General features: G+C 48.2%; 9 protein-coding genes and 1 long non-coding RNA gene across 24 annotated transcripts; 4 read left to right on the top strand and 6 right to left on the bottom strand.

Moving 5' to 3' along the window:
- Window positions 1–2,656: 2,656 nt before the first annotated feature.
- On the top strand, window positions 2,657–7,646 carry PAIP2 (poly(A) binding protein interacting protein 2). Its single transcript, XM_042826612.1, has 3 exons — window positions 2,657–2,843; window positions 5,151–5,330; window positions 6,538–7,646. The coding sequence occupies exons 1-3, from the start codon at window positions 2,706–2,708 to the stop codon at window positions 6,601–6,603; spliced, it is 384 nt and encodes a 127-aa protein (XP_042682546.1). The 5' UTR covers window positions 2,657–2,705; the 3' UTR covers window positions 6,604–7,646.
- Window positions 7,647–9,708: 2,062 nt separating this feature from the next.
- On the bottom strand, window positions 9,709–13,793 carry SLC23A1 (solute carrier family 23 member 1). The gene is given in 15 exon segments (XM_042826463.1): window positions 9,709–10,327; window positions 10,398–10,493; window positions 10,824–10,967; window positions 11,077–11,206; window positions 11,285–11,390; window positions 11,600–11,747; window positions 11,851–12,007; window positions 12,087–12,207; window positions 12,323–12,504; window positions 12,572–12,639; window positions 12,720–12,808; window positions 12,879–13,063; window positions 13,066–13,188; window positions 13,259–13,315; window positions 13,674–13,793. Coding segments are annotated over 15 exon segments (1,890 nt in total). The 5' UTR covers window positions 13,710–13,793; the 3' UTR covers window positions 9,709–10,079.
- An 11-nt stretch (window positions 13,794–13,804) lies between these two features.
- MZB1 (marginal zone B and B1 cell specific protein) lies at window positions 13,805–15,215 on the bottom strand. Its single transcript, XM_042826462.1, has 4 exons — window positions 14,935–15,215; window positions 14,565–14,671; window positions 14,380–14,484; window positions 13,805–14,311 (listed from the first exon to the last, which is right to left on the bottom strand). Exons 1-4 carry the CDS (start codon window positions 15,154–15,156, stop codon window positions 14,125–14,127), a joined length of 621 nt encoding a protein of 206 aa, XP_042682396.1. The 5' UTR covers window positions 15,157–15,215; the 3' UTR covers window positions 13,805–14,124.
- A 283-nt stretch (window positions 15,216–15,498) lies between these two features.
- Window positions 15,499–20,085, bottom strand: PROB1 (proline rich basic protein 1). The gene has a single exon (XM_042826461.1). It carries the CDS (start codon window positions 20,078–20,080, stop codon window positions 15,812–15,814), a length of 4,269 nt encoding a protein of 1,422 aa, XP_042682395.1. The 5' UTR covers window positions 20,081–20,085; the 3' UTR covers window positions 15,499–15,811.
- A 1,136-nt stretch (window positions 20,086–21,221) lies between these two features.
- DNAJC18 (DnaJ heat shock protein family (Hsp40) member C18) lies at window positions 21,222–35,400 on the bottom strand. Its single transcript, XM_042826439.1, has 7 exons — window positions 35,304–35,400; window positions 35,011–35,156; window positions 34,069–34,254; window positions 29,333–29,445; window positions 27,934–28,043; window positions 25,774–25,946; window positions 21,222–22,212 (listed from the first exon to the last, which is right to left on the bottom strand). The coding sequence occupies exons 1-7, from the start codon at window positions 35,339–35,341 to the stop codon at window positions 22,088–22,090; spliced, it is 891 nt and encodes a 296-aa protein (XP_042682373.1). The 5' UTR covers window positions 35,342–35,400; the 3' UTR covers window positions 21,222–22,087.
- A 1,934-nt stretch (window positions 35,401–37,334) lies between these two features.
- On the bottom strand, window positions 37,335–55,962 carry ECSCR (endothelial cell surface expressed chemotaxis and apoptosis regulator). Its single transcript, XM_042826627.1, has 11 exons — window positions 55,850–55,962; window positions 46,860–46,901; window positions 46,586–46,636; window positions 45,249–45,362; window positions 44,849–44,896; window positions 43,039–43,086; window positions 42,377–42,475; window positions 41,191–41,289; window positions 40,568–40,604; window positions 39,420–39,519; window positions 37,335–38,890 (listed from the first exon to the last, which is right to left on the bottom strand). The coding sequence occupies exons 1-11, from the start codon at window positions 55,905–55,907 to the stop codon at window positions 38,882–38,884; spliced, it is 705 nt and encodes a 234-aa protein (XP_042682561.1). The 5' UTR covers window positions 55,908–55,962; the 3' UTR covers window positions 37,335–38,881.
- On the top strand, window positions 52,225–60,436 carry SMIM33 (small integral membrane protein 33). Of its 2 annotated transcripts, none has more exons than XM_042826629.1 (2): window positions 52,225–52,366; window positions 59,258–60,436. In XM_042826629.1, exon 2 carries the CDS (start codon window positions 59,274–59,276, stop codon window positions 59,679–59,681), a length of 408 nt encoding a protein of 135 aa, XP_042682563.1. In that variant the 5' UTR covers window positions 52,225–52,366; window positions 59,258–59,273; the 3' UTR covers window positions 59,682–60,436. The 2 variants fall into 2 exon arrangements, with proteins under 2 accessions (XP_042682563.1, XP_042682562.1); XM_042826628.1 differs by lacking the exon at window positions 52,225–52,366 and adding an exon at window positions 58,365–58,449.
- Window positions 60,437–63,357: 2,921 nt separating this feature from the next.
- On the top strand, window positions 63,358–73,946 carry PCDH12 (protocadherin 12). Its single transcript, XM_042826065.1, has 4 exons — window positions 63,358–66,317; window positions 66,712–66,806; window positions 67,765–67,916; window positions 72,330–73,946. The coding sequence occupies exons 1-4, from the start codon at window positions 63,561–63,563 to the stop codon at window positions 72,689–72,691; spliced, it is 3,366 nt and encodes a 1,121-aa protein (XP_042681999.1). The 5' UTR covers window positions 63,358–63,560; the 3' UTR covers window positions 72,692–73,946.
- Window positions 70,355–91,546, bottom strand: DELE1 (DAP3 binding cell death enhancer 1). Its single transcript, XM_042826632.1, has 12 exons — window positions 91,431–91,546; window positions 91,222–91,342; window positions 90,996–91,116; window positions 90,504–90,641; window positions 85,263–85,318; window positions 83,699–83,792; window positions 82,842–82,984; window positions 81,956–82,114; window positions 80,201–80,293; window positions 76,624–76,780; window positions 76,126–76,390; window positions 70,355–72,703 (listed from the first exon to the last, which is right to left on the bottom strand). The coding sequence occupies exons 1-11, from the start codon at window positions 91,544–91,546 to the stop codon at window positions 76,134–76,136; spliced, it is 1,455 nt and encodes a 484-aa protein (XP_042682566.1). The 3' UTR covers window positions 70,355–72,703; window positions 76,126–76,133.
- Window positions 91,547–92,565: 1,019 nt separating this feature from the next.
- Window positions 92,566–142,132, top strand: LOC122164244. Of its 14 annotated transcripts, none has more exons than XR_006170160.1 (15): window positions 92,566–93,879; window positions 94,000–94,089; window positions 94,915–94,984; window positions 96,475–96,620; window positions 110,529–110,625; window positions 121,386–121,568; window positions 123,680–124,017; window positions 125,889–126,074; window positions 126,925–127,055; window positions 127,406–127,508; window positions 129,404–129,531; window positions 132,553–132,689; window positions 133,896–134,076; window positions 137,182–137,311; window positions 139,908–142,132. It is a non-coding gene; the product is annotated as an uncharacterized LOC122164244 (long non-coding RNA). The 14 variants fall into 14 exon arrangements; XR_006170162.1 differs by lacking the exon at window positions 139,908–142,132 and adding an exon at window positions 137,605–138,179; XR_006170164.1 differs by lacking the exon at window positions 139,908–142,132 and having other exon boundaries at window positions 92,566–93,176; window positions 93,621–93,879; window positions 137,182–137,533.
- The last annotated feature ends 111,854 nt before the right edge of the window (window positions 142,133–253,986 follow it).

The following is a 253,986-nucleotide window of genomic DNA, read 5'->3' as shown; positions in this document are numbered from 1 at the left end:
GGTGCGGGAGGCGCCGGGTTCTGTCGTTGTCCTTCACGTCTTTATATTCCCTCTTCTTGCTTTCCGTCTGTGTGCGCTTTGATTTCCCGCTGTCTTTTGTTCTCTCCCTTTAGTTCCCTTCTTTATTTCTTTGGCTTTTTTTTTTTTTTTTTTTTTTTTTTTTCCCCCTTCTGTTTCGTGTTTGGTTTCCCTTCCTTTTTGTCTTTTTTCCTTTGTATTTTCGCGGCTCGGGGCCCTGCCATGTGGACTCACGCCTTCCTATCGGCAGTAGGTGTCAGATCGCATTCCTTTGTTGTTGGCCTTTAAGCGCTCCTCAATGCGGCTCGGGCAGGGCTGTGGGCACAGCTCCATTGGCAGCCGCAGGTCTGCCCCGCTCGTCCTGCACGGAGCGGTGTGCTCTGCTGGAAGTTCCATTCTTTAGAGGCATTTTCTCAGTTCTCTTAGTTATTTTTTTTTTTCCCGAGTCTTTCCTTAAACACTTGCACTCTTCCCAGCCCCATCCCAGGACAGTTTGGAGCTATATCTCACATCACCGTAGCGGAACGCTCCACTTCTCTATTTCATAGCACTACTGATGCTATTTGTCCCGTTGCAGCGCACAGGGCTTTAGATCCTTTGCTCTGCACCCATTTCCAGATGATAGGTGTATCCATTCCTATTCACACTGCAGTGGTTCCTGCACTGTTTCCTACAGCAGCCACTTTAGGTGCTGCCTTTTCTCAGGGCTAACGCTGCACTCTGCTCGGGGCTGCCTGCACCTAATGGCCCTGAAACAGCTGAGGCTGATCTCATCCTCACAGCCGAGCGCAGGCTGGCTGCTGACTGGAGTGGGGAAACAGCAATGTCTTGTGAGTTACAGAAAATCAAAGGGCCAGCGCTGCTGTGACTAAGGCTCTGGCCTGGGGCTTAGTGGCTATTAGTGCAGGATAAGTGCTTACATGTGTGCCTGTTGAAAAAAATGCACATATATATATATGCTAATTAGCAGACTTAGGGCATCATCTGGAACTTCAAACATTCAGTCGGAGCTCTGGATCTTTCTTGAGGATCAGCCACGTTGTCCTTGAGCAATAGTGGAAGGAGTTCAGTCCAAACATGAAGCACTGCTCATCTTCCCTCTCCAAAACCAAAGAGCTCGTTCTGCTCCAGTGTTTAGGAACTAGGAAAGCTCTTTGTGCTTCAACACATTAACCTTTCAGGGTTTTACAGTCATTGTTTTGCGTTTGTTTCAGCCTTTATGAACTTTTCTGGGTGCAGTGTTCTCTGCACAGAAGCTCCCTGGAGTTTGGCCTGAGTGCCATACATTGCTGAGGCATTATTTCACCTGCAGCACGTGGTGGTGTGCAGGAGGCCCGGTGCGTGCTTCATAAAAAGCATGAGAAAATACATGCTAATTATATATATATATTTTAAAAGTAGGCTTTTTAGACTGCAGTCTTTTATTTCTTCCAGTCCATATGGTGTGTGAGCTGATGAACAGCTGAAGCTGCTTAAAGCCATTTCGGGCTTGAGTTGGGGTGTTACATGCGGTGCCTTTTCCAGGTTTGTGTTGAGCACTGCCTGTAGTCCCTTGCAGGTCTGTTTGGAAAGGGCATCAAGAGAGATTTGCATTCTGTTGCTGAAGTACCCATTTGGGTCTCATTTGTTGCCCTGCTGCGGAGCTGAACTGACTTCTGCATGAAGGTTTGCCTTTGAATTAGGACCCACGAGTGGAGTAAAGTCAGCAGGGTCCTTTTCTTTGTGCTCTCCTCAGCTGGGTACTGGGATGTGGCAGGTCTGTAGATATTAGGGACAGCAGCAGCTCGTGTTTTCCCTTTGTATTTCAGCATGAGAAGCCCCAGTACTGTAACAGCATTAGAGGCTTCTCTGTTGTGTATATGGTAGATAGTGGGAGAAGCAACTATCTGTTGTAAATAAGTCATTTCTGATGTGTAAGACAGCTAAGATGTTGATTTGAGAATAAGATGCAAACGATTTTTTCTCAGTGCTGCACTGATGGCAGATTGGTGGTACTGTTTGCTCCCAAACTGGAAATGGGTACCGGTCACTGCGGCCGCTGTTACAGCTTGGCTGTGCCCACGTGAGGCAGGGCTGGGCTGCTGGTGAGCACAGCTCCTGAAAATACACCGAACCACTCAAGTCTGACTGTTAAACGTCACTGCTGTGGGCTGCTGTCAAAGTACTCAGTGCTGCCAGTCTGAGTTCCAAGCAGTGCTCAGCTCTTCGCGCTTAAGCGGAGATAGGAACGCTGGCTGTAGGAAGAACAATAGGATTGCCTCATGACAGCACAGATGTTTTTGGTGCAGAGCACAGGATATCAGCAGATGGGTCTCTGAACTTGAATGCTTTGTGAGCCTGATGGTAAAGCTGCAGTATTGTTGTGAAAAAGACAAAGTCGGGTTGGGTTTTGTCCCGCGGTGCCTGTGGGCAGGCACACCAGCTTGCTGCCTCCATTTTATCACTTTGCCTCAGCCTTGGTGCTGAGGTTTGAGTTGGGGAAGTCTCCGGAATGGCTCGGCGGTGTGCTGAGCCCTGGCCCTCAGCAGAGCACCTTGCTGTGCGTGTTATCTGGGTGCCATCACACAGCGCAGCCACCTGCACCTTCATGTGGAGGTGCAGCCCTCCACGGGCGGGGCGACGGGCGAATGTGCACGTCTTTAATTACTGCATTTCTTAATTGCAGACTTCAAATCAAAGAGGCAGCCATGAAAGATCCCAGTCGCAGCAGTACTAGCCCGAGCATCATCAGTGAAGATGTGATCATCAATGGTCATTCTCACGAAGATGACAATCCCTTTGCGGAGTACATGTGGATGGAGAACGAAGAGGAATTTAACAGGCAGGCAAGTCCTTTCTCTCTCTCAGTGCCCCGTGCTTCACCTTGCTGTGCTGTAGCTGCAGGGAGTGGTGCTGTGCCTTCTGACTGGGGTGCAGGGCTGGGAATCCTTCTGTGGTGGGATTTCAGATGGGTTTGCTAGAATGGTCCTGGGCAACAAACTAATGCTTCATTCACTTTTTTTTCCTTATACTTACTGTCTGTAATCTTGGTGAAAGTGGGGGAGGTGCAGGCTGTTCTGAAGCGTCCATTGATTCCCCACTTCTGCAGGTGGGAGGAAGATGTATGGCTGACAGTCTTTACATGGCACTTCAGCAGGGACTGGTCTCACTGGGCTGCCGAGCTGCTCTGGTTTCACAAGCACAAACATGCCAGCTGCAGTTTGGAGCTGGCTGCATTCAGGTGCTTACCTGCCTCGCCAGCAGGGCTGCTCTTCACACAGAACTTGATGGACGTAGTTGTTAGGTGACTTAATGCTTAAGTCGTGGTAGGGTTGCTTAACACTGAATTAACATGAAAGTAACTTAGAGCTGGTCTTCACAACCTGGTTGGAAGGAAGCCTTGACTTTTGCTTCCACTTCACACCTGGGCACAATTTTCTCTGTTAGGAGGCAGGGAGGAGCCCACCTCTTTCTGCTGCCCTTCTCTTAATGATTACTTGGTCTTTGTACTCAGGTTGCTGCTTTCTCTGTACTCCTATACAGTCTGAATGTGCTCAGAAGTGGAGCTTAGGAAACAATGTCTGCAGCCCCCTCCTTAGGGCACCCAGCTAATCTGAAATTCAAGCTGCTCACAAAAAAAATTTCTCTTTTGCGAGTGTCAGGATGGTCTCAGTGCTGCTTCCTGTTGGGTGGGTTTTTCCTCCTCAGGGACTGTGCTGCAACTAGCATAGCACCTGGGGAATGAGCTGGGAGGTGGGAGGCAGATGAACTGCTTTTCAGGTGCACTGTTTTCAGAGAGTAGGGCCAGTGGGGAGGAGGCGAGGACGCAGCAGGCAGGTGCTGTGTGATGTGCTCCTCTTTGGAGGCACATCCCACTGTGAGAAGCTGAACGAGTTAGTCAGGGGCTGGAGGATACAAATGAGCAACATTAACTGAGAGACATTTGGGGATTAAGCATTTGTGACTTCTAGATTGGCAGCACGTGTAGGTATGCATCCGTGTAACAAAAAGCTGGAGCTGGACAAGCCCTGCTGTAACACAAGCTTGTGGCTGTGTGCCCACAGCTTCCTTTTGCCCACACACACAGGATGGAGAACCTTCACAGGAAGGATTGGCTGGAGGCTGCTGCCCCTTGCTGGGCTGCTTTACCAGCAGGGAGACTGATAAGTCAGTGTCTCGTGGGGTTTGAATTCTCTGCACAGTCACTTAGAGCATGCGGTGCGAGTCCCTGTTCCCCAGAAGTTGTGCATCTTGAGCACTAAGTGAGCTGGTGCGTGTGTTCCCAATCACCGAGGGCCTCAGTCTGTGGGAATTCTGAGCTCTGACACTAGCTTCAGGAATGTGACTGAATTTCCACTTGAGGATTGAGTGCATGTGTGATTTGAGAGTGAAGGATAAATAAGAGAACTTACTTAAGCTTCCACTGAATGAATGTGTTCTGAATCTTTTTTTTTTTTTTTTTTTTTTTTTTTTTTTTTTTTACTCCCTTCTTTTTGGCAACTCAGCTTCTATTTCCCAGCTTTCCTCTCTTGAGCTCCGATGCGGGACATGGAAAGTTTGTCAGGATCAACACCCAAAGCTTGTTTACTGAACAGCCAAGCAAAACCTGCCTTTAATCTTTGCCGCGCGTATCAGTTCTGCAGCAGTTGATCCGCCCTGCTTTTAGTGCAGCAGGGCAGCAATCCCAACAACTGCTCACATCATATAAAGAACCCGCAAGAGCTGCACCCTGCAGATGTACAGGTGTGGGAGAGGTGCTGCTTGCTCCCTGCTCCAGGTGACAGGCGGTCGCTTTTTCCCCAGGCAGCCTTACAGAATGTGCAGTGCTGTGTGTGTCACCCCTGGTTCCCTTCCAGTGGGTTCTGTCACTTGGAACCAACGTTCTGCCTCTCCTTGAGCTCATAGCAAGCTCCCCACAGGAAGCACTACCTGAGCAGCTGGGGCTGCTGTTCTCTTCCAGCCATAAGCTTCTGGGACAAAGCACTTCTTGACATTAAAGAAACAAAGCTGCTTGCCTTTGTAGCACCAGTGGTGTTCTGCCAGAAGTCCTGTTGCTTGGCTAGAAAGGAGGTCAGCTAGGTGCGCAGACATTGAAGGGAAGATGTAAGCTTTCAGTAGCTTTACTGATAAGGCGTTTTCTTCCCGTTGAATAGATTGAAGAGGAGTTGTGGGAAGAAGAATTTATTGAGCGCTGTTTCCAAGAGATGCTGGAAGAAGAGGAGGAGCACGAATGGTTTATTCCAGCCCGTGATCTCCCACAAACAATGGATCAAATCCAGGACCAGTTCAATGACCTTGTTATCAGTGACAGCTCATCACTGGAGGATCTGGTGGTAAACTCCATTTCTTGTCATATTTCTAAAACTTGGCATCTCTTTATCCATGGCTGATTTTTCTTGCTGATAATAGCAGTAGAAAATCCTTTATGTTAGGCCAGGGACTCTTAAACCATGTGTGATGGAAGGGGAAATGTGCAGCAGCTGAGTAAGGTATGCTCCCCCAGGTGATGAAACCTGTTCAGTGGTTTTCTTTATAACCACGTGGTGCCTTTTTTAGGCCATGGCATAAATTCAAGTGGGTTTGGGCATGCATACTTCATTACGAGAGAGAGGCAGCGAGTGGAGCTCTGACTGAGCTGCCATGGCAGCACTGCATCAAGTTTAATTCTGCGTTTGTCAGCTCTTACATATTAGGCAGGTACAGATCACTCCAGGGTCTGATTTGGATCACTGGTACCATCGCAGATCTCTTTATAGAGATTCTAAAGGAGGAAGCAGCTAAGTAAACTGATTGTTTCCCTCTTTCTTGCTCTGCAGCTTCTTAGTAAGGAGCTTAACTGAAAGGGCAGTGTGTACAAGTTTTCCTTAACGAAATGGGGCGTTACTGGTGTGGCACAGAAAGCATGCAGTCATATCACACAACTGCTGTGAAATTCAGATACAAGCCTTAACCTTTCCCAAGGTTAAGCAGCTGCAGGTGGCAGCTTGGGACTCAAGAACAGAAAAGCCTCCTCCTCTCTTTATTTGTTGTTTTTTTTTAATAATGAGTAGCTTATTTTGGAGGTGCTGGCTGCCCACCTGTAAGTGCAGAGCGCTGACTGTAGGGGAGCTGCTGCCCTGTGGGGGGGGGGGACACAGGCACTGAACAATCCAGTGCTCGTGTACATTGAATTCCCAGGGGTGGCTGAAGTTCCTGGAGCAAGTCTCTTCTTGCTTAAGAACAAAACGCCTTGTGGTGCATTTAACTTAACTTCAGAAGCTGTTTCAGCATTAGTGGCAGTTGCTGGTTCTGCTGCGTGCCTTGTTTGTTTTGTTACTCACTGAGCCCTCATCTGACTGCAGTGTGCAGGTGGGGCCAATGGAGGTGCGAGCAGAGCGTGCTTTCCTGGTGAGTGCAGAGGCTTTCTGTGTGTGCAGAAGCCATACGGTGTGCCTGGTGCTCTGGATGTCCTTAATGCTGTCCTCCTGGAACTGTATTTCAGTTTGGAAGTAGAGGATGAAAATAACGATTCAACTGGAGTTCTGTTTTTTCCTTCCTCAGGTCAAGAGTAATCTGAATCCAAACGCAAAGGAGTTTGTTCCTGGGGTGAAGTACTTAAATATTTGAGTAGACTGGGCCCTCTTTTGGTGGATGTAGCACAATTTCCACACTGTGAAGCCAGTATTAGAAGATTTAATTGTAAAAGCTCTCTCTTCTTGTCACTGTGTTACACTTATGCATTGCCAAAGTTTTGTTAGTCTTGCATGCTCAATAAAAAGTGCTGAGACTGTTACTAAGTAAATCTGTCAAAAGTTTAATGGAAACATAATTGGGCCCTGGCTCTCTGCAAAGGAGACAGTGAGGTAGGAAGCACCAGTCAAGTTGAGACAAAGTACCACATTTATGAACCTTCTGCAGACTCTGTCTTTTTAAGTAGGACTTGGAATTTGCTTTGGATGGTCTGTTTTTAACTGAAGATGTGTTAACTGGTGCTGGTTCGCACCTGATAATGCCTTAACTTTAAAATGAAAGCAAGGTGATCTGATTGTTACGCAGATTAGCTAACTTTCTTTGAATTATCAGTATTGTTACTAATGTTACATTTTCCCCTTAAAAATATATATATATTCATGCTTCTTTTGAGCAGCCTGAGCTGTAACAGAAACCGTACAGACCTGCACAGAGTCATAGATCTCAGCTACTGAACTGACATCCCGGCGGTGGGGAGGAAGGGATTCCCTGTGCTCGCAGTATGTTACCATGTCAGCAATCTTTCACTTCCTAATTATGTTACAGGACATGTGAGTTTCATCACAGTTTCTTCCAAGAGCCCACATGCGGACATAGCGATGTCTGTGTAACTTTTAGCGTACAACTTTATTATAGCTGGATTTAACCAAGCAAACCCTAGCATTAGTGATTTGAGTGGTGCTTTTCCCTTGCTTTGTTTAATCATCACTACACGATAGTCTACAGCACAACGACTTTTGTTTTTGTTTTTGTTTTTTTTCTTTTAATAAAGCTAGAACAGTTTTGGCTTCTTAAACTTCATACTTGGGTAGGTTAAGCTGCCATACGTGTTCAGTGTGAATAGTGTTTAAGTTGAAAATATTGTAAAAAAATTATATTTTTTCAAAAATATTTAAAAAAATAAATAATAGTAGAAATGATTTGGTGACTGTCTCGTGAATGTGCATCTCAGGGAAACGTATTCCTCCTCCTGCCTAGAGGGGTTGTGGAGTTTCCTCTGGAGATACCCAGAGCCTGGATGCCTCCCTGCGCAGCCTGCAGTGCCAGAGTTTGGACTGGGGCATCTCCAGAGGTCCCTTCCAGTCTCTGTGGTTCTGTGTTCATGTCAGATATGGTGTCTGTAAGGCTGCTTGTGGCAGGATAGTCCGAACCGACCTCAGCTGGGGCTCCGGCTGCTTTTCCTTCCCTTCCTATGAAGCCTGACTGCTTTGTGTGTTTGCCTGAGCATATTTTCCTGCGTTCTCATCACTGCTAATCCCCGTTCAGCCTCACTCTTCTGGCAGCACAGGAAGTTCCAGTTAGCAGCTGACGGCGCTATATAAAACCCACTGCTTGACACGGGCTTTGGGAGGCCCTGGCTGGGCAGCTGGAGCTGGGTGCTCTCAGTCATAAAGCCCCAGAGCTGCAGGAAGGGGTGGGCAGGCCGTGGGGTGATGTGCCAGCAGCCCCTGGCAGCCTGCAGGTGGGGCCTTGATCCACTCTTGCATCAGAACTTTGCCCAACCTTCCTGTTTATATATATATATACATATGTATTTTTTTTTCCTTTTAAGCTCTGGGTAAACCAAATGGGAACACCTCAGAAATCACAAAATCACAGTGCTGTACAGCAGGAAGAGAGGCACTGCCTTTGCACCAGTACTACAGCAGAACCAATTTGCTTTGCCAGTCTTCTCCAGCTGGCAGATCTGCTCTCCCGAAGCATTCACATGTGCTGAGTGCTGCTCTGCAAAGCATCCATCTCATCTCCTGGCCTCCCTGGCCAGAGCTGCCTTTTCCTTTCCCAGATCTGCTGACCTTCCCAGATGTAGCAAAACTCTTCTGGTGTTTCTGCTGTTTTTGGAAACTGTTTAAGTTCAAGTTCCCAAACGTGGGGTTGGGGAATAGCAGAGCACCACATACAGCTGACTGGAGCTGAAGTTGGGGTTCCACCAGAGTCCCTGCAGGGTTGGCAGCTGGTTTGCTTGCAGCCCTTGTCCCTGAGCTCTGGGCTTTTGGCAGCTGAATGCTTCAGTTGGAGCCAGCTTGCGAAACACCCAGGCTTGCTGTGATTTGCTTTTGTGCTTTGTTCTTATCCCAGGCAACTCCATAACATAGAAGGGTTTATTGGAGAAGTGAATGCAGTGGTGGTGTCTGCTGGGGGCACGTAGCTGGCATGTAGATGTCAGTGGGAAGGTGCTGAAGGGCTCTGCTTCCAGCCAGGAGCTCAACCCCAGATGAGGAGTTTGGAGCGATCCCTGGCTCTGTGTCAGTTTGTGCTCAAATCAGCGCAGTGAAACAAAGTAGTCAGCCCCTGGCTCTTAGGAACTGCTGGCTTTGAATTGTTTTGTGTCAGTGCTGTGTTTGCCCGGGACAGTTATCTTTCTCTGCAGCTCTCCCAAGGGTGCTGTGTTTGGGTTTGTGACTGAAGCAGTGCTGATAATGCTGGGGTCTGGCTGTTGCTGGTGCAGCCCAATTGGTGGGAGGGCTCTTCCATTACTGAGCCTGCTGGGCACCAGTGCGCCCATGGGAGGAGACAAGTGATTGCATTTGATTGCTCGGATCTTCATGTTGTTGGTTATCTCCCTCCTGTTCCTTCCTTCACTTATTATTCACTTATTTTTTCACTGAGAGGGTGGTGAGGTGCCGGCACAGCCGGGGAGGCTCTGGATGCCCCATCCCTGGGGATGTTCAAGGCCAGGTTGGATGAGGCTACGGATAAACTCATGTAACATCTGACCTAAGGGCTGGCAGGCCTTCCTGATGCAGGGATTTGGAACTTGGTGATCCTTGAGGTTCCTTCCCACCCAAGTCATATGATTTTATGATAAACCATCCTTATCTTCTCCCATGAGATCTCTTTCGCTCTTTGTGCTCTTCTGCATGGGGTGGGGAGGGAGGGAGAGGCTGCCTGTGCCTGGCTGTGTCAGGGCCGCGTCAACCCAGTGCTGCCTTCGGCTTTGGGGTTCAGCGTTAAACCCGGTGTCAGAAATGACAGGGGCCGTGGGTTTGGATTTTCTTTAATGCATAACCTTAAAACGGACCGCTCCGATTGCTGGACCCGGTGCAGCACCAGTTGCATCTGCTGTGCGGCCCTGCAGGAGCCAAGGGCACGGCGCAGCCTGGTGCTCCCGGCGCCTCGATGGAAGCTGCTGAGCCGCAGCAGGGCTTTGAGCGCGTCTCAAGGCAGCGTGGACTGAGGCTGGCGCCTGGGAGCCCTGCTGTCACGGCAGCCCCACGCTAAACCAAGCCAATGCCATTCCCACAGGCAGCACCTTCCCCCAGCGCTGCGTTGGGAGCGGAGGGCTCGCAGCCCGGGCGGTGCTCTGTGATGGGAGCCCAGCGCTTGGCTCAGCCCCTCCGCAGCCGCCGCTGTCACACCTTGGTGCAGACAGCCATCCCGTCGGCGCCGTCCTGCGCGCCGTCATCTGCCGCGTGGCTCTTCTTTGCCCGCCAGGCAAAGCCGGTGAAGAGCGGGCAGATGGGCACGTGCCGCAGCCAGCGGCTCCTCCTCACCGCGCTCATCCCAAAGGGGAAATCGTAGCTCCTCAGGTCGGCTGAGGCCGTGCTGTCTGCGTGCGCGCCAGCCTTCCACTGCACCAGTCCCCGCTCCTCCCGCGTGCCTGTAAGCAGGCGCAGCTGCCGTGTGCTGGGATGCCCACCCCAGCCCCGCGCCCGGCCCGCTGCACGTACCTGGGATGGTGTTGTCCAGGATGAAGGCCAGGGTGCCTCCCACAAACATCTCGGTGGTCAGCAGCACCGTCAGGATCTGGTCCAGCTCGGGGATGCCTGCGGGAGGGACAGGCTGAGCGGGACAGGGAGTGCAGGGATGGGAAGCACAGGGCTCACGGCGTGTGCTGCCTCCCACGCTGGGCACATGGTGTTCAGAGGTGCTGCTGCCCACTCGCAAGCTCTCCTGTGCTGCTTTGAGGTTCACTGAGCTGCATCTTGGAGCTGCCTTCCCAACTTCAGTCACATTTGCCCTACAAGTGCACTTACCGCTTCAGGTTAGCGAGCAGAGCCGCGTTAAGGTGCACAGACTGAGAGATCTGCCCTGCTCGCCCTAAGCACCTTCACACCAGGATGCTGCTGGCAAATAGTGTGAGGGGCTCCTGGTACCTGTGTCGATGGACTTGGGGTGGGCATCCAGGTAGTTGGGCAGCGTCAGCCCAAAAAACATGGAGAAGCCCAGCACAAAGAGGTTGCGGGAGGAGTTCATGTCAACGAATTGCAGGTTGGAGAGGCCAACGGCCGTGATCATGCCTGCAAGCAGAGATGTGGCCAAGTGCTGTGGGAGCTGCAGTGCTGTAGGACAGGACAGTCCTCAGTGCAGCTCCAGTGCCACCCACTGCTCCCTGTGCAGTGCAGTTACCAAACAGCGTGCAGAACATCCCGCCAAGGATGGGGTCGGGCAGCGAGGCGAACAGCGCGGTGAACTTTCCGATGGTGCCCAGGATGAGCATGATCCCAGCGCCGTACTGAATCACCCTCCTGCTCCCCACCTGCACGGGGGGACGCAGGCGGTGCGTGGAGGTGGCTGTGACCCCCTGGGGATGGGGAGCGCGCAGATCGGGGGGTACCTTGGTGATGCCCAGCACCCCGATGTTGGGGCTGGAGGAGGTGGAGCCGTTACCGGTTCCCATCAGCCCTGCGATGATGCAGGAGATGCCTTCTGTGAAAATGCCCCTGGGGGATGAACAGAGGGTGCCGTTCCCTGTGGCAGCTTTGGAGAAGTGCCCAAGGTGTGGGGGTGTGCCGGTGGGGAGGAGGTGGCCCTGCACCACTTGGAAGTGGAAGCATGAAGCAGCCATGGGCACAGAAGGGGAGCCAGGCGCAGGCAGTGGGGTGCTGCCGGGGTGCAGGGTGATGTCCCCGTCCCTGCAGCATTGCCGTACCTGTTGATGGCGTGCACTGGGGGTGCAGGCGCTCCTGACAGCCGCGCACAGGAGTAGTAATCCCCGATGGACTCGATGATGCCGGCCAGCGTGGCACTGAACATGCCCAGCACGGCTGCTGAGGTCACTGTAGGCAGCCCCCACTGACCTGAGGGGAGCAGCACCGCCATGGGGCTGTGCCACCACCTTGGGGTGTGTGCCCCTGGTGAGGCCGTGCCCACTCCCTGTCTGTGTCACCGTGGGTCACTCACAGGGATAGGGGAAACGGAACCAGGGGGCCACCGAGAGGATATTCCCACGCGCATCCGTCCGGGCCTTGTAGCCGTACTCCTCAGGGTTGCTGGGGAGCACGTCAGTACGTGTCAGCACGTAGCAGAGCAGCCACATCACCATGATGGCCAGGATGATCTGCAGGCAGCGATGGGGACGTGTGGGGGGGGGACACCCGCAGCAGTGCTCCTCAGCGCCTCCCCAGCCCCATCCCTACAGGGAACATCTTGAAGATCTGCACGCGCAGCAGGACGAAGCCGTGTCCCCAGCGGAACCCGGGCAGGCGCACGGTGACGTTCCGCAGGTACTGCGCAAAGAGCACGATGAGAACGATGGACCTGCGGAGAGCAGAGGGCCCTGAGGACGCCAGGGATCACCAGGTGCCTCCGGTGCCACCCGCAGCGTTGGCACAAGGGCCTGAAAACCATCCATGTGCTCATCGTGGTGCCGTACAGCGCTGCGATGCCCCAGTGCGAGCCGGCCCGATCGCCAGCAGCCTGGAAGACGGAGAGGCCGATGAGGGACACGGTGGGGGTGACGGTGAGCGGCCCGATGTAGTTGAGCAGCGCGCCGGGCAGCCCCAGCAGCCCGATGAACACTTCCACCAGGCTGGACACCACGATGGCCCCCTGGATCTGCGGGGTGACACGTGAGCGGATGCGGGGCGGCATTGGGGCCACATGGGGCAGGGCTGGGCTGTACCTCCCGCATGCGGGGCTGCCAGATGTGGGAGGTGTTGAGCGGCAGCACCCAGTTGCCGTAGATCTGCTCTGGGGATGGAGAAGGGAGGAGGTGAGCGCCAGGCCGGCGGGCAGCGTGTCGTGCTGCCATCGTGTCATTCTGGTTCTACCTTCGGGTGGGCACTGCCATTTCTCCAGTGCCAGGATGGCCTTGGCGGGCACCAGGAAGGCCAGCGCGCTCGCCTGGAACAGCGGCAGCCTGTGGGGTGGGAGGGTTGGCTGCAGCCCTTGGGAGGCATGCGGGCCAGGGGCAGCAGGAGCGGCCCTACCTGATGCCCACGGTGGTCTGGATGAGGGTGGTGATGCCGACGCAGGTGAAGATGGTGCCGATGAGGTAGCTGACGGTCAGCTGGTCCTTGCCCACACACAGGCTCTCGGCCAGCAGGAAGGGGACGGCGATGGTTCCGCTAAAGCAGGTCAGGTAGTGCCGCGGGGGCTGGGGCCGCCGTGCCGTACCTGGAAGCCCAACAGGATGCAGAGATACCAGGGGGGCACGTCCTCGATCTGGTACAGCATGTCAAACTGCCGCCGGGCCGGGGAAGGGCCAGGGTCTGCCACGGGGCCCTGGGGAGGGTACGGCTGAAGGGGAAGCGCTGAGCCCGCCGCTAGCCCCGGGGGGCTTAGAGACAGGGATGGGGGCAGTGCTCACCCTGCCTGCCCCGGGGGCGCGCTGAGGGTCAGAGGGGGGGAGGGCCGGGGTGGTGTCCTGGCGGCAGAGAGAGGCAATGGGTGGATCGGTGTTGTGCCGGGTGTGCCATGGGAACCGGGCTTCGGCCTCCTGGGGATGTGGGGACACCGCCCGGCCACCCCCGCAGGGCTCTGGGCCCCTGGGTGCTGCCCCAGGGTGCTGGGTCCCCGCTGTCCCTGTGGCAACCATAGCACCCCACAGGTGCTGTGTTCCAACCGCAGCGTCCCACCACGTCCCTGGTGTGTCCCCTGGGCCTCACTCCCCTTGGGCTCCCCCCACCCTTTGCCATCCCGAGGTGCTGTGCCCCTCCCCACCTGCCCCCTCCCCAGTGCCCTATGGGGACGGGTGAAGGGGTCGGGGTCAGAGCCGCTGTCACCTGGGGCTGGGGCAGTTCTCCAGAGCTGGTTCCCATCCTGGGCAGTGCGGGGATGTCACCGCGCGGTGGCTTATATTGTGCCGGGGAGGACTTTACTCTGTGGGTTGTGAAACCAGGGAGTGTGGTGGTGGTGAGGGATGAGCGATTAACTGCTTTAATTAGGGCTGGCACCGCCGCCCACGCCACTTTGGTCAAACATTAAGGTGGAGGGTTACAGAGTAACAGCAGGATTGGGGCACGGGTGCCACTGGGGATGTCCCCACGAGTGCTAACAGATGCGGAGCTGGGATGGCGACAGCAGCAGCCCGGCGTCCCCGGCATGGTGCTGGTAGTGCCACCTCCCTCGGCGTCCCCTCTGCGTGTGTCCGGTGCTGCAGTACGCGGTTGGCTCCAAAGGTCATCAGGCATTAAGCATTAACCATCCACAGTGACGGTACATGAAGGCTGCTGGCTACAGCTCGTTCTGCAGTGCCTTGGGGGGGGCGGAGCCCCCTGCCTTGGACCCCCCCAGGTGGGCACAAGGCCCCTTCTTGCCGTGGCACAGCAGCTCCCGCAGAGCGGTGGGACCCCGTCGGTGCGCTCCGTACAGCTGCTCCTCGCTCTGCTCGCCCACAAGGCTGTGGCACATCTTGGCCAGCCTGCGGGCAGTGGGAAGCGTCGGGACGTGGAGTGTTCCCGTGTCCTCCCCCATCCCTGCAGTGCTCACCTGCCCGGCCACGGCCCCCCCATCACTGCCACGCTCATTGCCTCCTGTCCAGGCAGGCCCGGCCCCATCAACCGCCGCTCTCCTCTCAGCTCCTGCACGCCGTAACTGCAGGGGGACGTGAGGTTGGGTTCTGCTCCCACGGCCCAACCACCCACTGCACTCTGCGGAAGGGTCGCACCACTCACAGCTCCCAGTCCTGCGAGCAGCTCTGCTCCAGCACCTCCACGTAGTCTGACTCGCTCAGCGCCTTCCTGCCCTTCTTTGCCTCCGCACGGCTCAGCCGCCCCTCCAGCTGGGGCAGGAATTGAGGAGAAAGTGACCATGATGTGGCCATGTGCCATGACCCCCCTCTCCATGAGCCCTGATCACATAAGCAACACAACCCCTCTCTGTGCACCACGACCCCTCTCCATGTGCCATGACACCTCTGCATGTGTCACAGCCCCTCTCCATGCACTGTGACCCCGCTCCCAACCCAGTACCCTCCTTATCCACCCCCCAGCAGCCAGAAGCACTCGGCACAGTGCAGGGCTGCTGGTGGATGTTCCCCCGCACCTGGAAGGCGATGGCGTGGCACGCATCACAGCGCAGGGCTTCAGGCATGTGGGGCGAGAGCCGCTCCTCAGCACTCATCTGGGGCGCAGGGATGCTGTGGGATGCGGATGGGGCCTCAGGGTCCCCACATGTGTTCTCGGCCCCCGTTCTTGCTGCCAGGCTGAGGGCCACACACAGCACCAGCACTGCCTGCATGCTGCTGCCCTGGCACTGCTGAGCCATGCTGGAAGCAACAGGGGCGGGCGCAGGAGGTATCACCCCCAGGCACCCATGCGCGGCCGATGCACCTGCATCCGGCTGACGCTCTGCGCAGCCGTCCGGCCCTCAGTTATGCTTTGTGGTTTAATTCAGAATTCTGGTTTGATTCAATCCTGCCATGCCTACACCGCCCTCCCCCAGACCCTCCCTGTGAGTGGCTCACCTCCTCCTCCTCCTGGGCTTGTGACCCCCAACCCCACTGGTGCACCATCACCGTCTGCAGTGCCCTGAATGTGCCCTGAAAGGAACATCTGTGCCCCTCGTGTGCCCTTTACAGACAACGCGGACACGGACGAGTTTGTAGGGTTAATGTTGGCCCAGCACTTTTATTGCTATTTTCAGGAGTCTGTGCTGTGGCTGCGCTGCCTCTGTTCATCGCCATTGGGATGGGAGCAGCAGGATGGGGGCAGCGAGGCCATGCACACAGTCCCTTTGCTGCTGTGGCCATACTCCCACAACTTCAGAAACCCTCTGGGGCACTTTTCCCCATTCCTTCTAGGAGCCAGTCAGGCCCAGGCAGTGCCCAACACCGGCTCAGCCACAACCACGATGTGGTTGTGGGCACGAGGTTCCTACAGCCAGGGCTGGGCGCGATGTGGGCTGGCACTGCATTTGGGGATCACAGCGGGGGCAGTGGTCCCTTCTCGGTGCTGGCAGGGCTGGCACGGGCTGGGGGCTGGCTGGGGCTGGGGCTGGCCCGCATCCCTGTGGGGATGTAATAGGGGCTCTCCAGGTATCCACAATCAGGACCCCCAGCTGCAGGTGGCCCCTCACCCTTAGGATCGGGGCTGAAGGTTCCGGGGAAGCCACCAGGGTTTTCGGAGGTCGGTGGCTGACCCTGCAGGTCAGGGTGTGCCGGAGAGGAGGCAGTGGGCAGCGGGGCTGCTGGCAGCCCTGGGAAGCTGCCATAGGGCATGTAGGGTGTGCCATAGAGCATGGGGTTGAAGGGAGCATGGTAGAATCCAGCGTGTGAGGCCACGGGCACCGGTGGGATGAGCACCTCCATGTACTGCCCTGTCTCCGGGTCGTAAAGTGTTTTCAGTTGGGGCTGCCGTGGCGCTTCCATGTAGTAGCATTTTCCACTGTCGGGATCAACGAGCATCTTGCGGTGTGCGGAGGGGTGGGGAGCAAAGGGCCGTGTGGGGCTCGGTGTGCTCTTGCTGCTCGGCGAGGATCCCTCGGTCCTCCGGGGAGCGTCTTCCATGTGAGGTTGGGGCTGGGCTGGGGGCACAGCAGCGGCCAGAGCATCAGAGGGCTGGGGGGGCTCAGGGAGGGGTTTGCTCCATGGGGCTTCCCCACCGGGATGGGGGGACACAGCAGTCCCCAGAGGAGCACTGGCTGAGCTGGGAAATAAGGGAGACCCAAAGGAAGATCTGGCCACGTTAGATATTGACGGGTACCCAAGGGAAGTAGGGTCTGGGTTGTTGGCTATGGGGGTCCCAAAAGATGAGCTGGCTGGCACGGGGACAGAGGGGGTCATAAAGGGTGTGCTGGATGGGTTGGGGACCAAGGGGGCACCAAAGATTGAGTTGAGTGGCCTGGAGAATGGAACAGTCCCAAAGGACGTCGTGGCTGGATTGGGGACCAAGGGGGTTCCAGAGGATGAGCTGGCCCGCTTGGGGACAGAAGGAGATATAAAAGGTGTGCTGGATGGGTTGGGGACCAAGGGGGCCCCGAAGGATGAGCCAGCTGGGTTGGGGACCGAAGGGGTTGCAAAAGGTGTGCTGGGTGGATTGGGAACCAAAGAGGTCCCAAAGGCTGAGTTGGGCAACCTGGGGACTGAAGCGGTCCCAAAGGATGGAGTAGCTGGGCTGGGGACCAAAGGGGTCCCAAAGGGTGCACCCAGTGGGTATGGGAACAACGGCGTCCCAAAAGAGGAGCTGGCTGCACTAGGAACCAAAGGGGTCCCAAGGGATGTGCTGGTCAGGCTGGGGACCACAGGGGTCTCAAAAGATGATGGGTTGGGGACCATGGAGGCCCCAAGGGATGCACTGGCTGGACTGGGGACAGAAGGGGTCCCAAAAGGCATACTAGATGGATGGGGGACCAGTGGGGTCCCAATGGGTGCAGTGGCTGGATTGGGGACTGAAGGGGTCCCGAAGTGCGTGGTGGCCGAGTTTGGGACCGAGGGGGTCCCAAAGGACACACTGTTTGGGTGGGGGACCAAAGGGGTCCCAAAGGAGGTGGTGCCCGGACTAGGGACCAGGGGCACCTTTGGGGAAGGTTTGGGGGCTTTCACAGGAATTGTCAAGTAGTTGGAGTTGTCTGCCTGGACAACAGTAAGGTGTGGATCACTGGCTCCCGGCCACTTCGTTACGTGCTCCACGGTCTCCCTCTGTTCTGGTGGCCTGCTGGCGAGTGGCACAGGGGGAACAGATGGACCTTCACCAGCCTCCCTCGCTTGAAATGGCGCAGTGGGGCCAGTGCTGTCTGCGGGGCCGTGGTTCCCCGCTGAGGCCAGCTGGCTGCCCGGCTGCTCACAGGTGGGTGGCTTCAGTGCACTTCTCACTGCTGGTTTCACATCCTGGACATTCCCTGGGTTGTCCCCGCTGCTGCGTTGTTGGTCCGCTCCAGCGCCGTCCCCTATGGTGACACCGTGACCACGCTCCTCATCCTCCTCTGTGGGGCTCAGTGGTGGTGGTGGAAGGAGAAGGGTCTTCTCCATCCTCAGCACAGCACTGCTCCGAGCCGGGGAGGCCTCCACAGCCACAGGCGGGGACTGAGGCCCGACCAGGACATGGAGGTGGCTCTCTACGTGCGTTTCCTCCACAGTCCCCACCAGTGACGGCACATGGATCTCACTGCGCTGGCGGCACGCGGCCGGGCCGGGCCGGGGGCTCTTGGTGGTGGCTGCCTCTCTCCGCACAGACTGCACCTTGCTGATTTGCACAGGTGAGCCCTGCGCCGGGTGGCTGCTGACGGATGCCGCCGTGCCCTCGCTGCGTGCTGGTGCAGGCTCTTGGACACCATCTGTCCCCACGTCCCCACCCACAGGTGGCACGACGCTCGGTGCCGGCTCGCTGCGTCGGACCGAGGTGCAGTGGATGATGAGTGGGGACGGCGGCTTGGGCTCCCCAGTGCTTTCCCTGCTGGGGCCGGGAGCCGGGGGTCCGCGAGCAGCACCGAAGCTGAGGCTGTAGCTGCTCTTCAGCAGCTTACGCACGTCCCGTGGCTGCGGCACCAGCGCCTTGCCTTTGCTGCCCGGCTCGGCAGGGGTACCCACAGTGATCCCGGGTCCCAGGGGCTCTCGGGGCGCTGGCGGTGGCTTCTCCTCCCCACGGCTCTGTGGCCCCAACCTCACATCCCGCGCCTGGGAAGTGAAGATGCTCCGGGGCGGCACGTTGGGAGGCACCGAGCTTTTGGGCTCAAAGGGGACGAGCTGGGGCCTGCTGGGGCGGATGGCTCGCTGCCTCAAGCTGGGCCACGGTTTCTGCGGCTTCTCAAACTTGGGGGTGACGGCCGGCACCTTCCCATCTCCGCTGCGGCCTTCGAACAGGGCGCGCGCTCGCCAGTAGGGAGTCCTCTCTGCGGAGGGCTCGGCAGCAGGCAGGCGCTGGCACTGCACCACCTCCTGGTACCGCATCCTCTCGTTGAGCTCATTGAAGGTCTTCTTCAGCCTGCAGACGTTCTCCCGCGTCGCCTCGCTCAGCACCACACCCTTGGCCGGCCGGTGGGCACCGACGTGCCCCAGCCCCATGTCCACCAGCCTCACGTCCTCGGCCGAGGCGCTGAGGTCGGATTTGGACAGCGAGCTGGACTTGCCCTCCATGCCGTCCCCAAGTAGGTCAGTGCCGGCCGAGGACGGCCCTGAGGAGGTGGAGCTGCCCCGCAGCGCCTTCTGCTGCTCCATCTTGATGAGCTGCTCGTACTGCATCTTCTTGGCCAGCACGTTCTTTACCAGGCTGGAGGCCATCCGGGTCTTGCTGCCATCACCATCCAAGGAGGCCGTCTTCACGAACTGCTTGTAGTTGAACCTGAAGTCCTCGCCGCCAGCCCTGCCCTTCCCCGGGGGCTCCTTCCTGGCGGGGGTCAGCGGCTGCGGGGCCGAGCTGTCCCCCCACGGGAAGAACCCCGCCTCCTTCCTCTCCTTCCTCTTCAGCTGGATCTGCCGTTTGGGGACAGTCCTCCTCTTGCCGTAGCCCTTCTTGGCGTCGCCGCTCTCCAGCTCCACATCCACGCACTCAAACAGCTCCTTGGCCGGCACGCCGCTCAGCTCCGTACCGCGGGGCTCCCCGCACGCCGCCCACCGCCGCCCGCCGCCGCCGTCCTCCGACAGCGAGTTGGAGAGGCTGGACGAGCTGCACATGTCCAGCCGGGCGCCGGGGGGGCCCGACAGGCTGTGGAAGGACCTGGCCGTCAGCGCCCGCACCTCGCTGTCGGCCTCGTCCGAGTCGCTGGCCCCGCCGCCCCTCCGGGCCCGCCGCCCCTCGCCCAGCATCGCCGCCGGTGCCGCCGCGCACGGCCGCTCCACGAAGGCGACGACGGGCGGCCGATCTCCGCGGATGGGACCCATCCTGCCCCCGCGGCCCGGCGCCGCGCTATTCTTAGCCGTGACGGACAGCTGGGGCTGCCGGGCGCGCTCCTCCCGCAGACCGGAGCCGGGGCCGCGCGGCGGGGGGCCCTCGGGGGGCACGTAGGGCGGCGGGGGAGTGAGGCGGCCCGCATCGTCCTCTTCCAGGAACTCCAGGCAGTCCTTGAAGGTGTCGGTGGTCTCCGAGCACCGCGCCGAGTGGTAGGAGGAGATGGACGAGTCGGACACGCTCTTGGGAAGGTCGTCGCGGGGCAGCACGGACAGGCGGCCGTCCTCCTCCCAGGGGGACCCGTGTCGCTCCGCGCCGTCGGGCAGCTCGGCAGGGCGGCCCGCGTCCCTCTTGCCGCGGGGGATCATGGTGGGGACGGGCCCGGCGCTGCTCGACCTTCTGCTGCGCTCGCAGCGGTGCCCGGAGCTTCAATCACATGTGCGACGGCAGGCGCCAGGCCGGGGGGGGCGATGCCAAGCGCCGGGAGGTGCAGGAATGCCTCCGCCGCCTCCGGCTCAGGGGTCTGCCTTGGGGACGGTGCTGCCGTGACCCCTCGCTGCTGCGCCGTGACCCCGCAGGCCGGGTGCCAGCACGGCCCCACGGGACGCATGGGCGTGTATCATCCCCTGGGCTGATGGGAGCACACGGAGACCGTGCCGCTTGCCGCCCCCGGCAGCATAGAAGGAGGCTGAGGGCCCGCGCCGCTCCTCCATCCCCATCCCGTCCCCACCCCGGGAACGCGAAGCCCGGCCCCAAGCGATCCTGCCCATAACATCCCCCAACCCAACAGCGAGCGGCCAGAAGCAAGCGTGGGCTTTGAAACCAAACCGGCACCGAACGCCTCCGGGTCCGTTGGAGCCGAGCGAAGGACGGTGTTAATTAGTCGCCTAATTGCCTCGTTCGGAGGTGCGGAGGTCTCGGTGCGCCCGGCCCCATCCGGCCACCCCCGCGGGGTCAGCCCCGGCTCTGGGGGCTGTTTGCGGGCAGTGGCAGCAGGTGCCGCGCAGCGCTGCCAGCCCCGAGGCAACCCGATGCCCCTCGCTGGGTTCACGCGGGGGCTAAATTTAAACTTGGCACACGCGGGACGGACTGAAAGCAGCCGGTGCTTAACCCCTCCCTGCTGAGACCGGGCTCCACGAGGTCGGCGGCACCGCGGTGCCCCAAATGGCGAGGTACGGCACGGAGGACGCCGTGCCGGGCTTCCCAGCCGGATCCCGGCGGCCGCCCGTCCTCCCGGCCACAGCGCGGGGACGCACCGAGCACAGCGGCACGGCGCCCACGTGCGCCCAGCACAGGGCGGGGGGCGCGGCCTGAACGGCGATCGCCCCGCCCACAGCCAGGCCCCGCCCCCCCGGCAGCGCCGCCATCTTCCGCACCCCCGCGGCAAATGGCGGCCGGCCGGTCTCCTAGCAACGGCCCCGCCGTGCAACGCACCGAGCGCAGCCCCTCCTCGGCCTGCTTTTAAAGGCCTGGCTGCGCAAGGGAGGACGAAGGCAACACAGACGCGACTACACGGATCTCTTTCTTTGCAGTGCTAGTCTCTACAATGAAACATTCATAACTGTTCAACAGAGTAAAAAGATGCTACATTAAAACCATACCGGAAAACGCGGGACCCCTGTAACAGCTGCAGAGGAGTTTGCCCATAAGAATCGGAATTACACAGCCAGCTTCGAAATATGTCACTGGAAACACAGGATGAAGTGAACATGGCTGTCCCTGCCCTGCAGCTGGGCAGCGCTGCCATCGATGCACTCTGCACTTCAGCGTTGCTGCTCTCGGCTCGCAGGCCCAGCAAGGCTCAGCCCTCTCCACCCAACCCAGGACGCGCAGTCAGGTCCCTCTGAGAGCAGCAGCAGTGTGCTCAGGTCCGTAGTGAAGCAGCTACTCCGAATCAAGCACTGCAGGTCAGACTGCAGCAGGACTCGCTGCCTTTCACCCACATCTCCTCACGCAGCACCGCAGAGGCAGGAACAGCCAGGTGGCATCAGCAGGACGAGGTCAGTGCACCCGGTACAGAGCGGTGCTGTGACCGAGCGAACGGCAGGTCCATAGGAAACACAGCAAGCACAGGACACTTGTCTGCTCTCCTGGAAGTACACGCTGTTTGGATGGCAGACAGACTACCAAAGAGACACGTTTCAAACTCATAGCATTTCCCAGAGAATTAATTTACAAAGTGCCACTGGTCCTTGGAACCAAATAGAGTGTACAGTATATTAAAGCAAACACAGCTCCACAGCTCGTGTTGGCCCATCTCTGCACAGCACGAAGGAATCGGGTATTCAGACTTTGCAATAGACTCCTTCCCTTTTTATACCGAGGAAAATAAAAACATAATTTAAAACAGCAATAAATAAGGACAGAGGCCCTGCTCAGCCCCCTTTGTGCATTCCGATCAGACTGGAGAGCTTCTCACAGTGCTCGAGTTTCAGCGACTCTGCTTTCTGTTTTAACCGCTCATCTCTGTACAGCTTGGCCAAATTTGACAAGTCAGACTCTGAAAGATGAAGACAGCACACGTTAGGGTGAAGCTATGAGACAGCTTCAAGTAACTGTTTCTCACTGCTTTGTTATCCTTAGGATCAGTTAAGTTCACCTTACAACACGCACAGCTCCATGGAAATAACTTCCTTCCAGAGAGGCCGTCAACTTTCCATAATTACTTGAGAATTCAAAGAGTAATAGTAATCCAAAAACTCTACTAGAGCACCAGTTGGGCAATAACAAAAAACTAAGAGTAATTTTTACTGCCTACAAAGAAAGCACAAAGTACAAAACTGTTCACAAACACGAAGTGTGCGTAAGCTGTGTGTGCATAGAATGGCAGGACGCCATTTGATCTGCTAACAGATCAAATCTGTTCTTAGTCAATACCAGCATTGACAACTGCGTGACATCTCATCCTGTCGGGCACTGATGTCCACCCATCTCTCCCCAGCACAGACCCCAGGGTGGGGTTACTCCACACCTGTCAGCAGTATTTCAGTGGAGCCAAAAGGACAGAGAACCTCGTGCCCACTTTTCCCACTGCTCTCTTAAGGCTGTCAGCTGCCTGCAGCCAAACAGGAGTTACCAGCCCTGCATCCGTGCCCAAAGAACTGAGAAATGCAACTCTTCTGGTGCACCCATTCTGCAGGGGCCCACAACACCCACCCACTCCAATACTTTGATGTACACACGGTGGGTTTTGTCATGCTGCACCTATCAGGATTCAAGCCGTCTGCCAAGAGGTTTGCCCAGAAGGCACTGTAAATTCCTTTAATTCTACTTTTTTTGTTGTTTGTTTTTTTGTTATTGATGACAGAAGGTGAGCAGCTAGATAAGGGACTTGTCTGGCAGGTCTCCGTGCCCTTTCATTAACAATATGATTCTGAATGTGCTTTGCAACATGTAACTGAAATAATCCCACTGCTTCAATTACTCTCCCCCAGCAACTCAGGGAAGCATCTTTTGCTGATTAGCTAAGGAAGTCTTAATATAGTTTTCTCCCTGAAGAGTCAGCTCTGACAATACCAGTGATTTGTTTCTGAAAAGGTCAAAATTCCCCTAAGCACAGGCTACCTGATGACATTCAATTTTTCAAAGAGCTTTTACACACCCTGCAAGTCTCTCATTTTACAAAATCAGTTGGAGCACAAAGAATTTCTCAACGGGGCCTTTCATGCCTTATGTCCTCTGCCCTGTCCTAGTGAAATTTAAAGCCATATGACCCTCTATCAATTTATCAAAAAGCTTTACAAACTGAAGGGCACAAACGTCTTATTTTAGGTCAGGAATCAACTTTCAGTCTTTGTAACTCAAGTGCCACTCCAGCAGAGCACAAATGTGCTACGTCCAGAGCCTTGAAGGCCCCTGAGCAAAACCAGACCCAGCTTACTGCCTCGCAGTTCAGAGTTCTGCAGTGGAGACACTTGGTTTGTACTCATCCAACTGGGCAAAAATTTTTACTGTCAATGTTTGCACTTCTTGCCAGCATTCATTCTGTCATATAAGCTCCATAAGTTTTCCCATCTTTCACACAGCTGTTCTTCAACCTTCCCTGACTGAAGTTCTTCTCTTTAAGGATCTCCTAAAATACTTACTTCCAACTACATACTCCTTTCTGCTTTCGGTTCCCTCCCTGTAATTCTCTCTGATTCTGAGCTCTTTGCAGTCTCACTTCACAACTGTGCTCCTATGCCTGAACAACCACCTATGGCTTGCCTTTTGTCCATAACCACATCAAAGATGTTAGGAGACCAAAGCTGTCACGTTAGGCTGCTGTGAAGTGCCTGGCTGAACAACATCTTGATACATCAGTTGCTTTTCCAGATTCTGTGGAGGTAGATGGACATCAGGTAGTGCTTTTCAAATCATAAAAGCAAGGACTGTAATTTGAGCTGTTCCTGTAACTAATCTGTGTTCTTTTTGCTGCTGCTAAATGTACCTCCAGCAAATAGAACAAATGCACTATTAATAGACATTCAACTGGGAAAAAAAAAGAGGCTGACCACAAAGTTAAACACACAAGAAGCAACGGGCCAAAGTTACGAAACAGCAGCTGATTAACAACTGTCTCAAGGTCCCGGATAACTTTTCCCCAGCACTCCATCTTGTGTTCAGTTCTATTTATCGACAAACTTGGCTGTACTAAAGTTAGGACAGCCTCAGCTGTGCTCAGTATCTGCTCTCCCGGGCCTAGGTGGCAATCATGCTGAAAACTTCTTGTGTCTTCTTTGTTTAATTAGAGTGGTCTCCAGCTACTGCTAAGGGAGGGCATCGTACACATTCCTGTGGTCCACGTGCACACAGTGAAAAGGAAGAGCAAAAATCTCAAGAGGGGATTGTTTTGCAGGCATTACTTGGCATTCAGCACTGGACCACCTCTAACTACCACCCCCCAGACTTGCAAACCCCACTGCTCATTTTGGGGCACAGCACTCCTCAGCTCAAGGTCTACATGAAAGGGACAACACAGTGAGTTTCATTTGCACGAGATTAATTAATATGATTTTCCTGTAGGGGAAAAAACTCTATTCCTATAGCAAGCCCACACAGGAAGCCTATGTTTATGGTTACTAATAGGCACATTGTACATAGAGGCTGCCACAGGTGTACTAATATCACAAATCAAGTACACCAAAAATCAAGGGAATGTTTGGGGTTTTTAAGGTTTCCACATTTAGGCTTCTTTTATTTATTCATCTTTTAAACTTCAGAGTCCACAGCTGTGTGGTTCTCTTCAAAGCATGATTTTGATGTGATGCAAAAGAACTGCCTCTGGATGAAGAGCACCTACTTGAAATGGTTCACAGACTTTGTGATAGGAAGGGCAACACTACTGCTACCTCTTGCACTGGATTAAAGAACAGCAGTGACTTACAAGTGCTCCAGTGCAGGGTTACAATGCATGCCTGCACATGTGGCACTGATTGACTCAGAATTAACATGAGAAGAATGACTCTGAATGCTCACATTTTTGTGGTCTCCCTCCCTGCATTCAGTTCTTGTTTTTAAAAGACTACAGTGAAAAACACGCTCTCAAATCATCTAAAGATAGAAAATGCAAATCAGTGCACAAAATTAGCACAGAGGCACTGTCTTTGAGAACCGATACCAGCAGCACTGCAAAATGTTCACAGCCACCTGAGCAGGCTTTGGGCTCCTCCTGATGAAGTTCTAAGGAAGAGCTGGAGGTCCTTCTCACAGAGCCAGCCAAAGTAAAACTGATTCTGCCCCAGCGAAGGAAACATTAATATCTTTTCTAGCCCAAACAATCTGTCAGAGCTAAATAAACGTAGCAGTTAGTGTTTAAAACATCTTCACTAAGAGCTGGCCAAGCATACAAGTGGAGTGGAAAAGCGTCTCAAATGGCAGAATCCACTTCCCACTTCTCTTTCAAACACCTAAAATGTACTCTGACAGCCCCTCAACGAAGTCAGTGTTAACAACAGATGAGAGAAAGACAGCTGCAAGATTTGAGAAGTTCGCCGCGCTGGAAAACGAAGCTCAAATGGCAGTGCTTTGTGAAGCACAGCCACCGCACAACTACTGAGGGCTCATAAGAAAAACAACTTACTTTGCTGCTTCTCTTTCCAGCAGCTGGTCTGAATATAGTCTATGTAATCTTTTTCAACTGTTCTCTCCAGCTCTTGAAGCTCTGCTCCTTGATAATTCTTCTCAAAGTTTTTATCAACATAGTAAGGCACCTGCAAGTTCTCTGTTTCTCTGCTAATAACGTGGCCTATGGACCTGTGAAAACACGATGGAGAAAACAGATTTTTCAGCTGTTCAAACACAAACAAACTGAGAGACGTATCTTGTTAGTAATATTCCCAGAAGAGAATTTTTGCAACTACTTCTGAACAGTCACTTTCTGCAGGACGATAGCTCCCTCAGCCATGCACTAAGGAAATTACAAGCCTCAGGCCATGAAGGCTTATCACCACAAACAGAATTCACTGAAAAAGAAAACCCACATAGTGAAAATACACAGAACTGGGAGACATCTACAAAAAACTGAATCAGAGCTGACTCTGCTCCTTTCCAATATCAAGTTCTCAACTGCTCAGTTCAGATAATTCCAGAGCCTGAGAACCAATTTTACGTGTAAACAGAAGCTCCACACCCTTTCTTCTGTTTGCTGTTAACTTCTGGCAAGCTAGGTTCAGAAATCCATGGGAAACAAAAGTCAAATACAGGGACTATAGGAAAGGCATGCAGCCCAATATTGTGCAGAGCACAATGTAAATGGATTTACATTTTCCTGGTTTCTGGATCCTTTAGTAGAAATAAGAATTAACAGAGGGGATTCTAGTTACACTTCCCTTCAGTGTTTTATAATTACCGGTAGCCTTGGTGGTGTGTGGAGCATCCTGTAGGAGGGACAGGCCACAATGGCACAGACAAGAGGCTAGACTATTCTTTTTGGAGTTTCCTTATTGGAACATAAATACGCAGGCATTTTTTCAAGTCACTGCCCAGAGAAAGAGGCAGGCAGCAAACAATGTGGAGGTTACATTCTCCCCATGGAATTCAGTTGGCTCCTTCCATTTCCTGGGCTCTTTTTAAACTTTTCTCTCACTAAGCCTTGGAGATGTATGCTTTCCTTACATCAATTCTTTTAGAGCTGCTTTTTTTTTTTTAAGATATGATTTAGAGAAACAGCATCTGTAACTGTACACCAGGCTCTAGCCTGGCTATCTCATGTCAACACGACAAGGGAAGGCAGTGAAGCAAGCCAGGGAAGATTAGCTGCTCAGTCCCAGTGTGTGAGGTTCCACGTGGGACGGGCAGATAGCAAGAACACTTTCTGGAAAACAGAACAACAACCAAAAAAATCCAAACCAGAAAAAACAAGCCACCAACCATTTATTCTCGTAGGTCCACATACTGACATCTGGTGGTAAAGAACAATAAAGGATGTTGGGCTAATCAAAGCTACACTATGATAGTGGAAAGCATACAGGCCTAAACCTGAGTAGTTTTGCTCCTAAATGGGAGCAAGGAGAGCTTGCAGGGTGCTCTGCTATTGCTGTATGCAGTAGGCGCCCACCTATGGTACTTCAAACCTTGCCAACTCCCATTGCTATCTCAGGAAGAGCCAGAGAAGTTCACTAAACCAGCCTGGAGAGCTTCCCATCTCCCAGCACCACATGCCAAGAGGTTTATATGAGTTTTCCTCCTGCCCACCAACTCATACTGCAGCAGGTCTGGCATTCCTTCTGCTTCTAGATTAGTTTAGATTGCCCTCCATAACCTGTGAATACTGCTTCTTTACAGATGTTAAACCACACCATTTCAAAACTTCAATCATTTGCGGCACTTGACAAATTTCCCAGTGGCATTTTGGCTGAAATCATATTGCAAGACCTGATTTAATCATTGCTTTACATGGGAACACGAGAGGCAGCCCACAGACCTTGCGGGGCTTGGCAGGCCAGGGGCTGATTAGGACTGCAGCTAAGCTACACCCACATTCCTTCCACTGTGCAACAGCATTTCACACCAGCTGGTTAAGCTTTCTGGCTCAGCACCTCTATCTGTTCAGTACCCAGAGCAATAAAGCTCACCGTAGTTTACTTAGGAGAACTTATCGATAGAGACTGCTGGGATTTCCTTACCTGACACCACTTTCTAGAAAGAGCAGCACAGAACACCAACTAGCAGCTCTTCCATTAAGACCCACTTCTGCCCACCTCCTCTGTCTCAAACAAAGAACTATTTCCAAGTGACTTACGACTTGTAGAACAGGCTGTAGGGGGGGTTGGTGGCCATCAGCTGAGTTATAACCGACACCACGATGATGATGAAAACGGGCATCAACTGAATAAATGCAGAATATGAGTTCTGAAAAGAACAGCCATAATCAGTGGACAAATGTACAGATGGAAACCAACGTGCCACATTCACTGCAGTCAGGCTATTGTAAATCAACAGTGTGTTCAAAGCAGAGAAAAGATGAGTATTTCCAAATTTTGACCAGGATGACATTCTAGTTCTAAAATAACTTTTACTAACAGTCTCTGAAAGCTCTTTAAAGCCGTTTTCTTCCAATTATGTTTTCAGAGCCTTTTTTTTTCTCTCTTCTACAGCTCCTTGCTCAAGGCAATAGATGCCCACAACACTGTGCCTGCCTGCCAGTTAAAAATCCAAGCCAAAAGAACATTACAATTCCCATCTGTGCATTTTCCAAAGTTTACACATATATTCTAAAAACCTCCATCTTTGTCCAAACACTGGATAAATGTAAAGGGTGAAGAGAACACAAGTAATTTTACTTGGGGCAGGATGCATTAAGCATTTTGTTTGTTTGGATTTATGCAGTAGGGCAAAAGAGTGATAAATGCCCAAAGGATCGAAGAATTCTGCTAGTCAGCAACCAAATGCAGATCATCAGTCCAGCTTTTAATTGACTTTTAAACTTCCTTTTGTGGTTAGGAACAAAACGTAGCACGTGCCTATTTAGGTTCTGCACTCTGCCCTGGGTTAGCAACAAGAACACCCAACACAGCAGCAGGTGGGATTCATGGATTCATGTGCCCTAGCTTAGCTGTCTGCACGCTGCCTAGGACTACTTCAGAGCCAGTCTATAAGGGACTCCAAGGAAGAGCTCATCTTCCCTTGACTACAATCTTGTTAGATACTGGACTGCCTGTGGAGGAAGATTTTTCCAAGGTAGGCAGCATGGGTGCACACACAGGTGTATTAGCAATAACTGACACCTGGTACCATATCTGAAGGTTTCAGCTGGTAGAAATGCAACCCAGACCCGTCCCGACCTGGGCTACAACTGTATGCTAATATACTGAAGGATTAAATATGCAGTGAGGACAAGGCAATACTACCTTATCCAGTATCAGTCCACACTTGGACTGATCACTGTTAGATTATTAAGCCCTTCAAGCCTGCAAGAACCAAGCACCAGCAAAATACTTGGTTGCTGAAACTCCAGGGCCTGTGATCCTATCAACAGATCTATTCTTAAAGCAGTGATCAATAAAAGAGAAACAATCTAGTTCCTTGTGTAATCACCTGTTTGGGTACAGCACTTGAAGAAAGCATTGAGCATAAGTCTGCAATGGTGTCAGAGGTGTATGCCAACCTCTCACCCTGGTGAAATGTTTAAGCCCACTTACCTGTGGCCTGTTTTCTTCTTCCTCTTGCTCCTGTGTCCATGCTCTTTCATTTCGGTGCCTCCGTGGATAATAGTGTGCATCTCTGGCTACATTGGAGAACATATGGATATTTCCTGTTAAAAGAAGCCCAAAAAGAGTCATAATTTTCATCCAGTTGCTGGTATTTACCTGTAATTCTATCTCTAGTTAATTACCCAGGTTTATACTACATGGGCTGAATTGCACTTGGGAGACCTCAAACTTTAATGTCAAAACAAAGTTATTCCAATAAACGTTCCAGAGAAATGTGAATTTTGCTCCTCATCCATCTCAGTTTGCATCAAACTGTAGAAACTGCTGGATAGAGAGTATATACAGCAATAGTAAAAAACACATGCATATTATGTACAACAATGAATAAATAAAACACAGATGTGTGTGCTCACAAAATAATTGCACCTCATACTTCTGTCATACTCACTTGACAGACTGCAATCTGTCTTGCATGCCCAGCCTTTAAGAAGGAGAATTAATTTCCTCCACCAGACTCAGGCTGTGAACTGTGGTTTCCTATAATTACTGCATACACTCTTTCACACTCAGCTCTATTTCCTCCTCCATCTAGCTATCAATAATTCCACTTAATTATTTTATAACGTGGAAAGAGATGAATAAAACAGCTTTTTGAGGGAACAGGTACGATTCAGATTTCCTTTCCTGCACACTGACTGTAGCTGATTTATTTTTGACAATCCTAAAATGAGAAAAGAATACAACGTAGGCAAGCGATGTTTTGATTAGAAGTTTGAACTCTGATTACATCACCACATGAATATCTAAATAGCAACTTAGCTCTCTCACTTGGAAATTCAGAATATTTTTGTAATAAGGAATTGAAATGTATGGCCTTGTGACAATAGAAATGCCAATCTATTTTTGTGCCTTGGGAAAAAGGACTCAACACTTTATGCATTTAATACAGGGATGCCATCCAGACTTGCAGACATGGGATCAGGAAAGCCAAGGCGCAGGCAGAATGAACTTGGCAAGAGGTGTGAAAAACAATAGGAAGACTTTCTACAGGTACATTGGCCAGAAGTGACAGGCCAAAGCAAGTGTGCCTCCTTTAGTAAAAGGAGAACTGGCTTTAACAAATGAAGAGAAGGCTGAGGTACTGAATGAGCTCTTTGCCTCGGTCGTCACTGGCGGCCAGGATTCCAGTGTTTCTCACATCCCTGAGCCCTGCATCCCTAAACCTCCAGGTGGGGACTGGGGCAGTAAATCCTGTGAATACTGCAAGTCCGAGACCACTTGATGAGACTGAATGTGCACAAGTCTGAATGTGCACAAGTCTACGGGCCGGATGGCTGCATCCCAGGGTCCTGAAGGAGCTGGCTGAGGTGGTTGCCGAGCTGTTCTCCATCATATTTGAAGAGTCGTGGCAGTCAGGTGAGGTCCCAGATGACTGGAGGAAGGGTCACGTCACTGCCATCGACAAGAAAGGGAGCAAGGAGGGAACTATAGGCCAGCGAGTCTCACCTCTGTGCCTGGGAAGATCAGGGAACAGATCCTCCTGGATGACATGCTTGGTCACAGAGGAATGAGCGTGTGATCCTAGACAGCCAGCACGGCTTCACCAGGGGAAGGTCATGCTTGACCAATGTGGTGGCCTTCTGTGATGGAGTAACGGCATTGGTGGACAAGGGAAAGGCAACCGATGTCATTTAGCTGGACTTGAGCCTTTGACATGGCCCCCAACACATCCTCATCTCCAAATTGGAGGGATGTGGATTTGATGGGGGAACCACTCGATGGATAAGAAACTGGCTGCAGGCAGAGGGTGGTCATCAATGGCTCTGTGTCCAGGTGGAGGCCGGTAATGAGCGGCGTCCTCCAGGGCTCTGTGTTGGGACTGGTGCTCTGTAACACCTTTATCAATGACAGCGATGATGGAATCGAGCGCACCCTCAGCAATTTGCTGACCACACCAAGCTGAGTGGTGTGGTTGACATGGTGAAAGGAAAGGATGCCGTTCAGAGGGACCTTGAGAGGCTGGAAAGGTGGGCCCAGGTGAACCTGGTGATGTTCACCGCAGCAAAGTGCAAGGTTTGGCACTTGGGATGGAGGAATCCCAGGCATCTGTACAGACTGGAAGGAGCACTCCATGAGAGCAGCCCTGCAGAAAAGGACCTGGGGATCTTGATGGATGAAAAGCTGAACATGAGCCAGCAGTGTGCTCTCACAGCTCGGAAAGCAAATGGTATCCTGGGCTCCATCAGAAGAGGGGTGGCCAGCAAGGAGAGGGAGAAGATTGTCCCCCTCTACTCTGCTCTTGTGAGGCCCCATCTGCAGTGCTGTGTCCAGATCTGGAGCCCCCAGTACAAGAAAGACTGTTGGAGAGGGTCCAGAGGAGAGCCACAAAGATGGTCAGGGGGCTGCAGCACCTCCCGTACGAAGACAGGCTGAGGGAGCTGGGCTTGTTCAGCATGGAGAAAAGAAGGCTGTGGGGTGACCTCATTGCAGCCTGCAGTACCTAAAGGGAGCCTATAAACAGGAGGGAATCAACTCTTTGAAAGGGTAGATAACAGCAGGACAAGGGGAAATGGTCTTAAGTTGAGGGAGGGAAGATTTAGTTTGGATGTCAAGGGGAAGTTCTTTACTATGAGAGTGGTGAGGTGCTGGAACAGCTGCCCAGAGAGGCTGTGGATGCCCCGTCCACCCTTGGAGGTGTTCAAGGCCAGGTTGGATGGGGCCCTGGGCAGCCTGGGCTGGTATTAAATGGGGAGGTTGGTGGCCCTGCATGTGGCAGGAGATTCATCATCCTTGAGGTCCCTTCCAACCCAGGCCATTCTGTGATTCTGTGATACTTTTATGCTGTCCTTTATCCAAATTTCTAAAAGAATTCTGCAAGAAACCTGGGGGAATTGACCCTTGCTGCTATGTCAAAACCTGTGCTTCCCAGCTTGTTCACAACACTGCACAGCACTAACAAAGTGCAGAAGCCAGCCTAATGAGGCTGGTTTGAAGAAGAGCACAGTCCTGAAAAATAAAGGTCCTATCATTTGATGCTACTCAGACAGTATTTGATCAAGCTGTGAAAGAATAGAAGTTGAGTGGTTTTTGCAGGGTGTTCAGAAAAAACATTTCCAAATCCAAAGTTGCCCACAGAATTTCTGCCAGCTTTCTTCCTTCCATGCATGTTTGTCTTTTGTGAGAAGGAAGTGCAACTTCTAGCCCAGAGCCATTACAACAACACTATGCCCCAGGTAGAGCCCTCCGTTAGACTTGCAAGTTGTGCCATAGATAGATGAGCCATAGATCTACCCAGAAGCTGTATGAATGAGTTTTATCTAACACCAACACTTCTTATTCACATTTCTGGTGGTAGCAAGGTACCACAGGAAAACAAAACCAGCATAGAACTGCAGCTTAGCACAAACTTCAGCACACACAGGAAAATCCTACTTAACATTACAATGGTGTGAAAGCCATTCTCTTTATGTTAGCTATTCCAGGGAAGTAGAAACTTTGCCTATTTGGAAAACTGCTGAATTGAAAAGTGAGATTTTGATTACAAAATGTCATTTATGAAAACACACATGTATTTAGGCCCAGCCATGTTTTTGGCAAGGAACCTTTTGTTTATTACTGACAGCTATGAAATAATATTTATTTTCTTATTCTTTGCCACTCGGATAAAAATTCCTCTGTACTTGTTCAGGTCACCTTACCTATTATGTATGGGTCATACCAGCATCCAAATCCCTGCTGCAGCTCCTGAGTTTTCTATTCTCAAATCCAAGCAATCCCACTGCATGCAGCCATACAACAGCCATGTTCTATAGTTGTGAATGTCTCACCAGTGGCCAAAGCAAAGTCATATGCAGGTGCTCACAAAGCTGGGGGAGTTACTCCACACTGAGTCTGACACACCTTGCACAGTTACTGATTCAATACCAAAGGCAGTTTGAGATTCCCTTAGCTGCAAGATGCCGCCACACAGCACAGCAAGGAGGAACTTGTAAGTCATTACTCAACCCCCCTGCTTTAGACTATAGTAATTGGCATGTTACTTTCTAGCTTGCCTTTGAAGTGAAAAACGACAAGAGCACTACAGCAATTTGTCAATGAACGCAGATAGTGGCAAGAAGACATCTAGGCTCACCACACCTTCCAGATCTACTCTTAATCTCAGCCTGTATTCCACTGATCTGCTATGGCTTCCCATTTCTACTATAAACACAATGCAGGAACACATCTCAAGGACAAAACCAACAGCAAAGATGCCTCATGCCCCTTGCATTCACATCTTATTTTGCTTCCCAAATCATAGCTGACATCAGGCAGTGGAGAGAAAATAAAAGAATAACAAAGAGAAGGGTCTTCAGCTACAGACGGTAACGAAATTTTGCTCACACAAGAACCAACCTAAATCCAATCCTAAATTCTTACTCCTAATTTGTGCTGCCAGCAATCCTTGAGAGGCTGGGAGGTGAGGAATGTGTCACAGCAGCAACGGCCCTCCTAGACAGCAAAGCTGGGCTTTGAGCTATTTAGGGACTGGAGCTACCAAAACCTTAAACTGTGCTTTTAAGGAGCATTTACAGGCAGAATAAGATAGGAAGGAAAAAAAAAAAAAAATTCAAAAACGTTTTTTGCTCTTTTCCAAGTATAATTTAACTACTAGATCAATCAAAGTGCTTTATGGCCTAGCGTCAGTTCACGATGCTTGAAGAACAGCGTAGACAGATACCAACCTGTTGGAAAGTGCCCACCAAAAAACACGTTGAATATTTCTTCTGGTGTAATGTCTGCTTCAAATTCTGTGTAGTAATTATAGTGCCTGGCTTCGCCAGTGCTGACATGCTCGTGGTCACTTCCATATTCGTCGTATCGCAATCGTTTCTCAGGGTTGCTCAGAACTGCAAAAGCATTGCCTATTGCTGGAGGATGAAGTAAAAGAAGTGTTACAGTGCAGTACTTCTGGATGTAAGCAGATGAGCAATATGCTCAAGTCACAGAAAACAGTTTTCTTGGCCCAAAGACTGATTCACTTTTGAAAGAACTGCCTTTGCATAAGAAGCATTAGAACACCACGATTACCTGCTATGAAACCTACCTCCTACCAGGAGAAAGACACAAATGTTGAAGTATATGGAGAGAAGTGAAGTATTTGGAAAACTTAAAGGCAAGAGTCCTCATCTATCAAAAGGCTGAGGAAGAATGCAGCTTTTTAACTAAATACTGACATAGAAGTGCACCTCCACACGCAAAGTTTATTACTGCAGCGAGCAATTGGCACGCAGACCCACATTCCAAGCTTTTCTGCCAGCACACATCTTTACGAAGCAGTACCTGTGCATCTATTCACAGTGCACGTCAAACCACCTGGAAGGAGCAGCCTGCCTGCTTCATCTTCTTCCTTCCTCTTTGTCAGAAAGCAGCTGTGAACAGTTCACACAGAAACACAACCCCAACACAACAAATAAGGAAACATCCTTCCAAAACCCCTCATTTTGACAGGCAGCGAATGAAACCTTTGCCTTTTTAGGGCCGACTCACGCTTTGCATACAGCTGCAACACAGCAAGGCTGCAGAGGATGCAGGAGTTTAAACGGCAGCACAGAACGGCTGGGGCTGGGAAAGCCCTCCACGATCACCCTCAGCAGCCCAACACAGCGCTCCGGTCGCAGCCCCACCTTTGAAAGCCTCCGTGGCTCCGGGAGCGCGGTTCTTATCGGGGTGGAACTTGAGGGCCAGCCGGCGGTAGGCCTTCTTCAGCTCCTCCTCGGTGGCATCCCGCTCCACGCCAAGGATCTCGTAGTAGTTCCGGCAGCTCTTTATCCTGGAAGCGCACACGAGAGCAGCGTCACCGCCGGGCACGGCGCATCCCCTCAGCCCGGCATCCCCTCGGCCCCAGGCCCGGCACCTCTCCGCCCCGCCGCCCCCACCGGCTCGGCCCGCGGCTCCAACCCCCCCAGCCCAGTCTCACCGCCGCACGCCGTCCAGCTGCTCCGCCGTGTAGGTCATGGCGGGCCCGGGGCAGCCCGACCCTCCAACCGCTCACCACCCGCCGCCCCGGCCCGCCCGCGCCGCCATCTTGTGCGCGGAGGCGGCGTCCGGGGAACGCTGGGAACGGCGGCGCCGGGCGGCCCGGGACTACAACTCCCAGCGGGCAGCGCGGCGGTAGGGGCGCCGGTGACGTCAAATGGGGCTCGGTGAGCCCCTAGGGCTTCCCCTGCTCCAGGGGCCGTGACTGCACGGCTCCGTGCGCTGCTTGAGGCGCCGCGTCGCCACTGCTTCTGAGAAGAAACGTTTCCTAGGACCCAAGCCGACCCAACCTGGTGCAGCTTGAAGCTCCTCTCGCGTCCCGCTGTTTCCTGGGAGCAGAGGCTGAATTCAACCCCTCTCCCACTGCTTCCTGTCAGGAGTTGTACAGAGCAATAACAGCCTGCCCTGCGCCTACTCCAGACTGAACTGCCCCCGTTCCCTCAGCTGCTCCCATAAGACTTGTGCTCCAGATCCCTCACAGCTCCATGCTCTTCTCTGGACACGTTCCAGGTCCTCAATGTCTTTCTTGCACTGAGGAACTCAAACCTGAGCGCAGCACTGAGGTGCAGCCTCACCAGAGCTGAGTGCAGAGGGATGATCACGCCCTGCTCCTGCTGGCTGCACTATTTCTGACATAAGTCATGTTGCCATTGGCTCTCTTGGCCACCCGAGCACACTGCTGGCTCGTGTTCAGTCCCATGTCCACCAACACACCCAGATCCTTTTTCCCCACGCAGCTTCCAGCCACTTTGCCCCAAGCCTGTAGAACTGCATGGGACTGTTGTGGCCAAAGTGCAGGACGCAGCACTTGGCCTTGTTGAAGCTCATCCCTTTGGCCTCAGCCCAGCTCTCCAGCCTGTCCAGGTCACTCTGTAGTGCCTTTCTACTCCCAGGCAGATCAGTGCTTCCCCACAGCATCTTGTCATCTGCAAACTTTCTGAGGGTGCACTCAATGCCTCCATCTAGATGATCAGTAAAGATATTAAACAGGACGGGCTCCAGTAGTGACCCCCAGGGAACACAACCCATGAGCAGCTGCCACCTGGGTGTAACTCCATCCACTGCCACTCTCTGGGCTCAGCCATCCAGCCAGGTGTTTACCCAGGGAAAAGTACACCTGTCCAAGCCATGGGCTGCAGCTTCTGCAAGAGAAGGCTGTGCGAGGCAGAGTCAAAAGGTTTGCTCAAGTCTATGTTGATTACTTGTCCTCCCACATGCCAACTAAACTGGGCTGATGAGCTGTGAGACAGGACCTTTGGGTGCCGTGGCTGCTGACAGTAATGAGTTGGTGCCTTCCACTTCTGCAGCTTGCAGGAGTGAGCCCAGCATGGGCAACGCACAGCACCCAGGGGAGATCCCTGCTGTGTGCTCCCAGCTGCACCTGGATGCCGGGTTCACATTGTTTCCACTGTTTTAATTCAGTTCTTTCTTTTGAACAGTGCCATAGCTTTGTTTTGCTTTTGGATGTGGTTCAGTTGCAGATTAGAGCAGGCTCAGTTTGTTTGTTTGTTTGTTTGTTTTTGTCAAGACTCTAGAGAGGCTGAGGGAAGAAAGATGATGATTTCAGGGGAAGGAAAACTAAAGCAGGGAAGAGATCCCATGGGACGGCCATATATAGGTCAATATGGCTTGTTGGGAAGTGGGGGGAGGAACTGGGCGCTTGCTGCCGTGTTTGATGTTGCAGGTGTGCACAAGACAGCTCGACGCTGTGTTCAACCTGCTTGTGAGCCTCCATGCACTGGGTAATAGGGCTGAGATGAGCAGCTTCTTGAGTACACCGAGCTGGGCATCACCTGGGAACTAGCATTTACACAAACTCACCTCTCTGGTGGAGGTAGGGTTTTACTTTGCTGAGAATTTTAACAGAAAAAAACTTCACTAAAAACAAAACAAAACAAAACAAACCACTTGTAAAAATACCTGATGTATATGGTAAACACAGAAAGTCCATTGGCAATGATCTTAACAAGAGTTGTGAAAACATTGCATTTATTATGCTGAGCACTTCATTGTGTGCTGCAAAGCACAGCTACCTTTAGCACTGTGTGCTCCAGTAACCGTCTCGTATCCATCCTATAAAATTAGATCAAGCTAAATTATATGTTTCATTGGACTGTACAGGGGAATGTGTTCCGTGATACCTATTTTGCCTGCTTGGATGAATCCTTTTTCCTTGATTTCACAATTTACCTTCAGGGCTGATAGATTTTGATGCTTGTGGTAGGAGAAATCAGTTTCTCAGCAAACTGCTGCCGAGTAAATGAGGTGCTCCAAGGACTCTGACTCAGGAACTGGTAGAGCTTGAAGCCAGGAGTCTCACGAAGACGGGCAGAGGCAAAAGCAGTTGGAGAGTTAGTGCTTTAGTGCATTATGCAGCTGAGATCTCCAGAACTTCCCAACAGAGCCTTGTTTCCATTACAGTCACGTGGAAGCTGAGCATTGATTCCATCACGCCTGTAGCTCAGCTGATAGGGCTGTATTTTGCAGTGGGTAGGCAGTGATTGGCAGCTGGGCCTGAGGAGCGTGGGCTGTGAGCCAGCCAGCTCCTGGGGTGAGCTGTGGCACTGCACAGGTTAGCAGAGCACTGTTCTCATTATCACAGTGGGGATGCCTCTGTGGTGCTCGTAGCTGCAGTAGTGTGGGTGCTTGGAACCACGGGTGTCTGCTTCTCTGGTCTTTTGGGAAGCTCTGGGAAAGCAGCAGTACAGAAGACTGAAGCTCTCCCAGCAAACTCAGGCTGCTGAACTTCAGGAGTTGGTGTAGCTCAGGATTTTGCTTATGACCACCCAGACAAAGTCCTGGCAAAGCAGTGTTGTTTCTTTGGTACTTCAAACAACTCTTCTTCACTGTATGTTGAACTTGTGGGAAGATACGGACAGTCTGCCTGAAGCTCAGATGCTGATAACGAAGCGTTAAGACGGCAGCTTGCATTTCAGCAGCACCTTTAATTCCCGGCTCTCCAAATGCTTTAGAGACACTGGTTCACATCTCCTCACAACGGCTCTGTGAGGTAGGTGGGCATGGTCACCCTGACTGTGCAGAAGGGGCTTGGAGCAACTGTGCTATGATTTGACCTAGCACTTGGCTGTTGAAGTCCTATTAGGCCTTCAGCTTCAGAGCATGCTTTTCTAATGCACAGGTTTAGCTCGACGGGGGTCTGCGCTGATGAGCTGTCTGGCAAGGCTGTGGCTGTCTGGCACAGGCCGTGAAGGCCATTAATCTAAGACAGCAGGTTTTTAGCTGAGTAGCTGGTTCCTTCATACTTCTTGCTGCTGGAATAATCTGAGAGTCTGAGGGCCTATCAGAAATGCAGTTAGATATCAACCATTGAGTATGACAGGCTGTAAGTGGAGAAAGCCCTAATCCCACCCAGGTGGGGAAACTACTGTATGTGTATTGATCAGGAAGAGCATAATAATTTACATATAAAGTCCACCCTTGTCCTTTCCCCAAAGGAAAAAAAAAAAAAAAAAAAGCCTAGAAATTCAAGTGTCAGCTTCTAGTTCTCGACTGTTGGTTTCATAGCACCTGCAAAGAGAACAAAATGTGGTACATCAGCAGCCTACGTGGCTGGCGAAAGAAATTAAGCAATGTGGTCCCTCAAACCAAGTCTAAGTGCTAGTTTAGTTTTAAAACCAACAATGCTACATTAAATTACTCATGTGGAATGGATCTGAGAGGACCAATAAGAATGTGCTCCAACATCACAAACAGCTCTGCAGAGCAGGAGTACATGGGAAGCTTGGACTAGATGGGGGGACATTGACTTCAGAAAGGTAATTTTTTTAATCTCTAAACTTAATGACTGTTGCTCTGGCTGGCACCCATAAGTATGAAATATTTGAGTTCAAGCAGCTTGGATAAACTTGAAACGGGCACCCAAAATTTCATCAGGCTCAGTGGAACCTGGTTGGACCTGTGGGAGTCTGCTGGCAGCTGCTTGTTACTACATTTCTGAAGGAGTAAAGGGTTGGGATTATCTCAAAGGCACACCCTTATCCAGCAGGAAAAACAGTCCCCAGTTTACTCTCTAAAAAGCAAGGCTTAAAAGGGAAACCTTTTCTGATGGTGGGTAAGTCATGCTGTTGTTCATATTGATGTTCTTCATGGAGATCAGAGTGATGCTGTTATCCTTCTCGCTTGTGCCTGCAGAGCAGCTGTCAATGAGAGAAAGCATTAATTACTCTGGAAAGTAAGAAGGGAGGTAAACAAACAGAGCTGAGGCCGGCTGGGATGCCAGGACCAGGGCTGATGTCAGTTCTGTTGTCCCAATCCAGGCACACCCTACATGCCAAACTCCACTCCTTGATACTTCTGCTCATGTATTGCCAGGCCCCAACTTCTGAGTGAGAGGAAGGGGGGATTTGCCTTTCTCCCTGCCCTGAGGGCTGGATAGGCATTCAGTGCCAATGGAGGCTGCATGGTGTTGGGGATTAGGGAGCCTTAATGCCTCATTCCAGTGGTTGTGGATCACATAGATCGTTATCATAAGGGGTAAACACAGGAACCGCTGATGCTGATGCGAATTCTCACGTCAATATTGAAGAACCCTGCTCCTAGTGCCACCTGCATCTTTCCAAAAAGGGAGTATTACCCAGATGGTAAAGGATGGGGAAATAGGAACAATGTGCAGCGATACCTTTTGCCCTTTTTAGGTCCCTTCCAGCTCTTGCTTCATGATGCTTTCTGTGTGCAGCTTCTCTATTTGGGTAGCAGTGATGCTTTGTGGGGTACACACAGATCATTCTCCACTTGACATTTTTCTTCCAAAGGGCTCTGAACTGAGACCCCTCTTTATCCTGCTTGTGTTGGTAACAACAGTGGTATTGGAAAATAACTGGGAAGGGAGGGGGCTAGTTTATTTTTGCTGAGGCTACTTTGAGCTTCAGAAGCCCAAGGTCAGATCTCAAGTCTGTATCTAGGCAAGAAAAGACAAGCAAATTCCTTTTTGGAAGCTGATGAACTTTCATCAGTATCAGCACGGCTGCAAAATGAGGCCCCCAAATGTTGAACTTCTACCTTTGATTCCATCGGACACAGGATGAGGTTTAACAGCACTCACTGTGTTTTTCACCTATCTCAAAGCCCTGAAATGTTTTTTCCCCCCCATCTGATGTAACCAAAGTTGCCTTTTTCCCGTGCTAAAATTAGTTGTGCAATAAAATATGGTTTTCAACAGGATATGAATAATGTAAGCAGCCTTACCTCTCTGACACCATGGAGCTCCCTGGCTTCTGTTTGTCTGGAGGGAGAAAAGCAGTTGGTGATGTGCAGGTGAGAAAACATTGTAGCTATGCCATAAAATAAGTCAGCTGTATTCGGAATCAATTTGTACAGGGTTATAAATGAAATTAGAGACACCACTGGATAACTGGGAGTTGATTAGAGAAAACGCTTCAACTAATTTAACTTTATACAGGCAGGAGTGAATGCTTTGCTGCCTGTTTAATTGCTGGCATCCTCCGGTCTTCTGGCAGTTACCCGCCTTGCTGTAGAGCAGTCTTGCCCTCTAGTGGGCAGTGCTTAACGGGAAATAGGATTCTGAGGGAAAATCTGTCAGCCTGTGATTTCTGCAGGAAATCTGCACGCTTAGCCATTCAGATGCAGCAAACTTAAGGCTGTTTCCTTGTGCGCATGGGTCTGGACTGAGGCTCCAAAGAAGTGGTCACACTCCATTCCTAACTATGATACAAAACCTCTCCACTGAATAAGCTGCTGTTTTTGTATGTGTGTGCATGTGTACGCCTCCATCGTTTTGGAGTTGCCAAATGAGCTTAGAAAACAATGAGTTTTCAATTAGGGAAGGACAGGCAGCCGCAGACAAATACCTTCTGAGTCCTTGGAGCGATTGCACTTGAACCTCAGGCTGACCACGCTGACGAGGATGATCACAACCACAACCAGGATGACTATGAAGCTGATGACACCTGCGGATGGATGAAGAAACCTTCTGCTATTGATCTAATAACTCTCCTGTCCTTGCCTTCTGGGGCAGTGCAGGGTCTGGACTCTCACCGTGATTTGTGTAGGATATCAGTATTTTCATTACAGCAAGCATGGGATGTAATTGGTAGAAAAGTAAATAGTTATTGGAGTGAATGACCTGATCTTGTGCTTTAGCTTCAGAGGGCTTCTGGTGCGTGCTTAGTTGATAAGACAGCAATAGGAAGGCAGAAGTCAATTGATTGGCAATTAATTAGAGTCAACATGTCCCTGTTGCAGTTGGGAAATCTTATCCTAAAGGTGTGTGCAGTCAGGTAAATACATAATATAATGGAGAGAGACGGGTTATTGACTTTGAGCAGTGTTAGCTATCTCATGGACCAATGGCCAAGCACAGGTTTGATTCTGACATCTGGCAACTATCAATTAAACTGCGCCTTGTTAAGATGGCTCTAGAGCTCTTAGTGGGACAGTACAGCCCAAAGAAAAGTGGGTGTCTTAAATCTACCCTGTGCCCATCCTTAAAGCTGTTGTCTGGATAAGTTATGGCATCTCTTGCTCCATCCTTGCACAATCTCTGAACGGTGCGGAGGAGTTGGCTGCTTCCTGCTAAGAAGGGGGGAAACGTACAGGGCAAGGAGTTTGGTAGGGCTGGAACAGAGCTGAACAGCCTTTCAGGGTTAAAACTAAGTTGTCTAAGCTTACAGGAAGGTACGACATCTATTGTATGCCTTTTCAGGGAAACCAGGGCACAGAATGGGGTAATTCCTGCCCAGGTCTTGCTCTGGGAAGAAGATCCAGAGCTCAGGCTCAGCCATAGTATACTCTCAGACTCCTTCCTTGTTAGGCTGGGTATGGCTAGGAGTGTTTATTCACTGCTGTGTTACTTGGTGGTAGCAAGTCTTTTTCTCAAGAGTTTTCCTTTGCTCTCTGAAACCTCCAAGATTGGGGCATGGAGAATGAAACTGAGGAGAGCTGTCCCAAGGGAAATTTCTTCAAGGCTGGGTGTTCTAACCTGCGTGAGTTGACAAAACAGGTTCCCTCCTTTCCCCCGGTTGCACAAGACCTTACCGAAAGCTACCACAGTCAGTGGAGACTCGTATTCTGTTGGAGTAGGCACAGGCAAAGAGACAGAGATTTCCAGTGCTGGGGTGACTGTTCTTGAGGTGCCTACAAGAGGGGGAAAATACCGTCATATAAAGCCTTTCTTCCAAGGTTGGGAAGAAGATTCCTAGTGGTACTGTGTGGTCTAACTCTCACTTACACTTCACTGAAGAGAATAACTGAGGATCGTGGGCAGCCCCAACCAATGTGAACATCCTCAGTGGGAGTCAGATTGCATTGGTATGGCTCTACTTATCAACAATCTGAGAAAGTGATTCCCCACCCACAGGCTTTTCTGCTGGGACAGCAACGAGGAAGCTGAGTGTGGCAGGTAAAGGACTGATCTGGCACATTTGAGGAAGGAGCTCGTCCTGCCTCCCCATCTTACAGCCTTTTGCCACACTGTCACCTTTTCCTGCTGTGACTCACAGCCACTGTACTCAAGTATGACATGTAACCCCAGAGAGCTGCTTCTGCAGAGCTTTGAAGGGCTAGATGGGATGGCCAGCAGCCCTTGGGTTCTTGTTATCTCTTCACCATAATGCCTGAAAATAGCAGTGCTATTGGCTGTAAAAAGGGCTGTGAAACATCTACTGATGTCTGTTTCTGTGAGAGAAAGGAGGAAGCACCTTGAGTTGCTGCTGCTGTAGGACTCTCTCTTCTCTTGGACTCTTCACCTGTGCAGAGGAAATGCAGAAATGAGTCTTGTCCTTGAATGTCACCTACTAAGCAAAAGAATGAATGTACGTGCTGGAGAGCGGGATGTGTTCACAGTGTGGCTGGTGATGCAGGAAAATGGGAAATTCATTCTCAGGCTGAATCCTTCCCACCACAGGATCATAGAATCATAAAGACTGGAAAAGACAACTGAGATCAGCCAGTCTGACCCCAGCCCAAGCTCACCATGCCCTCAGTGTCACATTTCCATAGTTCCTAAACACCTCTGCGAATGGTGACTCCCCCACCTCCCTGGGCAGCCCATCCAAATGCCCTTTTTACTGTTTTCCCCAGACTTTTCTTCAGAGAAAGAAACAAGGAATTCAAATAGTCCTGTCTAAGTGCTCAGATTCAGTTTCTGCAATCACTCATGCATTTTTTTGGCGGGTGTAGGAGTTAAACACTGGAATAGTGAACTGGGAAAGCTATAGATTTGCTGTTGCTCATAAACGCACAAACAAACTGGTTAGGGGAGGCAGTTCTGCAGAACATGGGTATGGATCAGCTGCTTGGCTTGTTTGACTTGAACATGAAATTAGTGGGCATGTCTTGCGCTCTATTTTATCTAGAACTAACTAAGCTAGTTTGAGTTGGGCTAATTGCCCAATATACAGTCCAGCTGTGGCAGCACAGAGGTTTTTTCAAGCGGGGGCTCCAGGATCTTGTCTTCTTTTCCCATCCCCTACCTCCCAAAAGCAGCGTTGGCCAAAGTAGGCGCTGCCAGGAGAGGTGTAACTCAGCTCCTGGCAGTGGGGCACAGGGGGGGCAGCTGTGTGGAACTGGGGCTCCTGCCCTTGGGAAAACATCAGCGTTTGGAATATTCTTTTGCCAAAAGTGAGAAGAATGGAGAAATACTGTGAAGTACCAAATTGAACTGGTTAGAAGTCAGCAATGACATGGAGCACAGTGCTCCTGAGAAGCAGGAGCAAGTTGTACAGCTACCAGCTGCGTTGTTTTGTAGCAGTCATCAAATCTCTTGTTTCATTCTGAAATGGTTCTTTCAGCCACAGGTGGAGGACAGAAGCTTTGTGTGCTGAGCCTGCCACGGGTTCCTCAATCCTGGGAAATGCTGAGACTCACCCAACAGGAGCTCTGTCTTTTGGAAGCATCAGCAGCGTTTCTGTAGCTGAAGATGTATGGAGCTTTTCAGCTGAAGCAGGGTTATGATTAATAGCAATCTGCTGTGATGTGAAGGGCTCCTGGCTTAGCTGGGCACAGACACGCTGCTTGGACATCTGTCAGGCACGGCTGACCATGGGTTTTTAACCTTGCATGAGCGAGGGAAGATCTGAGAGGCAAAGCAGTTTTTCTAGGGCTGAGTCTTTAATGGAGAATCCAATCAGATCTCAGATTTCAGTCTTCCCACTTATTTGGATTCTGCCCTTACTCTGAGAAAACTCTTCCTGAATTCTCTAACTTTTGCTTAAAAGCCAGATTAAACAAACCATCAGAAGCAAAAGGAGGCTTTTTTAAAGGGTGCTAAAAGTGCCACACTGTTCTTAAATGTAAATCAGTCTCCCGACTGTTGAAGTTCATCCCAAACAGGGGATGCAAGAAGATTTCTCTTGTGTTTTATCACCACCTGTAAGGATAGCAGAGGTGATTTTGGGTGGTACCGAGGGCTCCACACCAAGAGAGAGTAGTGCTTAAATAACAGGTGCCACATAAATAAAGCAAGCTAATTGCTCTGAAGTTGCCTGCACCTATGAAAACATAAAGTACCTGGAGTTGATGGAGCTGTTGTGTTTCTGCTTCCACTGGACTTCTCGTCTGGATAAAGAAAACATGGCCAAGGAGAATTAACTTTGGAAGCTGCTGCTAGTTATGCTACAGAGAACTGTTGCTTATAGGCATGAAACAACAGGAGGGGAACTCCAAACCAAAATCAAGATGTCCAGCTGCCATGTCCAGGCCACACACATCCAGCCATGTGTATTTGGTGAGCTGGAATGAGCTGCTTTTTCAGCAAAAGCTGAAATGTATTTAGAAGTGTGCAGCATTGGTAGCAAGGTGTGGTCCATTGAGGGCTTTATGATGCACCCATGTTTGCATGGATGAGAAAGGGTGCATAGATAGGTCCCACCTGAGCAATAGTTGGGGTTTTCCCACCTTGTGTACTTACCCTGTGCAGATGATGTTAGCAGGGTTGGTGAGACTGAGGAGGATCTTGTTGTGGTGGTCTGGTCCACGTGAGTGAGATTCAGGTCAGATGGTGCTGTTGACTTCACTGAAGCCTCTGTAAGGTAAAAGTAGCATTACTTTAAAGAGCTCTGCTCAGAAACTGCTCACTGGGGGGCATTCCTTCTGCACTACACCCTCATGTTCTTTGGGGGCTGTGGGGAAGCAGCTAGCCTTGCTGAAGGAGTCAGGGTTTCCATGCTTCTTTTGGCAAGATTGGCTGTGTGAAGAGGTGCTGAGCTGGCAGAGCTTGGGGTGCATGCAGTCTGGCTTTCCTACCATCTCTTTTCCCTGCTTTGAAAATGAAGGGCTTTATCTCAAAATAAAGACAATTTCTTTATGTATGTTATCACTGGATGCTAATTGGCTTGAGCTGCCTGGCACCCATGTGTTTATTTGCTCGTGATGTGAAATGTTTCATTTTCCATGTTTCATTTTGCTGAGTCTCTAAGCACAAATCATTTACTTCTTGCAGCCTGGAGGCTGACATTTTCCTCAACCACGTACTGAAAGGAGCCAGAGCATGAGCCCTGCAGATCCAGAGCAAGATAGCAGGGGAAAGGGAATGCTGTCATAGTCCTCTCCAAAAAGAGCAGATCACCAAGGTGGAATCTATAGGCTTGTTACTCATCTGGGTTTGTGGCTTTCCAGTAAAATGAGCAAAAAGTGAAAATGGTTTGAGGCTTTTTCCTTTTATCTGAATGCCTCACTGAAATGTTGAAATGGGGCGTCTTTTTTTCTTGTTCTTGTTCTTCTTCTTTTTCTTTTTCTTTTTTTTTTTCCTGCAAGGCATGGCAGCAGAATCTGATACCGTTTCGGGGATCTTTTTCCCTTATTTTTTAGGGGTCTCTCTGTAAGGGGGTCTCTTTCTAAGCAGAGGGAGATCTTTCCCTGTTACATTCTCTTCCTCAGGGAGAAACAGGAAACACATTGACCTGCTGTGTGGGAGGTGCTGAGGCTGTGTGCAGAACTGGAATTTTCTAGTCTAAAAAAAAAGTGGTTGCGCTTATCGAGAAAGCAATACTGAACAGTGAATGTAATGCAGGGAAACTCCTCTAACAATGGCTTAACTGCTGGTACTTCCTTTATGACACCCAACATCCAAGGACAGACCTGCTGTGTGAGGCACTGTGCTGACACACACTGGGCATCACGCTCTCTGTGCGTTAAGGGCTGCCCAGCAAAGCGGTGATGTCGGGTAGGTGTGGACACAGGCCAATCTTTTTCCCTCTTTGGAGGATTGCAGACGCCCACAATCCTTCCCTTGTTGGGATTTTTTACCTGAGGTATTGCTCTCTACTTCATGGTTGCGTGTCGTTGACTGAGGTTGATCTGTAACACAAGCAGAGACATGGAGGTGACATCGAGATGTGCTGGATCCCTGCAGGAGGGTTTGAAGGATGGGCCAGAAAGGGGTTCTTATGGCCCACAAGAATGAAAGGGGGTGACGGGAGCAAGAGGTGCTAAGGAGTGGCCTCTCCATTTGCATCCCCACGTGGGCATGTGAACCCACATCCCAATGGGCATTTACATTGGATCCCAACCCAGGAGGTACCTGTGACATTGTGGATGGAGGAGGCTGTGGCAGCTGTAGTACCTGAAATGGAACAACAGAAGCGTTAGCAGTGCCAACCTGTGACCGTAACTTTCACCAGCACGTCAGTGTTCTTGCTGTGTGATTTGGGTTTCCCTCACCTTCTGAAGGAATGACTTTGAAATACGTGATTTCCCGAAAAGCACTGGATAAGAAGTAGTAACCAACACTGCTGGAAATTATGTGCTTGAATACAAGGACATTCATTTCTGAGTAAATCAGAACTGCAGTTTGTTCAGTCAGGATAAATGCCCTTCTCTCTGCACAAAACCAAACTCTTTAGTCAACCTCCTTCCTCTCTCATGGAGAAAATACAAGGCCATACAAATCAGTAGCACTGCTCTCTCCTTGTGAGCTTCTTGCCTCCTGCTCAGCCTTGGCACAGAAAGGCCATTTGACCTGTTTTTTTCTAGAGTTGTTTAGAAGAGTTGTTTTGGAATGCTTTGAGACCCTTGAGACCTTAATGAGTGGATAGATGAGGTTTGTGAAGGTTGCCAGGAGCTAATGGGACTGTTTTCTCAACTGAATGTTTTTGGGTTTACAGCAAGACATTCCTTCACCATCTTCCACATTGTCTACTCTCTGAAGTTTTCTTTAAGCTTCAGCTCCTGGAATCCTATGATTAGACAGGTGCCAATTAAAAACGTTGCCATATAAAAAGGGAAAGAACTACCCAGTTCCATAACAGGGAATGAAGACTGCAGGATGTAAATACACACAATGCTTGAATCAAAACCAACTGGCTTAACTTTGAAGAAGTGACCTTTCTGCCGTTACTGAAACACACCTCCTAATTGTGTAACATTTTAATATGATTATTGCTGGTGATAGCAATGCTGCCCTTAGTTAAGAGGCATGAAAGAAACTACATTACAGCCACGAAACCCAAAAGAATGCAGTCCTGCTGGTGATCCATCCCACAACAGCGGATAGTTCCTCCAAGTTTTGGACAAAAAGGGACAGCAGTAAGGGCTGAGTCCTCTTTGCAAGAGCTGACGACCCATGGGGAGATCCAGCAAACAGCACAGTGTTTGTGTGCCTGCTTGCAGCCAGATTCTGTCCTCCCAACACGCACAGTCCATCTCACCTGTTCTCGTACCTCTTCTGTGAGCCCGCCTGCAAGAGAGCTAATCTCCAGGCTCCCTTTCTCATCAAAGAGAGGATCAGGCACTTCTAAATCCCCACTGATCTGATCTATTTTAGATTGCTGCTGTACAGGGAGAGGAGACGCAGCCTGCGATGTCCCGTCTCTTGCTGGGAGCCGTGGAGGTGGTGATGCACATCACGGTAGGTACCTGTGCTGTAGAGATTCTGGGACAGCTCAGGTGAATGCCCTGATGTTGGAATGGGATCTGCAGCGTGTGGGGGTCATCACTCCTGGGCTCAGAGCTCACCCCACAGGGACTGCCTGGCTCTGGCGTGCTCCTGACTGATGTCATTTTTCTCATGCAACTGTCTTGGGGCCATAATTGTTTTTTCCTCCGAGGCTTTATGACAATGATCCCAGCCAAACAGGAACCAAAACAGAGTGTAAATCACTGAGTACATAATAAAACAGCCTCTTTCAGTTTGGGGTTTGGCTATGAGCTTGGCTTTTCGGATCTCTTCCATGCTTTGATGTTTTGGTTTACTGGACATCAGGTTGGTGAAACATGTCTTGTCTGGTCCTTACAAGGGAAGGGGGAGAGGAGATGTGATTAGATCTTTAATTACACAGACAGGAAGAGACTAATCTGATTTCTGCATCCATTGGGAACAGGATCAGAAAACAAGGACTTACACTGCAGCCATAAAAAGGGGGGCAATAGGAAACTGTCTTGACACAAGGGTAGTGAGTCGCTGAGAGTGACTGTGTGTGAGAATTATGGGACAGCCTTTGGAGCTTTTGAAGAGCAGGCTAAATGAATGTCGGTCTGGTAGTGTGAATGGGAATTACAGGCAGATGCAACACCATTTTTTGAATTGACAGCACCCCAGGGGAGGATGAGATCTTTTGGGCACACGGTTCTCCTTAAAGAAGTAGAGATGCTTCTTTAGGGAAAGAGGAGTGCACACAATTGCAATGTGAGATGCTGCCCATTGATCCAAATGGTTTGCCAGGCTTTCTCTTTGGCACTGGCTTCTTCTAAAGCAGCTTTGCAATACAATTTCTGGGTGCTGGTTTGCACATGCCTTAAAGCACTCTGCAAACAGCAGAGATAATCATGGGACCTCTGGTACCTGCCAAACTCAAACAGCTTGTCTTTTTCAGACTTCCTTATAGAGACCATCTTGTTCCTTCATGAGAAGAGTAATTGCTTGTGACACATTTGCTTCTTGAAGCTGTCACAGGTGCTTTTTAATGTACACATAACATGAAAGCATCCTCTTTGTTGAGGAAAAGGTGGGACAAAGGCTTCTGAGCTGGCAGTTTATTTTTGGCGTAACTGAGAAGAAATTCAAGAGCTTGAGCTGGGCCTCTAGGGGTGGGACAAAGGAGATGGCTTTACTGCCCTGTGCTGTGATGCCCTGCACTATGAAGCTCAGGATCTCCCAGTGCTGAGATGAGAGGCAGATGTTCTTAGTACTCTTCCACAGCAGCTCAGCTCTTTGCTAACCAGCTCACCCCTGAGCACTGCCTCATAAAATGTCCTCAAAGATCACTGTGCCAAAATAAACCCTGGAGTCACTGCAGTTCCCCCATGCAGGGAACTGCTCACCCAGGTTTGCTGCATTGGAGCTTTGCTGCACAGAAGTGACCATCTTGCTGCAAAGAGGCCAAGGGACGCAGATCTGTTTTTGGCACTTGGCTCTGTAATAAATGGCCCTTCTATAAACACAGCAGCACGTTGTTTCAAAGCAAAGCACGCCTGGCTCCGACTTCTGGCCCCTGCTTTTTTGTTACAGCTTCTCTGCCAACTTAAATAATCAACAGCCCCACTTTGTTAGGTGTTTTCTTCCAGCAAAGGTGCTCAGCATCCCACTGAATGACTGCAGACAGCCGTGTGCACAGCAGGGAGCAATGCAAGCTGTGCTGTGGGGCTGGGCAGCAGGATGTGGGCACAGCACGGTGCCACAGCTCCCTGGGGACCTCACTGCCAATCACACCACAGAGTGACAGCAGCCTGTCCCAGCACATCCCCACTCCCCCTGTGGCACAGTGGCTATATAAACAGTGAATGCAGCACGCAGCCAGCACAGCTGTAATTGCAATCAACATCAAAGCCATTCAGGCGACTTCTTGCTGCTGAGCAGAGCTGTTTGTTGAGTGTTTGGGTGCCAGTGATTTACAGAGGGATTGTGTGTTTCTAGGTGGGGACGGCGAGCTTGCTGAGGGATTTACAATGGGAAATCATGCTTTCTGCTCTTGCTGGAAAGGGAAACTCCTGATTAGTGACCAGATCAATGGGGCTCTGGGGAAGCGTGTTGAGACTGCAGATGCATTTTGTCTCTCTGACTAAGAGCTGTTTTTTCTTAGTTAATTTTTTTTTCCAGAATATAAGAAGGGAAATTTGGATTTCTTTTATTTGCTGTAGTCCTTCCGAAATGGTGGAAGTGAGAGTTAGGCTGCGAGCAGAGGGGCCTTTCCATGGCAGCTGAGTTCCCAGAGCCATATGGATTCACACAGGAAGATCTCTGGCATCAGTACAAAGGCATTGGTCCCATCCACTCAGAACTGATGGGGGGAGGGACCCTCTGGCCCTGGTGGGTAGTGCTGGGCTCATGGCACTCTTTTCCATTGCAACTGGGGGGAGATCTGATAGTGCCCTGCCTGTGCTCACTGCGTGTCAGTTTGCCCTGAAGCCTACAGTCTTGCTGCACCTCTGCTTGCAGCTTACATAAACAAAGGCTTTCAGGAAAGAGACCCAACCACCTAAAATTAGACAACAAGACAAAAATATGCTGACCCACAATGCAAGTGCAGCTGTTTCCTGGGTGAAACACAGCAGCTGTTCAAGCAGCAGAGAGCAACAACACCAAACTGTCATCATTTCTACGTGAAAGAAAATGCTGCATTAGGAAACCTGGAAAATGAAGAGCTCTGCAGAAGTCTCAGTCCCATTTTAATAGAAATGGGAACAAATAAGAAAAGGTGCCTCTGCCTGGCAGGTCTCACAGGTTGAGGCAGAAAAGGTGGGGAAGAGAGGAAAAGTGTCATTATGCAGACTTGATAACTGACAGTCTAAATTAGGTCCCAGACCCACAGAGGTATTAAAACACCTAATTCTCAGCTGACATTCGAGGGGTTTGGCAATTCACTGCTACGTGGTTCTGAATGGTAATGACTTGGTCAAAGTGTTACGGAAAGTTTAGAGAGGCAGGAATTAAATCTGGATCTCGTTAGGGATTCAGAACCATCCCAGCCTTCCTCTGCCCCCTCCCCCAGGTCTGCACCCTGTGATGAGCATCCTCTGCAAGCATCCTCCTCTGTGATCCTCTCCAGTGAGCTGCTGTGAGCAGGTCAGGCTTCTTGCAGTAGGCAATTAAAACCACTTGAATTTAGAAAACAAGCCAGAAGAGAAACAACGTGGGGAAACCACGGGGCACAGAATGGGCCCTGTAACATCACTGTGTGTGTCAGCATGCTTTTTTTTCCTGGCCTGTGCCCTCTGCACCCCTCTGGGCACTTCTCTGCAGGGACTGGGAAGTAAAGCTGCTCCCAACAGGACACTGTGCTGCAGCCCTCCCAGCTGCTTTCTCTACAACCTCTTTGTTTCAGAATGCTGCATTTGTATAGATGGGGAAAGCAGGGTGCAGAAAAGCACTGCGAGTTGCAGGCTGGTTTAGCACTGCTGCTTTCACACCTTAATTAGGCTCTCAGCCAAGGCCCTGCTGATGTACAGGTCGCCTTGCAGGTGGTCCTCATTATTTTGTAGGATTTAGTTCCTAACCAAATGTCGTGTGTTCCAGCTGGTGCAGGAGATCAGCTGCTGAATTTGCTCCTGTGCTGTACCTCTGGGCAGCTATCAGCAGAGCACACAAATCACCACCCCCTGCAGCAGCACAGCCAACGTGATGGATCAGGGCTGGTACCTATCAGGCATATCTCACTACCCTCCATCCATGGAGGCTCTATGCCACAGTTTATTCCCCAGTTTTCTCTTTCCAAGATTTCCCCCACGTTCACACTGGCAGAGCGGGGTGCTGCTGCTAACAGCTGTGTTCATGGAGCACCACGCAGGAATAGGACCTGCTGGATGGGTTCAGTTCCCATCTGGTGAGCTAGGAGGTGAGGTGTGTCAGGGGCTGGAGCCCTGGGGAGCTTTCCTAATCCTCATTCTTTTTGCTTTCTCTTCTCAGATCACCTGCTTTCAACCTCAGGGGAGTGGCTGAAGGACAGGTGAAGCCTGCCCTGCTCAGATGCATTCATTTTCTCTGTATCAGTGCTGAGGAGGTACCTCCCTGCTGCTCCCTGAGACACCATGTCTTGTAGAAGAGGCAAGCAAAGCTTCTTGACCTGACAAACTTCATCTGGCTTCAAATTTTAGGTGAGTGACTCTCATGTCACCTATGTTTTATTCCTAGATTCCAAAGCACTCCTTGGAGGAAGTCTTTTTATTATCCTTATCTCATATCTGGGGAAAACAAGGCACAGAAGTGTTATACCACTTGTTAAGTGGCAGGCACAACACACAGTGGTCCTTGGTCCCCATCCACTGCATTGTCACTATGCCATGCTGCTCCCTGACTTCTGATTGCTCTGACTCCAAAGCTTTTTTGCAACTCCAGAGTCGCATCTGGGCCATGTGAGTGTATGGATCTGTTTGCCTGGAGCTGCTTGCCCAGAGCTGTGCTGCTCGTAGATAGGTGTGTGATTTGCAGCGATGCCTGATGGTGGGAAAGCATCTCCTCCCCCACTGAGAACTGCTGGTTGCTGTCCCAGCAGTGGAGGGCTTCTCCTGGAGAGCAGGTGGACGCACTCCACATTTCTATGTCACAGAATTACAGGATCACAGGGGTCGGAAGGGACCTCTGGACATCACTGAGTCCAACCCCTTACTAAAGCAGGTTCCTTACAGCTGCTTGCACAGGAAGGTGTCCAGATGGGTCTTGAATATCTCCAGGAAAGGGGACCCCACCAGCTCTCTGGGCGGCCTGTTCCAGTGCTTTGCCCCGCAAAGAGCACTGCAGTCTCAGATGGTAGAGGGGGCTTTGCTCCTCCCTCTTCCTGAAACAGTTCAGCTGAGATGTAAAACAGCCCCCAGCCCATAAGTCTATAAAAAAGACTGATGGGAAACTGCTTCTCGTTGTGGTTGGATCACGCTGAGTGGGGCCATCTGGGATGTGGAATAAGGAGACCTTCTAGCCAGGGCTTGGCAGTACTTGTGCTGCGTGAGGCACTGATCTCCCTTCTCCAGCCTGGGCTCAAGCCCATGTGTGTGTTTTCCCAGCAGGAGCATTCTTGCCTTTGGGTTACCAGCAGTGTCTCCTGCAAGGACACCTGTTGCTGACTCACCTATTGTAAGGAAACATAATTGCTGGAAACGATCCCCAGGCACTTCTATCATTTTTGCAGTGTCATCGGCTGAGTTTCACCTTACTGGAGGGGAGCAGTTTGTTTTCTGAACAAACACTTCAAACCACTCCTGGTTTCTCTTCCTGGTACACCAGACAGGGCTGTGCTGACCTGCCTTTTTTGGCCAAGAAGAGTCAGGAAGGGATCTTGGGGATAACACTGGGTGTCACCTGCTGTGGGCAGAGATCAGCAGTGAAAATATCCCTCTGCAAAGACACAGGGGCGTTCTGCCACTGCTGAAAGAAGCAGGATCTGAACAAGATGCATTCCCTAGCGTGGCAGCAAGCATAAAAGATATCTTGGCAAATGCATTTTAAGAACATCATAATTTGGTGCGAGTGGGGCTGCACAAGTCTCTTCTGTTATGTGATCTCACGACCATTGGAGAACATAAAACTCGAGTTCTGTTCTCGTTGCCTGAGGAACAAGACCGCACAAGCAGTAAGACTCAATTGTAGAGTGCCCTCGATACTTGTTAGGATGGAAGTCCTGTCTGGGAGATCTCCTGCTAGCTGGATGTCTGCCCTTTAGCTGCATCCCGTGGTTGGGATCATATCTGTGGCACCTTCACTGTGGCATTATCCATTCACTCACTGGCTGCAGTGCAGGTAAGGGGAGCAGCAGTCAGTGGGGAAATGCTGCTGGGTTCTCCTCAGCTTGCAGAAGGAGTTTTCCAGTGGAAAGCTTTTGTCTGGGAAGTGCCTGCTGGTCGTAATGGAAACTGCTCATAGGAAGAGGTGTGTTTGGATACGTTTTCATTAAGCATTTCTTGGGGATGAAAAATAGGTTGGAAGAGTTCCAGAACTTCCCACTTGAGAAATTCCACAGTAACAGAAGTTGAACCTTCTTTTAGAAATAACCGTAACCAAGCTTTAACGAATGAAAGATCTGGCAGTTACAAGTTTACGGCTATTCTGACCAACTTTGGACCTCCAAAATGTAATTTCCACCTCCTCAGGTGCATGGAGACCTCCGAGCAGCCTTGTCTCATTTAAGAGCCCTTCATTCCCTTCAGCAGCCCTTGTTCTGGGAGCAGCATTGCTGACCAACCTGTGCCCCTTGCTCTGAGCCTGCTGCTTCACCTTTTGCAGCAGCTGCCCCTCAAGTACCAGGCTGTGTTCATGACTTTGCCATAGCACCAAAGGTGAAGTGAAAATTATGACAGTTCTGAGCTGCTGTATCAGTGGCCATGCAAAGATCAGAGGCAAAGCACAAGATGATGTTGAAAGCTGGTTCTACCTGAAGCCAGAGAGGTGCAAGTTCAGCACAGCAGTGCTGTCATGGTTTGCAGGTGCTGGCAGTGAGAGCAGCCCCTGCCCCCATCGTTTGAAGCAGAATGCAGAGAACAGAGTTCCCAAGTGATGTGCTTGGGACCAGGGGACAGAGGTGACCATTCTACCCAATCCTACAGTGCTGGGATCAACCTGAGAAGTGAATCCTTTGGGTGGTGCCGTCAGCTGAAGGTTTGGTGCACTGCAGGGTTTGGGTCCTGGGGTAACGCAGCTGGTCAGAGCGAGTGCTGGCAACCTGCAGGACATTTCTGTCCTGTGCATGCCATAACTAATATTTTCAAGGAGAAAAAAAGCATTCTGGCCAGGTATTAAGAAATGTAGCAGCAGAGCCAAAGGGCCTCAGAGTTCCTTGTCCGGCACACTTCACCCCTCTGCTGAAACCAGCTGTGTTGCCCTCTAATTAAGAGAAACATTTTCTAATCAATGTGCTCTTCTTTCTGAGAATTGCACAGCAAGCAGCTGAATTGTCTTTATAGTCCCTGTCCTTTAAAAATCCTGTTTCTACCAATGCAGGGGCTGCAACCCATGGACATCTTCCATGGCTTACTGATAAAAGCTTTGGATCCAAGACACATGATACTAGTTCAGGTGGCTGACTAGTGGAAGCAGCAGTGATACTGCAGCATCCGTTCCTCTGACAGCCTTTAAGCTGAAAGCTGCTACAGCTGTCACTGACTGCAGGACAGCGACCTGTCACAATTCAGCAGGAGCCTGGATCCTTGGGTATCCTCACTGCATCCCATACCATGAGCAGAGGGCGACAGGGAAGTCAGAAGCAGAGTTATGGCAATAATGTACTGCAGGAGTCTTAGTGCCACGTGCTCTTTGTGTTTACATCAGCAAGAGGAGAAAATAAAGGTGAGGAAAATGTCCCATATGTTTAAAATTCCACCTTCATCCTCAATTGACAACAGTCACTTGCTATGAAACACCTCTGTATCACTAACAGAAAAAATCCTTTCCCTAACCAGGAAACAGGTTCTGTGATTTCAGCACGGTCAAATAAAGCCTGCAAAACCTGCTGGGGCCGGGTTGATCCCAGCACCCTGAACGTAAAGTCTGAGCTCCCTGCTGGCAGCCGCTCCTCCTCTGGCTGCTTCCCCTCAGTGCCCACAGCTGGGCTCCCCACAGCTGCCCCCTGCCCTTGCCCCATTGCTCCTTACCTCTGAGCAGCACGCAGCCAAACAGCCACAGGAGCGGATGGAGGGCTGGAGCCAGCATCGCGGCGTGGAGCTGAGCAGCCCTGCGGAGGTTCTGTCCATCCCGAGTGTGAGAGGGTGAGGAGAGGTCTGCCTGCCTGGGCTGATTCTTGCAGAGCTTCCTGTTAAAGAATAGAAGGAAACGAGCTGAATCCACAGGGGAACTGTGTTTTTTAGTCCATTATGGTCAAAGAGGATATGAGACATCGCTTACCGACGGCAAAGGAAACCTCGCCATTGATTTGTTGGGGAATTTGCTTCTCATAGAGGGGGAGAACAGAGGCATAATGGCCCTGCCTGGATTTGGGCCTTGGTAACTTCTGTATGGTACTGCTTTTTGGAGATGTGTTTGGCATACCGCAGGTGCCGCAGGTCTGGTTCTGCTCCTCATCAGTCATTAGAGTTGTGCTGGGCCATGGGAGCTGCTCCTGCCCTCCACCTGAGAGGGGACTTCTTAGAATCCCTGAGAGAGATTTGGAGTGGGGCAGAGAATCTCACAGCTGGAGCTGCCTTGTGCTGTGCCCATGTCCTGTTCCTCCCTGTGCAGCTCCAGCAGGGCTGGGCACTGGGACGTGCTGGCTGTGGGATGCGGTTGCTTGGGCAGCAGCAGCATGGACAGCACAAAGCAGGCTTCAGCCTCCCCTAACCTGGTTCCTTAATGGGAGGAGGGTCCCAGCTGGGCTGATGGGTCAGGCTGGCAGCAATCCATCCCATTCCCAGATGGCTGCTGGCAGGGGCTGCTGCTCCCAGCCTAGGACCCTTGCAAGGCCATGCTCCGGCAAGGTGAAAAGCATTTTGCTGCCTTACAAAGTGCCCTACTTAGGAAAAATGGGGCTGTCCCTTTGGCAGCCCAGGAGAGGCTGGACGCTGGGGACAGGCGTTTGGGGGAGTGGAAACTTTGCACCTCCTGCCCTGGGCCATTTGTCACAGCCCTTCCCTGTCTCCAGGGGCCACATCCAGCCCCTCCTGCAGCCCTGGAATGCTCCAGAGCCCCAGCTGTGGGTGTCAGGGCTGCTCCTTCACTGTGTGTCACTGCACAGAAGGCACTGGGAGGTCCTGGTGCTGCTCACAGGGCCCTGCTTTCTGCAGCCATGAGGTGGGTGCAGGTACCCCACAAACCACATGGGGCTCAATGCACACCAGTAAGCCATCAGGCCCAAAGCTTTGCTTTTACAAAACCTCTGTGAGCAGCCTCCCCCCACAACCCTTATTTTTTTTTTTTCCTCTTGCACAGATGTGATGCTCAGAGATTACGCTGTAGATTAAGGTTTTACTGAATCCTGAGATGAGTGCAAATTCCCAGAAGCAGCAGCTCTGATGTGCAGCCAGATCACTACTGGGAGCTTGCTGGGCTGTGTGGGGGACGGGGCATCACCCACCCTGCAGTGCACAGGAGGGATGGAGCACAAATATTCCAGGACGGTGTGCTAAGAGGCAGGAGCAGGTAGGACAGTTCTGTTCTGGGACGGGAGCGTTGGGAGGTGTTTCATAAGGGCTTTGCAAAAACAAATCGTAGACTCATTACAGCTGGAAAAGACCTCCAGGATGCCAAATCCAATTGGTAGCCCACCTCCACCATGCCCACTAAACCATGACCCTGAGTGCTAAAGCTCTGTAAGATCCATCTTTTCTGCATGGTGATGTGCTGAGGTCACTGCTGGTGTGAGATCTGACCACCCCGGAAACAGCACCCACCTGCACGGAGGTGATTGGTGCTGGGCAGTGCCTGCGGCCACGGTGCAAAGGAGGGACATGCAGGCACTGCCTTGGCCCTGCATTGCCCTGAGCAGCCCTGGGTCTGCAGAGCTGTTTGTGACCCTGCATCCCAGGAGTGCTTACAGACAGTGTGTGGTATTTCTGAGGTGCTGGACCTTAAGATCTCTGCAAGCCCTGTTTACAGCTAGCAGCAGCTGTGCTGTGAAGTGCTCGTGGCCGAGCAGCAGCTTTTTGTGCGCAGCAGCGAGGGCTCCTCGGCTGCCCTAAGGCGAACGGGAAGCTGGCCGTGTGCGCTCCATCCATCCGCGGCGCACGGCGCTCTGCTCGCCGCATCGCTCCTGCTGCAGGGGCGCTCAGCCTCGGGGCTGCCTGATCTGAAGGCGAGGATCCTCGCAGCTCGGGGAGTAGCGGAGACACCTTTTGCCGAATTGAGCAAAGAGCTCGCTCGGTTTTTACGCTAATTTCTAAACGCAACAACGTTTCAATCCAAGTCAGGGAAAGGAGGGGGGCTTCCTGCGGTTGCAGAGCCGGGGCTATGCGCACCGAGGGCCGGGAGGTGCTCTGTCCCCGAACAAAAGCCGCTTGTCTGACAGGCGGCAGCGCGGCGGGGCCGGCGGAGGGTGCTGCGGTGTCCCCGCACATGGCAGCCGGGCGTGCTGATGTGGCACTGCCTTAGGTAGGGCAGCACCTCTCGCTGTGGGATGAGCAGGCGCTTCCTCCTGCGCGGGGAGCCCCGGGCGTGACGTGGCAGCTTGAGGTGAGCCCGGCCGCCCCGCAGCACCTTCCTGCAGCTGCTCTGCTGCCCTGTCCCGCTGGAGGTGATGCTTCCCCCGGAGCAGGACGCCCAGGTACCCTGGGGCGGGCTTTCTCTCCTCGCTTTCCCCTTTCCCTCCCGCTGCTCCCCGCTCCCAGCTTTCTGCCCTGCCTGACCCGCAAATACTTTGGTGGGGTTGGGCCTCCCACGGGGTTTGGTCTGGTGTTGGCTCTGGGGATGGGGGAAGAGGGAGCGGTGGAGTCTCCCCCTCTAGGAGGCTCCATCAACGGAGGCAGTGGGGAGAGGAGACCCCCACTGAAGGTGCCTGGGATAAGGAGATGCAGGGCGGTGTCTTCCCACTGTTCTCTGCTGACCACCTGGCCGAATGGTCACCGCCCCTACAACACAGATGTCAGCACCAAAATTTACTCTGTCCTGTGAGCCTGGGGGGGGGGAACACCCAGGGACAGCCCTGTTCCACTGGGGCCAGGTTTCTGCCAGCAAAAAGCACTCGCCTGGTCACACTGGGCAGCCAAGTGAATGTTTTGCTCATGTTTGGTCTGGTTAAAGCTCCTGGATGCCACTGCTCACTGTGCAGGGCTGTGTGACAGGCTGCTGCCTTTCTGCAGGACACGTGGTTGGGATGAGCACTTATCCTGACCATATCCAGTCTGGAGTTGCATGTTGCTCCATGGGGCTTGCTCGATACCCAGAGTCCTTATCTCAGGTTGAATCTTTTCCCTGCGCTCTGAAGCAAAAGGCATCCAGTGCCTTCTTCCAAGATTCCATGCCTGGGGAGCTGCATGTGAAGCTACAGGCAGGAGCTACGGAGCCGAGGGCAGGAGATGAGGACATCAGACAGCCCCTGTCTGACAATAACACCTTTCCACCCTCTGTCCCAGGTCACCTTGCTCAGCCATGAACGCCTCAGCACCCGGCAGCCCACTGAGGCACCCCGAGCCCCAGGATGCAGCTGCCTTCACTCCCATCTCCGTGGTCAGGAGCATGACAAAGAAGTCTGATGCCCTGCCCGTCATCTCAGCCATCGTTGTCATCTTTGTCCTCCTGGCCATCTTCATCATTGTCATGGTGCACTACGGCCCGCAGCTCCGCACCATCCAGATCACCCTTTACCATGAGCCCATGCCGCAGGACCTGGACGACGGGGTGCACCTCATGGACTGGAGGAAGCTGGGCTCCCAGAAGAAGCCCACTCAGCCTGGGCAGTGGGAGCCGGGTGGCAACCTGAGCTGCCAGTGCTCCTGCAAGCACCACCTGCCCTGTGGGAGCATCGAACCCAACGTCATCGAGGTCACGTATCTGTAACAAGGTTTGGGCAGGACCCAAGGGAAAAACAGTGACTGTGCTGTTGGCTCAGCCCAAGACTAGCTGGTTCCTGCACACTGGGGCTGTATCTGGCTCCAGATGGCCTCACTAGGAAGCTGTGTCGCTGCAGTGACCCATCGTCAGCCCTGACATCCAGGCCGCTATCACCAGGCAGTGCGTGGTGCCGGCCAGGCAATGACATTGGTGTCTGATTGCCCTGAGCCAGAGCTGGGAGTGGGTCAGCCTGCGTGGGACGGCATCAGCATCCCTTCTGGTTTTTCTTGCCCTGCTTTCACCCACGCTGCCTGGGAGCACCCAGGAGAGCTGCCTCAGTCTTCTCTCCATCTGGGGAGTGTTGAGTGAACGCTCGGCCCCTTGGCACAAGCTGGAAGTTGCATCATTTGGAATTGCTTTATGGATTAGGGATGTTTTCACATACAGTGTCCTCGTTATTTTGTTTGCATGGCACAGAAAAGCCACCTGTCCCATTTTTGCTCCGTGCCACGGCCCGCTTCCCCCTGCTGCAGAGCTGATTGCCATCCTCCTGCTGGCTGGCCCCGGTGCGGTCCCAGCTGCCCCGCCAGCTGCCTGCAGTGCAATGTGTGCAGTGATGGGGATGGGACAACAAACTGGGGCTTCTTCCCATTCCTCCAGGTGCCGGATGTTTCTGACCCTGCTGATGCTCTGGCTCCCTTCAGCTCACACGATTCCGGCTTGTTTTACTTTAAAGCGAAGTAGTGGTTGGACTTGTTGGAAAATGCTGGTGTTCATAATAAATGTAATTTATATTTTTGTTGTTTGTTTTCTCTTCCGATTTTCTTCTGATTGTTTCCCATGGGTGACAGTGTTTCCAGCTCCCCTATGCAGATAAGGTGTGCTGTTTGGGCTGGAACCCTCTGAGAGTCCCTTCTCCAGAATCACAGAATCATTAGTGTTGTAAAGAATCGTTCAGTCCAAGCACAAATCCAAAGAATGGCAGCACAGAGTTGTTTGTAACTCAACACATCTGAAATTAACAAGCCCTGAAGAGCTCGCAGCCTTCCAATGGCAGCTCTTTATGTGATGCCTGTAGGTTGAGGTGGTCGCAGTGGTCATCTGCAGCACAGGTGAGCAGCCAGCAGATGAGCTTTGTAAAACCTTTCTGGTTTATGCCACGTGTGGCGTGGGATCACCCACGCAGGGCCATCGCGATGTCCTGGCTCTGTGGGCTCGAAGCTGGGGTTGGTTTTGACAGATGCTTTAACGGAGAACAACGGGAGCTTTGGTCGCAGCTCCCCCTAAAGGACAACTTCGGCACCGAGATGCCGTGTTTGCAAAGATGAGATTAAAAACCACGTGCATATTAAGGAGAAAGATAAAACGGGCAATTATTACTACGCTCATCAATCTGCAGCCACTCAGGGCTTTGTGCTTTGGCCCACATCTATCACTTGTGCGGGAGGAGCTGGAAAACCCCACCTCTTCCAAACTCATTGCCATTGCTCAGGTGTGTCAAGCTGTCCAAATCAAGCCAACAAAACCGGCTTCGTGGTGCTCACTCTCCTCTGTTTGCTCTGTGCTCAGGTCCCCGACCAGCCCAGCAGCCTGAAAGGAGGTTATGGGGAGGGGGGGTGGCCCCTGCTCCCGGGGTGGGGGAACTCATCTGGGGCTGGCACAGCGCTCTCAGCTGTAGGGTTTGGGTTGGGTGCTGGTGTGTGAAGCCAGGGGTTGGACTCTGATCCTTGTGAGTCCCTTCCAGCTTGAGGCATTCAGCTACAGGCATCCCTTCCAAAGGGATGGAAACAGGGACAGTGAAGCCCCAAATCATGATTGGTGGTGTGATGGAGCTGGCTGGTGGGGAGCAGCCACCCTTCTGCTCACCCCATCTCCACCCACAGTCGCCCGCCTGGGCAGCACCCAGCATGGGACTGAATGCCTGCAACCCCTCCTAAGGCTCATCCCTCTGGGCCTCTGGCACTGCATCCCTCTGTGGAGCAGGGAGGGGAACAAACAGCTCCTGCATTCCCTCACGGATGTGGGATGAGGCTTTGATCATCTCAGTGAGGACAGATCTGGGGACCTCTTCATGCATGTCCGTTCTCTACTCCTCTCACTGATGTTACTTTTGAACTCTTCACTTCTGATGCTAATTTTCATAGACTTGAAACTAGACTTTTCCTTTCACATTTTCCTCCTTATGGTAATTACGAGAGCAATGCTCTCTGGTGTGACACATTCCCCTTCCACTGCACCGGAGCAGTGAGTACCCTCCTGCAGCCTGTATCTAAACCCGACCAAAGCCGCCTACAGCTCAGTCCTGGGGAAAATCCATCTTTTGAGCTCTCTGTAGAGCTGCTGGGAGATTTCAGCCCCAAATAACACATGAAATTGGGAAGCCTCGGCAGAGATTGATCCAGTGTGTCCAGGCTGGGTCTGCCTGGTGATGTGCAGCTCTGGGCTGGTGGGGTGTCTCTGTGGTGGAGCTTCAAGCAGCCAGGCTCTCACACCAGTGAATGCCTTCTGCATCCCCTTCAGGCATGAGGAGCATCGTGGGTGGCTGAAGATCAATGCAACAGCTGAGCAGAGCAGGTGCTTATCCTGAGCTGTCTGTGGAGGGTGTGAGTTGCAGCCTCCCAGGGGAAGTCTGGAGCTGCAAGTTGGCTGCGAAGGTCCTGGAGCACCTGCAAGCTGGAAGCCTGCCTGTGAGTGAACAGGAAGCAAGAGCGGGAGGGGACCTCATTCATTTTGAACACTGAATCTTATATTACTGGCGGTGCTCCTGGCACATCCCAGCTCATCACCCACTCACCTTCTCTGCACTTGTTTGCGTCACTTTGTTTGCCACACCACAACACACAGCAGCTCCTGAGGCCATGCTGACCCCAGCAGGAAGCAGCTCTATCCCTCCCCACCACCCAAAGCCACCCGGGGCTGTGGAACATCCTCTCCTCCCACCGCGGGCATCCTGAGAGCATCTCTGCCGACAGTCTGTGACTTTGCCTCCCTTGGCCATAGAGGAAGCCACTGCACAAAGAAGGGAAATGACTCTGCCAAGGTCATCTGGATACGGGGTTGAGCCCAGCATCATGAGTCCCGGTGCCATGACTGAACTGCACCAGTCTGTACACTGCAGTGAGTTTCATGCATTGCCAAAAGTCTTCCTGGAGTGCTCAGGGGAAGATCAAACACTGATTCACTCAAAAGCCATGTGGTGAAAGATGTGGACACATCGCCCTCAAAATCAACAGAAAAAAGCAGAGGAGTGAGGGTTACAGCTGGATTTGGACAAATTAGAACAAATGAGAGCAAGTCAGAAAGACAACAGTGTGGGGAAGGAGCTCCTCAGGTGATGCAGGAACAGATGCCCATTGTCACCTCTGGGCTTTGCGGAGAACTTCCCCAAGTATTCCTCCACAGGCAAAGAGCAGGATCCCAATTTGGGATGACGAGAATGTGTGTAGGTTTGCTGTTGGATCCAGGACCAGCACCATCTCTATCAAATGCATTTTGCAGGTGAGCGCAATGACAGTCCCCGCAGGCTGGAGATGAGAACTTCTGTACCTCATAGACCCCACAGCCTGCTGATCCATGAGCCCCCACCCCGCCGGCATTGTGCCGAGATGGGCCTCCCTTTTCCTGTAGGTGGAGTTTCCATAGGAAGCTCAGCCGATCCACCTCCCACCGCCGGACACCACTCCTGGCTGCAGTGGCGGCCGACCCCACCGCTCCTTGTTGGGATGCTCCAGCCCAGGATGCTCGGCCTCCCATCCTGGGGTGATGGCAAGGCAGGGGACAACCTCCAGAACCCCTCGCTCTTTCTTCTCCTTCCCAACTGGTGAGTGGCAATGGGCTACAAGTGAAGACACGGTGCTTTGGTGTTCACCCTGAGGTCTGTGCAGGATGCAGAGGCAGGCAGCTGAGCCCACAGCCACAGCCCACAGCTGGGCAATGGGCATCCTCGGCGGGCTGCTGCTGCTGGGTCACTTGGCCCTACAGCTCCGGGCCCTCTGGTGGCTCTTCTTCCTCTCCGCTGATGCACAGGAGGTGGCCACCATCACGGTGCAGTACCGCCTGTTTGAGGAGGTACCGGAGGGCACTGTGATAGGGACGTTGGCTGAGCATTTTGAGCACGGTGAAAGCGGTGAAATGGGGGAAAACTTTCGTCTGCTGCAGAGCCCTGGGATGTTTCCTCTACGCGTGGGGAGCGGGGATGGCGAGCTGAGCACGGCCGGGCGCGTGGACAGGGAGCAGCTGTGCCGGCACAGCGATCCATGCTGGGTGTCCTTCGACGTGCTGGCAGCTGAGCAGATGGCTCTGATCCACGTGGAAGTCCAAGTTCTGGACATCAATGACCACACGCCCCGCTTCCCCACACCTGAGCTGGAGCTGGAGATATCAGAGAGTGCGTCGCCGCAGATGCACATCCCGCTGGACAGAGCGCTGGATGCCGACACTGGCCCTAACGCGCGCTGCTCCTACGCGCTGTCCCCCAGCCAGCACTTTGCACTGGAAGTTGTCTCCGGCTCTGACGGCACGAAGCACGCCGAGCTCGTCGTGATTAAAGAAGTAGACCGGGAGCTGCACTCCTCCTTCGACCTGGTGCTGATAGCTGCCGACCACGGGCAGCCTCCTCGGTCAGGTACTGCTTTAATCAAAGTAATTGTCCTTGATTCTAATGACAACAGCCCCGTTTTTGCAGAGAGCTCACTAGTGGTTGAGGTTTGGGAGGATGCTCTGCCTGGGACGCTGCTGCTGACGGTCACGGCCACCGATCCCGACCAGGGGCCCAATGGGGAGATTGAGTACAGCCTCAGTAAGCATGCACCTCCAGAGGTGCTGAGCACCTTTAGCATTGATGCCCGCATGGGCAGCTTGGTCCTGAGACGCCCACTGGACTACGAGGAGACCCATGCCTATGAGCTGGATGTGCAGGCCAGGGACCTGGGCGCCAACCCCATCCCAGCACACTGCAAGGTGGTGGTCCGGGTGCTGGATGTCAATGATAATGCTCCTGATGTCCGTGTCACCTGGGCGGCATGGGAACCCGTGCTGTCAGAGGCTGTCCCCAAAGACAGCTTTGTGGCTCTGGTGACAGCCAGTGACCCTGACTCAGGGAACAACGGGCGTGTGCACTGCTCCCTGAGCCCAGGGGATGAGCACTTCAGGCTGAAGCAGACCAACAGCCACAGCTACCTGCTGATGACCAATGCCGTGCTGGACCGGGAGCTGCGTGCTGAGTACAACCTGACGCTGGTGGCACGGGACCGGGGCGAGCACTCCCTGGCAGTGTGGAAGCACCTCACCATCTGCATCAGTGATGTCAATGACAACGCTCCCTCCTTTCAGAGGACCTCCTATGAGTGTGTCGTGGAGGAGAATGGCGATGTGCCAGCCTTCCTGCTCACTGTCCACGCCATCGATCCTGACCTGGGCTTCAATGGGAAGGTCACCTACAGCATCCGGGATTCCGCAGCGTCAGGCCTGGTCTCCATCGATCCCACCAGTGGGGACATCACTGCCCTCCGAGCTTTTGATCATGAGCAGATGAGCAGCCTGGAATTCCTGGTGACTGCAGAGGATGGTGGCCACCCCGTGCTGGCCTCCAATGTGACTGTTCGGCTGGAGGTACTCGACCGTAATGACAACGCGCCCGTGGTCACTGAGCCACCGCTGGTGGGGGGCATGGCCACGCTGTCCGTGCTGGTGGGCACAGAGACGGGCTGTGTCTGGGTGACCTCTGGCAATGGGAGTGCCATGGGGACAGTGTTGGCCAACGTGTCATGCTCCGACACTCCTCTGCTCTTCACCATAGTGGCCAGGGATGGAGACTCCGGCCGCAATGGGGCTCTGAGGTATGACATAGTGGGTGGGGATGGTGCAGGGCTCGTGGTGCTGGACCCATTCTCAGGACAGGCCTTCCTCAACGCCAGCAATGCCAGTGGGCTGGCTGGCACCCAGCGAGACCTGGCCGTCCGCATCAGTGATGGCGGGGATGAACCCCTGCACGCCCAGGCCTGCGTGCGTTTGCTCTTCCGACGCCATGGAGCCTTCTCCAAAATGTCAGCTGGGGGGCCAGGCTGGCTAAGCCCACCTGTGGTGGCTGCCATTTGCCTGGCTGCACTCCTGGGCAGCTGCCTGCTCCTTTCGGCCCTCACCCTGTCCCTGCGCAAGAAGGAGAAGAAGGACGGCATGGCTTACAACTGCCGTGAGGCAGAGGACGCCCACAGGCAGCAGCAGCTGAAGAAGCCACCCCGACAGATCCAGAAGGCCGACATTCACCTGGTGCCCACACCACGGGGCTGGCCCCGGGGGGCTGACTCCCAACAGCCCAGCATGGAGGACTCCCTGCAGCCTCCCCCACTTCTCACCCCTACTCTCTACCGGACCCTGAGGAACCAGAGGGTCTCCAGGGACTCAGATGGGGAGCAGGGGATGTTCACCCTCCCCATCGTGCAACGCCAGCCCTGCCCGTCCCACAGGCCAAAAAGCAGCCCCACAGACGTGGTGGGGAAGCTACCGCCCGAGGAGCCTCCGCTGTCAGCCCCACAGCCCCGGCCGCCCCAGCACATCCTGCGCAGCCTGGTGCGGCTGTCGCTGGTGGCCCTGGCGGAGCAGAGTCCCAATGGGGAATTTGCCATGGAGTCAGCCCCTGTGCAGGTAGGTGATGTCCCACGACCTGTGGCAGGCATGGAGACCCCAGTATTTGCCTGGGAATAGGGGTGGGACTGTGCAACCCAGGGAATGAAACGGTGGGGGGCCACCCCACCAAGGGAAGGGCCTGCGTATGTTCCCAGGGATCTGGGGTGATGGTGGGGGAGGACAAACCATCTCCCATGGAGGGGGCTTCATGCAGGGATAGCGCCAGGGCACAGGGGAAGTGCTGGGGCCAGGTGGGCTGCGAGGGGCCTTGTTTTGCCCAACGTGGGGATGCTGAGCCATCTGCAGGAGGAGGAAACGCTATAAAAAGGTGGCGCAGCTCAGAGGGGACGTCCGGGCAGGAAGCAGCTTGTGCAGTGTTTGCAGGGCTCAACGTGCTTTTCCTGCCTTACAGCAAATCTCCCAGCTGCTGTCTCTGCTGCACCAGGGTCAGTTCCAGCCCAAAACAAACCATAGGGGAAACAAGTACACGGCCAAGAATGGCAGCAGGTAAGGTCTGCTCACACCTCCCTGCAGGTCCTCCTCCCCAGGAGATGTTCCTCTGCTCTCACCTCCACACCAATGGACTCAGATCCCTCCTAGGAATGCTCTTTGTCTCTTCCCTGGGGCACCTTTTGCAGCTCCTTCTGTACTCACCTGAGTTCCCAATGGCCATGAACTGTCTACCATTGCTGAGGAAACATCAGTGTGATGGAAAGGTGAGCAGAGAGGGTCCCAGCTCTGGAGGGAGCAGCACACGGATGAAAGGATGAGATGTCTCACTGCTCTGGGTGCATGTTGATGCAGCCTTGGTTCAGGCCCTCTCTTCCTGCACAAGGTCAGAAGACACTGCCAGAAGACACAGGAAAGTCTGAGATACCCCAGCTGTGTGCTGGAGACTTTCCCAGAGGCACACTTTATGCTGTTCCCATTAAATTATATTGTTGACAGCTCTAGATGGAAGCTCCTGAGTATGCCAGGTCTTCATCTCCACTTCCCTGTGTCCCCCCTGTCCCCATTTTCCATGCCATGGCCAGACACAGCTTTCTCCACCTTTTCCATCACAGCTCCCTCTGCTGCGCTTGGTGAAGGATGAAGACCTGCTTTGGGGCAGGACTGGGCTTTGTGTGCTCCTCACGTGGTCCTGCACACAGGCATTTTCTCCAAACTCAGGTTGCCCAGCACCCAGCTGGATCCCAGTTTTCCAAGAGTCTGTGACCACCCCGATCCCCATGCTTTTGCTCACGTTTTCAAGCACAACAGACTAAAATGTGGCATTTCTGAAGACGCACACAGGCCCATCTGAAGGGCCATTTGCAGATGAACGGGGCGCGTGGAGTTGTGGGGGCAGCTGGAGAATGATGCTCACAACCCATTTCTGGGTCATTTTATGGGGGATTAGGACAACCATCTTTAAAATAAGCAAGGCAGGGGCTGATGTGTGACTTGGGTATTTGGACCCTTGCAGGGCAGCGGGGCTGGATGCTGACTGCCTGAGCACGAAGGACAGCGGGCACGGCGAGAGCGAGGCTGAGGACCGCGACTCGGAGAGTGGCTTTGAGCTGTCGGTGCAGCAGCTGGTGGGAGAGGAGCTGGAGACCCTGCTGGAGCCACAGGCTGGTGAGGCTGCCTTGCTGCATGCACTGGGACTGGGCTACAGCAGTGGGATGTCCCCACACAACTTGCTAACCCCAGTGGGAAGTTAATACTGGCCGGGCTGAGGGATGTGTTCCCACGGAGGTGGTGGAGTCACTGTCCCTGCAGGTTTAAAAGGAAAGGGTAAATGTGGCAGTGAGGGGGGTGGTTTCGTGGTATGGTGGAGATGGGTTGGTTGTTGGTCTTCCCAACCTTAATGATTCTCTGATTCTAAGGCAGGGGACAGCTCATCATAGAGTGCTGGTGCACTCCGTGCTCTTGGTGCATTTGACACCAAAGAGATTTGCTAAGCTTCATGCTGGATTTGCCCATGCGTCTGACTGTCCTTGGCAGACTTTTCTCCTCCATAGATCCATCTGCTCTGATTTGTGAGGTTGGCCTCTGCTGTAGTGTAGGAGTGAAGTCCAGCTTAACAGCATGCTAATCAAAAACTCTGCTGACCATGTCGGTCTGAGACCTCTGTTTTATGGCCTCTGGTCCACGAGGAGTAAGAAAAGTTAAGAGCTCTGCTCCTTGCGATCTTCTAGAGCCCCTGAGCCCCACCAGGTCCCTCCTTCCTACCAGGCTCAAAAGGTTTGCTCTTGTCTCCTGTTACCATCCTGGTTATTGTCTTCTACATTCTTACCAGCTTTTTAATGTATTTGTTGAGATGTGCTGACCAGAATTGTGTGCAGTGTTTGGGATTCATCTGCCTTGGAGGTATAAGGAGTTTTCGGTTGTTCCTCATCCCTTTGCTGCCCAGGCTGCACACTGAGCTGTCGTTGGCCCCAGATCCCTCCAGGTAGGAGTAACCAACACGATGTGTGGGTTCCCATGCTGGTTATCCAGAGACAGAGAAACCCACCAGCCATTTTTTGCTCACATCACTGGGATTTAGGACCTTCAGCAACTCTTGCTTGTACCTCTCTGGGTGTTTTAGTGGAATCAGTGCTAACACAGCCACTGCTCTGCATCGCTTACCCCTATGGAGAACAGTGCAGGTCTCAGACTGCTGAGACTCCTCTAATGACTCTGGGGAAGATTTATTCCTTCCCTTTCTTCCTAGCTTTTAACATTCCTTAGTTCCTAACACAACCTGGCTGTTAATTGAGGTTCAGCTCAGGTCCTCTGCAAACTCAGGTGTCTTCCATCAGCCAGGACTCATCATCTACCTTCTTCACAGACACATTTGGAGATGGCACAGTCTTGCAAATGCTGTGTCAGTTCCTGTCTGTGTAACAGGTATTCAGCTATTAGCTCTATATAATGATTCCTATGAATCTGCCCAGACCAGATTCACCTTTATGAGTTTAAAAGCTCATGTCATCATTTCTACCTTCTGCTCCTCTGATACTGTATTTATTTGAAGAAGTAGTTAACGAACAACAGCTAATAAACTGAGCAATTTCATATCTGAGTTCCTCCAGCACTCTGGGGTGGATACCATCTGGGCCTGACATTTTCTACATGTTCCTTTTATTGATTTGTTCCAAATCTCTTCTACTGGCATTTCCATTTGAAAGAGTTAGTCTGACTCACGTCCTGCAGCAGAAATTGCTTTGTGGAGCCTCTGTGCTCCTCCACAGCAAGCGCAGTGATGAAGAATTCATTGAATTTTGCTGCTGCAGCTTCACCTTCTCCTTTCACACTGCAGTAAGATCTTGGGCTGTAACGGCTCTCCATGCCCACCGATCAGAACAAGGTTATTCAGTGTTCCTCAGGAATGCTTATGGCCTGCTGTGGTTTTTTTTTGGTTGGTTGGTTTTTTTTTGGTTGGTTGGTTTTTTTTTTGCTTGGCTTATAGCACTGATTTATATATTCTCCATGCCACTTGCAAGCAGATGATTTAAGTTGGGGGGATGACTGCAGCAAATTGTGGTAACTTCAGTAATCTGCGCTATGGCCAGGCATACCCAAAAAGGCACGCCTCCCGTACTTCTTGCAGTTGGTAGGAAAGAAGCCTTTTACCAAATCACTTGAATTTCACCGTAAATACCAGTGGTGCATGCTGAGTCTGTGCTGGTGCCTTCCTGCTCACGTTGTTGTGCTGGACGCGACAAAAGAGGCTGTGGCAAAGAATAGTCCCAACTGTGAGCCCAGACCTTCCCAAAAAGGCAACAGAGAGCAGACAACAGAGCTGCTGGACTCCTTCCTTCTCTCCCAAACACAAACAGAAGTGGACCTGCATCCTGAAAGAGGGAGGAAGGAAGCATTGCTTGTGCTCAGAAGTATCCTAACAGCTGGCTGGGGCTGGCTGGGCCTTTGTGTTATTCACAGTGGGGGAAAAACTGCAGGAGTGATCTGGCCCAGTCGGCTATTGGGTTGTTTACACTGTAAAGCAGCCAGCCCCCACCTGAGCTATTCACATGCAGAACAGCATAGCAGCACCTATCCCCTACCAGCAAAACAGAGCACTCGGTGGCTGGCAAGATACATCTTTATTGATAATAAAACAAAACACTGTTAAAATAAGGCAGTAAGGTTATCAGACAAATTCAACATACCTAATTGAAGGAGTTCACGGTCGCAGGGGCCAGAACAATCAGCCCACTGAGTCTCAGCTCTCCCTGCAGCGAGCAGGCTGCTCTGCTCCAGAGCTGAGGCATCGCAGTACTCAGTGAGCACAGTGGTTGCACACAGACTGAGGAGAACAGAGCTGTGGCTGTTTTAAAGCAAACGCATGGGGCTTCAGCATACTTGGGAGAGCTCTTAAGGAACAGTCACTGTGATGAAAAGAAAATGCCGAGGCTGCAGAAGGAAAGCTTCAAACATGACAGAACTGTGAGGTTTTCACTGAAACAAAATGTAAGTAATGCATCTGCCTTCCTCTCCTTCCGTAGTTTTTAATCCCAGCTCCCCCTCACCCCATGCATACCGAGGCACAGTTCTGTCTCAGAGTAAAAAGGTAACTACTTAGCTGGCTGAGGAAGGAGACTTGTCTTTGAGGCTGTCTCAGGTTCCAGCAGGTCATTATCTTCTAGAAACAGCACAAGTGCATGAGAATGAGGACATTCCCCCTTCTGAGCTCACCTAAGTCAGTGAGAGAGGCATACTTCTTACAATGACACCCACTCTTGCCCTCTGATTGAGGCTGCTGTGGTGTTTCACATTTTTGTTAGGAGACACCAGTTGTTTTGCTGCTCCCTTACTGAAGATCTTGTTTCACAAACCTGCCTGTCCCTTCACACCTTCCAGCAGTCCTAGGCTCTGCTTAGGATATGGATCAGAGCAGGGCTGGAGAGCAGCTTCTGTGTACATCAGTCTGTTTATCAACTGCAAAACTCTACTTTAAAATAAGAATCCATTTCCTTCCCTGCTGCCTGGTGAGGAAGATATTCCAAGCTCACACTGCTATGAGGTCCTTCCTTTAAATTCCAGTATATGTTTATTCACGGACACTTTTAATCACTTCTGTTGCCAACACTATTTTAAGCATAGAGATTTCCTTTGTCGGTGCTTAACTCATCAAAATAATGGCAGGTTGCAGTCAGATCCCCAGTGAGCATTTGCTTCAGCAGGCTAAGCAACCCTACCTCTGGGGTCTCCATCTTGTAAGCTCGGCTCGCTCCTGTTTCATCTCAACATATTTCTCTGCACTTCTGTCATTTTAGATCCTCTTTCTTAGGGATGGATAATCAGATTTGTATGTAATACCTCTAATCAGGTTTTGCCAGACCTAATAACAATGCCACGGATGTGTCTTCATGCCAACAGGGAATACCTTGACCAACACACTGTATGATTTCATTTGCCCATTTCAGGGCAGAATCACATTACTGGTACATTAATGAGCCCGCAGCCAACGCCCACACTGGGCTCCCACTGCTGCTCATCTGTTTCCAATTGATGAACAACTACTTTATAGCTCAATATTTTGTTACCAGCTCTCAACCACCCAGCTGTGCATTTCATAATCCAGAATTTCATTCCACTTCTATTATTACTGTTTTTGCAATAACCCACTTCTTTTCGGTCTCCACCTGACTACTCAGCAGCCAATCCCTACTCCAGAGTAACCTGGAAGGGAAGTGCAACGCTGACCTTTTTCTGTCCGACATTTCCCCTTTCTGCTGTTGTATCCCCTGTAGTCCTAAGCCTTCACTTTCTTTGGCTTTGCTTACCGTTTAGTGAGGAGCACTAGAAACCACAACAAATGGGAATGCAGAGAAATCCTGATGGTTATTCAAAACAAAACAAAACAAAGGAGTTTTCAACCAAGTTTAGTTTGTTTTTTTAAGCTGTCCGTTTGAGTTATGCTGCTGGTAGCTTAACTGTAGATTTGCTTACAATCAGTCTTCCAAGATTCCATTTCAGGAAGTCTCCTCATTTCTCCTCTTTTCTCCTTTGGTCTCCTCCACCTCATGTCTCACCACCAGTTCTTGCTTTCGCTCCCTCCAGAGCTGGCCCTCAAGAGGCTGACAGCTGATCCAGCATGGGTGGCACGGCTCTCCCTGCCACCCACGGGCAACTACAAGGACAACGTCTTCACCCCTGGCTCCCTGCACTCACCGCAGGATGAGGAAGCCGTGGGGCAGGAAAAACCACGGACCTTTGAGACCTTTGGGAAAGGCAATGGGTCTGACTCGAACGCTGCGGGGACGAGACTGGCCAGCACCTTCCTCTCAGAAATGAGCACCCTCTTCGAAATGATTCTGTCCCAGAAGGTCCAAGCGCACAACGAAACAGGCTCGGGGCTTCTGCGGCAGCTGTCAGCACGTGGGAAGAGCCTTGGACTGGATGACAGTGCTCCTGTTCTGTAGGCAGCTTGGCAGCTGTGGCAAGGAGACCAGAGTCAAACAAAGCTTTCTCTATTTGGGTGCACATGTGTTTGAAGAGGTCCAGAGCGTCATTCATGTCTAGACTGATCAGGATAGGCATGTATCTTCCTTTGCCTCACGCCATCAAATTTCCCCACGACTGATTTCACTGCATTTAGCTCCCTTTCCCCTGCCTGTTCCTGTCTCTCCTCTTCTTCCACCCTCATCTTTCACCTTACGATCACACACAACTCACACAACAGCAGGAGGGCCCTCTCCTCCCAGGGCAGGCAGACTGAGCGAGGGGGCTTTGTCAGATCACACCCGAGAACGACACAGATAAACCCATGTGACTACAGGCTGTGCAGCACAGAGGATAAACCAGTATGGCCACGGACTTTGCAACACGCTGCAGAGTTGGGCTCCATGATCTCAGTTCTTATTTAAATAAAACAATTTGTTGGTTGTTTTTTTTTTTCCTAACGCTGTATTCCTGCAACAAGGTCCAACATAGCTGAGACAATGCTGTGTTTGCAGAAAGCCTGAAAAGGCAACTCAGAAAGGGGTTTCTTCACCGATGCTTTCAGCTTTTTTCTAACACTGGGAGCTTGGCATTTTGTAAAATGCCCCAAATCACCCCCTTCTACTCTGGCATCTCTCCTGTGGTTACACTAGGTGCTCACAATTCCTTTCTCTGCGCTCTCTTTTGCGGGCCACTGGATTTTGGAGCCTAATCCTTGCCCCGAAGCAGACAACAGATGGCTGGAGTCTGTCAAAGGTAACCAGGGAAAAGGGAAGCGTGAAAACAGCTTTGAAATATTCAGTCACAAACTTCACCCATACTGTAGGTTTTCATTTTGTTTCATGCGTATGTGAGCTCTTAAGACTGCTTTGAATAGCATGTGTTGAAAAACTGAGATACAGATACTAGTAATAGAAGAAGAGGCACACAAAGGTGTTGTTAACCATGGGAACTTGCACTCAAAATGGCAAGACAACAGGGACACAGGCACTGGGAGAGGCTTTGGCAGTGGTACACAGTTGGCACATGGGTAGAGGAGCAGTTGAAGGTCTGGGAGAATGGAGACCACAGGTAAGCACTGCTGGATCACACACACGCAGGACTCCTTTCTCTGTACCATTGTTTTTGCTTTCCAACTAAGACACAAAGCACAGAACAAACATGTGTCACTCTAGCAAAGCAATGCTGTGTAGAATCATGCTATGGGAATAAAGGAAAGCCATCACTCCCACTGCTAAGAACACAGTTGCTTCCTGAGTGACTACAAAAGATATGTTGAGAAGAGACTGCCAGCCTACCCCCCATCACAGCACAGGGCCAGCAGTGCTCTGCACACACTGCTTCCTTTGCCACACAACCTTTACATTAGAAGCACTGCACTGAGTTCTCCACAGGTTCCACACTTCACACAACAAAGGTTTCTCCAAAAGCAATTTGCTGGCACTGAAGCTGCTGCATCAGGTGTCTCAGGGGGGCATTTTTAGCCTTCATTTTTATTGCTAAGTTGAATAAGAATGGGCAGTGCCACCCAACAGATACGAGCTTTTCAAAAGCATCCTACCCACACTCCCTTTCCATGCACCTGGAGGATGCTGTGCCCTGTTTTTAGCATGCACATACACAAGCCACAGCGGCACAGAATCAGACACATAATTTTAAAGGAAACTAAATGAAACCTTTTTTTTTCTCCCTGTCGCTCTTGGGACCAAATAGCAAGAGCAACACATTAAGATTTCCCCAAGTGGCCTTCTTAATACCCCAGGTACCCACTGTTGTAGTCGGAATCTCCAAAGTGTTTCACAGATGACCCTATCTCTGTCAATAAATGACACTGATGAGTTTACCCTAGCATGCTCATCCTGCTGACACAAACGTCTCGCTGTTTTGTTTCACAAACAAAACAGGCTCTTGCACCAAAACAATGACAGTGAACCAAATTCTAACTGAGATGCAGCTGTGCAAACTATGAGGGTGGCATGTCTGCGACAGCAAGGAGTTGCAGCCTGACAGGACTCCTCTGCATCTTGGGGATGCATAGAGGACAAACACATGGCAGAGCCTCACATCTTCTTCTGGTACACTACTTCGACGTGCCTGTCAAAGGACAGTCTTTACACAAAAATACATTACAGCAAGCAGGTTAAAAGGGAGACAAATTCCCCTTAGTTCAGTTTCCTGCAAATTGCTTCCAGCTCCCCCCATCCCTCACTCCTGTCCTATCCTGATCACTGCGTAAGCACACAGTGGATTACTGCAGAATAGGAAATACACCCGAGGAATTTCCTGCTAATTATATCCTGCTTGATAAAGGAAACGGTCCAAGAAAGTTTGGTCTGGGCAGAAAGACCAGACTAGAAGAACAATCTGAGCTATCGGATGCACTGAGCTGTTGCTGTGCCCCTCCCTTGCTGAATGGAGACCACAGCAAGTTCAGGATGGGGCTGTCGCCTTTGTTTTCAGAGCCTGATCTACACAAAGCAGCAGAGCAGCACAGATAGCTACAGGAAGCTGGACACTTTGTACAGATGCCCTTGAATCAGCTTAAACTTGTGTGGACAAATGCCTTTTTCCGGAGTCAGCTGCCTCAATGGAAGAAATTATCATACCAGCTGCTTGCCTCTGCCTGCCTGACGTTGGCTACTGCCTGCTGGGAATGTCCCTTAGCCACTTTGGTGGAAATGAGATGATGTGCTTAGCACACACGTACAATATAAATTTTGAAGCAAACCTTGCTTACTGTGACTCAAAGGGGTGCCCCCATGAGATCAATGCACTGCCAGAGCTGAAGGAATAATAACTGGGGACTGAAGGGCACCGACAAAGGCACAGAATGGCTGAAGACAGCATTACTTCCACCAGCACATGTGGATTCGTCAAATGCATCCCACAGAAACCTGGGCCCTGATAACCAGAAAACTCTCTTGCTTGCATTGCTTTGGACAAGGTCTTAAAGCAGACTGAACTGCTGCAGTGTCTGTGTAGAGAGAAGCCCAGACTGTACTGGAAATCCACCTTGAGGTAAGATCAAATTGCCTCAGGGATTGCAGGCCAGACTCACCCAGTTATTTGCCAGCATTGCCATATGGTGCCTTGCAAGCATTGCTCTGAAACCATGTGAAAGATGTACATAGCTACTGAAATTATAGCCCCAAACTCTACCCACCCTAGCAAGGTGGGAGATTAGCTTCACATGGAAGTGAAGGAGCATAACAAAGGGCCTTGCGTTGGCAGGGAGAGGGCTAAGCTACATGGTGGCATAGGAAATATCACAAGCTTTAATTTGAAAACCACTCTATTGTAAAATAGCTTCCTGTTAATGGAAAACGAACCTTCTCTTACCACTCACTACTACCCTGCTTCCAGTCCCACACAACAAGAAGGCCCACCTTCCCTCTTGCTTGCCTGCTCCACTTACCAGCTGCTCTAGTAACCACAGTGGTGGGGCTCCAAACCTTGCAGCTCCAGCGGACTCGCCCTGTTTCCTAGGGCATGGCTCCATTCTGTGCTGCCAAGTGTCATCATGTGGAGCCTGTCTGCACTCCAGGAGTGGGGCAGGGTGAGGGCAGGTTGTCTTGGCTGGAAGGAATGGAGACCTGCAGGCATGCGCTCGGTGGCCCAGAAACAGGGGCTGGAGGAAGAGGCTCTCATTCCGAAAGGGAACGGGTGCTTTCTTTGCACATCTGAAAATACATTAAAACGAGATCTTTGTGATGCATCAGACTATGGGAACAGCTTTTCCACTTGACTGGAAATAGCTGCTAAGAAGTAAAAACAACTGAGAAAGAAAAGTGCTCCCTTGCCTCCAATAAAAAGGATTCCTTTTGCCATGGTACTGTGCCACCCTTCCTCTGGCAATACAGGCCCATGTCACGATGCAGTCCCACAGACCCTCTTCACCCACGGCCCATTGTACCTTCCATCTCCTCTTCTATCACTCGCAGCCTCTCCTGAGCATTTCTGTTCCCTGCAGCAGCTGATTGTCGATAGTGTCTCATCGCTTCTGCCAGGTTCTGCTGCACCCCAAGGCCCTTCTCATAGCAAACGCCCACATGGTATCTGCTTTGGGCATCCTAGCCACAGGAGACAGCACAGTAATCAGCCCCACACGATGGAGAAGTGACGACAGCACACAAAAGGAGAACAGACAGTCCTTAGCACCAACTTTGAAGTTTATTCCTCTATCTTTGGTTCCTCAAACTGTATCTTTGGTAATTTTGTCCCTTCCTTTGACAAGCACATCATCAAGCAGAAATTCTCACCAGATACCTCTGACTCCACTCCTCCCTATCCCCTTCTAATTAGAGCCATTAATTGCCCTTCAATGTCCAGGTCTGTGTCACAGGAACAAAAGAGCAGCTGTCTCCCCAGAGCATCCAGACTGCCTTGGGGGTCAGAGCTAAGAGGCCTCACTGCACCCACATCCTGCTCACACCCAAACTGTGAACACACCCTGTGGAATACCGTACCACAGTTCACACAGATGTCTTGTAAAAACATAACAAATGCCAGAGGTCTTGTTACCAAGGCTGGAAGATTCCCCTTGGCAACCCTGCAGTCCATCAGGCCTGCAACACAACAGTGCACCACTAGCATGCTCAGCCTCACCTCATTATATTCCAGAAGAAATCTCAGGCAGCAGAAAGGAAGTCAAGCAAGCAAGTGTAACAGAAAAAGCATGAACTACTCAGGCACACACAACTGCTGAGAATGAACCAGAAATTGCAGATGGGTCAGCAAATCCAAACTCATGAATATGTTTGCATGTCAGCTGTGCACTTAATGTTTCTCATCTAATGCTGGGAACACGGTCTCACAGCAAAAAAGAAAGATGACAGTCCTGAAGACATTGAAAAACACACACAGGCAAGTGGTCACGCAGACCTTTTCCAATGAAAAAGCCAGCAATGCTCCTTGAATAGTGTAACTGCCAGAAAAGTGATCTAAATAAGGCTTTGGGGGAAAAAAAAAGTAAGTGGCAAGTTTGCAAGTTTTAATAAAGCCATAAGAAAGGAACATATTGCAAGTGTTGCTGTCTGGGATCTAGCTGGTGGAGGAAAGCAAAGAACTCAACGAGTGGGCGCCCTGCAAAATGTTTCGAGTCTCAGTTTATGACAGCAATAAACTTCTTTAGAGATGAGGTAAGCATGTTGAAGGCTTGACTGCTCAGATATGACAAGATACAAAGTTAGATAAGGATGAAATATTCCACTAGTGGTTCCTTACGTGATGAACACCTCAAAGACCACCAGCAGGAGAGCAGATCTCCAAATTAGCATGGCATGTGTGACTGTAATACACTTTGAAATCTGACTCAGTTCTTTAAGAACACTCTTTAACACATTTCTTATATTCTGCGCTTGTTCCGATAAAATTAGGGAGAATAAAATAGACAAAATGGTTACTTTGGTAACCAAAGTGAAACACAGTTCTCTGAAGTGTTGCAGTGTTTGGAAGAATGCTTGTCAGAGCTACCCCTGTGGCTTCTGCACAGCAAAAACCTGAAAAATATCAAATCCCTGAATTTTTGTGTTTGTTTTCTCCTTCTTAAGTTGTAGTTAAACAGTGCCATTTCTCCTTCACTCATAACCAATAGTCTTTTAGCCAACTAAACATAAGTTCTACTGAACTGAAACACTCCAGGGTGCCAAGGGTAATTGAACATACTCATGGAGAAATTTTTCCAGCTGAACACATGGGGTTACATCCCAGGGATCTTGCACATATGCCTGTCATCAAAGACAAGGCTGTGGTACGTCTGTGGCCAACATCCACTGGGAAGCATTGGGGAAACATGACTGGCTTCTGAGAACTGTCTTGGCTGTGACCTAAACTCTGACCTGCTAAGGAGTACTGCTGGGACCAGCAGTTACCTCTTGGATTTTCTGCTTTCAGGGGTTTACTGTGCATCCAGCAAAGGACAATCAACTGTTTAATGAGATGATTCATGGGTATTTCGTGCAGCCATACGCATCTGGCATCAGGCTGGAAGGAAGAAATCATCTATGAAGCTTACAGGAGATCTCTAGCAGAGTTGGAATTAAACACTATGTCAACCATCAAGAACGTGATGTCTGAGCATTTGGGGCTGTCCTGGTCTAGTCTCACCACTGGTCTAATATCTGCATCCTTAAAAGTGGGTGAAAACTGTAGTCATAAAGTTTGCAAGAGATGTAATGTCATTAAGAATCATCAAACTTACTGTAAAGAATTAATTAATGAAGACCTCATAACACTATGAGTGGGCAGTGCAATCACAGATGAAACTGCTGACAAAAGCAAAGGAAATTTGGGAATCCCTGTGATATCTACCTGAATCCACCAAGTCACCAATCACTGGCAAGCAAATGGGAAAACAGCATCAGGAACTATTAGAAAGGAATACAGAACTAAGCAGAGGATCTCATTATGCCATAACCACGGCATGCCTTCATCCCAAGTCCAGTTTTAGTCCACGTATTTTAAGATGGATGAAAATTAGAAAAATACAGAGAAGACTGACAAAGCAAATACTGCAGTTTAACTACATGGAGAGACAAAATAAACTAGTGCTCTGCAGCCTGCAAAAGAAATGACTCACAGAGGACATACTGAAGGCTGACAGAATCAGAAGTGCTTGCCAGAAGAGGGAAGTTATTCATTTTTTTCCAACAAAAAAGTTGTAGGAACTCAAGTTAAAATGAAATAGTTCTTCAGAAAAAAAAAACCCAAAAAACTAGCTCCTTATAATACACTGCAATCTGAGGATGAGTGAACAATGTCACAGTGCTGTAAAGAAAGCAGAAACTATGCTGTAAGACATGGGATGTTATACTTCTCCAAGTGTGAGTAAGACCACAGGAGCAGTATTGTGTCAGGCATTGTCCTTCAAAAAACCAAACCAAACAAAAAACTAAACAACAAAGAAAACCCACACAAAAAAGCATGGGTCACTTGGAGAAAATTCAACAGAGAGAAAGAAGATGCAGACAACATGATGTGTGAGGAGAAACTGAAACAACAGGAGAAGGTTGAATGGGGATTTAAATATTTAAGTACAGAAAAGGTCCCTGTAAGGGAATAGAAATAGTTTCTTCATCCTCTCTGTAGGAAGCAAGAAATAATGGGCTTATTTTGAAGAACAGATTCAAGATAGACACACAAAATTCACCCAGTGATACAGTGGTGAAAGATTTTGACTGGAAGGGTGAAAAGGCTCCATAACAGGAAAGCTTTATTATGCAAGGGGAGTATTTGTTGGAAACTGCATAAGCACTGGTTCTGTAAGAACTGCTCCTACCTAGTACGGCATTTTCTGTGCTCATGTTTTGTAGGGTGTGCATCCCAGGGCCTGCTTCCTCCCCAAGGTGTGCCAGTTTTCCACTCTGACCTTTTGGGCAGCACAGTGAAGTCCTGGCAGTCACTCCCACCTCAAGAAGCCCTGAAATCTGCCACCTGTCACTTGCAACAATCCCAAAGTCAGAACAACCGCAGCTTACACAGGGATTACTTACGCCATTCTTTGCTGCCAGCAGTAGGTACTTGAGACCTCTCTTTTCCTTAGGTTGTAGCCCCTTCATGTAGAACACTCCGAGATAAGCCTGTGCCTGCAGCAAAACCACATGATACAAATCAGCCAGGATTTTCCACCTTAATTACTCCTGTTTTTGCAAGTTGTCCAAATGGCAGTAAAAGCTCTGCTGCTGGAACAGAGCATAATCTCTAGCAACTCATCAGGGACACCTGTGAGACTCACGTGCACCGTATCGTGATTGCAGCAGAGCTTGCTAGGAGAATGAAGGCTGTCCTAAGAAACTCAGTCTGTCATTATAAACATGAAAAATCCCATCTGATCTACAAAACTCCACTACACACACAGTAACACCACCACACTAACAGTATGAGACCCAGAATCTTGTTTCAAACTGTACTGTGGAAGTCAGAGCCAGAGAACGGCTCCTACTTGTGAGCTGTCCGTTAGACATAGCAGATGTACTTCCTGGAACAGTGTGCTACATGAGATACAGTCACTGCCAGAATGGCTTGCATTCATAACACAAGATGCCACATGCCTAAATGTATCCCCTAAAGAGTGGGAAAGGAGGACAAGGTACACAGATCTATGAGGATGAATCATCCTGAAAAGTCAGAGACACTGTATGAGGATCTGTTCCTACTCAAAGCATCTCACAGAAGTTCCTCCACCAAAGCAACCTGTACTCTTGCAACTGAGGGGCAATGAAATACAGTTTTTCAACTGTAGGGTCAGTTTTCCTGAGCTGCTGGACTAATCTAGGCATTGGAAAGAACAATTACACGCATGTTTGGCTCCAGCTTCAGAGCTGACGTAATTCAGAAGCAGGCACCTGAGTCATACATATCCTAAAGTTTTACAGTCAGACTCATGCTTGTAGGGCAGGATGATAGACTAGTCTAAACGGGGCAAATGGGATCCTTGCACTTTCTTGTTTCTTTCTTTCTAGGAACAAAAGATATTTTGGAAAGCTATCTCTACTATGGCTGCAGGCAAGAGAAAGATCTGGAGAGATTGTTCTACCAGAGTTTGGACTGCCCTTAATCCTCAAGGTGAGAACGGCTTTTAGTGATGTAAAAAGTATGCCAAAACATGACGTTTGATCCAAATACAGATGTTGTGGAGATCTGTGGTAACTGAGGATACCCTCTGCATTCTAGGAACCTGAAATCTACTTTCATGAAGACCCCTATCTTTTGGATGCAGCAGCCTGTGTTCATTGACAGCTGATGCATCCACGCTGCACGTTCTCCAGGCATGGAACACAAAAGGCTGCCACCTGGCACTAGAGAATGGGCAACTTACCAGGCCTCTAAGAATTGGTGCATCAAGCTCTGCCCTCTTTCGTAAAGTAAAAAAGAGCCTTTATAGTTGGTACCAGTTATGGCTGCATCCTCTCTTCAACCAAGAAAGATAAGAAGCAAGTATCTATCTCAGATGCACGATGGGACCAGAAATTACCAACAAGCAAAAGTCCCATAGGCACATAGAAAATGTCCTGTTTAAGGGGGTTTATGAGAACCACAACAAAAAGCCCAACAGCAAAACAGACAACCAGCACTGTTGACAGAATGGCCACCTATATATGCCATGCATATGCAGGCAGGGCTGTCCCCATACATGGGCAATAGTAGGAGTACTTAGGAAGAATTTTGCTTTTAGTCCTAAAAAAACTTCTCTCTTTCCTATGAAAACGTTCAGCTTTTATAATCACTCTCACGTGGTGGACACCAACCTCTGTAAGTCCAGCCTCTGCTGCTTGCTCCAGGAATGTCACTGCCTTCTGAAGCCTGTGCCATTCATTTTCAGGACTGTGGCACAAGAGGCACCTAGCATAGCGGTACTGTGCCATGGGGTGACAGCTGCTGGCTGCACGGTAGTAATAAAAAGCTGCCTGCAAACAGAGAAACATGCTTGTGTCAGTCAGGTAATACATGCCCTCAAACACGATGTGACTCCCCTCTGGCCAGGACAAGCTTAACCTCTCTGTCCAGACCTATCAGAAGCTGCACATGCTTACCCTGGCAACCCTCCCACATTTTTCTTCTGCAGTGGACTATCACTGCTCAAGAGCCCTCTAACCACCTCTGCCTTCTCTAGTCAAAAGTCCGAGTTTTGAAGGATATGGCACTAGGCCATCAATACCAAAGCTTACTTCATGCCAGTGGGGATCTGCACGATTACTCAAAACAAGCAGCCTTTGCAGATCTTTTCGGGTACAGGAGGATGCTGACTATGGCTGCACTCACTAGGTGGCAGGCTGTAGTTAAGGTAGCCAAACTGGAAGGCTCATGATGTAAAGAAATGCTCGGATGTGCAGTGGTGTTTTAAATACAGCAACATGACAGGTTTCTCCTGGGTACTCTTGCAGCTGCTAGTGGCACAGCCTGTGTACCTGCAACAAGACCTCAGCAGCTATGAGAAAGGGGCACATCTCCGAGGGGATCTACGATACTGAAGCCAGCATTGCAACCTGCAGCTTATATTACTTCCAGCATTTTCCAGTCAGACTTCAGAGACTGTCACACCCATTCAAAGGGAGAAAAGTGACTGCACACCCAATGAAGACTGCTTCCATAGTGCGTGCCACACACATATGTGACAGTGCAAGCATTGGATACCTTTTCCAAGTCTTTTGCCGTGCCTCTGCCATGCTCATAACACAGACCCACATTGAACTGGGCTTTGCTGTAGCCTCGATCTGCTGCCAGTTTGAAGCAGGTATAGCCTGTCTGGTAATGGCCTTCTCTCATACTTTCAATGCCTGGGAAGAAAATGGTTTGAAAATAGGGGAAAAGAGCAGAATGCAGCCCCAAATGCAGCAGACACTCCCCAGAGCTACTGACCATCCTTGCCCCATGCCAAATGGTCTGGCCCACTCCTAGCAGGCTCACCAGCCCCCATCTCACATAATCAAAGTTTCCACAGGGAAAACAGCAACACAGTATTTTAGGAACTATTCGGATCTCATTGCAAAGAAGGACCATGTACTAGCACAGCATATGGTTAATGGAGAAGCAGTTTACTTTTCTAGTGCTGCAACTAGTGGTGTATGTAGGGCAGGGAGTTTTTTCTTAGATCACTACATCTTCCTTCAGCTCTTCTTAGAGTTGCAGTTCTGCAATTGCTTTTTCAGCTTGCCAGGAAGACTGAGATCTCAGACAATGAAAAAAGAGCTATGAAGATAGGACAGCTCATGTTGCAAAAAGGACAGAGATGACTTAATTTCCAAATACAGATGTCAGGACAACAGTGCAGATTTCAACCAAGCCTGGATTTAAAAATGCTGACATAAATCAGGTGGCAGGATGAGACAAAGGGCAATAAATCTCTGAAAGTATAGTTGAAATTGCTGAAAGAAGGCTTCAGTTTGGGTATATGCCATCTCTGCCTTCACATAAGGCCTGCAACCATTTGGAGGCCCTCCAAAAAGAGGAACGTGCGGTTTAAGGACAAAACAAACCTAAGTCCACATTACCAAGGATATTGAATGCAATGGATATATCAACCCGGAAAATCTGCTGCAACTGAAAAGCAGCTTCCTCCAAATGCTCTCGCTGAGCTGGGTTTTCCTGCAGAGTCAAAGAAGAAAGTTATAAGACAGCAAAAACATACAAACCCTACAAGAGATTCTTCTTGGAAATGGAGCAATCTGATATTTGTGCTGTCCTGTAGTAAATCAAGAGGGTGATGTAATCTGGTGTCACGTGTCCACATAAAAATCTCCCTGTTTTACACAGACATTGCTCACCTCTGAGCAGGGAGCCTGGTGTACTCACTCAGATATCATTAGAACATATCAGAATTTAACATACCACATGTAGTTTTCCTCTTTGGCCCTCATTTGCCCTCCAAGATCAATGCACAAGTGGCATTTCTCTCTGTCAAATACACACGGACACACCCGTATATCCTTTACACAATTCAAGCTGAGCCCACACTGACAGCTTACAGAACACTGCAGTCTCCCTAATAAAACTCTGCAGAAACAATGTATTTTCTTCCTCAGTAATGAACAGTATTTTTAACTTCACTGGAGCTCTGGGAGGTGGGAGGATTAGCCTGGCCTGCAGCTTTCATCTCCAAGCTTGAGTACAAATTTAGTGCCATCGAGCGGCAGCAGCACACACTGCACATAAGCTGAGATGCCTCTGCATAGACAGTCACACTGCAAAAATGCCCCTTGCCACCAAAGAGCTTTACAGCTCACCCAGCACTTTGAGCTGCTCACAGGAGGACAAGACACAGGCCGACTCATCTGCTCTCCAGAGAGCCTCCTGAGACCTGCCCCACTGCACATGGCCCTGCAGATGGATGGGGAGCTCATTCCTCACCTCCCTGGGCAGACCAAGTGAAAACCTTTCTGCTAGAGGAGGTCACATTCACGTCAGTGAGGATCTCACTTTGTTAACTGCTGAATATATTTCCATTCTGTTCAGAGTGTCCTTGAGTAATTGCTAAGCTGACTGACTTTTAAAATGGGGAGCTCTGGATTGCAAGGAATTAACAGGCTTAATCACAACAAAAACAATAATATGATTTACAACCTCATGACTCAACCTGATATACCCTCTTCAAGCACAAAGTCTCCCTCTTCCTCTCTCTAACAAACAAGTCTCAGTCTTGATTTGCAGCTTTGTGAGGGGTGACACCACCTTCTCCAGTCATGGACTTGCTTGTTGAAAACCAAAATAGCAACAGTACGCAGACACCTAGTGAACGATAGCATCAAAATGCAGATATACCACACTGGTGCTACTTGGTGGGTGTTTTTTGGCACATTTTCTTCCAGTGCTTCTTTACTAGCACTGCTGTTACACAGACACTCCAAAGGACGTCAGTTTGTGGCTCTTGGAACTCTGCTCTGGCCAAAGGGCAGCACATCACATCTTTCACTCTCCCGGCCTCCAGCTATGCAGTGCAGAAAGCAGTCTTGCGTGTGAGTGGATTGCTCAGGCTCTGCTTGGGGTTGCACTGAGATGCCTTTCTGTAGCAAAGGGGCCTCAGGCACAGACGGAGCTCACAAAAAAATGAAAGCTTACCTTTGTACTGTGTGGAACTGGCCTCAGGCTGGAGCACTGAGGGACTGGGAACTCCCCTACATTAAAAGAGGGACAAAAAACAGGGTTAAGCAAGGCTGTATATTCACGTCTTCCTTCTGATACCTTTCTCTGCTCTTCAGTTCTTTCCTAGACTACTGATAGTGTGCCCAGTTAGGGACACTGACAACAGAAAGTACTGTGACTGATCTGACCTTGGTATCACAATTAGCTAAGCACCATGTGAATGCAGCCCTGGATTCAGCCAATGCACCTTCTCCAGAAAGGGCCCAATCTTGACCCGCTGGTACAAAAAGACAGACAGTCTCCCATTTCTTTTGAAAGTTTGTTCCAGCAACTCATAATCATGGCTTTAAAAATCTGTGCTTCATTTCAAATTAAAATACATCTGGTTTCTGCTCTCCGTCACCCGCTCTCGTAGGCTTTTGTCTCTTCACTAAAAAGCCCATTCTCTTTTTCAAAGTCCTGTTACAACTAATCAACCCCTCTTGATTCTTTTCTGTGATTCTAAACAGACTGAGCTGTTCACATCTTTCAACTGAAGTACTTTTCTGCCTGAGTTGATTAATTTTATGACTTTTTTTTTGCCACTATTCCTGAAATTTCAACATTGTTATTGAAGTGAGGACACTCTCACCAGTGTCACGGAAAGCATAAAATTGCCTCCTTATTCAAATTCATAACTGCCTACTTTGCATGTGTCAGAATCATATTTCTGTTCCTGCTGGCCACAGCATCACACTGAGATCTTATGCTTAGGCGCCTGCCTACCCCAGCTCCTTTTCCAGGTAATTTTCCTTGCAGTATACAGTCCTGCTTCCGCAAGGGGATGATCAGACACGCTGTTCTGGCTGTGCTGTGTGCAGGCTCATGTTATCACCCCCCCTACTCATCACCGCCCTCACAGGGCTGGTGGCACAGCCACCTGTTTAGCCACTATCTGTCTGAGTTCAATCAGAATCATCTAATGAAAGCATCTACAACAAAAGCTCAGGCACTTTGCTCTCGACAGCACCGTGCTGGAAGTGATTACACAAGCATTTATGCCAGCTGCTCCAAGAGTACGGTGACCTCCAGCAAGAAGGACGAACAGCGAGGTTTGACTGAGGCCAATTATTTTTTAACCTGAATCACCATAAGCAGCTATGTCCCACTGGGCACCTGACGCCAGGTGGTGAAGCTGGGATCACTCTAAGCCGGTGCTGCCAGCAGAAGTGGCTGTGTCCTCCCCACATCTCCTCCCCACATCTCCTCCCCACATCTCCTCCTCACCTTCTCAAGCTGCACGGCTGCAGAGCAGGGAGCTAAAAAGAGTGAGAAGTCAGTCCTTTTGGAGCCTCAGTGCCTTGACTGCCATCACCATACGGCTCTGCAAAAGCCTGTGCTGGCAACAGGGGCAGAAGTGAGCATGGGACAGGCAAGATCACTTCTTTAGTGCCTGTACCAAACTATAGGGCATGAAGCTGTGACCTGCCTTCCAGCTGCAGCCTCATTATTCCTGGATAAACAATTCCCCTCTGGCAGTATTAGAATGTATTTTATCTAAACAAGTCTCACACAACAAGCAAGATCACTATGGCAAACACAAGTTCAATTTACCATTCCACCATAAGTAATATAGTCTGCAAATTTATTAGTTGTACTTTACATTTATTTTCAGATCAGACATAAAATGATCTGATCTTCCTCACTTCAACTCTCTATCTTCTGTCAGTATCTCCCTCATGACGTAGTTTGGTGTTTTGTTTTTTTTCTAACAACAGTAAGTCTTGTGAAAAAATAAATAAATTGTCTGTATTAAAAAAATGTCCAAACCATTCATTTAAAAAACATTAATCCTTTCATGTGCTCAGGAAACTATCAGAATGTAGAAGCATCCCATATATCCTACATCTCCCCACAACTGGAAATCTCTCCTCAAATCTAATCCCAGCAATCTTCCCAGACTAGAGTTACCACTCCCAGAGATCAGAAGATCGTTTGGAAGAAAACAGAGGGACCAGCCAATCCTGACACTCAGTCCTATCTCCTGATGGATTAAATCAATTAATTCTCTTGGAAGTCTCATTTGAAGCTGGGCAAGCCACAAATCAAAACTCCTCATGGAAATCATTACTCTTAGAACTTGTCTCACAGCAGCCCTCTCAAAACCAGGCACACAGTCTAACACGTTGCTTAGGTTCCTTCAGTCGTATGTGGAGAAATAAAGGCACCCCCAAGCAGCACGGAATCTTGTTCTGCTTCAGCAAATTGAGATTAGAATTTTCTGTGCAACAATATTTCTACCCCCTTAAATCTGTGTTATGATGTAACATGACTATGCACCCTTTTCTTTTTTTTTCCCATGAGATCTTACAGCTAATAAATATTTTGCGTTTCCCCACTGTTCATCCTGCACTTACCAAATGTTACTCGAAGCTAACTCCAAATGCAGATTTATTAACCTTCTCATAGATAGTCTAGATTGCTCACAACGAAACATCCAAACACTTCACAGGAATTAATTCACAACAAGAGCTGGCCACAATCCAGGACTGCTGCCTCATGGAAAATTTGAGTGTTTCCAATTGGTTTCATTGTGCTTTGAAATGAAAACACACTTTGGAAATGCCTGTAATCTCAGAATTGAAATAACAAATTTTACAGTCCCGTCAGGGGTAAAAAACAACTCCCCAAGGCAACATTCAGCTGCTGTACCACTGAGAATGGCTGTAATCACCTGCTTCTGCACTACATGCCTTTAACTTTCAGAAAGAAAAGCTCTGAGTGAGACAAAAATTGGATGAAAAAATAGGATGTGATCATGCACCTGAAAACTTGCTGACAGTAATACCTGGAATTATATGTTAAGCAACTTTTCAACAGATTTCCTCAAGTTTTCTTTTTAAACACACTTTTTGGGTTGTTTTTTCTTTTTTTTTTTAAATAATAGATTCTATCCTACTGTGTTATACTGGAACTGGGACCGTTTGCATACATCACAAAGGTCTTTGCCACTCAAGAAAACAGAGTAGCTGCTTCTAGCAGTCTCAGAGTAGCACGTTTCTGCTGCCTACCACCCTTTGTCACTACTTTAAAGCAAAAGAGTCAGCCTTTCTTTGCGGTTTGCTCTCTCTCATCCTCGTCCATGTCATTTTGGTTACTGTTTTTTAAGACAGAGTGCTCTTCCTAAATTGTTCAAGGCGCAGCTATGTTACACTTACACAGATCTATGATACTGTTTTGGCCTCAGCTCCTTCCTTTGCAACAAATAACATTTCATTTACCTCGCTGCCGTTGAGCACTGACTTCACAGTTTCAAGGCAATCATTAATTTGAGACTCTTCACTCCGTATGTATATTTACACTTACAGTTCCCTGCACGCAGTCCTTCAACCTACCTTGAGATCACCCTCTTAGGTCTTGTGCCAATCTTTTGCTGTGACTTTTAGGTTTGACTGTCCTGAATAATCTTGTAATTCATTTGCTTCTCCTGTCACCTCAAGCATCACCTTTTTCCAAATCACTGCTGACTCTGCTAAGCAGAACAGGTTTCTGTAAAGCACTTAGGGGAATCCACCAGTAATGGCTTTCCATCACGAAAGCCATTTCTTACGCTTTAAGGAATTTCTAGCCGAAGAGCAGTCCCTCTGTCTTCCCTCACAACAGCTTTATTCCTCCAGATAGCTTTGGCTTAGGTCCTGGTTGAAAGATTTTCAGAAAGCTAAAAGCTGGATAATCTTGCTCCACATGCCTGTTGACTTCTCCAGAGAACTCTAATAGATTTACAAACTCTAACTCTGCTCTCTGTTAAGACTCAGGTAATGGAGCAAGCTGGTCAGAGAAATGACTTCCTAAGCCCTTCCAGACCTTTGATACAGTACGCTCATCCAGGTACCTAACATTTCTATTCTATAATACAGTTTCTATCACCCTATAATTACATTTTTTTGCAGTTCCATGGCACAAACAACCCTGCTTTTCAAAAGATAGTGTTTAATTCGTCAGTGTTCAGTCTGGTCGTACAGCAGATTTCAGCTCTGGATTACATACCATCATTAGAGACTTAGTGATTTCATAGCCTCCAGAGAACATCTGAACAAAGAGCATGTGGCCTTAGTGACTTGTCACGGTTCAATTTGTCAGTTTGCCTAAAAGCTCTCCCAATTGACTCTCAGTAGGAAACTGTTAAGATATAGACACACATCCACTGCCAACTGTGCCAAGTGAAGACAGACCTGTCTCCACTTATTCCCCACCACCTCTCCCAGAGGTCCATGTCCAGTCATCTGCCAGCAAGGCAGTGTATCTGAATGCTTCTTAATACGCTTCAGGCAAAAGCAGATGGGTTAAACAGTCTAATTGGCAGTTTAGGTAAATTAACCTGGCTGTTTTCCTGGAGCTAATTAGGAACATGGAAACAAAATGCTCCATTTGCCAACTGATGGGAATGGTAACCTCTGGCAGGAGATGGCTTTGATAAGCAGTGATGGGCAGTAGCTTAAATCAGCACAGAAGCAAGCAGTGAATGGGGAACCCCCTTGACCTTTCTAGCAACACGTTACATCATCTAACATCTGTGAGCTGTTTATTTAATGTGTCTCATCTACACCACAATCATACGTTCCTGCAAAGCTACTAATAGTAGTTATATGTCTAGTGAATAAACGTATTGTGGGCTTAATCTGACCTTCCTTGATATGACTTAACGTGTTAGATGTCCAGGCACATTTTCCTGGATGACACTACTTTTTTAAAAGTATATTTTCTTGTTTTTGTAAAGCCTGTTTTAATAAGAATTCCTTTAATACCCCCTCTCACCACCCTGTCTGCAGCACAAGCACTCATTTTCGTACTCCTGGAAGAAAATAATTCCCTTAGCATCATTTTGTATAGTGAGCCTCTCAGATCACTCTGCAATATTCTCCTGAACCCTCTTGATTGCAAATGTCTGTCCACAATAAAAGAACAGAAACTGAATGTTGTATGCTGGTCACAAAGGCAGACCAACATTGGGAAAGTCAATACTGCTGCACAGTTATACCACGGGCTCCTCCCTGCCTTCAGGAGCTGTTTTCTCCCTGTCTCTGGACTCCTGATTCATCACTCCAGAGTTCTGTCTTTCCATTCCCTCCTCCATGTTTCAAGAAATGACCACATGCTTCTTGGGTCCTAGCTTTGCTTTAGGAAAACTCTGAAGTCCTTCTGCTACAGGCATCCTGCCCTGTAGCACATTGCACATACCTTCTTCTGCCCACAGCTGCCTTTCTCCTGGCCCCGAGGGGAGGCCTGAGGATGAATTCTCTGGCGCAACCTCTGCTTTCTGCAGGAAGCAGGACCCCAGCTGGGCACAGGGAAGGCCGGCTGAAGCGTCAGGCACCACTGAAACACAGAGCACAAGTCAATTCCCATGAGCCACGCTGCCTCCACTCTAGGAGCCAAAGCAGAACTTATCTATTCTAGTTGCCTTCTATGCTCTGGCAACAAAGCCGAGCAGGATTGCTCACGGTGTAAGGCCCCAATCAGAGGACAAATATAATGGAAAGCAGAATATAACGTAGGATTGCATCAAACAGGTAGGAAAGAGTAAGATTCCCCGAGCAGATACCAGCCCTTGATCCCTCCAGAGAGCTTGAAAGCTGCCTGTCAGCTTCTGACAGCAACAGGAGAGATGCGAGCTGTCGGGAGGCAGAAATCCTGCCCACAGCCGGGTCCTCCCAACCCAGCGCTGCTGACCTGCGTGCCGTGCGGGCAGCGAGGGCAACCAGGGAGGCCTGGGCTCCCTCCTGGCGTCCGGCAGCGATCGCAGCCACGAGATCTGCCTGACCAGCTGCAGCAGGAGCGCGGCCAGTGCTCCCTGAAATAGAGACAACACAAGTCAGAGGAGTTTCCAGCCCACAGCACTCCTGGACCCGGCTCCCCGCAGGGCACGGCGTCCCCCGCCCACCCGGCCGCTCCTCACCCAGGTGACGGCGTCCAGCACGGAGTAACGCGGCAGCAGGCCGGGCAGCGGCTGCCGCCGTCCCTCACGCTCGCGGCCATGGCGGGGCCCGCCGTGCCGACAGCCGGGCGCATCGCAGCACCTGCAAAACACACGGCGGTGACGGCGGCCCTCGCGCCTCGACGGACGGGCAGGGCGCGCCGCCTCGAGCGAGTGAGGGCCGCACTCACCGCGCGGAGCCGCGGCTGTCGGCAGAGTCTCTGTCGGGGGCGGCGGCGGCCGCGGGGCGGGCGGGAGGCGGCAAGCAGCGCGCGAGGCCGCCGCGGCCCAGCAGCAGCCGCCACATGTCTCCCGAGGGACCATAGAGAGGGCGCGTCGCTGGGCGACCGCGGAGCAGAGCGGCTCCTCGCGGCCATAGAGAGGGTGGAGACCGGGGACGTTCGGGGGTGTTCCCGCGGGGCTGCGGCGACAGCTCCTGCGTGGGGCTGTGGAGAGAGAGGAGTCCGCACGGGCTGAACGGGCTGAGGGCAGCGGGAAGGGGATGCGGGCGGTCTGAGGCCGTGAGGACGGGGATAGAGCGGCGCGTACCATAGAGAGGAGCCGGAGCGCCCTGCCCGCCCCTCAGCACAGCGCGGGAACGGCGCGGCGGACCCGGGCCGTAGCCCGGGCGGCATCCGGCCGCGGGAACGAGCGGGGCGACAGGGGGGTGGTCTGATGTGGGCCTGGGGGGTCCCTGTAGCTCAGGGGATAAATCCCGTGGGGCAGGCGGCTGTGCTGCACCTCGGGGGGCTCTGTGGGTAGAGAGGCCTCCTGCTTGCCTGACAGGGTCCCTGTGGGGGGAGGCATGAAGCGCGCCACAGACTGCACGAATATAGCATCTAATCATCTCATAAAGAGCCTTATCTGGGCTTATCAGGGCCTGAGGCAGCATCTGGGCAGGCTGCAGTTCAGTTGCACAAGGAGAAGTGCAGGAAAGACACAGATCTGTCGGAGGGCCAAAGAAACGGTCCCAGGACTGCAGCACCTCCCAGCGAGGCGTTGAGGGCTGAGAGCTGGGGCTGTGCAGCTGGAGATGGCTCAGAGGAGACCTATAGCAGCCTGTCAGTATCTCAAGGGGCTGTAGGAAAGGAAGGGACGGACTCTTCAGCAGGGTCTGTTGTGATGAGATAAGAGGAAATGTCTTCAAACTAAAAGAGGGGAGATTTAGAGCGGATACAAAGAAGATGTTTTTATGAGAAGTGAGGCACTGGCAGAGAGTGCTCAGAAGTGCAGTGGATGCCCCATCCCTGCAGGTCTCCAAGGTCAGGCTGGATGGGGCTCTGAGCGCCCGATGGAGCTCTAGGTGTCCCTGTTCATTGCAGGGAGTGGGACTAGACGACCTTTAAAGGTCCCTTCCAACTCAAATGATTCTATGATTCTATGAAAAAGGTCATGTCAGGTGTGATCAGAAACTTGAGTAATCCTGCAATCAGTGGTTTGATTAGTTATGAACATTCATAAGTTGGGAAACTGAATACATGAAATGTTGGAGAATGGAAATGTATGAAATAATGCATGAAGTGAGCCCACAGCCTGGCTTAGTGATGGAGGTGCTCACTGAGGGTCCTGGGCTCTGCGTACTGCTGTGTTTGGTTCAGCTGTGCTGCAGCAGGAGATGGCAGAGTTCCCAATCAGCAGCACCAGTGTGCACAGAAATTGATGTGCTTCCTATTCTCCTTACCCTGGTGAATTCCTTCAGAAGCATGAATGTTGCTGCTCCTGTGCTCATTGCAGCTGGATGGTGCACTTTCATATCTGTTTCTTAGTTCTGTAGGCACATAAATGCTTGGTCATTCTGGCAATTTGTCTCTTTTTCAAGAATATGGTTTTCCCTTTGCTGGTAATTCCTGTTATGAACTCGTAGTTCTTGTTGAGCATTATTCCTGCTGTCTGCGTGGATGGCTGCAAGGTTCAGCTCTGAATGTGGCTTTTAAAGGGTATGGAATCACTCTGCTGTCATTCTGAAAGCTTTATCCAACCGCTAGATTTCTTTTAGTTCTTCATGCTTCTTTTTCTTTTTTTGTTGTATCATATGGGGCACGTTGTTTACCATTTTCTCCACAGATCTGTCCTGATACTGTAATTATAAAGTTGTTTAGCTATCTGTTTTAGTGAATGTATCTGTATAAAACATTGGATGTTATGATTGTCTTGCTATAATGTTACTAGATGTATTTCCCAAGCTACTAAGTTTGTTTGGAGATGAAAATTAGATGCAAAATAGAAATATAAGCACCTCCATTCTGTAATCTTGCCATAATTTTCTCTCTCATCAATGTAGTATCAGTAATTAATGCTCCTAGAAACGTACACTTTCTTTGTTGCTATGGGTTTATCCGAGATCTCAGCTAATCACAGAATTATTGTTGCTGTTATCCCAGTTTTCTTTCAAGTCCCCAGCTGCCTGGTGTGTGATACTCTGTCTTTTCTGCAACTGGCAAGTCAATAACGAAGCTAATCTGTTTTGATTCATATCATGAGGATGCCACAGGAGTTGGAACAACTTCAGTTGTGCAATTGCTGCGCATTTATGGCTTCTACTCTGGAAAAAGAAAATAGCTGAATGAGAGGAGATGAGAGAGGCTCTGAGCAATGAGGCAGGGGACTGTCCAGAGTGAGAATCAAGTGGAGATAGCCAAGGTTGGTGTGGGGTAACATGGCTAAGGGAGTGAGTGTGGTGGTGGAGCGATGTGACTGAACTGTGCAAGCAGGGCTGTGTGTTCTGTGCTTGCTCAGGTCAGCTGCTTTGTGTCCTTGCAGTGAGAGAGCCGAAAGGACATGGGAACAAAGGTGATAAGCCATGAGGAATTGCTGCAGGTGCCGGAGTGCCTGACTACAGCTTTTCTGATAGTAGGTGGTGGGATTTTATTCCTTGCCTCCAAGGATTGCTGAGGGAAGTAGGCAATCTCATTGCAAGGTCACTTTGAAAAGTCATGGTAATTCAGGAGAGGTTTCTGTTGGTTGGAAAAAGGCAAATATCTTGCATACCTACCGGAGGGGTGGGAAGGAGGATTGGGCAGTTTTAGAGCAGTCAGCGTAACCTCAGTCTCTGGAGAGGTGGTGGCACATCTTTCCCTGGAAAGCCAGGGCATGTGAAGGGCGAGAAGGTTTGGGGAACAGCCACTGTGAGTTTGACAGGTGCAAATTGTGCCTCACCAGCCTGCTTGCCTTCTGTGGTGAGACTGGCTCAGTGAACAAAGAGAGAGCTGCACGTATTGTGTACATTGACTTTAGCAAGGCTTTTGACATCGTCTCCCATAGTACTGCTTTACCAGGTTGGTGAGGTATGGGCTGGATAAATGGGCTATAAATCAGATGTAAAATTGCTTGGATTCCTTGGCTCAGATGATGGGGATCTGTGGAATAGCCCACCGAGTGACCTGAATAGGCAGAGAGATCAGGGTTTGTTATCACATAATAATTTAAAGAAAATAAATACTTTGCTCCTTAAGGAATATATTTATTTTGGTGGAAAGAAGAAACCAGGCTGGTTTTAGAAAGTAAGCTAAAACCAAACATCAAAATTGTAAGAGGTCATACAAATTCTCAGATCTTACAAAAGCCTCAGAATTGAAGTCACTCTTTTATTTGTTGGTTTAAATACTTGTTGATGTCAGTTCCCATTTAAAGTCTGGGCAAAACCAACTTATCCAAGATCCTCATTGTTTCTTTAAGACTCATTTGCCACTGGAACTTCATTCCCTGCATGCTGGAACTGTTTCCTCCTGTCTCACAGTGGTCTTTGGTGAGTTAGATAATTATTTTGTCTGTGTCCTTTTTCTGCACCTTGAGCAAAGTAACCCAGTGGAAGATGCAAGCTTTGATGCACATTTTTTTCTCTAGTTAGATATTTATGGTAAAAATATCAGGCGACTCTGACCAAGTCTGCTTGAAACACTGTAATTACAGATGATCTAGTTTCACAGCTCACAGACAAAGAAAATGTGTTTGTTTTACTTTATTAGATTTCTTATAATATGTCCACACAAAAACAAATGTACACATACACACTCTGTCAATACTGCCAACTGCAATTTATTAAGGTTTATAAATTTATTCCACTAGGTCAGTTTATTGTTAAACAGACAATGAATGCAGGATCAATGCTAAAGATGGGAAGCCTACGTTTCCAAGTAAACAATCTCGTCTTTCTACTACAAGGTTTATAAGGGATGCTTTTGAGAAGATCATAATTAATTACAGACTTAAAACCTGAGCTGTATTTCTCTTAATGTGGCTGTGTTTTTCTATTATGAAAATAAGGAAAGGAAGGTATTTGGGCATAAGCTGGAGCTTGCACTGCTGCTCGCTCTTCCCTGCCTGCTGCAGTGCCCCTCAGTCACTCACTGTAATCCAGAGCTGATGCTGGGAACGTGGTTGGGGGATATATCTTGTTGCTTTGTGATGAACTCCGAGGCCCTGGGAGAATCTCTTGGTGTTGACAGCCCCTGACAGTAAATGTCACATGAATTCGGAGGGAGCTCAGAGCCTTTTGGTGACTGCTATGAGAAGAGACATAATGACAGAAAACCTGATTGATGAGCAGTGCCACAAGTAGAGGGAGTGCTGTGTGGTGATTGCCTATAATTGAATGGTCCATGGAAGTTATTTCTGGGTTTCCTTTGAACGGTGACATACACTCCCAAAGTGTTTCCACATGGGAGACCTGCAGATTTTAACCCTTGTACTCGGCAGCTCCCTGTTAACGCCGCGTTAACAGACCTTAAAATTTAATGGGCTGTTTTCACTTCGTGCCCCACGCTGAGCTCTATCACAATAATTAAACAAATGTCGACGACCAAAGATGGCCGGTCGCGCAATTACCTCTGGAAATGTTTCCTTGTCAGCTTTTGCCTCCTCTTTTTATTGCTTCCTCCTTGTAGCTCAGCTCTGTGATCTGACAGCACGGAGACGTTGATTATCAAGGTTCTCCCGAATCTGATGATGTGCTCCAGTACCACGGGCTTGTCGCAGCCATGTTAAGCACAGCAGTGATGCTCGTGGCATTAAATGGGAATGTGAGCCCTTCTAGACCCCTCACCCAGGAAAGCAGCTGCCCTCGCTGACCAATTAAATTGCCTTCCCTCTCATTAAAACCCTTGTGCAGGCTCTGGTATGTCACAGATCTTTAAAATCTCCATTATAAATTCCACTTTCTTCTGGGTATTTTTAGCTTTTACTTGAAGAAATGATTGTTGTCTCTTGCACTTAACCATATCAATTTTGGCTCCACAGACATCTCCTCTGGGCCAAATTGAAAGACCTGAGCTGATTGGAACTGCTGAATCTGTAGGGAGGATTTCAACAGAGCTCTGAGTACTGGGACATGGGAGGTGTGCAAGGAGTGGGGAGGAAAATTCTAGCCCTCCCCCTTCCCTTTGGTAAGTCAGGAGCACATCCCTTACAGATTTACTTCGTTGTGCCAATTTAATGTGATTTCTTCTGAGGGCCGGGAACCACTCAAGGAAGGCTGACAGGTTTTATCAACAGAATGGAAAGTGAAGTGATAAGGTGAGAGTTATTGACCTGATAACTAACAAACAGAAAACTTCAGTGTCCCTCAAGCTAAATATTGCACTCAGCAGGTAACTAAAAGATGGCAACAGCTGTGGTCTTGTCACTGAGTGAGAGTATGTTTTCATGTAGAGGAGCAGGAGGTGAACTGTGAAAACAAACACATTCCGTTTGCTACAGACTATTTCCCTCTATTACTTTTAATGAGAGCTAAACTCCAAAATGCACAATGGGACAATAATATTTTAGATAGAAGGAACTCTTTGCGTGGATCCTAAATTCTAGACACCAGGTTGCAATTAAAATGATTGCTTTCGTATTATTAATAGCTCACCAGTAGTTTAAGGCTGTCAGCAGGTAGGGGACCAATTGGTACAATCCACTGCACACCTGACTGGAAAGAAGTGCTGTCCTTGAAGGAGCCAAGCTAATAACCCGAACCCACAATGCTCAAATGAGTTTGAAAAATGAGAGAAGCATAAAAAGGTGAAAGGAGCTGTGTTAAAATGCTATGGAGGCAACCTGGCTGGGTTGCTGTAGTCAGTTAAATGTTAGTAAATGCTGCCTAAGTGTTCTGTGGTGATGGTTTTGTGGTGTTTTTTTGTCAGTTTTTTTTTTGCTTTTAATTCTAAAGTTGTAGTGTGGGAAGGGCAGATGGGAAAGGAAGCAGAGACCTCTAATGAGTGATGATTTAGAAGTAACAGGCACAGAAAGTACTGCAAGTGCAGCAGTCTTTTGTTCCTCCTTTACTCCCCATATGTTTTTTCCTGAACCCGTGCTGGGGATTGTCTGAAATCTGTGCCTGAAACCTAGCTGTCGTCATTCCTACACATGCCTTGAAATTCCTGTGACAGGATATGAAGGCTTCAGTAGCTGAACAAAAAGGCAGGTGACAGAGTGCTCATGCAATGTCCATTTCCCCTTGCTGGCACCTGGCCTGCTCAGTACAACTGGGAAAGACAAATGGCAAGTCAACGCTTCCTATTCAACCTCTGCATGCTAACTTTGTTTTTCACTTGGAAGCATTTTTGTACTCCTTATCATGTTTGTCATTCTGCCATGTATCATTTCATTCTCCTTTAGAGATTTTTTTTGTTCCTTCTTTTTACTTGAGGTGAGGATACCAGAACTGCGCTTGATATTTGAGAAGCAGATGCAGCATGAATTCACACAGTGATGTAGTCATACCTTTTTTTTCCCTAAGAATTCTGAACTTATGATTTTCTTTCTTTTTTTGACTGCTATTGAGCAATAAGGTGATGTATTCATAGAACTAACTTTGTACTTTCAAGATGTGATTCCTAAATTGGGCAAACTGGTTCAGAGTGCACTGCTCTGTTTGGAAAGTCAGTGTTGCTTTTCTTGGATAGCCAGATTGTAGTTGTCAGCACTGAAATTTCCCTTCCATTTTATTGTGAGTCTGCTCGGTGTCATCATGTCTTTCCATTTTTGCAGTAATTATTTTCCTAATGAATTCCATTTCAATCAGAAATCTTCATTTTGCTATTCCACCTTCTTTCCAGACCATTTCTGAATGCACTGAACACTACGGGCCTTATTACGTATCCCCATGGGACTCCACTGATGGTCTTTCTCCTCTGAGAAAACTCATCCTTTAGTCTAATCTTCAATTCTTATATTTAATGAGTTATTTATCTCTGTGAGGTCTTTGCTTGTAGACCACAGTTGATTAGTTTTGAGGAGGGATCACCTTAAATGTCGGAGGCTTATGGAAGCTTGGGGTGAATTGGAAATACAGGGACAATTTCTCAGCTGCATCTCTGTGGCTCGTGTGCTTCTGATGCCTTCAAAGAATTCCAGCAGATTTAGTAGGCTCAGATTCCTTTTGCAAAATCACTGTTTACTTTTCCTTAACGTGTTGCATTTATTCATGTATTCACTCATTCTCATCTTTACTGGAGCTTCCACCAACGTGACCAGTATGGACATTAGACTTAGTGTTCTGTGGTTTCTTGAGTTGCTGCTGGATTTATTTTTAAAATCTGATTTCTCGTTAGTTACCTTTCAGCCCTTTGATAATAGCAGTGATTTTCAGCAAAAGGTTACATACTATAAGTATTAGCTCAGATGATTCATGTTTAACATTCTATAAAAACCTTGTATGAATATCACCCACTCCCAGTGATAGATCGTTATGCATTTTGTCTCCTTTGTAATCTACTCCTAACAATGTTTTAAATTAGGGCAGGCCTTCTATCTCTTCCAAACGAGATGGTGGTTTCAGAGTTTCTGGAGATTCTCCAGGTAAACAGTGATTTAAATGTGTTTGGGGTTTTTTGCTATGGCATTATCTTCTCTGAGTATTTCTTTCATACGTACAAAGCCCACTGGCTCTTGTAAGCGTCTTGCTCTTGATGTGTTCAAGAAGGATTTATTACATTTTTTTTTATTTCTTCAGCAAACTGCTTCTAAACTCTTTCTTCAGTCTACATTATTGTGCTTTTACATTTAGTCTGCCAGAATTTATGTTCTTTTTAGTTTTCCTTTTTCAGACACAACTTCAGCTTTTTGCAGGATACCTTTTAACTTCCAACAGCCTCCCTGATCCTGCTGTTTTATGATGCTAGCTTTTTGTTTTTCTCTCAAGTCTTTTTTGACAGGTTATATGCATTTGCTTTGAGCCTCCAATACAGAATCCTAAAATAGTCTACCTGCCATCTAAAAACATTTCGCCTTTCTGGCTGCCACTCTGAGTGTTTTTTTTTTTTATTTCCTTTTTTTTTAAATTTTATTTATTTTTACTTTTTTTTTTTTTTTTTTTTTTTCTATATTGAATTCCCCTTCTCTGGAATCAAGCACAACCGTTGCAATTGCCAGCTTTTATTTTATTTTATTTCAGAGTCTGCAGTCACAAACTACATGAAAAGCTTAAGGATTTTGACCTAGCTTAATGCTTAGGAAGGCTGGAAAGATCAGCCACTAACATTTCACCATTAACTGTGAGCAGGCAAGGAAGTGGCTGCTGGGGCTGGAGCCTGTGGGAATCCCTGCTCTCACGCAGCTGCTTCTCTCGTCCCACCTTGGAACAAAATAACAGGTAACTGGAGAAAAAGCAGCCTGGGCTGATTTGTCACCACGTCACTGAAGTTTGATATGAGGTTGAGTGTTTTGAAGCAGAGGCTGTTTGTACTAGGCTGTGGGAAGTAGGGTGAGATACAGCAGAGTCATGCTGACAGCGTCCACTTCTCAGGTTACCTGACGTGGGATGGTGTAACAAGAGGTCTGGAAGGATAGTGTGTGATAATGCCAGAGAGGTGAGAGCTCTGACTGCTTCTTAACTTCTTTTGCACATAACAACGGGTAAGGCCTGACAACCAAAGAAGGAAAACTGCAGGTAGTAGAGCTGGCTTTCTAGCTGATTCTTTTCGGATCTCTCCAATTGCAAACTGCACCTTGCAGCAAGTAGTGGCTGCTTACTAACAGCTCCAAAGCTTCTCTGGGAGAGGTGGGGATAAGCAGTCTTTACCAACAGGTGCTGCACTTCAGCACGTGACTAAAGCTTGCTTACTGGTGAGAAGCATTTGCTCAGAGGTTGAAAGGCACCACCAGTCAGATGCTGCAGAATGCACTTAAAGCCAGAGTGAGCCATACAACGCCAGTTATTGTGCCATTCTGACTGGCATTGACTGCTTAGCAACAGTGAGAGTGAAAGGGATACAGATGAATTGACTGTTTTCTGAGCAAGCTGGGTAGGAGTAGAAGTAATTAGCTGCTAGCTGATGAAAAGGCATGCTTAATTATTTGAATAATTATAGATATAATAGGTGAGGAATTATTCAGTAAAAGTAAGAAAACCAATATGTTGCAAAGAAGGTAATCAAAATGGAAGAGAAAATGACAGCAGTGTGAATTCTTGAGAAGGTGATGTAAAGAATTAACATGATAAATCTGAAATCTTTTGGATTTTCTCTCTGACATATCAACTCAGTTTAACCACGGTGTAAGGATGCACAGAGCTAACAAGGTCTGTGGCTTGCATTATTTCTGGTTTTGTGTAATACTGATTTAACTGATTATATGCTAGTGCACTTGAGCTTTATTTTCATATCTCTCAGAACCTGCACAGCTTTATGAGGGTCATCGTTCTTCCAGCAACACTGCAGTGCAACCATTTAATTTGCTAAGTCATGTGGGGAGCTGGTTCTGATCAATATTACTAATTGATTATAACTGTTTGATAAGGCAGCACTGATTTCCCTTGGCACCTGGAGCAAGTAACTGCTACTAAGAAGCAGTCGTGTCATTCAGTTAACTTATTCTGTGCACACTGAAGATAACAGGCTGAATGGCAGTGGCAGACATTAGGAATACGTTCTTCATTTGGGATGTGTAATCACTATAATGGATAATCTGAGAAAAAAGTTCAAATACTTATCTCTTGGTGTCAGAATGGGTGTAGGTGCTGCTGGTTCTGTTTCCGTAGTAGGGAATAGACCAGGTGCTAATGGCAGCAGCAGTGGTCTGGTGTCTTCTGTGAGTTTGAATCTGGGAGGCCCAAGATTTATGCATTTTTTTTCTTTTTCTAAAATTGTCATAGCTATAGATGTGAGTGGAATGGGCGACTTCGTCAGCAGCAGCTCTAATTTAGGTTCTGTGAGACTGAAAGCAGTGGTGCCAAATGCTTATAAGCCCTTTTATCCATTGTGCTGGTTAGAAAGGAAAATTAAAATACAAAGATTTTTCTGAATTAATATTTGAGCACTAATTATTAAAATGGCTTCTGATTAACGAGTTGCAAGTCAAGCTGGTTTGGCAAATAGCATTTTGATAAGGTATTTGTAAGACAGATAGTCGTGAGATGGTAAGTTGAAGGTATAACACTGTAACCTTAATGATGATGTTAATGCAGAAATGATGTAAATGTGTATGAGCAATGACTGTGTGAAGTCACTGGGGTACATCAGGACAAATTGACTACAGACAAACCGATCAGCATCAGCTAAGCACAGAATCACTGTAGAGGGAAGCTGGAGGAAATCTCAGCAGATTATTACTTAGTTCATCTCCTTTCACCACAGGATGCCCGCTGATGGCATTCGTGGCATAAGCAGAAATGAATATTTCTCTTCCATTTCGTGGCAGACTTTTGTGAGCGACAGGGCTGTTCTGCACCTGTCCTGACTGTCCTGATCCTGTCAGGGCTGTTATTGCCTCTTTCCTCAGTCTTCTCTCTTCTGAGCACTTCCTATTCTCAGCCTTCGGATTCAGGTCATGTTTTCCAGACCTCTAGCCATTGTTATGCTTGCTGCTTGCCCTGTCAGCCCTTCCTGAGGAGCATTATCCAAGACTGGACATGCCTGTGCACTGAGGCATTACTAATATTGAATACAGTAAGAGAACCTGCAAGATGTCTTGTAGGTAATTCTTCTGTTAATGTGTCCATGCAGTGCTTTCTCTTTGCTCAAGAGAACGACCCCTGTTCAGCTTTTCAGCCATCACAACCTTCAGGTTTTGTTTTTTTGGGTTTTTTTGTTTTTTGTTTTTTTGCAGGCTGCTTTCTGTCCACCATATGCATGAGCTGTATTTGTGTTCTTTGCTCCTGCCTAAGTTAAAATGCTACGCTTATTACAATTGAGATGATTCCTATTTTTATAGACAGCTTGTCCAAGTTGTCAGAAGTTTTTAATACTTCTATCTCCTGTGTATTTGTAGTCACTCTTCACTGATTTAATCTTGGCAGGTTTAATAAACAGTCCATTTCTTCAGCCCAGCTATCAATAAAATATTGAATGGAACCGATGAAAGCTGAATAACCGTTCAATTTCTCCTTTAAATTTCACAGTGAATCATTAGAAACTGATCTCAGAGTGTGGATTCCAACCAGATTTGTGCTGTGCCTTCAACTTGGGCATTCATGCACTCGTGAATGTCATGTGGGAAAAGTTACATGCCTCAGTAACACTGAGGTATGTGGCATCTGGTGCTTCTTCCCTATCTGCAAAGTCTTACCTGCCAGAGAGGGAAATTAGACAGAGTCAGCTTGATTTCTTCATGAGGAGTTCATGTTGACAAGCCCTCATCTCCTTATTAGTTTCTGTGTGCTTAGAAATAATTCAGATTATTCTGGTGTTTTTCTCTTCCTGGAAATTAAATCTTTTTGTGCCTTAGCTATTCTGTTTGACTTGCAGAATATAACTTTTAATGATTCAAGTTGCTTCAACATGTAAGAACTTTAAGGACAGTTGTGAAGGCAATGATATAGACTTCTTACCAGGAGAAAACCTGTGCTAAAGCACAAAGACACAAAAGACTCTTGAGAAAATGGTGAAAGGAATATTTTAACAAAAAAAAAAAAATTCAGTCTGAGAAATTAAGGAGCAAATTCAGTTTTACATGAATAAGAAATTTCAAGTTAGCTTGGGAGTATTCTGAACATTTTGTCCTACAACTCTGAATAGTCTTGTAGAGATATGATCAGAGTCCTATAAAAGAAGTTGGGAAACCTTAAATTTAGCTGCTCTGACTTTTTTCCCTGTAATAGATTGGTAGTGAAGATCTAAGAAAATAGAAATAGAGATTAGAATAAATTTCATAACCTTTTAACCCAGAAAGCCTGGATCTCTTCAGCAAAGTGTTTTCTGAACTCTAATATATGCTCAGTGTTGACACGGGCTTATTCACAGAACAGAGTGACCTTTGCACAGCTCATTGCAAGTGCATGTGTGATGAGTTCTCCTATCTCCTGTTCAAAACAGCCACCTGACAGTTACGTTTGATCTCACCAAAGCAGAGTATTAGGCTTTGTCTCAAAGCACTTCTGCTGGGGCACTTGGTACTATGTGTACAGGAGGTGTATGTATATTTATATGAACGTTCCTGTATATGGAATGTATATGTATGGACATGCATTGCATCAGTATGAACCCTTTGCTGGATTTCAGAAACTTGAGTTTTGCCCAAATTCAGTATTCTAAAGGGCAAAAAACCATGCCTCAACAAACTCTTGATCATGCATTAACAAGCCTTGTGGTCAGTACCTCTTTTCTGTGCATTATGTTGTGTAGAATTATCATAGCTGTGCCTTGCAATGTTTGGAAGATGTAACCTACTGGCAGAGGAGGGAAATGCAAAGTATCCTCTGAGTCCCAAAATATAGGCAGATGCATTCCGTTTTGAGAGCAGGAACTTTGAAGAGTGTGAGGGGGACCTGTTAGGATGCTTTACTACTTTGACCCTTTTTTTGCCACCTTCTTCAGCCTAGGTCCCCTTCTCCTTCCTGGCTCTTATAGCTCGAGGAGCTGCGAAGTACTGTAGAAATCACTGATGTGTGAAAAGTGTTCTGTCATTCTGGCATCCTTTGGTTTTTTGTGTGCCCTCCACAGGCAGGCGCTCACTGCGAGCCTGGAAATGATCTTGGTGATGGAGCTGAGACACATGAATTTACTGAGGGCAGGAGTGAAAGGCAATTTGGTGCAGATTTTGTAACAGAGAGGTGAGTCATTTCTTAATAGTGAGGACTTTTGAATATTACCTCTAGGTGACTTCTATTACAAGGCAGCAGTTAACATATTGCTGTGAATTGGCTTGGAAAAAAGATTAAATTGCAAAAGTACACGAATTTTAAATAGAAATAATAATGACAATAAAATTGGTTGAAAGAACAGAGCTACAGTAACAAGGTAACGTTTTAAAAATAAATGGGTAGCTAGGAAAGGTTGTAGGGAGACATGCTGCTTGGAGATCACAGAGGCACCTAGGTTTGACAGCTTCTGTGACTGCATGGAGCAGAGACACGCAGCCAGCCCCCGCTCTCTCCTGGCGTATTATACTGCACAGCAATCAGACTTAGTAACACATTGCTGAGAGAGACTCCCACTAGTTAGTATTCATTATAGATGGCATTTTTCAGATTGCAGCGCAGCAGTGTAAACAAGTGATGCTGGAGGAAGGGTGGAGAACAGCACTTTTCCAAGCTGTGATTTATTTCCTGTTGATATTTACTTGACTACACAAACCTGTGGTACCACCAGTATTAGGAAGGGAAAGTAACTCTCAAACAACCAGCATGTTCCAGCATTCTTGCAGGAGGCAAAACACAGTTCCGGCAGTAGGACATGCGTGTGGCTTCCTTGTGAGGCTGAAACATCTGGTAGACCTCACTCTGTGAGTTATTGTGTGTCTGCAGGCCTGCCTGGGTGCTGCCAGCTGCCTGCTCTGCATTCCCATTTACGCTGCACTTTGTACATCTTGTCTGCACGAGGAGGGAGCCTGTCTCTGCAGATGGGTGCTGTTGTGCTGGGACACCCTCAGCTGTGAGCAGAAAGCTACCCAGACACACTGGTATCCTGAGAAGGACCAGCATCCTAAAGGTGCTGAGTTTGACTGGCTGCTGACATGCCCAAGTCTGGCTTAGCATTGGCTGGTGACCCAAAGAGCTGTTACCCCTGCATGTTTGCCCTGGTTTGCAGAGAATGGGGGTGTGTGGCTCACAGTGCATCCCATAGAGGTTGGTCCCATGCTAGCTGTTTTGTTTTTGTTCTTGGGTTAGTATTTTTTTTTTGTTGTTGTTGTTGTTGTTGTTCTTTTGTGAGACCGGTTTTTTTTCCACATGAGCCTGCTGTCAACCACCCAAAAAAACAGCACAGCTTAGCCATGACATATAAATCATTAATTCCTGTAAGCCACAAGGGTGCAGTGTGGTGGCAGTGCTCTCCATCCTTTCCTTTCCAGCTGGGGGTGTTCTCTTTCCTCCAAAGCCTGCTTGCTTTTGAAATACCTGGGTTGATACCTATCTTTTTTTTTTTTTTTTTCTTTTTTTCCTGAGGTGTTAATGACAGATTGTCTTAAGGGTATTTGATTCCCCCCATAACTACTTCACAGTAATAACTAACTTATGAATGGGACCTATTCAAAAATGCAGGAGCTTCTTAAAAGGAAATTAAAAGCAGTGGATATAAGCATACAGAAGATGAGAAACTAGATGAAAACACCCTATCCGAAGCTCAGAGCAATATATCACGAAGTGGAATGATTCTGCAGGGGACAAAAAAGGCAATATTCCAACTGCAGAGTGGAAGTCAGTATTCAAAGTCTGGGAGTGCTGAGCAAATAAAGAAACTATTCAAAAAGAAATACAAAACAACAGCAACCCAAAACAAACAAACAAGCAAAACCTACAAAAAAAAACCCAAACAAACCACTGAAACAATCCACCAACAAAAACCGTAAACTATCAAGCTAAACCTGTAGGGCAAGCAAGGGAAACCCTGAAGGAAAGACCTGGTAAAAGAATAATAAAAACAGCTAGTAGAAATATTTAAAATGACCACAATCAGGTATTTTTCCAGAGATTTGTGAATTACTGTAAGAGAGGAAAAGCAAAGCAAAGCAAAGGAAAGGCAAACAAAGCTTTGTTGATGTTTGCTTTGGTTAAGGTTGGTTATTCTCCCTTGAGAGCCAAACTTATGGGGACAAGTGTAAGGAACTGTCTCAAATTAAGTGACATTAAAATGCATTTTAGGACTAATTGATAAGATGAAGAGTCAAAAAGTGCCAAGACCATATGGTATTCACTCAAGAGCTCTGAAGGAAAACAAATATGCAATTATAGAGCTACTATAGTTTGTAACCCGTCACTTAAATCAGTCTCCCTGCAGGAGGCTTGGAAGATGGTTAATGTGACAACAATTGCTGAGAAGGTCCCCAGGAGTGAAATGGAGAACTGCAGACCGTCACATTGGAGTCTGTACTGAGCGAGTGAGTGGAAATTATAAGAATAAAATGCATAAATGGATAAAATCTTGTCTGTTAGGGAACATTTTTCCAGTGAGAAACCACATTTCGCACATTCACGGTGGAATCCAGTGAAAGACTACTGAAGATGCAGGTAATCTAGCTACAGCAACTTAAGAAAAGCTCTAGTGGGTCACACTGACAGTCAGCTGCCTGGACTGTCCTCCTCTTGTATCTACAGCCACAATTTTATAAGCCTTACTCACATCCCACTTGTTGCCTCCTCTCCAAACTTCAGAAGCCCTCTTAGTATCTCTTCCAAAGCAAGAATTTGAAATCAATTTGGCTCATGGTTCTTCACAAAACGTGTAATTAAGCTGCAAAATCCTTTGCTGTGGGATATTACAGATGCTCAAAGTTTACTTGTGTTCTGTGGTTATTAGAAAAAGTTAATGGAGAGAAATGAAGTTATGGCATAACCTGTAAGACAGTGGTTCAGAAAGTCCAAAGGCATGCTGGGAAACAGAATAATGTTCCAAGAAAGCATCACTGTATTCTGGCTATGTTCTTAAGCTCATTCCCCAGACATTTGTATGTAAAAGCAGGCGCTGCAGTAGGGGAACCTTCGATCTGACCCAGTGCAGGCTTTCTTGTGCTTTGTTATGTTCTGTCAAAAGAAAATGAAACGTAGCTGTGAATGTAAACACTTCTGATGGTAACAGTGAGCACTGAACTCATCTCCCCCACTATACAAGCAGGCGATGAATTTTTATTTGAATGCTAATGAAGATCTTACCAAGATGCTGCTAGGTCTCATCTAGCAATATAAAGAGAAAAGCTTACATGGTGGAAATGAACAAAGAACCCTTATAAAAGGATGAAAATGTGTTCAAATATTGATGTCGTTAACCACTCACAGGTCAAAGACATACTTGAAGCTACTGATGTAATTTGAAGTAGGTAACCAAATATAAAGATGAGTGTTTTCTTACAATTAATCTATGTTTTTCTCTAAAAGGAAAAACTGATATTTTTTGTGTTCCTTTAACTTCAAACAGTCTGGGGTTTAAGTCAAAAAGCAGATCTTTCTGCAGTGATATAGTATATACTAGATCTCTTATAGTTTTTGGATCAGAGCTGAGGCAAGCTTCTTTTACAAATTTGTGCTGCAGTCTACTAAAAGAGCTGTTCCCTGCCAGGAGAATATTACATACAGTACTGAGAAAAATGAACAGAGTCAGCTTGTTTGAGAGCTAACTGATGCTTACTCACAACACTGATAAGCCTGACATTTACTGAGAAGTGCCACAATTCTCAGTCCAATGAAAATTCCCAAGAGGGTATTTTTTTCAGTTGTACTTCACATTCTATTGACTCAGGGTAAGCTGGAATTTTCTGAAGTATGTAACTCAAAAAAAAAAAGAAAAAGCAGTGGAACCCAACTCCTCCGCTTGAATTACATACAGATGTACCAGCTGTCCTTGGCACGTTTGTTAATGATTGTGGTATGTTTAATGATGCTCTACAAGTTGTCTGTGCCTTATGTGCCATATTTCATTCCTGTAGTGTATTAAAAGTACTTGCACAAGAGTTCTTGGTGCCTTGATTGCAATTATAAAAATTGTACTTGGAATACTGTCACTTAACACCTCTACAGAAAAGCTAAATCTTGTAGTGAAATACCTGTTTGTAATATTAGGCAGTGTTCTGGCTCTTATTCTAATCTCTGTATGCCGGTCTGTGGTTTGACTTTATGTAGCACCCAAAATGTCTGGCCATATAGGATTCTTCTGAAATAGGCCTTGCCTGAGAAAGGCTGTCAAAAGGTTTTTGAATGTTCAAGTGGATTATGTCAAGCAGTTCCCTTTTGATCATTATTATAAAGATATGTTCGAATAATTCTAAAATATTAGTGATGCAAAATGTTCATTACAGACATTGTGATAATTAGCTCCTACAATATCATGTTTCTTACCTAGGAATTCCATTATCCTGCTTTTAATTATCATTTTTCCCAACCTTCAATGTGCAGAGCAATTTCTCTGGCTCATCTACTATTCTTTTAATATAGAGAGGTAACCCAAATAGCTGCTAGGAATTTTCTGACATTTTTTTTTTTTAATAAGGAAAAAGATATTTTTATTTATCAAAACTTGAACTTTTCACAGGAACATATGTTCCAGATGTCAAGAGTTGCAAAATCCATCACTTCAGGTGGTAGTTTGCTCCCAAATTTAATCATCACTACCGTTAAAAAATGTGTGCTTCGTTTCTGGTTTGAATCACTTCCATTTTTCTACCCTTAGTCTCTCCTATGTCTCTACTAGATTAAAAAGTGCTGGTTGATATTTTCCCCTTGTGAAGGTAGTTATTGAATCACCCCACAATTGAGCTGTTTAAGTTTCTCAGTTACACGTTCTTCTCATATACTTCTTATGGCTCTTTCTTGCCCCCAATCTAATCTTTCAACAGCTTTAAATGTGAACATCAGAATTAGATATACTAGGAGTTTCAGCGGTGCTGTGCCCAGAGGTTGAACTTATTCCTCATTTCTGATGACTTCTCCCATTTCATCTTTGCTTCTACCCTGAGTGTTGGTGGTTAGCTCCTTGTCCATTAAGATCTCCTAAGTCATAACCATTGCACTGCAAGACACAATTTTCTGTTCTGTAAGAGCCACCCATATTCTCTTGGTCCATTGACTACCTCTTCTTGAAAATACTCCTTTCGTATCTTGCATAATATTTAAGCAGAGAGCAGCCTGCCTTCCTGAATGTTCAGGATCTAACAGTTCTGAAAAGCAGTCATACTGTGTTTCTGTAAATTGGTTCTCCAGCCTTTTATCCCTTTGTGCCATTATCTTGATTTATTTATGAATAATAGAGGTCCCCATGTTTAGTATTTCACCTCTCAGCATTAAATACTTACTCATATTTCGCTGGTGACTGATGAGATATCTCCACTCATATGCTAACATCCTTACAGCTCAGCCAGTACAGCCAGAATACTCTTTTCCAGTACAGATTTTAGTCTCACTAAATTCCTTTACGTGTTTTAAAAAAATATAAAAATTATTTCACTCTTATGACCTATATTCTCTTTTCTATTGCTTGTGACTGTGTACTATGGTACACCACCAGCTTTGTCATTGCGTTTTACTCTTTTTGCTGTGTCAAGACCTGATTTTGTTATCCGGGTCAATCTAGCTTTTTAAAAATTACTTTTGCTTTATTTATACACGTTTATATTTCTTAGAGGGGGCACCTTTGTTTAACTTCTTAGTCTGATGTCGTCTTGATATAATACAATTTCACTTATGAATTGTTTTCATCTCTGTGCTGAGCTTTTTCTCTGAACTAGCTGGATACACAGAGCATTTTTATTTTACCAACTCTTAGCAATGTTTGCTTTAGCTCATGACAGATTTCCCCCAGCTCCCACTTAATTAAACACATCATATACGTTTTCCTTGTGAAAAGTCTGATTTCACTTTTGACTTTTGATGGAGAGCGTCACCTCTGGATAGCATCTTCTTCTCCTTTGCCTAATTGGTGTTGTGTGTGTAACTGGAAGGGTTTTGGAGAAACTGTCAACAGTACCCTAGGGCTAAATCTTCTAGCCAGCAGTTTGACTTTGCCTTCCAGGATCCTTCACTTACATTTCCCTTTAAAATTTTTGACATGTATTAGGACCTCATTCTCCTCCCTGGCACTTTCTAGCATCCACATAGGTGTCTCATAAAAGACCCCTTCATGTTCTGCCTACAAGCTTGCAAATCTCTGTCATCACATCCACAGCTACTGTTGCTCCTGGTATTTAAATTCCCTACAGCACAGTAGACCGAAAGTTCTTAACTATGAATGTATTTTGAGATACAGCCTTCTCGGAGCTGTCAGCTTGCTTTTCCTCAGCTGGGAGGCAGCTTCTTGCTGTGCTGTGCTCTTCTAAACTGCCCATTGTGAGAGGAGCCTGAGCCTCCTCAAAGGGGAGATAAGAGCAACTAATCTGGACTTGGCCCTACTCCCTTATGTCCTTTTATATTGTTTTTGTGCCTCATATTTGTTCTGTCTTTGCTCTTCCAGATCAGAAGCTCTGGCCTCAAACTGCTCTGGGTGAAGACAGTAGCTGAAGCAATTACTGAAGCATTAGTGACTGTCCTGGAAGTTCTTGGAAGGGCAGGTGAGATCACTGAGCACTATACAAGGGCAAACAGTTAACTTCTGGAAAAATAGAAATCAGGGAACGAGAGACCACTCTTCACAGAAATTAGTCTGAAAAAAACCCCAAAAAAACACCATGATCAATTTAAGGCAAATAGAAGTTGTTTTTTTTAAAAAAAAAGAAAAATAACACCATAGATTTACCAAGAATAAATCATGAGATCTCACTGTAATTTCCTTCTTTGAGAAAATAATGTCTAGTAGATGAAGAGGAGGCAGCAGATGGGACATATTTTGCTTTAGGAAAGCTTTTGAAACTGTTCCACATTATTCCCTCGGAAGCAGACTAAAGAAATATGGTCTATATCAGTGTGCCCAGTATTTCTGGCTGGGTGAGACACTTACCTTCTTTCTGTATAAGGGAGAGACCATATGTTGCAGCCCTCCTTCTAACACATAACTGTATTGTGAAAGCATAGAAAAGCCAGTGCTTCCTGGGGCAATGAGATTTATGACATATGTGCCGATAGATCCACATACTGCTGTGATCAGAGGCCATAAGTGGACTTCCAGTGTACTCAAAATAGTCCGTCTAGTGGGCGGCCATCCTTTCTGCAGACACTGATCTGGATTCAGAAAGGAGTAAGGGAAACCACGGCCTTAATCGTCCTGGCAGGCAGGACACAGTTCACAGCTTCAGGTTCATCATTTAGAAGGTGTGTGATGTGATGTCATGTGGGTGGCAATGGTGCACCGTCAGACTGAGAAGTTATTTTGACTGACACCCGGCTAGGGTGTGTCCTGGGCCCAGTTCTATTCAGCATGTTAATTAATGGCTTATATGGTTTAACAAAGGACTCAGTCACAACATTTGTGTACACCCCAAGATGTATTTGAAGGTCAGGGTCAAACTTTCAATGAATTTGAGAAACTGGAGAATGTGATCCAGAGATAAAGAATATGAAATAAAAAGAGGCAACTCATATGTGCGGAATAGCAAATAAATATCCAAATATAAAAAGGAGACAACTGGCTGAGGCTGAAGCATATCGTAGCAAGATAGAAGAATTACAGAAAATCAGAAGTTAAACAGGAGTGAGTGATCATGCAAGTCTCATCCTGGGAGGTGTTATCAAAATGTATTATTAAAATGTGAGAGGAAGTTTCCTTTTCTGCAGTGCCTTGGAGGCCTTTTCTGGATCTCTGTATCCACATTTAGTGTTAGAGAGAATAGTTGTTGTGAATCATGCAGATAGCAATGACAGAGGAATGAGTGGGAAAGGAATTGTGAAAGTGGAACATGGTGTTATAAATTGTCCCAGTACCAGACAAGCAGATTTTCAGTTGTTGGTGAGGTAGCTTTTATAAGAGAGATAAGCTATATAAATCAACGTGAAAGTAGATTGCAAGGTTTTAACATTCCAAAACAATGAGATATTTTTATAGGTGAGATTTGTGGAAACTCACCAACTAAGCTGCGATGCATAGTTCAAGATGGCAGCTCCTCTTCAAGAGAAATGAGCAAATTCTTGTAATTTAGAAAAATGCAAAGAACTAAAATCAATAATATTGAGTAAGGAAATTGCAAAGAATTGTCTCAGCAATTAAAGTTCAGGCTAAGCAGACCCTGTGAACAATGGGCAACTAGATCAATAAAAAATATAGAAATACAAATGCTGCAAGTCTGAAGCCTAAAAGGGGTGAACAAGAATGTCTGATTTTAAAGGAAGTTATTGATATAACAAATGCCTCAGAAACTTGGCAGAAAGGTGGAAAGCCCGAATATGGAACAAATAATAGAGGAAGGATGGAAAGGGGTACATTAGTGGTGAAGCAGTAGAGGGTATGAGGAATTGTCCCTAAATGAAGTTTCAGTAGAGGACATTTTGGAACAAATCAATAAAACGAACAGTAAGAAGGCACCAAGATAAGATGATACTCAATCAAGAGTTCTGAAAGACCTCAAACACTAGATTAAGAGAAAGCTAAATGTAGCATGAAAAGTGTCGTTTAAGTTGACCACACTGCAAGAAGAATGGGAAGTGGCAAATGTGTCTTCAGCCTTGAGGAAAAAGGACTCCAGGACTAATGTGAAAAACCATAGATCAGGAGATCTCACTTCCAAACTGAATAAGTGGGTAAAAACTGCAATAATATAGAAGAGAACCAGTAGAAGGTTTCATAAATGTGATTTATTTGGAAAAAGTCATTACAGTTCTTGCAGAAGGAGACCACGTCTCATAAATCTATTTGAACTCTTTGAAGATGTCAACACGCTTGTAGGTAAGGCTGATCTAGTTGATATAGTGTGTAAGGACTCCCAAACAAATGTCAATAAGTCTTCCTGCAAAGACTCTTAAAGTAGTTATGCTGAGATTAAAAAAAAAAAGGTGTCCTCTTGTAGGTAAATAAGACAGAGAAAAAAATAGGATAAAAACTGGGAGAAAACATCAGTGTTCCCACTGAAAGGATCATTATGATTTGGTCACGCAACTATTAAGAGTTAGGACCTGTGCTTTTCAATAATGTGTTGGCAAGGTTTGTGGATGACGCAAAGTTAACTGAGAGTCAAATCCAACCCTGTGAAGAGAGGCGGGTGGTTCTCATGATAGTGAGTGACTGTGTCAGAAATGGCATGTGAAAGTCAATGCTAATAAATGCAAAGCAGTTTCTCTGGGAGTATACATATTCAATCATGTATTATACTTATTCAGTTACAGATTGAACATTAAGTTATTATCATTCAGAAATAGAGTGACTGTAGGATAGCACTTTGAAAGCACTGATGTAATGACCAGCAGCAGTCAAAAATTCAAACTGAATGACGGAAAATTTTGAAAGAGAAAAAAGGAGAAGAAAAACATGATTATAAGATTATGTCACTATATAAATGTTTGACAAACCCACATATTGATTAATATGTGCACTTCTGTTCATCCTGTCTCATAAAAGACAGAACTAAAAATGATGGGTGGGAGTTATTTAGCTCAGAGATCTAGACACCTAAATTTAGGCTTCTATCTGTAGGTGTCAATCTGTGAGGTAGATACCTTAACTCCACCACTAAATCGAAGTGTTTTAATCTGAATTCCACCCACAGAGAGTATATGAGAAAGGCAGAATGGTTTTCAAATCAGGACAGAGAAAATCGTTAGACGTGGGACAGAGATGTTGAAACTTCCTACCTAGCTAGGAAATAACGAAGAAGGGATAGCTATTATTTTTCAGAATAGAAGTAAATGATGTCCCACAGAATTATTAGGCATCAGGTCTAAAACAAAGAGTCATACATTCCCACATAACATGTTATTAAATTGTAGAACTTATCGCCAGAGGCTGTTGTGTAGGTCAGAAAGTATAAATTAATTAAAAACTTCTGGAAGGCTGAAGGGAAGACGATGTCCTGCCAAATGGAATTACGAAGGCTCAGTCAACTGTCAGAAGCGATAGAGGCCCTGACCTTCCTATTGCAGGTAGAGGTAAATGGGAAGGATGCTAAGGAGGCAAAATAGGACAATAAGGGCACTTTCTAGGCCAGAACAGAGAGTGAGAAAATGGTCTGCACCCCACCAGCAACTCTTCCTGAGGTCACTGAATGCTATGAAGGAGCATCCACAGTTTGGATCTCAGGAACGGAAAGGGTGGTATACCCCAGCCTCGGCTTTGAGGGAAGGAGGGAAAAAGGAAGGTTCGGCTTGAAATCCAGTATAGGAGTTTTAAATGTTAAGGTAGACTAATGATATAGAACTAGCCACTAGTTATGTCCAGAACACGGGAACAAGAAGCAGTGTTCATAGTTCACGGTCTTCAGCACCTCGGAGTTGACTGAATGAAGGAAATACTACAACCACCAGCAGCACTGTACTTCCTAGGGCTTGCAGCTAATTGCTCCTACCTGGGGCTCAAGATGCAAGTACTGGAATTCAGGTATTGTTTCTGTTCCTTACTAGAGCAATGCTCCTGTGGTGTTTGAAGACTAGAATTGCTAACAACCACATTCAGCTGAGCTTATCTTGCTCATTCCAGACTCCTTGGGTTTTTCAGTCATCACAGAAGTTACAGATGAGATTCCAAATGCAATCAATAATGAATGAATGTGGTCAGGTTGATTGGATGTCTCAGAGGAGTAGCCAACAAGATATGCAGGACTGTGCAGAGTAAAGCTGGAGAACATCTCCAGCTTTCTGGTATGGGGAGGCAAAACCTAGGTTGTATTAAATATGAGCAAGGCTACTACAGTAGGTAAGTTTAGTTTAGAATAAAGCTGTGTGGTGTGCTTCCAAACATTCCTCTTTCAGTCCTGCTTTCATTTTCCAATTTGTTTGGATATATTTTCATCATTTTGTGCTGCAGGAGAAGAAAACACCTTGTTTCCATTTTGAGTTGCTCAGCTGGCTGTCCCCAGGGTATTTCCACCTGGCTCTTAAATGAGTGCAGGTATTTTCTGGTGTGCTTAGGCGCAAATGAACTTGGTTCCACAGAGCTCAGAAGTCCTCTGGAAAACAGTATTGCTCATCTACAGTATGAACTTGGAGAATAGTGACTTAATTAGATTGGGCACAGCTAAGCAAAATTGGAATCTAATGCAGCTGTCTTTAAAATACACTTCATAAGAAGCCTACAATAAAATGGGAATTGGAAACCCTTAAAAGGGGCTAAATTTGATGGTGAATTTTGGATCCTTTGGTGTGAAGCTTACTAAACTGCAGTGTGGTAAAATCAATCAGTAACTTAGAGATCTTTTAAAAGTCATTTGCTCAACGTGAAGCTTTCTGTAAGAACATGCAAGATTTGGTAGGAGTAGCTGATGGTGATTCAGGATGCAGCATCCTCTCACAGAAGGGCTGGAGCCTTGTGTCCACGAGCCTGGTAAAAGAGCACTCGAGTCTTCCACTCCAGCATGAAATTCCTGCTTTATTACATACCTCTAACAAAGACCATGATTACAAGTGCACTGCTTCCAGTGCCAACGTGTGGTGTAAGGAGTTCCTTCCCTCTTCTGTCCCAATACCAATGTACTGTCACAATTGTGGGGCTGTCACGGGAGCTTCTTATGCTGGCACAGCCTCTGAAAGGAAAAGATTTGTAATTACATGCAAAAAAGAGAGTGCTCTGAGTAATCTGTGAGCTTTGGTATGCATATGTATGTTCCTCCGTCTCTGGATAGGGATGATCAGCTTTACATGAGCACTTGTCACCAGGGCAGGACTTTGAGCTTACTGCCTGATACGCTGTTGCAATGCTGTGACCGCAGGACTGTTCATAACATCTCTTGTTGTTCATTTTTTTTTTTTCTTGACCTAGAAAATATTTACTCATTATTTACAAATCAGAACTGCTATCCCTAAAAAAAAATTTAATAAGGCATTTCGGTGCCTGTCAGGGTGTTGCAAATGGAAATCAGGGTCAAAACAGTATCATGGTTCTGGACTTAATTAGATAGGCTGCTTTTCTGGGGCGAGCTGTTGCAAGGAGTTGGGCACCGGGGAATTTTTTTGCATTGAGCTAGGAGGAAAGCAGCTTTAAAATTTCTTCCTCCGTTTCCTAGAAAATGAGTTTTCTCTCATTTTCTCTCTTTTGGATTGTTCAGCCAAATGTCTCTGTTTTTTCATGATACGTTTCACAACATATTTGTTACGTCCATACATAGAATGTTAGAATTAATCAAAACTGAACCATTTCTAGAGAAAGCCATTTCACGTCTATCTCTGTCATGAGACTGGCTGCACTGATAGGGATTAGAGGTTGTTACACTAATGACTTAGATTTTTGTCTCATTGCCAGAACCGTTTCCCAATTTAGAACCTTTTCTTCTGATTAATATTTGTATTCCTCCCACAATTCCTCTTCTTATAGGAATTCGTACTGGGAATTATTCCAGACCTACATAATGTCTCTGAAATCTTTTTATCCCTCTGTTTGCTGATCAGTGGAAAGGATTTTAATGCCAGGTTAGGTAATCGAGATAAATCCTAACTTCATCTAACTTTATCCCTCGACTATGTCTTGGATATTCTAGAAACATTTTTTGTGATCCATAAATAAATTCACACAGGATTTTGATTAATCTTTTTTTGCTCTTATTTTTCTAGCGAAGCCTCATTACATTAAACGGGAGATCAAACAGAGTGAATTACAGCTTCCACTATTCCACTTGCACTAGTTTGTTCAGTGCCACACCTTTTTTTGTTGAAAACATCAATAAGCTCCAAAGAGAACCTTTCGTGCACAGCTGGACACGTGCAGTATATTTTAGTACCATCCTGAGGCAGGGATGGCTTCTTCCTAATAATGCCTTCTAGCCCCATTCAGTTATTTGAGTGAGCTTACATAGCAGCGCGGAGTATAGGCTCGTATAGTTCACTTCTCAGTGCCCTTCATTATCAAGTAGATGGAGCTAACCAAGCCTGTTCTCTGGTGGGTGCTTGGAGCCAGCAAAGACACGAGGATGCTGCTGCAGGCTGGGAGAGGTGGGGCTCCTGGCTCTGAGCTGCATCACAGCACTGCAGTCCTGTGGGCTGGTTCCTTCTGTTTCTGTGTGCCCTCGTATTGGACACCTCGTGGCCATGAGCCAGCTGCTTCACATGCACTTAAGGAAAAGCTTCACCAAAAAATACGTATCCCATTTGGAAAGCGATCTGACCTTATGTGCAGGCAGTAACAGGGAGCTGGTACCTCGTTAGCCATTTCCTTCTGACACTGTTAGTCTGAACCTCCTGCTGAAATGAACCCAGAAGTCAAAGTTTCCTTCCCAAGAAGAAAACTTTGGTTTGTGTGACTGCCAGATGACAACTCGGCACCTCGGAGCCAGTGGGTTAAATGAGCCCAGGGATGGTGGTGACTTCAGTTCGTTAGGAGAACTGGACTGCGCGTTACCCCTGACAGTCCTACTGATAGATGGAATGGAAAAAACCCTCCCTTGCTTTGACCCAGAGTTGCTCTTTTCTCTGATGGTTCATTGATTCCCTTTGCTTCCCTTCTCATTTAACAGATTTTATAAGTTGGGCATTTACAGATCTGCTGCTATTAACATTCAGTGTTAGTGGACCCGGGAGCTTCTCTGCCAACTATTGCAGAGCTTCTGAGCCTGCTGATTTAAAAATGTTCATTGCTGATAGATTCTAACATCTTTCTCAGTTACTAATAGACTGGAAAGTATTTCATCATCTTCAAGCAATGAAAGCAAATCATCCTTCTTTCCAAATACTGAATAAAAGTCTGTTTGAACACTTCTGCATTTTCTGCATAATCCTTCACAATTCTACTGCCTGCACCGAGCAGTGACCCTGTACTGTTGCTAGGGTTTCTTCTGCAAACACAACTTTCTTGTACTAAGCTCCGTCAGCCATGGATTTTATTCTGAGGTTTCTTTGTTTCATGCTTCTGTTCATGTAGGTCAAGAGTTTTCCTGGCTATTGATTTACGACGAGGTAGATGCAGTGCTAGTGTTTGACATTTCTGTATTTGTTTTTGTTTGCTGATATGACTAACAAACGTTAACCACGCGAGTCAATTGTTTTAAGATTACATGCTGAGTATCTGGCAGTCTATTAATTTTTGCTTTTTTTTTTTTTTTTTTTTAAAGTGCCAGGTAAAATGCCCAAAGAGCCAGGAATAATATACCATTTCCCCAGTGTTCACATACATACGTGTATCTTTGTAATAAATATTTGATATTGTATACATATAAATATATGTATATATAACCTCCCCAGTAGCAACCCAATATAGTACATTTTTGACAACCTGGAGTCTTTTAATATTTGAAGTAGGGGCTTGCAATATAGCAAAGGAATGACCCTGGTGAGAGATGTGCATTTCTTTTTTTCCCTTTGAAATCTGACATGTCACGAGTCTCATTGTGTTAGTCTATGTGTGTTCTGCTGAGACTTGCCAGTGTTGAGCGATGTATTCCACAGAGACCTTGTCCAACAACAAGCACCATCCTGGCTTCAGGCAGGAGCAGAATTTTACCTGCAATGCACAGCAGAGGAGCCAGCACTGGCTGGCAGAACTCAAAAACAGTGCAGATAGGAGGACATAGAAAGTATGGAGAAATAGTTGTAAATCAGGGAGAGAAGCAAAAATATGGGGACAGGGAAAGTCTGTAGGGTAGGGGCAGAAAGAACAGTGCTGGTTCCTGTGTGTTCCGTTAAGAATGTGGAACCGAGTTCAACACCACACAGTGCCTCTCATGCAGATGTAGCAGCAAATACATGAAACCACCAGCACAGCATGTGTGTTCAGATTCAATCTACTTTAGGTCTTTATAAAGGAAGACAGCGACTTACTGTTACCAAGAATCTCGTTATTTGAAGGTATGAAGACCCAGAGGAGGATTAGGATAGCAGAACAGCATCTCTTTGGCCACGGTACCTTGGGAAGAGCTCTGCAGTGCACGGGGGGCAGTGCTACCTGTGCTGCTTATGTCTGGAGAGGCATCCTGGTACAGCTTCAGCAGGGCTGGAGGTACAGCAGGCAGTAGAACAGGGTTGTTGGGAATCTGCCCCCTCTTTCACATGCTGTTTGTGCTCTGCAGACACTTATATTCTCTGTGCTACATCACCATATGTTGGAGGTCCTCATTCCTTCATCAGAGCTGTTCTCATGTTCACTCCGGCCTCCTTGCACCACTCTGCTGACACTGCACAGAGTGTATGGGCAGAGAAAAACGCAGAGTACATATCAATAGAAATGCATGCATGCAGCTCATGGTGCATGGACTAACAGACCCCCTGCCGCAGTGCTGTATCCTCTCTTTCTGCTCACGTGTATTTGCTTTGGGCTGCACATTTCTGCAACCACAAGCTGTCAATTAGAAATCCAGCAAATTATCCAGGCTGAGAATACATATTTATCTTACACTCTAAGTTTTTTCTGTAGCACCCCCAACAGGTGACAAGGTGGTAGCATGATAGCAGGGTATGCTGCCCTTGGATTTGGCTGTGTAGGTATTTTTTGTGTGTTCTTTATACCTTAGAGCCCAGTGGCTCTCTTTTCTCATAACTACCGTTACAGCACTTTCAATCTGAGGGGCTTTCCTGTGCTGAACCTTTGTCTTGCACTCTCACCACTGTGTCTCTTCATTTTCATTAGTAGCAGATGGAGCGTGAGTCCCAGTTCTTCCTTTCCATCCTTGCTGCCAAGAGATCTCTGGTGCCTAGGCATATTTTGTAGATACTTAATTTTCTGCTAGTTTTCATCCAGTGATTTTGGTTAATTTTATCCATGTACATAAAATTATTTTGTGAGTGACACTTTTCATTTAAAAATCCTGCTGAAAGCTAGGTTTACTAACCTGATTCCAGTGAAAACATTTAATGCTTCCTCTTTTCAAATTTGAACCTCATTATTATTTTTCTGTAATCCACTTTTAATTGTAAGTACCCAGCATTCTGCCAGTTCACGCGGCACCAAATGACACAAGGTTGCTCTGGAGTGCTCCAGTGAGCATCTTCTGGGGAATATTGAAATTCAATGGAAACAACATGAGAACCATTATCTGAAACAGTCTCTTCAGGCAAACCATATGGGGTGAAATATTCTGCACTGCTTCAATAATCTGAGCACAGATATGTTCACTGGTAACTCTGCAGTAAGCATCACTCATTTGCTTTGTCTGTGCAGTATTAATGAGCCATTTCAATAGACAGCAGGTTTCAACTATATTTGGTGCATATTCATGTTGCTTCCTTCAAGTTGTTTCAAAACTCCTTTCCCTAGATTAACTAGAAAGTCTCAGTTATCGTGTCAAGTGCAGGGTACCAAAGACAAGGGTCATCCTGTCCTTTCCAGTCTTGGCTGAAGAGTGGGGCTGGTGTTTGGAAGAGAGATGGTGTGGTAGGCGTGCTGCCTTTGCTGAGCCTTCCTTCAGCAGAGAGGCTCGGCTGCTGCTTTCAGCAGTGTTTGCCAGGGCTACTTCTTTCTGAACACGAAAAACCTCCATCTTATTTTGTGGTTCATCTGTCACATGGGGTTTGTGGTTGCTAGCAAGCAGGGGAGCCTTACAACTCTTCTTACAGATAGACTCACGTTATTGTCATGGAGGAGTGAGAAGATGGTGAACTCGAAATGGAGAGCACAGAAGGAAAAGCTGTATGTTTTGACTGGCCTGATCTGTGCTGTGTTTCTAAATACCTATCTGTGCTGCTGTTCTGATGTGCTCAGGGGAGCTGAATTGCCCCAGACATTGGTGCAGGTATTTGCAGAGCCTCGTTGTGCATGTATGCAGCATATTCCACTGGGCTGATAAACTCCAAAGAACGGTGTCTGAGAACCAAGATGTACAGAGAGATCTGTGAGGGGTGCCAAAAGCCCAACAGAGGGTTCTGGTTAGTACTGAAAACCATGTGGAGGGTTCCAGGGAGTGGAAAAGTCACTTGAAATTTAAGAAATATTTTGATTGACACCCTTTTCTCTTTGTCAGCATTCAGCAACCTTCCTTTATGGTAGTGCTTTTTTTGTGGTAACTGTAGGGAGCTTAGCCCAGACAACAGCTGAAAGAATGTATGAATAGATTAGCAAGGTCACTCAAAGGTCTTTCTAGGGAAGGGCATTCACACTGCAATCTTGAACTAACCACTTCCCAAGAAAGTCAACTCAGGTATTTAAACAGCACCACAAGGAAAGAGGTTGAGGGTTGCCAACACCAAACTAGGTTAGTTTATGTGCCTTGGTTGCTGGTAGAAAAAGAGGTTTTTTTAATTGCAGCTCTTTATTTATACTATGTTCTCTTCACAAAAAAAGATGAAATAGAAAATAAACTTATGATTTATCCAGCAGGATGGAACTGGCAATGCTGTGGCTGAGGGAGGCGGAGGTCAGCAGCCGAGGGCTGGAGCAGGAGACACATCCTCGAGTTGCAGCAGCGCAGTTTGATGCTGTGGTTGTGCCAGGGCTGCTGGGAGAAGAGCTGGACTGGCTGAAAACTGCAGTCCTCTCAAGCTGGTGGAAGAGCTATGGGTGAGGGTTTTTTCCTCTTCTTTTTTGGGAACAATCTTTGGAAGAGAAGGAACAAAGACTAATGACAAGCACAGATGTCTGTGAGGCTGTCCTCCACCTTTTCAAATCCTTGTATTTCTTTTTATATATTGTTAGAAGCAAGTTTTATTGCAATGTCTTTTCCTTCTCTGTAAAAAAAGAATTGTTAACATCGCACAGTCTATCTCCAAGGCTGTGGTGGCCCTGCTGCTCCTTTCCTTTCCCTCTCTGGAAATTGCAATAATTTTAAATATCCTCTTGGAGCTGGGGCAGCTTCTCTATTCCCAGGAGCAGACAGCCCTCTACCTTGGCACCGGCTCTTCTTTGGTGTTGCTGCAGCTTACTAGAGAGGTTTGGCTCCAGTCCTCCTTGCACTGAGAGCTGAGTGCTATGAGGAGCTCCTCAGGGCTCCCCCAGCTGTCAGCTGTGTACAGGGATGTGGTTGCTGGTGCCTGGGGGAGCTGGGGGGAAGGATGGCTCCACCACTGCCGGTGTCCAGCTGCTAATGCTATTCCATGTGTCAGCAGCCTTGGGGACAGCTTGGGGAGCAGGACAGAGATGTCAAGGCCTGTGCCTGGGTTCTTCTGATGGCTTTGTGAGCTCAGAGGTGTCCCTGGCAGGGGATGTGCCCATTGCTGGGGCTCCCCAGCTGCCCACTGCCACCAAGGGCTGTATGTGGTTGGGAGTAATGCTGTATTTGGTGCCTAGTGGCTGCGTTTGCTAACAATCTTGGGTGGTGCTAAATAAAATAGAGATTTTGTGCCGTTGCATTCACTCAGCTGCCAGGCAGGGTATTTGGAGAGCTGCTGGAATCCCAGACTCCTCCCAGTAGTAAGCCAGTTCATAGCCACCATTTGCTGGGTTGGAGTTTGGGATAGGAACTTGACCTGGGACCTGGAATGTTGGAGATACTAAGTGGGTCTGATTCTGCCTTTGTTTACTGAAGAGTAGCTTTCAGTGCAATTTGTGCTGTTTTTCCTCAGTGAAGCAGTAGAAGCCCCTGTGAGGCAAGGAGCATAGTACTGATGGTGCAGGGAGCAATGGAGGATGTGGGCACAGCAGGAGATGTTGAATAGGTGCCCCAGAATGATGACTGATCAATGCTAAACCTCAAGGTGGCTCGAGGGGCCTGAGCATCTCATTATTGGTGTGTCAGTTGATCCCAGAAGATCCATGGAAGACCTGGTGGGGACTTGCTGCTGCTAGCCAGAGGCACAGTTATCCCAGGAAAGTCTGAAAGGCCCCCACAGCCAAGGTGGTGGGTTGGGGTGCTGTCTTCAGAGCTGTGCATTGAGAGCACAAGGTGTGGTTGCAGAAGCAGCAGCTGGAGCATGGGAAAGGCTGCTGGGGTCAAACAAGCAGGAGCACAGTTAAATCTGAGATGAAGATTTTTCTTCCCAGTGACTGAGAGGGACACTTAGAGGGCCTGGCACATCTCTTGCAGAAGTTTAGGGCTGCAGGAGGGTTGCCCTCTGCGGGGATTAGCTGCTGAGTTGAGGCTGCTTGGAGGGGGCATTTGGCTTCTGGACTTTGTGCTGGGCATGTGGGCTTTGTGCCTGTGGGCATGTCTCACTGCGTTGGCTGGGACGAAAGGTAGCAGCTGGCTCGGCCTTCCACTGCCAGATGCTCTTCACTGTAGATAAAAGCTTTTTCTGGTTATTCTAGCTCCCATGACTGTCAGGGTTCTATAAATGGCAGAGGCTGCCACTGTGGGTCAGCCCTGTGGGAAGTCTCATCTTGTCCATCTGCCCCAGGAGCAGGCTGGCAAACCATCCTCCTTTCCTAAATGCGCCGCAAAAACAGGCATCTCAGTGCTTGAACTGCAACCTACCCGAGAAAGCACCTCTGAGCCTATGGATGTGTTTTGGGTGAGCTTTGGGAGAGCTTTTGCCTGGCCCAGCCAAGCCTCCTGGGTGTCTGAGATGTCTTAGGCTTGGCTGCTGGAGCAGAGGGTCAGAAACCCACTGAGCGCTTTTTCATGCCTGCCTCTACTTGGGTGACAACAGGAGTCTGAGTACCACTAGTTGTAATGGAAGTGTTGGGAGTAGCTATCCTGCTATTTTTCTGTTAAAACCCATATTTTCTTTTCTTAGATGCTTGCTGCTAACTGCTTTTTCACCTCTTGTCCACCCCTCCACCAGCCGCTTGGGGCCACCATTTTAGACTTCAGCTGGAGCTGCAAAGCGTTAGTGATCTTGTTTTCCAGAGATCGTATTTGAAGTAGAAAGAACTGGATTTTGCCTTCATTTACGCCTCAAGGAGCTGCCACAGGGGGAGGGGCCAGTGTTTGCCAGCTTGCTCTGCTCCCTGCAGCCCTCACTGCGGAGCCGTGCCACAGGAAATGCTGAGCAGGAGTCAGGCATGAGAGCATCGTGCTGGGTTGGTTTTGCTCTTGGAAACAGAAGGTGGAGCAAGCCACAACTGAGACAAGGTGACTTTTGGTTTGGTGCATGTTTTACTTAATCCTTGCTAACATATCACAGAAGCAGCCCTTGCCTTTCTGCTGATCCCCAGCTTGTCTCACTCCCAGCTTTTCTCAGGAAAATCTCATTGCTGTGTTTGTAGAGCTAAAAGAGGGCAGCCAAAAACCGTGGTTGTCCTGCTGCAACAGCTCCTATTTCTTTGCAGTGCTGGAAAGAGCCGCTTCTCCTTCTTTACCGGTGCTACCTTCAGCCCAGCTTGTGCCATACTCCATTTTATCAAGGCTGCAACAAGCACGGCTCTTACAGAACTCCAGTCTTTGTTGCAATGTGCTTCATAAACACTGCAGTTAAATAGATGGTAGAAGGCATTTTTTCAGGGGAAGGACAGCAGGGCATCTGGAAGGACAGGGGCCCTGCCAGCTTAATTGGAAGTTAAACAGCAGTTGCTGCAGGGACTGAGTTGTGTGATAGCAGGAAACCTTAGTGGCTTTTTTTGTGTCCACATAACTCACTGAGGCTTGGGAACAAGCTCTGGCAACCCCATCTGCTCTGGTTGGACCATGCTCATCTCTGCACTTAAGTTTCATCTTGTTGCTCTTGAGGAGAAGTCTTTTCTAAAGAGTTCCTTATTTGGAAGCCTTAATGAGACTTTCTTTAAAGAGTAAGGAGGTGAGACTTAAGCACCAAGATGGACAGTGGGGATCAGACCCCACCAGACAAGCTATCACAGCAAAGCAAAGCCCAACCAGGGTGGCTGAGGTTGCCAGACCTTGCTCTCCAGCCCCAATGGGTTGTGCAAGGACAGCTGAAGGTTTTCTGCTTCCACATAACCCGGTATCTTTGGCAATCACTGTTCTTAAAGTGCTCTGGATAGAGCTAGAGTGCATTAACAGGTCAACCCTATTTCCCAAAGGGAATCCCTTTGTAATTTTTGTGGGTGTTTACAGTTGGTTAGAAGTCAACTAGTTGCATCTTGATTTGTGGGCAGGATACTCAGGGAGCTGGCACTGGTGTAGAACTACCAATGCTGTGTTCCTCCGGGATGCAGCTACAGCTACTGCAGCTGGCATCAACACATGTCTTGTCTTCCTCTCCAATCCAGCTGTTTAGGCTGAATCACCACTTTGCTGTTGGGAAGAGCTGAGATGTAAAACTGCCAGAACTTATTTGTGTCTTCTGCTACCTACATTACCCAAACGTGCACTCACCTCCTCAGGTGCAGGCTGACTGTGCCTGCTGGGAGCTGCAGCCAGGCAAGGGCAGGAAAGCTGCTTCCCCCACGCAAGTGCACTGGATAGTGTAGTAGGAGGCAATGCAACAGATAGGGGGCTGCTTCTCCAGTCTCTGGGAAGAAAGTGAGGCAGGGCACACATCTCTTCTGTCTTCCTGAATTTCTGTTATTGCTTGTCCAGTGTAGGACATGCTGCAAAAAAAGGAAGGCAGCTTAATTGCCTCCGATCTAATCCTTCCTTGGGCACCCAACCCTTGCTGTCAGAACTGAAGCAGGGAGTTTGTCACCTCTGGCTCTGCTTGTGCTCTGCTGGAAAAATGATATATGAGGGGCACAGCTTCTAGCAGCAACCCTTCCTTGCTGATAACTGCAGGGAAACCTAAGCAATACTAGTAATCTGGCTGTAGCTGCTAAGAACCAGGTAAAGCAAAGAGATGAAAAGCCGAGATGGAGATTTTGGGGGGGTGTTCCATTCCTCCTGTGCTGCCACACATGGGTAGGGGCTGCCTCAGGCTCTGATCCTACAAGGAGAGTGTCCTGGCTGGCAAAGGCAGCCTTGGTGCAACCCGAGGAGAAGCAGTAGAAGAGATCAGTTTTGGGGAGTTGAGTTGTATTTGTTTTTTCCTTATCTCTTTCTCTGCCCTACAGTGTTAAGGTCTGCAATGAAAGCAGGATCCATGCCAAGCAGGATGGAGCACTCCAAGGGGTCACAGCAGAGGGCTGCATCTATGAGAGCATCTTGGAGCCACTAAGATGGTGCTGACATCTGAGAAGATTTTTCTGGTGATTTTTCACCATGCTGTTCACTGCTGACACCACCTTCCTCACTGCAGGGTAAACCCCTTCAAACCAGAGAGGCCCCATGTGCATTCTTAGGGGTGAGACCCATGGAGGGCTCGTGAGGGAATCAAAGCAAATGGGGGGACTTGAGTGGTGGGGACACCAAAAAGTAAATAGATACCCCCGAGGGGCATCAATGGGGACACGCAGAAAGAAATGGAGGGTGCTGAGGGCCATTAAAAGCAGGCTGAGATTTATAGGGAAGGTACCAAAAGGTTTAGAGTAACCCAAGAGGCACACAAAAGTCCTGGGAAGCACAGGGATGGAAATGGAGGAGCTCTGGGGGCACTGAGAACCACTTGGAGGAGCAATGCTGGAGCAGAGGAACAAACAGCAGTGCTGATTTTCTTCTTGTTTCTCCAGCAAGCTGGAGAACTGCAAAAGCAAACCAAAAGGTCGAGAGGACCAGAGGGATTTGGGGCACCAAGACAAAGATCTAGCACCCTGGGGGCTCTAAAAACTACATGTGGGGATGTGGATGGCACCATAAAAGGACAAAAGTCTCTGGGGACACCAAAGAGGGCTCTGGAGGAGCTCCGAAACCAAAGGAGTGACGTGCATAAGAGGAGTCCTGTGTCTGTCCTTTCTCCTCCTGCTCTGGCATCCAGGTTGCGGCTAAATTTCACAGTGTATAAGTGTCCCAAGAGAATTCCCCTCTTGTTCGTGCTATGGAAGGGAAACATTCCTGTTTCCACTCTGATCTTACAATGGCTTGTCAGTGACAAAACATTCCCAAATCCTCTCATTTATCAAATGGCCAATCCTGTTAACAGCTTAAGAAACATAATTACCTGCAATCTCTTCTGCTATTCATTTTATGCCTACACTTCCCTCTTGTTGGCAGCTTACCAGCAGGCAAGACGAGAGCTGAAGCAGGGCTGCAGCCACAGAGCACTTCAGCAGTGCAATTTCCCTTAATCACCTGCACGGTGATCACGGGAGTTTTGCCTTCCCATTTGCAGCAGCCAGAAGCAGGTGAGGAAGTAAAGCACAGAGCCAAAAGCATCAGCTAATGTGCCACCAGATGTGTGCAGGTTTTCAAGCACGGTTACGTTTTCGGTGCTGTTCCACCTGTAAAGTGGGAACTGTGTCAGGATGTGCTTTTAGAGTACGTGGTATCGCAGCCAGCTTTATGTGCCTTGGAGATAAATGTGCATGGGTGGGCTCAGAGAGGAGCAGCAAGAAATCACAAAAGCAGAGCCCAAAACATGAGTGAGCTGGTGAAGTAATGGGGGAGGAGGAAGGGGAATCGGGGTCAGCAGGAGGTGGTAGGAGGTCCTGTTTGCTGCGCTGCTAAAACGGTCTGAATTTATCTTATTTTACAGTGCATCTACTGCTTGTGTGAGATTTTACGCTGTCTCATTTGGATTGTATCTCAAGGAGGATTTAGAGGAGCTTGCAAGCTGGAGATCTGCTGACTTCCCAAAGGTTGGTTACATACAGGACAGCTGAAGCCGGAGAGGAACGCCTGTGACCACAATAGCTTCTTCCTCCCGCCTAGGGACTAGAAAATCTCTGGGTCTGTCCCACTCACACAGCTGCTGAGGAAGCTATCTTTCGTGCCTTTGAATCTTTCACTACCCTGACATTATCAGTGTACATTTAACTGGCCAAGACACATCCTTGCCTGCGCTGTCTGTTTAGACCCATTTCAGTTTTGAAGGATTTTTGTTCTTCGCATACACTACCTCTCTTTTCGACCATATCAGCTATTTCTGATCCTCAATGTTTTGGATAAGTGATATACATTTCTTCTGACACTTTCATGTGTTATTTTTAAGCTGTGTTTATGCTTCTTGCCAACATTTTATCCTTGCGGTTCTTTGAATTTTGTATTAAAAACCCTATGAACAAACTGTACACAATTCAGATCTTTTTAAAGTCAGCCACCGTCTTAGGGGATTTCAGGCTTTTTCATCCTGCTAAGATACTGAATTCAAGTATATCTTGGTCACTATTAGTGAATAACCCTTTCCTAATAGCACTTTGAACCTCCAGTGCTGAATTTGAATTGGACATTAGACATTTGAATTCAGCATTTGAATTTATGTTGACTGAATTTGAGTGCAGCCTGAACATGGCCTGGACCCAGGAGCTGAGGAACTTGGGTGGCTCTGGGCTGCCTGGCTGGAGCTGTGCACTGGTTGGGAGCAGCCAGGAGATGCATAAGAAAGTAACTGAGACTTTAAACAGAGCTTGAAACAAATTGAGTTCCTATATTTAACAATGTCTGATATATATAAAGGGAAATTAAAAACTGCAAACAAATAAACCGTACCTAAAGAAAGCAAAAACTGCCCCAATAATAATAAAAAAGTAGGACATCTGTGTTTTTGTACAAGAACTTGTGTTTCTTTTATGACATTTTCTTCAAATCATGTAAGCCCTTCAGAGCAGCTCTAATGCCCACTGGAGTTCTCCAACCTAAATGTCTTGTCGTCAGTGTAAGGAACAAAGATAATATAATTTGAATGCTGGATGCAACAACATAGGCTGCTCTCGAGGCTGATTCTCTCTGCTCCAGATGGGAATGATGGCTCCAAACAGACTCACCAGAACAGACTGAGAAGCAGACATCTCATTTGTGAGGAAATGGTCAATATTTCAGCTCTTTTCTTCCCGTTTGTTTCTTTGTAGAAAAAAAAACAACAACAACAAAACCAAACAAAAAAAACCCACAAAAAATACAAAGCCCCTCACAGTTGCACACAAATGCTGCTATTTCAAAGCAAATTTTAAAACATTTCTGATTTGCAAGTGGCATTTCGGCATTTTTGTGAGAATAAAATACTGTGGTGCTGTGTTTAAATATTTCATTCCAGCTCCTTGAACAAACTTACAATCTTATAATAAGTTTTTTTGTTGGTTTTTTTTCTGACATTAAAGCGTGCTGCTCTGTGGTACCGATAGCTTAGGCATCTCCAGCTCCAAGTGCAGCCACAGGAGCCCTCCCTGCTCACAGCTGATCAAAGGCAAACCACACTGCCACCCACGAGCCACCGCTTGTCCTCAGCATCCAGCCCAGGAGAGAACACAAATCCCAAATCCCCCCGAGCCCTTCTTCCCTAGAAGCAGCACCATCCGTGAGCAATACACACTGCTGTTGTAACCCTGCTGTGAAAAGGTGGAGCAAGTTCAGTAAACAAAAATACTTTGCCTTGGTTCAAATTGTGGCGAAACAAAACATCAGCCAGCGCTGGCTGTTCAATTAAACTGTTTGTAGTGCAGGCTTTGGAGGGGAAAATGCTGAAAAAAGGATTTGGGGATCATATGTATTGCATGGAGAAAACGTTTAATGAGAAATTTTCCAAACCTCTTTGCAGCTCGCAGGCAGCACTCTTCCCCTGCATGTGACATGTGCATCGCCCTCAAATTCAGAGGATGGCTCACAGCTGCTGTGACTGCAACCAGGATGTATCTGGGGCTGAGAGTTGCCCATGGGAGCCAGGAGGTGAGTGTCCTATGTTTGGATGTGCCTGCTGAGGGATACTCCATCCATAGCCCCGCTGCAGCCATCCCTGTTTTCTGGGGGCAAGTGGGTCAGAGAGAACATCCCTGTTACACCAAGAGGCCTCTTTGACATTTCAAGTAGCATTTCTAAATGCTATTTGTGTCAGACATGCGAGCTGTCCAAACACAGTGCCAGGTTTGGTGTGTTCCTTCTGCTTTTTACCACTTCTAGCAAAAATTCCCGCTGATGCCACGTTGCTGTAGCCTCCATTTCTTGATCCCCACATTCTCAGAAAGATGCATTTTAAGGTGCATCATCTTCCCTCAGCTAATTCAAAATTACCTGCTAAGAAAGAGCCAGGATTCTTTCTGTGTGCTGGGTTTGTGTAGCTGGCATTGTTCTGCTTTCCAAGCCCCTTCCTGGGGTCGAGCTCTTCTTACGCTGACTCTCCTTAGTCATGTAGTTCAGGTCCTTTCTAATGTTTGGTTAGCAACTACACTTTTTCCACACATCAGTTGTGAATGTTTCTCATCCAGAAGCTCTCAGAATATCATGTTTTAGTTAATTCTGTATGTAATTCTGACGCGAGAGCAAGAAGCTGTTGTTCTTATCCTAGAGGACTCAACAGATCTGTTTTCAGAGATGCTGAGTCTCCTCTTCCTCAGCATTTACCCCGAAATACCCATTTTCTCCCTTTTTCTGGAGCAGTGCTGCACCACCACTCTGCTATGGGAGCTGCTGCACTGTGCCCCAGATTGCAGCTGAAATCTTGATGCCGGCTGAGCCCCAGGACTCCCAGCTCCTCCCGCTTCTTCCCTTGCTCTTCACGGTGATAACCCGTGCTGGCTTTCCTGGGGCCGAGATGATCTGTGATGTCCCTGTGGTGGTGGTGGCTCTCCCAGGGTCCCCTATGAGCCATTTTGTGGTGTAGAGCATCCTGACACCATCAGCTGACCTCAGGACATCGGTACCCATGGTAGCACCTTGCTACTGGGGATCCTGCAGAAACCAACAACCAATGTGGGTGTCTGGGGGCACTCTGCAGGGCAATGCCAGGAGAGGACAGGGAAACTTGCCGCCTCACCCAACCACCAAGCTGCCTTAGGAAGGCTTGTATTAGCACAAGGGCGCTTTGCATCCCTGCCGCTCTGAGCAGATCTGACGGCTCTCGATGCGTGCGAATGAGGCCGCAGCCAGCACGCAGGGAGGATGCAAGCAAGCACAAGTTAGTGCTTGTGTTTGCCACTGATAAATGTATTAGTCTTTAAAGCGGTATTTAAACTACAACCCTTTTTCAGGCACCTCAGCACTCCGTTATTTTGCAGGCCTTGTAAAGGAATGTGATTTTGCCTTTTAACTGGAGTGTATCTTATGCTAAGCAGTGAGATTAAGCGTAGGGATCCAAAAGAAGTTGCTGAATGGCAGAATTGCCTTTATAAATAACATTAATAATTTATCCGATCCAGGGGTTTTTGGGTAAATGAAATACCTGCCTCTGTATAAAGCCCACTGAATAGGAACACATCTCCGCTTTTATGAGGCTTGGATTAAAGAAGGGAAATGCTAAGGGGCTTATCTTCGCTTCAATTTGCAGCCCTTCCGGCTAATGGCAAACTCATTTAAGAAGCTCCTGTGTTTGTGCCAACTCTGCCTTTATTCTCGGTGCCGGAGCTTGGCTGCATTTCTCGCCGCAGTGCTGGAGAGAGCAGAGAGGAAGCAGTTTGTTTTCGTGACCTCAGATTATCAGACAAAAGCCAGTGAGAATAATTTTGCTGGAATGCTCCCTATTACGAATTGTTTAAAGCGTGGTGGCTGGCGAGATGCTGACGGTGTGGGCTTTTGCCCCACCTGCTGAAGAGGACAGGGCTGTTGGCTGAGCTGGGACGAGACGAAAGAGCAGCTGTCATCTCTCTTCCGAGACACCTCTTCTTCATGCACAGACAGTTGTGAAATGGCAAAACCCATCCTCTACAAAAACCACGAGCGGTCGCTTTTCAGCTTTTCTTTTATGCCGGTAAAATCAATTGCTTCAAAGTTCACTGAAGGTGAAGGCAACATTTGCTTTCCATTCAGAGCTAAGCGGGCCATCTTCGAGAGCAAACGCTCGCAATAGGGAGAATAGCAAAAATCAGCAGAAAAAGTCTCTGAATAATTTGAACTGGGAGAGGAAAAAGCAATTTGCTCCCAGTTATTCCACAGACAAAAGTATGAATAAAAAAATCATGAGCTATTTACCCTGCCCAGGCTATTTGCATGAGTTTTATGCTATTCCAGTTTTGCTTCCCTGACCCCCAAAGACCTTATCACTGGATCCTCAAGGCACTTCAGTAAAAAAAAAAAAGCATGCTCTTTTTCTTTTCTTTTTTCTTTTCCCTTTTTGTTTTGCATGCTGGATCAGCAATGACCAAAAGCAGAGAAAACAAAAAGGGGTCTAAATCTGAACTGTGCTGATGCTTGCATGTGTGTTGACCTGGATTAGAGACCTGGACTCTGGCCTGCCAACTCTATCAGCATAGAAATTTTGTTCAAAACAGTATTGTAAGTTTGTGTGCTTTGCTTTCAGATAGCGAGGCTGTGGCAAAGGCATGCGGGTATTTACAATCTGCTTTAGGAAAACCTGATAGAAGTTGTTAGCTGCTCTGTTGCAAAGGCAGCTTATGTCACCCACATCTGCTGCTGAAGGTAGCCCAGCCAGACGGCTGGCATGGCACGAAGTGCCAGCATCCACGCTGGCTGCAATGAGGAGACGAAAATGAAAGAAGGATGAAGACCTCACAAGCTTTATCAGAAGCCACCAAAAAGTTGGGAGATTTGGGGATTACATCGTGTAATTATATTACCTTAAAGAAAAGTTTACTGAAGATTCCCTGTTTTGTGTTGCCAGCTCTTTTCAGCCATTAGTAACACATAACTTCTCATTGTCTTTTCCCGAGGCACAGATGGGCTAATTTTCAGCTACCTGATAATTACACATTGTTTGAAACTGTATCAAAAGCTTCTGTTCCTGCATTTCTCCAGCAGCTGTGCTACAGCTCACCAAGTCCCTTGATCACGGCTTGCAGGAGCCCTCATCCATCCATCTGTCTGGAACGGAGTGGCAAAGCCTCCATGGTCACATTCACACTTTGCAGGTTGCTGGGATTTGCTCTGCTGTCAAGGTGGGTGGAGTGCCTAAAGCCCACTGAGAGCATCTTCTTGGCTCAGTATCAGCACCTAAGGTTAATATGGGGATACTGCTGCATTGAAACATGTCCACTTGAATATGAGTGGGGATGCCGACGTCATGGCGAAATTAAGGGTAAAGGAACATGAGATGCTGGAAATCAGCATAACAATGGTTTAACCTTGATTTTACTTGGGCAAAGCTGTGGATGTGGCCACACTCCAGGGATGCCAAGTTGGAGAAATGTGGCCCGTTGTCTGCATGGAGAGGAAGGGCCATGGTCCTTTCCCTAGAGTGATGGTTGGAGCTGGAGAAACCTCCTCTCCTCTTGATCCCTCCTCTTTGAGAGAGGTTACTCTGCCAGTTGAGCTCTGATTGGTTTTAGAGGGCATTTTCTCACTTTTTTTGGGCTGTCCCATGGGAAAATGCAAGAGGCCTCACGTCTGTGTTTTCTGCTTCCCCGCCGTCGTGTATGCTTGTTGCCATATCAAAGAGGGAAATTAAATTGGGTTGACATGACTGGCTCTTGACAAACCAATGTTCTTTGATTTTATTCATCATTTTACATCTTACAAGTTGCTCGTTTAATACTTTCTTCTAACCTCTTGAAGGGAATTGAGATTGAGTTGATTATTCCAAATTTTCTTAATGTCTCCGCTTTAAAGAAAGGTGCTTCTCTCATCTCCAGGGACCTCTGTGCCTTCATAAATTTTGAAGATAATCACCAAGAGTTCAGTGTTCCTGGGTGCATCTTATCAGATCCTCTCATTCTGAATACATTTGATAAATCCGAACGGCTTTAAACTTCTTTCCTTTTGTTGGCCTTCTTCACTGTTCCCTTCAAAGGTGGTTCTGTTAAGCTTCATTCACAATTAACCTTTTTTTAAAGCCTGAAATGAAGAAGAGGAGGCAAATTCCTGCTTTGAACAGTTGGTCAGCGCTCTGTCCTTCCCCAGACAGTTCTGCACCTACAGGTCTTGCTGTTCTCATTTTACAGCTAATGCATTTGCAGACCCTGGCTGTTTTCCCCTGAAACCTTGAGCATGCAGCCTTAGCTGCTCGCATGCTGCGAACCTGTATTATTCCTGTATTCTACCCCCAGCACATGCCTGTTTCCACTTTCTATACAATTTCTTTCCAGCTTCTAGACCCTGATGCTGCTGTAATGCCATCTAATTATGCTTCTTATCTGCTTTCACAGGGGAGCAGTTTGCTGTTGTGCACCATCTCTAGTCTCTTCAGGGAACTGCCAATTCTGCATTTCCTTACAGCATATTTCCATCCAAGAGAGCTTCTCCACAGCTTCCCTGATCTGTCAGACGCTCATTATTTTGTTATTTCCATTCTCCCGTGTGATTGTGCTGGTGGGAAGAGACACTCAGGTAGGTTTTCCTTTTGGGATATGAATTAAGGACTAGCCTGATAGAGCTGCAGAACTGAAAGGGGGCCACTGCAAAGCTTCCAAATCCTTCTGGCGGTGGGATGCCCCAGGTGGGACCAACTGGGGACTGCAGCGGAGAGAGAGCTGCTTGGAGAACAGATCCAGAGTTGGATGGGCCTTCTATGCAGGGCAGCACATTGGAAGGGGTGATCTGCAGCAGCCCACCCCCTACACTTTAACGCCTGCTGGGAGCATTCTCCATGCACGTCAGGACCGAGATGACAAGGTCTGCCCATACCTTGACTCTTCAGTTTATATTCATACTGTAAGCTCAGGAGAACGACAGTGTTCCCCACCTGCAGAGCCCTGTGTCGAGGTGGGTTTGGCTGAAGCCTCCATACAGCGGCACCACCTGTACAACTGACATTTACTGTGCTGGCCTGAATTCCTTCACTTTTCCCCCATGGCCATTTGGAGTCAAGTGCCACTGGAAACACGGCTCCCGCCGGGAGGAATTTCAGATGCATTCAGATCTGAGACAGTTTTGAATGTAATTTTGAGTTTTACAATGGCTCTTCCGCTCGCTTGCTCGCCGCAAGTAATGAAGCAGCAAGATAAAAGGCAAGGCCAAGGAAGGTTGTTAAAAAATTGCTTGCAAATTAATGTGAGGACAAGGTGTATGAGTTAATATCATATAAAGACCCTTAAAATTGGCATACATGCATGCACCCTCCGAGCACTGACATTCGCAGGCAGAACTACACTGGTAAACTGAGCCCAAGGGGCTTGATTAACAGGAAATTTTCAGAATGCCAATTAGAGCAAAGTTTACCGAACAAATTGTTTGCACTTGTACCCTAGAACCATCATGAATTTTAATTCAGCATGGATTTACGTGGCTGAAACAATAATTAAAGATACATGAACGCTTCACGTTTGGGAGACTCCCCCATGGCTCTGCTGCGTTGGGTGGGAGCAAGGTGTCTGGGCAGGGGCTGCTGCTGCCAGGCTGGTGGATGGGTGGATGTGGGATGCACGTGGCTTTTCCCTGCAGAAACATAGGCAGTTTCCCTAGTCCTGAGCTCACCAATTTGTGCAGTGCTAGTCTCTTGTTTCTTTATTCTTTTTCCCTTTGTTTTTCTTTTTTTTTTTTCCCCCCTTTATGCAATCTGACAAAGAATGATCCATGGGGTGTTTTCTCAATAAATGCTGGCTTGTTGTTTCCTGCCTTTTGCTTTTGGTGCTTGGAAAATGTTAAATTAGCTCCTCAGCTCCCCTGAGACCGATGCCTTGCCTAGTAGTTTTGCTGGCCCTGGGCTGACCGAGGGCTCCTTTCTCTCCTCATTTCTGCTCTTCTTCAGCCAGCCCAGGGTTGGAAGGTGGGGAAAAGCTTCACCCACTGCCGTAATGCACTGAGCAGCTCAACTCAAGGCAAAGCAGTGCTACTGCACAGCATCAACAAAAAGTCACGATTGAGAAGCACAATGTATATGTATGCCTTCATTTAAATTCTTCTCTCCCTCTACTAGTGCTGATAAATAAGTTACACGTATTTTTTAGAAGAAGTTATTTTCTGTCACTGCACTTTTAAATGTCAAGCTCCTGGAGAGGAGTCTTCAAGATAGTTTAAGGTCAGTCAGGCTTCAAGGAAGAAAGATGCAGGTGGAGAAGAAAAGCTGCTGTTGTGCTGTGGTCCAGCCCGAAGCAGGGCTCCGCTCTGAGCGATGGGCAAAACAGGCACCATGCATGGAGATGGTGCCCGAAGGCATTGCCCTCTCTGCACCACTGCACTTACCCTCGGCTATGGAACTACTGAAGACTTCTACACACAGCCCAGTGGCTGGAAATTATCTAGCCTGTTAGTTCAGGAGTACTCATGAATAATGTATACATCCAAAGGTCGGTTTACAAATGATTAATTAACCTTATGAGAGGTTATCCGCATTGGCAGCATCATTCACCCTAAACAGCTTAATCATGTCTGCACAGAACAGCATATCTGAAACACAAACAATTGTTTGAGAAGGAATATTGAGGAATCATAGAGCAAGGACCAGACATCTGCACTGCCCTCTGGAGCAGCGACCGAACACCAAGCACAGGGAAAAGCTGAACCACATCTCCAGGCTGTTCTGTAGGACTCGAGAATCATTTGCTGGAACCTGGTGGCTGCATGGTGGGGTGTAGCTGGCAAGGTGCAGAAATTGCACCTTTGCTAAGGTAAATAGATCAGGCATTTATTTTCATGATGTAGGAGCTCTGCTCTCCTGACAGTGAGAGCTGCTCCCGGTGCCTCCCGCTGCGACTAACGGCTGCTGCGCTCAGTGGGGATATTGCCTGGGCAAACAGCCCTTTAGTCCAAGGGCTTTTTGCATTTGTTACCAGTGGTTTGTTATCCATGTCTATTAATAAAGTGCTCCTAAAAGCACTTTGCCTGTCTGGAGTAATTTCTGGCTGGGACTGGGATGCCTCCAGTGAGCAGCATCTCTGCATGAGCTTGCTTATCTTCAGCATGGCCCTGAGCTATGGCTGCTGGGGGACCTGGGGAGGCCCCCCCTGGGGAGAGCCCTCTGTCCCCACTCCAGGCTCCCAGTGAGGCCTCATCTCCAAGCAGTGACACTAATGACAGTCATTTGTTAGTTATGCAATGAACTCTGTTTTGGCAGAGCATGTTGGGCTGAAGGCTGGCCTGCATCAGAGCCCCTCTCTGGACTGGTGAAAGTAAATGGAAACTTTGTCTACATCAGAAAGGTGCTGTTCCTCCTGCTCCTTCTTCCTCCTACCCTCTCCTTCCCCTCCAACAACAAGCAGGACATAGAGCTCACTGGGGTTTTTTTTGGTACAAAGAACAATTTGCCCTTCTTGACAAAGCCCTTACATTCGACGCAGCAGAACTATTTTTTTACCTATGTTTAATCCATAAATGGCAGAAGCAATCTGTTCACACCTGAGCACCCATCCTGAAGTGCATGAGGTTTCCAAAGTAATTCAGCTTGACTTCTGTGTTTCTGAGAGTGGGGTGGTGTCTCTCAGTGAGCAAAGAGCAAATCTGAGAGAAAATGGACAAAAATGCTTATCTTGAGCTGTTGTGTTTTCCTTTGTCCAGCCAGGCTGAACCCAAGAATGACAATGATGTCTGAAGCACAACTTTGATATGGTGCAAAACTCTAAACTGAGGACAGTCATCCCTAGAAACACCTCCCAGCCTCGATGCCTCAAGAGTCAGTCTTCTCCAGGTATTGCAGGTCCCCATGCTCATGGGCTCAGCCCAGCAGTAAGGGGGAGCCCGTGCCACAGCTCTGCTATCTGCTGGTGGAACACCAAGCCCTTCCTGCATCTGTCTTCTGGCTGCCACATCCTCACTAAATTGCTCCATTTTAATACATATATTTATGCTTTTTTTTTCCTTTTCTTTTAGAAGCGCTAAAGTGATTTACAACATTTTACATTACATTCTTTAATCCTTCACAATTAAAACAAATCTTTTCCCCCCGCTTTGCCCGGTTTTAAAAACGTATCTTTTGTTCAGCTCATGCAGAAAAATATGGATGGAAGCAACTCCTAAAATCCCCAACCACAGGAAACAAAATTGGTGTTTTTCCAAGTTAAGTACTATAACAGAGTGAAACATACATGTTTAATTTGAAAATGTTGATTCCAAATGGATTTTTCTTTTGAAAAAAACTTCCCCCAAGCAAGTCAATATTTGTAATCAAATTGAAATTTCCTGTGGGAATTATTTATTTTCATGAGGTCTAATTTTTACAGGGGAAAATTCTACGCAGGAAGGTTTAAGTTGCTGTAAACCAGTGTTAGGAATCTGGGTGGTAGGAGGGGGCTGGGAAATCCCACTCTCTGCTGCAAAGTGTCACCACTTCCCTGTGATGGAGATGATCTGATGAAAAAGTTGAAACTCTTCTTCGAAGAGGGAAAAGCATGAGCTCCCCCCCCGATACGTTTCTTGAGAACACAGCAGCGTGGGATAGGGCTCACCTCGAGCAACGTTAGAGGTGGAAGTGAGATACCCAAGGTGGCTATTTTGGGCTTCCTGCGCTGGGGTGCCATGCAGTTGACCCATTTACTGACCTATTTATTGACCATGTAGTTGACCTATCTTTGGTCTGCCAGCTGTAGGATGAAGTGAGTCATGCCATTGACTTCGCTCGCCTTGAGTAGACACGGAGATAAGAGCTACTGCTCCATGACCACTGTAACCATACAGATCCCACCCACAGTGCCTGACACGTTCATGGGTACAGGGAGAACGTGCAACCCTGTGCCTTGTGTTGCTATTACTGCACTGATGAGACTCTCAGCTAGTTCTCCAAACCTCTTGTTGGTCTTCCAGCGCCTACAAAGAAGCCCTTCAGAGACAGTCGTCGTAGCTTCATCCTAAGGGCGATTTTCTTGTAGAACCTGTGTCCACTGTAGAGCAGTGGTTGTGGTTAATGACGTGCATAATTTACATTATTATGCCTTTCATTTTTGTATTATGATAAATCACCTGCCTTCCCACTTCTTTTTATTGTGATGCACTGGGAACACAATATAGCAGTAGGAAAACAATACAGAGCTGCCCTGTCAGTCTCAAGCACAGAAACAGCACACTCGTGCTACAAACACTCACAGATGCACAGCACCGTATCAGATTATTAGCTCCAAGGCAACTGTCAGCATGCAGTTTTATTGGAAATGAAAACAAGGTAATTCAAGATTTATTTTCTCTCTAAGGAAGTGCCAGGAGGCAGGAGCCAGCCCCCGGCATCTCCCGTAAAACACCCGGCGCATGGCAACGTGCTGCTCCTCAAGCAGAGCTCCTGGACTGGGGATTTTTTGAGTTATCTCTTCCAAAGGAGGAGAATTCTTCTCCTTGTCCCCAGACTGTATCCTGAAGGGAGTGATGCAGATTGAGTGACTCGAGTTTTGCTCTACCTAAAGGGAGATAAATGCACCCTACACTACTGTGGCTGCAGGCACAGCTCCTGGGAGACCTCGGGTGGCTCTTAATCATATATCCTTGAAGCTTCAGAAACATACCCTGATTATTTTCCAGCTCAAAGCATTCGTTGCCTTCAGGATATTACCATCTTTGCCCCCTTTCTAATGGCTTAGGGTGAACTGATCACCAAATTAAACTCCTTATTAGCAGCTATCTCGGTACGTCGTGACCTGATTTTATTGCTGTGCCCAAATGCGATATGTGCCTGGGCACCAAGACAGGCACACACTGTGCCCAAGCTGAAAATATTTAGGAACTGGTAGGAACATCACAGGAAATATTTCTGAGTGATTAATTTAGAGTTGTTGAAGACTGTTCTAAAAGATGCTCTAAATGCGTTCATACCAGCTGCACTGGTTAAAAAGGCAATGAAAAAATACACCTTGGTTAGATGAAAGGTGAAAGAAGCAGTAAAAACGCATAAAACAACCTATATAATAAATGGGATAAGAGCAAACCAACGGCAACAATTATTGGTCAGAAGGCAAGAGATGCAAACAGTGCTTGACAATAAGCTGTGTCATGAAAAGAGCCTTAATGGAGATAGAGAGGCAGCCTCCACGTTCAGGTGTTTGAGTTCGCAGCGATGCTGGCAGTTCTGCAAAGAGGGAGCCCAGCAGGGCTGCTCTGGTGTGTCGGTAATTTCAAATGGAGGCTTGCTGTCATGTTTTGGACTGTGCTGAACTGTTAATGAAACATGCCTGCCTCCCCCTAGGTGTGTGTATTTCTTTAAAATCTGAAAAACAAAGCTTGGAAACCTAACTCTTCGGACTGAAATGAGAAAAAAGAAAAAAAAGCTTGTTTTCTTAGTGCGTAATCAATCTTTTTTAAAGGTCTTCCCAGCTCTATCATCACTCAAAGATGCAGGAAGAAGATCCTGCAGGGCACTGTGGAAAGATCTGCATCCAGCAGTGCTGTTCGGACAGTCGTACTCGACCATCATTTCCCAAATGTGTGCATGCTGTGAGGTGTGCAGCTGCTGCTCGGGATGTCGCCACCAAGGGGAGCATCCCTCCTTGGGACACTGATCTCTGCACTCCTGATGCCGAATTATTCTGGGAAGGAGCATCAGGAAAACAAATTAGTGAGGTGTTCTTACCAGAAAATCCAGTGGCAACAGATACGTGCAAGCAACAGGGCCCAGAGACTTGTACTTCCCTATTCTGACGAGTGAGCTTGAGGTTTGCCAGCACCTCTTGGCGAGCAGGAAGCCTCCAGCTGTGTTAGCTCTTTTGACATGGCAATTGCTCCAAAGGAGCTTCTCCATCCTCCCTAGCTTTGCCTTAGTTGAAGGCTGAGAAGCCCCTGGCCGCCAGCCATTCCAATACATCTTGCAGGTAATCCATAGTTTCCTGGGTCAGAGAAGACTCTCAGCAGCAATCCTCTACTCTTAAAGTCAATCCCCTTTGCTAGTTGGAAAATGTCTGCAGCACAATCTAGTGTTCTGCCTTGGGTGAATTCAGCCAACTTTACACTCTCAAAGTCTTTATCCGAAGCAGAAGTAATGCAGCAAAATGGACTCAACCAAGAAGTTGTTGACAGTACCAAGACTTGGAGGAATTAAAGTAAATGACCAAAGTAATTTTTTGGCAGAGTACTCAATTTCAAAGGACTGTGTGCTGTCCATTCTTCCCAGGGCATATTCTGGGATAGATCTTCAAGAGTAATCTACAGTCATCTTGAGCCATCCCCTACTGCCCACAGCAAAACTGTCTGACCAAAACTTCAGGTAGAATGTACCAGCTCGACGTGCTCAAGATATATCACCCAAAGGACTGACACCACCGGTAGGACCAAAAGAATGATGTGTTCAGCATGCTCAGGTTGGACTTCATGCCCACAGGCAGCTGGTTTATCCTCATGGGACAAGTCCTGCATTGCCCAGGAAACACACTGTGCCAATCCATCGTGGATGAGAGAACACATCCATGCATGGATCCTGAGGACTAACCCTGTTCCCTTCTCCAGGCGCCTGGGAACTTTGGCCAAACACACATACAGACCAGCCAGGTACTGCAGGAAGCAGCAGGATGATAGATTGCAGCTGCAAGCTAAGACGTACACACACAAAACCCATTTTTTTCTCTGCAAGGTTCACCCATTTTTGCTCCATCTGAGGCTTGAATCCAGGTTCTCCTGCCTGGCAGCCAGGGATGCTGGAAGCAGCTCAATATTAAGCCTCAGGAATGGGGGCTCAGGTTCTGTTCCCCAGCCTAGGGCAGTGCTGGTAAAGACCTCCCCTCACCCAGGTGCCTGGGAAGCTTTTGGCTGCTGCTGGCATTGGCGCAGAAAGCAAGAAGACATTTACTTCCAGGAACAGATGCAAACACAGGGAATTGCCAATTGGCCAAAATCAAATACAACCTGACCTCTGATGATCTGGAGCCTTACTACTTTCAAACAACACTGCACTCAATGTTGGCAATATAATAGTTTACCTTGGAGACCCAAGGGCTAAAGGAGAAATGAAACCAGAAGCTGCTGGGGATGTTGCTTTCCCACTGTTTCTATTACTGATAACAGGCCAGCAAAACCCCGTAAGGTCCTTGAGCTCAAGGAGAGCCTGCTTGCACCTTCTTCCCAGGGTTTTGTGCCAAATTACCCCAAAACTTAAGAGCTGGGTTTTATCAGAACACCCAAACTTCTTTAAATACAGAAAGTAGGGAATGAGCTGGAATAGCGATGTTCTACCCCGGGAGGAAGGTCCTTTCTTTTGGGTTTCCTTTCAGTCCTGCAACCTCCCAGCTATCCCCTGGATCATCATAAAGCCTTGCTGCCCCCAGAAAAGCCCCTTTCTTTCCTTTGAAGGGGAGCTGACACCCACAGGGAACAAACCCTAAGTCAGAAATAATAGGAGTCCTTTGAAAAAAAAAAACCAATAACGTCTGAGTCTGAATATAACCACAAGGAAAAAAATGGAAACTTATCTGCAATGTGCACCCCCTCCCAACCAAATTAATACCCTGGACCAGAGCCTTGTCCAGAAGCAGTGTAAATATCTCAGCAACTCATTACCTTGTTAATTGGATCACTCCAAGCTTTTTGGAACCAGTCTAAAGCACAGGCAAATCCATTAAAAAATGGATTTCTTATTTCTCTATAGCTGTCTCTAGCTTTAGTCCTTTTTCTATTAAACATTGGCTAGTGTAGCTTCTCCCTTTACCTCAGCTCCTTCCCAGCAAGGCATTTCCTACATTTTGGATGTGTGCCCCTCTTCCTGCCCCGGAGGTGCTGTGTGGGTGCTGGTAGGGTACACTGGGAGCAATAACCCTCCTCCTGCCAAACTGCCTCTCCTCATCCTGTTCCCACATCCTGGGGTCTCCCTCATTTGGATGCTCCAACCCCAGCACAGAGGAGAAATGCATCTAGGGGAATTCTGAGCTGCACTTTGCACTTTTTGCCTAAGAACCTAAAGATGCGTGGGGAGGAACCAACACATTGCTTCCATCCCCTGTCCAAACCTTTCACTTCCCAAGGCATCCACATGCTTGCCTGTTGATTAAGAGCACCAGGGCCACCATGTGAGATTGGACACGACAGCAGCATAAGGGGAGCCATATGCTCCACCAGGAGACGAGCATACAGTGATTAGGAGAGGGGCTGGTGCCCAGGGCCATGGCTGATGCTACAGAGATGTGGATGCTGCTCCCCTCACAACTCAGCCTTTCCTACCCTCAAGGACCTCACCGTGGGCAGCACAAGGAGGTGGCATCCACGCAGCTCCCATTTCTGCACACAGGGAGGCCCTCCATTTATTTTTCCAGGACCCAGCAGCCCAGACTCCTCCTCGCCCTATGAAAAAAATCACGGCCTCCCTGCAGCATCAGCAGCGCTGGGTGATGGGACTCAGGGCTCCTGCTTCAGGCATCCTCAAAGTGCCACCATGTCCCTAAGGCAGAGCACAGTCAGGGCAAAAAGTCCTCCTGCAATTGTGCTAAAACATTGTAACAGCCAAGAACCATTTTCTGCATGGTGGGTCAAGCAGTAAAGCTGTTGAATAGACAGGGCCAGGAGCTGGTGTAGAATGTAGCAGCACAGAACGCCTTTTTCCCAGCAGCTGTGGTGGTCAGGGAAGTCCTTAAGCCCCTTCACTGCTTTTCTGGCAGCACCTTCCCACATCTGTGGGTCTGCACAGTGAACTGTATCACTGGCACAGCTGGAGTTAATTTTGACTTCTGAAAGAGGGAAGGAGGATTATGTTTATATATATATGCATATAATAATGTGTATTTTTAAACACAGGAAATCCTGGTCCCTCCCTGGGGCTCAGCCGGATGGGTCGCAGGGCCAAAGGAAATGCTCTGCAGCAACGCCCTGCATGCCAAGCACTTTACCAGGGCACGTTTTTGCAGCTCTTGAGCTCCTCATGCAGCTCTTGGGCTCCAGCCTGCAAAGCACTCCATGGTGTGGTGGGGATAAAACATGGTGAACATGGTTGGCACTGTGCTGCTGGTTGCACACCCTGAGGTCTCGCCACATCAAGCCACGTGCTGATGCTGATGCTTGGCCATCCAGCTGCCGTCCTGAGGGGAGCACAGACCCATCCCCACCTCCTTCCACTCACCTCAACACCTCTCCAGTGTCCAGATAAAGTAAACAGCAGATGGCGTCCCACACAGAGCTGGTTCTACCCCTCTCTGTACCCAGCAGGTCAGCAGTATCACAGCAGATCACTGTGGTCTCCTCCACCACATTCCAGGACCCTCAAATCCAGCAGCATGGAAAAACCTGCAAGATGACAGAGAGCCCTCTTATTCCTGCCGTAATTAATCCCTTTGGAATTCAATTAATGAGCTCCCTGCTGCAGCTATCAAGCTTCCATCAGTTAGGCAAACAGGCGTGCAAGCCAGTCAGGGTCTGTACAAGCACAAGACAAATATTTCGCCATGTTCAAATAGAGCCTGTCCTTCTGCACCCTGTGCAGCTCAGCTTTAAGGTGTTGCCCACTGGTGGGAACTTCAGGGCTCAGCTGGTGATTGGAAGAACCTGTGCCTCTCACCCATCCTGACCAGAGAGCATCTGCCATGGAAATGGGCCAGGATATGCACCAGTGATGGTGAACAACAGCCAACACCGCTGGTGCTGGATGATGCCTTATTTTTATGGTTTTCTGTCTTTTTTTACACATTTAGTTGTGCTGGAAGTGTGGCCACTGCTATGTTCTGAGCTGCTCTCCTGGGATTTTGGAAGTGGGGAAGTGTGATTCAGGCCACACATTGCAGGGCACCCAATTTCAAACCCCAGCTGCTGCAGTCTCATCAGCTTCCCAAACAGGCTGGCTCAAAGAGCAGCCGTCCCTGGCTGCTTGTCCACCCCCGGTGCCTACCAGGACCCAGCAGCCCCATGTGTGTGGGGATGAACAAGCAGCAGCTGCAGCTCATATCTGGGGAGCTCATCCCAGAGGTGCAGGTGATGGAGCACCCCACTCCCGCTGCAGTGCTGGGAACCACATGCTCCCACCACGATGGATATTTCCCATCAGCACACTTTATTCAAAATGAAACCCATTATGGCAAAGAAAAAAAAATAATCTTTAATGATTATACTGCATCAACATGAATGATGTCACGTGTCCGGACTGCCTCGAAAAGCACTAAGTTGCCAAAAGATGGTGAATGTGTTCAATATGGAGAGGGACCAGAAGAGAGGCTAAAGCTGAAACTTCCCAGCTACGCTGTTGATGCATTTTCTTATTTTCTTTTGTTGAACAGTGTGCTCTGTTTTGTTTCAAACACAGTGTTATTGCAGCGGGGTTCTGTTAGCCCCTGGGGGATGCATGGAATTTAACAGCAGCTGCATCCCTGCTACCACCCCTCACCTGACCAGGACGACCTGCAGCTTGGGCTTGGTGCAGATGTAGACCAAGAACCTGTTGGCTCCATGTAACCTTGTATCATGCCATGATATATATATTTACGCCATACAAAACCTATAGCAAAAAAAGATCTATCCGTTTAATTAGTGAATCTTGTGCAATTCTTGAAGGCAGTGCCCTCACACACTGGTGGCTTTGCCCTGGGGGAAGTTTGGGGTCAGTCCAGCTGTTCCCACCATTGCTCGGTGTCAGGATCCAGCACACAGCTAACACAAGATCCTGATGAAATGCAGATGGCAAGTGCAGAAAGCACTGACGTGAGGCATGGATGCCAAGCAGCAATTTGTTCTCTGTCAAACACAGCCTCCCCAGCCTGGCCAAGCAAGAAGTGCTGCGCTATGGGGGTGAGGGCATCATTTCTTAAATATGGCCTTTTAGAACCCAAATTTTCACGTTTGTACACTCATATTTTGCGGTAGAGGTGGAGTGCATCATTTCCCTGGTTAAACATCATTTCGTTTGTGTTGCGTGTGGATTTATAATGAAACGAGGGTCACAGCGACCCTGGTAATCTTATGGCTATTTTGCCAATATTCTCCTTGAGTCACAGCGATTTGACTGAGGGGAAAATCCTGAATGTCCAGAATAACCCACAGCCTCACAAAGCACGAACCAAACCTTCCTCGTCACCTCCCACCCACTGCGACCCAACAAATCAAAATGTCTCACGACTTTTTTGGAGAATAACAAAGGCAATAAACTTCTACATCAAAGGCAAACCCCAGGCTCCCAAACTGCTTTTGGAAATGCATCTTTTATCCAAGCTCATAAGAAGTACCACACCACCTCCTTTCCCTCACCCACCCCCTCCCTCATTCCTGTAAAATATTTAGCGCTTTTTCTTCCCAAATTTATAAACAAGTTGGCTGATTGTGCTGATGAAAACCGGTTTAAAAATTAATTGAAAGCCTTTAAAAATTAATAATTATTTCAGCTAATTAAGGGTGACAGCTTAACATCTTTTAAACTGTTAACAATTTGGTAACTGCTGTGTGCTTGCTGTTGGAATAGAAAATGGTGGGGACTGTGAGCTGAAAAAATGATGTATTAGTGTTTTAGACCCTGAGCAGGTTTTGGGCCCTTCTGCATCGTCTGCGTTATTATTGGCAGCACTACCACATCTATCAAAAAATGGATCTCTACCATCATCATTTTGCTGGGATTTCTCATGTTCCAGATAATTTAAAATGCTTTCTTGTTGTCCGTAACACATTTGGATACGGATTTTTTAAATGGATACTTTCACTTCTCTCATCAATTGTTCTTTATTTCATAGCATCTGATTTTTAATCACAACCATTACCTTCCTCCTTTTCCTGATTTGTTACTTATTATCTGCAGCTTGGCTCGCTCCTCTCGCTTCCATTTTTTGCCAGGATTTGTTGTGATCTTTCCTTTGTGATCATCATAAATACGCTTGTCAGGAAGGAACCGAAACAAAGAGCGTTTATAGCTCTGAGAATTTGAGAGTTTTCTGTTTTCCAATAAATCAGTTGGCAGAGCTGTAAAAACGTGCAGCATGTGTGAGAACTGACTGTTGGGTTTGGCTGTAAGGGCTTCCAACTCTTTATTGTAGCCGAATTGGGCAGTTGATACCCGTGGCATCTCTTGCAATTGCAGAGGCCCTCAGCAGGGGATACTATGGACCTTGGCCCAACCTCAGCACCAAAAAGCACCTGGGTGTACCCTACAATGCAAAAGAGCCTGTATTTAGAATCATGGAATTGGGGTTGGAAGAGATCATCCAGTCCAGCCATCAGCCCGTCCCACCATGCCTGCTAACCATGTCCTCAAGTGCCACATCTCCATGGTTCTTGAACACCTGCTGGGATGGTTACTCCACCATTTCAGCCCTAAATCCCATGCTACGTACTAAAGGCAGCGCTCTGTTTCCAGTTCAGACCTGCTGTGCCATGCAGACCTCCTTCTGCTCTGAGCTCGCATTGCAGCTTGGCCCCGCTCTCCCATCTCAGGAGTTTCCTGATGGATTCCTCCACAAAGCTTCAAACCAGAACTGGAGTTAAGAGGAGCCAACAGTCCGTATGGGGAGGTGCTGCAAGGCCAGCAGGACCCGAGGCATCCCACTGCATCTCCCTGTAATGCTCTTCCTTACGCTGCTCGGTTACTCCAGAGCCCATCCAGACTCTACAGTGCCCTTTGGCAGAAGTTTAATTATGCAAAATCGTTATGAAAAAGCATTTCTTTTGCCTGGTTCACATGCCCTCCCTCTTGCCAGCCGCTCCCAGCCCTCATCTTTGCCGCCTTCCTCTGCGTCAACCCTTCTTTCTCGTTTCCTCTCTTTGCTTTCCAGTGGAGGGAACAGATTTGTGAGCAGTGTTTAAGTAGCAGGTGAATTATTGATCTGCTCAATGACAGATTGATCTCTTCTGTTGTGTTTAACACTTTTATTTTCCTCTAAAAATTTCCACGCTCAATTTACTTTTTAGGCCATCACAGATCGCTGAGGCGATGTTTTCATAACATGATGGCTATGCGAGGTGCAGGTTATCTTTCCCGGGCAGTAACAGCTCATTGAAGGCTCACGACTATTTAAAGTACAAATGGATGGCTTCACCCACGCTCATCATTTTGCACATTTCCTGGATTCCCTCTTATTTTGCTGTCCAGAGGCGTTCGGCTGCAGCTTCTCACTATCAGCTCTGACTGTTGAGGTGTTTGGGGCCTGATTCAGTACTATTCCATTTTGCACATTCGGCTCTGATCCCACACCTCGACCCTCCCCTGCCCTGCACAGCTCCTGCTGCCGAGGTGATAGACAAAAAGGGTCAATTATGGGATTTCTATACCTTAGAAAGCTGCTAATAAAAAAAGGGCTCTCCTTTATCGTAGTTTTAAGCTTAATTTGTCATCTTGTGCTCTTCTTTATTTTCCTCATTTGGACACGACTTCCACTTTCTGGAGGATACTATTTTACCTCTGACAAACTCCTTTAGTCTCTTCTTTAATGAGAACAGCTAATTTTTTGCCCTTTTAAAGTCTCTTTTGATAATTGTATAGATCTGCTCTCATCATCTAATAGAAGATCTTTAAACAATGTCTATGTCCCCTGGAAGAATTTTACCCTTTTGACAGCTGCTTTTTAATTCTTTTTAACAAGCTCACCACTTTAATGTGGATCGCCTTTTTGAAATGAAGTCGCAATGAACTTTTTCATTTTTTTCTTTCTTCCTTTTTTTTTTTTTTTTTAAAGAAAAAAAAAAGTCCTGTAATGCTACTGACTTTAAGTACATTATGGGCGCTTCTAGAGAGGCCCTTCAATCACATTTTAAATTAGCCCCGTGGCCTGCGCAGGATTGAATCTACCATCTCTTCTCCTGGCTGGCCCAAGAAGGAGCTATATTTTTGTGTTGTCCAGACATTTTACAATCCTGCTCTGGGACTATTCCAAGTCCCTCAGCACAGAGCTGGTTTCCACCCTGTTCAAACAGCTTTCTCCACTCACGGCGCCATGCATCACCCAGCCAATATGCCGTGCTCATCCATCCAACCCCAATGCTTCCATCCCAACGCCTTCCATCTTTGCATCTTCAGCACTCCCCTCTGCATACCTGGCCACCATTGGGCTGCTCCCCATAGGTTTCACCTCTGCAGGATGCCCATAAAGGTGTCTTTATGGTCTTACCTCTCCTCCAACCATCCCTTCTGCAGGTGTGGGACCTCTTTGGTGGCAACCCAGATTTTCCATTATTCATCGAGTGTTATTCCTGATAAGAGAGACTGCGCTAAAAAGCAATTAAAATCCTCAGGTTGTGCATTAAAATAATAATAAAAAAAAGGAAGTAATTTAAAACTCTAAACATGCTTTTGACATCTTCTAAATTAAAAATCAGACCCTTCCTCCACATTTCTCAGTTCACAAAATTTAATCAGTGTTACCATTTTAAGGGAGTATTTTGGACTAAGCAAGATGCAAATTTTATGAAGGACGGGAAGAAGCACTGTTTCAGGTTTCAGGTTTAGCCTATGACTTCCATCCCACTCCTTGCCCAGGACCATCATCTATCTGCAGGTGGCATCATGGGCCCTATGCCAGCAGGAGGGCTGCAGAAATCCCCCAGTGCCGTCCCTGCTCCCATCTTGTAGGCTGGATGCAGGATTATTTCCTGGTCTCTTCATTTCCTCTGAGCTTTCTTATCACTGCTAAAAGCTGTCAAGAGCATTCGGCCACAGGGAAGAGGGAGAAAAGCAGACAAGGAAGACTGTGTTGCAGAAGAGGTGTGCTATGGGAAGCAGAATGGCCTCAATACTTTTTCCCATATCAGTTTTGTGTGATTTCTTAGGCCACGAGCCCACGGAAGAACAAATCGGTAGAAAGCCATGCTAACTCATAAAAAAGAAAAAACAACCAACAACACAAAGCCCCACAGGACACTTACATAACAATAACCCCACAAAGCACTTGGAGCCTTAAAGGCTACTGACCGTGGCTGTGGTCACAGGATACAACCCCCTCTGTGCAATCTCCTCCTTTTGTTTGCATGTTCAGACCCCGGGCTTTAGGGATAAAGCAGATTTTCTTCTGATTAAAGACGTTGGTAAGATTAAAGATACACAGCTGAGAAGCAAAGCTGCAAAGCAAAGATCACTCAGTAACTTTTCAGCTTGCAGTGTGTGTATTTTTCAGTTGCTTCTCCTGTTTTTGAAGACGTGAACTGCAGAAGGCAATAATCCGCATCCCCTAGTCCTGCTTGGGTCTGGTCTTGCTCCAGTTCCCAGCACTTGTCTCCATCTCTCAAACCTCCCCATCCAACAGCAAAGGGTTCTCCACCTTCCCAGGAAGTGGTTTTCCCCCAAGGCCATGGACAAAGCTCACTCCTCTCACTTGCTTTTGTGTCTGTGGTTGGACAGGCAGTCAGGGCACAGCTATCATCCCTCAAGCCAGGTGGAGACTGCAGGGTGGTACCTGTGGGAGCTGAGGACATCCCCCCACTGTGTGCACATGGACATCCCCAGGACACTGATGTGAATGGGGCCACTCAAGCGCTGCCTCTCCGTCCTCTCCTCACCTTCCTTATGCCCACAGGGCATGAGTTTGCTTGGTAGCATCTGCCCAGAGCATGAGCTGCGTCATTGGCCCCAAATGGCCGCTGTGGGCTCTCCAGCAGGTGCCCACTTCCTGAATTCATCCAAAAAGCCATCCAGGCTTCATGTCCCCTGCTCAGCTTGTGGGACCCTGATGCAGGACGGGCAGAGCATCCTGTCCTGCCTGCACTGTGTCACCTCATGGTGTTGCTGAATGACCGGGAGGCACCTGAGTGACATCTCCCAGCCCTGAGCAGTAAGGATGGGCACGGAGCAGTATGGCACCCATCCCTGGCTCAGCAGGGCTCCCAAGCACAAGGAGGTGCCTCTAGGAGCTCCTGATGGCACGACACGGTCACGGATCGTCCTTTACCTGCTGCCCCTCTGCCCAAACCAAAAAAGAGTCGCGATCAAAAGAGTCTCAAAGCAGAAATTAGGAACAGCTCCTCCACAACGCGTCCCTGCTGCCCCTGGTCCTGGCGGTGTGTCCCTCTGTCGCTCTGTCCTGCTGCCTCCAGCAATGCAGCTCCTCAGAGGCACCCGCACGGCTCCGCTGCCTTTAATAGAGAAACCTGACACACACACACGGCGAGCGCATGCAGATCAAACAGATGCTGCCTGTCACAGAGCTTAAAGCCTAATTACAGGAGATTACAGAAACTATTTATAAATATTTATACCCATTTAAATATATTTATAAATGTATCAGAATTGGATAAAAGTGTATATTGTTATTTTAGCTTAAGACAGCCGAATATCACTTATACAATACTCATACAGTAATCATATATTTGTATTAAGCTTCTTTTTGATTAGCATGGACAGCATCTGCTAACATTTGAATTGCTGTTAATACAAAGTGGGTTGGCACCAATATGCTAAGGAGTACGGGTGGCAGACAGTAAGACGTCTGGAGGCAACATAGCAAACATATCAGAGCAGAAAACTCTTCCCCTCCTTAGACTGGGTAGAAATCCTCCTGCTTCACCAACTAGGATGCAGGAAATGTACAGCAAGGGCTATGAATTTTGTTTTGGCATTGATCTGATGAGTCACTGTGCCTCCCCCATCATGAGCTTGCAGTGCATGTGTGAGCACCCAGGGTGGGGGCACTGTTTCCATCTTGCGTGGCTCTCTGCAGGAGTACCAACACCCCCAGCACCCAAATTTGGCCCTCTGTCACCAAGTGGCCGTGTGTCCTTTTGCAGCTCATGCTGAGAGCTGTGGAGCAAGTTCACGTCTGAGCCAGGCTGAGATGTGCTTCCCGCTGTGCAGCAGCTTCATTCCTCTGTCAGAAGCTTGGGAAAGTCTCCATTTAGGAAAGTCAGACCCAGAGAGACACATTTCTGGGACTTGTGGGAAATCCAGGAGATGGGGGAGGAGATGAATCTTTTCCTCTGTTCTCACTGAGAGCATGGTGGAGAAGATCCAATCCTCACCTGTAGTTCTCAGCAGGGGCTTTCTGCCTGTTGCTGCACACCAAGGTGTTGGCTGGCAGCCACCAACCTGCATAAAGGTCAGGCTGATAGGTTCTCCTGGAGGGATGAGGGCATACTGGAGGGGAAGGGAAGGAGATACGTGGGAAAAATAGGGATGGTGGGCAGGGCTGTCTCATAGTTGATGCAAGATAAGCTTAGGAATGGCTCAATCCCAGCATGAAGATCTGTCCAGGCACTTGCGATGCAACCAACTTGCTGCCACAGCTCAGGGTTTCAGTGGCCAGCCTCCATTCCCAAGCTGAGCTGCTGCCAGCCCATCCCTGGCTCCTTCTCCACATCCTTTCTTTTTTCACTCTGGAGAAGACAAAGCAGGATCCTTGCTCCGTGCTCCCGGTGGGGCGGTTTTGAGCAGGACAATCCCTTTGGTCAGGCATCAAAAAGCAGCACGCGAGCCATCTGCTCCTTTGACTGAAACACCCAGCGAAAAGCTGCTGGATTGGAAAAAGGATATTAATCTGAAAAGCATACAACAAAGCGACTGCAGGGTGTTCCCCCCCCTCAAGCCAGAGCGAGCGAGGGAAAGCTGATTACCATGACACACAGGAGCCCTGATCTAATATTCCACTTCAAGATTTGCAAATAATGTGCCCATTAACATTCATTAGCTCTTTAAATAATACCTGCCAGGCCTTCCAGGCAAGGAGGAAAGGCCCCTGCGCCCAGAAATCAATCACGCAATGGCCTCTAATTGTGTGTTTTCCACATTTACTCAAAGCTTCCGTAAAACACGGCCAGGACTTGCAAAGCTGAAGCTGTCACTCCGTGTGTCCATGTGCAGGGCTGGCTGGAGGTGTCGTCCCCATCCCAGCTGTGGGATGAAGATCCCTGCCGACAGCAGCCGCTCCCCGACAGAGGGAAGGCTTTGCAGGAATGCGTGACAGCACTGCTTCTGTCCTCCACCATCAGTGCAGTCTGTGGGGATAACGCAGTGGGAAGGAAGGGACTGGTGGCATGTCCCAGGAGGTGACCTTTTGCTTGAGTTCTGGCAAGTAGCTCCATGGTGCTGCTGTGCAATGGGTGAATATTTAGGTTTTGAAACTGAGACCGATACTCCAAGTCCTGCTTTCCTTTGCTCCACTCACTGAGATGCAGAGACCTTCCTCATCCTTCAGCTTCTCCTAGCTAAGCATACTCAAGGTCAGGCTAAACGTGGCACTGAGCACCTGATGGAGCTGTAGGTGCCCCGTTCATTACAGGGGAGCTGATATGGATGACCTTTGAGGGTCCCTTCCAGAACAAATGATTCTTTGATTCTTTGACTTTCAGGCACTTGCAGGAAGGTGCTTTGGTCCCAGCCTGAAGTCCTGCAACTCATTTGCACTCCAAAGAATCACAGAATCACAGTGTCACAGGGGTTGGAAGGAACATCTGGAGATCATCTAGTCCAGATCTCTGCTAAAGCAGGTTCCCTATAACAGATTGCACAGTCAGGCATCCAGGCAGGTCTTGAATATCTGCAGAGGAGATTCCGCCAGCAATCTGGGCTAGGGCTCTGCCACCCTCATAGGAAAGAACTTCTTCCTCACGTTCAGGTGGAACTTTCTGTGCTGCAGTTTGTGCCCACTGACCCTTGTCCTGTTGCTGGGTACCACTACACAGAGCCTGGCCCCATCCACTTGACTTTGGATGCTTAAAAGCATTCATAAGGTACCTTCTCAGCTTCTCTTCTCCAGGCTAAAGGGTCTCAGGTCTATCAGCCTTTCCTCATAAGAGAAAGGGGGCTCAATGCCCCCAGTCATCTTTGTAGCCCTTTGTATTCAGTAATTCTGAAATGAGAATTGCATATTGGAGATCCCTTGGTGTCATGAGACAGGCTGCCCAAGGTTTGCTCTTTGAAGAAGGCTCTAACACAGGCTCTTATGTGTAGGGATGATGCCAATATCACCTTCTTTTCAGATGCTTTGAGCAGAACTGCTCCTTGTGCCACCTTCTGACCTTCACAACCCCAGTGCTGATCTGAACTACTTGGATATGGAAAGAATTCAACCTGCCAAAAGAAGTGGACAGTTTCCTGGCAAGACTAAAGATACATTTTGACCCACGGCGGATGCTGTGGCTTTCTGGGTTGGCCACCATCGATGCCCAGCTACATTCACCCTGCTGGCACTTGGTGTTCAGCACTGTAACCTCAGCTCAGCTGCCACACAGGCTTGTTCTGGATTTGTCTGGTGGTTTTAGTGCTTTTAAAGAAGAGATGTACAAGAGCAGATGAGTGGGTCCCTCTGCACAGGGCCAGGAGCAAGCCTGGAGGCATCAGTAGGTCTGTACCACGTTGTGTTCCTTAGAAAATGACTCTGTGCTGTCCCAGATGTTACAGTCAAAGCAAAAACACCATTAGGAAAAGGCAATGCTTTCCTCGTGCAGCAAGGAGACAGCTGAGCTCTGTTTATAGATGCATTTAATCAGCCCAAAATGAGTTTCAGGGAGGAGGTAATAGACAACCTAATTAGTGACTTGTCTGTGGTCTAACCAGCCAGGTCAGGGAAGGGCACCCAAAGAGAAGCAATAGATCCTGCAAAGGGGCCACACCTCTGCAGGATTAATGAAAACCCTTCTCCATATAAGAATATTCTCGAGCAATGGGAGGACGGAGGATTTTTTTAATGTGTGAAGGTGAAATACAAAGGGAAATAGCGGACAAGCTTTTTTTAATGTGCAAATGATACCAGTGCAATGGAGAAGCATACAGGAAAAAGAAATAGTTTTGCATAAATACCTCTCTCTCAGTAGATACTGCAAAGAAATGCAAAAGCAAAATGAGCTTGAGTGTACTTAAAGGGCAGTGATCTGATGAAGATGAGAAGTGCAGAGTTAATGTTCTTTCCTGAATTTCTTCACAAAGTTACCAAGTAAGATTTCCCCAGTCTGCTTCACATCCCTGCGAATGAGGAGAAGGGAATTGGTGGCTGCAGTGAGGTTGTGGATGTTGCCATTACGCCGAGGTGAGCAAACAGATGGTGACCACCAGTGGCTGTGTGTAGAGGGGAGGTGGTCTTCAGAGGGGTCCCTGCCACTCCTCCCCTCCCCCTGCTCCCACTGAACCCCACGTTACCGCCCCAAAACCTTTCTCTCCTCAGATTCACTTGACCTCGCTCACGAAAACACCCTCTAATTCTTCCTACTATCTCACCAGCTCCTATCTAATTTATTCTACCAGCTACCACAAACTTATTTAATGTAAAGCTTCTGCAAAAAGAAAAAAAAAATCTATTTTATGCTACATCCTCTCCATTTCCCCATCCGATACCTGTGTGAACTTGGATAAAATCACTATTAAATAGCACCAGTCAAGCCCCACTGCGTGTTCAGGAGCCTTGCGGGATCAGCTATTGAAAGTCTGTATGGAACTTGTGAGCATCTCATAGTGCAGAGGGAAGGATTAAACACCTGCTGTACAGAGATGGCCCCAGTTTACATCCATCCATGTTACACCTGGGGCCAAGTGCTGCACATGCTGATGGTGTCACCCCAGCTGGGTGATGGGATGCCATCAGAGGATCAGCTGTGGCATCTGGGGACAGGGACAAACACTCCTTAACAGAGGGCTGCGAGGGAGCCCTGGGGTGCCAGCCCAGGCTGCTGCATTCCCACATGGGATGTCTACAGCCTGAGGTGGGACTGCCCAAAGAGAGTGATGGGGAGTTCATGGCATCCCTAAAGTGTACCTCTAAAGGTGGGAGAAGCTCAGCCTGACTGGGTTTCAGTATTGTTTTTTCCTAGGACAGTTTTTAGCTGTCTTCCCTGCAGTCCCTCCTCAAGCTTTTTTTTTTTTTTTCTATCCCTTTTGCAGTCCCTGAATCATCAGCCTCTAATTATTGCCTGCAGATAAACATACACTTCTCCCTGGAAGAAGTCCATTTTTCTTTTTTAAACCTAAAATTGAGGGCAGTTAGCAGATGCTTGGGCTGTGTGAACACTGCAATGTATTATCAAAATGAGCTTTCGCCCCTTGTACCACTCTCGGCCACACTTGGGCTTTTGGGGAAGTTTTTGGGACCCAAAGCAGACAGCTATCTTCAGTCTGAGGAATGTCACACCATGTAATTGAATGGACACTACAACCAGGGAGCTGATGGAGGTTTTTGCATAGCTAAAGGCTCTGCAGGAGTGGCAGAGTGGAAATGTAGGGGACGTGGTGAAGGAGGAGACCCAGCCCCGGCCAGGAGATCCCCATCTTCGTGTCCTCAATGCCTCCATAGCCAAGCTGGAACTGGATGGAGCCATCAGCAAAAATTATTCCCAAGTAACTGCGGTATGAAAGACCTTTGTGTTATGGTTGTGCATAAATACTATTACCAAAAAAAAAAAAGAAAAAGAAGTTATTTTAAATCCAAAAGATGTCACATTTCCTTCCTAAATGATAACTAAATCCATACAGCACCTGAAGAGGTTTTCTATCTCTTGCAATTTAAAGCTTCATTTGTGACAAAAGAGCATTGAAATAGGAAAACATCCTTTTTAAGAGAGCTAGCTCAAAAATTTGATAACTTATACAAGTTAATATATGTTTATATTATCTGCTACATATGACCTATTAAATGCAAGCAGTATTGTGCTAAACTGAACCGAAATTATTATTGTACTGATAGAAGGAGCATAACAACATATCCAAAGCACTAGGTATCACAGAACAGGAGGAAGGCCCTCGTAGTGCATTGAGCTTCCCATCCCTCGTCAGCAACACTGCTGTGACCAAAGCAGCCGTGCAGTGTGATTTCGTGGTGGCTTGGTGTTGGCCTGGAGACAGGCACTGGCCTTACCTTGGCACTGACTGCAGCAGAAGGGCTGAGCTCCACTGGAGACAAGAACAGCGGGGTTTATGGCCATTATTAAAGATGCTTTTCCATATTGATACAGAGCGTGATTGTCAGTATGGTTGTAACTGGGATAATAACTGTTTGCTACACCACGATGAGGCCATTAGGGCTGTAATTAGAGCAATAGTAAATCCGTGGCTCTGAGCAGGGCTGTTCCATTTGCCCACGGCGACGCTCTGATCTGAGAGGCGTGAAGGGGGGGGGGGGGGGGACAGCACTGTGACACCCCCGAGTGGCTGTGATTCTCCGAAGGACTTTGTTAAGGCCTGGAGATGGAGCATCTGAGCGCACTGAGGAGGATGCTCAGGGTGGCCCTGAGCCTGCAGGTCACTAGGCATGCAGGATCACTTTTAGCTGTGCGCTCAATCAGGGGTCAGGAGGCTGGAGATTTCTCACCCAAATGCCTGGGACACTGCTGCTTTTGTATGGCCAGAAATAGGGGGCGCTTAAAATACAGCTGAGGGAGGGGAACGGCGGCCACCGACCCACCTGGTACCGCCTCCCATTGCCTGCACGATGAGCGTCCCATTCACTTTGTTCCTCTGAAATCCTATTTAGGGAACTGGCTTGTAAGATGTGGGGAAACAACAATGTGACTTTCATATCACTCTGTGAGGAAACTACTTGAATGCGCTCTTGGTTTATCTTGAGAAACCAGTCACTGAGACTGCAAGCTGGAGCTGGGGAATGCACTTTCATGCTGGTTCCAATTGATAAGCCCCAAACCGAGCTTGATAGTTGTGTCTTGTTTACCCGAGTGACAAGACGGTTCTTTGTGTCCAAACACTCCTCTGAAAGCACGTACCTCAAGTAAAGCTGTGTGAAGGACTTCAGCTTTAATGCTCTCCTTAATGCACGAGGAGGAGAGAGGCTGCTGTGCAGGAGGAAACTGCTGTGAAGAACAAGCCCTGGACATGGAGCCTGGAAGAGCTCATATCCCCGCTTTGCCTGTCTTTGTCTGCCAGTAGTTGTTGTCTGCTCAGCTGTGCTCAGGGGCAGAACGGGACGGCTGTGCTCCCACAGCACCCGCCTGCAGATTCATAGGCCTTGGCTGCAGGGTGACTTGGGTTTACTGGCTTAATTTGCCATGCTTCCTCTCTTTTAACAGCCAGAGTTGCAACCATCATTTCTTGTAGAATCACAGAATCATCACGGCTGGGAAAGACCTGTAAGATCATCTAGTCCAACCGTCCACCTACCACCAGTACTGCCCACGTATTGCCAGCATGATCAGCTGGCCTGTATTTCTTTTGCTGTTATTTCTTTCCTTGTCAATTCTATTTTGTCTAATAAAGTGTTTTAATTTCCTCTAATTTCCATATTGTACTGTAGCTAAGGAACAGAGATAAAAGGAGCTACAAGAAACTCTGAATAGATAATTAGTTAATTAAACAACTTAACTGGTATGTGGTTTATACAACATTGTTCTCACAGAAGCCACAATATGGTAAACAGCTCTCGATAGGTAATTCCCAGCTCAGCTTCCTTTTATGGGTAATGGCTCTAGAAGGGCTGGCAATGATGAAATTCCTCCAACAAAACCTTACATTCTCAAAACAATCATGACTGTTTTGTGTTAAAACCTTACCCAGATTTTGATGGGGGAATTTTGACCAATGGAGAGGAACGTATCCTAGGACAGGGAAGGGGATGTGCAATTTGCTGCAACCCTGGCATCAGTGATTCACTTGCCTTAAACAAGTCTGGAAGCAATGATTTCCTCATAAAGTCATCCTGAGCGGAGGAGAGCCATTCATACATCCTTTATCATAGAGTCATTAAGGCTGGAAAGGGCCACACTAGGATCATCAAATCCAACAGTCAGCCCACCCCATCGTGCCCACTAAACGATGTCCTTCAGTGTGACATCTACCCTTTCCTTGAACATCTCCAGGGATGGTAATGCCATCACCTCCCAGGGCAGCCCGTAACAATGCATTACTGCTCTTCCTGAGAAGAAATTATTCTTAATATCCAACCTGAAATGCCTATATGCTCTCCTCCATCCGATCTACTGAGCTTTGACCGCATTCACATGCTTCCTGCCTAATGGTTAGGCTGGGTCTTGTTTTGGCACCCAGATCTGCCTCAAAGCCCTGGGAGCTTTGGGGTACCATCAGCATGTGGTCAAGTGGCTCGAGACAAGCAGAGATGCTCCCGTTTGCTGTGGCTGTGTGTACAGCATTGAGTCAGATCTTTATTGCTTATACCATTACACTGTTTCATTACTAAGCCTCTGGCTGTGAGCTCCCAGGAGAGTGTGACTGGTGCCAAGGGGAGCATCCCTCTGCAATGGGATAAATACAGCCCACATGGGAAGTGCCTGAGCACTCAGAGTTAGCACTCAGGTGTGTCAAAGTTTCTGCCTTGTGAATCCCTCTGTGGTCCTTTAAACAGCAGTTGGGACACCTGGTCTCACAGATACCTGTGTTACATTTGAAACGAAGCCCACCCGCAGCAGGAGGGTGGTCAGGATCGTACTTCCCCCACTGGATGTTACACAAGTGCTCCCTGGAGGGAGAAAATGGGACCAAAAGCTCCACACATAAACAAATAGAAAGAGAAATAACAGGGAACACCCGTTTAGTCCTCGGTTCCAGGTGATTTAAGTAATTGGAAAATCATAGTTGTGAAACAGCTCTTCGCAGAGCATCATAATCAGCCACACAACAACTCAGCAGGACCCAGTGCGGCAAAGTGGCTCTAAAGATCCCGCAAGGAATGCGCTTTTCTGGGGGGACGTCATTTTGGGGATGGCATCTTGAGGAAGAGCAGCTTCCTCCCAGCGCTGTCCCTGGGCCCGTGTGGCCGCAGCGGTTTATGCAGCGCATCAGCCAGCAGACGCTGTCACTGGAAATCGACGCAGCGAGAATCCGAGCTGTAAATAATGTGTGATTTCTTCAGAGAGCGCATGCAGGAGCCTCACCACCTCGAGCCTGGGAGATCTGCTTCACAGGAGCACCACGGCCCGGAGAGGGCTGCTCGCACAATTAAAGCCATGCGTGCTCACACCGCGCTCAATGGGCTCCAGGACGGGGCTGCCTCTGTGTCATGCATTCAGTTCACGTGCGCTCCCCTCCACGTTATTAGGTTTGACTCGGTGCTTTAAATTCTGCTCTGAGCAATCCATAATCTCCAACCAAATAATCATAAAGGCCCTGTTGGCCTTAAAACATATGTCTCTGACAATAGCAATAAACCTATTTATTACCATTGTGACCACTGAAGAGGAGCCCACGCAATGGGAGCGCCACGCAGCCCCGATCATTTGTAAAGCAGACCATACCCAGCATTTACTAAATAATGAGGTGAAGTGTTATTCTTAGGACAGACTGATCATGTATGTGGGCATTTAAATATCAGAGGCAGTTACCACTATGAGGACTGGGAGAGGGAAAAGACATAAAATGAGATTAAGCCAGAAGGATATGAGCTGCCATAAAAGTAACTCAATAAAGAAGGCAGAGAGCTCAAGCTGTACACCCATAAGAATCCCATCCTATGAACCCAGAGATACAGTGGGATCAGGTCAAAGAACACAAGGATGGGAGGTGGTTCTCGGCAGATGGAGGCTCTTCCAAGATGCCCCGTAGCGCAACACAGACCAGGGCACCTGAAATGGGTTTGGGATCAGCACATTTCTGCCACTTCTGGTGCTTGCTAGAGCAGAACAACCACTGCCCCAGAGGTTCCGAGGAAGTAAATGTATTGACAGAATAATGATAATGTGCTTGCAGTAGAAAATTGCCTATATTCGGGCAATGCCACGCTGTAACTCTGCAACGATAACAGGCAGCCTCAGAAATAGAAAGAGAAACAGCTTTGGAAAGATTTTCAGCTTTTAAAGAAAATTAAACAAAATGAAAATCACTGGCAATACATGCACTAAAATAGAATCACACCAGAAAGGAGCAACAGTACGGGCTCCATTGGGGTATCTTTACATATTTAAGAACACGAATATCTACAGGACTCAACAAGCTTTATGGTCTGAGCTTCTCTCCACTGATACATAAAAATCAAGAGAGACTTGCAGAAAGGGAGTTAATTCACCATTGCATATGCAGAGAGAATAGCTATAATAAAAATGAATGTGCTCCTTGGCTAGTATTTATTTTTCAAATGTTCCTATTAAAATCCTGGGTACAATTGTACAGAAGTGCAAGAGGACATTTCAGACTTTTTATGGGTTAAAAAAAAGAAGTAAATCATAAGAGGGAGAGCGGAGGAACTGAAAGAGATGGCATTCCCCTGTGTAAAAAAATATGCGATATGGGCTGGGCTGAGAGAGCTTTTCTGGCGTTACAGATTATAGCACCAGTTTTAGGAGCTTTCCCCATTCCACACAGAGATTATCTTCAGTGCTCACAATGTCTGCGGGAGGAACAGCCTCTTGTGAGTGCTCTCAGCAGTGCTCAGATCCTGCCTTGCCCTCTGTATGTGGTCTGCAGGTTTGCTGGGATAGGGGAGAGCACTGACACACGAAAGGGCACAAAACCCAAAATCCTGGGAAAAAGCTGATGGACAGAACTAAAAAAATCAAACTCTGCATTTAAAGAAATCTGTTGGTTGGCTAGCAAATAGCCTTCTCTATGGGTAACTGCAAGTGATGAAATTCTTTCAAAAAAAAAAAAAAAAAAAAAAAATCCTCCCTAAAATCATCCCTAAGAACTTATCAAGGGTGTTCATTTTGATGTGTACAATGTGAGTGGGTCTAATACGCTCCAGGCTGTACCTATTGCCACCAAAAGCAGTGGGATACTGCTCAGGCTTCCAAAGGAAGCAATGGGGTGAAGGGGAGTGGGACTGGCACCAGGAGGAGTGGCACAGAGGGGATGATGTGGCCACAGGAGCTGCACCGTGCTGGGGATGGAGTGACTCCACCAGAGCTGTCCTACTTCCAGAGCCTGTGTGCATTCACCAAGGCACAACCTGGGGAAAAGGACTTCAGCACAAATCGTGTGCCAGTGGAAAACTTGATAATAAATAAATTACAGCCCACTTCTAGAAACACTTTCCTATGATTAATAATGAATTTAAAAAGTCAGGTCCAAAGAAGAATTGTAACAGCATGAGATGTACATGAGTGACAGCAAGGATCCTGCTTTAGTAGGAAGATAGGTGCCTGGTAAAAGAGCATTTTTCGTAGCACTTTTCACCAAAGAAGTGGAGGCTTCTGGAGAGCAGCAGTGAGCCTGAACCAATGGATGTAGATCCACCAAAGAGTGATGTCAAGCCCATGGAGGTGGACCTACCTCCAGAGGACGAACCAATGGAGGTGGATCCATTTTTATCAGGCACAGGCAAGCACTGTAACATCATGCTTGCCTGGAGATGTCACTATATCCATTGGCAGCACAGCAGGGGCTCTTGATTTCCATCTCAGCATTGAAGAGTCACCATCTGCCAGAGGGCCCCTCGGCCAGCTGCTGCTCTTCAGAACACCTCCTTCCCCATCCCTCATCCTCATCCTTCCCCAAGACCTCTCACCTCTTCTTCCCTGAGCTCTGAGGAGCAGGGCTGTATCCTATTGCAAGACTACAATAGGATGATAATAGCAAGATGGCAAAGCCTTTGGCTACAGCAAGTGAGAATGAGCTCAAATGCAGCAGCCACAGATGCAGAAATGAAGGAAAAACGCTGTCTCTGGAAGGCCTCAGGTAGGCAGGGATCTCAGGAAGAGATGCTCTTATGTCCACTGCCAACACTTGAAAGAAGTCTGGAAAGGGGTGGATCCTGCCTTCCCATCAGGTGCTCAATCACTGCTTCAGTCCATGACAGCATTTCCACTGCAGGACAGGACTGGGGCTGATGTCCTGTCAGCTGCTGTGCTGGGACAATAGGAGGAGCCCAGCAGATGCATAGAACTCTCTGCAGCCTTCAGCAGTGCCAGAGGAGGTACAGAGGCAGCTTCCACTGGAGAAACAGAAGACTGTTTTGGACAGGATGAAGGACTCGTGTTCAGCTCGAAGGTCCATTCCAGCTGCTCCATTGGGACTTCTGTGTCAAACCAGGACAATAAGCAATTCAAAAGGACAGTATAAAATTCTAACATTTCTTCTCAGCAAGAGTGGTGATGCAGTGGAACAGCTGCCCAAGGAGGTGGTGGAGTCACTGTCCCTGGAGGCGTTCCAGAGCCGTGGAGATGAGGCACTGAGGGACGTGGTCAGTGGGCATGGTGATGAGTGATTCTAGCGATCTTTTCCAACCATAATGATGCTGTGACTCTTTGATCTGAGCACTCACACTGCCAGGGTTAAGAGACCCCAGGATTCACGAGGCTGTTTGAGCTGCAGCTTGGTGCAGTGAGTCCCATGGCCAGTTCCAAAACAGAACCATCTTCATGGATAAATGCCATCACAGAAGCAAATATTTCTTTTGACCACAGTTGATGTTTTCCATGACACAACCAAAAGAACAATGAAGTGCAAATCCACTCGGTCACGTATTTACTTAAAAGCCTTTTAAGAACCCGTTTAATGTATTTGTGCACCAAATATCTGTGGGAAGGAAATGAATTTAAAAAACATAAGGGATTATACTAACAGGGAAAAGTACCAAGAACAGTTGACAATGCCAGAACCCTATAATCCCACTGCAGAAGCTGTGATGCATTAGCAAAGCTCCTGGTTCCTCCTGCAGCAGAGCAGGCTCAGTGTGAAGAGGTCCTGGGAGAAGAGCATGTATCCATCAGTTCTCAGCCCCATTTCATACCCACAGGCTGGCTTCATGCCTCCCTGAGGAATGGAGTGCTGAGCAAAGCCTGACAATGGAGCAGCCTGAGGTCGCAGTGTGCTTTGCTTTCCCACTCACAAGCTGAGTCAAAGCACTGCAGAGCAGCGCTGTGCTAAGATGAAGAGGGGAAAGAAAGCAGGGTGGTGAGCAGATCAGTGTGTAACAGCCAGCAGCTCTGCCCCCAGCAGAAGTGTTTTGGGTCCTTCTCTGGTCCCTTGGTGAAAACACACGTGGCACCAGCTGAGCCCTTCTGCCTCTGAGCCCACCGTGACCCAGATACCAGCACAGCTCCCCCCTGCCATGACTTCTGGCATCGCCCAGACCTTCCCAAACCTATCTGTACATGCCACAGACAGAGGAAGGTGAGGAACTGCCATTTGTGATAGCTGAGTTTGGCTGTACATTTTCTTCGTGTATCTAATTTGGGGGTTCAAGGAGAGTTATTCCTGAAGCTGTGCTTCAGCTGCATTTCATCCTGTGGTTTGTGGTATCATGGAGAACTGTCATTCCTACCACTTGCTGCAAAATCTGATATTGAGGTTTGCTTTTGTTTCTTCTCAAGGATCGGTGAACAGCCAGATCATCGAACCATAGCAACAGAGAATTACTCAGCTTGGAAAAGACCCCAAAGATCAAGTCCAACCACAGATCATCAAGCCCAATCAGATGCTTGGATGAGCCTTGGATGGGATGATGCACATTGCTGCCATGCCCAGGGCTAACCTGGCTGCCAGGTGTGGGATCAAGGAGGAGATTTCCCTAAGTCATGGATCACAGAGATGCCTTCCCCTTCCCCCGACACGTGGCTTTTTGTGGTAATATTTGGTATTTTAGACCTGGAGTTAAGTACATTAATGTACGTTGGAGGATTAGCTGCGGCTTTTGAAACTCCGGGGTGTTCTTCTAAACCCCTGGATTTAATTTCTATTCCAGCTCAGTGTCCCCACGCAGTCCACATGACCCACAACCTGTGCAGCATAGCGAGGGGCTTCAAGAGGGACCCAGAAAACTGCTCCAGTGGTTACCCTCACTGCTTAACACTCCCAGGGACACAAACTGCGTGAGGGTCATTCGGCAGGTGCATCCGAATAACGTTACATCATTCCCCATTCATTGTCTGAACCTTTTGCCATCTCTCCCACTATTTTCTGTAGGAATTCCATTCAGCAAAATGACTTCAGCAATCTGGTTCTGCTCTTTGTTGTGATGGAGCATCCCCCTCTTCCCACCCTCTGCTGCACATTGTTACAGCACGTGTTATCAGGCCACAAGTTCCCCAGGAGCTGCTCCAAGATGCTTGCAAGCACGTTGCACAGCATCTCATATTTAAATGCATTTGATTCAATAATTTAATTTAATAACCACCACGGTTAGTTTATAATGAAAACTATTTCATTATCTCTAAACTCACAATAGGCAGTCCTGCTTTTTATTTTTAAAACGACTGAGGAGAAATATTTCTGGAACATATTTGACTTTTCAATATCACCACCATCAGTTTTATCATGCCCACTCAATAGTGAGCCTTATCCAGCCCTGGATCCCTTATAACTCTTAAAATCAGATTACTTTTAGTCTTGCTACAATTTCGGTTTTTCTTGTCCCTTTTGTTCTTTGCTTTCCTAACCACAGACTTTCAAATAACATAATAGCTCAGCTTAAAAGGTAAAAAAAAAAAACCAACAAAAAAACCCCAGATAATTGGTGTTGTACTAATTATTCTCTATCCTTCTTTGTATGGGCACACTTAGATATGCGGCTACCAGCCCCTGCCTGTCACTTCCACCTGAAGGAACATCTTTACTGATATGATGTAGTGATGTTATGCATGTACATATATCACTCAAGCACACTTAGTGACAAGGCACTGGCAGCCATCCAGCTGCCAACCCGATCAATAGGAGCATATTGAGTTACACAGAGAACCTGGAGAGGGGCAGGCAGTGGTTGCAGTGTCGGCACGCACTCCCACACTGAGCTGTTACTCCTGTTTAACAGGGCTGGGGTTGGGCTTCCACATTGCTTTAACACTTATTACAATTTGTTTTCAATTCTTATTATTATTTTGGATAACAGAATGATAGGTTCTTGGTATCTAACACTAGATGCGAGACAAAATCTCTCCGATCAAGCATGTGCTTCTGCTGTGTTATCCCATCTGTAGTGCAGCAAAAGCAAGGGCAACCAGCCTCTGCTGGGGGGCCTGGCACATCTCTCTCCACTGTGCTCACAGGCAGAGGACACACCATGACCAGGTTCCTCCAGCCCTGTCAGCTCCTTCTTGCCAGTGGGGTTCTGCCAGCACAGCATTGGTACTTGTTGAGCTGTGTCCAGTTTGGGCTCCTCACTGCAAGAAAGACATCGAGGCCCTGGAGTGGATTCAAAGAAGGGTGGCAAAGCTGGTGAGGGGTCTGGAGCACAGGGCTTATGAGTGGCTGAGGGAGCTGGGATTGTTCAGCCTGGAGAAGAGGAGGCTCAGGGGTGACTTTATTGCTCCCTACAACTACCTGAAGGGATGTTGTAGTGAGCTGGGTGTCAGTCTCTTCTCTCGTGTAACTGGTGATAGAACTAGAGGGAATGGCTTCAATCTGCACCAGGGAAGATTTGGACTGGACATTAGGAAATGCTGCTTTTCTGAAAGAGTGGTCGGGCACTGGAATGGGCTGCCCAGGGAGGTGGTGGAGTCACCAACCCTGGAGGTGTTCAAGGAACGTTTGGATTTTGTGTTAAGGAGTATGATTTAGTGAGAACTATTGGTGATAAGTGGATGGTTGAATTGGATGATCCTGTAGGTCTTTTCCAACCTTGGTGTTTCTGTTATTCTGTGATTCTGAGCTCCTGAGCCTGCTTACCCCATGGCGGCCGTGGCACGGGGGGAGCCACCCAGGCAGCTAGAAAAGAAAATTATGGAGAGGCTGAGGGAGGACATGCAAAGGGGTCAGATGGAAGCGGAGCAGGTGGGACTGCAGAGGGAAGCAAGCATGTGTGCTGGGATTGCTGGGTGCTTTCTGCATTGCTCACAACGTTGGGGGGCAAAGGCTTTGTGAACTCTGCCTGGACTTGGATGAGCTGCCTGCTGGTGCTCTCCATCCTGCCTGTCTGTGCCTGGGTTGTGCAGAAAGATAGCAGAGCCGAGCTGCTGATAAGAGATGCGGCTGCTGGGGAAGGGCAGGCAGGCTGCAGGAGCGGTGCTGGGGGCAGGACCAGACCTGAGAGCTGATCCCTCCCTCCCCAGTGCCTCCCCCCTTTCCCCACCCTCTCTTTCTTCCCTGCCCTCCGGATCCGTGGCTATAATCAAATCATAACTTTTATTAAATTTGAGATTACTTTTTAATGGAATCAATTTCTTGCACGGTGCTTTTCCCTTCTGCCCCGCGGCTCAGCCACGCTCTGCAATTCTGTAGTGTTGCTCCAGCTTTTATCCCCACAGCCGCCCTAATGATGAACGTGTCCCAACCTTCCCAGCCCTCATGGCTTCTGCCTTTCCCTCTATTGCCCCAAACGGGTTAAACTTTGCAGTTTTATATAACTTTATGCTCTTCTTCCCCGCCTCCCCTTCTGCTTTTTCTTTCCTCTTTCTTCCTGCAACACCTACGGATTGTATTGTATCCTCTGATGCAAAAAGGCCTATTCTGCTTTCACTTGTTACCATAGACTGACAACAAGAAAAATAACAGTGGCAGTTTTTATTTGGTTTTCCTTCTGCTGACATTTTTGACAAGGAATGTAAGATCTTAACTTTGGATCCCACATACGAATGCTTTGGTTCTTATGGGTTTCTGTGTTTTCTAAGTCCTCGTTCAAGAACAAGTCAGGCCAGCCCCCTGTTGCTCCAAGGCCCAGGTCTGGTCCCAGTGTCTTTCTCACAAAACCTTTCTTCCAGTTTCTGATACCCAATCTCCAAAAAGATGGATTTTGGTCTGATCCGAAGGCACGTGCTCGTGGGCTTTGTAGCGTCCGTTTTGTAATTGCATTGATTTTCTTTGGGAATTTAGATTTAATTCCTCCAAATCAAATAAAGATGCACTGCGTGGAGTGAATTCTTCAGACGAGGGCTGAGCAGTGGGTTATGAGCACTGCAGGGTGCCTGCAGGCTGCCAGCTCCAGTCCTCTATGCTCAGCTCTGCTCCTGTGCTTGGGGGCACGTTGTCAGGCACAGACCACCAAGAAATCCAATATTTTTCTTCCATTAGCCTGTTTGAGCTTCACGTCCCACCATGACCCCAGTATTTATCCTGGAACAAAATGCCTGCCAGTATGTCCATAGTGCCACTATAACCATGGTTATACAAAGTGACTCCAAGAGCCATTAAGTAATGATAATGGTGTTTTCCTACAAGTATGGCACTCATTTTCCACAGGATCATTAAGGTTGGGAAATACCTCTAAGATCACCTATTCCAGCCATCCACCTACCACCAATACTGCCCACTGACCACATCCCTCAGTGCCACAGTTCTTGAACACCTCTAGGGATGATGACTCCACCACCTCCCTGGGCAGCCTGTGCCCAAGTATTACCACTCTTTTGGAGAATAAATGTTTCCTAATATCCAACCTGAACATCTCTGGTGCAAATTCAGACCATTCCTTTTCATTCTGTTGGTCTGGTTTGAGAAAGAGCACAGGAGTAGCTCACTGATTCAGTTCCTGGTGCGTCTGCTCTTTCTATTTCCCTGAGCACACTGAGCGTAGCTCCTGTGGCCACGCTTCTTCCAGGAGCAGGTGCTCTGTTCTTAATGCATCTCTGTAGGCATTCACAGCCCTTAACTTCTTCCTTAACGATATCAAACGCCTCTTTTCATTCAGGATTTGATGGCGATTTTATATATTGTTCTTTACATCCTTCCTAAGATTGGAATTCACAGCTCTTTCTCCAAACTAGAGAAATATCTCACGAAGCTCTAAGTCTGGAGCTATTCAGGTAACTTTCTTCTTCCTCCTTCTTTCAAAGCCCTGTTTTATTTTCCAGCCAAGTCCATTCTGTGTGTATCAGTGCCTGTGAATAAAAGGGTGTTATTCTTTGAGATTCGTTTGAAATTCTCTTCCATGGTCATTTATGAAAGCATAAAAATAGATTCAGTCCTGAAGCATGAGACACATCACCGAAAGCTATATATATATATGAATAGATATTTTTGTGTGTAGTCTTCTAAGGACTGCACTCCTTTTTTTTTTTTTTGCTATGCACACAGAGTTTATTCCTGCAAAGGGTGAAGTTCTTTTCAGTTTCACACAAATCACCAAGACTGAGGGAACTGCAGTTGTGCTGTAATTCTGCCTGTAATTAATAAATCATCTGAAGAGAGAAGAGTAACAGGTACACTTTGAGGTCCAACAGGAGGCTTTCAAGTATTGAAGTCTTTAAAAATTAAAAATAAAAAGCCCATTTTGGTGTCCACTACTGGCTCCTGTACTTCTGCTGCTTATGAGGCAGCTCAGGTCTTGTAGGCAGGAGGCCTCCCGCAGCACTGGTGGATAAAACCTGTGGTGTGGGAGCGAGGTATGGCTCCAGTGTCACTAAGCTCAGGGATGGGCACACCTTCTTTCCCCATCCACAGTTTTTGTGGTGTCATTCTGCTTTCTTCATGCGCTGTTGGAGTGGCCAGGCTGGAGTATGGCATTTCAAACGCCGACTTTCAGGCTCCTTTTTTAAGCCTCAGGTTGCAATAGATAATTAGCTCTTTCTGTTACACTCCTCCATCAAGAACATAAATGCTGGCTGCTTCTACCCAATTTTATTAAGTTCAAGAAGATCGTTTCCCACAAAAACAACCTCGTCGTTACGCGTGCACCGCGCTGACCTGTGCCACATCTCCAAGTCACCATGCCCTTTTCTTCCAGCTGCTGCCTGTCTCCCTGCCAGTCACACTGGGTTGATGAACGCCTGCTCCCTGCTCATTCAGAAACACATCACACTTGGATCTGGGGCTATCTGGCCCTGGTGTTACCTTCACAGGGAACAGCTCCTGCTTTCTGCCCTGCTCATCACAGCGTGCCCCAATTGATCCCACATCTCATGGGTTATGGCTGGCACAGGCTTCTCCCAGGCTTAGACATGCTCAGGATAGGGCCAGCAGCCCCTTCTGCATTAGTTCTGCTGGCTCAAGGCATGGGATGACATGATGAATGTCACACCAAATGCCCACTGGGGCTTGTTTCCCACTGAACTGAGAACACAAGTGCTGTCCCTTCGTCTCTGGAGGAAGCACATATTTCAGTGGCACTTCTGAAAGGACAGCATGTCCTTCTCTGAAGCCATCACAGTGTGACACCCCAATCTGCAGATAAACATTATGCAAAGGTCTCTTTTTATGGCTGTATTCAGAAATGTGCCTTGTGCTTCATTAGGACTTGGACATAAAACACCCCTGCAGCCTCAGAGATTTGCATGTTTTTCATCAGAGGGACAGGACTGTAACCCAGTTTATGGCTGGTTTCGTTTCTGTTCCTTTTGGTATCCCTATCTTGTGGTCTGAGGACTCCACCAGTGGCCCAGATCTGGCTCTGGCTCTGTCTCCTTCTCCATAGTCTGTAAGTTATCCACACCTCTTGTGAATCTGTAAGACGAGAGGAAAAATAATTGTAAAAAACAAGCAGAGTACCTGAGTTCTGTGACACCTTTGGGCACTTAGCATCATCCCCAAACAGGGGATGATCCCTGCTCACTTCTCTTTAGCTGGTCGTTGAGCAGATTGCTTCAAGGTCTGGTGGGAAGGATGATGTTTCCAACATCTCTTGGTCTTCTCAGGAGACACCGTGGCCACAGTTGAAGTCTTCATCCATTTCAAATACAAATACAAAGACACCTAGTACACTCCACGCAGAAAGCAAGCATAAAAGTTTTCTAAGACATGAATCTGCCCTGCCTGGGAGTCCGTGAATGTCAGCCTAACAAGTACGGTGCCTGCGTTGCCCTGACCAAAGCTTCATGTCCTGCCAGCATGGCAGATCCAGGCGTTGCAGGGCAGGTGGGATCATGGGTTGGCTTACACACTGTGAGCAGCATTCCTCCACCCCTCAGTGCAATGCACTTGTGGCTCCATTTCTTTGAAACCTTGGAGGAAGTTTTCAAAGCAGAGGGAGTAAATACAGCGCTCGCTTGGAAGAAAGCACCAGAGGAATACTAAGTGAGTTATTTGGTTTGACACAGTACAGTGTGTACCTGACTTCATTACTCTGCTGACATATATAGTGCTCAGAGGCATTTTGCTAATTATCAGCATCGTTTATTTATTTATTTGCTCACTGCCACCTTAACCACAGTGAGGTATGCGTGGAGCTCATAGGGAGAGGCTCGCGGTGCAGTGCTTGTGTGGGAAGCTGCGACTGCTTTCCAATTGTTAATGAAATGAAAATATGAAAATAGTCATAAAACCCTACTCTCTCTCTCTTTTTTTTTTTTTTTAAATCCTGAAAATGAACATTTGTAATTGCTGCTCAACTGAGAAGCATCGTTGCCCAGCCCTGCAGACTGTGCTGAAAACAAAACGCGGGAAATTTCGCCCTCGAAAACATTTTGTGAAATATAATGAACGAACTTGAGCACACCAAAATCAATATTTTTTGCATCCTTGGCAGCAAATGCCTCGCTAAAATTTCTCGGAAGGTCTGGAAGGGCCATTTTGTGGTGAGAAAGGAAAGGTCGGCCCCTTGGATTTTCCTGAGCAGATGCTAAGCCTCCTAATGAAAAGCCCGGATAGCAACAAACACGCACTGAAGTGGTTTATGAACGGCTCACATACAAAGTTGGTAATTAAAAATTTGGAAAAAAACGCACCCAAAAAACCTAAAAACAGATGTCTTCCAGAACTCCCGTGGAGAACGGACAAGTTTTCTGGCTGGTAAGTCACCGAGCCATATCCCTGCTGTGATTGCTCCTCAGCCTGCATGTGAGCCTGGCACACGGGGACCCCTGTGCTCTGTGCCCTTGGCTCCGGCTTGCAGAGCAACTTCCCGTGTGGTTGGCTGTGAATCTCTGCAGTATCTGCCCTCCGATCCTGGAGCAGCAGGGGGCACAGAATCGTGGAGTAATAGAATCGTGAAGGTTGGAAATGACTTCTAATATCATCCACCAACCATCCACCTGCCACTGATATTTCCCACTCGGACGTGTCCCAAAATACCATCTGCCCAGGGAACTGAGGCTGACTCCCTAGCTGTGGGTTTGGCTCCTCAGCAGTGTTGGGGGACATTGGTGTGTCCTGTCAGGGAGATTGGTGACACCTCTGCTGCTGGAACGCCTGAGCCACTTCCACACCTCGGTTTGCCCACCCCTGCTTGGCGTGATGGATGGAGTTATTACAGCTGTGCAATCTTATCCCGCCCCCCAGCAAAACTCGGCTGGGAATTGAAAGTTGGCGGGGAAGGCTGGCGAAGCACAGGGAACGGTGATCACATTTGTCTTGTAGGGAGAGGGAAAATTGAGGGCTGCAATAAGGCAGCACTCAGTAGGCAGGCGCTGGGACGCAGACCAGCAGCTCCCCTCCTGCCGCCCTTCTGCAGAGGGTGTCCACTTGCTTCCATGGGATGGAACCAACCCGGTGACATGGAGCGGTGGCCAGGGCTCTCCTCACATCTTCTTCTCCCACATCTCCTTCATATCTCACGTTGGAAGGCTCCTAGAGGGCTCCTGTTGTGCATGGAACTCCAGAGCAGCAGAGTGTTGAGCCATGGGGGAGCACTTTGCTCCCAGTCCTGCACTTTCCAGCTTTTGGAATGCTGTCTTCATTGGAAAGATAAAGTGAATGGGCATCTGCTGGAAATTGCCCTTCCTGCATGTGTACCACAGCACCCGTGCAAATGGGGCTAATTAATGAGTATGGGTTGTTCCACAGCACTAAAGAACTTGGGGATTCAGTTACATCACTTGATGATTTATCACACCCAGTATTCCCTCAGCAGCCGTCCTCAGATTGGACATCCCTGGGTCAGAGGACTCAGCCACAGGTAGAAAGAGGCTCTGAGGAGTCAGAGAGTTGGGTTTGGAGCCTCAAATAACAGAGCATGAGCTGCCCTGTTCCTTCAGCATCTGGGTGAATGGGCTGCCCTGTCCTGTGGGTGATGCTTGGTTGGCGTGGAGGCTGAGGCTGTGTATTTATGGACGAGAGGACATTAACTGTGTGGCAATCACCTGGGGGATGCTCAGCGCTGAAGGTGCTGTGGATGCTGTATATCGGTGTCGAGAGAGCAACAAAACCCCAGCACAGAGTTCCAGCAGCATGGGTTTGAGCTGGGGACACTGAAGGTGGGATGTGCACATCCCCTACGTATCCCCCAGCCCCGCGGAAGCCCGGGCCCGGCGGCAGGGGGCTGTCACGGTCCTGCCGGGCTGCGCGGGCGGTGGGAACGGCTGCGGAGGCGGTGGGGCTCAGCTCCGGGCTCCGCGAATCCCTGTGGAGGGCGAGTGTGGGAAGAAAGGCTGGGAAAGCAAGCGTCGCGTCCCCCCGGAGTCGGGGCTGAATGCGTGGGGCCTCCGGGAGCGCCGGCGCGGGGCTTAACTCTGTGCACGCCGCTGCCAGGGGCTGGGATTTGCAGCGCGAGATGTGATTTCCCTGCACGGTGGACAGCCTGGACAGTAGGAGCATCCTCCCCGCATCTCACATGTTCTCCCACTCGTTGAAGCATGCAGTGAAATCTTTATCCTGGGCCGGTGCTGATGGTACACGTGGAGGAGAACCATCTCTCAGGAACTCCAATGCGAGTCCTGGAGAACGGCGCAAAAATCCCTTTTGCTATCATGTCGGGGTGGGAGAGCAGCGGGAGAACAAAGCAGGCAGGTCCCTGTCGTGTACAACCAGCGCTGGGCACATTTTTTTCAGACAGAGGCAGTGTGGAGTGACGGCTCTGCACACTGTCACATGTCTCTGTGCTACAGACAAGCGGGGACAGCTCAGGGAATCACATTAAAAATGGTCATGTTGGCAGCTGCTGCGTGCTGAACATTTCTCCCCTTCAAAGGAGCGCGTGTTTTTCGCAGGGAGAAGGAGAGGAAGGAGCAGGCTGTCCCAGGTATCAGGCTGATGCTTTTGTCCTGAGCAATTTTCATCTTAAGAATAAAAGAACTGCATAAAGGGAAATACTGCTGAGCACACTTGGTTTGCAATTTTCCAGCCTTTAAAGGCTGGGCCCATCACTTTCCTCCCAGCGCGGCTTGTTCTCTGGCCCCTGAGGACACTGTTTCCTTGCCAGATACTAATTTTCAAACCTCAGCTCTTTCAGCCTGTTCCAATAAACATCACAAGAATGTTTCTAAATAGGGAATATGCTTTTTTTTTCCTTTTTCTTTTTCTTTTTTTTTTTTTTTTCTTTCCTTTTTTAAACATCAAGACAGGGGGAAAGAGTTTGCAAAATGCTCACAGTCTTCCTTAGCAGTTTGTCTGAGCAGCAGAGGTTTATGGAGGCAGTGAAGGGTTAAAGATGTTGGAGCTCAACTCCAGCTGAGGTTGTAAAGCCAAGGACTGATGCTGTGGTATAGGGGTGGGTACAGAGGGCTTGCCTGCTTGTTTATGGTTCCCATGCCCATTTCTACCCTCTCCACCCATCCCTTTATTTCTCCACCCTTTCATTCATTCCACCATCCATGGCAAAGCCACCACTGAGCCAAGGTGTTGGCTTCAGAGCATGGGAGGAACACGGGCTACTATACTGAGCTGCCAGGCTTATTAGTGATTATTTTAATTAGGTGGGAGCTTATAAATATCTCTGCAAACAGAGAAGGTGCTGCAAGGCTAGGTGCACTGTTGGGTTGGCTGAAGTGCCCAGCTCAGGCATGGCCTGCTGCACACGGGTTGGCTGCAGGATGCTCTGCTCTATCAGCCATGCATGGGTGCTATGGCAGCCCCAAAAAAGAACAAAAAATCCTTCAGCAAAAGAGGCTGAGAGAGCTCAGTCCTCTCCATTTGCAAAGGGAAAAAGGTTGCAGTGTGCAAATACCCCAGTGCCTGCAAGGCAAAGCCAAATGAATCGTGACAGATTGATGCTTTTCTGGGTGACGTGCTTTGGCCAGGTATGAATTCCCAGCTTGGTTCTAGGATGTAGAAAATCAGGCTTTGCTATCTGATCCAATGAGCTTCCCTAGCTTAAGGTCTGTCCTCTGAACCCCCAGAAGTGCTGGGAGGGAGCAGTGCTGGTCTCCAGGTGGTGGAGGAATGGTGCCTGGCAGATTGCATGCAGTTCCCTGGGCACTGCACACACCCAAAGGCTGCCCTGTAACATAACACAGTTCTAATGCACAGATGAAGAAGAGAAGTGTTGACTTGTGGAACCGTAATGACACTGCTAACAGGAGACGAAGCCCAAAGTCAATGTTAGAATGGCCTATCGCCCAGTGCTGGGTGCTGGCAGATGTTCCAGAACAGAAAACCATTTCTGCTCCAGCTTCAACACAAGGCTGAATCGCATTTAACTTAATCAAGCTTCCTTTCTTTTTCTTCTTTTTTTTCTTTTCCTGGAGAACATCTATTTGCAATTTCAGTCATTCCATGCTTGCCATGCGTAGAGCCATCCTTTTAACTCCCTTTCCTGGATGTAATTTCTTAGACTTTCTGTGCAATCCATCTGCGTGGATCCCAGCGCATACAAATCCGATGGCACTATTATAATCAGGCTTAAATGCTGCAGCAGCCCGCTACCATTTAAGCTAATAGCTCCCAGCAGGCAAAGGTTGTTATCCTTTATGGACCAGCCCTCTGGGGAGCCACGGGAACAGCTTGCAACAACGGGTAATGCATTTGGAAGTTGCCAAACTTTACTTACTGCCTTCCGAGTCCCTGGCATTTGGTGATTTTTTTTTTAAAAAATTATTCTTATTTCTGTTCTAATTCCACAGCAATGATTTCTGAGGGTGATTTTCCATTGTGATTCAGACCTTTCCCTTGGTAATTGCTTGCTGAAATTCCTGGGATTATCAGCAGCCACCGGCACGTGGGGCTGGAAGCGTTTGCCACCACGTTTGCAAATGGAGACGCCTTTGTTTAAAAGAGTTGATATTTATTAGGAATGCCAGCAGAATAAAAACATGCACAGATGGAGAATAAATCTTTCTGAACAGCCGTGCAGCACTCCTTGATCATTCAATAAACATCATATTTTAGCACCTTTCGTCCCTCTCAGGCAGCTCTGTACCTGTTACAAACGGGGCTCCCTGAAGATGAGATTACTTGCCAGCTCCTGTTAAGCTGCTGCCTTTTCCATTTGCTTTTAATTTTTTCAGGCTGCCTCTCTGACACTGAGATTTTTCCACGTTGCTCACTGCAAAAGGGCAAGCTTACACCTAGTGGAGGTTTTTGGGATGAAATGTAAATATTTTTTTTTTGCTTATCATCAGAAGTCGTGTCTTGGAACACTGTGGAGGTGGTCAGAGAGAGCTGTTTCAGATCACATTCGCTTCATACAGCGCACCGAATCCAGCAGCTGATGGGAGCAGTGGTTTGCAAAAGGTGTAGGTTCAGAGTGAGTAGATTCAGCCATGGGAGGAGGGTCAGCTGCGTGTTTGTGGGTCCTGAGCATCATATTAACAGGTGAGCACGTCCTTCCTTGTGTGTGTTTGGATACGGGAAGGTTGTGCCCGTGCTCCTGTGCTGCTCCTCCTGGATAAAGATGGGCTGCAAGCATGGGGTTTGGGAAGGGCCCATGGCTCAGTGGCATACCCAGCTGTTGAGGCCATGGTCACATGGATCTTGGCAGAGCTGAGTTGGAAAGGGAGGGAAAAAAAAGTATGTTTCAACCCAAATCCTTCCTGCCTACAGAACACCGCGGGATGTAGTGAGCACATTGCTGAGCACGTTGCCTCCAAGAGCTGAAGTCTAGTGGCCTGGGAGTCATTGGCACTCGGCTGTACCAATGGAGGTGTACAAGGAGCAAAGCTCCCTCAGAAGCCATGAGAAGCATCCAGAAACCCAGATCCGGTTAATCTGCTGGATTAACTGATCCTCTTGAAAATCCCCCTCCTGCCTTGTGCACATGGAAGCAAGCTCTGGCCATGCAGCAAATCTCCTGCTTGGGTGCTCAAAGGTTTTCTGGTCAGAGACTGCAGGAGCTACACCTCACTGGGAACACAGGGTTGCCATGGGATGAGCTGTGTGAATGCTGGAGACCAACATATTGAAAACATCTGGGGCCATGGGGTTGAAAGACAGAGCCCCTACAAGCAGTAGGCAGACCCTACGTGTACTGGGACAGAGATTTGTCACTTTGTGTGGGAAGGCAGCTCCAAGCTCATGCATTCTTCATGAGCTGCACAGCCTCGGAGGGCAAATGGGTGATAAGGGTGAGAACTTTGAGCACATGGATCATGTGCTTTGGTGGGATGGGCATGCAGGCCCATGGTTCTGGTTGATCCTGAGTGTGTGTCTGGGCTCCCTCCAAGTGCTTAACGAGGATTAGAGCTCTGGAAGTTATTACACAAGAAAACAGGCATTTAAAAAAAAAAAAATCTATACTTGGATTGCAAATCGATCACCAGGGTGGGACATATCCCAGTTAGGGAGGTTTGCAATGCTTGGCATCACTCAGCCCCTGCTTACAAACACGCTGTGCTGGAAGGCATGCCTGGGATGAATGGCATCCTCCTGACGAGCCATCCCTCACCATTGCGTTCCGGCTTCGTTGTTTGGTTTGCTCCGTCTTGTATGCCACTCACTACACAAATCTTCTTCTGGGGACAGAATTATTCATCTCCTTGGCCTAGATAACATTAATGGGACGCAAACTAATGGACTGATTTTTCACAACACTCTGAGATGAATGTGCTTCTTAATCCTCATTGTATCAGGGAAGGACGGAAGCACAGAGCATTGGAGGTCCAAAGATCACTCGATGTGTGGCTGTGCAATCTGAGGCAGAGAAGATGCAGGAGGGATTCCTCAACCTCCCTATTGCAGCCGTGGGAATTGGGCACCTTGGGGAGCCTGCAGATGATCCGAGCTGCACTGCAGCTACCTGGCTGCATGCACATCTGTGCCACCTGAACTCTATTTTCACCCAATACCCTTTGTTCTCAGACACACTCCATGTTTCTCTATGCAGCCCCACGCTTTGCGCACCAACCTTCTTCCCCTCTCTCTCAACATCTCTCCTTTTGTGAGTGGTTTGTTTGCTGACCTCGTGCCTTCTCTGAGCTGTCTTCCAGGATCCTGGCAGGAGTTTTTTTTCACTCCCTGGGTGGTTACAGCTTATTCAGAGCCCATCCATGCATGCAAAAATTTAAATAATAAATCAGCTCTCTCAGCCACTGAACACCCCATGCACATGAATGCAAAGGCTGGGATCTGTCCCAGGCTGGGATAACCGCATTATTATTGTGGTGAAATTGCTGGGAATTGTGAGCTTGTGAGCTCTTCCCATCTGCCCGCAACACCCCCTGCATCCCTGCTTGTTTTGGCTTCGCTCAGAAGGAAACAAATGCTTTGGGATGCTCAAAATGTCAGAGCGGAGGGGAAGATGAGGGCTGAGAGCTGAACAGAGGACTGAGAACAAAATCTGGGGTGCAGGAAGCTAGAGGAGTGCTGTGCGACCCACGTGCACAGAACCACTGTGCTAAATTCTCTGCTACAGAGGCCTAAAAGGTTTTTATCCTTTAACTAACACAGTGGTGAGGGGTTTATTCAAGTAGAAAATTTTTAATTGCATTCTCTTGTAGTCAAATATTAATGGAAGGACCTTGTACAAATAAAAGTGAATAATGCAACAGCTTAGCTGACAACATTGTTTCACATTCATTGCAGATTGTGAACCTTCATTAAAATGGATTATTTTTGCTTTGGAGATTTAACCAGCAACATGACTTTCCCCTCTCACTGGCCCTGTTATGCCGGAGCCCACAGAGAGCTCGGTCCGAGGAGGAGCTTGCAAAATTAATTCTGAAATAAGAGGCTGAAACTTCCAGGATGTGAATTCCTCCTGTCCCTCAGCTCCAGCTGGGCTCGCACGGAAATGTGCTGGCAGTGAGTCTGAGCAGAACCCTGCGATGCAGGAGGTCTCGGGAGGTGGGCAAGTAATGCAGGGCAAACAGAGAGTATCTACTGAAGGATGGTCTTCACACCTCTAATTCCTTGCTATTTTTAGTCTTAAAACATTATGAATGCATAGGAAACGAAGCACCTATGGAAGTTGCCCCTTTGCAAAATGATGAATGATTCAAAAGTGCTGTTGCAATCACCGGGCTCTCTTCTCCTAAGAAGCTTTGTGATGTGCGCTGCATGGGGCCAGCTTGTTCCAGAGCAGCACAAAACACCTGAGATAAATTAACTCTTGCCCCCTGAATATTAATGTCTAGTGAATTGGAGTGGAAAGCAGTGGGAGGGGGGCCAGTAAGGGATGGCCCCTTATACCCCAATGTGTTGTGTTGCTCTTTCAGTTTCCCCCCAGCATCGCTGCTCTGGAGCAGCAGAAAGCAGGAATGATTGCACTGAGGGATCTGTATATACCTCCTGGTGCTCGGCCTCATGTCCTACATGGATTCCATCAATGCATTTGCTGCTGGCAGCTCACAGCAGAGGTGTGCAGCTCCCGGTGTGCGTTTGAGCCAGCACAAGGATGACCAGGCTGCTGTTGCACCAAGAGCCACTCAGTGCTGGTGGTTTTATGTCCACACAACGGTCTCACTGCAGTGTTAGGGAGAAACTGCCATGGCAATACTTAGAGTCTATAAAACAGCAATTATGCTTGTTATTAGATCATCCCATTTACAGCCTGAATCCTTCGCCCATGGTGCATGCAACGCAACCCAGTGACTCTGAATGCTGGGCTAATCTGTCCTAATTCATTATGCAAATCACCAGGACAATAACCAGAGACAAATGCTCCATGCCCTAAGAGCACCCAGACTCCTTTAACAGTGACCCTCAAAAATGATGGTGTGGCTACAGATGTCTGCAAGAAGAATGCTTTGCTATTTGAAGGCTCTGTTTGAGCTTCTGGGGCCCCTCTGTCCCTTCCATGCAGCAGAGTGCTAGGATATTTGGGTCAGCGCCCTCAGCCCAAACGAAGCTCCCCTGAGGCAGACATGGTAGCCTCATGCTCTACACACCAAGTCCATCCATGCTGCTCCTGCGTGCCATGCACATCCCAACCCTGACTTGGACATCTCCAGATATGCCCAGATATTCTCAAGGGCATCACTGCAGGAGCCCGCCAAGGATCCCGCCCAATGTTTCTTGTCACAGCTCTTATGGCCCTATGAGTATTATGGCAAATTCCTCTCTATTGTTTCCTTACTCCAGCACTTTCTGTCTCAGAGACCCGAGACACAACTACTCTTCTTGACCTGACTGTGGCCAATGACGATCTGGGATTGTCCTCTGTTTTGTGACTCGTCCTCCCATTGCCGCAGGGAGAAACAAAACCACCAGGGGATGCCAGATAGATTCTTGTCTCTGCCTGGATTTCTGCTGCTTGGGAGAGAATCTGGGCTGTGGCAATGAATATTTTAAAATGTGGGGCTTAGGATCTCGATGGCAACATGTTTTAGCAGCACACTTCAAAGCAAATACAGATATGGCTGTGTCTGGGCTCTTCGCTGTCTACAGGCGTTTCCCAGCTCTGCTAGCAGAGCTGCTAGACTTTGCATGATCTGCAAGATACGGGAGGGCTTTTCCTCGCCTCCCCCCGCCTTTTTATTCAAATAAACCTTGGGATAATTACATGCAAAAATCCTGCTCTCCTGCAATGTTGATATTGCACATTCGGAAATCGCTGCAGAGGGGATGCATGTGGGCAGAGCCATACGGACGGTGGCAGCTGGCTGCCAGGCTGGCACAGAGCGGCTCGCCGCCAGCCGCGGAGGAGCCCGGGCGAGCGCAGACGCCTCCCACGGTCTCACACTTTGCTGCAGCACTGAATTTGCCTCCCTAGGAGCACCTCCAAGAAGCGGTTGCCATGGGCTCAGCTGGAGACCAAAAGGTGTCCCGGAGCAATTCCAGCTGGGGGCTGGAGTGCCAGCGGCCATCGGCAGAGCCCAGCACACAGCTCACGGTGGTACTCATAGAATCACAGAATATCCTGAGCTGAAAGGATGCACGAGGTTGGTCATGTCCAGCCCTCGGCTCCATGCAGCATCACCCCAAAACCTAAACCCTGTGTCTAAGAGCGCGGTACAAATACCCCAGCAGCTCAGGGCTGTGCCCACTGCCTTGGGCAGCCTGTTCCATGCCCACCACCCTCTGGTGCAGAACCTTTCCCTGACCCCAAGCCTGACCTTATATTGAGATGCCTGCAGCTGAAACTCACCACAGTCAGGGTGAGGACTCATTTCTTAAGCTGGTCCTCAGCTGTCCGCATACTCAGGCTGTGAATATGCTCATGCCTCTGTATCCCAGAGCTTTCAGAGCTGGGAGTGTATTTTAGGATGAACTTCAGGAGGAAGCAGGGAGAGTAGCAGAGATGGGACGGGGAGCAGGGTGGAGTGGAGAGGAGAGCTGTGGGGGTGGGCAGCTCACAAAACCCCACAGCATTTCATGGAAGCACAGCATCATAGAATGGCTTGGGGTGGAAGGGGCCTTAAAGATCGCTGAGCTCCAAACTCCAGCCATGGGTAGGGTTGCCAACCACTAGAGCATGCTACCCACGGCTCCATCCAACCCAGCCTTGCACAAGCAAAAGGGGCTCTGCTGTTTACACCACTTGTCGGAAGCACTGGAGATGGAGGAAAGCTGCAGTGCCATGGGCAGACTTCAGCCCCAGTTTCCACGAGGCTGCTTCCTCTTCTGAGCACCGCAGGGCGACTTTCTGTTGTCACATTTGGGCTGGGTTTCTCCAGGAAAAATAGCAGTTGTGGCAGATGGGGCTTCTGAGATTTTGCTTTTTTTCACCTTGGCCAAAATTTCAAATTTTAAGTTCTCTTAGGTAGACAAATAAATAAGTAAATAAATAGATAGGTAGGCAGACAGCTAAATAAATAAATAAATAAATAGAATGAAGGCCTTTGGGAATTAATTCTGGGGGCGTTCAGGTTCTCACAAAGAAAACGACTCCACAAAACAAAAAAACCAACCTAAAATTTTTTTTAAAGTCTGCATGGGGTTTCTTGCTGAACCTGCCATTTTCTGTCCAAACCTGATTTTTTTTTTTTTTGAAAAGTGAAGCTTGTAATTATTATTATTATTATTATCATTATTATTTTAGACAGTGACAAAGATCCAAAAGAAATTGAGATTAGTAATCTTCCAAACCTCCTGGAAATATTTGCCGTTTGCTGATTTTCACCTCTGTTATCTTCCTCAGGAAACCAGGCTCTTCCCACACCTCTGCCTAGGGGTTTGCTCTCTTATTTGCACTATTAATTGTATTATTAACCTCATTGTTTCAGTGGGCACAGGTGAAAACCCCTCAGTGCCATGTCTGGGTCTCCCTGCCCCACTCAGCAACCCGATCTCCACCAGCGATCCGCTGTGCATCCTGTATCTCCTTGTTCTGTATCACCCTTTCAGTTTCATTCCTAAAATCTTCCTTGAGTGCCTCCAGGCGGAGGAGGGTTCCTTTGCTGTATATCTGGAGGGGAAACATCACATTTATGCTATTCCTATTACAAAATGGGGTTTCCTAGCTCATCAGTGCTGCCCATGCCTACTCCTACCGTGCTGGGGAGCTGAGATTGCCTGTAAGAAGGACTTAGGCATCAAAAATAGCAAATCTGCTAAGTTTGGCATTGTTGGAAGAGTAAAACTTGAGGAGAATGTGTTCACTGCAGTTATGAAAGACAAAAAAAAGAAAAAGAAAAAAAAAAAAAAGAGAAAACAAAAAGCATATGTAAATGGTGCTGGGATTTGCTATCTTGGCAAGACTGCACACAGTTCTCAGTGATGGCCTGGTGCAGAGCTGCATGGCTGAAGGAATCGCACTGTGTGTGTGTGTGGAGTGGCTCAGGGATAAAAGCATGGACATAGGGAGCTCATACAAGCGGGGAAAATCTTGGGGGAAACTGAAAAAGGGGAGCTGGTGAGGGGACACCAGGAGCTGCCCCATGCCAGATCCAAATGGACCCAATGCCAACGGCCAGATCTGAGCTGTGAGTGATGCTGGTTGTGCTCCCCTATGCTGAGTCTGCTTTGCCTGTGGTGGTATTTGGTGGATGATCTCCCTCTCCTTATCTCAGCCTCAGCCTTTTTCCGCTGTATTTTCTCCCTTGATGCGTTTAGTGAGCAGTGGGGTGGAGCTGAGCTCATGCTGGTGTGAACCCACCACACCTCCATGTGATTTCTCGAAGCTCTGCCTTCAAGTTACATGTTTCTTGCTGCTCGATTAGCTCCAAAGAGATAAGACAGTTATCACTAACATTTAAACGGAGGAGAAGAAAACAGCAATTTACATAAATTAATTAAGAGACTGACCTCGATCCCCAACACTCCTCAGAGAGCCAGGGAAAAAAAAACTGTTTATTAAGTCAATACTGAGTTTGACACCTGAATCAAGCTTTACCCAAACCGAATGACAAAATTAATCCGCAGCAAAATGCACCGTAACTCCCATCACTTCAGTCATTTATTTTTTAAGCTAGCCCAGCAATTTATTTTTAAACATATCAGTACGTTATGTTCCATGACATTTCACATCTACAAAAACACCATATGTATTGGCAAGTGATTACTCATTGGAAGTGCCATATCATGGATGCGAGTATATCTGGCAGCCTGGATTTTCCCCACCTCTTTTGGGTCTGTGCCCTTATTGTTTCATGCACGCTTTCTCATTGGGCAAACTGGGCTGAAGGGCAGTTTCACACTGCGCTATAAATTGTTGAGTGGGAGTCACGAGAATGCAGCTTCGTCTCATGAGCCGTGGAGGGTGCAGTCCATGGGCTGCCAACATTCAGAGCAGTGCTTTGTCACTGCACAAGCCCCACAGGGTGACACAGTCCCACCTCTGTCCCCAGTGTGCATCCCACCCTGCTGTGTCAACATCGCAGCTCGCTGACCAAGCACATCTTCAATCCACCCATGGTTTTAGTGTGTCTTGCAGCCCTCCTTCCCTGTAACCTGGTGATTATCTCTGAGCCATCCCTCAATGCTCACATGCCACAGGCAGTGGCTTTTATCATGGAGCTGCAAACCTGCAGTTCTCGCTGCCTTGTGGCTGAGCTGACAAGAGCAAATTGGGCTGAAATGCCCAGGTTTGAGGGAGAGAGCAAGCAAGCTGCTTTGTGCCTGGCTGCGTGCACCGGAACCAGGGCTGGGCTGAGTTTCTCACACGTCAGGATCTCCATCTTCCTGCTGGGATTCATCTTTCCTCAGTAAATCCTTTCCTCAGTAAATCCTTTAGCCCAGGCAAAATATTCCAGGGATAAATCTAGAAGCGGTCATGGAATTGGTTCAGACATATGGTAGTGTCTGAGCAAGAGATGTCCTCACGTATCGCACACCTCCTGACACCTTTCTATTTATATGGCTGCTCCACCTGCTTGAAGGGAATAGCAGCAAACAGGAGCGAGGCACTATTTAGCAGACCATCAGGAATAACAGGATGGGAAAAAAAAAAAAAGGATCCAGGTGCTTGAAGACAGAATATAAACCATAATTAAAACCTAGCAGTGCTGCTATGACAGATGGTACAATACGTACCCTGAAAATTGTCCATGAACATTTATTTAATATCTGAGCACACTAACTGCTAGCAGGCGGTGCTGCTATTACAGGAGCACCACTATGTCGGTCACATCCAGGAAGAAATTCACAGATCCCATAAAAGCCATGGAGCATCGGGCAGGCTGGCACGAGGGAGGCCGTGCTCACTGCTGATACACTGACATGGGTGCAGAGAGAATACCCATGGCAACACACGTTGCAGAGATATTATGAGCCAGCATGCAAATGAGCTCCCAGAAAAATCACAATAAAGGCTTTTGTTTGCTCAGAGGAACGATTTTTTGTGGTATTTTGAAGTGGAATTTGCTGTCCTGGAGTGGGATGGTGTGTTCTGCAGCACTGACACGAGCTTTCTTAACCAGCTCCTCGTTATTGCTTTAAAAAGGCAGCACAAGAATAACTCCTGCACGTCCATCATCCTGCCTTTGTGCAGGCTGCGGGAGGAGCTGAATTTTTCTTCTTTCCCAGCTAATATTGTTTCTGCTTTTAGCATTCATTTCCTGGTCTCTATTTCTCTCCAGTCCATTTTTGTTGCCCTCCTTCTACCTTCCACACCATTTTTCCTGCCTTTGGTGGCTCAGAGCAGCTCCTGGCAGTGGGCAGCAGTGCTGGGAACGGCCATCCCTGGGGGCAGCCCAGGCTCTGTGCTGCCGGCAGATGAGGAGCCCTGCGCAGGGCCGGCTTTGCAGAGCAGCTCTCTGCAAATGTTCCTGCTATTTGTAATCAGCAGCGGTTGTCACACTTTGATATTTGTTCTTTATAAGCATTCCTGCAGAGCTTGCCAACAGGAATGTTTTCTACACAAAGATGCAGCAGCATGTGTTTCAGACGTGAATTTTGAACTTATGAGTATTCACGGCGGAAACCTGAGGAGCCTGATGTGATTAAGGAGCAGATCCACGTCACAGGGCTTTTTTTGCAGCCAGATCAGCTCCAGCCCTAAATCATTAAATGATGCAGCCCAAGAGTTTGCACCCATGCCCAAATGCATCACCATGTCGATCCATTCCCCAAAAGGAGCAATGCACAGGATGTAAACCCTTTGGCACGATGGAGTGAGGTCAACACACCCCAAGGATGAGGAGAGAGTGCTTTTAAAGCTTTGCCTGTAAAAGAGGTGGCCGCAGTACCTAGGGATGCTGTGTCTTGAGGAAAGTTTTGGAAAGGCCTCCTGGGGTGTAGATAGCTGCCCAAAACCTTCTTTGAGCAGAAATGTTGTTCAGAAGGTTGGACTGGGATCTGTGGTTGTAGCCTATCTTGGCAGCTGTCATCTAGGCCCCTGGACCAGCCATGGACTCTTTTTCTCTCAGAGCACAGGCTGTGTCATGGCACAGCCACCTTTCACCTCTGAACATCTGAGTGTAGAAGTCTGCAGAGCAGCTTTGCACTGAGAAAACTACGGCGTGCTGTGAATAAATGCTGGCAAGCAGGAGAAGCTCTGTTGGGTAGTACACTGCTGGGTGAGCAGGCAGGGAGAATAACTCCACTGTGCCCAGCTTTGCTCTGGCAGAAAAAGAACTGTGGTACTTCTTCCACTCACTTTGAGCTGGTGGCAACATAGAGGCATTTCAGTAGATAAAGGGGTCCTTGCACGGAATTAAAGCACCCCAGTTAGCACCCAGAAGAAAGGTTGACCAAGAAGAGGGAGGGTTCTTCCACGCTTGATGTCATTCATGGCATGGTGCATGCAGCCACCAAGCTGCTCTGATAGCTTTGCAGGGATTTGTGCTCTGTTTCTAGGGAGGACACATGGTGGTTTGTACAAAAACTGCTGCCAACAACCCAAGCGAAATCCTGGCTGGGGAATTCAGGTTGGACCTTCCTTTGCTCCTGTAATTTCACATGGGGAAACTAAACATGAAAGAACCTTTCTGTCAGATAAAGCAGCTGGAGGTGCTTCAAAGTCCCTGGTTATCATAGCTGGTGTGTGCACTGTGTTCCCTGATAGGTCACGGTGGCATCCATGTGAGAGCTCCCATGAATTTCATCTTTCTGGCCCTATGGAGTAGAGCCAAGATAGGACCCTATGCTGTTTCAGCAATGCTAACGCATGACCTGGTATCCAAAACTGGGTTGTCCTCCAGCATTTTGGAGTCTGCAGGGTGTGTGAGCCATCTGCTGCTGGGCAACACTCACAGCCCATGACAGCTCTGGCATGGGATGCTTTGAAGCAGGAGCCAGGCAATGGATTACCAGGGAGAGAAGCAAAGAATAAATATGGACTTCAATGCAGCTGGGTAGCGGGGTACTCCCAGCTCGGCCATATTCTGGCACAGAACTAGCATGTGGAAAGCATTACCACCACATGAGTCTGGTTGTAGTATCAACACGTGGAATTCTGGGGACAATGCTATTTATTATTTACTCCTACATTGGCCACAATGGATGGTGGGCTCTCTGTACCCTGGCCCTGATCCCTTACATCCTCTCCAGTCCCAGTCTAGCCACAAGGAGGAGCTCAGATAGCCCAGCCTTGCACCTTGGCCAACACAAACATTTTCACACTTCCCCACTTCATTGGTACACTGCTTGCCCACAAAGAGGAAATGTTGGAATGTCACATAATCACTTCCTTTCTCTTGTCTAATAAATGCCACCTTCTGTTTTTCAGCACTGAAGGACGTGTGAGGCTCTGGAGAGTTGAGCATCAGCACCAATCTCATCTGCTGAGCTACAGTGGCTAGAGGGCAGTTTGACTACATGAGGAGCTGCAGGGCCTGAGCCTAGGAAATGGCCCCACAGGCTCTCAGCCCATAGGAAATGCATATAGGAAGGAAAATCTGCAGGGAAATCAGAGTTGCAGTGTTTTGTTAATAGAATCGTGGAATGGCTTGGGTTGGAAGGGACCTCAAAGATCGTCTAGTGCCAACCCCTAAACCAGGCAGTAGGTCTGGCTGCCCAGTGTCCTATCCAACCTGGCCTTGAACAGCCCCAGGGATGGGGCAGCCACAGGCTGGATTGTAGACTAGACATCTTTTGCAGTGGTGATCACTCCAAAGGCAATGAGGTCAGTGCTGTCTCGCAAAGCAAATTACAGCCATTGCTATGAGAGGAGGGATGAGAACAGCTTGCAACAGCCTGTTTTTCAAGTTAGGAGATGTGGCAGCTGGATGGTGGGAAACCTCTTTGTTGGAGAGCAAACTGATTGCTCAACTGCTTGCTTGACCCAGACTTCCAGGCTTGCTGCCTTGCCATGTTTTTATGGCTGTCATGCAGCAAGGACAGGCTGGCACCTCTCACATGCAAAGGGAGCTATAGAAGACCTGTTCTGCAGCTCACACATGGCCCTACTACCTGGACATCAGCCATGACAGAGCACTAGGAAGGTACCCAGATGGAGATGCGTGAAGCACTCCTCGGCTTCATCACGAGCAAAAGCCTCGTCCCACTCCCAGGATCTGCCATGATCACTGTGTAGGAGGTACTGGTTGCTCAGAAACCTCCTCCTCACCATGCACTCAGCAAACGAGAGCTATTCTGAGATACTTCAACTAATGGTCTTCATTGTACAAATGAATACCCACTGGAAAAGTGTCTGTACTAGGTACAAAGCTTCCGGCCACCCTGTCTGGATGGAACTCCAAGGATGGGACTCTGCAGTCAAAATCAAATTTCCTTCTTTGTCTTGCTTTTCTGTCTTCCTAGAATTAGTAGAATGGCCATCTGCTAACAGTGGGGCAGACCAGAGGGGAGGAAACCCACTTTCCTCTTCAGCCTTGCAGCACACAGGGGGCAGCCACACAGTGGGGAGCCACCTTGGCTTCCTCTACTGAGGACTATGGGAGTGTGTGCAGGGGGTAAAGCTGAAGTCTTGTTATCCTCACAGTAATCCTTCAGTTTCCATGCTCCTTCACAAAGGCAACAAGGCGAAGCAAATGAAGCTTGATAGCCTTACCCAAATGAGTTGTCATTCTGGCAGTTCATCCCCTGTTCTCCTACCTGCTTCATGGGTAGATGCTCTCCTCAGGAAGAGGAACGAGAAGTCTTGATTCACACGGGCAGACAGCAATGGATGAAACCTCAGATCGTGGTGTCACAGCTGGTGCTCTCCTCGCCTCATGTCTCAAAACTTCCTATGGCCATGACTGCTTCCAGGAGGCAAAGCTGCCTGGGGGCTGTGCCAAGACAGATACAGCACTGAGGTGGATCTGCCCAGGCATTTTCCCTTCCCTAAAGAGAGGTAAAAGGACAATTAAACTACTGAAGCAGGCTTTTGGAGAACTACAGTAATTACCTTTTTTTTTTTTTTTTTTGTCAATGGAAAAGATTCAAAATAACAGGGCCAGACAGAATAGAAATTAAACAGGGTTTATATACAGCTATCCTCTGCTCACAGCTGCTAATTGCTTCAGCTGACACTGCCTAATCCATTCCCAGTGCCCAGTGTTTGCAGACCAGGAACCTGATTCTGGTGTGCTCCAAGCATTTCTATCCATGCTCCCCAGTTTTGCTGTGTACTGCCATGGTCCGCATCCTGCAAACATCTTTTTCTGAGCAGCTGTGCTCCCTTCCAGGGAGAAGCAGGCTCTCCTCTCTACCCTGAATGCTCAGGCAGATGAGCCTTCTCAAGGAGAGTGGCATGTAGGATGCTCAAATGGACACTGCTTCTTATACACATTTTCACACTGAGGTCTGACAACGCCATAGCCCTGCCAGAATCATGGTGGAAGCTCTGCAATAATAACAGAAATGGAGTCTGAGCAGAGCATAGCCTCTCTGTAGGCATTTTGTAAGGTCTGCTCTTGTCCACTGTAGGGTGGGAAAGATGGTGAGCTTCTCCTGTTTCAAATTTAGGTATTTGCAGGTACTAACATCTAGGATGGAACATGCCTTCCTTCCATCCTTTCTTCCTTCCATCCATTCCTCCTTCCTCCCTGTTTTCCTGCCATCCATCCTTTCATCCATCCACCTTCCCCTGCATCTTTCCCTGCTTCTCCTACGGCTCTCACCCTCCTCCGTGCTCTTTCCACCTCTTCTCCCCTTCTGCAGCTGGGATTGCAGCAGTAGCAGCAGACGTAAGGTGGAACCAGCCGCCCGAATCGCGGAGCAGCAGGGAGCTGACACATCAATCACGGCTCTGCTGTTGGAATTAATGAGTGCGCCACAGGTTCGGGCTGTCACTCACTACCCTCACTTTGCTGCTTCCATATGGCTGCCAGCCGACAGCCTCACGCTTCCCAATCTCTGCCAATTACAGCCTCAGCACTCCCAACCTCCTCCTATTAGGCTCACAGCTTCATTATTCTAATTAAGCCAAACAAGCTGAGCCCTCCCTTTTTCACTGTCGATGCATGTCCCTCGCATGCATCAGAGCTGCAGTGCAGCAAAACTCCTCTCGTTTGGGGGAACCTTTGGGAAAAAAACCAGGGGGATGGCAGGGTATCATCTTCCCCCCTCTCTCTCTTATCGGGCTGTGGGTGGAAATGCCCCTCATTTGGCAGCAAGTCTCAAGGAGGTCTTTCATTTTGGTCAGAGTAATTGCAGGCAAGGCTGGCTGATCCTGGCCTCCGAAATTAATTAGTCAGGGATCCTTCAAAGCTAAATTGCTTTTCTATGTGTTTTATATTTATTTATTTAGATCTGGCTCTTGTTTTGCAGAGCTGGGAGGATGCACCATAGGGGCACAACCCATTGGGAAGGAAGGAAAATTGCCTTTCTCCGAGCCTGGCGTAGAAGGGGGTTGGACTCCCTTAGGGTACTGCCATGGTACTGGACCCATAGGAAACTCCCAGTTCTGTTTTCCATGCTCTCAGGCCACGCTGCTGGCAGACAATGACTCTGAGTGTCATGGTTCAGTGGGCATGGTGGTAGTGGGTTGATTCAGGACTTGGTGATTGTAGTGGACTTTTCCAACTTTAATGATTCAATGGATATATGAGGTAATGGCCCCAAAGAAGAACTTGAGGTGAAGCCTCAGCCACTGATGGGCAGCAGGCAGAGAGCAGTGCATTTTGTAATAATTAGGGGTTTCTCCGACTGATCACTTGGTAGAATGGATGTGTTAATCTGTCTTGCTCCTGTCAGCAGTGACAGGCTGCAGGATCCCTGGAAATATGGAGGTTGCAGCACCTTACACTGTAACACAGGGTCTTCATGGATCTCTTCTGCTCTACCTGGGCAGCATGGTCTCATGCAGCTCCCACGATTACCGGGGCCAAAAATTGGTTCTGCTTGGAGGGATGACATACAGGGTGCTGTGCACAGCTCATCGGTGTGGTCAGCTATAAGCAACCCTGGCCAAGTTGGTGCAGCAACAGGACCTTAAGCACTGCAGAGATTTTGGGAGACCTTGCAGAGGTGTTGGAAGAATCAGCCCCGAGTGCATCCCATCTGGCCACGGGAAGCTTTGGGTTTCAGGCACATGTGGTGATGTTTGCCCAGTCCCAGCTGGAAGGGCTGCTCTATGGCTGTTGTGCCGTGCTGCATCTCCTGCAGCTGGCAGGCAGGATTTGCTGACCTCTGAATCCCTTAAATCAGTTGCTCTCAGCATTGCTCTGAGCAGCTCAGCCAAGAGATGTAAGTGCTGGGTAAGTGCCAGCACAGAGCTCGACTCCAGCCGAGGTAGGGAAATGTCTCGTGCTGGGGATGGAGAAGCAGCAGTGATATTTCTTCATCCCTCCTCCCCTCTCTGCTCCATGACACCAAACAGCAGTCAGAAAACTCTCTGTAAACAAGGCAATGCTGTCTGCCTTACGACAGGACTTAGGGTTTGTTGCTTTTTTCCCACATTTTGATCTAAATTTTTCAAAATGCCTGAGCTCTGATTTCATTTCCTATTTTCTTAAAAACACTGGGTTTTTTTTGCAACTCCCCCAAGTGTCTCTTCTACCCCCTCCCCCCTCTATCCAGCCAGAAGTAGCAACAGAAGGCTTCCCAGGCAGGTTGGGAATGGTTAATGTCACTAAAATAGAGAATATTCAGAAAAAAATAAAAAAATAAAAAGAGAAACATTCCCCAGATTACTTGCTGTCAAATTCTGGTGTCTCTGTCACTGCTTGGAGATGGTCCCCAACTCCCAGTCTCCACCATCATCCCACAGCCCAGCTCTTCCCCATCCCATACCATGTGTCTACACCAAGCATTTAACCCTGCCTATCTCCCGTCCCACCCAGCCAGCTCCTCTTTCCACCCATCAAACTGTGCCTCTCACCCCAAAAGACACCCTGGTGCCACGTCCCCAACCAGGCATGGGCCACTGTGGGGTGGGACATCAGTCTGCAGGCATGGCAGTGCTGGTGGCCCCATGGTGGTCCTGCTGCCATCTTCACCACGCCAGCAGGCAGAGGGGGATGCAAGCAGCAGAAACGTTGGCTGGGACACCGGTAGCATTTTCCCAATGAGTTATTACCAGGTTAAAGGGTTGTGATAGTGCCAATATCCAAAGCTGGGTTATTGTGTTATTAATGTGCGGCTGTCTCTGGCTATTAGCACCGTGATCAATCCCCGGTGACAAGGGCTGCTTAGCCTGTCACACTTTGTTTTATCTTCCATTCTTAGACTTTTACTAACTCACAAATTGCTAATCCAATCTCCTCTAACCCAGTTAGGGGAAGACACTGTCTCTGTGCTGCTGAGATGCGCGGGCCCGGGCGTGCTGGTGGCAGGGCAGGTGCACGTGTCTCAGGGTATGGGATGTGCATGTTGGCTGCAATAAACATAAGCTCTCTGCTTCCTCTTTCCCTTCAATAAGCCCTTTCTAATGTGTTGGCTGAATCAGAGTTTCTGTAAGCCAACGTGATGCTATTCCTCATGGGAGTATTTTGATGTGGCCTTTTGTACTGAGTTAGCTCCAGGTCATGTCCGTCTCCTCCATCACACACCAGGATGCAGTGAGACTTGAGTTGCCATCTCCACTTTTGTCTGGCCTGCCCCAGTGCCACAAGGCCCAGACGATCTCTAGAGGTCCGTTCCAACCTCACCTATTCTGTGATTCTATTCCAATCTGTCCAAATATCCTCATCATCTCTGAAGCATCAAGAACTTTGGCACCTCCAATCTGGAGTCTTCAGTGGGCAGAAGGGACCTTAAAGCTTCGATCCTGAGAATGAATTTGCACTTTGGAGTATTCCATTAGCAAACAGCAGCAGCTTTGTTTTGACCTCAAGCTGCTTCATTGCCCATTTATTGGAAATGTTGCATCTCACTGAGTCACTCCATTTCTGATCACTGACTACAAGAATATCTTATAGTGTACTCAAGGCAAGCCGAGGAGAAGTTGTATTTCTTCACTAAGCAGCATTCATGGAGTCAGTGGTGTTCCAAAACTAAAAAATATGCTCAAAGTTCACCACAGCCCACAGTCCTGCTCTTGAGGCAGAGACCTGAGGAATTTGGATTATGAGTTTCTCTCACTTTGCCAGTGGCAGCTCACAAAAAAATTGAGGGTAGGAGATTGGCATAGCTGGTGGATGTGTTCCGTGAGGATGCTTGGTGTTGCTGCCCAGAGGACTGATGGGGAAGAGATGGGGGCAGCTGGGGCAGGGTATGTCCAAGAGCTGGGGCTGGGAGCAGTGAGGCTGCAGGAATGCTAGGATGGGGTGCTATGGAAGAGCCATGGGTCTCACAGCTCATACAGTTGTGTTAGGTCAGGAACATGTTTAGGTGATTTTCTTGATTTCAGCAAATCCTCTGTGGCATCTGAAACGCCTGAAAAAAACACACACATTACTTCATCTTTTTGCAACGGACTCCAAAAGGATCACTTCAGACTTGGCTCTGACTCAAGCATGTCACACAGCCCAAGATGTCAGGAACTGGCTACTCTAAACATGGGCCCTCAGTGCAGGCTCTGATGTCCTGCTGAGGCAGCCAGATCCCTCCAGCCCTGTGGTCACTGCAGCATCTCCCCAGCAAGCTCCTGTCTGAGCAGCAAATGCTGCAAAGGCCATGTGATGCAGCCCTCTCCTCCTGCCAGCACCACCAAGTGAAGTCCAGCCCACGCTTCAATTAGGGACATGGTGCTGGAATGAAGTCTGAGCAGAGCTCAGTGTCTTCCAGGTCAAAATCTTGCCAGGGCACTGGACAGCATCCAAAAAAACAGCACTGCAGACCCATGGCACTCAGATACAATACTGCAATATAAAAAGGCTCATATATATGAAGTAAGGAGCAGTACCCTCACCATATGAGCTATCTTGTTCTCTGTTTACCAGTCGTGTGAAATGCAGAGGGACAGCCGACGCTGCCTTTGCCAAAACCTTATGTACATCCTGGCCAGAACAGTTTTGTAACTCTCTGCATGCAGCAACTGCTTCTCTGCACAGGCTGAGCTGAATTCGTATGTGCACAGCCTGTGAGTCTGCACAAGTGCCTTGGGGCTTGCAAAGGCATCCTATCAATAAATGATAATGATTCCTGAGCGAGAGAGCGAACTAACAAGTTCATCACGGCCCAGCTGCACCCAGCACCAGGCAGAGTTCTCTGGGGCCATGCATGGCCATGCCGGGTGTTGGGGCAGGGTGCTGGGTGTCAGGGCATGGTGCTGGGCGTCGGGGTACAGTGCTGGGTATCAGAGCATAGTGCTGGGTGACCTCTCTGTGCAAGCAGAGGTGTTTGATGGGAGTGCTGAGCTCTGCCAGGGGGGTGCCAGGCTGAGATCTAATCCAAGTTGAGTTTGTCATCAGGGCCGGAGACACTTGTGGCCTTTTTTTCTCCATTACCTCCAGGCCCCTCTGCTGATCACGAGCCCTATTTTTAGGTTTTTGTATCTCAGCGAGACTCTGTGAAATAGCTTCAGATGTTGGCAGGGAGAAGCTTGGTCTTCCAGCTCCTTGCAAGAATACATGGATGTTTGGATGCGTTCCCAAAGCCCTGCAGCATTTCATAACCTTTGTCAGGTTGGAGAATTGTTCTTAGTGGTGGCGACCCCTCCACCTCTGTGTGTCAATAGATGATGCATGAGCACCATGCCACGGTGCTGCAAGGCGTATTCCAGCCCGTTAGTAGGAAAAAGATAACGCTGCACAAGAGCCCTAGAAGACAATTAAGGCCTATTAGTTAGCAGCAGCAGGAAGAGCAGGACTCTGTGGTCCTGGTGTAGCAGGCATTAGAAAAATGAAATAATAGACATTAAGAAAACAAAGTAACAGGCGTGCTTACCTTAAACTCATGGAGTGCTAAATCTGTCAAAATGGAAATGAGTTACGTGCTTGCATGTTGTGTGAGACACATCTGGAGATAAAGGTGCAAATTCCTTTGCAGCTTGAGCAGATGAATATGAATGTTAAATATTCTAGAGGTTAGAATTACAATGCAAGATTTCCACAGTCTTCTGTGGGTGCTTGGAATAACTGGGCCTTGGTTTGTTGTTGTTTGTTGTTTTTTTTTTTTTTCCCTGAATACCATAACAGTATAAAAGCTGAAAATTTGATATGTAAGATCAGAATCATCAGCAGCATTTCCCTTATTAAGTGAGTTCATCTGCTAAGCAAAGCTTCTGCTGTGCCCAACATCATTTATGCTTTGGGCACTGCATTTACCTATTCTTATACCTGGGCAGGTTTCCCAGCCAGACTGCAGTCACAAAGCAGAGTATTACCCATTTATCCCAAGCAAATCTAGGCATTGCACGAGCATTCGTGGGTGGTAAAAAAGGAGAGATCAAAGAAAGGAAGCCAGGCCAGATTTGTACAAGAGTATTTTCATACTCAGTTGCTACTGAAGAAAACGTTAAATTTTTCTATGGAAAGAAGGTACTTTGGGGAAGAAAAAGTTCAGTGGAAAAAACTGCTTGGATTCTGAATGGGAAAAAAATGGTGCAGTTGGAGTGAGATGCACAGGGCCGGCCTGAGCTGGTGGTGAAGCAGGAGCTGCTGTGGATGTGGCTGCATCCTGCTCAGGGACAGAGCATCCTCTGCTGTCCTCGTGGAGGTTGAACTTCCCCGGTGCGCTGGCTCCTGCCCATGCCAAGAGGACCCAGCCTGAGGCACACTGATGTTAACTGTCTCTGTGAGATCAATTATTTTCTCCAAAGCTTTAGAAAAAGCATTTAATTCCCAGTTTTTGCTAGAGTGGGAAAACTGACTCCCACGAGTGCCCCATTCAGGCCAAGATGGATATTCCAGCAATTATTTTGTTAGAGAAAGGTGATGAACAACATTCTCTGCAGTTGGGCTGAGCAAGAAAGCATCTAAGATGAGGATCATTCCTTGAAAAACTCTCATTGCAAAGATGAACATAACTGGCCACTCCCCAGAGGCAATGATCCCCATGGTGCTCTGCAGCACCATTGAGGACGTAGTGCCTGGAGCCCTTCCTCCCCCTGGAGGTGCTCAGGGAAAGGCTGAGCACACCAAGGTGCTGGGCAGAGATAGCAAAGGGCCTTTCTTCTCTTCCAAACCCTGCAAAGTCTATTTAGGAAAGCAGCCTCTGGGTCAGCCTGTGTGCACGAGGGCTGGCACGGTGTCTCAGTCAACAAGAAGGGCTGGGCAGAGTTCAAGCACCCTGTGTTCCTGCGAGCTTTTAGATCAGCTTAAACTGTTTAAGCAGCTGCGCTGCAGTTTAAGATTAAGCTGGTCTTTTGAGCAATCTAAGCAGTTTAAAATGCTCTGAAGGCTTAACATTATAGCCAGTTTAAGTTGCTGTAGGGGCTTAAAGCAGTGATGTGCGGCCACTATCTTAACAGGGTTTTCCACAAAATGTGTCTTTATAGCCTGTGATAAGCCCCGTGGATCAGGGTGGACGTGTTTGCATAGGGTGTGCTCGTTGTCAGGCAGCTCTTCCTGACCTCATGCATTGTCACTGTTACTCAGTGCATAGACTGCAGTGATGGAGAAAGCTCTTCCTTGATCCTGCAGAGTCCTCTTCCTCTTGCAGACACATCTCAAGCACCAGAAAGATTTGTTTCTTCACACAACAGAAGAGAGGAAACCATCTCAGCTTGCCAAGCTCCAGAGGCTTTTGCCCACTGTCTTCATGGAGCATGCCAGCCTGGCACACCCAAGGCCTCCTGCATTTGTTCATCCTGAGTCCTCCTATCCCATAGCATCTTGCAGAACAGCAGCTCCTGAAGCATGGGCCACCTCCTGGTGTTGCATGGCCAGCAAAGGAGAAACCCCTGGAAAGTCCTGCAACTGCCCTTCAGGGACTACAGAGGCTAAAGGAGGCTTGTGTTGCTTTAACTCTGCTGTGTGATGTGCTACAGTATTAGAGCGTATAAGTCCTTATGTGACACTAAGGGTTTAAGGTTTTATGCAGCTTTAACATGGCTTAAGTGCTCTCTCACCTTTTGGGAGAGTGCAGAGTTCTGCTGGCACACAGCAGAGCAGTGTCAGGGCTCTGCTTCGCTGGTTCTGCTGGGGAGGGTCCACAGAGCAGCAAACTTTGTGGCCTTGCTCCTGTGACCAGATCCTACTCCACCCCAGGCAGGTCAGTGCTGAATAACCCCATTTTGGTATTGGTCACCTCCCTGTGATGTTTTTAGGTTGGTAGGAAGCTTCTCCATGGAGGTCCTCTGTGTAGGTACATCTTTGGTTTAACCTAAGCTGGGTTTGGCGCTGTGTGTGCTTGGATGGGAGGAAAATAACCCTCCCTGGAGGTGAGCATGGGCCTCTGTGCTTATCAGATGGTTTTCCTTTCTTCTGCCCCACCTCAGTCCCCAGATGGTGAGCCAGAAGCTAAGCTTGAACTTCCCCTCCCTGGGTGGCACCTGAGCAGCACTGCTCTATTACATTCTCTTTGGATAACCAAATCACCCTCTGAAAGCCAGCAGCCGTGGCTTTAGAAACCCAGTGCTGTCATGATGTTTGCTGTCATGGCAGGAGAAGCAGGCGGATATCTCTGACAAACACTACGTGGCATTTTTTCTACACACCTCTATGCTGCATCTGGAATCCGAGCACAGAACTCCTGACCCATGCAGCCCAGTGCTATCACACTGCCCAGATCCATCAGAGCTGGCTTGAAACTGATTGACATGTGAGGTGTGCACCCACAATGCATGGAGGACCTTGAAGTTCCTTATATATTTGGGATTTTTCATGATGAGAGGTGCTGTGGATGTCACTACCCAAACATCTATGCTTGGAAGTGCCCATAATTGCAAAGAACTCATTGTTATCTAAACAAAAGCCCGCATGTCAGGTACCAGTGTCCCTAATAGCTGTCATTTCCCCCTCACTCTCAGCAAATCCCTTCGCTCAAACTTCTGCAAACCAGGTGCTCATTCAGGTGAGGGAGTTGAGCTCATGTGTTTTGGATGTGTGTACCTTTAACAGAATTGGCTGCACTGTCACAGCTTCAGGATGGGAGACTGCTTCCCATTAGGCATAAACTGTGTTTCCCAGCAGGATCCGACCACCCATGGACCATTTGTGCCCCTGCAGACTCCTTTGGTGGGGCAGCTCTGACACCATGCTGGCAAATCTCGGTGAACAAAGGGACTTCTTGTGTATCTGATTTCTTTACAGCATTTCCCCTGTTTCGTTGTGCTAACACCTATTAGAATTAAATCCTCAAGAAATACTCAGGAAACAAATGTATCTGCTAAGGATTTTGCATCAAATGCTATCAGCGGTGGCAGAGAAAGCTCATTATCTTCTCCCTAATGAGCCACCCAGCAGGACAAGGAAACCTGAGGCTAATAAGATGCCAGAATGGAGCAGAATGAAACCCTCCAGTTTTCAAAGAGGAAAAAATTTGGAAGGACTCAGCAGAAAATGCACAGAAGGGCTTTGAGCGATCGGCTCTGCATAACCTGCCCTGCTTCCCAGGCAGCGCTGTGTGTCCCTGTGAGCTGCCACCAGTCAGCACCCCCTGTGCTGCTGGGCAGGAGGTGTGACCTGGGGGCTTGGGATGGGGAACACGGTAGATTGAGCAGCTTCCTGGGCTCCTGTCAACTTCTTTCATGGCATTTCTGTGATTACTGGTAGAGCTGTGCTCTCAGCATGGAGGAGATTGAGTACAGTGGTGCTGCATAGATGTTCCCATTCATTCGTGCTGACCCTGGGGAGACTCTTTGCTACTGCCTGGGCTTTTCTGCTCTGTTTCACCCTGGCCCCTGGCCCCTGTGCCCATCTCAGACGTTGCTTTAGGGCCCCACTGGGGCTCATGGGACCTTCAGGAGTCTCCATCCCCAGACACTACTGGGCTGTGCCTTGTGGGCACAACACCATGGGAGAGCCTTTGGTGCTCCTTGCCCACCTCCAGGGCTCACTGAGATGGGAGCAGTTTACCATTGTGGTTGCAAAGGCAGAAATGCACTCAGAGTGCAGCATGAACCCTGCCGGCGGGCGGCAGAGCTGGGAAGGCAGGTAGGGACACAGCTTTGCTTTCACAGATACGTTGCCTCCTGCACGGACACTTACGTGCTCTGGATGTGTGCATGATACTTCTGCACGTTCCCGTGGACACTGGCACCCACAGCCCTGGTCACAGACACAGGTCAGTGTTAAGCTAGAAAACACAGAAATGCTGAAGTTTGAAAAAGTGTGAAAAAGCCAAGTGTGAACTCATCCCTCACTGCTGCCCTGTGCTGTGCCTCAGGCACTGGCAGCCTTTCCCTGCTGACGCACTATCTGCTCCACTTGTTAACAGAAGCACATGTGCTTAGCACCAGTGGCCAAAGGGAGCCCTGCCCTCCACAACATGTGCAGATGCACTGCACACAGCCAGCAGGGCACGCACAGGGCTGGGTGGGAGCACACATGGCTGTTGGTCCATGCACAGCTGAATATCTGCACACATGTGTACATGCGTGCTTGCACACATGTGTACATGTGCACGAGTAAACAAACATGGATGTGTGCACACATGCACACACACTTGCACACATATCCAACATGCACACATGCAGATTTGTGCATGTTCATGGCCACGTGTCATGTGTGCAGACATATACATATGTGCACACATACATGCACACGTGCACAGCCATGGAAGCACAAATATGCACATATGCCTGAGCATGTGCAGACATTGTTATGCACACACACGTGTGCACACACATGTAGAAATGCAGACATGCACATACACACCCATGCAGAGACATGCACACCTAGGGACAGGCATACACCTTTACACACATGCATGGACCCAAACACGCACATGCATGCTCATACACCTGCATGCAAACACACACATACGCACAGCTGCAGACGTGCATAAGCACAAACACACAAGTACACGTGCACACACACATTGCACATGTTTATGCACATAAACGTGCACAAGCAGCCACGTGTGTACACACACACCCACATGCAATGTGCACACCTGCTCCTTCCCCACCTGTGATGGACAGCAGTGCATCTCTGGCCAGAGCAGAAACCTGCAGGATTTTGCATCCCTGGAGCCTCCTGCACATCCCTCACTTTGTTCTTTCACATTCAGCCCTTGGCCTGCTGCCATCAAGCTGCAAATCTGGGAATGCATCAGCGAAAACGCTGGGTGGGTTGAGGATGGCCAGCTTTGCTTCCCAGAAATGTTATTGAGATATTATCTGACAACACTGCGAAAGAATCCCACCCCTCCTGTGCGAATGGTGCAGTGGAAGTGTTTCTGAACCCATTATTAATTGCTCTCCATCATTAAGAAGGATCAAAGATAGGCCGAACCATTTGAAAATGTGTCTGGAGACATAGCCCATAAGCTCTGTCTCGTAACAGACGTTTAATAGTTAGGTGATTAATATGAAAGTGCTTCTTCCTTCAAATATCAATATTAACTTGAACTTTGCCTTAAGTAGGCTTGAGCCTATATTTGAAAAAGTATATTGGTTAATGTGTTAAATAAAAATCAGTCATTCCACGCTGCAATCTTTCTGCTGCAATCTTTTTCTTTATCTCCTTCTCACTGCAGTCCCTCACACCATGACTCCAGATCATTTTCTTTTCTGTGCACGGGTATACAAAAGGAACCATGAAGTCACTGCCACCTGCAGAGCTGAGTTCCCAGTTCTAGAGGCAGTGGGGCAACACACCTGTGTGGGCAGGGCCACGGCTGCAAATGTTTCATGTTAGGAAGAAGAAGTGAATAGAAAAAAGAGTTTGCTGTGCGTTGTTGGGAAGGAGAAGGCTGCATTTCTATGTTGACCATGAAAAAATAGAGCTCTATCTGCATAGCTAAACATCTTCTTTTAATTTACCACAGATCTGTAGGTTTCCTATGAAAAGAGCAAACTTCAAGACTCCTTTTCAATGCAAGCACAGCCAACAGAAAGAGATGCTGCAGAATGAGAAAAAGTATTCCACCTCCCTGGATGCTTCCATGGTAAAAAAGGGAGGATGCCCACGTGTCAAACTCATATCTTCACTCTTCACTGCAAGGCAGTAGGTTCATGATCTCCTCCAAGTGTTCTCCAGTTGGGTACATGAAGTGCGGAGATGTCTGGGAGCATTTCCTGGAGTGGAGGTTGTCTGGGAAAAGCTTTTCTTCTTACAGGAAACTGGGACAACGTAGAATCATAAAGGTTGGAAAAGACTGCTAAGATCCCCAGGTCCAGCCCCAGCCCACCTCCATCATTCCCACTGACCCTCAGTGGCACATCTCCACATTTCTGGAACACCTACAGGGATGATGACACCATCACCTCCCTGGGCAGCCTGTGCCAGTGCACCACCACACCTTCAAAGAAGAGATGCTTCCTAATATCCAATCTGAACCTCTCCTAGCACAAAATAAGGCCTTTCATCCTTATGGGAGAGTACAGCCAAGGGGACCTTGCAGGGGAGATGTTTGCAGAAGGAGTTAGAGCAGAGCTTCGGGCAGGTGGTGTCTGGTGGGGCAGGAGCTGCTATGACCCCTTTCAAATAATTTTTTTCCAGGTTTACTGATTAAAGTATACAGGGAGCAGCTGTCTCAAGGTTGGAGCTGCTTAGCATGGACTGCCTGGAGTCTGCAAGGGCTGTGAATTCAAGGGGGCCAGGGCATTTGGGGACAAAACCAGACAGTCTGGCTACAAACCAGTCTGGTGACAATCATATGGGATCCTCAGAGCAGGAGAAGTCACACGGCTGAAATGCAAAGGCAAAGATGCAAATCCATTGCCAGAGGAGTGCAAGATGGGTACAAAATGAATGACACCCATGCCTGGAGAGGGAACTCAACAGGTCTGAGTGCCTCTCCCCAAGCAGGGATGGGCTGAGCATTCCTATTTCTCATGGGGTCCAACATGGGCAGAGCTGGGAGAAGACCTCATTACGGGTCTTGGGTGGCACTAAGTGGGCATAAGAAAACAGAAGGCTTTGCCAGAGAGAGACTTCTGCAGGTAAAGTGCGACAAGGCACACAGGTGAGTCCTCCTGTCCCAGCCCAGAGCCCATTGAGTCTGGGGGCATGCAACAGATTGTCTGGAGGAGGAGAGGAATGTGCCCTGGGTGTGTTTTGCCTGGCATGTTTCTACCACAAGGATGAGCACGGTAGATGAACTGTGTCAATAATGCACCAACAGAGTATTTCCACCAGAAAATGGCATTTAAATGGCATTTTGTCGTAATAAAGAATTTCCATGGGAATACATTGATTTCAAGGAAATTCAATTTTGAGAAAGAGAAAAAGAAAGAAGACATTTTGTAAGCTTTGGAAGCTCAAGCACCTCTACAGCAGTAAATACATCATTTGTTATTCTGCAATTGACTTTATTTCTAAACTTATTCCACATCATGCAGTTACATAATTTGATTGAAGTAGTTAGCTAATATTCAGAGTTGACTTTTGGCAGCTTCTTCCAACATGGAACTGAGAAAAGCGCCAGGTATTCCAGGTATTTCTGGGGGAGTGTGCCACAACCTTTGCAAAAGTGACACTTTCCTTATCAGATGAGCAGTGTAACAGGAGGTACTGAAGCCACCAGCCTTCCCAAGCCCTTTTCCTGAGCCCAAAGCCTCCATGTTTGTTTCCTCAGAGCATAAGGCTGCAAAACACTTTGCTTTTGGTACAGCTCCGGTGAAGTCAGACCACTATGAATCCAGAATTCCCATTCAAGGAAAGCAAAGACTGCAGCTTTTAGTTACCTGAGTCCTGCTAGACTGGGAGAGAGGGCAGCCAGCATATCTTGGCCATCAGGATTAAAATAAGGGGATTATGGCACCTGCTCAAGTCTCTCTGAACTTCAAAGGCTTGTGGCATGTCACATCTTTAAACTTCTCCTAGAGTAATTAAGCAAAGCAACTTGAAATGAAAGACTTTTTGTCAGCCTGAGGAGCTCCCCTGGGGGCTTCCATGCCGCCGGAGAGGTTAACCTGGTTACAGCAGGAAGGTGGCTGTTGTGCATGATCCTCATGCAATCAGCCAGGACCAGGTTCCAGGTCCTGGAAGAGACCCTGAAGAACCCCATGAACCCACTGAGTCCTGAAGATGAGTCTTTGTGCCTCCTCCTGCAAAGGGGCCTCACCGCAGAGCGGCATCTGCCTCGGGCTGATGGCTGGGGCCAGGGCTGTCAGGCTGATGGATGGATGCTGCTGGAGCCCTGCAAAGTCTCAGACATCTGTAATGTACCTCTGTGTGACCAGAGGCCATGTGCAGCAAGGGCAGTCCTGCTGAAAGACCCAGCAGCAGCCACTTGGGATGGATGCACTGCAGTGATTCGTCGCGAGCACATTTACAAAGCCTGGAGATGAGGATGGGCTCCACACTGTGTGTGACCCCATTCTTTCTTGTGGTGATGGGCAAGAAAGGATGGCACTGCCAGGACCTCCGAGACCTGCCGAGGAAGGCTCCTCAGGGCTCCAGCATCTAACACTGATGTTCAGAAAATAGCTTTTCTGGCTGATTTTGGATTTCAAGCCGTGTTTCAGCATTGCATCAGGTAGAAATGGCATCCTGCTGAGCCTTCTGTGAGTCACTGTGCCACCCACTTCTCCAGGGAAGGGAATGTTAGGTCTTTAACGAGCGAGCCGAGCACTGGAAATTGCTTGTGGAGTATTGATTGGTGCCCAGACTGCACGGAGAAGGGATTTTCAGTCATTATCTGGAAGATGTCAGGGCTGTAAGACTGAACATAAAACCAAACAAAAATAGAAATTATTCCTCTTGTTTTGTTTGGGGTTTTATTTTCTTTGCATCAAATTCTCAGTTAACACCTATGGGAGTGAAACCTGCTTGCTGCTGCAGAGGGGAGGAACAAAAACACCATGCTTTGCTTGCATCATGGCTGGAGAAGGGCTGGGGAGCAGAAAGAGCAGGGATATATTTATGCCATGTACTCCAAATGTAAGGGAAGAGGGGGTTCTTCAGTCCCTGGCCCCATTAAGACCATACTGGTGTAACTGGTGCCCCAGGCAGTCTCTTGCAGCAGTGATTCAGAGCTGGTGGTTGGCTCCCCAGCCCTGTGTGGCTTGGCTCCCTCCAATTAAGCAAGGAAATGAAAGGAGCTGTGTGCAATTTCCAGCAGCTGGTAACTTCCTCGCTCTGCTCCCAGGATGGCTGGGTTCAGATCGATCCAGCTAGGAGCCTGTGCTGCATGGCTTCACCCATGGGGTCAGAGGAGGGAAGGGGCACTTGGTGCAGGAGGTTCCCAGGCATATCCCAGAGGGAAAAACCTTTCCTGCTCCCATTGGCAGAGGTGAGCGTTGCCAACAAAGCATTTCCACCTCTGACTGGTGTTTTTGCTTGAAACGTAGTTCTTTTACAAAATCTTCCTGGTTTTTCCCCATAGCCTGTTCAAGTGTTGCATTTTATCCCAGAGGTTAATTATGTTTTGAGTGGCTGAGCTGGAAATAGGGAAGCAGAGGCCCATGATGGGGTCCTGATCTTCAAAAGAGCCCCCAGAGAGTCACAAGGAACAGAAAATGCCCACTCCCATTTCCAGAAGCTGTGAGATCCCAGTGTTTCCTTCTCACCTGCGCTATGGAAAAGCCAAGCAGCTTTCCCCTTTTCCCAACCCTCTCTGCTCCTATAGCCATCCTGCAGGGTTTGGGTCCCTCCATCCATCCCTGCCTGAGTTAGCCACCTTTACCAGTGATGGGTTATGCTTACATCCTGGTTTGCTGCTGTGGTTCCCATTTGTTTGTGGCACCTTGGGCTGGATGTTTCTCCCCATACACAGCTCAGCATCCTGCAGGGATGACCTGGGGATGGCTCCTCATGGCTCATCTCCCTGAGCCTCCATCCCCAAAGTCACATCCCCAGGCCAGCTCTGGCTTCTCCAGCATTTCCAGCTTTGCTGTGGAGTCACTGCCAGCGCAATATAATACCACTTTACTATAAAAAAAATTAAATAAATACAGGATAAATGTACCGATTCCTCCCCGCGTGTGCACACACACAAACTCACACTCACCCACACGATCGATCCCTGTTTAATTAAATACCAGCAATGACTGTCACGTGGGGGCAATTCTGCTGACTTAGGCACTTTGGGATTTTTATGCATCTATTTCTGCTTTGCTTTTCCATTAACTTATTTTTCCCTTTGTAATAAGGGGCTGTCAGTGTAATTTATACAGCGGAGCAGGAGGCACAGGCAGCCCGGGGAGCCATTCACAGCTTGCTAGGGATAAACACAATTACACATTTTTAAATGTCAGACTTCAGGAGGAGAAATGAAAAAGGTAAACTATATAAATCTTAGAGGGAGAACTGCTCTCTCTTTGAGGAGTGGCTTTCCAGCCAGCTGCTATGCCCCCATGTCCAGGCACGTGCATATCCCTCTGCTTATTTGAAGGGCTGCAATGACTTCATAGCAAGTGAGAGGATGCTCATCTCTCTCATATTCCCACTGAGTATTTGAAACAAAGCAGAAGAGCGTTGTGCACAGGTTCCCCCAGCCTGTCCCCTCCTCACCCAGTGCAGGACAGCTTGGGGAGAGCCTGGCTGTGCTCCCTGCTCATTTCGCAATCAGCAGCTTTGATCTCGGATGCGATTAAAAGAGGATAGTTCAGATGGATTAAATGAGAGCCACTTACATAATCTGTTTAAAATTCCAGCAGAGCATATTCAAAGGGAAGGAGAGCACCACAAACTCCCACTTGTTTTGCAAGTTAGGTCGGAGTTTCATTACTGCTTTCCTACTTTCCGGGAGCTTAGGGCAGGTGACAGCAGCCACATCTCCCATGTGTGCCTACGAGAGAGATGAGAAAGCAAAGAGTGGAAACAGGGGGCTGAGAGTGCCCAGGTTCTGCCAATGAGCAGCTGTCTGAGCTCTATAAAAGCTGAGTGGTGGTGCAGTAGGGTTCAATACCTTGGAATGGTTCTTGTTGTTGTGGTCTGGGATGCTGCTAGGTGGCTCTTGGTCAAGGTATGTCTCTTCCCCTTCACTTTGGGGGTGGAGAGGGGGTTGGAGGAGGTCAGAGTTTGGACCCTCTTGGGGTTGAAAAGTTTCCAAGGGGAAGAGATGAAAATCTTTAGATGCTGCTTGGACAGAGAGAAGCTGAAGCTCCTTGCTCTCTGTGTGCTTAGTGCAGGGACCTGTCTCAGCAGTATGCATGCTGAAGGGCTTGGGTAGCAGAGGATGGCAGTGCAGCCAGTAGGGCTGTAAATGTAGGCTTGTAGATCCCCTGCAAGATGCTTTGTGGATTGTATGGGCATTTTCCTGCTGGACTGGGAGGATGCTGCTGCCAAGCAGAGTAAGAAGAAAGGAAGTGGGCATCTTCTGATGCAGGGATTGGGAGGGGAGCTTGAATTATGAGTTGCATGGCTGCTGCTGTTATAGGAATGGTGGGTGGCATGGAAGTGCAGATTGCCTCAGGGTGGGGATCCTGGAGATGGGGATAACTGGTAGGCTGGGGGATGGTAAGATGTCAGATTTGGGGCTGGCAGGGATAACCCTGGGCAGGACTTGAAAAGGAGGAGCAGCTCAGTCCTTGTAGAATTGTTATTGGCCTTTGGGCCTCATTGATGTTGCAAAAGTAGAATCGGTGGCTGGCCAGCAGCTGTAAGAAGGAGGGAGCAGGGGGGATGGGGCTGAGTAATGGCATGAACAGGCAGGATCCCTTTTAGAAAAGGCCACTGTAAGAGACTGGATTATAGGGAGAAGAAACCTCTTAGTAGATTTAGAGGAATGTTGTCGTATAGGAGAATTTGCAGTGGAAAGCTGGTTTGGAGAGCAGAGCATGTAGTAAATTAGTGGGTGAGATGACTTCTTGGCCTTTTTGTAGAGGGTATGAAACCTTTTTATAGGACTGCTGCTAGGAGTATCAAAAAGAGTGATCTTATACCTATCTGAACATGAAGGACATTGCTGTTGGACAGTAAAGACCTTGGGAGCATGAAGGTCTGGATCTCTGACCCGACTTTAGAAAACAAGAAGTTAAAGGCATTTTGGCTGCTGCTGTTATGCCATGGTTATATTCATCTAATGGGCTGCAATTGCTAGAGCAGTGTTGCTCCATTAAGGCTGTGCTGCTGTGTTCACAGCCTGCTTGGCCCCTGTGCATTGGATGGACAGTGAAAAAAATAATAGGGAGTCTCCCATCAGCTGGCTGTAATCCATTCATTCAGCCCCTTTTGGAAGGGGCAGGAAGAGGGTGGCAACTTGTGCCCAGGTGCCTGGAAATGCTAAGCACACAGGACCAGAGCCGAGATAGCTCATGGTGTGCAAGTTATAATGGTGTCTCCTGGAGGAAATGGAGTTGGTCATCACTGACAGTGGGGGGGCGGGGAGAAAATCATCTTGCAATTCAGTGCTGTCTGTGGAGTCATCCCTGTATTCCTGAACACCACTCCAGGCATAAGCACCTCTCCAGCAGGATGCTTTTCACAAGTCTGCTGTTTGCCTTGCAGAAGCCTTCTGAGCAATCTCCCTTGCTGTTTAGTTTAGGACCCTGCTAGGAAAGAAGAAAGTAATGCAGGATCACAGAACAGAGCAGTGTGTCACTAATGAACACGCAGAAGAGCGACTGCAACCAGAGAAAACAAAATGCTGGGCCCAGGCAGTGAAGGTTTCCAAAGTCTTTGCTTGAGTAGGAAACAAGGAATCTGTTTACAGAGCTAATGCAGGGATGAAAGGGAGAAAATGGAGTTACAGCTTTTTATGGTATGGCTCGAGGAAAAAGGAAGGGAAGCACTGCTGGCAGAAATAAAACTTGAAATGCAAGCAGCTGGTGCTACAGTCGTCATAGCTGGACATAAAGCAAATGGGACTACGGAGATGTTTGGATTTGGGCTTTCTGGCATCTAAGTAAACAGGGGGTTACTGTCAATAGCTCTGTCCATGAGCTTTGACTCTAACTACAATAAGCAAAGAGAGCATGAGAAAATTGTCTGAAAAGTAGAACTGGCTGAGTGGCCGGGGAAGTAGAGCTCAGACCTCAGCACCTGGAAGCAATAAGCTTGATCAGGGGAAGTCAGTGTGTGCCTCATTGTGCTGCACCAGGGTGCAGAACTGTGTGCTCTTCCAAAGAGAGGAGAGGGAGCTGTCTGGGGATCCACTCAGGTCTTCTAGTGAAATGTTACATGTACATAAGGCTGATCTCCACCTTGTGTACATCCAAGCAGCCTCTGAAAGCTGTGCCCTTCTGCATACCTGCCAGGATGACTGACTTCTCAGGGCAAGTGCTCAATCTGATGCTGTTCTCTGCAACCCATGCTGCAGCTCCTCACGGTGCATTTCAAGGGCTTATGGACAACTCACCTTTGAACCTCAAGTTAATGTGCATTGCCCTGTATCTCCAGCTCTTCTTGGGTATGCTGAATCTCTGTGTCTCAATGGTCTCCCTTGTTCTCTGTTTGAACGCTTGCACCGATAGTCTCAAAAGCTGCCAAACCTGGGAAACTGTCTCAAACTGATTAGCTTTCCCTGTCTGTTCCTTTATGGCCACCAGGTTCTCAAGGGCTGCTGAAAGTCAACAGATGTTTGCTGAAATGGGCTCCAGATCTGTTCCTACTCTTGTTATTCACAATCTGTTTAGGAACTGCTATAACCTAATACTTGCAACAGTGCTTGCAAGAGTAGTGGAGGGACGCTTGCACGTGCCATTGGATAGCATCATTTTCCTTATCAAGAAAATTCCTTTCTGTGCTTATTCCAAGCTCTAATCCTGTCCTCCCATGTGCATGCAGTCTTCCTACCTTCTTCAACAAGCACCCTGTGTATGGAAACGTTTGGGTCACCAACAGGAAACGGAACACATCCAACCGAATAATACCGGGCAGAGATGTGATTTAGTGAAGCCTCCTTCACTTCTTTCCTCTCTGACAATGAGTCATCTACAGCTCCTTTGCAAACCCAGCTTTCCAGCAAGCTTTGTGCTGCTGTTGTACTCCACTCTTCCCGAATATTATTCATGTGTGCGCATTTGCTTGCAAGGGCGTATTGAAAGATTGAGAAAAGCCACACTAAAATCAGCGCACATGGCATCATCTGCTGCTACTGCTTACCTTGCTGCTTCTAACAGCTGTGGTAATCAGTAAAAATGAGACACAAAGACTTGAATGTGAAAAAGCCCATAGTAGACTTTTTTTTTCTGAACAGCATCTGCATCAAATTGTTACAAAAATGAGTGTAACTTCGAAAAGAGAATTCCTACAGAATGCCTCTCTTTATTTGACCAAGAAATCTCAAGGGGTCTCTCCTAAGAAGCCTTCAAATATCTGTATTGGGCACTTACTAGTTATACATCCTCTCAGCTATCATACCAAAGTAATTTTCTTTTCTCCAAATTTCATCTTAATGGTGGTTTATAGCATATGTTCAGTGTTATTCATTAGCTCTGGGTAAATAAACCTAAAAATGAGGAAGAAACCCACGATAAATATGAACAGCAAAAGGCTGGTTTAAGGAAGATTCGAGGAGAAGCGAAGCAGGAGATTTTCTACTTTGGCCATTAGTGTGTTGTTTGGAAATCACTCAGCCATTCTTGTTTACTTTTCCTGGCAGAATTATGTGATTACAGTACATTACTATCCCAATTTACGGCAGAAAGGCGATAGCTGGAGGGTACTTAGATGGGGATTATGATCAGAAAGTTGATGCTACTTGTGGAAGGTGAGATTTTGCATGTGGTGAGAGCTGAGCTCTGGTGCTGTCATGTGGGTCCCCTTCCCTTGGATGCTCACCCAGCAGTGTGAGGGTATCCATGGGTATGGCCAAGTGAGAAGGAGTCAAAAATCCCAAGTCACAGTGCTGGCAAAGTGAATCCAAGAATAATGCTGTGCAGACTGAGAAAGCAGCAGCCAAAACTGTAATTAGATTTGATGTGGTCCAGTGTCCTGCTGTGATGGAGATGACCCAAAGGCAGCTCTGGAGCACTTGAGAGCTGCCAATGAGGTGCATTGCATCTAGCCCCAAGCTTAGTGCTGCTCTCCTGAGCATTGGCATAAAGAATTCAGAACACAGTGCAGGTAATACAAATAGTCAGTGGGGACTCGGGCAAAAAAAATGGAGGAGGCAAAAGACAGGAAGATGTCTTTCTATGTTATTACTGTTGATGGGGAGACTGCAAAGGCATTCAGGGAGGACTTCTGAGTGAGGGAAGCAGTGGACCTAGCTCTGCAGGAGAGATTTTCACAGCTGGGAGCATGTACTTGCAGAAGCTGTAGGAGAAGCACCAAGGGAAGAGCTTGGACAGACTTGATGTTAGTATGCTGGTGTGAAATAGCCCAGCAGCAGTTCATTTTAGAGGTATTGCTTAAGCTTTAAGGATGAGACAAGCAAGCATGAGCTTGAGAGGAGGCAGAAGGAGGAGCAGTGCAAAGCACTGGTTGCCACAGCTGTACCCTTCTGGGCAGCAGGTCACAATTACCTGCCTATTTTGGAGCAGGAGGGGGGCAAAAGGGTTTGCTTGAGTCCTCTCCACACCTGTAGCAAAGAAGCTTCAGCTGTGCACCTGCCCTCGGGGTGGGTGAGACAGGCAGGGCCCGCCAACGCCCACCCTTGCATAGGGTCTTCCACTGTGATGCAACCCAGCTCTTAAACTGGGAGACTGAGCTCTGTCCCATTGAGGTATTTGCTCAGCCCTACGGTATGTGGATGGAAATGGAGCTAGGGTGTGAACCGTGGCAGTAGGCTCCCAGTTGTGCACTGTAAAGAAATAACCTTCCCCATTCACTTCTTCACACGCAGAGACTCAAATTACCCTCAAAGAGCTTCTTCAATTTTCTTATCCTTCAGAGCTTCCCAGACCCAGGATCAGCGCAGGCAGTGAGTGAAATTGCTTGCAAATAGCTCATTTCCCAATAATTAAATCCATTGTTCTGTAACAATGCTGTGGATTTTTGAAGACATTATTATTTTTTAAATGATTACATGCAAACATATAATTTGATCTCTCCCTTTTAAAAGCACATCAGGAGATCTTGTCAGCGAATTATTGTGGAAGAGAGAGTGGGAGAGGTAGGTTATTGCTGGAATACCATCTACTGCCTCGACAGAATTAATTTGTAGAAAGATGCAAAGTTAGAACACTAATTTGCAGTATTTATTCCCAGAGGTCAAAACATTACTGCAAAGAGTAGCTGTAATGTGGGATTTCAGAAAGTGCTCAGGCTTAGCAGGAGCAATCCCTTGGGCACCTGCAGCAGTGCACCTGCTCACCTATTGCAAAGCTATGAGGTGGGTTGTTCTGCTCTCGCCACGAAGCCCCTCAAGGAGAGTGTTTAATGCACAATTCTTTTTTTTTTTTTTAATTGTGCTTTCCTTCTGCCTGTATAGAGAAGCCAATCTGTCTTTCTGATCCCAGCGTAACAAAATCACTCTTAGCCATGAGAACGAAGGAGCGAGGCTGGGAAGCTGAAGACATAGAAGAGAAAGGTGTGGAGACTGCTGGCCAATTAGCCAATACTAAGATCATAAGGGAGGGGCACTGCATTTCAGTTAAGTAGTTCTTGAGCTCTGTGGAAGTCCAGGGAAATAATAAAATAAGGTTTTGTAAGCAATAACTTGCATTTAATCTCCTCTGAGTTCCACAGCTTGTCTTTCCTTAGTTAAATTACCTCAAAATGCCAGCGGGTGGTAAAAGCTGGGGGTATCTACAGGCATATGATTTGTGACAAAATGTTGTTGATACTCGAAGAAAGTTTTATAATGAGATTAGGAAGCTGATAGGTGTTCCTGATTATCTCCCCAGGCTAATACTGGAAGAAATCTTTATTCACAGAATTAAGTGACACTGTATTTCTGCGGCTGGATGAGGAGCGAACGAAAGTCTAGAAGTAAAATTTGTGGTTTTAGCACAGTCAATCAAAGGGGCAGCCTGGCTTGGGAGGTGTGGTATCTCTTCATCTGCCTCTAACTCAATATTAATGTTTTTCTGAAATGTCTACCCCTCTACTGTAGCCAAGCCTTATGTTAAGGAGGGGACCTAAGGGCTCCGGGTTAACACTGAGCTGGACCATTATTTTCTCTTAACATTTGAGTATATGCAGCCTTTCAGGAAAACAGAGGAATTTAACCTGACTGAATAGTTATGGAAAAGTGGTGGAAAGGGTTCTGTGCTCAAACCTCCTGCTGTCAGTGGCTGTTCTGACAACTGGTGCCACCAAGAAGTGTCTCCACCTTCCTCCCTGCCCTTTGGGTAGTTGTGGGCTGAATTAACTCACGCTGAGCCTACTCTTCTCCAGATTTGGATGGCACATTTCCACCAGCCTTTCCCCATGGTTTGCAAGCAATGGGCTCCAACCACCTCAATAGCTTCTGCTGCTCTCTTCTTGGTTGCTGTCTGTTGCTCTTCAGCTGGGGGCCCAAAGCTGGAGGTAGCAGCCAAGCGTGGCCTCCCTGATGCTGGGCAGAGAGTACGGTGACTTCTCATGGTCTTCTGGTGATGTCCACCCCAGCAAAGCCTGGGATGAGGCTCGTGTTACTCATGGCAAATGCTTCCTCTGTTCCCAGCTTTCACTGATGCCAGGTGTGGTGATGACCCATATGTGTAATTTCACACTTCACATTGTATGCTGGGGAATTCACTGGTCCCATCCCCAAATTCTTCAAGATCCCTCTGGAGGGGAGCTCTACTGTTTGCTATGTCAGTCATCCTCTCTAATTTTGTACTATCCACAGATTTGCTGAGGGTGCACTCTGTCTCATCACCCAGGTAGCTGATGAAGATATTGAACAATATCAGCCCCAGTATTGACCCCTGAGGCACTCTGCTTATTACTGGCTGCCAACCAGATGTTGAGCCATTGATTACCACACTTTGAGCCTGGCAGCCCAGCCAATTTTCAAGCCATCTAATAGTCCTTTCATCCAGCTTGTACTTCCCCAGCTTCCAAATGAGAATGCTGAGGGAGACAGCGTCAAAAGCTTGATCAACCTGGCTTCGTTGAATTAAGGCCAAGTCTGAGGTTATTAACTGAAACAGCAGACATGCCTACACAACCAAATGAAGGAGTGATTGCAGTGTCTGCTGCTGTAACCGTGCTGGCTCTAGGGCACAGTAACAATAGCATTAACATGGGTATTAGCTCCTGCTAACAAGCAAAGTAAAAGCTCCTGAGGAATTGCACTTACAAGGGCTGCTTTCTAGCAGAAGCTGAAGTCCACGCTCCTGCATCTTTGCTGTTCCTATTCTGAGCCAGTTTGGTGGAGCAAGGATGGGCACGCTAGCGCATGCAGCAGCAGCATTTGGTTTTGCTGTATAATCACACCTAATAATTTTGTGCTGACAGAGCTGGCTTCTGAGAAGCACAAGGAAGCAATTAAAACCTATATTTGAAATCATTACACAAAGACAAGCCTGGCACCTTCTGCTGCGACAAGGCCCTTGAATACGTGAGCACATGAGTAGGGAGATGAAGAATTCAAATGAGAAAGTGAGGCATTTTGGTATTTATCCACTTGCTTGTGATTTCCACGTTCACATGCATTATGGATGCTGTGTCCGCCTATTCAGATGGAGTAGTGCTGCCAGATATATTATGGTGATAAACAAAGAAGAAAACATTTAATTGACCCAAAATGACTATTGCTGTTGGTGTCAAATGCATGAGAACAAAGCTGGTCAACTTGAATCAAAAATCCTCAGCTGGTAGAGACATTTTAGTAAAGACTTGAGACAGCTGCATAGAGCAATTTCTCTCACTAATGATTCTTAAATTAAGAAATTAACCCCCTTCCACAGGCATTTGGATTGTGCCGGAGTGGGAGACAGTAACAAAAATTGGACTGGAGTCCGTGGTAATCGCAACCACAGACGGTGCCAGCAATACTTATCTTTTTTGAGCCCCAGTGCTTGCAGGAATGAGGCATTCCAGGCTACCAGTTATGGTTCCTTTAGAGAAGGAGCAGTTACCCAAGGAAATGGCGAGCCTTGTGTGCTACAATACGTCCATCAGGTGTGCTAGGCTCCTCGCCCAGAGGTTTTGCTTTGTGCTAGCACTGGGTTAAAGTCAGTCTTCAACAGCCCATCTCCTCTCATCGACAAGATCAAATCTCTATTGCCAGAACACCTCTGAACCAGAAAACATAGCATAAGTCTTAGGCCTACTGCTGGGTTTTAGGCATCAGTGTGGAGTGCTGCAGACAAAGGTCTGGTCTGGCTGCTCACCTGTCACTATTTTTGTGTAAAGCAGCCAAAGCTTGTGACTCAATTTGACCTCGTAGAGTGAGCTCCTGTTGGATCAATTCATCGTAGCATTGTAGAGCTGAGGTATAATCCCACCAGCATTAGGGGCCCCGATGTGGGGTTTATTATGTTGTCGTATTATGGCATTGCCAAGCTATTTGCTGCTGTGAATGGAGGAATCTTCAGCTGGGTAAGCCTCGGATCAGCAGCAGGGCTCGGCGTGATGGCTCTGTGGATGAAGGACTCCATGATGCCTTGCCCTTCCCACGAGAAACTCCTGCAGTGCAGCGGGAGGTGTAGGAGACACGCTGGACCCTGGGATTCAAGTACTCACTAGTGGTCATATTGCAGTCCCACTGACTGTTGTCTGTGCTTTGGTTTGCTTACCTTTAAGCGTAAGCATCAGATGACTGAGGTCAAGATGTTGCAATCTGACAGAGCTTCAAAGCTCTCGGGGAATCTGTAAACGTTCACAGGTCTTGGACTGCATCCATACCTTTTTTTAAAGGCTTTTTTTTTTTTTTTTTTTTTTTTTTTTTTTTTTACCACTTCATATTAGTGTTCTTTCTAAAGCTGTTCTGAAAGAATTAATGCCTGGAGATATTCTCTTTGGCTTTTGCTAAGCGTTCATCTCCTACCAACAAGAATGGGCTGCTTTTGCGCATGTGATCTTATAATGGATTGCTTTTGCCCCATCGTAAGAAACATCCTTGACTTAAGAATTCACACTCATTCCCTCACCCTCCTGCAGGATCTTCTATTTTCTGCAGCAATGTGCGTAACTGGCATTATTTCTTTCCTTCATGCCTCTTCCATGAGTTCTCACCTGTTCACTGATTTTAACAGTTCCATCGTATTTGGAGAGTTTCAGAAAGAGCAAAAGTTCCCCAACCACAAAACCTTTGATATTTCCAGCCCTTCCCTCATTTCTATCTAGGTCAGCACCTGTTTGAGGTGTAATGCTCAGTGTGTGGTGAGCTGCTTTCTGGTCACCTGAAGCCCAGCACATTATTTGCTGTGTCAGACAGGACTGAGATGCTAAAATATATTAATTACTTCAAAAAGCTATGGCAGAAGTGTACAGATTTTCTTGTTTTGTAATTTCCTTTTTCACATCAGTGCTTACAGTGCCTTGCCTTGAAGTGCTAAGATAAGTTTAGTTATCTTTGGAGTCTCAGATCTATACTTCACAGTAATATTAAGATTGAACTATTTCCACTGAATAATGCTCACAGAGGTGCCTTTCTATAATCCATATTGCATGCAGGTATCATTTGAAACACTCTGAAAGGTGCTGACTATTTCTCTCTCACTTTTGCTGGGGACGGTTGCTCATTGCCTCTGCCTGCAAACCTGCCTCCTCTCCACGCATGCAAGCTTTCCTCAGGTTGCATGGTGAAGTCAGGCTGATTAGTTCTCTCAGGAGTAGATAATGGCAAAATTATTGGAAGACAGGCTACTTCAGAGATGCCAGGGAAATGGCATAATAGAGGAACCACTAGGGCTTTAATTTATTTTCCACCTTATCCTGACAAATTTAGGAAAGAAGAGGGCTCGGTGCTTTGCATCCTTGTTTTCTGCATTGAGGAGCTCAGGATGGCTCTGAAGATCGCTTTGTCTGCTGAAAACAGATGTCTTGTGTTCTCTTAGACTTTGCAGCTCTGTACTCCCATAGGGTACAGTCCTGCTTTGTTTCTGTGCCTGCAAGACCATCACTAAACACAACAGACCACCCCCACAGAGATACCTTTGGAAGCCTCTTGGCTTTCTGCTCCTTTCCTCTCCTGTGCGTTGTTCCATTCACTTCTGGAGTCATCCTGTTTTTCCCATTTCTGAGCCCTTTTCATCATCTTTCAGGTATGTACCACTGCTGTTAAGCTCACCCATGCAACCACAGACTTTTGCTCAAAACTGCAGTCTCTTTTGAGTCTGGAGAGGTGAGCCTGTTTTGATTGACTCTCTTGACGTACCTCCCTTCAGTCGACATTGAAAGCCAGCTTTGCCTGCCTTCGTTTTATCTTTTTTTTTTTTTTAAATTCTGGATAGGAATGATATGTTGTCTTAAATCCTTGCTGACTGCTTAAAATTCTCCCACATCTTTGGAGTGTTTAATTATTCCCCTTCAGGAGCGGGTTTAAATTGACTGACTTCCTTTAAGGCTGTGATTTCACATGTAATGGCAGGGCTGCTTAAATTATTACAGGCTGGCTCCCTCCCTCATGCAGCTGACTGACCTGGGGAATGAAGCACTTCAAAACCAACACTTTCTTTCCCAGCTGTGTTAAATCCAACAGGCTCCCTCACCCCTGTGCCCATCCACGTGGTGCAGCAGGAGGGATGCAGAGCATCTGCTGGCATACAGTGGTGGCATGAAGCGTGGGTAGTATTTTGGTCTGGATTTTGTCTCAGTCTCCCGTTCTCTGGGGGGACTGCTGATGTTCATTAACAGCTAATTGGTGCTGGTGAGCTGTGACTCTTTACCCCATAGTTCTGCAGCTACTCCGGCAGTAGCAGCTGATTCTTAATTGCTAAGTCTGAGTGAAGCTGTGGGTTCACAGAGATTGCCCAAGCTCTGTTATCTGCCTTTGCCTGACAATTACACGTAGTTTTGATTAGTAAAATTTTGATGGGTTTTACTGTTCTGCTTCTTTGATGTTGTGAGAAAGCTTTAGCAGCGCTGCTGAGCCGCTCCCGTGAAGCGTGCCAATGTTATTGAGGCATGAGAAAATGGGCTGGAGCTGCTCAAAGAGGCACTTTGCAAACCAGATTCTTTTCCTGACGGTCACCACCTGAAGGAGAAATGGTGGGTGGGAGAAGCAGGCAAATTTTTTCCATCAGCCATCTTGACCAGTAGCTCTCCCCATCCCTCGCTGCGCTATTCTTTGTCTGTTCCTCACCCTGTACTTCCTAACACTTGATCTGTCTGGGTTTTTCTTTGTGCACTGAGCTGGCATTTTCTAAGAGCTTGCTGTCACAGCCCCAGGGCAGTGATGTTTCTCAGGGGTGGTGGTCAGCCTACAGAACATTAGCAGGTGGGAGGCTCGGCTCCCTGTGTGCATTGCTTCCCTCTTCATTTCTGGTTCTTCTGTCTTATTTCTCAGGCCTGATGTTAGTGCAGAAGCTCTGAATCTTGCTCAAAGAGGAAGGTTTGCACTAAATTTTCCACAAGACTGCTACCATCTTCTGTCCTACTCTTTTGGTGATGACACTGAGTCCCTGTGACTTCCTCATCCACAGTTACTGGCTCTTTTCCACTGCCTTTTCATGTGCTGCTGCCCAAGGCTCCTTCTGCTTTGGGTGAAGTTTGTCCCCCGTCTCCATCAACGCTCAACATTCACCCGTGGGCCTGGGCATCTCATGGCTGCAGCTGAGCTTCCCCTTGCACTGGGGCTCACTTGGGGCCAGGCCACTTCCCCAGCCAGCGTGGATGGGAGGAGTGAAGCATCAGAAGTTGCAGCTTGATAGAGGCTGAGAATCTTGGACCTTATTTTGTTGTTAATGTCTCATCCTGATTTTCATGATTTTGCCTGTGCTGCTGTCGCCTTACTACAGGGTCAGGGCACAGACATGCCCTGTACAGCAGAAACCCTGGGACTAACTTAGCCCAGTTGCTTAAATGTGAGAATTTGTTTCATGTCATGTTAAATTTGTAAAATCCAACTACAAGGTGATAAGCCTTCTGAATTAGATGAGGGATTCTTTTGATAACCATGGTTTTTTCTGTACCTTGTGGATTCTGTAAGCTGTTTTGTTTCACTACACCTTTTATGGCCAAAACCATCACAGAAATGGCTAGGCTAAGACCTGAGAGAAACCTGAATTTTCTCCAGCAAATGCCACTAGGGATTACTGGAATTCAAAGGATCCTGCTTGAAAGTGTCCTACAAGTAGTAGCTGTACTGAGAGTACAGATCTCTCAGATTGATCAAAGATCAAAGATCAACCATGATTTGGAGGAGCAGTAAATGAGGTGGAAGCTTTCTTACCTGCATCTCCAGCTGCAGCTTTCCTTGCTTGGCAAAGGTGCTCTGACCCCCTCTTTGCTTTACACCAGTGGCTGTCCTGCTTTGTTGGATTCTTCTACATGATCTCACTATCTCATGGTGTTTCTGACTCCTTGCCCCAAATAACTGGGGAGAGAACTTGGGACAGTCAATGCCCCGCTGCTCCTCAGGCTCTGCCTAGATGCAGAGCTGGGATTTGGCTTCAGGGAAAAGGACCAAGATGGCTCAAGATGAATCATGAGATAAGGATTGAGAATTTTAAAGAAATCATTTCTTTGACTTTTCTTTCCTCTTGCAGGAACTGTATGACTGGTCTTGTGAAATTCAGATGCCAACAATTGGCTTGGATGAGCAGCAGTGTAGGTGAGGAATTCCTTCCGTTTTCATGGTTAACTGGAGAGGAGGCACAGTGTTGTCTTCTACCTTCCTTGGCCTGGATCAGGTCTGTAAGGGGGAAACTCTGCAAGCTGCAAAAGGAAGAAGAATATTGCTGAGACAAATCTGATCCCTCTCATCTCTGGGGTAGAGGCCATTATTTGGAGAAAACATTAATAAACCTTTTCCCCAGTGCCAGCAACTTCCTCCTGTGATCCCTTTACTTTAGGGCTAACCTGACAGGAGATCCCAGAGACAGGAGTGCAGGAAGATCCTCACCCTGAGGAGATAACCTGTTTCCTTTCCAGCCAAAGCTGAGGAATACAATTGCTCTATCCTTCCTAATTGAAATGGAAAAAATGCTGCCATATCAGCCCATCAAAAATATTGCAAGCTTATCTCTTATTAATTTACATTTGGAGATGCACCCTGGAACGTGAATAAAAACCTGAATGAGATTGTTTGAGGTAATTCACAGCTTTTGATTTAAAATTTTACTTTTTTGTTTGGATTTGTTGTTGCTGGGCTGGGTGACACTTTGAAGATGATGCTTCAATTTAGTTTTTACAGATCCTCTGAGTGTGAAAATGAATGGAAACGAAGTGTAATGTTGCTGATCTGCGTTTCAGCTGAGACCGGAGAGTTTCTCCAACGTGAAACTGGGTTGGTAGCACATGGGATCTGAGGAGCTGCAGAGTGGAACTCCAGCTGGGCAGCTACTGATCCTAGAAGGGCAAGTCCTTGAGCATTAAATGAAGGAAGCCCCAAAATATGATGGTCGGTTGGCAAAGTCAAGGTGGTTTCCAGTGTCAGATGTGCTGCTGAGGAAGGATTGAGTGGGTCCATGCATGCTTTTGTCTGCGTAACTTCAGGGCTTCAGCCTGACTTAGTCATCAGCAGTCCTGGCTTTGCAGCAGTGTGGAATACCTGGAGTCAATCTCTCCAGCCTTCAGTGCCATGGTGCTGGGTGTGGTAGCCCTTGGTTGGTGCAGGATGCAGTGCTGCGTTGTGTGATGGGGTGAGAGCAAATGGCCTTAAGTTGTGCCAGGGGTGGTTCAGGTTGGATATCAGGGAGATTTTATTCACAAAAAGAGCAGTGAGGTATTGGAGGTGGTGGAGTCACCGTGCCTGGAGGTGTTCAATAACTGTGGAGATTGGGGACGTGGTTAGTTTTAGTGGTCATGGTGGGGCTGGGTTGGTGGTTGGAGATGGTGGTCTGATAAATTGTTTCCAACCTTAATGATGATCCCTTTGTCTTACAGGGAGAAGAGCAGGAAGACTGGTTCCTGGCTTGGTACTTCAAGATGTGGGGAGGAGTGGTTTTCTCATTGTTTCTTTTAAGCAGTACTCTATTTTTGTTCAAAACCCTCCTTTGCCTTGAGGAAGCTGTATGTCACCAGCTGCCCCTGATGCTGCTCCCTGATGAACCAGAACTGCGGGTGATGGAGATGAATCCAGGTCTGCTGGGATAATTGTGGTAGATAAGAGAATTGGAGCCTCCAGCTCAGTTGAAGAGTGAGAAGTGCTCGGTTGTGAGTTGGAGCCTGGAGGCACAGCATGCAGCCAGCCTGGGGAGCAAGAACCAGCTCGCTCAGCTGGATCCTGACAGCTCTTTCCATGCACACACCTCCTCAGACAGCGTTTGCTTTCCAACCGGCAGGGTGGGGAGGGAGAAAAAGGAAGCTGGAATGTGAGCTCCAAAGCGAGAGCTCAAAAACAATGTAAGAACTCCCAGGAATGCGAGACGGGAGGGGAAAAATTACCTGTATTGTTTAATACCTGTAACTCCATGACCAAGCAGGTCTGTGTGCTCAGATATTTCCTCCATCCCTCTGCAGGAGCTGTGCTGTGCTGCGTGGTCACCTCCTGGAGGGGATTTGTGTGGATGTTGTGGGGTCACAGTGGGAGTGGGGGAAGCAGCAGTGTGCTTTTCATTTCTGTTGGCAGTTTTTGCTAAACACAGATTGCCATGTGCTGCGGCAAAGGCAACGTGGTAAAACAACTGAGACTGAATGTGTGGATCTGCTGCTTTTTTGGTTGGCAAGGGGAGGAACATGCTGCGTCGCACCAAGCAGGAATGTGGACATCCTCATCTGTTTGTTGGTTTTTTGGATTTTTCCAGCCTGGCATAGCAAACTGTTGATGCCCATTGGGAACTGACAGTGACTGGATTCAGCAGATACTGGGGCTCTCTGTGCTCCCCATCCCCAGCCAGTGTGATGCTCTGTGCACCCTGCTCTGCCTTCACTGCAGATGCAGCTCTGGCTCTTTTGCACTCACTGAGCACCCGTGGGTGTTATGTTGTGCACCCAAGGATAGGTGCAGCACGGTGTGGATCCTGAAGGCTGCTTCCCTTGCAGACAGACCTGCTACTTGCTCTCATGCCTTACTCTCTGCTAGGAGGTAAAGTGGGAAGGGTTTAAGGTACCTCAAAGAGGAACTGGATGACCTGAGCTTCAAGCAGAGTTTGTATGAGATTTATTTCTAAAGGATAACTTGAAACATTTAGCAACGCTTTGTTTTATCTTCCACCTCGACACAAATTGTCGTTGTGCAGTAATGGGGAGAAGCAATAAAGGCTCTCTGCATTTCCTGCTCCGCACGATGACCTGCAGCACCTTTCCTTGTGAAGATTTCTAATGCAAAGCTTTGTGGAGGACAGAGCCTGGCTTGAGTGTGAAATGCAAACCCAGACAACGTGAGATGCAGATCTGAGGCAGCAGAAGGGGTACAGGGTGCTGGGGTCCCACAGTGCCCCTCAATTTTGTGTGGGTGACAGCATGGACTGGGTGTGTGTAGGGAAGGGGAGGATGGATGTGGGCAGAGCAGCAGTGCTGGCAGCTGGAGAAGCTTCCCAGCAGGGCACGGGGTTTTGCAGCACTCACAGCTATTTCCCAGTGCCCTTCTGTGCTCTCACCACCTGGCTCTGGCACACGGCAGCTGCGGTGCAGCCCCTTTACAGCTGTTTGCATAAGACCTGCTCATCACTCTGCGCTCCTCTCCCTGCCCTTGCCACCGCAAAATAGCTCTCTGGGTGGTGATGTGTGCCCATCTCCTCAGCTGTGTGGCTCTGTGCAGAGCTGCCAATGCTTTTTAGACAAGAAAAACTGCTCTGGGGAAGACTGGCTCTGCTGCTGTGGGTACTGCGTGACGGGCTCTGGTGACAGAGTGCTGTTCCCAGGGTGAGCAGCTGATGTAAAGTGGTTGTGTACAGAGATCTGATGCAAGATTGAATGTAAAGGTCTATGAAGAGGCAAAAAAAAACAACAAACGAACTCGAACACCTGAAAAAGCCTATAGGATGCCCAGTTCCTGTAGATGGAGGATGGAGATATCAGGCATGGTGTGGTCAGTGGGTGAGAGCAAGGTGATGGGATAATGGGGAGCTCAATGAGCACGTGTGGACAGAGTGCCTGGTTGGGCATGGACAGAACCCTTCCACCTCTTCAGCCTTAGTTTCAACCAGCAGCATGCTTCTGCTCTGTATAAGCAATTAGCATCATGTGGCCTTGGTGATTTTCATCTGGCACCTGCATCCCAAAGCCAATTTAGCATGAAAATGCTCGGTGTGTAAACACAACAAGAATAGCCTCTTAGCTCTTGGGCTCTCTGTCCTTGGTGTGACATTCAGTATTTACAAAGACTGGGGCTTTTTGTTTTGTTTTCCACCGCAGCAGGGAACCACACAGATTTCTCTGAATTCAAAGCATGATGACTTTTTTGATGCCCAAAATGACCGCTTCTGCTCTACTAATACTGGACAAATATTGACTCATGGCTACTACAAGTTGGTTCCTTCACTGATGAATGCTCAAGGCTACTTGGATAAACAAATGATTTCTCATGAATATTCTTATTTTAGCACATCCCTAGAATAATAATGCATCCTGTGTATATTCTCATTGTGCTTTTTTTTTTTTCTCTTGACAGTTTGGGGTGACATTGTGTAAAATTTTGTCAGCGTGAAGAACAAGTGTCCCATTGTCCATGGTTGGATATTAGGAAAGGTTTTTTTTCTCGTAAAGAATGGTGATGCGTGGCACAGGCTGCCCAGGGAGGTGGTGGGATCACCATCCCTGGGGGTGATCCAGAAACGTGGAGATGTTGCACAGTGGAATGGTGGGGATGGTTTGATGGCTGGACTGGATGGTCTTAGTGGTCTCTTCCTTGATTCCTCTATTGTCCTCCAGCACCAGGTTGAGCTGAACAGAACTTGGTCTCTGCTTGATCATGAGCAGTAGTAAAAACCTGTAATTATGTATGAGAGGGGGAGAGGCAGTGAGACCCTGCTGAACTGATGGGGTTGGCGTTCCAGGAGCTCCACAGCATTTGGAGGTGATGGGGAGAAGATGAGAAAACCAACACGACAGTCCTGCTTTTCAAATATCGAGCTGCAGCCCTAAAATCTGAACGTTTGGGCTAAGGCAAAGCTTACCAGTTCCACTGTGGATCTTGGCAGCAAAGCATTCTGCCGTTCATTTCATCTTCACACCACTGAAATAGTGATGCATCTCATGGTTGGTCAGCTTTGGAGAAAATGGCTTTCCTTAATGTGAAGTCACTAAGTACCTGGGGATGTCTTCTGCTCCTGTGATGACAGCAGGACTATTACCTTCGTTTTGCTGCAATCAGTTACTCCACTTCAAAGTGGCTGGAAACATCAGCGCCCTGCGTTGGCATTGCCTTGCAGACACTTTGCATTGATATGAATGGCCCCACAACTGTGAACTGATGTGTAGGTGAGGCTGTTAAAATAATTTAGCGTAAGCTAGTAAGTAGAATGAAGTATTCCAGAATAGCTCTTCCGGAATAGCTCCCTGCAATGAACGTTCAGGTCCAGAATAAAGAGCCACTTAATTCTGGAATAATTACTCTAATTATTTTCAATGACTCCTTTCTCAAATTTTGTGAAGTGTCTGAAAAGTCGTGTGTGTCCCTGTCACCCCGATGAGATCACACTGCTTCACAACATTCAGAGTAGATGAAGTTACCGACTCCCCCAGGCTGCCTGGTTATTTTTTTAATCCATTTACAGTGTTTTGATTCCATGGTGATAAGGACTTTATAAATGTTAATTGATAAATGAGATAGAGTCTATATTGGCTCATACAGGGCAGAAATAGTCAAATGCATACAATACTGCTATTATTAAAGAATGAGGCAAGAATTTCTGTTCTGAAGTTGATGCAGTGAATAAATTTGGGGAAAATGGTACTTAAGGTTTGCCATTGCTAGATGCCCTCATTATCTAACTTCTCCAGTTTGCATCTATCTGGAGAGAGTGGATGGCCCAAGAAACCACTGAGGAACAGCTGGTGGGCATCTGGCAGCCGGAGTTACTGCAGTCAGCATCATGTGATTTTAATCATTCCTTAATTTTTCTTAATTTTGTCATATTTTGTTTTTAACTCCCATCCTCTGGCCAGCCCAGCAGCCTTCCAGGCACCAGGCTGAGCTCCTTGCACATCCAAACTGTCCTCATAGCATTGGCTTCCAGCACCTGATGGTGCTTCATTTACAAAACAGGATGATGTGAGTTTTCAGCTGCTTTCACTTTCTACTTATATATTTCTTTTTCTCAAGCAAATTGCCTGCTTTAACTCCTGCCACATTAGCAGCCTGCCTGTGAGAGGTGTGCTGCTGCTGCTGCTTAAGGAAACGAATGGCTCGTTGTGCCAGCTCACTAGAAATCATGTTTATAGCCATAAAAATGCACAAAATTAATACTACTGTGCACTTGCTGTATGCTTTAACAGGAAAAAAAAGAAAAACCCTGCAAAGATTATAAAACAGATTTGCAAAGTGAGAAACCAGCACCTTCCCCATGGCAGCAGGAGCCTTTGGCTCTATGTTTTACAGGTTGCAGTGGTCATTTTCCCATCTCTCCCTGGCCAGCAGCACAGCCCAGGGATGGATATGACCATAGCATTGCCCAGAGAGGTGTGGTTGCTGTGACCCAGAGGAGAGACATGCAGAGCCTGGTGGGGCAGGGATGCTGCTGACACATCACCCCAGCCCCCAATAAGCACCGCCTCTGGTACCTGGAGAGCTTGGGGTTCTGGGGAGGTGGGCATCCTGCTGAGCCTTTGTACAGCTTCCTTCCCTTTCTTGTCTAGACAAACATGGCTCTCTCTTCAGCCCGTGTGAACAAAGACTCCCTGATGCTGGAGAGTGTCAGCAGAAGAACACATCAGTCCATTTTTTCCTATCTGGGAGGAATGCAGTGCTCCCTGCCTTGTTTTCCTCCCATTCTGGTCCTGCACCAGGCGACAGACATTGGAAATTAATTGCCTTGGTTGCTTTTTAGCTGCAGTTGCTTGCTGGAGCCATGGTATAAAAAAGAGAAATGAAATTCATGTCTTAGTCCTGCCGTACAATTCCCTTTATCGTGCAAGACACGGTCTGAGCACAACACTCGTCGCATCCTCCAGACGTCGGGCTGGGAGCCGGAGTGGCACTGCTGCTATTTTTGCCAAATGCTGACATTAGCCATGCTAAAAAGGGAACGGCTGCCTAAAACCCAGCAGGATGCTCAGCACCAGGTGTGTGCTCTCTGCCTGCGTCTGGGGGTGGTGGGGATCCGAGCACAGCACAAGAGAGGTAGGACTGCCTCCAAGAGCTCAGTGAGAGTGGGGATGTCTTCCTTGTTGCTTTGCTTGCCCTGATCCAAGAAAAGAGCAATGCCAGAGGGGCTGCACTGAGGGTCAACATCCCATGAGGAGGATGGGTGGGAAGGCGGAATTCCTTCCGTTTCCAAAAATCTGGGCTGAAACTTCAGGTTTCACCTTTGAGTCAATCCCCAAAGATTAAGCCCACGGTGGGAGCTTGCTGCAGACATTTTATGCGTCACTGTGAGCGTAGCAATAAAGCATGTCATAGTGAGTTACAAGACATGGTAATAAACAACAGCTAGTGATCTATCAACCCCAAAGACCCCATCAGGATTTATTAAAACTTCTGTTAATCATTTATACTCGCCTTTCTGTACCTAAAATCCTGCAAGGAGGAAATTTTGGGCAACAACGCATGTCAGAAAGTTTATTGCAAGCCCTGTGGTTGCCAGCAGCAGAAGTGCACCTTCCTTTTGGTAGAGGAGAGCTTGCTGAAGACTTCCCTGCAGTGTCTGCATTGGTCAAGATTGAGTGGTGGATGGCGCTGGGAGGGTGCTATGCACACCTGGAGTGAACAGCTGTGCTCAGCCCTCCTCCTGCCTGCAGATGTCTACAGACACGTGCTGCTGCTGCAGAGCATCAGAAGTGGAGCTGGTCATCCTCACCCTGTTTATTTTTGGATGTGGCTAAAATGACTGCTATTAATGAGAGCTGGTGGAGGAGCTGCACACAGCAATTATCCGGGCTTACTGTAATTGACTGAACTTGTCCAGAAATCACTAAGACAAAGAAAATCTTTCCTTGCCGTTAATCTCCTTCTCATCTAGGCAAGACCCTATGAAGTACGTTCCATGGTTGTATGGCTCTGCACTGTCACTTTATGACTGAATTATTTTACGCAGTCCATCAAATTCCAGATCTCGTCCTTCTGCTGTTTTCAGAGCTATTTATGCTGTTGACACTGCTGAAAGTAGAGGCATAACAGGAGAAAAAAAAAAAAAAAAAACAGCCAGGATTAGCTTTTGGACTGGAGTCCTTGCAGTGAGACCTGCCAGCCATGTTTTGAAGTCCCCATGCAACCTGCTTCTTATGTAAAGCTGTACTTGGAGGCTGAGCAGGTGCGTGAGCACCCAAAATGCTGCCCTGTGCCACCAGGGAGGTGAGCCAGAGGGATTATGCTAGCAGATGTACAGGAAAATGCTTTTAGAGAATCACAGAATCATTAAGGTTGGAAAAGACCACTAAGATCCTCTGGTCCAACAGTTGGCCCATTCCCCACCATGCCCACTAACCACAACCCCAAATGCCACATCTCCACATCTTTTGAACACCTCCAGGGATGGTGGCAGCCCATGCTGATGCCTCACCATTCTTTCTGGGAAGAAATGTTTCCCAGCATCCAACCTGAACCTTCCCTGGCACAACTTGAAGCCGCTTCCTTTCATGCTGTTACCTGGGAGAAGAGGCCAGCCCCCACCTCACCACAACCTCCCTTCAGGGCATCATAGCTGAAAAATCAAGAGATATTCTTTGGCCAGGTCTCTACACAAGCATTGATTTGGGAATGAGAGACTGATGCAATTACCAAGAAGCCTCTTCATGGCATCTACAGAAATGAGCTGCCAACGGCTGGCAAAGACTGCTCAGACCAAGCAAATGCACTTTCTCAGCAGAAAGTGCCAGCCCATATGGTTTGCCTGGAAAGGCCATTTCAGAAACTGTTTCTCATCATTTATGTGGAATTTCACCCGTTCCTCAGGAGATGAAGCCTTCTAGCTCAACCTCGTGCTGTCTGCTGTCACAGGAGTTAGTGAGGTGTTGGGAGGAGATGACTGAAAGGGAACTGCAGAAACAGAAAGGCCACTCAATCCCAAAATACCAGTGACAATCTTTCTGAAATCAAATAGAAATCTGGTGTCTCTGGTACAAGGGAATATTTCAGCAAAGGTATGTTGAAACTGAACTTGAAGACAGTGATAGAACAAAGCTCTATGCTTTTTAAGTGAAATATTGCTAAAGAAGTAAGTGTTAACTTGGTGAAGCAAATACCAAATGTCCTTCTTGGCAGCTTTGGTCACAGTATAACTGAAGATCTCCCAGAAATCTCAGATTATGAAGTAGTCATTTCGAGAAGCAGATGACGTTCAGAACTAAATTAGAGTAAAACCTCACCCTCCAGTGCTTGTCCCAGGTAGAAAGCAGCCTTTATTGATTTAGCTGGCTCAGAGAAACTGTGGGTGCCCCAGTCCTGGAGGTGTTCAAGGCCAGGTTGAATGGGCCCTGGGCAACCTGATCTGGAGCTTGATTTAGTGATTGGCAACCCTACCCATGGTAGAGGGTTGAAACTGGGTAAACTTTGGAGTCTCTCCCAAGCCAAGCCATTCTGTGATTCTACTACATGATTCTACCTGTTTCTATAGGTTCTTCTCACCCAGGTAGTGGCTTTCCCCGTGGGACCAGCCTATATGGATGTGCCACGTCAGAGGGAGTGCTCTTCTTCCTGCAGGGAATGGAGGATGAGGGACCATGTGGCTTCCTCCCAGGTACCCAGATATCTCCATCCCTGTCAGAGCTGAGAAAAGGCAATCTCTGCCTACTGAGGACCAGATTTTCAGGGCAGCTGAAGCCACATGGAAACCCAACCCTGGAGCTCCAGCATCCATCTCCAAAACAAGTTCACAATAGCAACTGTCTTTTCTGAGGAAACCCATGCCCTGTGAGATCTCCTTACTTCTCTCTTCCATTCTCTATGGGAACTGCTCTCTTCCCTATGGTGAGCTGCTGCATCTGGCCAGCTGTGTAGCCACGTGTTGCTTCCTTGTGGCTCCTGCCTGCCCTGAACATCGCAGCCTGTTCTTGGCATGGTGCTGCATCGCAAATCTGCATTAGGAGCATGGCATTAGTGCTGCAGCTCTGTGGGAAGTGTGAGTGCTCCAATTCCCCCAGCGATTAGTGGGTGACAGTTCTGATAAATCAACTGTTTTAACATAAACATGTGCACTCAGCTTTAACTCTGCATGTGCCTGGTTCTGAGTGAGGAGATTATCATTCACCGGGGACATCTCCCAGCAAATCCATCTGAGGAGCTGTCTCATGCTTCCACTGGATCTTGCTTGTGCGTGTGCCCAGCCATGACACACTGATGCATGCACAGGGTGTACTCAGCACTTCCAGAAGAGACGCAGGTGCATGCCACCACTTCTAGGAGCAGTCAGAGCAATTTTCTTCTCCAGGGCAGGGTGGTTGGTGTGCACAGCCCACTGGGAATGTGTCCACATGTCACTGGTGGGGCTGCAGAGCACAGTTGTGCATCTTGGATAAAGCATGACACTTGACCCAAGCTTGGGTTGGGACCAAGCAGAAAGTATGCAGAGGAGCCTGCAGCCAAGAAGCAGCTCTGGATAATGCAGACAGGGAGCTGTGATGCCCACATACCAGGTACCTGAGATCATGCCCCAAGGCCATGAGGCACCTCCCTGACCTCCCCACGCACCGTGTCCTGTGGCTGGGGCAGAGTTCCACTGCTACCCCATGAGGGAAACCAGGTGGCATCCCAGGAGCCATAAATCACCGCGTCTCTCTTCGCACTGTGGCAACTTCTCGTTTAGTGTATGTATGTATTTGTGTATTCCTTCTGACATTTTTATTATTATGAGAGAGTTCCCCTGAAGGGGGATGAATAATGAAAATGCAGCTGGTGGATATAGGGAAGCGCGGAGGCAGAGAATAACTGCTCTGCCTGAAGATGCCCTGCTGTAATGTGCTTCCCCTTCCCACATGGCACCATACCCAACTCCTGCCAGCATCTCACCTGCCCTCCCCTCCTTCTAGCACTAGCATGAAGCCAGTGCATCATGTCTGCCATCCCTTGTCCCCCTCTGTGAGCTCCATGTCTGCTCTCCTGCCTCCAGACCCTGCAGACAGTCCCTCTTCCAAAAAGGTGCTCATAGACATTGGGTCTCCTCTGCTGTCCCTCCTGCCCAGGCACCCTGCACTGGGTTGGCATGTGGAGGGAGGAGAGCTGGATCTGTTTGATGGGAAGAAGTGCAGGCCATGTGATGTCCCACCAGGGTATTCTGTGAACATCCCAAGGATAACTTGGAAATCTGCAAGAATACAAGAACATTCAGCTCAGAGCTGAGGTAGCCTTCATAGAGTGCTGGGCAGTGGCAGGTCATAGGGTGAGTGGGGAGAACAACTTCCCCACATCTGCTGATTCTGGGGAATGTCCCCAGGGTGGATGACAGCACCGATGCCATTGGCAGTGTTTGAAGATCAGTTAAAAATCAACAGTATCTGTTTCCGTGGCAACCTCGCCATTGAGCTGGAAGGGAGCGTCATGACCCTCCTTCACTGCAGAAGTGTGGAGAGAGCCTGGGTGACAGATTCTGGACAAAACAACATCCCCATATCTGCTAGGCAAGAGCAGGGGGCTCAGAAGAGTGGACCCTGGGGCTGGAGCCATCCATCCCATCCGTGCTGCCAAACCTTCAGCCCAGAGCTCCCCCTGGGGCAGAGTGAGGCTCCCTTCCACCAGACACCCCATTCCCCCCCTGTGCACCCCAGGGGAAAATGACTTCCATGGGGATTCAAAGCCTGGGGACCTTCCCGGGGAGTTTGTGATGAAGGGAGGGATGTGCTGCGAAATCCTGCGGCTGCAGAGATCAATAGCACAACATAAAGCCATTTATATCACTATAAAGGGAGCATACAAGCTAGAATTAGTTACACTAAAATGTCTGTCGCGGAGTATTAATAGGGTTACTAAATATGTCATACGAATGTACTTTATAGGCAGCATAAATTTCAGCATTAATAAGGGACATTTCTGATCCTCAGCACAGCCCAGTGAGTGGGGCACTCTGATCCAGTACTACACATGGAACATGTGAGTGTGCTGGTGCCAGGCAAGGCCTGTGATCCTCTGGAGCTGCAGGGCTGGGGGATGAGCACCACTCAAGAGCCAGCCGTTGATTTTGATGCAGAGCCACGAGCACAGGGTGCAGTTTTGGTTCTCACACTGTTGCTTTGCCCCGTTCTGCTCTCCTCTTGTAACGTACGCCTGCTGCCATCAAATACTGCTCAAGAGGCAGCAATTCAGCTTTCTGGCTACATTGGGTTGTTTTTGGTTCTTGCATGGAAGAAGTTAAAAGATGGAAATGAAAACCTACAAAGAGGGAAGCTTTCCCAGAAATGTGAGCCCTGCCTGCCCGCTGCCCAGGGGCTTGCATGGCACAGGGTCCCCTCCACCAGCCACCCTGCCCACAGGCACAGTAGGAAAGCAGCCCTGCTTTTACATGAAATATTTAACTGTATCTAAGTTAGAGCTGGCACACATCCACCGCAAACAAACAGCCGTGCAAGAGCTGAACTGTCAGAAAATTCCTCGGGAAGGAAGGGAGGAAAACACAGCTTTCAGCACCGAAGTATCGTTGCACTCGCTCCTTTCAGTTTAAATACGCTTTAAGGGAGAGACTTTGAACCTACAGCCCTGTTGCTCAGAGCAGCTTTGGCAAAGACGTACTGGAAGGGCAGTTCTTGAACTATTGATGCTTGGTTTTTATTTATTTATTTATTTATTTGGTGAGGCAAATGAAGAGAGAAGCAAATAGACACAAGAAAAAGGCGCAGAGGAAAAGGTAAAAATATGATTTCCATCTCACTTTGGCTTAGTCTCTGAGAAATGTCAAGCCTGCAACCTGCTCTTGTTTTGTATCTGAGAGGAAAGTTTTGGCAGAGGACTGGCAGCAGCCAGCGAGTTCACCATGGGATCCAAACCAGGTGCTTCTTAAGGAGGCAAATAAGATGATGGGAGGAAGAACAGGCACTGATCTGGGGGTGGAGAGGGGCACAAAACTGGGTGCTCTCCCAGTGAGTAAGGGGATGCCATTAGGATGCTGGGCTTGAGGCAGAGGCTGGACCCCTTCTGTGCAGAAGTCCCTGCTCTTTAGAGGATTCCTCCTTCCTTTCCTTCAGCACCAGTGACTCACACAGAGCTTGAAAAGAAGAAGAAAAGTATATTCCTAAACACTGTTATTTTAGGTTCATGAAAAACAGATTGTTCACTAGGTAACAAGAGAACAACTTGCCAGACACATGTAGAGGTCACGACAATTGTGATTCATCTTACTAATCTAGCAGATATCTAGAGCCATTTAAAACATCTTTACGCTTGGCAGTGATTCACATTGACTGCTCCCAAGCACCTTTCCAAAAAACACACGGTTTCTTCACTTCTTTGTAACTGCAAGAGCTGTTCACACAAAGTAAGGAGAAAATACGCCCTTGCCAGCTAACCACACACCTCACCTGTAGATAAGAAGATTCAGACAAATCCAAGTTATTGTCTGCACTCAGATAGCAAAATATGAATACACTGCCTGCTGCAAAGCTCTACGATGAGTGCTATTCCAAGCACTTACCTCCCACCTTTAGTATTTCTGCATCCATCTTGCACATGAACCAGAAGCACCTCCAGGATGTAACTCCAGAATGAGACCTCAGGAGAACAGCCAGCTTTTCCAGCCCTACAGCAGTGCTGACCATGTGCATGCAAGTCTTCATCTCTGGGATGATGGAAGGACATTGGGAGAAAGCTGGTGAGACACACAGGGAGTTTGTGAGACTGGATGAGAAGTAGGTAAACTGAGGTCTTCCAGAGAGGAACTGCTGTCAGGTTTGCATCTGGAAGCTTCAGGTTCCAACTGGAGCCAATGGGAGAGGGGAAATGGGACATGGGTAGGAGGTCAGGGCCTGAGCTGCTGACTATGGTGGGGTTGTGTGGGTTCTTGGAGAGGTGGAGAAAAGGCCGTCATTCCCTTCCACACCATGTGGTGTTTGGAGGAGAGAAGGAACTGGAGTCAATCACAACCAACCGAAGATGTCCAGCCAAAGCCCAACTTCCTTGTTGTCACCAGCTCATCCCCTATCACTGGTTATTGCCTCAGCACAGAAGTAGTGAGGTGTTTGTGGGACTTTCTTCAGGACTATGTGCTCCCACCCCTTCCATTGGTGCACACATGAGGTCCTTTGTCCTATCCAGGACCATCTGCCGGCACAAAGTGGTTCCTGGAATCTGCAAAAGTCCCTGGGAATCACAATTCTGCAATCCATCTTGGCAGGCTGGGATTAAGGCATATGTACTGCCAAGGCAGCATTAAAGCATCTTTATCTGCAAAAGCATGGGTCCCATTTCCATTTGTATTCCAGGGAAGAGACCTTCAGCCTGAGCTATAACATCAACATGTTGAATTAAAGGGTTTTTCATTAGTTACAAGGAAGGTGAAAATCATCTCCTACTGAAATGTGATTTGCAGCAGTATGCTTCAGGGAGGTGATTGTGCTGTATTGCACAATAGGTTTCAGCTCTTACCCACAGTCCTGATACAGGAGAGGGAAAGCTCAGGGCCAGGGCTTGCCTGAGCAGATGCAGCACACGGGAGGACATCCAGTCTTCCTTCAGCACCAATCTCTGTCTGACCCCCAAATGGAAAACTCCATGTTCTCGGGTTGAGAGCTTGGCCATGTCTTGAGATTTGCCGCCAGATGCTTTAGTATCACTGTGAAGATGGGGAGCAGCTGGGCAACACCCACGGGCAGGACTTAAATGGGTCCAGGGTATGTTGCTCATCACGCATCCCACAGTAAAGGGTTGAGGAGAAGTGAGATGGGGTCAGGTTGCTTTGTCTTTCTTTGTGGATGGACCTTTGAAGAGCTCAACCAGTTGAAGCAGATATAGACAGTCATGATCAGCCAACAAGGGGCTGACGTTCCAAAATGTGCACAGAGCTCACGGTTTTCTTCTCCACAGCAGCAGATGTAGGTCTCTGTGCAGCACTGGAATCGGCATCGCAGGTTGAGGATGAAAGAATGTGAGCATGCATTCATCCAGCAAGAAAAAACATATATGCAGCTGCATACACACTGTTTATACAATTTTACTGTTGTGTTTTTGTTTTTTTATTACACCATAAAGCAAGAATAAGTGATCAGAGACAAAAGAATTCAGTTATCAGCTGCCAAAAACAAGACAGAGAGAAGCATTGCAACAAGTTGCACAGTCCATAAAAAAATAGAGCGTATTGACAAAAGGATTGCAAAGCAGACAGCAGGTAATGATGAAGATGAACATAATTACTAAATAAACTTTATTTTAAAATACTGGGATATTCTCAGTTGAGAAACATTGCTGATCAACATTTTAGTTTACTGGATGAAATAACATCCCCAGTAAAGCTGGAGAAAGCAGAAGCAAGCATGAATTTGGCATTGGTTCCTCATCCTTCCCAGTAAATGCTTAGGAACACTTTTCATTTTCACTGTAGCCTCTGAATATGAGGCTGACACCTCACCAGGCCTCATTACAGTGGCACAAGAAATCTTGGGCAGTGAAAGCCCCTTCCTTTTTTTGACACAGGCTATGAATCCATCTGCGCTCACATGCTGGAGACAAAACCACAAAGCCTAAACACAAATTTCCTCAGATGCCTCGACTTTGCTTTCCATTAACAAAACCCGGGCTAACACTCTCTCCAGTTGTCCCTTTGATCAGTTTTCCCTGCTGATTTGAGATGAGGAGGCTGACATCGAAACAGCGTCCTAGTTAGAGGATTCGGAGCGCATTGACCAAGTCATTTCAGTTAATCAATTACCCATTCCATGGTCCTAATGGCTCTTCAGACCTCATTCTGCTTAGTGAAACTGCAAACTCGAGTGCTCAGCTATACAATTTATTAATGAAAATTCACTTTATAGCAATTTTAGAAATTACGGAACGAAAAATAAAGATGATTAAGAGTGTCTGCAAAGATTCAACAAGTGTGTATAAGATTTTAGATCTCCGTTGTGAATCGGTAAATCTAATCAATGACTAAACATTATATCAGAATTAATATTAACATGGTGGTAACTTATTCTAATTATTTCATAACCTATTTTGGAAGAGTAATTTTTATATCAGCATGAGCTGTTGGTCTTTAATCTTTCATTAATTTCATTCATAGCCTTTTATTAATTTGCCAATCAAGCTTTATACTTGAATTAAAAGCTCTGGGACTTCCATGTGTCAAGTCAACCAAACGATTTCAAAATCAGGATTTAGGAATTTAGACAGTTACTTAATTACTGCAAACACTAGGTTCGTTCATGAGGCCTTTTCCTCATCGTGCCACTCATGGTCCCACTGTTCAAGTCAATGGTTTCGCACCTTCCAGAAACTTGTTTTTTTCTAGGAAAGGTCCTGGAGAAAAAAAAGAGAACACAGGCTGTGAAGTTAAGGACTGCTTTGCACTGTGTATGTTCTCCAATGCACAACAATTTTTTAGTCGGCTCTAATTGTTGCACTTCTTAATTACCAACGTCTGTCTTTGCTAGTTTGTCTTCCCAACACGCAGATGCAAAGCAGAGAGATCCTCTCACGATGCAGCTGTAAAGCCCTTGTGCACAGTGGTTGTATTTCCTCCCCACCTGCCCACCACCAGCACTTGTGCACCATCCCTGGCCCCAGTGGCAGCCACCCAACCCACGACTCACAGCACCCAGTTGCCCTTCCATGCATCCAGCCCCATCCATACTCATTGTATGCCAGACATTGCCAGACAATGTTAAGGCTGTTTGTGGGACAAGGAAGAGGGAGATAGAGCTATCACACCAAGCAGGAATGCTTATGGGCGTAGCTGGGTCACTCTTATCTGCATGTGGGGGTTTCGAGCCCATGCATCTTTGTAATGTGCTGCTTGTAATGCTGCTATCTGGTGACCTTAATGCCCAGCTACTGCCTTGTGGATATGAATATCATGAATATCAAAGTTACTGTGGTGTTTACATTGAGTTAGAAAATAGATCCCATCCCGCCCACAGGCGCTGGCTTGTTTTCCAAGGTACATATCCTTGTTATTAGTAATAAATACATTGGTGGCATTTGGAATTGCAGACAGGGAGTGGCAGCAGGGATTGCTCTCAGCATAGTGAGATGCATGCATAGCCAGAGGCCCTGAGGATGCTGCTACCTGGTCACACACACCATGCAAGACCAAAATGCTCCTGTGTGCTGCCTTATCTTTCTTGCGTTGTCTATAGCAAGTGAAAACTCACAAATTGAGATAAAAGCTAACATCTCTGATAATACATTTCGTTCTCCATTGGAGAAGACCAGCTGTGAAATTGCATCCTTAGGTATGGGCAACCTGCTGCCTGAACAGTTTTCCCATTCACAGCTGCCAGAAGAAATGTCTTCTTTCAAATGGAAGACATCTAAAGGGTCACTGACACGGTGGGGTTGGAGGCAGTGGAGGCCAACAGGACATCCCAAACAAGTCCTGCAGAGATGTTGCCCATCTAAGCAGGGCAACAGGCCCCCTCATAGCATCCCTGCCTCCCTCTGATGAGCTTCTGACCCCAGTCAAGACAAAGTGAAGCTCAGCATCCTCCTTCCTCTGCAGAGCACAACTGGGGCAGGGAGAGGAGCAGGTTGCTCCCAGTGCTGTGCAACGGGGATGCAGATGTGGCTGCTTCCAGGCTCACAGGTGCTGCTGCTCTGCAGATGTGGAGCAGGCCTCTGGCACTCTTGTGCTTTCATCTTTGGGGTGTAAGTCTTACAGTTCTGGCAGTAGCCTGAGGGCAAATTGTTCCGGAAAGTTTGAGCAAAGCAGGTTCCACCGCTTCAAAGTAGGAAGTGAATGACAAAAATACATAATTGCCTTCCTAAGAAAATAAAAAGCAACTTTTTTTGGCAGATTGGCAAGTACACACTTCCTACGCACTTTCCCTTCCACCCAAAACATGATTCCAGCCTTATTTTTATTTCAGGAACTGTGAATTATGAAAGGGCTCTCCCCTCCCTTCTCCTCTGCCTTTTTCTCTTGCTCTCCAGCTCCTTCTTTGCCTCCCATTCCCAACCAGCCTGATGTTAGTTTATAGCCTTCACATGCAGACCTTGTTCTAATTTACTTTATACACACGTTGCAGGGCCCGGAGGACAAGGATTGGCTTGCTGCTGCTGTGACTTTATGAATAAATCCTTTTGCAAAACAAAATCCCCCTGCAGTGCCACGGCTGGGTGATACGTTTTACTGACTCCCAGTGGCCCACATCCCAGATCAGAGCTGGGGATGGGCAAACAGGTCCTGGGGCAGCCCCAGCCCACGGGACCCACAGTGAGTTCTGCTGCTCCATCCCCCGGGGAAGCACTTTGTGGGAGAGATGCAAAGCTGTGTGAGGAGCATTGCAGAGGTAAAGGCTGATCTGACTCAGCTTCACTCCCTGGCTATATCTGCTACAGGTTATGCCAGCACATTGGCAGGGCTGAGAGTAGCATGAGAGACCTGGATGGTGAGATAGGTAAGTGTCTGTGGGAGCTTCTGGCAGGAAGAAAAGGATGAGACCAGTTTCAGTATGCACAGAGGGCACTTGACAGCAAGCCCTCCACTCATTCAGTGCCCCACACAGGGCTGGGATGATGCACAGCCCCAGTTGGAGTAGCTCAGATGTTAGCTGAGCATGAGAGGTACTGAAAATCTGGGCCCAGGGGCTCTGGGCAGGAGGCAGTACTGAACACCAGACATGGGAACTGCTAGCACACCTGGGCATTACTTGGGCATGTGCACACTGCACATCACGTGTGAACGTTGCTGGGTGGGTGAAATACCATGAGAACATTAGCCACGTGTCCCCACTGCTGGGTGTGCTGAGGACTGCACGTCCTGCATGTCCTGCACGCCCCAGTGCCATTGCTGCAAAATGAAGGCGAATGCATCTTTTCCTGTTATGCCCAAGAACAGAACAAAGAACAAATCCTTCCAGGACAAGCAATATAAGCAGGAAAGTAGATGTTTGTATAACTCTACATTGCAGGAAGGAGATGGGCAGGGCACCCATTTCAGTCTCCCTGCCCTCCTTCTATCCAGCCCCCACCCTGAAGTGAAGGCAGTGACAGAAGATGACCTGCAGTCAGTGCTGCTTTGCAGAGGCTGCTGTAGAGAACATTGCTGCATGGCTCTTAGCACTGCACTGGGTTCTCACCTTCATGTCTGGAGCCACCCTTACCTCCAATATCACCAGCACTGCACACTGCTGTCACAGCCTGAGGCTTTGCTCCCAGCTTCTCTGGAGCATCTCAGCCCTGGCTCCAGTCCTTTGAGGTGCTGGATAGGAAGAAAAGTCGTGGGAGGCCATGCATGTTCCCTGGGAGTCCCCAGGAGGAGAGGTGGTCCCAAGCTGGGCTTGAGAAGGTGTGGTGCTGGCACCTATCATGGAGCATTGTGGAGCTCCCACTGGAGCCCCAAATGAGCTGAACCCCACATTCCTGGTGGCACTCCCTGCCCTGTGCTAAAGCTATGTGTGCATTTAGCATCCCTAGGGATCCAAGGAGCAGGGTCAATCCCCGCTGAGCCTCCTCCAGCAACATGACCCCACTCATTGCTCTCCCTCTGGAGCAGCACTCGGAGAACAAATCCCCTTCCTAAGAGCAGAGCCCAGCTCCCCAGCTCCAGGAGCAGCATGAGCTTCCCAAGCCCACAGCCCATCCATCTCCTGGCACGCTCATCTCCGCAGTGCCTCTGGCAGAGCAGTAAGCTCCTGAATATTTTATGTGGTTATTAGTCGACAACATAATCTATCTGAGGGGAAGTCAGAACTGCTGACCGAGCCATGCACACGGCAGAAAGGCTCTCTGGCTCCTTGGCAGCAGCACCTGCTGTGGGCTGGTGGCTGCTCCTCACTCATGCTGCATGCCCACGGCCAAGCGTGGGCACCTGCTGCACTTACAGAAGGCCAGATTGCATGCCTCCATGTTTGCAGGGCTCATGTGTATATCCCCACCACCCCCAAATTTGTCACATATGGTGCAGACAGAGAATCTTGGTGCAGGGGCATATGCTATGCGGTAGCACGATTAGTAAGACATTAGCCACAAATATGCCAGGGATGCAAACAAGTGCAACGCATACAGCAGTACAAACAAACACGGATGTGAGCATGTAGAAACTGTGCACTCAGACCTCTCCTTCATTGTGCGATGGGTCCAAGTACTGCAAGCCTGTAGCCATCTGCACGCCGGCTGTGAGCTGACACTCACATGCACTGTGGAGGATTGCTGGCCAGTGCTTCACAGGGTGCAGAATTCCATACTCTGCATAGAAATGCCTTCAGGTGCAGGATACCACAGTTCTTAGGAATGCACATGGGCAGTGCTGTGCACTGTGCAAGCAGACTAGCATACGGTGCAAGCCAGGCTGCTGCTGAGCACTGTGCTCCGCTGCCTCCCCAGTGCTGGCACTGCTGCTCATGCAGGGAGCTGAGTCATAGGTTTTTAGCTTTCATTTTTTGATTTTCCAGCCAGATCAGCTTCCCAGCCCAGTTTCTTGCACAGCCATTCATACGGCAGGATCTGAGTCCTTTCAGTGGTAGATGATGCTGCCAAAGCAACTCATGGGATGCTGCAAAGCAGAACAGAGCAGAGCAGAGTAAAGCTCCCTGGCTGGGACCCAGCCCGTACTGCTGCTGAGTTGCCCGGTGCTGCTGAGGAAGACAGTGCTGAGTGGGTTCATCTTTATGTAAATCACATTCACTTCAGCTGGCTTCCAGGATAATCAGTATTAAAGGGAAACTATTTTCTAGTTCATTAGAGGAAAGCTGCGTCCCTGCGGCTGCTGCTGTCGGCACCTCCTTCTCCTTCCAGGAGAAATGATCTCCATGAGCACGAAACACGAAGGCATTCACACTCCAAATGTCAAGTGGGAGAAGGGGGAGAGGAAAGGTGGTGGGTGCCAAGGGTGCCCTTCCTCCCCCTCCCTCCTGGAGGGCCTGAGCAAGAGTCTGCTACTTTCCTCAGGCTGCTTCCTGCCAGCCATCATGCCTCTGCTAGCCCTATGTCTGCTGTGAGCCTGTCGTCCTTTTCTTTCTCCCCTGCTATTGGACTCCATGGTCCTCATGGATCTTCATCACTTGTCTTCTCCCTGGACTTCCTGCTGCTTCAGAGCATCCCAGAGAACCCAGGTGTGTAGGCAGTTCGGCAGTGGCTGTGCCAATGCACAACCTTCTTCAGGTGGATGCTCTGTATTCACCCCAGTATTAGTAGTGTTTTTCTCCCATCTCGTCCTCCACTTTGTCTGGGGGAAGATGCTGCTCTCCCATCCCATCAACAGACCTACATGTTTATGGCCAGAGTTACGAGCACAGTCTCAGCAGTGACGTTTTGAGCATTGCAGAGGATGTCCCCTTGCTGACAGACTTTGGCACTGAGATCTTCCCACTGCTGCAGGACAAGGCTTTGTGTCTGCCTGAAACCAGGAGCTGCTAAACTTGCAGAATTCAGCGTTCATTCAGCTCCCAAGAAACACTGGCATGGTGCTGGAAGGAGTGATGCTGGCACTTAGACCCAGGTAGTGAAGGCTCTCCACCTGACAAACTCTAGGAATAAAATGCTCTGGCTCTCAGGAGACTTTACCTGTGTGCAGAAGGGATGTGGCTGAGAGGCCTCACCTGCATCCTTTAGGATTTCAGAAGGAGGCAAGGTGTCTTGTCATTCCCTCATGACAACTGGGGGAGCAATGCTGGTGAACCCTGGGCACTGCACTGGGGGTGGTGGGGCAGATTCACCTGGGTCACTCTTTTTGGATAGTATTTCAGACCAGGTTCCAGCAGAGGATGTAAGAGATGCTCACTCAGACATCCTTCAGGTCAGTGTGTTCTGTCAAGCCTGTCTGGGAAGTGGCACAGCTGCAGCACACAGCTCTGTCTGTCCATCTGCACATCTCCATAGCATATGCCAGCATGCACCCTGCTGTTCCCAGAGCCAGGCCACCCCCAGTGAGACCTTTTCCCCTGCTACTGACCTCTCTCCTTTCTGGCTCTGGGTGATGCAGACATCATGCTGGTGTGCGTCAGTGCCCAGGCACATCGGTGGCAGGCAGAGAATTGACAAGAGGACACTAATGCAGAATCATTAGTGGCCTCTATTAGGATAGCTTCAAAGCATGCCCATTAAGAGCACTGCCCTGCCCCGGCCTCTGCCTGCTGCAGAGATGTGCTGAATGCACCGAGGGGTTTGGCATCCCTCTGCCAAGATTCTGCTGAGATGGATCCTGTGCTGGAGCATGGGAGGTGGGCCAGAGCAGTGAGCTGGGCCCGGGGCAGCACAAAGCTGTGTGTGGTCATCAGGCAGAAACCACTGCAGGAGTGGGCACAGCTCTGCAAGGAGCACTCCTGGAACTGCTGTGCCCAGGGTGATTGTAAAAGTGAGGTTGTAAAGACCTCAGTTGAATGTCCCAGCATAAAAGAAGACAATCTGGGGGGAAAAAAGTGTGAAACCTTGCCTGTGACACTCTTGTAGCTCCTGGCCAGGCTTGCGCATGGAGCTGGAGAGTTAGGGTGAACCTCTCAGCCCTGCAGCAGGATGCCAAGTCTTGGCCTCGCAGAGGCATTTGCTTCCCTGGCTCGTAGCTGTAGCCAGAGGATTGCTCCAAGGAGAGGCCAAGACTGACAGATGATCCCTCATCAGCTGCATAAGCAGAGCCCAGAGTCCCTGTTCACACCTACGCCAGCTAATTGCTTTTGTTGCTGACCCAACAGGGCAGAGCTGGTTGTTGTGCCGTGGTGCCCTTTTTAAGAATGCATGCTGTGTCTCCCCGCTGGGCTGTGCAGATGTTGGTGAGCACTGATGAGCTGCTTGCTCTCCTCCCAGGTGCCGTGCGTGGGCTCTCCATGCAGCAGGAGGCAGCTGGGGGATGCTGCAGTGCAGGGCAGCCAACCCACTGGAAGCTGCTGCTGCTTTTGTTTGGGTTCTCATGACGAAAACTCATCTGCCAATCAAGAAGAGAGCTCTTTTTTAGGCTGCTCATGTCCTCAGACAGAGTCTTAATGTGTTTGGGACCTGTAGTCTTATGATGATGCTGATTCTGGTAACATAACCACTCACATGGCAGTTAAATAGGCAGCGTGTGAATGAGTGGGAGACAAAATCACTTCAGGGATGGGATTCTTCTGACCCACCATGACTGCTACTCCAGCCTGACCTCGGATGTCTCCATGGATGGAGAGTCGACCATAATCAACTTGCTCCAGTGCTTCACCACCATTATCTTAAAGAGCTTTTTAAAACCAGTCTAAATCTCCCCTCTTTTAGTTTGAAACCAGGCTGATAGGGTGATGTGGGTTTTCTGTCTGTCACCAATGGAGGAGGTGTGAGCTGTGGGTAGGCCTCCCATTGTGCACTGCCTATGGGATTTGCACACAGAAGACAGAAGATATTCAACCTCTGTTAGTGAGCGAGTGCTGTACTCACTCCAGAAACAAAGGGGAACCAGGGCAATGGGGAGAAGAAGCAGCCTGAAGCCCTTGCAGCATCCAGAGCTGAAGTTCCCTATAGATGTGAGATACAGATGGAAGAGATCAAAGACAGGGGGGAAGCCAAAGGAAGCTGCAAAGCTCTGTGTGGGTACGGGTGGGGCTTGGAGTACTCGAAGGTTTAACACTCTTTAGTTAACTCAGGAAGTGGAGAGTAATTACGAAGTCCTATTGAAGAAATTGAAGGAGTGCAACACTCAACATGAAAACGATGCACATGAGAAAGGGCTTCTCAACTGGAGCATATGAAAGAAGGTGAAACCATAGAGAAATTTGCAGCTCATCAAGGTCTGAAGTGCCAATTTTGCAATTATGGGTGCTGAATCTTCAGTAGGAGATTGAAATCTGATTGTGATCTGGAGCAAAAATTTTAGATGGTGCTTACTTGAAGGCCCTAAATTAACCCTCTACAGAGCAATTAGAATTTTCTAACCCAAGAAATCACTCTGTCTACTGTGAAGGGTACAGAGAACTGTCATGACTTTGACACAGTGGGCATGGCAGAGAATCCAAAGTGGCCCAAGAGTGAAACACAGAGGGCTGAGCTGGAGGCTCAGCAGGAACAGCAGGCAGCGATGCACAGGCCAGGGCTGAGCCTGAATGCAGAAGAGACGCAAGACCAAAGTTCATCACAAAGGATGGTGCCAAGGTTGAGGTCATCTGCAAGCAGCAGACGGCTTTCCAGCCTACCACAGCCTCTGCTGCATGCCGTGCAGCATCTCATGTCTGCTTTCTCCATCCATTGCTGTCCTGGGTCAGCCAAACCACTCCTTCTGAGGCTGCTGTGAAGCCCTCCGCTCTGCCCTTGAGTGAGGGCTGCCCAGCAATCTCCAATACAGCTTAATTTGATAATAACCTTGAGCCAGTTTAAATACTTCAATCATGCCACCTCTTAATCATCTTCTCTCAGAACAAAATAATCCCACTTTGGTTAATCTCTTCTCCTGTGGAAATCCTGTCACTCCTTTATTGTCTAAATGACTTTACGCTGGCGCTTTCTCCAACACAAAAATATCTTCCTTCAAATGAATTGACAAAAACAGGACATTACTCCCAGTGTGGTCTGAGGAGCTTTGTGGCATTGTGTTCCTAACCACGGCAAGCATCTTGTTGAGCCTTGACACCTCCTCAGCATCCTGCAGAGGACAAGTCTGCTTTATTCAGGTGTCTGTCACCTGGAGGGCTCTTCAGGAGAAACTGAGGCAGAAGATCTCAAACCTGCCTTTGTTTAGATACAAAAGGAAGTTTAAAAGGTAGTAAGCATGGCATTAGCTCTTCCACTCCCACACAAGAAATAAATGGAGAAAGGACTTTTTTCTCCCCTACTCCTGCTTGTTTGTTGCATTTTGTGTCACAGCTCCTTCTGCCTACAATGAAACAAATATAATGTGTCCATACTGAATGCAATTTGCAGAGGTACTAAAGGAGAAGACGCTGATATTTAAGCGTGACACATTATCCCCAGCAGCATGAGACTGTGATTGAGAAGCATTCAGTCCCGAGACCCGCGGTGCAGCTGATGTCTCCCATCATAATGCTCCACACAGGGTGGACAATCCTTTTCTCCATCCCTTGTCTTGCAGTTATCATTATCAGACAAGTTTTTGTTCTGCTGGTGCAATGAGGCCAAGCATGAACTCAAATAATGAATAGGCACCTTTCTGTTGAGCTCATTGATTTGGGAGAGACAGCATTTCATAGCACTGATTGATCTCTTGAATAACCACTGGCATTGCAAGCTGGGCTGAGATGCTTTGATTCTGTGTCTGTTTTGAGATTTATTTTCCTGACACACTGAAATGTGACTGAATTGTGTGCACTGGCTCAGATCACATTCCTGGTTCCTCAGCCTCCGTCACGCAGACCCTCAGGAGTTACAAATAGAAGCTTGCCACATTAAATATGTGCCCTCAGCAAGGGTATTTCTGGTAGGGTAAGAAAAGTGTCTCCTCAGAGCCCACCACCAAGAGGGGGTATTCTCTCTTTCTTGGTCAAGTGGTTTTCCAACAAACCTGCCTTATGTATGGGTGGAATTTAGCTAAATTATCACATGAGGTACTGAGAATAATTGCCTGATTGTAATTATCTGAAAGGAGACTACGGGAAGGTGGGAGTGGGTCTCTTCTCCTAGATAACAGCTGCAGGATGAGAGTTAATTTGTGCTAGGAGAAGTTTGGGTTGGATATTAGCGAACATTTCTTCTCCAAAAGAGTTGCTGTGTACTGCTAAAAGCTGCCCGGGTTGGTGGTGGAGTCATTATTTCTGGAGGTGCTCAAAAACTGTAGAGATGTGGCATTCAGGGACATGGTCAGTGGGCATGGTGGGGTTGGGGTTGGACTTGGTGATCTTTTAGAGTTCTTTTCAACCATTCTTCTCAACCTCTATGAACCTATGATTCTAATGCTGATTGGGCTGTCAAGTCTGGGCAACTTGATATAAGCAAAGCCAGGATGGAATGGTGGTGTGGTTTGGTGTGGGGTGAGTTGGGCTGCAACAGGAGTTATTGGGGGGAAAAGGAGGGATTTCTCCTCTCTGCAGAAGGTTGGTGGCTCCTGGTGGGTGACTCTGCAGGCCACTGGCTCTGCAGGCCTTGGTGGCCAAATACAATTCCCCCATCACCAAGCATTGTCCAGCACAGGATAGATGTGATGGCAGTGTGTCCTCCATCAGTCTTTTCATCTATTTATTTCTCTGCTTTAAAATAAATATTTGATAACTTTTCTGGGATTAAACCGTCTCAGAAGTGTGATTTACTGGTGCATTTGTTTTGCTGCAGCACTCTGCTGAGGGGGATGGAGGGATCCTTCTGGCTGAGGCACCAGGGCACTGTGTGATGACCATCAGCTCCAGCACACTTTCCAAGATTTACCTCTGCTCTTACGGAGAGGAGAAAATGAGCAGCAAGGAATTGGGCAGGGGCTGATGGGACAAGTACTAAGGCACTCCATGTGTACTGCACAGATTCATAGACTCATAGCACCATTAAGGTTGGAAAAGACCACTAAGGTCACCACGTCTAACCATCAACCACCATGCCCAATGACCACGTCTCTCAGTGCCACATCTCCATTGCTACTGAACACCTCCAGGGACGCTAACATCACCACCTCTCTGGGCAGCCTATGTCAGTGTACAACCACCCTTTCTGAGAAGAAATTTTCCTTGCTATCCCACCTGAACCTCCCCTGGCACAACTTAAGACCATTAACTCTCATCCCAGTGACATGAGAATGCAGGATGAAAAGCAGAGAAAAAATGTGGGGAATGGTGATGGAAGTCCATCAACCATAAAGAGGGATTTTGCAATATGTTTGGTCACCTTTTTGTTTCCTGTTTTCCTACTCCTTCATTTGAAAAGTAGAAAAAAATGGCAGAAGAGAACGAGTTCACACTGAGTATGAGACTTAAGAAAGTGCCTTGAATTGCTGATCTGATGCCTGGAGAGCTGGATCACACTGGAGCCCTCGGTCTCTGTAACTCCACTCTCAATAACAAGGAGTTAAAGGAAACCTAGGGAAAGAAATTGTTTAAAAAAGGAGCAGAAGGCAGAAGGAGGAAAATGATGACAATTTGCTAAGGAGATGGGGCACACTGAAGGCAGGCAGTTCAAACATTTTGTGCTCATGGAGGGTGACCCACACTATTGGCTCCCATCACCCAGCTGCATGGCACGGTGGTGTTGAAAGGCTCCGGGATGCGATGTGCTGCCCTGGACCTGACTGTGGGATGCTGTGAAAGGATGAGTCCTTGTTCAGAGCTGATTTAGGACTCTGTGAAGATGAGCACAGCTGTGACCGTCTCTGCTGTGTCAAAGGAGGCTCAGCCCTCATCCGTATGCAAGAGACACGGTGGGACTCCTGGGCAAGATTATAAAGGCAGGTAACGGAGCCCTGACAAATGTTCAGGTTGTCAGGATCAGACATGGAGAGAAGTCCTCTGATTGCAACCCAGGCAGTGCCACACAAAAGGCTGTGCTGGCAGCAGAGATTAGGAAGGGCAAACAAATTTTCATGAAGTGCAGAATTACCTATTGGAAAAGGCCCTTTCACGAAATGTCAGGTTCCCACCCATGCAAAGACTGCCAATGAGCTCTGCACTGCATCTACAGCCCCCCCCCCCCCCCCGTGCTCACTGACCCTTGAGACATGGGCTGGATGCAAAGCACTGAGGTTGAGCTGCCATGGGCAGGAAGGTGGGAGGAAGGCAGTGATTCCTGCCCTCAGCATCTGTGAGCTGACGAAGAGCTGAGGTGAGGTCCTTGTTAATACTCTGCTTGGCGGTGGTTGTGCATGCTCTGCCCTTCTCATTTTCACAGCCTTGGGTCCCTATCTTCCTCCCAGCACTTGGGCAGTGCTGCTCCTGCCACTCCAGTAGCATCCCGATCCCTTTGCACCCAGCCCCATAGTGCATGGCACTGAGCTGGTCCCATGTGAGCTGCTTACCCCCAGCATCCCTCTGTGCTGGTTGAACCAAAGTAGCACACAACACTCTTCAGCCCTTTTCCTTCTCTCCCACCTGACCTGAAACTTGAGGGCAGCAGGGCTGAGCTCCTGGAGGCTTCCACCCTGAGCCCTATGTAACACTTCTGTCTGCTGGTTTTAGGGTGGTGGAAATGCCAGTTTGTGCTGAATGACAGCAGTAAAAGAGGCTGTCTTTCTTGGGAAAGCAGCCATGAGGGAGCATCCCTGGGAGGTAGGTGCCACCTGGGTGCACCGAACCTGGTGGGGAAAGGGAGCATTTCTTTGGGAAAGACAGACAGACAGACAGACAGACAAATCCCAGCTGCCAGAAGTGCAGCCAGCAGGAGAGGAGAGGTAGGCTGGAGGCATCTCCCATCACATACCCTTGAGGGAATTCATTCAATTTCTCTGAATTTCTGCCTTTTGTTCTGTTTGTGAATACGCTCTGATTTCTCCGGTGTGCACGTGTTTGTCTGATGCTCTGGATGAACACATTGCAGCCTCCAGCACCCACTATTAGCTATTCATGCCCTCTCATCGGGTGCTTTTCACAGTGATTTCAAGAGGGAAGGATGACTAGTGCATGCCAAACAGTAGGTAACACACATTTGGAGTCCAGACTCTGACCTATAATCCTTGATGATAAAGCAGATGAAATGCTCAAAATCAGAAACTGTTCCATGCAAACCTTGCATTTTTCCCATTCCTGCATTTGTCAGCATAAAACAAGGAGGTCTTGTAAACAGCCATTAAGGAAACTTTTTCCTCTTCTGCATGCTGTTGGAACAGGAAGGAGTTTTTGGAAGCAGTCTCACAATGGGTTAATGGCATCGCCATAGTGGAAAACACTGCTGTGTGCTGGAATATGTACAAAGGACACATCTGACTCCTCAGTGCTAACGAGAAAAAAATAAACAGCAGTGAAATAGCCCATACTGGATTGTGCAGCATGGAGTAATGGCCTCGCTGTAACTTTTTCCCTCTTATTAAGGCACCTGTGTGATCGTGTGAGGTTTTGTCACCGCCAGGTCTGAAAGGATGCATAGGGACGCAGCTGCAAGGTTCTCTTGTCCTCAATTGGACACATACCCACGAAGAATAGGTTTCATCCTGCTCAAACTCGCAGCGCTTCCTTTTTGAAGGCAGAATAGCTTTCTGACCTTGGACAATAAATGTGGCGTGCGATTAGCGGCACTTAATGGCACATCCGCCAGCACGTCTGGCTTTATGTGTGGGTATTTCATGTATCTCGCGCCCTCCCTAGAGAATAATACCAATGCTTCAAAGTTCCTGTAATAAAAACTCTGCAAAATCATGCTAGAATTTAAAAGTTAAGAGTGAAATAAAATAAGTAATGGTCATTTTCTTTGGCTGGCCTTCATTACGGCAATTTTTTTTCTAGGTCTGAGACCGAGGAATCTACTTTTATTGGGAAATGGCCATCACTAGCTCCGCTTTCAGAAGATGGCTGATGTCGATGTTATTAAGGAGACTGAAGCTACAATTTGCTGTGAGTAAAACCAGCTTTTCAGAATTGGTCTGCTCCACGGGCAATGTTCCAGTGCAGTGAGCTTGGAGAGACTCTCAGGTAGGGAAGAGGAATGGAAGACGTGGTAAGGTCCAGTGGTGGCCGTCTGGCACTGCCCTGCCCATGGGACATCTCTAAGCCTTTCCCAGTATGTGTTGGCTGGCCAGCTCTTGGTGCTTCAAGGGTAAATTAAACCCAAGACCTCAAAGGAGCTGGCAGATCTGTCGTAACAACTGTACCTTAATCCGGAGCCAGGGAATAAATAATCGATTAATTCTATTTCAATTGAATTTTGGAATTGATTATTGCATGGCGTGGCTGCAGTATGTGTGTGTTTGGGTAATGACAACACACGCCTTTAATATTTTTAATTTAAATTATTACTGAGACGCGCTCTCAGATCTGACTGTACTTCAGCACATTTCTATATCATATTTCTTTTTCCTGGGAGAAATAGTCATCATAATCATCAGTGCCATCATCATTTTTGCAATTGGAAACTCTCTTAGACAAGGAAGATAATTTTCCAGAGGAGTGGGTGCCCCGCAGGAATAAGCCAGGACAGTATGTATCTGCTCCCTCATTGTACATAATGATAACTCGAACACATTCACAAAACATTTGGGAAACATTTCAATTTATGTACAAAAACTGTAAGAATTATTTTGTTCTGTATGATTGTTATCATTATTATTACAAATAGACAGAAAATTCAAAACATCTGGAATCTAAAGCATATCTGCTGCAACGTCGCAGCAACAAAGCTCAGCTAATGTAGCGAAGCTCAGCGCAAGTCCATATAGGAAATGAAGATTTTATTTTAAAATGAAATTGATTTCCCTCGCAGGCATTCTCTTATGCCCACATGCTCAGAAGTGCCAGGACGTGCATATCCACGTAATCTATCCACAGTACTTGCTGTGACACAGGAGCTGTAGGAGATGCTGACTGCGAAATCCACTTTCTGCCTTATGGCTTCTGAGACTGGGACGTGTGAGTGATTTGGGGTGAGCCTCTGGTACCCTCCAGGTTCCTTTTCTGTCCACCCTGTGTCACCACTGTGAGTCACTGTACATCAGCTCACCTCTGCTCTCTGCCTTTTGCCTGCCTACCGGGCATCTCATGATTCCAGTCCTTGCCTTTATTTTCTTGCCGTTGTTTCTCCAGCAGTTCCTAATTTTTGCCTGGCCCTTATTTTAATCTGATCTACTTTCTTTTTTCCACTAAAACACATAGGGATGTGGTGCAGTCTTGGTGGTCTGCTGGTCGGGGGACCTGCCATCCCTGTGTCCCTCCACACCTCAGCATTTCCATTCATACCTCCTCACGTCAACCTTCCACACTTCTCACCAAAATCTCTGCATTTTAATTCTTATTTTGGTGGGAGACTCATGTACTGGCATGGGATTTCCTGGAGGAAATGGACTCAATGGGCTTAGGAGTGTGAAGTCTCTAATAATCCTGGTCATCCAAGTGATCCAGAAAGAAATGTAGCATAACGTGATGTCCCTTCCCTTCCCTTCCCTTCCCTTCCCTTCCCTTCCCCGCCCGCCCCGTCCCCCTCCCCTTTCCCCTTCCCCTTCCCCTTTCCCTTCCCTTTCCCCTTTCCCTTCACCTTTCCCTTCCTCTTCCCCTCCCCTTTTCCCTTCCACATCTCCAGACATGGCTGCCCTGCTAGATCTCTTAGTTCTGCAGGCAGCACAGCTGTTTGGCTGGCCGGCATGCTGCATACACAGGTTATTGTTATTGCAGTAAAAAGAAGTGGCATCTAAAGTCAGCTGTGAGGACCCAGGGTAGACACAGTGATAATGGCTTCTTAGCACCAGAAAAGAGACAGAGTGGTTATAAATTGAAGGAGATTCCATTTAGGGAATAGGAAGGTTTGGAAGTGGGTCACAGAAATGCACAAACCGAGCATACTTTCTGCCATCCCTGTTGGGAATCCATCCAATGACGTATTCCCCTTAATTCTGTAGTTGTGCGTCCTCCAGCCCGCCTTGTCCTCAGGCGCTCCAGCCCAGATGGACCTGCCACAGCTGCCACTCTCCCCTCTCCCCCAGGACACCTGGAGCCAGAGCGTACATGTACATGGCGTGCCTGGACTGAAGGCAGCACCACTAATTACCTGCAGCAATGCCATCATCTCCTCCGCACTGACTTGGCCCAGCAACAGTGGCCTTGGAAGGGAGATGGAAGGAGTGATTTCATGCACTGGTTGTGTGTCCTAGATTGTGCTTTGCTGAAAGGGGAGCTGAGGAGAAAGAAGGCAGCTGGAAAAGACTTGAAAATAGCCTGTTCTCCTTTATATTTTTTTTTTTGGACAGTGTTTGGGGCTGGACTGCAATGTTGCATGATTCTGTGCTGGGACTCAGCCATAGCCATGCCCTCTCATTTAACCAGGTATGAGCAGCAGTGCTGGGAGAAGCAATTTAACTGCAGTGTTTCCCAGTGAAGAGGTGTCCAGCCGGGAAGCTCCTGGCAGTGTCAGCTATGGTTTCATGTGGCTTTGCATTTCCACACATAGGTGGTGGACTTACCAGGGCTGAGGAGGATACATGTGTACACCGAGGACTGACTCACTGCAGTGGGAGAACTTTCAATCCACAACTAATCCCGCCCTAACAGTGGGCATTAAGTTGCAGACTGGTTTGTCAGATGCAGAGCAAACAAGCCTTGTGCCTTTTAGGAATGGAAAGCTCAGTGCTACGGTACTCACAGTAAAAATGTCATCCATACGTGGAGATCTGGGGAGAGTTTCAACAAAACCTGTGGTACAGTAAGAGGTTTAGAAAGCCAGATAAGCAAGACACCAGTCCAATTTGTAATTAATGCACGTGACAGTTATGTATTTTGAGGGGCTATTAGTTAGGATGGAAAAGTCGTCCAAAGTGTAGGGAGAGCATTACTGCATATTGTGTAAAATAGTGGCATCTACGCTTTCATTGTGGATTAAAAAAAAATTAGAGAGAGCTCAGAGAAGAACTGCAAAAATGAGAAAAGGTCTGAAAAACCTGCTGTGTGATGATAGGCTTAAGGAGTTCAATGTATTTAGCTCATCAGAGAGCAAGTTGAGAGGTGACTTGATCTCAGTGTCTAAGTACTTACAGGGTGGAGATTTCTGATAGCAGAGGGTCCTTTCATCCAGCAGGCAAAGACAAGGCTCAGTGGCTGACAGATGGAGCTGAAGTCAGAAAAATTCAAATTGGAATTAAGACACAAATATTTAACAGGAAAGGTAATTAACTTTGGAAACTACTCACCTAGGAATGTGCTGAATCCATCTTTAAAGGATCACTGAGGAGCTTTGCTATCATCTAAACAGAAGGAGTAGGCTTAGCTGCATTCATCTATGTGAAAGAGGGGCAATACTCTCCACCATGTCTGTGTGCACTGCCCTGCTTGCTGAGTTGCCTGGACCCATGGTGAGGACGTGCTTTAAGCTTAGGTCATGTTTCCTCCTCCCTTTGGCAGCTCTGCGCTATAGGGCGTGAGCATGGGGACTTCCTTTCCTGGGGACACTCAGCTGATTGTGGGTTTCTGCCTGGGTTCAGGTATGCCTCACACACCAGTGTTTCACCCCTACTTTCCTTGAGCTTCCAGACCATACATGTTTTGATTTTAGATAACGATGGCTTTGGTATCAGGGTTGTTGGACCTCTCAGATGACTCTGTCACTGGAAGACATGACAGTCTCTGGGGCTGCCAAAGGTGCATCTTCAAATTGAATTCAGTCCAGAAGTTCATCATTAGAAGAAAGCCCTTAAGAAAAAAAAGCCCTACTCTCAGAACTCTAATTGCATGGTAATGAAGTCACAAGGAACCACAGTAGGTGTCAAGGCCCTGGTTACACAAGAAGACCTTAATGACCCTGACCAGCCCCAAACCAGCAGCTATTTAAGATCAGCCCTAGCTCTTTTTCTCACCTTTACAGAGCTGTGTTGCTGGTGAGTCTAACTGCTGTCTTGGCCCTGCTCCTGAATGAGCCTTGGATCTTTGCTAGCTCTCAATACTGCTCCTGACCAGACCCGTGGATGGACTTGGGGTTCAGTTCATTGCTTTCTGTGTCTGGGACTGCTGGTGGGTCCTGTTCCCAAACCTTGCTCTGCCTGCTGTGTTTTGATGCTGTGGGGCTGCTCCTGCAGGTCGGGGTACTGCCTTTGTTGGGGTCAGCCTCAGATCCCGGCTGCCCTTCCCAAGCTGGCCCTGCTGATCCTAGGAGTGGGTATGTCCTGGTCAATAAGGCTCACATAGGAAAATGTATTTTCTGAGGGCAGCCTGTGTAGTCCTGCAAGTATGTCTGCACAGCAGTGCCATTCCTGTTGAGTTGTAAATGAATCTCCAAAGGCTGATGGTGTCCAACAAGTGACATGTCAAACATGTGGGGTGCAGTACTTCCTACCAGTCTGCAAGGCCCATTTTAATGGCTGGCATCATGAGTAATGCACCCAAATAGAAAAGTCTCCTTTAATATGAGACTTTTGTAAGCATGCTGCCTATGAGGGTGAGGGTGCCTGCTCTCATGGCAGTGCTCCCACAGTGTGGGTGGTGAATGTGATAGCAGAAATGAGAAGAGCTTTTGGAATATGTGGAAGAGGTCACAGAATCACAAAATGGCTTGGGTTGGAAGGGACCTCAAGGATCATCAAGATCCAACCCCCTGCCAAACACAGGGCCACCAACCTCCATATCTAATACTGGACCAGGGGTATATTAGACTCATTCAAAGGAGATCTTGCAAATGCATGCAGAATGCCAATGTCATCCATCCCTGGTGACTGTGTATTGACCCAAGTCACTGTCTAGGAACATGTAGGCCTTGGTGCTGGTATCTGTGTTGTATTGTGCCCTCAAAGCTAGCTGCACCAGCAGCATGGCAAGGGATTCCGAGGGTTCAGAGATCCTCCACCCAGTACATGGCATGCTACACCAGAGCAGAGTGCTTCAAAGCAGAGAGAAAAGAGGAGGAACCAAAAGCAAATCTGATACCTTAACTGTTGTCCTTAACTTTTCTCTGGCCTTGGTGACAGGGCCAAGCCCTGGGGACCACCACCTGCCAGGCCAGCAGGGGGACAGCATGCAAGGAAGCTGCATGAGAGCCAGTTATGTTTGGAGATGGGCATCACTGCTGCATGGCAGCTTTTCAACCAAACCTTCTTTATTTCTTGTGTTACAGTGCAGAAAGCTGAAGTATTTTGAGTGAAACAAGGCGAAGCCTATTTGGAGACAAATTCATTTTATTGAACAGGAGCTCCTGAGCCACATTGTTTGCCCACCCACAAGCCCTGCAGGCTGTGCTCAAAGCAAATCCTCAGCGGGGGCTTTCAGACAGCTCCTGGCTCCACTGAGTCATTCCCCAGTGCACAGACCACAAATTTCCTCAAGAGCAAGTGATGCCAAACTGTTTTATCCAAGCAAATGCCGTCCTGTAGTGTTGTCCTGGGAGGGCATCGTGCTTGCACAGAATAATAACTTGCTGAGCCTGGAAGGGGAAGAAAAGAGGTTTGGTGTAGCAGATTTAAACTTGTGTGCTGAATAACTACTGGGCATGTAAAGGGTCACGTTGGGAAATGCAACTAAGAAACCTCTAAAAAAATCATGCTTTGGGGTGGTGGCTGCTGGGACAACCCAATAGCCAGGCTCTAGCTGTCCTTATGGAAGGGCAACTCTGTTGGTCCAGAGGTCTGCATGTAGCCTCATTTAAGCCAAATGAGCACATGTAAGATCTGAGTTGGGGGCCAGCAAAAGGAGAAAAACAAGCAACACCAACAGCTCAGGCTCATTCTGACACCAGAAATGAAAAGCCAAGTGAAGTTTAGAAATTCGCTCACCCACATCATTCATGGCCAGCCTTAAAACATTGAAGCTAGACAATGAAAATCATTAAAAGAAGTGATGGGGTCTCTAGGGGAGACTCAGAGTAGGAGATATGGGATATGCTTTAGCAAGAAAAATTTGATGAGCCAGCCTCTAAGTTAGTGATTTCTATGACTTCATCAGTACATTAAAAATGTAAGTGAATGCCATTTGGTGTTAGGTCTGCTCCTAAGATATTAGATGGAGTTAATTCACAGTTCTTCAGTGGATAATACTTTTTGTTTTCAGCAAAGGGTTTTGAAACAGAATGGAAAATTAAAGCAATTTCTCTGACAGGAATGCATAAATGTTGACCATGAAACAGAAAAGCAAAAAACAAAAAACAAACCCAAAAAGCGAGTACATGTCTAACCAAGTGCATCTGTATTAGGCGGCAGTGATTTCATTACTGTTTTCATTTGAATAAAGACAGAAGATGATATGCCCTTTCTGTAATGGAAATGCTCTTCAAGTCCATGCTGTTCATGGTCATTATGCTCTGAAGAGGTTTGCTAGGAAATAGCTGCGTGGAGGCAGACGTGTGCCTGGGGCACAGCACTGATCCTTCCACACTGGGTGTGTTCACCCTAATTGCATGGAGCTCTTTGCAGGTGGGTTCTGCTTTATTTCCCAGAAATATCCACATCCATGCATACGTCGTTCTGCTGCAGAATGTTTCTGGAAGGACTAAGATACTGATGAGAGGATGGGATACGCTTGTGTGTGGGTCACTGCTCTCATCCCAGCTCTCTGCACACTTCATGCAGGAAAGCTGTGGCTATTGTTGCTGGAACCCAAGTCCCAGTGTTCTGTGTATTTAAGTCTGCTCGTTTCTCCTAGGGAAATGCAGAGCTCAAGGTCTTCCCCACCTCCCCGTTTGTCCTTCCTCTCTGCTGCACAAAGGAGGGTTGGTCTGGTCTGTAGCTCCAGGAGCTCATGGGATCACAGAATCGTTTGGGTTGGAAGGGATCTTTAAAGGTCCTCTGGTCCAACTCCCCTGCAATGAACAGGGACACCTTCATCAGGTGTCCCACGTTATCCCTGTGTGTGTGCTCTTCTGCACCATCCCAGCACTCTCCCACTGAGCTCTTTCATCCTTAGGATGTCCATTTTTCTCCCAAAGGACCTCTGTATATTTTAGAGTGTGCTCGCATCCCTGCAAAGGGATGGGAGCCTCCCACGATCTGTCCTGCAGCTCTGTACCTTTTCACAACAGCTCAGACATCCCCCTGAGCTCACCCTTCTCCTGGAGATGTCCCCATCTCGGTGACAAACGGTGTCCCAGGGCCACCGCTGGCAGGATCGAGCCTTGCCCCTGTCTGTGTTAAGCAGTATGCGGGTGGTAGAGCCGATGGCAGAGGTTGGGGGGACCCGGGGCGGAGAGGGGCTGAGGGACCGAGTGCCGTCCGTCATGGTGCCACTAGATGTCCTTATGAGAAAGGGCTTGGGGCTGCCCACGGCCCGGTGACCGCCACGACACAGCTGGGACCAGAGCTGGAAGCACCGCAGCCTCTCTCCCTCCATTCTCTGGGCCCTCTCGCAGACGAACCCAATGGGAAAGAGAATCCGCGGGAGCAGCCCTTCCACTCCACCCCCCATCCCCCCCCCCCTCCACCCCGAGATGCTGCAGGCGGGGGTGCAACGCGCTGAGTCAGTCCTGGTCCCTCCTCGTGGGCTCCGAGCGTTCGGGAAAAACACGAGGCAGCGAGAGGAGCTGCGTGGGAGGCTGAGCTGGTGCGGAGGGTTCGCACATGGCTCGAATCCTCCGTGCTGAGCTCCGGGGGGAGCGTGGGAACAGCAGGGCGGGGGGGGGGGGGG

The sequence above is a fragment of the Centrocercus urophasianus genome, unplaced genomic scaffold (assembly GCF_019232065.1).
Source record: "Centrocercus urophasianus isolate 14NV4802_14NV808 unplaced genomic scaffold, USGS_Curo_1.0 seq_26, whole genome shotgun sequence".
NCBI lineage: Eukaryota > Metazoa > Chordata > Aves > Galliformes > Phasianidae > Centrocercus > Centrocercus urophasianus.
The sequence above is the reverse complement of the archived record's forward strand: the minus strand, read 5'-3'. Positions and strand labels throughout refer to the sequence as shown.

Coding starts and splice junctions, on each gene's coding strand:
- PCDH12 (XM_042826065.1), top strand. CDS start 63,561: ATGCAGAGGCAGGCAGCTGAGCCCACAGCCACAGCCCACAGCTGGGCA. Junction 66,318..66,711: donor TGGAGTCAGCCCCTGTGCAG/GTAGGTGATGTC, acceptor CCTGCCTTACAG/CAAATCTCCCAGCTGCTGTC. Junction 66,807..67,764: donor ACGGCCAAGAATGGCAGCAG/GTAAGGTCTGCT, acceptor GGACCCTTGCAG/GGCAGCGGGGCTGGATGCTG.
- ECSCR (XM_042826627.1), bottom strand. CDS start 55,907: ATGCTGGCTCCAGCCCTCCATCCGCTCCTGTGGCTGTTTGGCTGCGTG. Junction 46,637..46,859: donor CTCCATCCACAATGTCACAG/GTACCTCCTGGG, acceptor CTTGTGTTACAG/ATCAACCTCAGTCAACGACA. Junction 44,897..45,248: donor GCTAACATCATCTGCACAGG/GTAAGTACACAA, acceptor TTCTTTATCCAG/ACGAGAAGTCCAGTGGAAGC.
- DNAJC18 (XM_042826439.1), bottom strand. CDS start 35,341: ATGACCTACACGGCGGAGCAGCTGGACGGCGTGCGGCG. Junction 28,044..29,332: donor AAGAAGAAAACAGGCCACAG/GTAAGTGGGCTT, acceptor TGTTCTTTTCAG/AACTCATATTCTGCATTTAT. Junction 22,213..25,773: donor CTGGAAAGAGAAGCAGCAAA/GTAAGTTGTTTT, acceptor TTCATCTTTCAG/AGTCTGACTTGTCAAATTTG.
- SMIM33 (XM_042826629.1), top strand. CDS start 59,274: ATGAACGCCTCAGCACCCGGCAGCCCACTGAGGCACCCCGAGCCCCAG.
- PAIP2 (XM_042826612.1), top strand. CDS start 2,706: ATGAAAGATCCCAGTCGCAGCAGTACTAGCCCGAGCATCATCAGTGAA. Junction 2,844..5,150: donor AAGAGGAATTTAACAGGCAG/GCAAGTCCTTTC, acceptor CCCGTTGAATAG/ATTGAAGAGGAGTTGTGGGA. Junction 5,331..6,537: donor CATCACTGGAGGATCTGGTG/GTAAACTCCATT, acceptor TTCCTTCCTCAG/GTCAAGAGTAATCTGAATCC.
- PROB1 (XM_042826461.1), bottom strand. CDS start 20,080: ATGATCCCCCGCGGCAAGAGGGACGCGGGCCGCCCTGCCGAGCTGCCC.
- MZB1 (XM_042826462.1), bottom strand. CDS start 15,156: ATGGCTCAGCAGTGCCAGGGCAGCAGCATGCAGGCAGTGCTGGTGCTG. Junction 14,672..14,934: donor GCCACGCCATCGCCTTCCAG/GTGCGGGGGAAC, acceptor TTCCTGCCCCAG/CTGGAGGGGCGGCTGAGCCG. Junction 14,312..14,379: donor GGGGGGCCGTGGCCGGGCAG/GTGAGCACTGCA, acceptor CACTGCCCGCAG/GCTGGCCAAGATGTGCCACA.
- DELE1 (XM_042826632.1), bottom strand. CDS start 91,546: ATGTGGCGGCTGCTGCTGGGCCGCGGCGGCCTCGCGCGCTGCTTGCCG. Junction 80,294..81,955: donor CAGAGGCTGGACTTACAGAG/GTTGGTGTCCAC, acceptor GTTTTGCTGCAG/GCACAGGCTTATCTCGGAGT. Junction 76,391..76,623: donor GATAGAAGAGGAGATGGAAG/GTACAATGGGCC, acceptor ATGTATTTTCAG/ATGTGCAAAGAAAGCACCCG.